The sequence below is a fragment of the Phyllobates terribilis genome, unplaced genomic scaffold, assembly GCF_046119375.1.
Source record: "Phyllobates terribilis strain yellow unplaced genomic scaffold, ASM4611937v1 Scaffold_4__5_contigs__length_816908805, whole genome shotgun sequence".
Lineage (NCBI taxonomy): Eukaryota > Metazoa > Chordata > Amphibia > Anura > Dendrobatidae > Phyllobates > Phyllobates terribilis.
In genome coordinates, this window is record NW_027362764.1 from 564,607,508 (window position 1) to 564,895,865 (window position 288,358).

Genomic DNA, 288,358 nt, shown 5'->3' on the forward strand with positions numbered 1-288,358 from the left:
CATTAAAACCGTCTTGTTAAGCTACTGTGACCTCCACTTCTCTTGCAAGGGGCATTAAAACCGTCTTGTTAAGCTACTGCGACCTCCACCACTCTTCCAAGGAGCTTTAAAAGCGTCTTGTTAAGCTACTGCGAACTCCACCACACTTCCAAGGGGCATGAAAACCGTCTTTTTAAGCTACTGTGACCTCCACCACGCTTCCAAGTGGCATTAAAACTGTCTTGTTAAGCTACTGTGACCTCCACGTCTCTTCCAAGCGGCTTTAAAAGCGTCTTGTCAAGCTACTGCTAACTCCACCACTCTTCCAAGGGGCATTGATATTGTCTTTTTATTCCACTGTGACCTCCACGTCTCTTCCAAGGGGCTTTAAAACTGTCTTGTTAAGCTACTGAGACCTCCACCACTCTTCCAAGCCTCATTAAAACCGTCTTGTTAAGCTACTGTGACCTCCACGTCTCTTCCAAGGGGCTTTAAAAGCGTCTTGATGAGCTACTGCGAACTCCACCACTCTTCCAAGTGGCATTAAAACCGTTTTGTTAAGCTACTGTGACGTCCACGTCTCTTCCAAGGCGCATTAAAACCGTCTTGTTAAGCTACTGCGACCTCCACGTCACTTCCAAGGGGCATTGAAACAGTCTTAAGCTACTGTGACCTCCACGTCTCTTCCAAGGGGCATTAAAACAGTCTTGCTAAGCTACTGCAACCTCCACCACTCTTCCAAGGGACATTGATATTGTCTTTTTATTCCACTGTGACCTCCACGTCTCTTTCAAGGGCCATTAAAACCGTCTTGTTAAGCTACTGCGACCTCTACCACTCTTCCAAGTGGCATTAAAACCGTCTTGTTAAGCTACTGTGACTTCCACCTCTCTTCCAAGGGGCATTAAAACCGTCTTGTTAAGCTACTGCGACCTTCACCACTCTTCCAAGGGGCATTAAAACCGTCTTGTTAAGCTACTGCGACCTCCACCATTCTTCCAAGGGGCATTAAAACCGTCTTGTTAAGCTACTGCGACCTACACCACTCTTCCAAGGGGCATTAAAACCGTCTTGCTAAGCTACTGCTCCACTACTCTTCCATGGGGCTTTAAAAGCATCTTGTTAATCTTCTGTGACCTCCACGTCTCTTCCAAGGGGCTTTAAAAGCATCTTGTTAAGCTACTCCGAACTCCACCACTCTTCCAAGGGGCATTAAAACCGTATTTTTAAGCTACTGTGACCTCCACGTCTCTTCCAAGGGGCATTAAATCCATCTTGTTAAACCACTCTGAACTCCACTGTAGTGCACATGCCCGGACTGACTGGCGTGTGCGTGTTTAGTGGTTCCACTGTGCCATGAACCGGAGAGAGTCTGGAGGGGCTTCACTAAGTATCTGCCCGATCCGACCAAGGTCGCACGACGGCATACGACGCCAGTGCACCAGGGAGGAACCGAGCAGAGGGACCAGGGTCTACTCCAGGTCAGACTCCGGACACGGCTGTTGACCCACACCGGGGAATACAGGAACAAGCAGACTAGAGCGCAGGCTGGGTAGGGTCCAGTACAGACTGGGAGACAAATTCGGAGCCGCAGATGCGGTAAACAAACAGAGTAAAGCGAAAACGCAGGTGCGGTAGTCAAGGCCGAGCAGAACAGAAACGCAGACGCGGTAGACAAGGCCGAGCAGAGCCGAACCGCAGACGCGGTAGACAAGGCTGAGCAGAGCAAAACCGTAGACGCGGTAGACAAGGCCGAGCAGAGCGAAACCGCATACGCGGTGGACAGGGCTGAGCAAAGCGAAACCGCAGACGCGGTGGACAGGGCTGAGCAAAGTGAAACCGCAGACGCGGTGGACAGGGCTGAGCAAAGCGAAACTGCAGACTCGGTGGACAGGGCTGAGCAAAGCGAAACCGCAGACGCGGTGGAGAGGGCTGAGCAAAGCGAAACCGCAGACGCGGTGGACAAGGCTGAGCAAAGAGAAACCGCCGACGCGGTGGACAGGGCTGAGCAAAGCGAAACCGCAGACGCGGTGGGCAGAGCTTCGCAAGCAAGAACCGCCAAAACGGCAAGCAAGGCAGAGCGGAGGGGACAGGGCTCAGTACACATGGAACAGACAGGAAGGGAAAGGCAGAACCAGATACCCTCAGAGTACTTGCAGTGAAGTAGCGAGTGGACCACAAACTCACAAACGGAAGTACAGTGACAACGAGCAGGAGTTAGGTACGAGTTCAGACTCTGCAGAAAAAGGTAAGGTACGGGCATAGAGAAAAACAGGAAAGGGGCTAGGAGAGTATTCAGACAAGAGCAGACACAGCAGCAAGATACAGGAGCGGGTCTAGGTATGCGGCCCCTATAAGGCGGAACGAACAGGCTAGGAGCGTGTTCACACAGGCCTGGAAATACAGCCTCCAGGACAGGCAGAAGACAACAGGCTAGAAGATAATACAGACAGGACACAGTTCAGACACGGGAACTGATACCGAAGGCAGGAAACAAACTGTACCTGGCATATCAGTGACCAGAAGCCAACTGACTGAACACAATGCTCAGGCATGGGTTAATTGGAGCAGCTGGTTTAAATACTAGGTGACAGACAGCAATAGGCTGAGGACACACGAGGGGTGTGCCTGCAGCAGGTACAAAAAGCAGGAAGTGATCGGGCGCCGCCCTTAAGCAGCAGAAACAGAAGCAAACAGACAGCATGGAGGGAAGCCAGAGAGACATTTTGCATTGGAGATCAAGAGCGCGCTCTTGCACAGTGGGAGATGGACCACTATGCAAGGACGCCGCCAGGTATGTTACATCCACGTCTCTTCCAAGGGGCTTTAAAACGGTCTTGTTAAGCTATTGTGACCTCCACCTCTCTTCGAAGGGGCATTAAAACCGTCTTGTTAAGCTCCTGCGACCTCCACCACTCTTCCAAGGGGCATTAAAACAGTCTTGTTAAGCTACTGCGACCTCCACCACTCTTCCAAGGGGCATTGATATTGTCTTTCTATTCTACTGTAACCTCTACGTCTCTTCCAAGGGGCATTAAAACAGTCTTGTTAAACCACTCTGAACTCCACGTCTCTTCCAAGGGGTATTAAAACCGTCTTGTTAAGCTACTGCGACCTCCACCACTCTTCCAAGGGGCATTGATATTGTCTTTTTATTACACTGTGACCTCCATGTCTCTTCCAAGGGGCATTAAAACCATCTTGTTAAGGTACTGTGACCACCACCACTCTTCCAAGGGGCATTAAAACCATCTTGTTAAGCTACTGTGACCTCCACATCTCTTCCAAGGGGCATTAAAACCGTCTTGTTAAACCACTCTAACCTCCTCGTCTCTTCCAAGGGGCATTAAAACCGTCTTGTTAAGCTACTGCGACCTCCACCACTCTTCCAAGGGGCATTAAAACCGTCTTGTTAAACCACTCTGAACTCAACGTCTCTTCCAGGGGGCATTAAAACCGTCTTGTTAAGCTACTGTGACCTCCACGTCTCTTCCAAGAGGCATTAAAACTGTTTTGTTAAGTTACTGCTACCTCCACCTCTCTTCCAAGGAGCATTAAAACCGTCTTGTTAAGCTACTGCGACCTCCACCACTCTTCCCAGAGGCATTAAAACCTTCTGGTTAAGCCGTTGCGACCTCCACCACTCTTCCAAGGGGCATTAAAACCATCTTGTTAAGTTACTGCGACCTCCATCACTCTTCCAAGGGGCATTAAAACCGTCTTGTTAAGCTACTGCGACCTCCACCACTCTTCCAAGGGGCATTGATATTGTCTTTTTATTACACTGTGACCTCCACGTCTCTTCCAAGGGGCATTAAAACCGTCTTGTTAAGCTACTGCTGTTATGTTCTGCTACCAAAGCTAAGGAAAGAGAGGAGATCTGTCCCTACTATAAGACTCAGCTGAATCCCTACGATGTAACAGGGAACCTGATCCTGCGATCAGACCTGCTAAAGTCCTAATCTAGTCTGTACGAAGACCTATAGATGTGGGGAGGGAATCCCTACAAGTACTAAGGACTGGAAGGAATATGGGACACCTCCTAACAGAAATAGTAGCAGACAGACGAACAAACAAAATAGAAAGAACATAGAGGTCCGTAGACCAAGCAAACTAACAGAGTTAGATACAGAGCACAGGCTAGCTAGAAAGTAGATATACAATGAAGTCCAGCAAAGCCAGAAGGGCGGAGCAGGATTAAATAGGCCAACAAAGTCATGTGACCAGCAAAGGAAAAAAAACCTAACAGCAAGGTTCTAACAGTACCCCCCCTTCTAAGAGGATCCTCCGGATCCCCTAGGACCAGGCTTATCAGGAAATCTCCTGTGAAACGCTCTGATAAGTCTGGACGCGGAAACATCATCTGACCTCACCCAAGAGTTATCCTCGGGTCCGAAACCTTTCCAGGCCACAAGATACTGCAAACTACCTCTATACCGTCTAGAGTCAAGGATGCGAGAAATTTCATATTCCCCGTCCTCCACCACCGGAGGAACAGAGGCAGAGGCGTCACCATCCGACACAACAGCTTTTTTTAACAGAGAGACATGAAAGACCGGATTAATTCTCCAGGAGGTAGGAACCTCCAACCTAACAGCAGATTGGTTGACAACCTGAAGCACCTTAAAGGGCCCTACAAACTTGGGACCCAATTTCTTAGAAGGAATCCTCAACCGCAGATTCCTAGAGGACAACCAAACCATGTCACCAACAGCGAACAAAACCTCCTGTCGTTTCCTATCAAAGTAGTCTTTAGATTTTCTGTTGGCCTCCTGAAGATTACCACGCACATCCGTCCAAACTCTTTCCAAATCACCGGAAAAATTCTCCTCCTCAGGCACGGCAGATCCCAACTTGGAGAACGACCCAAACGACGGATGTCTCCCAGAACAACAAAAAAAAGGCGAACAACCAGCAGAAGAAGATGTATGATTGTTCAGAGCAAATTCGGCAAATGGCAGAAACTCAGACCACCCCTCTTGATTGTCTGCCACAAAACAACGCAAGAACTGCTCAACATCCTGTTTTTTCCTTTCTGTCTGGCCATTAGATTCAGGATGATATCCGGACGAAAACGACAAATGAATTCCCAACCTGTCACAAAAGGCACGCCAAAAACGAGCCACGAACTGAGGACCCCTATCAGAAACAATGTCAGTAGGAACGCCATGAAGTCTGACAATTTCCTTGACAAAGGCCTTAGCGAGAGTTTTAGCGCAGGGCAGTTTGACGAAGGGAACCAAGTGACACATCTTGCTAAAACGGTCCACGACCACCCAGATGACAGTAAAACCCTCAGAGGGGGGAAGGTCAGTTATAAAGTCCATAGCCAAATGTGTCCAAGGAGCACTGGGGACCTCCAAAGGACAAAGCAACCCCGCAGCAGGAGTATGTGAGGACTTAGATCTAGCACATATAGTACATTGGCGCACCCACTTAATGACTTCCTTCTGCCATCCAGGCCACCAAAAACTGCGACCCACCAGTCTCTTGGTCTCAGAGATTCCGGGATGACCTGCCAACCGAGATTCGTGACACTCAACAAACAAATCTCTCCTAAAGGTCCCAGGCACAAACAACCTCCCATGAGGAGTGTTAGATGGGGCATTCTCCTGAGCTTTAAGAATCTCATCTTCCAAAACGGAGTCTAAAGCAGCTATCACAACACCTTCTTGTAAAATGTTTTCCTCTTTCTCAGCACCGACTATGGGAGAAAAACTGCGAGATAAGGCATCCGCCTTAACATTCTTAGTACCAGGGATGTAAGTAACGGAGAAATTAAACCGCGAGAAAAACAGTGCCCACCTAGCCTGACGGGCATTCAGGCGCTTGGCAGCATCAAGATATATCAGATTTTTATGATCCGTAAGAACCTGAACGGGAAATTCCGCACCTTCCAAGAAGTGGCGCCAGTGTTCAAATGCGAGTTTAATAGCCAATAATTCCCGATTACCAATATCGTAATTCAGTTCAGTCTCCGAAAATTTTTTTGAAAAAAAGGCACAGGGATGTAATCCATCCCCGTTATCCTGAGACAATACTGCGCCAACCCCCACAGAGGAAGCATCAACCTCAACCAAAAACGGCCTAGTAACATCAGGCTGCATAAGGATGGGAGCAGAGGTGAACCTCTCCTTGAGATACACAAAAGCTTCAATGGCCTCAGAAGACCACTGAACCGCATCAGCACCTTTCCTGGTGAGATCAGTCAGAGGTTTGACAATACTAGAAAAAATTTTTATGAATTTTCTGTAGTAATTGGCGAAACCCAAAAACCTCTGTATCGATTTCAAACCAATAGGCCTAGGCCATTCCTGCACAGCCTGAACCTTAACCGGATCCATCTCAAAACCTTTGCTGGAGATAATGTAGCCCAAAAAACTAATTCTCTGTACAGCGAACTCACATTTCTCCAGCTTAGCAAAAAGCGAATTGTCTATTAATAACTGTAATACCTCACGCACGCTCCGCCAATGAGACTCCAGATCTGGTGAATAAATCAAAATGTCATCCAAATACACAACCACATTTTTACCGATCAAAGGTCTAAGGATGTCATTAATCAGATTCTGAAAAAATGCAGGAGCATTAGTAAGACCAAAAGGCATAACCAGATTCTCAAAATGACCCACAGGAGTGTTAAAAGCAGTCTTCCATTCATCACCCTCCTTCATGCGCAACAGATTGTATGCCCCCTTAAGGTCAATTTTAGAGAACCACTTGGCCCCCAATAACTGGTTAAACAGATCAGGAATCAATGGCAGTGGGTAAGGATTGCGTACCGTAATTTTGTTAATCTCACGAAAATCCAGACAAGGACGTAAACCGCCGTCCTTTTTTTTTACAAAAAAAAATCCAACCGCCACAGGAGACTTAGAGGGCCTAATGTGACCGGCGGCCAAACTTGTCTGTATGTATTCCTCCAAAGCCTTCCTCTCAGGAATAGTAAGGTTAAATAAACGACTTTTAGGAAGAGTCGCTCCAGGGACAAATTCAATAGAACAATCATAGTCTCTATGGGGAGGCAAAACCTGCGATTCCTTCTCAGAAAAAACTCTCCAAAAATCCTGAATAGGAACAGGCAATTCTCCCCTATCCAAAGCTGCAATACGCCCATTACAACACTTGTCATAACATTTATGGCTCCAGGATTTAATTTCACTGGTAGACCAATCCAGTACAGGATTGTGAAATTTTAACCAGGGCAAACCCAATATTACTGGAGAAGGCAAGTTATTCAACACTACCAAATCCAATTTCTCATGGTGAACACCATTAATAGTGAGAGGAAATTCACTGACCTTGAGAGTAATATTCTTCAAAGGTTAGCCATCCACAGAAACCACAGCAATGGGGGATGATAAAGGTTCAGGTTTTAAATTGAGTTTTTCCACGAATCCCCCATCAATTACATTCAGTGTATACCCGCAATCAACAAACACCCGAAATTCCATTAATTTTTTCTGAGCAATCGTGGAAGCAGCTAAAAATATACCCTTGGAATTTAAACAGGCAATACGGGCGTGACTGACCATTTTTTTTTCTTTCTTCATCCGAAGCTCACAGCCTTTAATCAAATGACCAGATTTTCCACAATAGAAGCACAAGCCTTCCGAAAAACGACGGTCTTTTTCTTGAGAGCGAGGTGCCACCGATCCAATCTCCATCGGTTCACCACTGTTAGTACACACATTATCATAACCAGAAACTGACATAGCAGAGGATTTGCTCTCATTAACCCTAGCACGCAGTCTTCTATCCACCCGTATAGCTAATTGCATAGCCTGTTGCAAATCCTCAGGTGTAGGATAAGCAATTAGCAGGTCTTTAACCCTTTCACTGAGCCCAGCAAGAAATAGACTTTTCAGAGCAGAATCGTTCCACCCTGTTTGAGTGGACCAACGACGAAAATGTGTACAATATTTTTCCACATTACACGATCCTTGTTTTAGACGTCTCAACTCAGTCTCAGCTGATGCGACACGGTCAGGATCATCATATAATAGTCCCAAAGCAGAAAAAAAACTATCCACTGATCTGAAGCATGAATCACTAGGTTGCAAAGAAAAGGCCCACTCCTGAGGCTCTTTGCGCAAAAGTGACATTATGAACCCTACGCGCTGGGATTCATCCCCAGAGGACTTAGGTCTCAAATGAAAATACAATAAGCAAGCATTTTTAAATGAAAAAAATTCTCGGTGTTCACCAAAAAATAAATCCGGCAAACATACCTTAGGCTCCAAGAAATGTGCTCCAGGACAGTTACTCACGTGCTGACGGAGTTCGGCCACCTCCAGAGAGAGTCCCTGCAGGCGATGAGCCAAATCCTGAACCGACACCATGATGGAACAGAAAAATCTTTCCTTAGAGAATTTGCAGGCTGGACTTACTGTTATGTTCTGCTACCAAAGCTAAGGAAAGAGAGGAGATCTGTCCCTACTATAAGACTCAGCTGAATCCCTACGATGTAACAGGGAACCTGATCCTGCGATCAGACCTGCTAAAGTCCTAATCTAGTCTGTACGAAGACCTATAGATGTGGGGAGGGAATCCCTACAAGTACTAAGGACTGGAAGGAATATGGGACACCTCCTAACAGAAATAGTAGCAGACAGACGAACAAACAAAATAGAAAGAACATAGAGGTCCGTAGACCAAGCAAACTAACAGAGTTAGATACAGAGCACAGGCTAGCTAGAAAGTAGATATACAATGAAGTCCAGCAAAGCCAGAAGGGCAGAGCAGGATTAAATAGGCCAACAAAGTCATGTGACCAGCAAAGGAAAAAAAACCTAACAGCAAGGTTCTAACAACTGCTACCTCCACCTCTTTTCCAAGGGGCATTGATATTGAATTTTTATTACACTGTGACCTCCACGTCTCTTCCAAGGGGCATTAAAACCGTCTTGTTAAGCTACTGCGACCTCCGCCACTCTTCCAAGAGGCATTAAAACCGTCTTGTTAAGCTGCTGCGACCTCCACCACTCTTCCAAGGGGCATTAAAACCGTCTTGTTAAGCTACTGTGACCTCCACGTCTCTTCCAATGGGCATTAAAACCGTCTTGTTAATCCACTCTGACCTCCACGTCTCTTCCAAAAGACAATAAAACCATCTTGTTAAGCTTGTGTGACCTCCAAGTCTCTTCCAAGGTGCATTAAAACCATCTTGTTAAACCACTCTGACCTCCACGTCTCTTCCAAGGGGCATTAAAACCATCTTGTTAATCTACTGTGACCTCCACTTCTCTTCCAAGGGGCATTAAAACCGTCTTGTTAAGCTACTGCGACCTCCACCACTCTTCTAAGGGGCATTAAAACCGTCTTGTTTACCTTCTGCGACCTCCACCACTCTTCCAAGGGGCATTGATATTGTCTTTCTATTCCACTGTGACCTCCACGTCTCTTGCATTGGGCATTAAAACCGTCTTGTTAAACCACTCTGAACTCCACGTCTCTTCCAAGGGGCATTAAAACCGTCTTTTTAAGCTACTGCAACCTCCACCAATTTTCCAAGGGGCATTGATATTGTCTTTTTATTCCACTGTGACCTCCACGTCTCTTCCAAGGGGCTTTAAAACCGTCTTGTTAAGCTACTGCGACCTCCACCACTCTTCCAAGGGGCATTAAATCCGTCTTGATAAGTTATTGTGACCTCCACGTCTCTTCCAAGGGGCTTTAAAAGCGTCTTGTTAAGCTACTGCGACCTCCACCACTCTTCCAAGGGGCATTAAAACCGTCTTGCTAAGCTACTGCGACCTCGACCACTCTTCCAAGGGGCATTAAAACCATCTTGTTAAGCTACTGCGACCTCCATCACTCTTCCAAGGGGCATTAAAAACGTGTTGTTAAGCTACTGCAACCTCCACCACTCTTCCAAGGGGCATTGATATTGTCTTTTTATTCCAATGTGAACTCCACGTCTCTTCCAAGGGGCCCTATAACCATCTTGTTAAACAACTCTGAACTCCACGTCTCTTCCAAGGGGCATTAAAACCGTCTTGTTAAGCCACTGCGACCTCCACCACTCTTCCAAGGGGCATTAAAGCCAAATTGTTAATCCACTCTGACCTCCACGTCTCTTCCAAGGGGCATTAAAACCGTCTTCTTAAACCACTCTAACCTCCACGTCTCTTACAAGGAGCATTAAAACCATCTTGTTAAGCTACTTCGACCTCCACCACTCTTCAAAGGGGCATTGATATTGTCTTTTTATTACACTGTGACCTCCACGTCTCTTCCAAAGGGCATTAAAACCGTCTTGTTAAACGACTCTGACCTCCACGTCTCTTCCAAGGGGCATTAAAACCGTCTTGTTAAACCACTCTGAACTCCACGTCTCTTCCAAAGGTTATTAAAACCATCTTGTTAAGCTACTGTGACCTCCAAGTCTCATTCAAGGTGCATTAAAACCATCTTGTTAAACCACTCTGACCTCCACTTCTCTTCCAAGGGGCATTAAAACCATCTTGTTAAGCTACTGCAACGTCCACCACTCATCCAAGAGGCATTAAAACCGCCTTGTTAACCTGTTCCGACCTCCCACACTCTTCCAAGGGGCATTAAAACCGTCTTGTTAAGCTACTGCGACCTCCACCACTCTTCCAAGAGGCATTTAAACCATCTTGTTAAGCTACTGCGACCTCCAACACTCTACCAAGGGGCATTTATATTGTCTTTTTATTCCACTGTGACCTCCATGTCTCTTCCAAGGGGCATTAAAACCGTCTTGTTAAGCTACTGCGACCTCCACCACTTTTCCAAGGGGCATTAAAACCATCTTGTTAAGCTACTGCGACCTCCACGTCTCTTCCAAGGGGCTTTAATAGCGTCTTGTTAAGCTACTGCGAACTCCACCACTCTTCCAAGGGGCATTAAAACCATCATGTTAAGCTACTGTGACCTCCACGTCTCTTCCAAGGGGCATTAAATCCATCTTGTTAAACCGCTCTGAACTCCACGTCTCTTTCCAAGGGGCATTAAAACCATCTTGTTAAGCTACTGCGACCTCCACGTCTCTTTCAAGGGGCATTAAAACAGTCTTAAGCTACTGTGACCTCCATGTCTCTTCCAAGGGGCATTAAAACAGTCTTAAGCTACTGTGACCTCCACGTCTCTTCCAAGGGGCATTAAAACCATCTTGTTAAGCTACTGCAACCTCCACCACTCTTCCAAGGGGCATTGATATTGTCTTTCTATTCCACTGTGACCTCCACGTCTCTTCCAAGGGGCATTAAAACCGTCTTGTTAAACCACTCTGAACTGCAGGTCTCTTCCAAGAGGCATTAAAACCGTCTTGTTAAGCTACTGCGACCTCCACCACTTTTCCAAGGGGCATTGTTATTGTATTTTTATTACACTGTTACCTCCACGTCTCTTCCAAGGGACATTAAAACCGTCTTGTTAAGCTACTGCGAACTCCACCACTCTTCCAAGAGGCATTAAAACTGTCTTGTTAAGCTACTGCGACCTCCACCACTCTTCCAAGGGGCATTAAAACTGTCTTGTTAATCTACTGTGACCTCCACGTCTCTTCCAAGGGGCACTAAAACTATCTTGTTAAACAACTCTGAACTCCACGTCTCTTTCAAGGGGCATTAAAACCGCACTGTTAAGCCACTCTGACCTCCACGTCTCTTCCAAGGGGCATTAAAACCGTCTTGTTAAGCTACTGCGACCTCCACCACTCTTCCAAGGGGCATTGATATTGTCTTTTTATTACACAGTGACCTCCATGTCTCTTCCAAGGGGCATTAAAAAAATCTTGTTAAGCTACTGTGACCTCCACCACTTTTCCAAGGGACATTAAAACCATCTTGTTAAGCTACTGCGACCTCCAACACTCTTCCAAGGGGCATTAAAACTGTCTTGTTAATCTACTGTGACCTCCACGTCTCTTCCAAGGGGCACTAAAACTATCTTGTTAAACAACTCTGAACTCCACGTCTCTTTCAAGGGGCATTAAAACCGCACTGTTAAGCCACTCTGACCTCCACGTCTCTTCCAAGGGGCATTAAAACCGTCTTGTTAAGCTACTGCGACCTCCAACACTCTTCCAAGGGGCATTAAAACCATCTTGTTAAGCTACAGTGACCTCCATGTCTCTTCCAAGGGGCATTAAAACCGTCTTGTTAAACCACTCTGACCTCCACGTGTCTTCCAAGGGGCATTAAAACCGTCTTCTTAAATCACACTAACCTCCACCTCTCTTCCAAGGGGCATTAAAACCGTCTTGTGAAACCTCTCTGACCTCCAAGTCTCTTCAAAGTGGCATTAAAACCACCTTGTTAAGCTACTGCGACCTTCACCACTCTTCCAATGGGCATAAATCCGTCTTGTTAAGCTACTGTGACCTCCACGTCTCTTCAAAGGGGCATTAAAACCGTCTTGTTAAACCACTCTGAGCTCCACGTCTCTTCCAAAGGACATTAAAACCATCTTGTTAAGCTACTGGGACCTCCAAGTCTCTTTCAAGGTGCATTAAAACCATCTTGTTAAACCACTCTGACCTCCACTTCTCTTCCAAGGGGCATTAAAACCATCTTGTTAAGCTGCTGCGACCTCCACCACTTTTCCAAGGGGCAATAAAACCGTCTTGTTAAGCTACTGCGAACTCCGCCACTCTTCCAAGAGGCATTTAAACCATCTTGTTAAGCTACTGCGACCTCCAACACTCTACCAAGGGGCATTGATATTGTCTTTCTATTCCACTGTGACCTCCACGTCTCTTCCAAGGGGCATTAAAACCGTCTTGTTAAACCACTCTGAACTGCACGTCTCTTCCAAGGGGCATTAAAACCATCTTGTTAAGCTACTGCGACCTCCACCACTTTTCCAAGGGGCATTGTTATTGTCTTTTTATTACACTGTGACCTCCACGTCTCTTCCAAGGGACATTAAAACCGTCTTGTTATGCTACTGCGACCTCCACCACTCTTCCAAGAGGCATTAAAACCATCTTGTTAAGCTACTGCGACCTTCACCACTCTTCCAATGGCCATAAAACCGTCTTGTTAAGCTACTGTGACCTCCACGTCTCTTCCAATGGGCATTAAAACCGTCCTGTTAAACCACTCTGAACTCCATGTCTCTTCCAAAGGGCATTAAAACCATCTTGCTAAGCTACTGTGACCTCCAAGTTTCTTCCAAGGTGCATTAAAACCATCTTGTTAAACCACTCTGACCTCCACGTTTCTTCCAAGTGGCATTAAAACCATCTTTTTAAGCTGCTGCGACCTCCACCACTTTTCCAAGGGGCATTAAAACCATCTTTTTAAGCTGCTGCGACCTCCACCACTCTTCCAAGGGCCATTGATATTGTCTTTTTATTCCACTGTGACCTCCACGTCTCTTCCAAGGGGCTTTAAAACCGTCTTGTTAAGCTACTGCGACCTCCACCACTCTTCCAAGGGGCATTAAAAATGTCTTGTTAAGCTACTGCAACCCCAACCACTCTTCCAAGGGGCATTGATATTGTCTTTTTATTCCAATGTGACCTCCACTTTTCTTCCAAGGGGCTTTAAAAGCATCTTGTTAAGCTACTGCGACCTCCACCACTCTTCCAAGGGGCATTAAAACCGTCTTGTTGAGCTACTGTGACCTCCACGTCTCTTCCAATGGGCAATAAAACTGTCTTGTTAAACCACTCTGAACTCCACGTCTCTTCCAAGGGGCATTAAAACCATCTTGTTAAGCTACTCTGACCACCACGTCACTACGAAAGGGCATTAAAGCTGTCTTGTTAAGCTACTGCGACCTCCACCGCTCTTCCAAGGGGCATTAAAACAGTCTTCTTAAGCTACTGCAACCTCCACCACTCTTCCAAGGGGCATTGATATTGTATTTTTATTCCACTGTGACCTCCATGTCTCTTCCAAGGGGTATTAAAACCATCTTGTTAAACCATTCTGAACTCCACGTCTCTTCCAAGGGTCATTAAAACCGTCTTGTTAAGCTACTGAGACCTCCACCACTCTTCCAAGAGGCATTAAAACCGTCTTGTTAAGCTGTTGCGACTTCCACCACTCTTCCAAGGGGGATTAAAACCGTCTTCTTATTCTACTGTGACCTCCACGTCTCTTCCAAGGGGCACTGAAGCCATCTTGTTAAACAACTCTGAACTCCACGTCTCTTTCAAGGGGCATTAAAACCGTGCTGATAAACGACTTTGACATCCACGTCTCTTCCAAGGGGCATTAAAACCGTCTTATTAAGCTACTGCGACCTCAAACACTCTTCCAAGGGGCATTGATATTGTCTTTTTATTACACAGTGACCTCCATGTCTCTTCCAAGGGGCATTAAAACCATCTTGTTAAGCTACTGTGACCTCCACCACTCTTCCAAGGGGCATTAAAACCATCTTGTTAAGCTACTGTGACCTCCATGTCTCTTCCAAGGGGCATTAAAACCGTCTTATTAATCCACTCTGACCTCCACGTCTCTTCCAAGGGCATTAAAACCGTCTTCTTAAACCACTCTAACTTCCACGTCTCTTCCAAGGGGCATTAAAACCATCTTGTTAAGCTACTTCGATCTCCACCACTCGTGCAAGGGGCATTGATATTGTCTTTTTATTACACTGTGCCCTCCACGTCTCTTCCAAAGTGCATTAAAACTGTCTTGTTAAACCACTCTGACCTCCACGTGTCTTCCAAGGGGCATTAAAACCGTCTTGTTTAGCTACTGCGACCTTCACCACTCTTCCAATGGCCATAAAACCGTCTTGTTAAGCTACTGTGACCTCCAAATCTCTTCCAAGGTGCATTAAAACCATCCTGTTAAACCACTCTGACCTCCACGTCTCTTCCAAGGGGCATTAAAACCGTCTTGTTAAGCTACTGTGACCTCCACTTCTCTTCCAAGGGGCATTAAAACCGTCTTGTTAAGCTACTGCGACCTCCACCACTCTTCCAAGAGGAATTAAAACCGTCTTGTTTACCTTCTGCGACCTCCACCACTCTTCCAAGGGGCATTGATATTGTCTTTCTATTCCACTGTGACCTCCACGTCTCTTGCATTGGGCATTAAAACCGTCTTGTTAAACCACTCTGAACTCCACGTCTCTTCCAAGGGGCATTAAAACCGTCTTTTTAAGCTACTGCAACCTCCACCACTTTTCCAAGGGGCATTGATATTGTCTTTTTATTCCACTGTGACCTCTACGTCTCTTCCAAGGGGCTTTAAAACCGTCTTGTTAAGCTACTGCGACCTCCACCACTCTTCCAAGGGGCATTAAATCCGTCTTGATAAGTTATTGTGACCTCCACGTCTCTTCCAAGGGGCTTTAAAAGCGTCTTGTTAAGCTACTGCGACCTCCACCACTCTTCCAAGGGGCATTAAAACCGTCTTGCTAAGCTACTGCGACCTCGACCACTCCTCCAAGGGACATTAAAACCATCTTGTTAAGCTACTGCGACCTCCATCACTCTTCCAAGGGGCATTAAAAACGTCTTGTTAAGCTACTGCAACCTCCACCACTCTTCCAAGGGGCATTGATATTGTCTTTTAATTCCAATGTGACCTCCACGTCTCTTCCAAGGGGCCCTATAACCATCTTGTTAAACAACTCTGAACTCCACGTCTCTTCCAAGGGGCATTAAAACTGTCTTGTTAAGCTACTGCGACCTTCACCACTCTTCCAATGGGAATAAAACCGGCTTGTTAAGATATTGTGACCTCCACGTCTCTTCCAAGGGGCATTAAAACCGTCGTGTTAAACCACTCTGAACTCCACGTCTCTTCCAAAGGGCATTAAAACCATCTCGTTAAGCTACTGTGACCTCCAAGTCTCTTCCAAGGTGCATTAAAACCATCTTGTTAAACCACTCTGACCTCCACTTCTCTTCCAAGGGGCATTAAAACCGTCTTGTTAAGCTACTGTGACCTCCACTTCTCTAGCAAGGGCATTAAAACTGTTTTGTTAAGCTACTGCGACCTACACCACTGTTCCAAGGAGCTTTAAAAGCGTCTTGTTAAGCTACTGCGAACTCCACCACACTTCCAAGGGGCATTAAAACCGTCTTTTTAAGCTACTGTGACCTCCACCACGCTTCCAAGTGGCATTAAAACCGTCTTGTTAAGCTACTGTGACCTCCACGTCTCTTCCAAGGGGCTTTAAAACTGTCTTGTCAAGCTACTGCGAACTCCATCACTCTTCCAAGGGGCATTGATATTGTCTTTTTATTCCACTGTGACCTGCACGTCTCTTCCAAGGGGCTTTAAAACTGTCTTGTTAAGCTACTGAGACCTCCACCACTCTTCCAAGCGTCATTAGAACCGTCTTGTTAAGCTACTGTGACCTCCAAGTCTCTTCCAAGGGGCTTTAAAAGCGTCTTGATGAGCTAGTGCGAACTCCACCACTCTTCCAAGGGCCATTAAAACCGTTTTGTTAAGCTACTGTGACGTCCACGTCTCTTCCAAGGGGCATTAAAACCGTCTTGTTAAGCTACTGCGACCTCCACGTCTCTTCCAAGGGGCATTGAAACAGTCTTAAGCTACTGTGACCTCCACGTCTCTTCCAAGGGGCATTAAAACAGTCTTGCTAAGGTACTGTGACCTCCACCACTCTTCCAAGGGACATTGATATTGTCTTTCTATTCCACTGTGACCACCACGTCTCTTCCAAGGGGCTTTAAAACCGTCTTGTTAAACCACTCTGAACTCCACGTCTCTTCCAAGGGGCATTAAAACCGTCTTGTTAAGCTACTGCGACCTCCACCACTTTTCCAAGGGGCATTGATATTGTATGTTTATTACACTGTGACCTCCATGTCTCTTCCAAGGGGCATTAAAACCGTCTTGTTAAGCTACTGCGACCTCCACCACTCTTCCAAGAGACATTAAAATCATCTTGTTAAGCTGCTGCGACCTCCACCACTCTTCCAAAGGGCATTAAAACCGTCTTGTTAAGCCACTGCGACCTCCACCACTCTTCCAAGGGGCATTAAAACCAAATTGTTAATCCACTCTGACCTCCACGTCTCTTCCAAGGGGCATTAAAACCGTCTTCTTAAACCACTCTAATCTCCACGTCTCTTCCAAGGAGCATTAAAACCATCTTGTTAAGCTACTTCGACCTCCACCACTCTTCAAAGGGGCATTGATATTGTCTTTTTATTACACTGTGACCTCCACGTCTCTTCCAAAGGGCATTAAAACCGTCTTGTTAAATGACTCTGACCTCCACGTCTCTTCCAAGGGGCATTAGAACCATCTTGTTAAGCTATTGCGACCTTCACCACTCTTCCAATGGCCATAAAACCGTCTTGTTAAGCTACTGTGACCTCCACGTCTCTTCCAATGGGCATTAAAACCGTCCTGTTAAACCACTCTGAACTCCACGTCTCTTCCAAAGGGCATTAAAACCATCTTGCTAAGCTACTGTGACCTCCAAGTTTCTTCCAAGGTGCATTAAAAACATCTTGTTAAACCACTCTAACCTCCACGTTTCTTCCAAGTGGCATTAAAACCATCTTTTTAAGCTGCTGCGACCTCCACCACTTTTCCAAGGGGCATTAAAACCTTCTTTTTAAGCTGCTGCGACCTCCACCACTCTTCCAAGGGCCATTGATATTGTCTTTTTATTCCACTGTGACCTCCACGTCTCTTCCAAGGGGCTTTAAAACCGTCTTGTTAAGCTACTGCGACCTCCACCACTCTTCCAAGTGGCATTAAAAATGTCTTGTTAAGCTACTGCAACCCCAACCACTCTTCCAAGGGGCATTGATATTGTCTTTTTATTCCAATGTGACCTCCACTTTTCTTCCAAGGGGCTTTAAAAGCATCTTGTTAAGCTACTGCGACCTCCACCACTCTTCCAAGGGGCATTAAACCCGTCTTGTTGAGCTACTGTGACCTCCACGTCTCTTCCAATGGGCATTAAAACTGTCTTGTTAAACCACTCTGAACTCCACGTCTCTTCCAAGGGGCATTAAAACCATCTTGTTAAGCTACTCTGACCACCACGTCACTACGAAAGGGCATTAAAGCTGTCTTGTTAAGCTACTGCGACCTCCACCGCTCTTCCAAGGGGCATTAAAACAGTCTTCTTAAGCTACTGCAACCTCCACCACTCTTCCAAGGGGCATTGATATTGTATTTTTATTCCACTGTGACCTCCATGTCTCTTCCAAGGGGTATTAAAACCGTCTTGTTAAACCATTCTGAACTCCACGTCTCTTCCAAGGGTCATTAAAACCGTCTTGTTAAGCTACTGAGACCTCCACCACTCTTCCAAGAGGCATTAAAACCGTCTTGTTAAGCTGTTGCGACCTCCACCACTCTTCCAAGGGGCATTAAAACCGTCTTCTTATTCTACTGTGACCTCCACGTCTCTTCCAAGGGGCACTAAAGCCATCTTGTTAAACAACTCTGAACTCCACGTCTCTTTCAAGGGGCATTAAAACCGTGCTGATAAACCACTTTGACATCCACATCTCTTCCAAGGGGCATTAAAACCGTCTTATTAAGCTACTGCGACCTCAAACACTCTTCCAAGGGGCATTGATATTGTCTTTTTATTACACAGTGACCTCCATGTCTCTTCCAAGGGGCATTAAAACCATCTTGTTAAGCTACTGTGACCTCCACCACTCTTCCAAGGGGCATTAAAACCATCTTGTTAAGCTACTGTGACCTCCATGTCTCTTCCAAGGGGCATTAAAACAGTCTTGTTAATCCACTCTGACCTCCACGTCTCTTCCAAGGGCATTAAAACCGTCTTCTTAAACCACTCTAACTTCCACATCTCTTCCAAGGGGCATTAAAACCATCTTGTTAAGCTACTTCGCTCTCCACCACTCGTTCAAGGGGCATTGATATTGTCTTTTTATTACACTGTGCCCTCCACGTCTCTTCCAAAGTGCATTAAAACTGTCTTGTTAAACCACTCTGACCTCCACGTGTCTTCCAAGGGGCATTAAAACCGTATTGCTTAGCTACTGCGACCTTCACCACTCTTCCAATGGCCATAAAACCGTCTTGTTAAGCTACTGTGACCTCCAAGTCTCTTCCAAGGTGCATTAAAACCATCCTGTTAAACCACTCTGACCTCCACGTCTCTTCCAAGGGGCATTAAAACCGTCTTGTTAAGCTACTGTGACCTCCACTTCTCTTCCAAGGGGCATTAAAACCGTCTTGTTAAGCTACTGCGACCTCCACCACTCTTCCAAGAGGCATTAAAACCGTCTTGTTAAGCTACTGTGACCTCCACTTCTCTTTCAAGGGGCATTAAAACCGTCTTGTTAAGCTACTGCAACCTCCACCACTTTTCCAAGGGGCATTGATATTGTCTTTTTATTCCACTGTGACCTCCACGTCTCTTCCAAGGGGCTTTAAAACCGTCTTGTTAAGCTACTGCGACCTCCACCACTCTTCCAAGGGGCATTAAATCCGTCTTGATAATTTATTGTGACCTCCACGTCTCTTCCAAGGGGCTTTAAAAGCGTCTTGTTAAGCTACTGCGACCTCCACCACTCTTCCAAGGGGCATTAAAACCGTCTTGCTAAGCTACTGCGACCTCGACCACTCTTCCAAGGGGCATTAAAACCATCTTGTTAAGCTACTGCGACCTCCATCACTCTTCCAAGGGGCATTAAAAATGTCTTGTTAAGCTACTGCAACCTCCACCACTCTTCCAAGGGGCATTGATATTGTCTTTTTATTCCAATGTGACCTCCAAGTCTCTTCCAAGGGGCCCTATAACCATCTTGTTAAACAACTCTGAAATCCACGTCTCTTCCAAGGGGCATTAAAACTGTCTTGTTAAGCTACTGCGACCTTCACCACTCTTCCAATGGGAATAAAACCGGCTTGTTAAGCTACTGTGACCTCCACGTCTCTTCCAAGGGGCATTAAAACCGTCGTGTTAAACCACTCTGAACTCCACGTCTCTTCCAAAGGGCATTAAAACCATCTTGTTAAGCTACTGTGACCTCCAAGTCTCTTCCAAGGTGCATTAAAACCATCTTGTTAAACCACTCTGACCTCCACTTCTCTTCCAAGGGGCATTAAAACCGTCTTGTTAAGCTACTGTGACCTCCACTTCTCTAGCAAGGGCATTAAAACTGTCTTGTTAAGCTACTGCAACCTACACCACTCTTCCAAGGGGCATTAAAACCGTATTGTTAAGCTACTGCGACCTCCACCACTGTTCCAAGGAGCTTTAAAAGCGTCTTGTTAAGCTACTGCGAACTCCACCACACTTCCAAGGGGCATTAAAACCGTCTTTTTAAGCTACTGTGACCTCCACCACGCTTCCAAGTGGCATTAAAACCGTCTTGTTAAGCTACTGTGACCTCCACGTCTCTTCCAAGGGGCTTTAAAAGCGTCTTGTCAAGCTACTGCGAACTCCATCACTCTTCCAAGGGGCATTGATATTGTCTTTTTATTCCACTGTGAACTGCACGTCTCTTGTAAGGGGCTTTAAAACTGTCTTGTTAAGCTACTGAGACATCCACCACTCTTCCAAGCGTCATTAGAACCGTCTTGTTAAGCTACTGTGACCTCCACGTATCTTCCAAGGGGCTTTAAAAGCGTCTTGATGAGCTAGTGCAAACTCCACCACTCTTCCAAGGGGCATTAAAACCGTTTTGTTAAGCTACTGTGACGTCCACGTCTCTTCCAAGGGGCATTAAAACCGTCTTGTTAAACTACTGCGACCTCCACGTCTCTTCCAAGGGGCATTGAAACAGTCTTAAGCTACTGTGACCTCCACGTCTCTTCCAAGGGGCATTAAAACAGTCTTGCTAAGGTACTGCGACCTCCACCACTCTTCCAAGGGACATTGATATTGTCTTTCTATTCCACTGTGACCACCACGTCTCTTCCAAGGGGCTTTAAAACCGTCTTGTTAAACCACTCTGAACTCCACGTCTCTTCCAAGGGGCATTAAAACCGTCTTGTTAAGCTACTGCGACCTCCACCACTTTTCCAAGGGGCATTGATATTGTATGTTTATTAAACTGTGACCTCCATGTCTCTTCCAAGGGGCATTAAAACCGTCTTGTTAAGCTACTGCGACCTCCACCACTCTTCCAAGAGGCATCAAAAAATCATCTTGTTAAGCTGCTGCGACCTCCACCACTCTTCCAAAGGGCATTAAAACCGTCTTGTTAAGCCACTGCGACCTCCACCACTCTTCCAAGGGGCATTAAAACCAAATTGTTAATCCACTCTGACCTCCACGTCTCTTCCAAGGGGCATTAAAACCGTCTTCTTAAACCACTCTAACCTCCACGTCTCTTCCAAGGAGCATTAAAACCATCTTGTTAAGCTACTTCGACCTCCACCACTCTTCAAAGGGGCATTGATATTGTCTTTTTATTACACTGTGACCTCCACGTCTCTTCCAAAGGGCGTTAAAACCGTCTTGTTAAACGACTCTGACCTCCACGTCTCTTCCAAGGGGCATTAGAACCATCTTGTTAAGCTATTGCGACCTTCACCACTCTTCCAATGGGAATAAAACCGGCTTGTTAAGCTACTGTGACCTCCACGTCTCTTCCAAGGGGCATTAAAACCGTCGTGTTAAACCACTCTGAACTCCACGCCTCTTCCAAAGGGCATTAAAACCATCTTGTTAAACTACTGTGACCTCCAAGTCTCTTCCAAGGTGCATTAAAACCATCTTGTTAAACCACTCTGACCTCCACTTCTCTTCCAAGGGGCATTAAAACCGTCATGTTAAGCTACTGTGACCTCCACTTCTCTAGCAAGGGCATTAAAACCGTCTTGTTAAGCTACTGCGACCTACACCACTCTTCCAAGGGGCATTAAAACCGTATTGTTAAGCTACTGCGACCTCCACCACTGTTCCAAGGAGCTTTAAAAGCGTCTTGTTAAGCTACTGCGAACTCCACCACACTTCCAAGGGGCATTAAAACCGTCTTTTTAAGCTACTGTGACCTCCACCACGCTTCCAAGTGGCATTAAAACCGTCTTGTTAAGCTACTGTGACCTCCACGTCTCTTCCAAGGGGCTTTAAAAGCGTCTTGTCAAGCTACTGCGAACTCCATCACTCTTCCAAGGAGCATTGATATTGTCTTTTTATTCCACTGTGACCTGCACGTCTCTTCCAAGGGGCTTTAAAACTGTCTTGTTAAGCTACTGAGACCTCCACCACTCTTCCAAGCGTCATTAGAACCGTCTTGTTAAGCTACTGTGACCTCCACGTCTCTTCCAAGGGGCTTTAAAAGCGTCTTGATGAGCTAGTGCGAACTCCACCACTCTTCCAGGGGGCATTAAAACCGTTTTGTTAAGCTACTGTGACGTCCACGTCTCTTCCAAGGGGCATTAAAACCATCTTGTTAAGCTACTGCGACCTCCACGTCTCTTCCAAGGGGCATTGAAACAGTTTTAAGCTACTGTGACCTCCACGTCTCTTCCAAGGGGCATTAAAACAGTCTTGCTAAGGTACTGCGACCTCCACCACTCTTCCAAGGGACATTGATATTGTCTTTCTATTCCACTGTGACCACCACGTCTCTTCCAAGGGGCTTTAAAACCGTCTTGTTAAACCACTCTGAACTCCACGTCTCTTCCAAGGGGCATTAAAACCGTCTTGTTAAGCTACTGCGACCTCCACCACTTTTCCAAGGGGCATTGATATTGTATGTTTATTACACTGTGACCTCCATGTCTCTTCCAAGGGGCATTAAAACCGTCTTGTTAAACTACTGCGACCTCCACCACTCTTCCAAGAGGCATTAAAATCATCTTGTTAAGCTGCTGCGACCTCCACCACTCTTCCAAAGGGCATTAAAACCGTCTTGTTAAGCCACTGCGACCTCCACCACTCTTCCAAGGGGCATTAAAACCAAATTGTTAATCCACTCTGACCTCCACGTCTCTTCCAAGGGGCATTAAACCGTCTTCTTAAACCACTCTAACCTCCACGTCTCTTCCAAGGAGCATTAAAACCATCTTGTTAAGCTACTTCGACCTCCACCACTCTTCAAAGGGGCATTGATATTGTCTTTTTATTACACTGTGACCTCCACGTCTCTTCCAAAGGGCATTAAAACCGTCTTGTTAAACGACTCTGACCTCCACGTCTCTTCTAAGGGGCATTAGAACCATCTTGTTAAGCTATTGCGACCTTCACCACTCTTCCAATGGCCATAAAACCGTCTTGTTAAGCTACTGTGACCTCCACGTCTCTTCCAATGGGCTTTAAAACCGTCCTGTTAAACCACTCTGAACTCCACGTCTCTTCCAAAGGGCATTAAAACCATCTTGCTAAGCTACTGTGACCTCCAAGTTTCTTCCAAGGTGCATTAAAACCATCTTGTTAAACCACTCTGACCTCCACGTTTCTTCCAAGTGGCATTAAAACCATCTTTTTAAGCTGCTGCGACCTCCACCACTTTTCCAAGGGGCATTAAAACCATCTTTTTAAGCTGCTGCGACCTCCACCACTCTTCCAAGGGCCATTGATATTGTCTTTTTATTCCACTGTGACCTCCACGTCTCTTCCAAGGGGCTTTAAAACCGTCTTGTTAAGCTACTGCGACCTCCACCACTCTTCCAAGGGGCATTAAAAATGTCTTGTTAAGCTACTGCAACCCCAACCACTCTTCCAAGGGGCATTGATATTGTCTTTTTATTCCAATGTGACCTCCACTTTTCTTCCAAGGGGCTTTAAAAGCATCTTGTTAAGCTACTGCGACCTCCACCACTCTTCCAAGGGGCATTAAAACCGTCTTGTTGAGCTACTGTGACCTCCACGTCTCTTCCAATGGGCATTAAAACTGTCTTGTTAAACCACTCTGAACTCCACGTCTCTTCCAAGGGGCATTAAAACCATCTTGTTAAGCTACTCTGACCACCACGTCACTACGAAAGGGCATTAAAGCTGTCTTGTTAAGCTACTGCGACCTCCACTGCTCTTCCAAGGGGCATTAAAACAGTCTTCTTAAGCTACTGCAACCTCCACCACTCTTCCAAGGGGCATTGATATTGTATTTTTATTCCACTGTGACCTCCATGTCTCTTCAAAGGGGTATTAAAACCGTCTTGTTAAACTATTCTGAACTCCACGTATCTTCCAAGGGTCATTAAAACCGTCTTGTTAAGCTACTGAGACCTCCACCACTCTTCCAAGAGGCATTAAAACCGTCTTGTTAAGCTGTTGGGACCTCCACCACTCTTCCAAGGGGCATTAAAACCGTCTTCTTATTCTACTGTGACCTCCACGTCTCTTCCAAGGGGCACTAAAGCCATCTTGTTAAACAACTCTGAACTCCACGTCTCTTTCAAGGGGCATTAAAACCGTGCTGATAAACCACTTTGACATCCACGTCTCTTCCAAGGGGCATTAAAACCGTCTTATTAAGCTACTGCGACCTCAAACACTCTTCCAAGGGGCATTGATATTGTCTTTTTATTACACAGTGACCTCCATGTCTCTTCCAAGGGGCATTAAAACCATCTTGTTAAGCTACTGTGACCTCCACCACTCTTCCAAGGGGCATTAAAACCATCTTGTTAAGCTACTGTGACCTCCATGTCTCTTCCAAGGGGCATTAAAACCGTCTTGTTAATCCACTCTGACCTCCACGTCTCTTCCAAGGGCATTAAAACCGTCTTCTTAAACCACTCTAACTTCCACGTCTCTTCCAAGGGGCATTAAAACAATCTTGTTAAGCTACTTCGATCTCCACCACTCGTTCAAGGGGCATTGATATTGTCTTTTTATTACACTGTGCCCTCCACGTCTCTTCCAAAGTGCATTAAAACTGTCTTGTTAAACCACTCTGACCTCCACGTGTCTTCCAAGGGGCATTAAAACCGTCTTGTTTAGCTACTGCGACCTTCACCACTCTTCCAATGGCCATAAAACCGTCTTGTTAAGCTACTGTGACCTCCAAGTCTCTTCGAAGGTGCATTAAAACCATCCTGTTAAACCACTCTGACCTCCATGTCTCTTCCAAGGGGCATTAAAACCGTCTTGTTAAGCTACTGTGACCTCCACTTCTCTTCCAAGGGGCATTAAAACCGTCTTGTTAAGCTACTGCGACCTCCACCACTCTTCCAAGAGGCATTAAAACCGTCTTGTTTACCTTCTGCGACCTCCACCACTCTTCCAAGGGGCATTGATATTGTCTTTCTATTCCACTGTGACCTCCACGTCTCTTGCATTGGGCATTAAAACCGTCTTGTTAAACCACTCTGAACTCCACGTCTCTTCCAAGGGGCATTAAAACCGTCTTTTTAAGCTATTGCAACCTCCACCACTTTTCCAAGGGGCATTGATATTGTCTTTTTATTAAACTGTGACCTCCACGTCTCTTCCAAGGGGCTTTAAAACCGTCTTGTTAAGCTACTGCGACCTCCACCACTTTTCCAAGGGGCATTAAATCCGTCTTGATAAGTTATTGTGACCTCCACGTCTCTTCCAAGGGGCTTTAAAAGCGTCTTGTTAAGCTACTGCGACCTCCACCACTCTTCCAAGGGGCATTAAAACCGTCTTGCTAAGCTACTGCGACCTCGACCACTCTTCCAAGGGGCATTAAAACAATCTTGTTAAGCTACTGCGACCTCCATCACTCTTCCAAGGGGCATTAAAAACGTCTTGTTAAGCTACTGCAACCTCCACCACTCTTCCAAGGGGCATTGATATTGTCTTTTTATTCCAATGTGACCTCCACGTCTCTTCCAAGGGGCCCTATAACCATCTTGTTAAACAACTCTGAACTCCACGTCTCTTCCAAGGGGCATTAAAACTGTCTTGTTAAGCTACTGCGACCTTCACCACTCTTCCAATGGGAATAAAACCGGCTTGTTAAGCTACTGTGACCTCCACGTCTCTTCCAAGGGGCATTAAAACCGTCGTGTTAAACCACTCTGAACTCCACGTCTCTTCCAAAGGGCATTAAAACTATCTTGTTAAGCTACTGTGACCTCCAAGTCTCTTCCAAGGTGCATTAAAACCATCTTGTTAAACCACTCTGACCTCCACTTCTCTTCCAAGGGGCATTAAAACCGTCATGTTAAGCTACTGTGACCTCCACTTCTCTAGCAAGGGCATTAAAACCGTCTTGTTAAGCTACTGCGACCTACACCACTCTTCCAAGGGGCATTAAAACCGTATTGTTAAGCTACTGCGACCTCCACCACTGTTCCAAGGAGCTTTAAAAGCGTCTTGTTAAGCTACTGCGAACTCCACCACACTTCCAAGGGGCATTAAAACCGTCTTTTTAAGCTACTGTGACCTCCACCACGCTTCCAAGTGGCATTAAAACCGTCTTGTTAAGCTACTGTGACCTCCACGTCTCTTGCAAGGGGCTTTAAAAGCGTCTTGTCAAGCTACTGCGAACTCCATCACTCTTCCAAGGGGCATTGATATTGTCTTTTTATTCCACTGTGACCTGCACGTCTCTTTCAAGGGGCTTTAAAACTGTCTTGTTAAGCTACTGAGACCTCCACCACTCTTCCAAGCGTCATTAGAACCGTCTTGTTAAGCTACTGTGACCTCCACGTCTCTTCCAAGGGGCTTTAAAAGCGTCTTGATGAGCTAGTGCGAACTCCACCACTCTTCCAAGGGGCATTAAAACCGTTTTGTTAAGCTACTGTGACGTCCACGTCTCTTCCAAGGGGCATTAAAACCATCTTGTTAAGCTACTGCGACCTCCACGTCTCTTCCAAGGGGCATTGAAACAGTCTTAAGCTACTGTGACCTCCACGTCTCTTCCAAGGGGCATTAAAACAGTCTTGCTAAGGTACTGCGACCTCCACCACTCTTCCAAGGGACATTGATATTGTCTTTCTATTCCACTGTGACCACCACGTCTCTTCCAAGGGGCTTTAAAACCGTCTTGTTAAACCACTCTGAACTCCACGTCTCTTCCAAGGGGCATTAAAACCGTCTTGTTAAGCTACTGCGACCTCCACCACTTTTCCAAGGGGCATTGATATTGTATGTTTATTACACTGTGACCTCCATGTCTCTTCCAAGGGGCATTAAAACCGTCTTGTTAAGCTACTGCGACCTCCACCACTCTTCCAAGAGGCATTAAAATCATCTTGTTAAGCTGCTGCGACCTCCACCACTCTTCCAAAGGGCATTAAAACCGTCTTGTTAAGCCACTGCGACCTCCACCACTCTTCCAAGGGGCATTAAAACCAAATTGTTAATCCACTCTGACCTCCACGTCTCTTCCAAGGGGCATTAAACCGTCTTCTTAAACCACTCTAACCTCCACGTCTCTTCCAAGGAGCATTAAAACCATCTTGTTAAGCTACTTCGACCTCCACCACTCTTCAAAGGGGCATTGATATTGTCTTTTTATTACACTGTGACCTCCACGTCTCTTCCAAAGGGCATTAAAACCGTCTTGTTAAACGACTCTGACCTCCACGTCTCTTCCAAGGGGCATTAGAACCATCTTGTTAAGCTATTGCGACCTTTACCACTCTTCCAATGGCCATAAAACCGTCTTGTTAAGCTACTGTGACCTCCACGTCTCTTCCAATGCGCTTTAAAACCGTCCTGTTAAACCACTCTGAACTCCACGTCTCTTCCAAAGGGCATTAAAACCATCTTGCTAAGCTACTGTGACCTCCAAGTTTCTTCCAAGGTGCATTAAAACCATCTTGTTAAACCACTCTGACCTCCACGTTTCTTCCAAGTGGCATTAAAACCATCTTTTTAAGCTGCTGCGACCTCCACCACATTTCCAAGGGGCATTAAAACCATCTTTTTAAGCTGCTGCGACCTCCACCACTCTTCCAAGGGCCATTGATATTGTCTTTTTATTCCACTGTGACCTCCACGTCTCTTCCAAGGGGCTTTAAAACCGTCTTGTTAAGCTACTGCGACCTCCACCACTCTTCCAAGGGCATTAAAAATGTCTTGTTAAGCTACTGCAACCCCAACCACTCTTCCAAGGGGCATTGATATTGTCTTTTTATTCCAATGTGACCTCCACTTTTCTTCCAAGGGGCTTTAAAAGCATCTTGTTAAGCTACTGCGACCTCCACCACTCTTCCAAGGGGCATTAAAACCGTCTTGTTGAGCTACTGTGACCTCCACGTCTCTTCCAATGGGCATTAAAACTGTCTTGTTAAACCACTCTGAACTCCACGTCTCTTCCAAGGGGCATTAAAACCATCTTGTTAAGCTTCTCTGACCACCACGTCACTACGAAAGGGCATTAAAGCTGTCTTGGTAAGCTACTGCGACCTCCACCGCTCTTCCAAGGGGCATTAAAACAGTCTTCTTAAGATACTGCAACCTCCACCACTCTTCCAAGGGGCATTGATATTGTATTTTTATTCCACTGTGACCTCCATGTCTCTTCCAAGGGGTATTAAAACCGTCTTGTTAAACCATTCTGAACTCCACGTCTCTTCCAAGGGTCATTAAAACCGTCTTGTTAAGCTACTGAGACCTCCACCACTCTTCCAAGAGGCATTAAAACCGTCTTGTTAAGCTGTTGCGACCTCCACCACTCTTCCAAGGGGCATTAAAACCGTCTTCTTATTCTACTGTGACCTCCACGTCTCTTCCAAGGGGCACTAAAGCCATCTTGTTAAACAACTCTGAACTCCACGTCTCTTTCAAGGGGCATTAAAACCGTGCTGATAAACCACTTTGACATCCACGTCTCTTCCAAGGGGCATTAAAACCGTCTTATTAAGCTACTGCGACCTCAAACAGTCTTCCAAGGGGCATTGATATTGTCTTTTTATTACACAGTGACCTCCATGTCTCTTCCAAGGGGCATTAAAACCATCTTGTTAAGCTACTGTGACCTCCACCACTCTTCCAAGGGGCATTAAAACCATCTTGTTAAGCTACTGTGACCTCCATGTCTCTTCCAAGGGGCATTAAAACCGTCTTGTTAATCCACTCTGACCTCCACGTCTCTTCCAAGGGCATTAAAACCGTCTTCTTAAACCACTCTAACTTCCACGTCTCTTCCAAGGGGCATTAAAACCATCTTGTTAAGCTACTTCGATCTCCACCACTCGTTCAAGGGGCATTGATATTGTCTTTTTATTACACTGTGCCCTCCACGTCTCTTCCAAAGTGCATTAAAACTGTCTTGTTAAACCACTCTGACCTCCACGTGTCTTCCAAGGGGCATTAAAACCGTCTTGTTTAGCTACTGCGACCTTCACCACTCTTGCAATGGCCATAAAACCGTCTTGTTAAGCTACTGTGACCTCCAAGTCTCTTCCAAGGTGCATTAAAACCATCCTGATAAACCACTCTGACCTCCACGTCTCTTCCAAGGGGCATTAAAACCGTCTTGTTAAGCTACTGTGACCTCCACTTCTCTTCCAAGGGGCATTAAAACCGTCTTGTTAAGCTACTGCGACCTCCACCACTCTTCCAAGAGGCATTAAAACCGTCTTGTTAAGCTACTGCGACCTCCACCACTCTTCCAAGGGGCATTAAAACCATCTTGTTAAGCTACTGCGACCTCCACCACTCTTCCAAGGGGCATTAAAACCGTCTTGTTAATGTACTGTGATCTCCACATCTCTTCCAAGGGTCACTAAAACCATCTTGTTAAACAACTCTGAACTCCACGTCTATTTCAAGGAGCATTAAAACCGTCCTGTTAAACCACTCTGACCTCCACGTCTCTTCCAAGGGGCAATAAAACCGTCTTGTTAAGCTACTGCGACCTCAACCACTCTTCCAAGGGGCATTGATATTGTCTTTTTATTACACAGTGACCTGCATGTATCTTCCAAGGGGCATTAAAAGGAACTTGTTAAGCTACTGTGACATCCACCACTCTTGCAAGGGGCATTAAAACCGTCTTGTTAAGCTACTGTCACCTCCATGTCTCTTCCAAGGGGCAATAATACCGTCTTGTTAATCCACTCTGACCTCCACGTCTCTTCCAAGGGGCATTAAAACCGTCTTCTTAAAACACTCTAACCTCCACGTCTCTTCCACGGGGCATTAAAACCATCTTGTTAAGCTACTTCGACCTCCACCACTCTTTCAAGGGGCATTGATATTGTCTTTTTATTACACTGTTACCTCCATGTTTCTTCCAAAGGGCATTAAAACTGTCTTGGTAAACCACTCTGACCTCCACGTCTCTTCCAAGGGGCATTAAAACCGTCTTTTTAAGCTACTGCGAACTTCACCACTCTTCCAATGGGCATAAAACGGACTTTTTAAGCTACTGTGACCTCTACGTCTCTTCCAAGGGGCATTAAAACCGTCTTGTTAAACCACTCTGAACTCCACGTCTCTTCCACAGGGCATTAAAACCTTCTTGTAAAGCTACTGTGGCCTCCAAGTCTCTTCCAAGGTGAATTAAAACCATCTTGTTAAACCAATGTGACCTACACGTCTCTTCCAAGGGGCATTAAAACCGTCTTGTTAAGCTACTGTGACCTCCACTTCTCTTCCAAGGGGCGTTAATACCATCTTATTAAGCTACTGCGACCTCCACCACTCTTCCAAAGGGCATTAAAACCATCTTTTTAAGCTGCTGCGACCTCCACCACTCTTCCAAGGGGCATTAAAACCATCTTGTTAAGCTACTGCGACCTCCACCTCTCTTCCAAGGGACATTGATATTGTCTTTTTATTCCACTGTGACCTCCACGTCTCTTCCAAGGGGCTTTAAAACCGTTTTGTTAAGCTACTGCGACCTCCACCACCCTTCCAAGGGGCATTAAAACCGTCTTGTTAAGCTATTGTGACCTCCACGTCTCTTCCAAGAGGCATTAAAACCGGCTTGTTAAGCTACTGCGGCCTCCACCACTCTTCCAAGGGGCATTAAAACCGTCTTGTTAAGCTACTGCGACCTCCACCACTCTTCCAACGGGCATTAAAAACGTCTTGTTAAGCTACTGCAACCTCCACCACTCTTCAAAGGGGCATTGATATTGTCTTTTTATTCCAATGTGACCTCCACGTCTCTTCCAAGGGCTTTAAAATCAAATTGTTAAGTTACTACGACCTCCACCACTCTTCCAAGGGGCATTAAAACCGTCTTGCTAAGCTACTGTGACCTCCACGTCTCTTCCAATGTGCATTAAAACCGTCTTGTTAATCCACTATGAACTCCACGTCTCTTTCAAAGGGCATTAAAACCATCTTGTTAAGCTACTGTGACCTCCACGTCACTTCCAAAGGGCATTAAAACTGTCTTGTTAAGCTACTGCGACCTCCACCACTCTTCCAAGGGGCATTAAAACAGTCTTCTTATGCTACTGCAACCTCCACCACTCTTCCAAGGGGCATTGATATTGTCTTTTTATTCCACTGTGACCTCCATGTCTCTTCCAAGGGGTATTAAAACCGTCTTGTTAAACCATTCTGAACTCCACGTCTCTTCTAAGGGGCATTAAAACCATCTTGTTTAGCTACTGCGACCTCCACCACTCTTCCAAGGGGCATTAAAACCGTGTTGCTAAGCTACTGCGACCTCCACCTCTCTTCCAAGAGGCATTGATATTGTTTTTTTATTCCACTGTGACTTCCACGTCTCTTCCAAGGGGCTTTAAAACCATCTTGTTAAGCTACTGCGACCTCCAACACTACTCCAAGGGGCATTAAAACCGTCTTGTTAAGCTTCTGTGACCTCCACGTCTCTTCCACGGGACGTTAAAAGCGTCATGTTAAGCTACTGCGACCTCCTCCACTTTTCCAAGGGGCATTAAAAACATCTTGTTAAGCTACTGCGACCTCCACCACTCTTCCAAGGGGCATTAAAACCATCCTGTTAAGCAACTGCGACCTCCATCACTCTTCCAAGGGGCATTAAAAACATCTTGTTAAGCTACTGCGACCTCCACCATCTTTCCAAGGGGCATTGATATTGTCTTTTTATTCCACTGTGACCTCCACGTCTCTTCCAATGGGCTTTAAAAGCATCTTTTTAAGCTACTGCGACCTCCACCACTCTTCCAAGGGGCATTAAAACCGTCTTGTTAAGGTACTGTGACCTCCACTTCTCTTCCAATGGGCATTAAAACCGTCTTGATAAACCACTCTGAACTCAACGTCTCTTCATAGGGGCATTAAAACAGTTTTGTTAAGCTACTGTGACCTCCACGTCTCTTCCAAGGGGCATTAAAACTGTCTTGTTAAGCTACTGCGACCTCCACCACTCTTCCAAGAGGCATTAAAACCGCCTTGTTAACCTGTTGCGACCTCCCACACTCTTCCAAGGGGCATTAAAACCGTCTTGTTAAGCTACTGCGACCTCCACCACTCTTCCAAGAGGCATTTAAACCATCTTGTTAAGCTACTGTGACTTCCAACACTCTACCAAGGGGCATCTATATTGTCTTTTTATTTCACTGTGACCTCCATGTCTCTACCAAGGGGCATTAAAACCGTCTTGTAAAGCTACTGCGACCTCCACCACTCTTCCAAGGGGCATTAAAACCGTCTTGTTAAGCTACTGCGACCTCCACCACTCTTCCAAGGGGCATTTAAAACGTCTGGTTAAGCTACTGCGACCTCCACGTCTCTTCCAAGGGGCTTTAAAATCGTCTTGTTAAGCTACTGCGAACTCCACCACTCTTCCAAGGGGCATTGATATTGTCTTTTTATTCCACTGTGACCTCCACGTCTCTTCGAAGGGGCTTTAAAACTGTCTTGTTAAGCTACTGCGACCTCCCCCTCTCTTCCAAGCGTCATTAAATCCGTCTTGTTAAGCTACTGTGACTTCCACGTCTCTTCCAAGGGGCTTTTAAAGCGTCTTGATAAGCTACTGCGAACTCCACCACTCTTCCAAGGGGCATTAAAACCATCTTGTTAAGCAACTGCGACCTCCATCACTCTTCCAAGGGGCATTAAAAACATCTTGTTAAGCTACTGCGACCTCCACCATCTTTCCAAGGGGCATTGATATTGTCTTTTTATTCCACTGTGACCTCCACGTCTCTTCCAAGGGACTTTAAAAGCATCTTTTTAAGCTACTGCGACCTCCACCACTCTTCCAAGGGGCATTAAAACCGTCTTGTTAAGCTACTGTGACCTCCACTTCTCTTCCAATGGGCATTAAAACCGTCTTGATAAACCACTCTGAACTCAACGTCTCTTCATAGGGGCATTAAAACAGTTTTGTTAAGCTACTGTGACCTCCACGTCTCTTCCAAGGGGCATTAAAACTGTCTTGTTAAGCTTCTGCGACCTCCACCACTCTTCCAAGAGGCATTAAAACCGCCTTGTTAACCTGTTGCGACCTCCCACACTCTTCCAAGGGGCATTAAAACCATCTTGTTAAGCTACTGCGACCTCCACCACTCTTCCAAGAGGCATTTAAACCATCTTGTTAAGCTACTGTGACTTCCAACACTCTACCAAGGGGCATCTATATTGTCTTTTTATTCCACTGTGACCTCCATGTCTCTACCAAGGGGCATTAAAACCGTCTTGTAAAGCTACTGCGACCTCCACCACTCTTCCAAGGGGCATTAAAACCGTCTTGTTAAGCTACTGCGACCTCCACCACTCTTCCAAGGGGCATTTAAAATGTCTGGTTAAGCTACTGCGACCTCCACGTCTCTTCCAAGGGGCTTTAAAATCGTCTTGTTAAGCTACTGCGAACTCCACCACTCTTCCAAGGGGCATTGATATTGTCTTTTTATTCCACTGTGACCTCCACGTCTCTTCGAAGGGGCTTTAAAACTGTCTTGTTAAGCTACTGCGACCTCCCCCTCTCTTCCAAGCGTCATTAAATCCGTCTTGTTAAGCTACTGTGACTTCCACGTCTCTTCCAAGGGGCTTTAAAAGCGTCTTGATAAGCTACTGCGAACTCCACCACTCTTCCAAGGGGCATTAAAACCATCATGTTAAGCTACTGTGACCTCCACGTCTCTTCCAAGGGGCATTAAATCCATCTTGTTAAACCACTCTGAACTCCACGTCTCTTCCAAGGGGCATTAAAACCGTCTTGTTAAGCTACTGCGACCACCACGTCTCTTCCAAGGGGCATTAAAACAGTCTTAAGCTACTGTGACCTCCACGTCTCTTCCAAGGGGCATTAAAACAGTGTTAAGCTACTGTGACCTCCACGTCTCTTCCAAGGGGTATTAAAACCATCTTATTAAGCTACTGCGACCTCCACCACTCTTCCAAGGGGCATTGATATTGTCTTTCTATTCCACTGTGACCTCCACGTCTCTTCCAAGGGGCATTAAAACCGTCTAGTTAAAACACTCTGAACTGCACGTCTCTTCCAAGGGGCATTAAAACCGTCTTGTTAAGCTACTGCGACCTCCACCACTTTTCCAAGGGGCATTGTTATTGTCTTTTTATTACACTGTGACCTCCACGTCTCTTCCAAGGGACATTAAAACCGTCTTGTTAAGCTACTGCAACCTCCACCACTCTTCCAAGAGGCATTAAAACTGTCTTGTTAAGCTGCTGCGACCTCCACCACTCTTCCAAGGGTATTAAAACCGTCTTGTTAAGCTACTGCGACCTCCACCACTCTTCCAAGGGTATTAAAACCGTCTTGTTAAGCTACTGCGACCTCCACCACTCTTCCAAGAGGCCTTAAAACCGTCTTGTTAAGCTACTGCGACCTGCACCACTCTTCCAAGGTGCATTCAAACCATCTTGTTAAGCTACTGCGACCTCCATCACTCTTCCAAGGGGTATTAAAACAGTCTTAAGCTACTGTGACCTCCACGTCTCTTCCAAGGGGCATTAAAACCGTCTTGTTAAGCTACTGCGACCTCCACCACTCTTCCAAGGGGCATTGATATTGTCTTTCTATTCCACTGTGACCTCCAAGTCTCTTCCAAGGGGCATTAAAAGCGTCTTGTTAAACCACTCTGAACTGCACGTCTCTTCCAAGGGGCATTAAAACCGTCTTGTTAAGCAACTGCGACCTCCACCACTTTTCCAAGGGGCATTGTTATTGTCTTTTTATTACACTGTGACTCCCACGTCTCTTCCAAGGGACATTAAAACCGTCTTATTAAGCTACTGCGACCTCCACCACTCTTCCAAGAGGCATTAAAACTGTCTTGTTAAGCTGCTGCGACCTCCACCACTCTTCCAAGGGGCATTAAAACCGTCTTGTTAAGCTACTGCGACCTCCACCACTCTTCCAAGGTGCATTAAAACCAACTTGTTAAGCTACTGCGACCTCCATCACTCTTCCAAGGGGCATTAAAACTGTCTTGTTAATCTACTGTGACCTCCACGTCTCTTCCAAGGGGCACTAAAACCATCTTGTTAAACAACACTGAACTCCACGTCTCTTTCAAGGGGCATTAAAACCGTACTGTTAAGCCACTCTGACCTCCACGTCTCTTCCAAGGGGCATTAAAACCATCTTGTTAAGCTACTGCGACCTTCACCACTCTTCCAATGGGCATAAAACCGTCTTGTTAAGCTACTGTGACCTACACGTCTCTTCCAAGGAGCATTAAAACCGTCTTGTTAAACCACTCTGAACTCCACGTCTCTTCCAAAGGTTATTAAAACCATCTTGTTAAGCTACTGTGACCTCCAAGTCTCTGTCAAGGTGCATTAAAACCATGTTGTTAAACCACTCTGACCTCCACTTCTCTTCCAAGGGGCATTTAAACCATCTTGTTAAGATACTGCGACGTCCACCACTCATCCAAGAGGCATTAAAACTGCCTTGTTAACCTGTTCCGACCTCCCACACTCTTCCAAGGGGCATTAAAACCGTCTTGTTAAGCTACTGCGACCTCCACCACTCTTCCAAGAGGCATTTAAACCATCTTGTTAAGCTACTGCGACCTCCAACACTCTACCAAGGGGCATTTATATTGTCTTTTTATTCCACTGTGACCTCCACGTCTCTTCCAAGGGGCATTAAATCCGTCTTGTTAAGCTACTGCGACCTCCACCACTCTTCCAAGGGGCATTAAAACCATCTTGTTAAGCTACTGTGACCTCCACGTCTCTTCCAAGGGGCATTAAAACCGTCTTGTTAAATCACTCTGAACTCCACGTCTCTTCCAAAGGGCATTAAAACCATCTTGTTAAGCTACTCTTCCAAGGGGCATTGATATTGTCTTTTCATTACACAGTGACCTCCATGTCTCTTCCAAGGGGCATTAAAACCATCTTGTTAAGCTACTGTGACCTCCACCACTCTTCCAAGGGGCATTAAAACCATCTTGGTAAGCTACTGTGACCTCCAAGTCTCTTCCAAGGTGCATTAAAACCATCTTGTTAAACCACTCTGACCTCCAAGTCTCTTCCAAGGGGCATTAAAACCGTCTTGTTAAGCTACTGTGACTTCCACTTCTCTTCCAAGGGGCATTAAAACCGTCTTGTTAAGCTACTGCGACGTCCACCACTATTCCAAGAGGCATTAAAACCGTCTTGTTAAGCTACTGCGACCTCCACCACTCTTCCAATGGGCATTAAAACCATCTTGTTAAGCTACTGCGACCTCCATCACTCTTCCAAGGGGCATTAAAACCGTCTTGTTAATGTACTGTGACCTCCACGTCTCTTCCAAGGGGCACTAAAACCATCTTGTTAAACAACTCTGAACTCCACGTCTATTTCAAGGAGGATTAAAACCGTCCTGTTAAACCACTCTGATCTCCACGTCTCTTCCAAGGGGCAATAAAACCGTCTTGTTAAGCTACTGCGACCTCCACCACTCTTCCAAGGGGCATTGATATTGTCTTTTTATTACACAGTGACCTCCATGTATCTTCCAAGGGGCATTAAAACAAACTTGTTAAGCTACTGTGACATCCACCACTCTTCCAACGGGCATTAAAACCGTATTGTTAAGCGACTGTCACCTCCATGTCTCTTCCAAGGGGCAATAATACCGTCTTGTTAATCCACTCTGACCTCCACGTCTCTTCCAAGGGGCATTAAAACCATCTTGTTAAGCTACTGTGACCTGCACCACTCTTCCAAGGGGCATTAAAACCATCTTGTTAAGCTACTGTGACCTCCATGTCTCTTCCAAGGGGCATTAAAACCGTCTTGTTAATCCACTCTGACCTCCACGTCTCTTCCAAGGGGCATTAAAACCGTCTTCTTAAACCACTCTAACTTCCACGTCTCTTCCAAGGGGCATTAAAACCATCTTGTTAAGCTACTTCGATCTCCACCACTCGTTCAAGGGGCATTGATATTGTCTTCTTATTACACTGTGCCCTCCACGTCTCTTCCAAAGTGCATTAAAACCGTCTTGTTAAACCACTCTGACCTCCACGTGTCTTCCAAGGGGCATTAAAACCATCTTCTTTAGCTACTGCGACCTTCACCACTCTTCCAATGGCCATAAAACCGTCTTGTTAAGCTCCTGTGACCTCCACGTCTCTTCCAAGGGGCATTAAAACCGTCTTGTTAAATCACTCTGAACTCCACGTCTATTCCAAAGGGCATTAAAACCATCTTGTTAAGCTATTCTTCCAAGGGGCATTGATATTGTCTTTTCATTACACAGTGACCTCCATGTCTCTTCCAAGGGGCATTAAAACCATCTTGTTAAGCTACTGTGACCTCCACCACTCTTCCAAGGGGCATTAAAACCATCTTGGTAAGCTACTGTGACCTCCAAGTCTCTTCCAAGGTGCATTAAAACCATCTTGTTAAACCACTCTGACCTCCACTTCTCTTCCAAGGGGCATTAAAACCGTCTTCTTAAACGACACTAACCTCCACGTCTCTTCCAAGGGGCATTAAAACCGTCTTGTTAAACCACTCTGACCTCCAAGTCTCTTTCAAGTGGCATTAAAACCATCTTGTTAAGCTATTGCGACCTTCACCACTCATCCAATGGCCATAAAACCGTCTTGTTAAGCTACTGTGACCTCCACGTCTCTTCCAATGGGCATTAAAACCGTCCTGTTAAACCACTCTGAACTCCACGTCTCTTCCAAAGGGCATTAAAACCATCTTGCTAAGCTACTGTGATCTCCAAGTTTCTTCCAAGGTGCATTAAAACCATCTTGTTAAACCACTCTGACCTCCACGTTTCTTCCAAGTGGCATTAAAACCTTCTTTTTAAGCTGCTGCGACCTCCACCACTTTTCCAAGGGGCATTAAAACCATCTTTTTAATCTGCTGCGACCTCCACCACTCTTCCAAGGGCCATTGATATTGTCTTTTTATTCCACTGTGACCTCCACGTCTCTTCCAAGGGGCTTTAAAACCGTCTTGTTAAGCTACTGTGACCTCCACCATTCTTCCAAGTGGCATTAAAACCATCTTGTTAAGCTACTGTGACCTCCATGTCTCTTCCAAGGGGCACTAAAGCCATCTTGTTAAACAACTCTGAACTCCACGTCTCTTTCAAGGGGCATTAAAACCGTCTTCTTAAACCACTCTAACTTCCACGTCTCTTCCAAGGGGCATTAAAACCATCTTGTTAAGCTACTTCGATCTCCACCACTCGTTCAAGGGGCATTGATATTGTCTTCTTATTACACTGTGCCCTCCACGTCTCTTCCAAAGTGCATTAAAACCGTCTTGTTAAACCACTCTGACCTCCACGTGTCTTCCAAGGGGCATTAAAACCGTCTTGTAAAGCTACTGCGACCTCCACCACTCTTCCAAGGGGCATTAACACCGTCTTGTTAAGCTACTGCGACCTCCACCACTCTTCCAAGGGGCATTTAAAACGTCTGGTTAAGCTACTGCGACCTCCACGTCTCTTCCAAGGGGCTTTAAAATCGTCTTGTTAAGCTACTGTGAACTCCACCACTCTTCCAAGGGGCATTGATATTGTCTTTTTATTCCACTGTGACCTCCACGTCTCTTCGAAGGGGCTTTAAAACTGTCTTGTTAAGCTACTGCGACCTCCCCCTCTCTTCCAAGCGTCATTAAATCCGTCTTGTTAAGCTACTGTGACTTCCACGTCTCTTCCAAGGGGCTTTAAAAGCGTCTTGATAAGCTACTGCGAACTCCACCACTCTTCCAAGGGGCATTAAAACCATCTTGTTAAGCAACTGCGACCTCCATCACTCTTCCAAGGGGCATTAAAAACATCTTGTTAAGCTACTGCGACCTCCACCATCTTTCCAAGGGGCATTGATATTGTCTTTTTATTCCACTGTGACCTCCACGTCTCTTCCAAGGGACTTTAAAAGCATCTTTTTAAGCTACTGCGACCTCCACCACTCTTCCAAGGGGCATTAAAACCGTCTTGTTAAGCTACTGTGACCTCCACTTCTCTTCCAATGGGCATTAAAACCGTCTTGATAAACCACTCTGAACTCAACGTCTCTTCATAGGGGCATTAAAACAGTTTTGTTAAGCTACTGTGACCTCCACGTCTCTTCCAAGGGGCATTAAAACTGTCTTGTTAAGCTTCTGCGACCTCCACCACTCTTCCAAGAGGCATTAAAACCGCCTTGTTAACCTGTTGCGACCTCCCACACTCTTCCAAGGGGCATTAAAACCATCTTGTTAAGCTACTGCGACCTCCACCACTCTTCCAAGAGGCATTTAAACCATCTTGTTAAGCTACTGTTACTTCCAACACTCTACCAAGGGGCATCTATATTGTCTTTTTATTCCACTGTGACCTCCATGTCTCTACCAAGGGGCATTAAAACCATCTTGTAAAGTTACTGCGACCTCCACCACTCTTCCAAGGGGCATTAAAATCGTCTTGTTAAGCTACTGCGACCTCCACCACTCTTCCAAGGGGCATTTAAAACGTCTGGTTAAGCTACTGCGACCTCCACGTCTCTTCCAAGGGGCTTTAAAATCGTCTTGTTAAGCTACTGCGAACTCCACCACTCTTCCAAGGGGCATTGATATTGTCTTTTTATTCCACTGTGACCTCCACGTCTCTTCGAAGGGGCTTTAAAACTGTCTTGTTAAGCTACTGCGACCTCCCCATCTCTTCCAAGCGTCATTAAATCCGTCTTGTTAAGCTACTGTGACTTCCACGTCTCTTCCAAGGGGCTTTAAAAGCGTCTTGATAAGCTACTGCGAACTCCACCACTCTTCCAAGGGGCATTAAAACCATCATGTTAAGCTACTGTGACCTCCACGTCTCTTCCAAGGGGCATTAAATCCATCTTGTTAAACCACTCTGAACTCCACGTCTCTTCCAAGGGGCATTAAAACCGTCTTGTTAAGCTACTGCGACCACCACGTCTCTTCCAAGGGGCATTAAAACAGTCTTGTTAAGCTACTGCGACCTCAACCACTCTTCCAAGGGGCATTGATATTGTCTTTTTATTACACAGTGACCTCCATGTCTCTTCCAAGGGGCATTAAAACCATCTTGTTAAGCTACTGTGACCTCCACCACTCTTCCAAGGGGCATTAAAACCATCTTGTTAAGCTACTGTGACCTCCATGTCTCTTCCAAGGGGCATTAAAACCGTCTTGTTAATCCACTCTGACCTCCACGTCTCTTCCAAGGGGCATTAAAACCGTCTTCTTAAACCACTCTAACTTCCACGTCTCTTCCAAGGGGCATTAAAACCATCTTGTTAAGCTACTTCGATCTCCACCACTCGTTCAAGGGGCATTGATATTGTCTTCTTATTACACTGTGCCCTCCACGTCTCTTCCAAAGTGCATTAAAACCGTCTTGTTAAACCACTCTGACCTCCACGTGTCTTCCAAGGGGCATTAAAACCGTCTTGTTTAGCTACTGCGACCTTCACCACTCTTCCAATGGCCATAAAACCGTCTTGTTAAGCTCCTGTGACCTCCACATCTCTTCCAAGGGGCATTAAAACCGTCTTGTTAAATCACTCTGAACTCCACGTCTCTTCCAAAGGGCATTAAAACCATCTTGTTAACCTACTCTTCCAAGGGGCATTGATATTGTCTTTTCATTACACGGTGACCTCCATGTCTCTTCCAAGGGGCATTAAAACCATCTTGTTAAGCTACTGTGACCTCCACCACTCTTCCAAGGGGCATTAAAACCATCTTGGTAAGCTACCGTGACCTCCAAGTCTCTTCCAAGGTGCATTAAAACCATCTTGTTAAACCACTCTGACCTCCACGTCTCTTCCAAGGGGCATTAAAACCGTCTTGTTAAGCTACTGTGACTTCCACTTCTCTTCCAAGGGGCATTAAAACCGTCTTGTTAAGCTACTGCGACCTCCACCACTATTCCAAGAGGCATTAAAACCGTCTTGTTAAGCTACTGCGACCTCCACCACTCTTCCAAGGGGCATTAAAACCATCTTGTTAAGCTACTGCGACCTCCATCACTCTTCCAAGGGGCATTAAAACCGTCTTGTTAATGTACTGTGAGCTACACGTCTCTTCCAAGGGGCACTAAAACCATCTTGTTAAACAACTCTGAACTCCACGTGTATTTCAAGGAGCATTAAAACCGTCCTGTTAAACCACTCTGACCTACACGTCTCTTCCAAGGGGCAAAAAAAACGTCTTGTTAAGCTACTGCGACCTCCACCACTCTTCCAAGGGGCATTGATATTGTCTTTTTATTACAAAGTGACCTCCATGTATCTTCCAAGGGGCATTAAAACAAACTTGTTAAGCTACTGTGACATCCACCACTCTTCCAAGGGGCATTAAAACCGTATTGTTAAGCTACTGTCACCTCCATGTCTCTTCCAAGGGGCAATAATACCGTCTTGTTAATCCACTCTGACCTCCACGTCTCTTCCGAGGGGCATTAAAACCATCTTGTTAAGCTACTGTGACCTCCACCACTCTTCCAAGGGGCATTAAAGCTGTCTTGTTAAGCTACTGTGACCTCCATGTCTCTTCCAAGGGGCATTAAAACCGTCTTGTTAATCCACTCTGACCTCCACGTCTCTTCCAAGGGGCATTAAAACCGTCTTGTTAAACCACTCTAACTTCCACGTCTCTTCCAAGGGGCATTAAAACCATCTTGTTAAGCTACTTCGATCTACATCACTCGTTCAAGGGGCATTGATATTGTCTTCTTATTACACTGTGCCCTCCACGTCTCTTCCAAAGTGCATTAAAACCGTCTTGTTAAACCACTCTGACCTCCACGTGTCTTCCAAGGGGCATTAAAACCATCTTGTTTAGCTACTGCGACCTTCACCACTCTTCCAATGGCCATAAAACCGTCTTGTTAAGCTCCTGTGACCTCCACGTCTCTTCCAAGGGGCATTAAAACCGTCTTGTTAAATCACTCTGAACTCCACGTCTATTCCAAAGGGCATTAAAACCATCTTGTTAAGCTACTCTTCCAAGGGGCATTGATATTGTCTTTTCATTACACAGTGACCTCCATGTCTCTTCCAAAGGGCATTAAAACCATCTTGTTAAGCTACTGTGACCTCCACCACTCTTCCAAGGGGCATTAAAACCATCTTGGTAAGCTACTGTGACCTCCAAGTCTCTTCCAAGGTGCATTAAAACCATCTTGTTAAACCACTCTGACCTCCACGTCTCTTCCAAGGGGCATTAAAACCGTCTTGTTAAGCTACTGTGACTTCCACTTCTCTTCCAAGGGGCATTAAAACCGTCTTGTTAAGCTACTGCGACCTCCACCACTCTTCCAAGAGGCATTAAAACCGTCTTGTTAAGCTACTGCGACCTCCATCACTCTTACAAGGGGCATTAAATCCATCTTGTTAATGTACTGTGACCTCCACGTCTCTTCCAAGGGGCACTAAAACCATCTTGTTAAACAACTCTAAACTCCACGTCTATTTCAAGGAGCATTAAAACCGTCCTGTTAAACCACTCTGACCTCCACGTCTCTTCCAAGGGGCAATAAAACCGTCTTGTTAAGCTACTGCGACCTCCACCACTCTTCCAAGGGGCATTGATATTGTCTTTTTATTACACAGTGACCTCCATGTATCTTCCAAGGGCCATTAAAACAAACTTGTTAAGCTACTGTGACATCCACCACTCTTCCAGGGGCATTAAAACCGTCTTGTTAAGCTACTGTCACCTCCATGTCTCTTCCAAGGGGCAATAATACCGTCTTTTTAATCCACTCTGACCTCTACGTCTCTTCCAAGGGGCATTAAAACCGTATTCTTAAACCACTCTAACCTCCACGTCTCTTCCACGGGGCATTAAAACCATCTTGTTAAGCTACTTCGACCTCCACCACTCTTTCAAGGGGCATTGATATTGTCTTTTTATTACACTGTGACCTCCATGTCTCTTCCAAAGGGTATTAAAACTGTCTTGGTAAACCACTCTGACCTCCACGTCTCTTCCAAGGGGCATTTAAACCGTCTTGTTAAGCTACTGCGACCTTCACCACTCTTCCAATGGGCATAAAACGGACTTTTTAATCTACTGTGACCTCTACGTCTCTTCCAAGGGGCATTAAAACCGTCTTGTTAAACCACTCTGAATTCCACGTCTCTTCCACAGGGCATTAAAACCATCTTGTTAAGCTACTGTGGCCTCCAAGTCTCTTCCAAGGTGAATTAGAACCATCTTGTTAAACCAATCTGACCTCCACGTCTCTTCCAAGGGGCATTAAAACCGTCTTGTTAAGCTACTGTGACCTCCACTTCTCTTCCAAGGGGCATTAAAACCGTCTTATTAAGCAACTGCGACCTCCACCACTCTTCCAAGGGGCATTAAAACCATCTTTTTAAGCTGCTGCGACCTCCACCACTTTTCCAAGGGGCATTAAAAACGTCTTGTTAAGCTACTGCGACCTCCACCACTCTTCCAAGGGGCATTGATATTGTCTTTTTATTCCACTGTGACCTCCACGTCTCTTCCAAGGGGCTTTAAAACCGTCTTGTTAAGCTACTGTGACCTCCATCACTCTTCCAAGTGGCATTAAAACCGTCTTGTTAAGCTATTGTGACCTCCATGTCTCTTCCAAGGGGCATTAAAACCGTCTTGTTAAGCTACTGCGACCTCCACCACTCTTCCAAGGGGCATTAAAAACGTCTTGTTAAGCTACTGCAACCTCCACCACTCTTCCAAGGGGCATTGATATTGTCTTTTTAATCCAATGTGACCTCCACGTCTCTTCCAAGGGGCTTTAAAAGCAAATTGTTAAGCTACTACGACCTCCACCACTCTTCCAAGGGGCATTAAAACCGTCTTGCTAAGCTACTGTGACCTCCACGTCTCTTCCAATGGGCATTAAAACCGTCTTGTTAATCCACTCTGAACTCCACGTCTCTTTCAAGGGGCATTAAAACCATCTTGTTAAGCTACTGTGACCTCCACGTCACTTCCAAAGGGCATTAAAACTGTCTTGTTAAGCTACTGCGACCTCCACCACTCTTCCAAGGGGCATTAAAACAGTCTTCTTATGCTACTGCAACCTCCACCACTCTTCCAAGGGGCATTGATATTGTCTTTTTATTCCACTGCGACCTCCATGTCTCTTTCAAGGGGTATTAAAACCGTCTTGTTAAACCATTCTGAACTCCACGTCTCTTCCAAGGGGCATTAAAACCATCTTGTTTAGCTACTGCGACCTCCACCACTCTTCCAAGGGGCATTGAAACCGTGTTGCTAAGCTACTGCGACCTCCACCTCTCTTCCAAGGGGCATTGATATTGTTTTTTTATTCCACTGTGACTTCCACGTCTCTTCCAAGGGGCTTTAAAACCATCTTGTTAAGCTACTGCGACCTCCACCACTACTCCAAGGGGCATTAAAACCGTCTTGTTAAGCTTCTGTGACCTCCACGTCTCTTCCACGGGGCGTTAAAAGCGTCATGTTAAGCTACTGCGACCTCCTCCACTTTTCCAAGGGGCATTAAAAACATCTTGTTAAGCTACTGCGACCTCCACCACTCTTCCAAGCGTCATTAAAACCATCTTGTTAAGCAACTGCGACCTCCATCACTCTTCCAAGGGGCATTAAAAACATCTTGTTAAGCTACTGCGACCTCCACCACCTTTCCAAGGGGCATTGATATTGTCTTTTTATTCCACTGTGACCTCCACGTCTCTTCCAAGGGGCTTTAAAAGCGTCTTGTTAAGCTACTGCGACCTCCACCACTCTTCCAAGGGGCATTAAAACCGTCTTGTTAAGCTACTGTGACCTCCACTTCTCTTCCAATGGGCATTAAAACCGTCTTGATAAACCACTCTGAACTCAACGTCTCTTCATACGGGCATTAAAACAGTCTTGTTAAGCTACTGTGACCTCCACGTCTCTTCCAAGGGGCATTAAAACTGTCTTGTTAAGCTACTGCGACCTCCACCACTCTTCCAAGAGGCATTAAAACCGCCTTGTTAACCTGTTGCGACCTCCCACACTCTTCCAGGGGGCATTAAAACCGTCCTGTTAATCTACTGCGACCTCCACCACTCTTCCAAGAGGCATTTAAACCATCTTGTTAAGCTACTGTGACCTCCAACACTCTACCAAGGGGCATCTATATTGTCTTTTTATTCCACTGTGACCTCCATGTCTCTACCAAGGGGCATTAAAACCGTCTTGTAAAGCTACTGCGACCTCCACCACTCTTCCAAGGGGCATTAAAACCGTCTTGTTAAGCTACTGCGACCTCCACCATTCTTCCAAGGGGCATTTAAAACGTCTTGTTAAGCTACTGCGACCTCCACGTCTCTTCCAAGGGGCTTTAAAAGCGTCTTGTTAAGCTACTGCGAACTCCACCACTCTACCAAGGGGCATTGATATTCTCTTTTTATTCCACTGTGACCTCCACGTCTCTTCCAAGGGGCTTTAAAACTGTCTTGTTAAGCTACTGCGACCTCCACCACTCTTCCAAGCGTCATTAAAACCGTCTTGTTAAGCTACTGTGACCTCCACGTCTCTTCCAAGGGGCTTTAAAAGCGTCTTGATAAGCTACTGCGAACTCCACCACTCTTCCAAGGGGCATTAAAACCATCATGCTAAGCTACTGTGACGTCCACGTCTCTTCCAAGGGGCATTAAATCCATCTTGTTAAACCACTCTGAACTCCACGTCTCTTCCAAGGGGCATTAAAACCGTCTTGTTAAGCTACTGCGACCTCCACGTCTCTTCCAAGGGGAATTAAAACATTCTTAAGCTACTGTGACCTCCACGTCTCTTCCAAGGGGCATTAAAACAGTCTTAAGCTACTGTGACCTCCACGTCTCTTCCAAGGGGCATTAAAACCGTCTTATTAAGCTACTGCGACCTCCACCACTCTTCCAAGGGGCATTGATATTGTCTTTCTATTCCACTGTGACCTCCACGTCTCTTCCAAGGGGCATTAAAACCGTCTTGTTAAAACACTCTGAACTGCACGTCTCTTCCAAGGGGCATTAAAACCGTCTTTTTAAGCTACTGCGACCTCCACCAGTTTTCCATGGGGCATTGTTATTTTCTTTTTATTACACTGTGACCTCCACGTCTCTTCCAAGGGACATTAAAACCGTCTTGTTAAGCTACTGCGACCTCCACCACTCTTCCAAGAGGCATTAACCCCTTCCCGACCCGTGTCACACCGTTTGTGACATGGAAAACAGTTTGTTCCCGACCCATGTCACAGCGTGTGTGACATGGAGGGAAAGCGCCCTTGCAGCGCCTGCGAGCGGGGTCGCTCAGGTGTCACAGTTGCTACTGCAACTGGACATCCTGAAGTCGACCCCACGGGGGGTGGATTAACCCCCCCGTGCCTGGGACCCCTCCGATTGGCTGTTTCATTTTCACTGTTAGTGAAACTGCCAATCGGTATGAATTAAATATTTCACCAATGAAAATTGGTGTAATATTTATATCTGGGCATGGCCTGATGCTTACAGCATCAGCCATTGGCTGAGGGGAGTGTCACCTCTGTCCCCCCCCTCCCCCCAGATCTGATTGGGGGCTAGCGTCACATGGATACTAGCCCCAATCAGATATGGAGGGATGGCTGAAACCTCCCAGCTCCTTCCCATCCCTGGATCGTCTGCTCCGGACCCTCTGCTGCGGACCCTCTGCTACGGACCCTCTGCTGTGGACCCTCTGCTGTGGACCCTCTGCTTGGACCCCCTGCTGTGGACCCCATGGATCGCGTCTGCCGCCGCCGCTGATCAGTAGGTAGTATTGCCCCCACTCCCCCCAGACCCCCCCTCCACCCCCCCCCCCGTCACACACCCCCCGTCACACCCCCCCCGTCACACCCCCCCCTCCACTTTCATACCTGCACCCTGACCTCCGCTCCCTCTGCCACGTCTTCATCCATCGGCTGCTGCTCTCCTTCTGACAGCCGGTGGACTGTGATCACAGCAGCAGCAGGCTCAGTGTAAATGCCCTGCTCCTGTGATCAAACCCACCATCCCCCAGTCCCAGTGATATCACCCCCCACCTCCCAATAATCACCCCGTCCCCCAGTGTTCACCCCCCTGTCCCCAGTGTTCACCCCCCCATCCCAGTGATCATCCCCCCCCGCAAACCCAGTAATCACCCTCATGCTCCTGTCGGCTCCTGCTCCCCTTTCTGCCCCAGTAATCACCCCCCCGATGCTGCCGGCCTCCTACCCCCCCTTGCTGCTGCTGCCGGCTCCTGCCCCAGTGATCACCCTCCCTTGCTGCTGCTGCCGGCTCCTGCCCCAGTGATCACCCCCCTTGCTGCTACTGCCGGCTCCTGCCCCAGTGATCACCCCCCTTGCTGCTGCTGCCGGCTCCTGTCCCAGTGATCACCCCCCTTGCTGCTGCTGCCGGCTCCTGCCCCAGTGATCACCCCCCTTGCTGCTGCTGCCGGCTCCTGCCCCAGTGATCACCCCCCTTGCTGCTGCTTCCGGCTCCTGCCCCAGTGATCACCCCCCTTGCTGCTGCTGCTGGCTCCTGCCCCAGTGATCACCCCCCTTGCTGCTGCTGCCGGCTCCTGCCCCAGTGATCACCCCCCTTGCTGCTGCTGCCGGCTCCTGCCCCAGTGATCACCCCCCTTGCTGCTGCTGCCGGCTCCTGCCCCAGTGATCACCCCCCTTGCTGCTGCTGCCGGCTTCTGCCCCAGTGATCACCCCCCTTGCTGCTGCTGCCGGCTTCTGCCCCAGTGATCACCCCCCTTGCTGCTGCTGCCGGCTCCTGCCCCAGTGATCACCCCCCTTGCTGCTGCTGCCGGCTCCTGCCCCAGTGATCACCCCCCTTGCTGCTGCTGCCGGCTCCTCCATCTCCTCAGCCCCCTCCTACGCCTGACCGCCCCCTACGCCTGACCGCCCCCACACGTGACTGCAGAAGGTTACACCAAGCACACACACACGTACACTCACACTATAATAAAGTTTTGATTTTTTTTTTTTTTACACACGCACACAGCACACAAAATGTCCCGCCCGTCCCGTTCATCCCAGTCTAGGGCGTACTCAGCTGAGGAGGCTATGTCAGGTTGGTGTGTGTGTTGTAGTGTATATGAGATTGTGTGTGTGTGTGTGGTGTATGCACTACAATATACCACACCGCACACCAACCTGACATACACTACACAATGGTGTCCGCTAACAAATTGGAACCATGTTGCGTTTGGAGAGTCCCTATGTGCCCAAACATTGGAGCTCCCCAACAAGTGACCCCATTTTGGAAACTAGACCCCCCAAGGCACCTATCTAGATGCATAGTGAGCACTTGGAACCCCCAGGTCCTTCACAAATTAATCCGTAAAAATAAAAAAGTGTTTTTTTTTCCACTTTTTCATTTTTATCAATCAATTTGTGAAGCACCTGGGGGTTCCAAGTGCTCACTATGCATTTAGATAGGTGCCTTGGGGGGTCTAGTTTCCAAAATGGGGTCACTTGTGGGGGAGCTCCAATGTTTGGGCACACAGCGGCTCTCCAAACGCAACATGGTGTCTTCTAACAATTTGAGCCGACAATTTGTTAGCGGACACCATGTTGCGTTTGGAGAGCCGCTGTGTGCCCAAACATTGGAGCTCCCCCACAAGTGACCCAATTTTGGAAACTATACCCCCCAAGGCACCTATCTAGATGCATAGTGAGCACTTGGAACCCCCAGGTCCTTCACAAATTAATCCGTAAAAATAAAAAAGTGTTTTTTTTTTCCACTTTTTCATTTTTATCAATCAATTTGTGAAGCACCTGGGGGTTCCAAGTGCTCACTATGCATCTAGATAGGTGCCTTGGGGGGGTCTAGTTTCCAAAATGGGGTCACTTGTGGGGGAGCTCCAATGTTTGGGCATACAGCGGCTCTCCAAACGCAACATGGTGTCCGTTAACAAATTGAATGGAAAATCGTCTCAAATTGTTAGCGGACACCATGTTGCGTTTGGAGAGCCCCTAATGTGCCTAAACAGTGCAGCTCCCCCACAAGTGACCCCATTTTGGAAACTAGACCCCCAAGGCACCTATCTAGATGCATAGTGAGCACTTGGAACCCCCAGGTGCTTCACAAAATGATCTGTGAAAACAAAAAAGTACTTTTTTTTCACAAAAATTTTTTTTAGCCTACATTTTTTAATTTTCACATGGGTAACAGGATAAAATGCATCCTAAAATGTGTTGGTCAATTTCTCCTGAGTACACTGATACCTCATATGTGGTCATAAACCACTGTTTGGGCGCATGGCAGGGCTCAGAAGTGAAGGAGCGCAATTTGACTTTTGGAGCTAATTTTCCATTCAAAGAGTAAAATGGCGCTCCCTCCCTTCTGAGCCCTGCCGTGTGCCCAAACAGTGGTTTATGACCACATATGAGGTATCAGTGTACTAAGGAGAAATTGACCAACAAATTTTAGGATGCATTTTATCCTGTTACCCATGTGAAAATTAAAAAATTTAGGCTAAAAGAACATTTTTGTTAGAAAAATAAAAATGTTCATTTTTTTCTTCCATGTGGCTTTAGTTCCTGTGATGCACCTGAATGGTTAATAATCTTCTTGCATGTAGTTTTGAGTAGCTTGAGGGGTGCAGTTTTTGGAATGGTGTCACTTTTGGGTGTTTTCTGTCATAAAGACCCCTCAAAGGGACTTCAAATGTGATGTGGTCACTAAAAAAATGGTTTTGTAAATTTTGCTGGAAAAAAGATAAATTGCTGATGAACTTTGAACCCTTCAAACTTCCTACCAAAATTTTTTTTTTCCAAAATTGTGCTGATGTAAAGTAGACATGTGGGAAATGTTATTTGTTAACTATTTTGTGTCACATCACTCTCTGGTTTAATAGAATAAAAATTCAAAATTTGAAAATTGCAAAATTTTCAAATTTTTTCCCATATTTTTGATTTTTTCACAAATAAACGCAAATATTATCGACCTAAATTTAATACTAACATGAAGCCCAATATGTCACGAAAAAAAAATCTCAGAACCGCTAGGATCCGTTGAAGCGTTCCAGAGTTTTTACTTCGTAAAGGGATACTGGTCAGAATTGACAAAAATGCCAAGGTCTTTAGGGTCAAAATAGGCTGGGTCCTGAAGGGGTTAAAACTGTCTTGTTAAGCTGCTGCGACCTCTACCACTCTTCCAAGGGTATTAAAACCGTCTTCTTAAGCTACTGCGACCTCCACCACTCTTCCAAGAGGCATTAAAACCGTCTTGTTAAGCTACTGCGACCTCCACCACTCTTCCAAGGTGCATTAAAACCATCTTGTTAAGCTACTGCGACCTCAATCACTCTTCCAAGGGGCATTAAAACAGTCTTAAGCTACTGTGACCTCCACGTCTCTTCCAAGGGGCATTAAAACAGTCTTAAGCTACTGTGACCTCCACGTCTCTTCCAAGGGGCATTAAAACCGTCTTGTTAAGCTATTGCGACCTCCACCACTCTTCCAAGGGGCATTGATATTGTCTTTCTATTCCACTGTGACCTCCACGTCTCTTCCAAGGGGCATTAAAACCGTCTTGTTAAACCACTCTGAACTGCACGTCTCTTCCAAGGGGCATTAAAACCGTCTTGTTAAGCAACTGCAACCTCCACCACTTTTCCAAGGGGCATTGTTTTTGTCTTTTTATTACACTGTGACTCCCACGTCTCTTCCAAGGGACATTAAAACCGTCTTGTTAAGCTACTGCGACCTCCACCACTCTTCCAAGAGGCATTAAAACTGTCTTGTTAAGCTGCTGCGACCTCTACCACTCTTCCAAGGGGCATTAAAACCGTCTTGTTAAGCTACTGCGACCTCCACCACTCTTCCAAGAGGCATTAAAACCGTCTTGTTAAGCTACTGCGAACTCCACCACTCTTCCAAGGTGCATTAAAACTGTCTTGTTAATCTACTGTGACCTCCACGTCTCTTCCAAGGGGCACTAAAACCATCTTGTTAAACAACTCTGAACTCCACGTCTCTTTCAAGGGGCATTAAAACCGTACTGTTAAGCCACTCTGACCTCCACGTCTCTTCCAAGGGGCATTAAAGCCATCTTGTTAAGCTACTGCGACCTTCACCACTCTTCCAATGGGCATAAAACCGTCTTGTTAAGCTACTGTGACCTTCACGTCTCTTCGAAGGGGCATTAAAACCGTCTTGTTAAACCGCTCTGAAATCCACGTCTCTTCCAAAGGTTATTAAAACCATCTTGTTAAGCTACTGTGACCTCAAAGTCTCTTTCAAGGTGCATTAAAACCATCTTGTTAAACCACTCTGACCTCCACTTCTCTTCCAAGGGGCATTAAAACTATCTTGTTAAGCTACTGCGACGTCCATCACTCATCCAAGAGGCATTAAAACCGCCTTGTTAACCTGTTCCGACCTCCCACACTCTTCCAAGGGGCATTAAAACTGTCTTGTTAAGCTACTGCGACCTCCACCACTCTTCCAAGAGGCATTTAAACCATCTTGTTAAGCTACTGCGACCTCCAACACTCTACCAAGGGGCATTTATATTGTCTTTTTATTCCACTGTGACCTCCACGTCTCTTCCAAGGGGCATTAAAACCGTCTTGTTAAGCTACTGCGACCTCCACCACTCTTCCAAGAGGCATTAAAACCGTCTTGTTAAGCTACTGCGACCTCCACCACTCTTCCAAGGTGCATTAAAACCATCTTGTTAAGCTACTGCGACCTCCATCACTCTTCCAAGGGGCATTAAAACAGTCTTAAGCTACTGTGACCTCCACGTCTCTTCCAAGGGGCATTAAAACAGTCTTAAGCTACTGTGACCTCCACGTCTCTTCCAAGGGGCATTAAAACCGTCTTGTTAAGCTACTGCGACCTCCACCACTCTTCCAAGGGGCATTGATATTGTCTTTCTATTCCACTGTGACCTCCACGTCTCTTCCAAGGGGCATTAAAACCGTCTTGTTAAACCACTCTGAACTGCACGTCTCTTCCAAGGGGCATTAAAACCGTCTTGTTAAGCAACTGCGACCTCCACCACTTTTCCAAGGGGCATTGTTATTGTCCTTTTATTACACTGTGACTCCCACGTCTCTTCCAAGGGACATTAAAACCGTCTTGTTAAGCTACTGCGACCTCCACCACTCTTCCAAGAGGCATTAAAACTGTCTTGTTAAGCTGCTGCGACCTCCACCACTCTTCCAAGGGGCATTAAAACCGTCTTGTTAAGCTACTGCGACCTCCACCACTCTTCCAAGAGGCATTAAAACCGTCTTGTTAAGCTACTGCGACCTCCACCACTCTTCCAAGGTGCATTAAAACCATCTTGTTAAGCTACTGCGACCTCCATCACTCTTCCAAGGGGCATTAAAACTGTCTTGTTAATCTACAGTGACCTCCACGTCTCTTACAAGGGTCACTAAAACCATCTTGTTAAACAACTCTGAACTCCACGTCTCTTTCAAGGGGCATTAAAACCATTTTGTTAAGCTACTGCGACCTTCACCACTCTTCCAATGGGCATAAAACCATCTTGTTAAGCTACTGTGACCTCCACGTCTCTTCCAAAGGTTATTAAAACCATCTTGTTAAGCTACTGTGACCTCCAAGTCTCTTTCAAGGTGCATTAAAACCATCTTGTTAAACCACTCTGACCTCCACGTCTCTTCCAAGGGGCATTAAAACCATCTTGTTAAGCTACTGTGACGTCCACCACTCATCCAAGAGGCATTAAAACCGCCTTGTTAACCTGTTCCGACCTCCCACACTCTTCCAAGGGGCAATAAAACCGTCTTGTTAAGCTACTGCGACCTCCACCACTCTTCCAAGAGGCATTTAAACCATCTTGTTAAGCTACTGCGACCTCCAACACTCTACCAAGGGGCATTTATATTGTCTTTTTATTCCACTGTGACCTCCACGTCTCTTCCAAGGGGCATTAAAACCGTCTTGTTAAGCTACTGCGACCTCCAACACTCTTCCAAGGGGCATTAAAACCATCTTGTTAAGCTACTGCGACCTCCACGTCTCTTCCAAGGGGCTTTAAAAGCGTCTTGTTAAGCTGCTGCGAACTCCACCACTCTTCCAAGGGGCATTGATATTGTCTTTTTATTCCACTGTGACCTCCACGTCTCTTCCAAGGGGCTTTAAAACTGTCTTGTTAAGCTACTGCGACCTCCACCACTCTTCCAAGCATCATTAAAACCGTCTTGTTAAGCTACTGTGACCTCCACGTCTCTTCCAAGGGGCTTTAAAAGCATCTTGATAAGCTACTGCGAACTTCACCACTCTTCCAAGGAGCATTAAAACCATCATGTTAAGCTACTGTGACCTCCACGTCTCTTCCAAGGGGCATTAAATCCATCTTGTTAAACCGCTCTGAACTCCACGTCTCTTTCCAAGGGGCATTAAAACCGTCTTGTTAAGCTACTGCGACCTCCACTTCTCTTTCAAGGGGCATTAAAACAGTATTAAGCTACTGTGACCTCCACGTCTCTTCCAAGGGGCATTAAAACAGTCTTAAGCTACTGTGACCTCCACGTCTCTTCCAAGGGGCATTAAAACCGTCTTGTTAAGCTACTGCGACCTCCACCACTCTTCCAAGGGGCATTGATATTGTCTTTCTATTCCACTGTGACCTCCACGTCTCTTCCAAGGGGCATTAAAACCGTCTTGTTAAACCACTCTGAACTGCACGTCTCTTCCAAGGGGCATTAAAACCGTCTTGTTAAGCTACTGCGACCTCCACCACTTTTCCAAGGGGCATTGTTATTGTATTTTTATTACACTGTTACCTCCACGTCTCTTCCAAGGGACATTAAAACCGTCTTGTTAAGCTACTGCGACCTCCACCACTCTTCCAAGAGGCATTAAAACCGTCTTGTTAAGCTACTGCGACCTCCACCACTCTTCCAAGGGACATTAAAACCATCTTGTTAAGCTCCTGCGACCTCCATCACTCTTCCAAGGGGCATTAAAACTGTCTTGTTAATCTACTGTGACCTCCACGTCTCTTCCAAGGGGCACTAAAACTATCTTGTTAAACAACTCTGAACTCCACGTCTCTTTCAATGGGCATTAAAACCGCACTGTTAAGCCACTCTGACCTCCACGTCTCTTCCAAGGGGCATTAAAACCGTCTTGTTAAGCTACTGCAACCTCCAACACTCTTCCAATGGGCATTAAAACCATCTTGTTAAGCTGCTGTGACCTCCATGTCTCTTCCAAGGGGCATTAAAACCGTCTTGTTAAACCACTCTGACCTCCACGTGTCTTCCAAGGGGCATTAAAACCGTCTTCTTAAATCACACTAACCTCCACGTCTCTTCCAAGGGGCATTAAAACCATCTTGTTAAACCACTCTGACCTCCAAGTCTCTTCCAAGTGGCATTAAAACCATCTTGTTAAGCTACTGCGACCTTCACCACTCTTCCAATGGGCATAAATCCGTCTTGTTAAGCTACTGTGACCTCCACGTCTCTTCCAAGGGGCATTAAAACCGTATTGTTAAACCACTCTGAACTTCACGTCTCTTCCAAAGGACATTAAAACCATCTTGTTAAGCTACTGGGACCTCCAAGTCTCTTTCAAGGTGCATTAAAACCATCTTGTTAAACCACTCTGACCTTCACTTCTCTTCCAAGGGGCATTAAAACCATCTTGTTAAGCTGCTGCAACCTCCACCACTTTTCCAAGGGGCAATAAAACCGTCTTGTTAAGCCACTGCGACCTCCGCCACTCTTCCAAGAGGCATTTAAACCATCTTGTTAAGCTACTGCGACCTCCAACACTCTACCAAGGGGCATTGATATTGTCTTTCTATTCCACTGTGACCTCCACGTCTCTTCCAAGGGGCATTAAAACCGTCTTGTTAAGCTACTGCGACCTCCACCACTTTTCCAAGGGGCATTGTTATTGTCTTTTTATTACACTGTGACCTCCACGTCTCTTCCAAGGGACATTAAAACCGTCTTGTTAAGCTATTGCGACCTCCACCACTCTTCCAAGAGGCATTAAAACCGTCTTGTTAAGCTGCTGCGACCTCCACCACTCTTCCAAGGGGCATTAAAACCGTCTTGTTAAGCTACTGCGACCTTCACCACTCTTCCAAGAGGCATTAAAACCGTCTTTTTAAGCTACTGCGACCTCCACCACTCTTCCAAGGTGCATTAAAACCATCTTGTTAAGCTACTGCGACCTCCATCACTCTTCCAAGGGGCATTAAAACTGTCTTGTTAATCTACTGTGACCTCCACGTCTCTTCTAAAGGGCACTAAAACCATCTTGTTAAACAACTCTGAACTCCACGTCTCTTTCAAGGGGCATTAAATCCGTACTGTTAAGCCACTCTGACCTCCACGTCTCTTCCAAGGGGCATTAAAACAGTCTTGTTAAGCTACTGCGACCTCCACCACTCTTCCAAGGGGCATTGATATTGTCTTTTTATTACACAGTAACCTCCATATCTCTTCCAAGTGGCATTAAAACCATCTTGTTAAGCTACTGTGACCTCCACCACTCTTCCAAGGGGCATTAAAACCATCTTGTTAAGCTACTGTGACCTCCATGTCTATTCCAAGGGGCATTAAAACCGTCTTGTTAAACCACTCTGACCTCCACGTGTCTTCCAAGGGGCATTAAAACCGTCTTCTTAAACCACACTAACCTCCACGTCTCTTCCAAGGGGCATTAAAACTGTCTTGTTAAACCACTCTGACCTCCAAGTCTCTTCCAAGTGGCATTAAAACCATCTTGTTAAGCTCCTTGACCTCCATGTCTCTTCCAAGGGGCATTAAAACCGTCTTGTTAAACCACTCTGAACTCCACGTCTCTTCCAAAGGTTATTAAAACCATCTTGTTAAGCTACTGTGACCTCCAAGTCTCTTTCAAGGTGCATTAAAACCATCTTGTTAAACCACTCTGACCTCCACTTCTCTTCCAAGGGGCATTAAAACCATCTTGTTAAGCTACTGCGACGTCCACCACTCATCCAAGAGGCATTAAAACCGCCTTGTTAACCTGTTCCGACCTCCCACACTCTTCCAAGGGGCATTAAAACCGTCTTGTTAAGCTACTGCGACCTCCACCACTCTTCCAAGATACATTTAAACCATCTTGTTAAGCTACTGCGACCTCCAACACTCTACCAAGGGGCATTTATATTGTCTTTTTATTCCACTCTGACCTCCAAGTCTCTTCCAAGTGGCATTAAAACCATCTTGTTAAGCTACTGCGACCTTCACCACTCTTCCAATGGGCATAAAACCGTCTTGTTAAGCTACTTGTCCTCCACGTCTCTTCCAAGGGGCATTAAAACCGTCTTGTTAAACCACTCTGAACTCCACGTCTCTTCCAAAGGTTATTAAAACCATCTTGTTAAGCTACTGTGACCTCCAAGTCTCTTTCAAGGTGCATTAAAACCATCTTGTTAAACCACTCTGACCTCCACTTCTCTTCCAAGGGGCATTAAAACCATCTTGTTAAGCTACTGCGACGTCCATCACTCATCAAAGAGGCATTAAAACCGCCTTGTTAACCTGTTCCGACCTCCCACACTCTTCCAAGGGGCATTAAAACCGTCTTGTTAAGCTACTGCGACCTCCAACACTCTACCAAGGGGCATTTATATTGTCTTTTTATTCCACTGTGACCTCCACGTCTCTTCCAAGGGGCATTAAAACCGTCTTGTTAAGCTACTGCGACCTCCACCACTCTTCCAAGGGGCATTAAAACCATCTTGTTAAGCTACTGCGACCTCCACGTCTTTTCCAAGGGGCTTTAAAAGCGTCTTGTTAAGCTACTGCGAACTCCACCACTCTTCCAAGGGGCATTGATATTGTCTTTTTATTCCACTGTGACCTCCACGTCTCTTCCAAGGGGCTTTAAAACTGTTTTGTTAAGCTACTGCGATCTCCACCACTCTTCCAAGCATCATTAAAACCGTCTTGTTAAGCTACTGTGACCTCCACGTCTCTTCCAAGGGGCTTTAAAAGCGTCTTGATAAGCTACTGCGAACTCCACCACTCTTCCAAGGGGCATTAAAACCATCATGTTAAGCTACTGTGACCTCCACGTCTCCTCCAAGGGGCATTAAATCCATCTTGTTAACACTAGAACTACTGATGGAGTCATTTTGACTCCTTTCGTTTTTTATTTCTCTTCTGTGACTACATTTTTCAGAATTCCGGCTTGAAACTCGGTGACTTTTCCTCAAATATGATGTGAAAAAAGATTTTCTGAGAATAAATAATTTTGGTGAAAAATTTGCGCGTTTTTTTCAAAATTTACCAAGAACTACTGAAGGGAGTCATTTTGACTCCCTACTATATTTTGAGGTCCTTTTGTCACTAAATGTTGCTATAAAGTTTTGTGCATAATTTTTTCACTCTGTCTTATTTACCCTGATGTTCATATAGATGTAGTTCAATTTACATGTCAACTTTTCACATTTTCCTTGTGTTTTACCTGCTTGTATTACTGTGTAATGCTGAACAAAATAGCTTGTTTACTCTAGACTCTTATCTTATGCTAATGAAGGGTGGTGTTTTTCTAAGGTCCTAGCAGGAGACAGTATTCTGGATAGTAACTTTACTTTCAGTTCAGCTGAAGAGACAAAGAGAACAGACGCAGACATACGAGCTCTGAAGACTCATACAGGTATGAATTGTTATGAAATAGTTTAGCTGTCTGTCAACTGATTCAGCCCACCTACTTTTGAAGGTGGCAGAACAGTTATTATTTCTTTTAGTTTTCATTTCATTTCTATTTTTCAGCAGGGAACTATATAGAATTATGGAATTTGTGAGGAATATGGAGAGAAGACGTTTGATAAAGCCTCAGGATATTCTGGCTACTTTGCAATCCATACCGGAGGATGAATCGGAATCCGAATTGCAGGAACATGTATTTGATTCTGACAGTGATGAAGATTTCATTCCTCAGAACATATCAAGTGAATCTGAAGACTCAGAAGGAACAAATCCAGAAGGTAAGTAGTTATGTGTATTTATTTGTTCTTCCACACACTGAGTTAGGGCCTGTGCACACTAGCAGAATTCTGGCTGAATAGCCATCTGGATATTCTTGCCGCAATACAGGCCGTACCTGCCCGCTCATGCCTGAAGCTCCGCTCCGAACCCCGGGCTGGAGCCGCTGTCAGGGACAGAGCAGCGCTTGCTTACGCGCGAGCACGGCTCCGTCCCAGACAGCGGCTCCAGCCCGGGGTTCGGAGCGGAGCTTCAGGTATGAAACTCCGCTCTGTACCTGAGCGGGCAGGTACGGGCCGGATTGTGGTGAGAATATCCGGTCGGATATTCCGCCGCTAATCCAGCCAGTGTGCACGGACCCTTACAAAGCAAAAATTCTAAATATTCATCAACTTTTTTACAGATATTCCAAGCACATCAACTGGGGATCGGGCTCATGCAGTTATGTTGCCTCGTGACCATCCTCCTGGTCGTGGACAGAAAAAATCAGCAAAACGTCCCAGAAATGAAAGAACAACAGATAACGATGGCGGCGAAGGTAATGCAACAGCAAACACCAGAGAAGGCAAATCTGAAGGAATACTAGTTTCAGCGGATGGTATTCAATGGAAACCTGTTGAAATTGGAGAACACTTGCCTGGTAGGCGTGACAGCCAAAATATTCTTCGAGAAGCACCTGGCCCTACAGGATACGCCAGAAGAAATATCATTATCGATAGTCCTTTGAGCGCATGGCGTTTATTTTTTGATTCATATATATTGACACATATAAAGAACTGTACGCTTGCAGAAGCATGCAGGAACAATAATTTACAGTTTACTCTATCTGATGAGGAGCTAGATGCATTCATTGCGATATTCTATGCTCGTGGAATATCTGGCACGAACCGTCACTCGATTAGCAGTATTTGGTGTAATGACTGGGGAATACCGTTTTGCAAAGCGACAATGTCTAGGGACCGCTTTGTTGAAATTATGAGGTTTCTCAGATTTGATGAGAAATCTACTCGATCGGAGAGACTGCAAACGGACAAGTTTGCTCTATTTTCTACTGTGTGGGACAGGTTTATTGAAAATTGTATTGCGTGTTACAAACCTGGCCCATACATAATGGTGGATGAGCAACTTTTCCCAAGCAAAACTAGGTGTCCATTCACGCAGTACATGCCTTCCAAACCAGATAAATATGGCCACAAATATTGGCTAGCTGTTGATAAGAGGAGCAAATATCTGGCAAATGGCTTCCCTTATCTAGGCAAAGATGACACACGCCGTGCTGAGGACCGTTTAGCTGACCATGCGGTAATGAAGTTATTGGACCCGTTTTTGAAAAAAGGTCGCAATGTTACAACCGATAATTATTTTACTTCAGTAAAATTAGCTAAACAGCTAAAAAGCAAAGGAACAACCATCGTGGGAACACTGAACAAGATAAGGCGAGAAGTGCCTAAATAAATAAAATCCATGAAAGAGGAATTGTACAACACTAAAGTGTTTAGAAATGAAGACAATTTTACACTTACAGTATATCAAGGAAAGCCCAACAAAAATGTTGTCATTTTGAGATCCGTCCATCCAGATGTTGTTGTTGCGTCTGATTCCGCTAAAAAAACTCCAGAAACGGTAAAGTTTTACAATGAAAAAAAATATGGAGTAGATGTAGTGGATCAGATGGCACGAAAATATACCACACGAACATGCACAAGGAGATGGCCTGTTCATGCATTTGAAAATGCCTTAGACTTTGCGGGTATAAATGCATGGATAATATTCAAGGAGATTACCCACCAAAAAATGTCACGCAAGGCATTTTTGCAAACGTTTGTGAGAGAGTTGAGTGGTCCTTATGTCACAGATAGGGAAAAGGGTTCCACGTCCCAAGTTTCTACATGCTCAGAAGTGATGGTTCAAACAAAATTTTGCCAGATCAAAGAAAAGTGCAAGAAAAATAGATCTGTCGGAAATTGTAAGACTTGTGGTAAGTCTTTGTGTGGGCAATGTACTGCCATAAATCAAAGGCAATGCCTAAAATGCGAAACACCAAATGTTTAGAAGGTGAATTCTGCGCCATATTTTCATTTTTATGCTCCTCCACCTACATTTTCTCTGCTTTTTGTTCTTCAGTTGTTGTTTATATGTGTGCACTTGAATAAAAAAAAATGTTTGAAAAACGTCTATTATAATTATTGTTATTTTCTGTAGAAAAATAAGAAAAGCAGAAAAAAACAATCAAAAGCATTACTGTTGGATCTCACAATAATAATACATTACAAAAAAATATAATTATTAATAAATAACCACAAATGAAACTCTAAAAATAAACAAAATCAAGCAAGGAGTCAAAATGACTCCTTTCAGTAGTTCTAGGCGGGGTCACGAGTCCAGTAGTCCTAGTGTTAAACCGCTCTGAACTCCACGTCTCTTTCCAAGGGGCATTAAAACCGTCTTGTTAAGCTACTGCGACCTCCACGTCTCTTTCAAGGGGCATTAAAACAGTCTTAAGCTACTGTGACCTCCATGTTTCTTCCAAGGGGCATTAAAACAGTCTTAAGCTACTGTGACCTCCACGTCTCTTCCAAGGGGCATTAAAACCGTCTTGTTAAGCTACTGCGACCTCCACCACTCTTCCAAGGGGCATTGATATTGTCTTTCTATTCCACTGTGACCTCCACGTCTCTTCCAAGGGGCATTAAAACCGTCTTGTTAAACCACTCTGAACTGCACGTCTCTTCCAAGGGGCATTAAAACCGTCTTGTTAAGCTACTGCGACCTCCACCACTTTTCCAAGGGGCATTGTTATTGTATTTTTATTACACTGTTACCTCCACGTCTCTTCCAAGGGACATTAAAACCATCTTGTTAAGCTACTGCGACCTCCACCACTCTTCCAAGAGGCATTAAAACTGTCTTGTTAAGCTGCTGCGACCTCCACCACTCTTCCAAGGGGCATTAAAACCATCTTGTTAAGCTACTGCGACCTCCATCACTCTTCCAAGGGGCATTAAAACTGTCTTGTTAATCTACTGTGACCTCCACGTCTCTTCCAAGGGGCACTAAAACTATCTTGTTAAACAACTCTGAACTCCACGTCTCTTTCAAGGGGCATTAAAACAGCACTGTTAAGCCACTCTGACCTCCACGTCTCTTCCAAGGGGCATTAAAACCGTCTTGTTAAGCTACTGCGACCTCCACCACTCTTCCAAGGGGCATTGATATTGTCTTTTTATTACACAGTGTCCTCCATGTCTCTTCCAAGGGGCATTAAAAAAATCTTGTTAAGCTACTGTGACCTCCACCACTCTTCCAAGGGACATTAAAACCATCTTGTTAAGCTACTGCGACCTCCATTACTCTTCCAAGGGGCATTAAAACTGTCTTGTTAATCTACTGTGACCTCCACGTCTCTTCCAAGGGGAACTAAAACTATCTTGTTAAACGACTCTGAACTCCACGTCTCTTTCAAGGGGCATTAAAACCGCACTGTTAAGCCACTCTGACCTCCACGTCTCTTCCAAGGGGCATTAAAACCGTCTTGTTAAGCTACTGCGACCTCCACCACTCTTCCAAGGGGCAATAAAACCATCTTGTTAAGCTACTGTGACCTCCACCACTCTTCCAAGGGGCATTAAAACCATCTTGTTAAGCTACTGTGACCTCCATGTCTCTTCCAAGGGGCATTAAAACTGTCTTGTTAAACCACTCTGACCTCCACGTGTCTTCCAAGGGGCATTAAAACCGTCTTCTTAAATCACACTAACCTCCACGTCTCTTCCAAGGGGCATTAAAACCACCTTGTTAAGCTACTGCGACCTTCACCACTCTTCCAATGGGCATAAATCCGTCTTGTTAAGCTACTGTGACCTCCACGTCTCTTCCAAGGGGCATTAAAACCGTCTTGTTAAACCACTCTGAGCTCCACGTCTCTTCCAAAGGACATTAAAACCATCTTGTTAAGCTACTGGGACCTCCAAGTCTCTTTCAAGGTGCATTAAAACCATCTTGTTAAATCACTCTGACCTCCACTTCTCTTCCAAGGGGCATTAAAACCAACTTGCTAAGCTACTGCGACCTCCACCACTTTTCCAAGGGGCAATAAAACCGTCTTCTTAAGCTACTGCGACCTCCGCCACTCTTCCAAGAGGCATTTAAACCATCTTGTTAAGCTACTGCGACCTCCAACACTCTACCAAGGGGCATTGATATTGTCTTTCTATTCCACTGTGACCTCCACGTCTCTTCCAAGGGGCATTAAAACCGTCTTGTTAAACCACTCTGAACTGCAAATCTCTTCCAAGGGGCATTAAAACCGTCTTTTTAAGCTACTGCGACCTCCACCACTTTTCCAAGGGGCATTGTTATTGTCTTTTTATTACACTGTGACCTCCACGTCTCTTCCAAGGGACATTAAAACCGTCTTGTTAAGCTACTGCGACCTCCACCACTCTTCCAAGAGGCATTAAAACTGTCTTGTTAAGCTGCTGCGACCTCCACCACTCTTCCAAGGGGCATTAAAACCGTCTTGTTAAGCTACTGCGACCTCCACCACTTTTCCAAGGGGCATTGTTATTTTATTTTTATTACACTGTTACCTCCACGTCTCTTCCAAGGGACATTAAAACTGTCTTGTTAAGCTACTGCGACCTCCACCACTCTTCCAAGAGGCATTAAAACTGTCTTGTTAAGCTGCTGCGACCTCCACCACTCTTCCAAAGGGCATTAAAACCGTCTTGTTAAACTACTGCGACCTCCACCACTCTTCCAAGAGGCATTAAAACCGTCTTGTTAAGCTACTGCGACCTCCACCACTCTTCCAAGGGACATTAAAACCATCTTGTTAACCTACTGCGACCTCCATCACTCTTCCAAGGGGCATTAAAACTGTCTTGTTAATCTACTGTGACCTCCACGTCTCTTCCAAGGGGCACTAAAACTATCTTGTTAAAAAACTCTGAACTCCACGTCTCTTTCAAGGGGCATTAAAACCGCACTGTTAAGCCACTCTGACCTCCACGTCTCTTCCAAGGGGCATTAAAACCGTCTTGTTAAGCTACTGCGACCTCCACCACTCTTCCAAGGGGCATTAAAACCATCTTGTTAAGCTACTGTGACCTTCATGTCTCTTCCAAGGGGCATTAAAACCGTCTTGTTAAACCACTCTGACCTCCACGTGTCTTCCAAGGGGCATTAAAACCGTCTTCTTAAATCACACGAACCTCCACGTCTCTTCCAAGGGGCATTAAAACCGTCTTGTTAAACCACTCTGACCTCCAAGTCTCTTCCAAGTGGCATTAAAACCATCTTGTTAAGCTACTGCGACCTTCACCACTCTTCCAATGGCCATAAATCCGTCTTGTTAAGCTACTGTGACCTCCACGTCTCTTCCAAGGGGCATTAAAACCGTCTTGTTAAACCACTCTGAACTCCACGTCTCTTCCAAAGGACATTAAAACCATCTTGTTAAGCTACTGGGACCTCCAAGTCTCTTTCAAGGTGCATTAAAACCATCTTGTTAAACCACTCTGACCTCCACTTCTCTTCCAAGGGGCATTAAAACCATCTTGTTAAGCTGCTGCAACCTCCACCACTTTTCCAAGGGGCAATAAAACCGTCTTGTTAAGCTACTGCGACCTCCTCCACTCTTCCAAGAGGCATTTAAACCATCTTGTTAAGCTACTGCGACCTCCAACACTCTACCAAGGGGCATTGATATTGTCTTTCTATTCCACTGTGACCTCCACGTCTCTTCCAAGGGGCATTAAAACCGTCTTGTTAAACCACTCTGAACTGCACGTCTCTTCCAAGGGGCATTAAAACCGTCTTGTTAAGCAACTGCGACCTCCACCACTTTTCCAAGGGTCATTGTTATTGTCTTTTTATTACACTGTGACCTCCACGTCTCTTCCAAGGGACATTAAAACCGTCTTGTTAAGCTACTGCGACCTCCACCACTCTTCCAAGAGGCATTAAAACTGTCTTGTTAAGCTGCTGCGACCTCCACCACTCTTCCAAGGGGCATTAAAACCGTCTTGTTAAGCTACTGCGACCTCCACCACTCTTCCAAGAGGCATTAAAACCGTCTTGTTAAGCTACTGCGACCTCCACCACTCTTCCAAGGTGCATTAAAACCATCTTGTTAAGCTACTGCGACCTCCATCACTCTTCCAAGGGGCATTAAAACCATCTTGTTAAGCTACTGCGACCTCCATGTCTTTTCCAAGGGGCTTTAAAAGCGTCTTGTTAAGCTACTGCGAACTCCACCACTCTTCCAAGGGGCATTGATATTGTCTTTTTATTCCACTGTGACCTCCACGTCTCTTCCAAGGGGCTTTAAAACTGTTTTGTTAAGCTACTGCGATCTCCACCACTCTTCCAAGCATCATTAAAACCGTCTTGTTAAGCTACTGTGACCTCCACGTCTCTTCCAAGGGGCTTTAAAAGCGTCTTGATAAGCTACTGCGAACTCCACCACTCTTCCAAGGGGCATTAAAACCATCATGTTAAGCTACTGTGACCTCCACGTCTCCTCCAAGGGGCATTAAATCCATCTTGTTAACACTAGAACTACTGATGGAGTCATTTTGACTCCTTTCGTTTTTTATTTCTCTTCTGTGACTACATTTTTCAGAATTCCGGCTTGAAACTCGGTGACTTTTCCTCAAATATGATGTGAAAAAAGATTTTCTGAGAATAAATAATTTTGGTGAAAAATTTGCGCGTTTTTTTCAAAATTTACCAAGAACTACTGAAGGGAGTCATTTTGACTCCCTACTATATTTTGAGGTCCTTTTGTCACTAAATGTTGCTATAAAGTTTTGTGCATAATTTTTTCACTCTGTCTTATTTACCCTGATGTTCATATAGATGTAGTTCAATTTACATGTCAACTTTTCACATTTTCCTTGTGTTTTACCTGCTTGTATTACTGTGTAATGCTGAACAAAATAGCTTGTTTACTCTAGACTCTTATCTTATGCTAATGAAGGGTGGTGTTTTTCTAAGGTCCTAGCAGGAGACAGTATTCTGGATAGTAACTTTACTTTCAGTTCAGCTGAAGAGACAAAGAGAACAGACGCAGACATACGAGCTCTGAAGACTCATACAGGTATGAATTGTTATGAAATAGTTTAGCTGTCTGTCAACTGATTCAGCCCACCTACTTTTGAAGGTGGCAGAACAGTTATTATTTCTTTTAGTTTTCATTTCATTTCTATTTTTCAGCAGGGAACTATATAGAATTATGGAATTTGTGAGGAATATGGAGAGAAGACGTTTGATAAAGCCTCAGGATATTCTGGCTACTTTGCAATCCATACCGGAGGATGAATCGGAATCCGAATTGCAGGAACATGTATTTGATTCTGACAGTGATGAAGATTTCATTCCTCAGAACATATCAAGTGAATCTGAAGACTCAGAAGGAACAAATCCAGAAGGTAAGTAGTTATGTGTATTTATTTGTTCTTCCACACACTGAGTTAGGGCCTGTGCACACTAGCAGAATTCTGGCTGAATAGCCATCTGGATATTCTTGCCGCAATACAGGCCGTACCTGCCCGCTCATGCCTGAAGCTCCGCTCCGAACCCCGGGCTGGAGCCGCTGTCAGGGACAGAGCAGCGCTTGCTTACGCGCGAGCACGGCTCCGTCCCAGACAGCGGCTCCAGCCCGGGGTTCGGAGCGGAGCTTCAGGTATGAAACTCCGCTCTGTACCTGAGCGGGCAGGTACGGGCCGGATTGTGGTGAGAATATCCGGTCGGATATTCCGCCGCTAATCCAGCCAGTGTGCACGGACCCTTACAAAGCAAAAATTCTAAATATTCATCAACTTTTTTACAGATATTCCAAGCACATCAACTGGGGATCGGGCTCATGCAGTTATGTTGCCTCGTGACCATCCTCCTGGTCGTGGACAGAAAAAATCAGCAAAACGTCCCAGAAATGAAAGAACAACAGATAACGATGGCGGCGAAGGTAATGCAACAGCAAACACCAGAGAAGGCAAATCTGAAGGAATACTAGTTTCAGCGGATGGTATTCAATGGAAACCTGTTGAAATTGGAGAACACTTGCCTGGTAGGCGTGACAGCCAAAATATTCTTCGAGAAGCACCTGGCCCTACAGGATACGCCAGAAGAAATATCATTATCGATAGTCCTTTGAGCGCATGGCGTTTATTTTTTGATTCATATATATTGACACATATAAAGAACTGTACGCTTGCAGAAGCATGCAGGAACAATAATTTACAGTTTACTCTATCTGATGAGGAGCTAGATGCATTCATTGCGATATTCTATGCTCGTGGAATATCTGGCACGAACCGTCACTCGATTAGCAGTATTTGGTGTAATGACTGGGGAATACCGTTTTGCAAAGCGACAATGTCTAGGGACCGCTTTGTTGAAATTATGAGGTTTCTCAGATTTGATGAGAAATCTACTCGATCGGAGAGACTGCAAACGGACAAGTTTGCTCTATTTTCTACTGTGTGGGACAGGTTTATTGAAAATTGTATTGCGTGTTACAAACCTGGCCCATACATAATGGTGGATGAGCAACTTTTCCCAAGCAAAACTAGGTGTCCATTCACGCAGTACATGCCTTCCAAACCAGATAAATATGGCCACAAATATTGGCTAGCTGTTGATAAGAGGAGCAAATATCTGGCAAATGGCTTCCCTTATCTAGGCAAAGATGACACACGCCGTGCTGAGGACCGTTTAGCTGACCATGCGGTAATGAAGTTATTGGACCCGTTTTTGAAAAAAGGTCGCAATGTTACAACCGATAATTATTTTACTTCAGTAAAATTAGCTAAACAGCTAAAAAGCAAAGGAACAACCATCGTGGGAACACTGAACAAGATAAGGCGAGAAGTGCCTAAATAAATAAAATCCATGAAAGAGGAATTGTACAACACTAAAGTGTTTAGAAATGAAGACAATTTTACACTTACAGTATATCAAGGAAAGCCCAACAAAAATGTTGTCATTTTGAGATCCGTCCATCCAGATGTTGTTGTTGCGTCTGATTCCGCTAAAAAAACTCCAGAAACGGTAAAGTTTTACAATGAAAAAAAATATGGAGTAGATGTAGTGGATCAGATGGCACGAAAATATACCACACGAACATGCACAAGGAGATGGCCTGTTCATGCATTTGAAAATGCCTTAGACTTTGCGGGTATAAATGCATGGATAATATTCAAGGAGATTACCCACCAAAAAATGTCACGCAAGGCATTTTTGCAAACGTTTGTGAGAGAGTTGAGTGGTCCTTATGTCACAGATAGGGAAAAGGGTTCCACGTCCCAAGTTTCTACATGCTCAGAAGTGATGGTTCAAACAAAATTTTGCCAGATCAAAGAAAAGTGCAAGAAAAATAGATCTGTCGGAAATTGTAAGACTTGTGGTAAGTCTTTGTGTGGGCAATGTACTGCCATAAATCAAAGGCAATGCCTAAAATGCGAAACACCAAATGTTTAGAAGGTGAATTCTGCGCCATATTTTCATTTTTATGCTCCTCCACCTACATTTTCTCTGCTTTTTGTTCTTCAGTTGTTGTTTATATGTGTGCACTTGAATAAAAAAAAATGTTTGAAAAACGTCTATTATAATTATTGTTATTTTCTGTAGAAAAATAAGAAAAGCAGAAAAAAACAATCAAAAGCATTACTGTTGGATCTCACAATAATAATACATTACAAAAAAATATAATTATTAATAAATAACCACAAATGAAACTCTAAAAATAAACAAAATCAAGCAAGGAGTCAAAATGACTCCTTTCAGTAGTTCTAGGCGGGGTCACGAGTCCAGTAGTCCTAGTGTTAAACCGCTCTGAACTCCACGTCTCTTTCCAAGGGGCATTAAAACCGTCTTGTTAAGCTACTGCGACCTCCACGTCTCTTTCAAGGGGCATTAAAACAGTCTTAAGCTACTGTGACCTCCATGTTTCTTCCAAGGGGCATTAAAACAGTCTTAAGCTACTGTGACCTCCACGTCTCTTCCAAGGGGCATTAAAACCGTCTTGTTAAGCTACTGCGACCTCCACCACTCTTCCAAGGGGCATTGATATTGTCTTTCTATTCCACTGTGACCTCCACGTCTCTTCCAAGGGGCATTAAAACCGTCTTGTTAAACCACTCTGAACTGCACGTCTCTTCCAAGGGGCATTAAAACCGTCTTGTTAAGCTACTGCGACCTCCACCACTTTTCCAAGGGGCATTGTTATTGTATTTTTATTACACTGTTACCTCCACGTCTCTTCCAAGGGACATTAAAACCATCTTGTTAAGCTACTGCGACCTCCACCACTCTTCCAAGAGGCATTAAAACTGTCTTGTTAAGCTGCTGCGACCTCCACCACTCTTCCAAGGGGCATTAAAACCATCTTGTTAAGCTACTGCGACCTCCATCACTCTTCCAAGGGGCATTAAAACTGTCTTGTTAATCTACTGTGACCTCCACGTCTCTTCCAAGGGGCACTAAAACTATCTTGTTAAACAACTCTGAACTCCACGTCTCTTTCAAGGGGCATTAAAACAGCACTGTTAAGCCACTCTGACCTCCACGTCTCTTCCAAGGGGCATTAAAACCGTCTTGTTAAGCTACTGCGACCTCCACCACTCTTCCAAGGGGCATTGATATTGTCTTTTTATTACACAGTGTCCTCCATGTCTCTTCCAAGGGGCATTAAAAAAATCTTGTTAAGCTACTGTGACCTCCACCACTCTTCCAAGGGACATTAAAACCATCTTGTTAAGCTACTGCGACCTCCATCACTCTTCCAAGGGGCATTAAAACTGTCTTGTTAATCTACTGTGACCTCCACGTCTCTTCCAAGGGGAACTAAAACTATCTTGTTAAACGACTCTGAACTCCACGTCTCTTTCAAGGGGCATTAAAACCGCACTGTTAAGCCACTCTGACCTCCACGTCTCTTCCAAGGGGCATTAAAACCGTCTTGTTAAGCTACTGCGACCTCCACCACTCTTCCAAGGGGCAATAAAACCATCTTGTTAAGCTACTGTGACCTCCACCACTCTTCCAAGGGGCATTAAAACCATCTTGTTAAGCTACTGTGACCTCCATGTCTCTTCCAAGGGGCATTAAAACTGTCTTGTTAAACCACTCTGACCTCCACGTGTCTTCCAAGGGGCATTAAAACCGTCTTCTTAAATCACACTAACCTCCACGTCTCTTCCAAGGGGCATTAAAACCACCTTGTTAAGCTACTGCGACCTTCACCACTCTTCCAATGGGCATAAATCCGTCTTGTTAAGCTACTGTGACCTCCACGTCTCTTCCAAGGGGCATTAAAACCGTCTTGTTAAACCACTCTGAGCTCCACGTCTCTTCCAAAGGACATTAAAACCATCTTGTTAAGCTACTGGGACCTCCAAGTCTCTTTCAAGGTGCATTAAAACCATCTTGTTAAATCACTCTGACCTCCACTTCTCTTCCAAGGGGCATTAAAACCAACTTGCTAAGCTACTGCGACCTCCACCACTTTTCCAAGGGGCAATAAAACCGTCTTCTTAAGCTACTGCGACCTCCGCCACTCTTCCAAGAGGCATTTAAACCATCTTGTTAAGCTACTGCGACCTCCAACACTCTACCAAGGGGCATTGATATTGTCTTTCTATTCCACTGTGACCTCCACGTCTCTTCCAAGGGGCATTAAAACCGTCTTGTTAAACCACTCTGAACTGCAAATCTCTTCCAAGGGGCATTAAAACCGTCTTTTTAAGCTACTGCGACCTCCACCACTTTTCCAAGGGGCATTGTTATTGTCTTTTTATTACACTGTGACCTCCACGTCTCTTCCAAGGGACATTAAAACCGTCTTGTTAAGCTACTGCGACCTCCACCACTCTTCCAAGAGGCATTAAAACTGTCTTGTTAAGCTGCTGCGACCTCCACCACTCTTCCAAGGGGCATTAAAACCGTCTTGTTAAGCTACTGCGACCTCCACCACTTTTCCAAGGGGCATTGTTATTTTATTTTTATTACACTGTTACCTCCACGTCTCTTCCAAGGGACATTAAAACTGTCTTGTTAAGCTACTGCGACCTCCACCACTCTTCCAAGAGGCATTAAAACTGTCTTGTTAAGCTGCTGCGACCTCCACCACTCTTCCAAAGGGCATTAAAACCATCTTGTTAAACTACTGCGACCTCCACCACTCTTCCAAGAGGCATTAAAACCGTCTTGTTAAGCTACTGCGACCTCCACCACTCTTCCAAGGGACATTAAAACCATCTTGTTAACCTACTGCGACCTCCATCACTCTTCCAAGGGGCATTAAAACTGTCTTGTTAATCTACTGTGACCTCCACGTCTCTTCCAAGGGGCACTAAAACTATCTTGTTAAAAAACTCTGAACTCCACGTCTCTTTCAAGGGGCATTAAAACCGCACTGTTAAGCCACTCTGACCTCCACGTCTCTTCCAAGGGGCATTAAAACCGTCTTGTTAAGCTACTGCGACCTCCACCACTCTTCCAAGGGGCATTAAAACCATCTTGTTAAGCTACTGTGACCTTCATGTCTCTTCCAAGGGGCATTAAAACCGTCTTGTTAAACCACTCTGACCTCCACGTGTCTTCCAAGGGGCATTAAAACCGTCTTCTTAAATCACACGAACCTCCACGTCTCTTCCAAGGGGCATTAAAACCGTCTTGTTAAACCACTCTGACCTCCAAGTCTCTTCCAAGTGGCATTAAAACCATCTTGTTAAGCTACTGCGACCTTCACCACTCTTCCAATGGCCATAAATCCGTCTTGTTAAGCTACTGTGACCTCCACGTCTCTTCCAAGGGGCATTAAAACCGTCTTGTTAAACCACTCTGAACTCCACGTCTCTTCCAAAGGACATTAAAACCATCTTGTTAAGCTACTGGGACCTCCAAGTCTCTTTCAAGGTGCATTAAAACCATCTTGTTAAACCACTCTGACCTCCACTTCTCTTCCAAGGGGCATTAAAACCATCTTGTTAAGCTGCTGCAACCTCCACCACTTTTCCAAGGGGCAATAAAACCGTCTTGTTAAGCTACTGCGACCTCCGCCACTCTTCCAAGAGGCATTTAAACCATCTTGTTAAGCTACTGCGACCTCCAACACTCTACCAAGGGGCATTGATATTGTCTTTCTATTCCACTGTGACCTCCACGTCTCTTCCAAGGGGCATTAAAACCGTCTTGTTAAACCACTCTGAACTGCACGTCTCTTCCAAGGGGCATTAAAACCGTCTTGTTAAGCAACTGCGACCTCCACCACTTTTCCAAGGGTCATTGTTATTGTCTTTTTATTACACTGTGACCTCCACGTCTCTTCCAAGGGACATTAAAACCGTCTTGTTAAGCTACTGCGACCTCCACCACTCTTCCAAGAGGCATTAAAACTGTCTTGTTAAGCTGCTGCGACCTCCACCACTCTTCCAAGGGGCATTAAAACCGTCTTGTTAAGCTACTGCGACCTCCACCACTCTTCCAAGAGGCATTAAAACCGTCTTGTTAAGCTACTGCGACCTCCACCACTCTTCCAAGGTGCATTAAAACCATCTTGTTAAGCTACTGCGACCTCCATCACTCTTCCAAGGGGCATTAAAACTGTCTTGTTAATCTACTGTGACCTCCACGTCTCTTCCAAGGGGCACTAAAACCATCTTGTTAAACAACTCTGAACTCCATGTCTCTTTCAAGGGGCATTAAAACCGTACTGTTAAGCCACTCTGACCTCCACGTCTCTTCCAAGGGGCATTAAAACCGTCTTGTTAAACCACTCTGACCTCCACGTGTCTTCCAAGGGGCATTAAAACCGTCTTCTTAAACCACACTAACCTCCACGTCTCTTCCAAGGGGCATTAAAACCGTCTTGTTAAACCACTCTGACCTCCATGTCTCTTCCAAGTGGCATTAAAACCATCTTGTTAAGCTACTGCGACCTTCACCACTCTTCCAATGGGCATAAAACCGTCTTGTTAAGCTACTTGACTTCCACGTCTCTTCCAAGGGGCATTAAAACCGTCTTGTTAAACCACTCTGAACTCCACGTCTCTTCCAAAGGTTATTAAAACCATCTTGTTAAGCTACTGTGACCTCCAAGTCTCTTTCAAGGTGCATTAAAACCATCTTGTTAAACCACACTGACCTCCACTTCTCTTCCAAGGGGCATTAAAACCATATTGTTAAGCTACTGCAACGTCCACCACTCATCCAAGAGGCATTAAAACCGCCTTGTTAACCTGTTCCGACCTCCCACACTCTTCCAAGGGGCATTAAAACCGTCTTGTTAAGCTACTGCGACCTCCACCACTCTTCCAAGAGGCATTTAAACCATCTTGTTAAGCTACTGCGACCTCCAACACTCTACCAAGGGGCATTTATATTGTCTTTTTATTCCACTGTGACCTCCATGTCTCTTCCAAGGGGCATTAAAACCATCTTGTTAAGCTACTGCGACCTCCACCACTCTTCCAAGGGGCATTAAAACCATCTTGTTAAGCTACTGCGACCTCCACGTCTCTTCCAAGGGGCTTTAATAGCGTCTTGTTAAGCTACTGCGAACTCCACCACTCTTCCAAGGGGCATTGATATTGTCTTTTTATTCCACTGTGACCTCCACGTCTCTTCCAAGGGGCTTTAAAACTGTTTTGTTAAGCTACTGCGATCTCCACCACTCTTCCAAGCATCATTAAAACTGTCTTGTTAAGCTACTGTGACCTCCACGTCTCTTCCAAGGGGCTTTAAAAGCGTCTTGATAAGCTACTGCGAACTCCACCACTCTTCCAAGGGGCATTAAAACCATCATGTTAAGCTACTGTGACCTCCACGTCTCTTCCAAGGGGCATTAAATCCATCTTGTTAAACCGCTCTGAACTCCACGTCTCTTTCCAAGGGGCATTAAAACCGTCTTGTTAAGCTACTGCGACCTCCACGTCTCTTTCAAGGGGCATTAAAACAGTCTTAAGCTACTGTGACCTCCATGTCTCTTCCAAGGGGCATTAAAACAGTCTTAAGCTATTGTGACCTCCACGTCTCTTCCAAGGGGCATTAAAACCGTCTTGTTAAGTTACTGCGACCTCCACCACTCTTCCAAGGGGCATTGATATTGTCTTTCTATTCCACTGTGACCTCCACATCTCTTCCAAGGGGCATTAAAACCGTCTTGTTAAACCACTCTGAACTGCATGTCTCTTCCAAGGGGCATTAAAACCGTCTTATTAAGCTACTGCGACCTCCACCACTTTTCCAAGGGGCATTGTTATTGTATTTTTATTACACTGTTACCTCCACGTCTCTTCCAAGGGACAGTAAAACCGTCTTGTTAAGCTACTGCGAACTCCACCACTCTTTCAAGAGGCATTAAAACTGTCTTGTTAAGCTGCTGCGACCTCCACCACTCTTCCAAGGGGCATTAAAACCATCTTGTTAAGCTACTGCGACCTCCATCACTCTTCCAAGGGGCATTAAAACTGTCTTGTTAATCTACTGTGACCTCCACGTCACTTCCAAGGGGCACTAAAACTATCTTGTTAAACAACTCTGAACTCCACGTCTCTTTCAAGGGGCATTAAAACAGCACTGTTAAGCCACTCTGACCTCCACGTCTCTTCCAAGGGGCATTAAAACCGTCTTGTTAAGCTACTGCGACCTCCACCACTCTTCCAAGGGGCATTGATATTGTCTTTTTATTACACAGTGTCCTCCATGTCTCTTCCAAGGGGCATTAAAAAAATCTTGTTAAGCTACTGTGACCTCCACCACTCTTCCAAGGGACATTAAAACCATCTTGTTAAGCTACTGCGACCTCCATCACTCTTCCAAGGGGCATTAAAACTGTCTTGTTAATCTACTGTGACCTCCACGTCTCTTCCAAGGGGAACTAAAACTATCTTGTTAAACGACTCTGAACTCCACGTCTCTTTCAAGGGGCATTAAAACCGCACTGTTAAGCCACTCTGACCTCCACGTCTCTTCCAAGGGGCATTAAAACCGTCTTGTTAAGCTACTGCGACCTCCACCACTCTTCCAAGGGGCAATAAAACCATCTTGTTAAGCTACTGTGACCTCCACCACTCTTCCAAGGGGCATTAAAACCATCTTGTTAAGCTACTGTGACCTCCATGTCTCTTCCAAGGGGCATTAAAACTGTCTTGTTAAACCACTCTGACCTCCACGTGTCTTCCAAGGGGCATTAAAACCGTCTTCTTAAATCACACTAACCTCCACGTCTCTTCCAAGGGGCATTAAAACCACCTTGTTAAGCTACTGCGACCTTCACCACTCTTCCAATGGGCATAAATCCGTCTTGTTAAGCTACTGTGACCTCCACGTCTCTTCCAAGGGGCATTAAAACCGTCTTGTTAAACCACTCTGAGCTCCACGTCTCTTCCAAAGGACATTAAAACCATCTTGTTAAGCTACTGGGACCTCCAAGTCTCTTTCAAGGTGCATTAAAACCATCTTGTTAAATCACTCTGACCTCCACTTCTCTTCCAAGGGGCATTAAAACCAACTTGCTAAGCTACTGCGACCTCCACCACTTTTCCAAGGGGCAATAAAACCGTCTTCTTAAGCTACTGCGACCTCCGCCACTCTTCCAAGAGGCATTTAAACCATCTTGTTAAGCTACTGCGACCTCCAACACTCTACCAAGGGGCATTGATATTGTCTTTCTATTCCACTGTGACCTCCACGTCTCTTCCAAGGGGCATTAAAACCGTCTTGTTAAACCACTCTGAACTGCAAATCTCTTCCAAGGGGCATTAAAACCGTCTTTTTAAGCTACTGCGACCTCCACCACTTTTCCAAGGGGCATTGTTATTGTCTTTTTATTACACTGTGACCTCCACGTCTCTTCCAAGGGACATTAAAACCGTCTTGTTAAGCTACTGCGACCTCCACCACTCTTCCAAGAGGCATTAAAACTGTCTTGTTAAGCTGCTGCGACCTCCACCACTCTTCCAAGGGGCATTAAAACCGTCTTGTTAAGCTACTGCGACCTCCACCACTTTTCCAAGGGGCATTGTTATTTTATTTTTATTACACTGTTACCTCCACGTCTCTTCCAAGGGACATTAAAACTGTCTTGTTAAGCTACTGCGACCTCCACCACTCTTCCAAGAGGCATTAAAACTGTCTTGTTAAGCTGCTGCGACCTCCACCACTCTTCCAAAGGGCATTAAAACCATCTTGTTAAACTACTGCGACCTCCACCACTCTTCCAAGAGGCATTAAAACCGTCTTGTTAAGCTACTGCGACCTCCACCACTCTTCCAAGGGACATTAAAACCATCTTGTTAACCTACTGCGACCTCCATCACTCTTCCAAGGGGCATTAAAACTGTCTTGTTAATCTACTGTGACCTCCACGTCTCTTCCAAGGGGCACTAAAACTATCTTGTTAAAAAACTCTGAACTCCACGTCTCTTTCAAGGGGCATTAAAACCGCACTGTTAAGCCACTCTGACCTCCACGTCTCTTCCAAGGGGCATTAAAACCGTCTTGTTAAGCTACTGCGACCTCCACCACTCTTCCAAGGGGCATTAAAACCATCTTGTTAAGCTACTGTGACCTTCATGTCTCTTCCAAGGGGCATTAAAACCGTCTTGTTAAACCACTCTGACCTCCACGTGTCTTCCAAGGGGCATTAAAACCGTCTTCTTAAATCACACGAACCTCCACGTCTCTTCCAAGGGGCATTAAAACCGTCTTGTTAAACCACTCTGACCTCCAAGTCTCTTCCAAGTGGCATTAAAACCATCTTGTTAAGCTACTGCGACCTTCACCACTCTTCCAATGGCCATAAATCCGTCTTGTTAAGCTACTGTGACCTCCACGTCTCTTCCAAGGGGCATTAAAACCGTCTTGTTAAACCACTCTGAACTCCACGTCTCTTCCAAAGGACATTAAAACCATCTTGTTAAGCTACTGGGACCTCCAAGTCTCTTTCAAGGTGCATTAAAACCATCTTGTTAAACCACTCTGACCTCCACTTCTCTTCCAAGGGGCATTAAAACCATCTTGTTAAGCTGCTGCAACCTCCACCACTTTTCCAAGGGGCAATAAAACCGTCTTGTTAAGCTACTGCGACCTCCGCCACTCTTCCAAGAGGCATTTAAACCATCTTGTTAAGCTACTGCGACCTCCAACACTCTACCAAGGGGCATTGATATTGTCTTTCTATTCCACTGTGACCTCCACGTCTCTTCCAAGGGGCATTAAAACCGTCTTGTTAAACCACTCTGAACTGCACGTCTCTTCCAAGGGGCATTAAAACCGTCTTGTTAAGCAACTGCGACCTCCACCACTTTTCCAAGGGTCATTGTTATTGTCTTTTTATTACACTGTGACCTCCACGTCTCTTCCAAGGGACATTAAAACCGTCTTGTTAAGCTACTGCGACCTCCACCACTCTTCCAAGAGGCATTAAAACTGTCTTGTTAAGCTGCTGCGACCTCCACCACTCTTCCAAGGGGCATTAAAACCGTCTTGTTAAGCTACTGCGACCTCCACCACTCTTCCAAGAGGCATTAAAACCGTCTTGTTAAGCTACTGCGACCTCCACCACTCTTCCAAGGTGCATTAAAACCATCTTGTTAAGCTACTGCGACCTCCATCACTCTTCCAAGGGGCATTAAAACTGTCTTGTTAATCTACTGTGACCTCCACGTCTCTTCCAAGGGGCACTAAAACCATCTTGTTAAACAACTCTGAACTCCATGTCTCTTTCAAGGGGCATTAAAACCGTACTGTTAAGCCACTCTGACCTCCACGTCTCTTCCAAGGGGCATTAAAACCGTCTTGTTAAACCACTCTGACCTCCACGTGTCTTCCAAGGGGCATTAAAACCGTCTTCTTAAACCACACTAACCTCCACGTCTCTTCCAAGGGGCATTAAAACCGTCTTGTTAAACCACTCTGACCTCCATGTCTCTTCCAAGTGGCATTAAAACCATCTTGTTAAGCTACTGCGACCTTCACCACTCTTCCAATGGGCATAAAACCGTCTTGTTAAGCTACTTGACTTCCACGTCTCTTCCAAGGGGCATTAAAACCGTCTTGTTAAACCACTCTGAACTCCACGTCTCTTCCAAAGGTTATTAAAACCATCTTGTTAAGCTACTGTGACCTCCAAGTCTCTTTCAAGGTGCATTAAAACCATCTTGTTAAACCACACTGACCTCCACTTCTCTTCCAAGGGGCATTAAAACCATATTGTTAAGCTACTGCAACGTCCACCACTCATCCAAGAGGCATTAAAACCGCCTTGTTAACCTGTTCCGACCTCCCACACTCTTCCAAGGGGCATTAAAACCGTCTTGTTAAGCTACTGCGACCTCCACCACTCTTCCAAGAGGCATTTAAACCATCTTGTTAAGCTACTGCGACCTCCAACACTCTACCAAGGGGCATTTATATTGTCTTTTTATTCCACTGTGACCTCCATGTCTCTTCCAAGGGGCATTAAAACCATCTTGTTAAGCTACTGCGACCTCCACCACTCTTCCAAGGGGCATTAAAACCATCTTGTTAAGCTACTGCGACCTCCACGTCTCTTCCAAGGGGCTTTAATAGCGTCTTGTTAAGCTACTGCGAACTCCACCACTCTTCCAAGGGGCATTGATATTGTCTTTTTATTCCACTGTGACCTCCACGTCTCTTCCAAGGGGCTTTAAAACTGTTTTGTTAAGCTACTGCGATCTCCACCACTCTTCCAAGCATCATTAAAACTGTCTTGTTAAGCTACTGTGACCTCCACGTCTCTTCCAAGGGGCTTTAAAAGCGTCTTGATAAGCTACTGCGAACTCCACCACTCTTCCAAGGGGCATTAAAACCATCATGTTAAGCTACTGTGACCTCCACGTCTCTTCCAAGGGGCATTAAATCCATCTTGTTAAACCGCTCTGAACTCCACGTCTCTTTCCAAGGGGCATTAAAACCGTCTTGTTAAGCTACTGCGACCTCCACGTCTCTTTCAAGGGGCATTAAAACAGTCTTAAGCTACTGTGACCTCCATGTCTCTTCCAAGGGGCATTAAAACAGTCTTAAGCTATTGTGACCTCCACGTCTCTTCCAAGGGGCATTAAAACCGTCTTGTTAAGTTACTGCGACCTCCACCACTCTTCCAAGGGGCATTGATATTGTCTTTCTATTCCACTGTGACCTCCACATCTCTTCCAAGGGGCATTAAAACCGTCTTGTTAAACCACTCTGAACTGCATGTCTCTTCCAAGGGGCATTAAAACCGTCTTATTAAGCTACTGCGACCTCCACCACTTTTCCAAGGGGCATTGTTATTGTATTTTTATTACACTGTTACCTCCACGTCTCTTCCAAGGGACAGTAAAACCGTCTTGTTAAGCTACTGCGAACTCCACCACTCTTTCAAGAGGCATTAAAACTGTCTTGTTAAGCTGCTGCGACCTCCACCACTCTTCCAAGGGGCATTAAAACCATCTTGTTAAGCTACTGCGACCTCCATCACTCTTCCAAGGGGCATTAAAACTGTCTTGTTAATCTACTGTGACCTCCACGTCACTTCCAAGGGGCACTAAAACTATCTTGTTAAACAACTCTGAACTCCACGTCTCTTTCAAGGGGCATTAAAACCGCACTGTTAAGCCACTCTGACCTCCACGTCTCTTCCAAGGGGCATTAAAACCGTCTTGTTAAGCTACTGCGACCTCCACCACTCTTCCAAGGGGCATTGATATTGTCTTTTTATTACACAGTGACCTCCATGTCTCTTCCAAGGGGCATTAAAAAAATCTTGTTAAGCTACTGTGACCTCCACCACTTTTCCAAGGGACATTAAAACCATCTTGTTAAGCTACTGCGACCTCCATCACTCTTCCAAGGGGCATTAAAACTGTCTTGTTAATCTACTGTGACCTCCACGTCTCTTCCAAGGGGCACTAAAACTGTCTTGTTAAACAACTCTGAACTCCACGTCTCTTTCCAGGGGCATTAAAACCGCACTGTTAAGCCACTCTGACCTCCACGTCTCTTCCAAGGGGCATTAAAACCGTCTTGTTAAGCTACTGCGACCTCCACCACTCTTCCAAGGGGCATTAAAACCATCTTGTTAAGCTACTGTGACCACCATGTCTCTTCCAAGGGGCATTAAAACCGTCTTGTTAAACCACTCTGACCTCCACGTGTCTTCCAAGGGGCATTAAAACCGTCTTCTTAAATCACACTAACCTCCACGTCTCTTCCAAGGGGCATTACAACCGCCTTGTGAAACCTCTCTAACCTCCAAGTCTCTTCCAAGTGGCATTAAAACCACCTTGTTAAGCTACTGCGACCTTCACCACTCTTCCAATGGGCATAAATCCGTCTTGTTAAGCTACTGTGACCTCCACGTCTCTTCCAAGGGGCATTAAAACCGTCTTGTGAAACCACTCTGAGCTCCACGTCTCTTCCAAAGGACATTAAAACCATCTTGTTAAGCTACTGGGACCCCCATGTCTCTTTCAAGGTGCATTAAAACCATCTTTTTAAACCACTCTGACCTCCACTTCTCTTCCAAGGGGCATTAAAACCATCTTGTTAAGCTGCTGCGACCTCCACCACTTTTCCAAGGGGCAATAAAACCGTCTTGTTAAGCTACTGCGAACTCCGCCACTCTTCCATGAGGCATTTAAACCATCTTGTTAAGCTACTGCGACCTCCAACACTCTACCAAGGGGCATTGATATTGTCTTTCTATTCCACTGTGACCACCACGTCTCTTCCAAGGGGCATTAAAACCGTCTTGTTAAACAACTCTGAACTGCACGTCTCTTCCAAGGGGCATTAAAACCGTCTTGTTAAGCTACTGCGACCTCCACCACTTTTCCAAGGGGCATTGTTATTGTCTTTTTATTACACTGTGACCTCCACGTCTCTTCCAAAGGACATTAAAACCGTCTTGTTAAGCTTCTGCGACCTCCACCACTCTTCCAAGAGGCATTAAAACTGTCTTGTTAAGCTGCTGCGACCTCCACCACTCTTCCAAGGGGCATTAAAACCGTCTTGTTAAGCTACTGCGACCTCCACCACTCTTCCAAGGGGCATTAAAACCGTCTTGTTAAGCTACTGCGACCTCCACCACTCTTCCAAGAGGCATTAAAACCGTCTTGTTAAGCTACTGCGACCTCCGTCACTCTTCCAAGGGGCATTAAAACTGTCTTGTTAATCTATTGTGACCTCCACGTCTCTTCCAAGGGGCACTAAAACCATCTTGTTAAACAACTCTGAACTCCACGTCTCTTTCAAGGGGCATTAAAACCGTACTGTTAAGCCACTCTGACCTCCACGTCTCTTCCAAGGGGCATTAAAACAGTCTTGTTAAGCTACTTCGACCTCCACCACTCTTCCAAGGGGCATTGATATTGTCTTTTTATTACACAGTAACCTCCATATCTCTTCCAAGTGGCATTAAAACCATCTTGTTAAACTACTGTGACCTCCACCACTCTTCCAAGGGGCATTAAAACCATCTTGTTAAGCTACTGTGACCTCCATGTCTCTTCCAAGGGGCATTAAAACCATCTTGTTAAACCACTCTGACCTCCACGTGTCTTCCAAGGGGCATTAAAACCGTCTTCTTAAACCACACTAACCTCCACGTCTCTTCCAAGGGGCATTAAAACCGTCTTGTTAAACCACTCTGACCTCCAAGTCTCTTCCAAGTGGCATTAAAACCATCTTGTTAAGCTACTGCGACCTACACCACTCTTCCAATGGGCATAAAACCGTCTTGTTAAGCTACTTGACCTCCACGTCTCTTCCAAGGGGCATTAAAACCATCTTGTTAAACCACTCTGAACTCCACGTCTCTTCCAAAGGTTATTAAAACCATCTTGTTAAGCTACTGTGACCTCCAAGTCTCTTTCAAGGTGCATTAAAACCATCTTGTTAAACCACTCTGACCTCCACTTCTCTTCCAAGGGGCATTAAAACCATCTTGTTAAGCTACTGCAACGTCCACCACTCATCCAAGAGGCATTAAAACCGCCTTGTTAACCTGTTCCGACCTCCCACACTCTTCCAAGGGGCATTAAAACCGTCTTGTTAAGCTACTGCGACCTCCACCACTCTTCCAAGAGGCATTTAAACCATCTTGTTAAGCTACTGCGACCTCCAACACTCTACCAAGGGGCATTTATATTGTCTTTTTATTCCACTGTGACCTTCATGTCTCTTCCAAGGGGCATTAAAACCGTCTTGTTAAGCTACTGCGACCTCCACCACTCTTCCAAGGGGCATTAAAACCATCTTGTTAAGCTACTGCGACCTCCACGTATCTTCCAAGGGGCTTTAATAGCGTCTTGTTAAGCTACTGCGAACTCCACCACTCTTCCAAGGGGCATTGATATTGTCTTTTTATTCCACTGTGACCTCCACGTCTCTTCCAAGGGGCTTTAAAACTGTTTTGTTAAGCTACTGCGATCTCCACCACTCTTCCAAGCATCATTAAAACCGTCTTGTTAAGCTACTGTGACCTCCACGTCTCTTCCAAGGGGCTTTAAAAGCGTCTTGATAAGCTACTGCGAACTCCACCACTCTTCCAAGGGGCATTAAAACCATCATGTTAAGCTACTGTGACCTCCACGTCTCTTCCAAGGGGCATTAAATCCATTTTGTTAAACCGCTCTGAACTCCACGTCTCTTTCCAAGGGGCATTAAAACCGTCTTGTTAAGCTACTGCGACCTCCACGTCTCTTTCAAGGGGCATTAAAACAGACTTAAGCTACTGTGACCTCCATGTCTCTTCCAAGGGGCATTAAAACAGTCTTAAGCTACTGTGACCTCCACGTCTCTTCCAAGGGGCATTAAAACCGTCTTGTTAAGCTACTGCGACCTCCACCACTCTTCCAAGGGGCATTGATATTGTCTTTCTATTCCACTGTGACCTCCACGTCTCTTCCAAGGGGCATTAAAACCGTCTTGTTAAATCACTCTGAGCTGCACGTCTCTTCCAAGGGGCATTAAAACCGTCTTGTTAAGCTACTGCGACCTCCACCACTTTTCCAAGGGGCATTGTTATTGTATTTTTATTACACTGTTACCTCCATGTCTCTTCCAAGGGGCATTAAAAAAATCTTGTTAAGCTTCTGTGACCTCCACCACTTTTCCAAGGTACATTAAAACCATCTTGTTAAGCTACTGCGACCTCCATCACTCTTCCAAGGGACATTAAAACCGTCTTGTTAAGCTACTGCGAACTCCACCACTCTTCCAAGAGGCATTAAAACTGTCTTGTTAAGCTGCTGCGACCTCCACTACTCTTCCAAGGGGCATTAAAACTGTCTTGTTAATCTACTGTGACCTCCACGTCTCTTCCAAGGGGCACTAAAACTATCTTGTTAAACAACTCTGAACTCCACGTCTCTTTCAAGGGGCATTAAAACCGCACTGTTAAGCCACTCTGACCTCCACGTCTCTTCCAAGGGGCTTTAAAACCATCTTGTTAAGCTACTGTGACCTCCACCACTCTTCCAAGGGGCATTAAAACCATCTTGTTAAGCTACTGTGACCTCCATGTCTCTTCCAAGGGGCATTAAAACCGTCTTGTTAAACCACTCTGACCTCCACGTGTCTTCCAAGGGGCATTAAAACCGTCTTCTTAAATCACACTAACCTCCACGTCTCTTCCAAGGGGCATTAAAACCGTCTTGTGAAACCTCTCTGACCTCCAAGTCTCTTCCAAGTGGCATTAAAACCACCTTGTTAAGCTACTGCGACCTTCACCACTCTTCCAATGGGCATAAATCCGTCTTGTTAAGCTACTGTGACCTCCACGTCTCTTCAAAGGGGCATTAAAACCGTCTTGTTAAACCACTCTGAGCTCCACGTCTCTTCCAAAGGACATTAAAACCATCTTGTTAAGCTACTGGGACCTCCAAGTCTCTTTCAAGGTGCATTAAAACCATCTTGTTAAACCACTCTGACCTCCACTTCTCTTCCAAGGGGCATTAAAACCATCTTGTTAAGCTGCTGCGACCTCCACCACTTTTCCAAAGGGCAATAAAACCGTCTTGTTAAGCTACTGCGAACTCCGCCACTCTTCCAAGAGGCATTTAAACCATCTTGTTAAGCTACTGCGACCTCCAACACTCTACCAAGGGGCATTGATATTGTCTTTCTATTCCACTGTGACCTCCACGTCTCTTCCAAGGGGCATTAAAACCGTCTTGTTAAACCACTCTGAACTGCACGTCTCTTCCAAGGGGCATTAAAACCGTCTTGTTAAGCTACTGCGACCTCCACCACTTTTCCAAGGGGCATTGTTATTGTCTTTTTATTACACTGTGACCTCCACGTCTCTTCCAAGGGACATTAAAACCGTCTTGTTAAGCTACTGCGACCTCCACCACTCTTCCAAGAGGCATTAAAACTGTCTTGTTAAGCTGCTGCGACCTCCACCACTCTTCCAAGGGGCATTAAAACCGTCTTGTTAAGCTACTGCGACCTCCACCAGTCTTCCAAGAGGCATTAAAACAGTCTTGTTAAGCTACTGCGACCTCCGCCACTCCTCCAAGGGGCATTAAAACTGTCTTGTTAATCTACTGTGACCTCCACGTCTCTTCCAAGGGACACTAAAACCATCTTGTTAAACAACTCTGAACTCCACGTCTCTTTCAAGGGGCATTAAAACCGTACTGTTAAGCCACTCTGACCTCCACGTCTCTTCCAAGGGGCATTAAAACAGTCTTGTTAAGCTACTTCGACCTCCACCACTCTTCCAAGGGGCATTGATATTGTCTTTTTATTACACAGTAACCTCCATATCTCTTCCAAGTGGCATTAAAACCATCTTGTTAAACTACTGTGACCTCCACCACTCTTCCAAGGGGCATTAAAACCATCTTGTTAAGCTACTGTGACCTCCATGTCTCTTCCAAGGGGCATTAAAACCGTCTTGTTAAACCACTCTGACCTCCACGTGTCTTCCAAGGGGCATTAAAACCGTCTTCTTAAACCACACTAACCTCCACGTCTCTTCCAAGGGGCATTAAAACCGTCTTGTTAAACCACTCTGACCTCCAAGTCTCTTCCAAGTGGCATTAAAACCATCTTGTTAAGCTACTGCGACCTTCACCACTCTTCCAATGGGCATAAAACCGTCTTGTTAAGCTACTTGACCTCCACGTCTCTTTCAAGGTGCATTAAAACCATCTTGTTAAACCACTCTGACCTCCACTTCTCTTCCAAGGGGCATTAAAACCATCTTGTTAAGCTACTGCAACGTCCACCACTCATCCAAGAGGCATTAAAACCGCCTTGTTAACCTGTTCCGACCTCCCACACTCTTCGAAGGGGCATTAAAACCGTCTTGTTAAGCTACTGCGACCTCCACCACTCTTCCAAGAGGCATTTAAACCATCTTGTTAAGCTACTGCGACCTCCAACACTCTACCAAGGGGCATTTATATTGTCTTTTTATTCCACTGTGACCTCCATGTCTCTTCCAAGGGGCATTAAAACCGTCTTGTTAAGCTACTGCGACCTCCACCACTCTTCCAAGGGGCATTAAAACCATTTTGTTAAGCTACTGCGACCTCCACGTCTCTTCCAAGGGGCTTTAATAGCGTCTTGTTAAGCTACTGCGAACTCCACCACTCTTCCAAGGGGCATTAAAACCATCATGTTAAGCTACTGTGACTTCCACGTCTCTTCCAAGGGGCATTAAATCCATCTTGTTAAACCGCTCTGAACTCCACGTCTCTTTCCAAGGGGCATTAAAACCGTCTTGTTAAGCTACTGCGACCTCCACGTCTCTTTCAAGGGGCATTAAAACAGTCTTAAGCTACTGTGACCTCCATGTCTCTTCCAAGGGGCATTAAAACAGTCTTAAGCTACTGTGACCTCCACGTCTCTTCCAAGGGGCTTTAAAACCGTCTTGTTAAGCTACTGCAACCTCCACCACTCTTCCAAGGGGCATTGATGTTGTCTTTCTATTCCACTGTGACCTCCACGTCTCTTCCAAGGGGCATTAAAACCGTCTTGTTAAACCACTCTGAACTGCACGTCTCTTCCAAGAGGCATTAAAACCGTCTTGTTAAGCTACTGCGACCTCCACCACTTTTCCAAGGGGCATTGTTATTGTATTTTTATTACACTGTTACCTCCACGTCTCTTCCAAGGGGCATTAAAACTGTCTTGTTAATCTACTGTGACCTCCACGTCTCTTCCAAGGGGCACTAAAACTATCTTGTTAAACAACTCTGAACTCCACGTCTCTTTCAAGGGGCATTAAAACCGCACTGTTAAGCCACTCTGACCTCCACGTCTCTTCCAAGGGGCATTAAAACCGTCTTGTTAAGCTACTGCGACCTCCACCACTCTTCCAAGGGGCAATGATATTGTCTTTTTATTACACAGTGACCTCCATGTCTCTTCCAAAGGGCATTAAAAAAATCTTGTTAAGCTACTGTGACCTCCACCACTTTTCCAAGGGACATTAAAACCATCTTGTTAAGCTACTGCGACCTCCAACACTCTTCCAAGGGGCATTAAAACTGTCTTGTTAATCTACTGTGACCTCCATGTCTCTTCCAAGGGGCACTAAAACTATCTTGTTAAACAACTCTGAACTCCACGTCTCTTTCAAGGGGCATTAAAACCGCACTGTTAAGCCACTCTGACCTCCACGTCTCTTCCAAGGGGTATTAAAACCGTCTTGTTAAGCTACTGCGACCTCCAACACTCTTCCAAGGGGCATTAAAACCATCTTGTTAAGCTACAGTGACCTCCATGTCTCTTCCAAGGGGCATTAAAACCGTCTTGTTAAACCACTCTGACCTCCACGTGTCTTCCAAGGGGCATTAAAACCGTCTTCTTAAATCACACTAACCTCCACCTCTCTTCCAAGGGGCATTAAAACCGTCTTGTGAAACCTCTCTGACCTCCAAGTCTCTTCAAAGTGGCATTAAAACCACCTTGTTAAGCTACTGCGACCTTCACCACTCTTCCAATGGGCATAAATCCGTCTTGTTAAGCTACTGTGACCTCCACGTCTCTTCAAAGGGGCATTAAAACCGTCTTGTTAAACCACTCTGAGCTCCACGTCTCTTCCAAAGGACATTAAAAGCATGTTGTTAAGCTACTGGGACCTCCAAGTCTCTTTCAAGGTGCATTAAAACCATCTTGTTAAACCACTCTGACCTCCACTTCTCTTCCAAGGGGCATTAAAACCATCTTGTTAAGCTGCTGCGACCTCCACCACTTTTCCAAGGGGCAATAAAACCGTCTTGTTAAGCTACTGCGAACTCCGCCACTCTTCCAAGAGGCATTTAAACCATCTTGTTAAGCTACTGCGACCTCCAACACTCTACCAAGGGGCATTGATATTGTCTTTCTATTCCACTGTGACCTCCACGTCTCTTCCAAGGGGCATTAAAACCGTCTTGTTAAACCACTCTGCACTGCACGTCTCTTCCAAGTGGCATTAAAACCGTCTTGTTAAGCTACTGCGACCTCCACCACTTTTCCAAGGGGCATTGTTATTGTCTTTTTATTACACTGTGACCTCCACGTCTCTTCCAAGGGACATTAAAACCGTCTTGTTATGCTACTGCGACCTCCACCACTCTTCCAAGAGGCATTAAAACTGTCTTGTTAAGCTGCTGCGACCTCCACCACTCTTCCAAGGGGCATTAAAACCGTCTTGTTAAGCTACTGCGACCTCCACCACTCTTCCAAGAGGCATTAAAACCGTCTTGTTAAGCTACTGCGACCTCCGCCACTCTTCCAAGGGGCATTAAAACTGTCTTGTTAATCTACTGTGACCTCCACGTCTCTTCCAAGGGGCACTAAAACCATCTTGTTAAACAACTCTGAACTCCACGTCTCTTTCAAGGGGCATTAAAACCGTACTTTTAAGTCACTCTGACCTCCACGTCTCTTCCAAGGGGCATTAAAACAGTCTTGTTAAGCTACTGCGACCTCCACCACTCTTCCAAGGGGCATTGATATTGTCTTTTTATTACACAGTAACCTCCATATCTCTTCCAAGTGGCATTAAAACCATCTTGTTAAACTACTGTGACCTCCACCACTCTTCCAAGGGGCATTAAAACCATCTTGTTAAGCTACTGTGACCTCCATGTCTCTTCCAAGGGGCATTAAAACCGTCTTGTTAAACCACTCTGACCTCCACGTGTCTTCCAAGGGGCATTAAAACCGTCTTCTTAAACCACACTAACCTCCACGTCTCTTCCAAGGGGCATTAAAACCGTCTTGTTAAACCACTCTGACCTCCAAGTCTCTTCCAAGTGGCATTAATACCATCTTGTTATGGTACTGCGACCTTCACCACTCTTCCAATGGGCATAAAACCGTCTTGTTAAGCTACTTGACCTCCACGTCTCTTCCAAGGGGCATTAAAACCGTCTTGTTAAACCACTTTGAACTCCACGTCTCTTCCAAGGGGCATTAAAACCATCTTGTTAAGCTACTGCAACGTCCACCACTCATCCAAGAGGCATTAAAACCGCCTTGTTAACCTGTTCCGACCTCCCACACTCTTCCAAGGGGCATTAAAACCATCTTGTTAAGCTACTGTGACCTCCAAGTCTCTTTCAAGGTGCATTAAAACCATCTTGTTAAACCACTCTGACCTCCACTTCTCTTCCAAGGGGCATAAAAAACCATTTTGTTAAGCTACTGCGACGTCCACCACTCATCCAAGAGGCATTAAAACCGCCTTGTTAACCTGTTCCGACCTCCCACACTCTTCCAAGGGGCATTAAAACCGTCTTGTTAAGCTACTGCGACCTCCACCACTCTTCCAAGAGGCATTTAACCATCTTGTTAAGCTACTGCGACCTCCAACACTCTACCAAGGGGCATTTATATTGTCTTTTTATTCCATTGTGACCTCCACGTCTCTTCCAAGGGGCATTAAAACCGTCTTGTTAAGCTACTGCGACCTCCACCACTCTTCCAAGGGGCATTAAAACCATCTTGTTAAGTTACTGCGACCTCCACCACTCTACCAAGGGGCATTTATATTGTCTTTTTATTCCACTGTGACCTCCACGTCTCTTCCAAGGGGCATTAAAACCGTCTTGTTAAGCTACTGCGACCTCCACCACTCTTCCAAGGGGCATTGATATTGTCTTTCTATTTCACTGTGACCTCCACGTCTCTTCCAAGGGGCATTAAAACCGTCTTGTTAAACCACTCTGAACTGCACGTCTCTTCCAAGGGGCATTAAAACCGTCTTGTTAAGCTACTGCGACCTCCACCACTTTTCCAAGGGGCATTGTTATTGTATTTTTATTACACTGTTACCTCCACGTCTCTTCCAAGGGACATTAAAACCGTCTTGTTAAGCTGCTGCGACCTCCACCACTCTTCCAAGGTGCATTAAAACCATCTTGTTAAGCTACTGCGACCTCCATCACTCTTCCAAGGGGCATTAAAACTGTCTTGTTAATCTACTGTGACCTCCACGTCTCTTCCAAGGGGCACTAAAACTATCTTGTTAAACAACTCTGAACTCCACGTCTCTTTCAAGGGGCATTAAAACCGCACTGTTAAGCCACTCTGACCTCCACGTCTCTTCCAAGGGGCATTAAAACCGTCTTGTTAAGCTACTGCGACCTCCACCACTCTTCCAAGGGGCATTGATATTGTCTTTTTATTACACAGTGACCTCCATGTCTCTTCCAAGGGGCATTAAAAAAATCTTGTTAAGCTACTGTGACCTCCACCACTCTTCCAAGGGGCATTAAAACCATCTTGTTAAGCTACTGTGACCTCCATGTCTCTTCCAAGGGGCATTAAAACCATCTTGTTAAGCTACTGCGACGTCCACCACTCATCCAAGAGGCATTAAAACCGCCTTGTTAACCTGTTCCGACCTCCCACACTCTTCCAAGGGGCATTAAAACCATCTTGTTAAGCTACTGTGACCTCCAAGTCTCTTTCAAGGTGCATTAAAACCATCTTGTTAAACCACTCTGACCTCCACTTCTCTTCCAAGGGGCATTAAAACCATCTTGTTAAGCTACTGCGACGTCCACCACTCATCCAAGAGGCATTAAAACCGCCTTGTTAACCTGTTCCGACCTCCCACACTCTTCCAAGGGGCATTAAAACCGTCTTGTTAAGCTACTGCGACCTCCACCACTCTTCCAAGAGGCATTTAAACCATCTTGTTAAGCTACTGCGACCTCCAACACTCTACCAAGGGGCATTTATATTGTCTTTTTATTCCACTGTGACCTCCACGTCTCTTCCAAGGGGCATTAAAACCGTCTTGTTAAGCTACTGCGACCTCCACCACTCTTCCAAGGGGCATTAAAACCATCTTGTTAAGCTACTGCGACCTCCACCACTCTACCAAGGGGCATTTATATTGTTTTTTTATTCCACTGTGACCTACACGTCTCTTCCAAGGGGCATTAAAACCGTCTTGTTAAGCTACTGCGACCTCCAACACTCTTCCAAGGGGCATTGATATTGTCTTTCTATTCCACCGTGACCTCCACGTCTCTTCCAAGGGGCATTATAACCGTCTTGTTAAACCACTCTGACCTCCAAGTCTCTTCCAAGTGGCATTAAAACCATCTTGTTAAGCTACTGCGACCTTCACCACTCTTCCAATGGGCATAAAACCGTCTTGTTAAGCTACTTGACTTCCACGTCTCTTCCAAGGGGCATTAAAACCGTCTTGTTAAACCACTCTGAACTCCACGTCTCTTCCAAAGGTTATTAAAACCATCTTGTTAAGCTACTGTGACCTCCAAGTCTCTTTCAAGGTGCATTAAAACCATCTTGTTAAACCACACTGACCTCCACTTCTCTTCCAAGGGGCATTAAAACCATATTGTTAAGCTACTGCAACGTCCACCACTCATCCAAGAGGCATTAAAACCGCCTTGTTAACCTGTTCCGACCTCCCACACTCTTCCAAGGGGCATTAAAACCGTCTTGTTAAGCTACTGCGACCTCCACCACTCTTCCAAGAGGCATTTAAACCATCTTGTTAAGCTACTGCGACCTCCAACACTCTACCAAGGGGCATTTATATTGTCTTTTTATTCCACTGTGACCTCCATGTCTCTTCCAAGGGGCATTAAAACCATCTTGTTAAGCTACTGCGACCTCCACCACTCTTCCAAGGGGCATTAAAACCATCTTGTTAAGCTACTGCGACCTCCACGTCTCTTCCAAGGGGCTTTAATAGCGTCTTGTTAAGCTACTGCGAACTCCACCACTCTTCCAAGGGGCATTGATATTGTCTTTTTATTCCACTGTGACCTCCACGTCTCTTCCAAGGGGCTTTAAAACTGTTTTGTTAAGCTACTGCGATCTCCACCACTCTTCCAAGCATCATTAAAACTGTCTTGTTAAGCTACTGTGACCTCCACGTCTCTTCCAAGGGGCTTTAAAAGCGTCTTGATAAGCTACTGCGAACTCCACCACTCTTCCAAGGGGCATTAAAACCATCATGTTAAGCTACTGTGACCTCCACGTCTCTTCCAAGGGGCATTAAATCCATCTTGTTAAACCGCTCTGAACTCCACGTCTCTTTCCAAGGGGCATTAAAACCGTCTTGTTAAGCTACTGCGACCTCCACGTCTCTTTCAAGGGGCATTAAAACAGTCTTAAGCTACTGTGACCTCCATGTCTCTTCCAAGGGGCATTAAAACAGTCTTAAGCTATTGTGACCTCCACGTCTCTTCCAAGGGGCATTAAAACCGTCTTGTTAAGTTACTGCGACCTCCACCACTCTTCCAAGGGGCATTGATATTGTCTTTCTATTCCACTGTGACCTCCACATCTCTTCCAAGGGGCATTAAAACCGTCTTGTTAAACCACTCTGAACTGCATGTCTCTTCCAAGGGGCATTAAAACCGTCTTATTAAGCTACTGCGACCTCCACCACTTTTCCAAGGGGCATTGTTATTGTATTTTTATTACACTGTTACCTCCACGTCTCTTCCAAGGGACAGTAAAACCGTCTTGTTAAGCTACTGCGAACTCCACCACTCTTCCAAGAGGCATTAAAACTGTCTTGTTAAGCTGCTGCGACCTCCACCACTCTTCCAAGGGGCATTAAAACCATCTTGTTAAGCTACTGCGACCTCCATCACTCTTCCAAGGGGCATTAAAACTGTCTTGTTAATCTACTGTGACCTCCACGTCTCTTCCAAGGGGCACTAAAACTATCTTGTTAAACAACTCTGAACTCCACGTCTCTTTCAAGGGGCATTAAAACCGCACTGTTAAGCCACTCTGACCTCCACGTCTCTTCCAAGGGGCATTAAAACCGTCTTGTTAAGCTACTGCGACCTCCACCACTCTTCCAAGGGGCATTGATATTGTCTTTTTATTACACAGTGACCTCCATGTCTCTTCCAAGGGGCATTAAAAAAATCTTGTTAAGCTACTGTGACCTCCACCACTTTTCCAAGGGACATTAAAACCATCTTGTTAAGCTACTGCGACCTCCATCACTCTTCCAAGGGGCATTAAAACCATCTTGTTAAGCTACTGTGACCACCATGTCTCTTCCAAGGGGCATTAAAACCGTCTTGTTAAACCACTCTGACCTCCACGTGTCTTCCAAGGGGCATTAAAACCGTCTTCTTAAATCACACTAACCTCCACGTCTCTTCCAAGGGGCATTACAACCGCCTTGTGAAACCTCTCTAACCTCCAAGTCTCTTCCAAGTGGCATTAAAACCACCTTGTTAAGCTACTGCGACCTTCACCACTCTTCCAATGGGCATAAATCCGTCTTGTTAAGCTACTGTGACCTCCACGTCTCTTCCAAGGGGCATTAAAACCGTCTTGTGAAACCACTCTGAGCTCCACGTCTCTTCCAAAGGACATTAAAACCATCTTGTTAAGCTACTGGGACCCCCATGTCTCTTTCAAGGTGCATTAAAACCATCTTTTTAAACCACTCTGACCTCCACTTCTCTTCCAAGGGGCATTAAAACCATCTTGTTAAGCTGCTGCGACCTCCACCACTTTTCCAAGGGGCAATAAAACCGTCTTGTTAAGCTACTGCGAACTCCGCCACTCTTCCATGAGGCATTTAAACCATCTTGTTAAGCTACTGCGACCTCCAACACTCTACCAAGGGGCATTGATATTGTCTTTCTATTCCACTGTGACCACCACGTCTCTTCCAAGGGGCATTAAAACCGTCTTGTTAAACAACTCTGAACTGCACGTCTCTTCCAAGGGGCATTAAAACCGTCTTGTTAAGCTACTGCGACCTCCACCACTTTTCCAAGGGGCATTGTTATTGTCTTTTTATTACACTGTGACCTCCACGTCTCTTCCAAAGGACATTAAAACCGTCTTGTTAAGCTTCTGCGACCTCCACCACTCTTCCAAGAGGCATTAAAACTGTCTTGTTAAGCTGCTGCGACCTCCACCACTCTTCCAAGGGGCATTAAAACCGTCTTGTTAAGCTACTGCGACCTCCACCACTCTTCCAAGGGGCATTAAAACCGTCTTGTTAAGCTACTGCGACCTCCACCACTCTTCCAAGAGGCATTAAAACCGTCTTGTTAAGCTACTGCGACCTCCGCCACTCTTCCAAGGGGCATTAAAACTGTCTTGTTAATCTATTGTGACCTCCACGTCTCTTCCAAGGGGCACTAAAACCATCTTGTTAAACAACTCTGAACTCCACGTCTCTTTCAAGGGGCATTAAAACCGTACTGTTAAGCCACTCTGACCTCCACGTCTCTTCCAAGGGGCATTAAAACAGTCTTGTTAAGCTACTTCGACCTCCACCACTCTTCCAAGGGGTATTGATATTGTCTTTTTATTACACAGTAACCTCCATATCTCTTCCAAGTGGCATTAAAACCATCTTGTTAAACTACTGTGACCTCCACCACTCTTCCAAGGGGCATTAAAACCATCTTGTTAAGCTACTGTGACCTCCATGTCTCTTCCAAGGGGCATTAAAACCATCTTGTTAAACCACTCTGACCTCCACGTGTCTTCCAAGGGGCATTAAAACCGTCTTCTTAAACCACACTAACCTCCACGTCTCTTCCAAGGGGCATTAAAACCGTCTTGTTAAACCACTCTGACCTCCAAGTCTCTTCCAAGTGGCATTAAAACCATCTTGTTAAGCTACTGCGACCTACACCACTCTTCCAATGGGCATAAAACCGTCTTGTTAAGCTACTTGACCTCCACGTCTCTTCCAAGGGGCATTAAAACCATCTTGTTAAACCACTCTGAACTCCACGTCTCTTCCAAAGGTTATTAAAACCATCTTGTTAAGCTACTGTGACCTCCAAGTCTCTTTCAAGGTGCATTAAAACCATCTTGTTAAACCACTCTGACCTCCACTTCTCTTCCAAGGGGCATTAAAACCATCTTGTTAAGCTACTGCAACGTCCACCACTCATCCAAGAGGCATTAAAACCGCCTTGTTAACCTGTTCCGACCTCCCACACTCTTCCAAGGGGCATTAAAACCGTCTTGTTAAGCTACTGCGACCTCCACCACTCTTCCAAGAGGCATTTAAACCATCTTGTTAAGCTACTGCGACCTCCAACACTCTACCAAGGGGCATTTATATTGTCTTTTTATTCCACTGTGACCTTCATGTCTCTTCCAAGGGGCATTAAAACCGTCTTGTTAAGCTACTGCGACCTCCACCACTCTTCCAAGGGGCATTAAAACCATCTTGTTAAGCTACTGCGACCTCCACGTATCTTCCAAGGGGCTTTAATAGCGTCTTGTTAAGCTACTGCGAACTCCACCACTCTTCCAAGGGGCATTGATATTGTCTTTTTATTCCACTGTGACCTCCATGTCTCTTCCAAGGGGCATTAAAAAAATCTTGTTAAGCTACTGTGACCTCCACCACTTTTCCAAGGGACATTAAAACCATCTTGTTAAGCTACTGCGACCTCCATCACTCTTCCAAGGGGCATTAAAACCATCTTGTTAAGCTACTGTGACCACCATGTCTCTTCCAAGGGGCATTAAAACCGTCTTGTTAAACCACTCTGACCTCCACGTGTCTTCCAAGGGGCATTAAAACCGTCTTCTTAAATCACACTAACCTCCACGTCTCTTCCAAGGGGCATTACAACCGCCTTGTGAAACCTCTCTAACCTCCAAGTCTCTTCCAAGTGGCATTAAAACCACCTTGTTAAGCTACTGCGACCTTCACCACTCTTCCAATGGGCATAAATCCGTCTTGTTAAGCTACTGTGACCTCCACGTCTCTTCCAAGGGGCATTAAAACCGTCTTGTGAAACCACTCTGAGCTCCACGTCTCTTCCAAAGGACATTAAAACCATCTTGTTAAGCTACTGGGACCCCCATGTCTCTTTCAAGGTGCATTAAAACCATCTTTTTAAACCACTCTGACCTCCACTTCTCTTCCAAGGGGCATTAAAACCATCTTGTTAAGCTGCTGCGACCTCCACCACTTTTCCAAGGGGCAATAAAACCGTCTTGTTAAGCTACTGCGAACTCCGCCACTCTTCCATGAGGCATTTAAACCATCTTGTTAAGCTACTGCGACCTCCAACACTCTACCAAGGGGCATTGATATTGTCTTTCTATTCCACTGTGACCACCACGTCTCTTCCAAGGGGCATTAAAACCGTCTTGTTAAACAACTCTGAACTGCACGTCTCTTCCAAGGGGCATTAAAACCGTCTTGTTAAGCTACTGCGACCTCCACCACTTTTCCAAGGGGCATTGTTATTGTCTTTTTATTACACTGTGACCTCCACGTCTCTTCCAAAGGACATTAAAACCGTCTTGTTAAGCTTCTGCGACCTCCACCACTCTTCCAAGAGGCATTAAAACTGTCTTGTTAAGCTGCTGCGACCTCCACCACTCTTCCAAGGGGCATTAAAACCGTCTTGTTAAGCTACTGCGACCTCCACCACTCTTCCAAGGGGCATTAAAACCGTCTTGTTAAGCTACTGCGACCTCCATCACTCTTCCAAGAGGCATTAAAACCGTCTTGTTAAGCTACTGCGACCTCCGCCACTCTTCCAAGGGGCATTAAAACTGTCTTGTTAATCTATTGTGACCTCCACGTCTCTTCCAAGGGGCACTAAAACCATCTTGTTAAACAACTCTGAACTCCACGTCTCTTTCAAGGGGCATTAAAACCGTACTGTTAAGCCACTCTGACCTCCACGTCTCTTCCAAGGGGCATTAAAACAGTCTTGTTAAGCTACTTCGACCTCCACCACTCTTCCAAGGGGCATTGATATTGTCTTTTTATTACACAGTAACCTCCATATCTCTTCCAAGTGGCATTAAAACCATCTTGTTAAACTACTGTGACCTCCACCACTCTTCCAAGGGGCATTAAAACCATCTTGTTAAGCTACTGTGACCTCCATGTCTCTTCCAAGGGGCATTAAAACCATCTTGTTAAACCACTCTGACCTCCACGTGTCTTCCAAGGGGCATTAAAACCGTCTTCTTAAACCACACTAACCTCCACGTCTCTTCCAAGGGGCATTAAAACCGTCTTGTTAAACCACTCTGACCTCCAAGTCTCTTCCAAGTGGCATTAAAACCATCTTGTTAAGCTACTGCGACCTACACCACTCTTCCAATGGGCATAAAACCGTCTTGTTAAGCTACTTGACCTCCACGTCTCTTCCAAGGGGCATTAAAACCATCTTGTTAAACCACTCTGAACTCCACGTCTCTTCCAAAGGTTATTAAAACCATCTTGTTAAGCTACTGTGACCTCCAAGTCTCTTTCAAGGTGCATTAAAACCATCTTGTTAAACCACTCTGACCTCCACTTCTCTTCCAAGGGGCATTAAAACCATCTTGTTAAGCTACTGCAACGTCCACCACTCATCCAAGAGGCATTAAAACCGCCTTGTTAACCTGTTCCGACCTCCCACACTCTTCCAAGGGGCATTAAAACCGTCTTGTTAAGCTACTGCGACCTCCACCACTCTTCCAAGAGGCATTTAAACCATCTTGTTAAGCTACTGCGACCTCCAACACTCTACCAAGGGGCATTTATATTGTCTTTTTATTCCACTGTGACCTTCATGTCTCTTCCAAGGGGCATTAAAACCGTCTTGTTAAGCTACTGCGACCTCCACCACTCTTCCAAGGGGCATTAAAACCATGTTGTTAAGCTACTGCGACCTCCACGTATCTTCCAAGGGGCTTTAATAGCGTCTTGTTAAGCTACTGCGAACTCCACCACTCTTCCAAGGGGCATTGATATTGTCTTTTTATTCCACTGTGACCTCCACGTCTCTTCCAAGGGGCTTTAAAACTGTTTTGTTAAGCTACTGCGATCTCCACCACTCTTCCAAGCATCATTAAAACCGTCTTGTTAAGCTACTGTGACCTCCACGTCTCTTCCAAGGGGCTTTAAAAGGGTCTTGATAAGCTACTGCGAACTCCACCACTCTTCCAAGGGGCATTAAAACCATCATGTTAAGCTACTGTGACCTCCACGTCTCTTCCAAGGGGCATTAAATCCATTTTGTTAAACCGCTCTGAACTCCACGTCTCTTTCCAAGGGGCATTAAAACCGTCTTGTTAAGCTACTGCGACCTCCACGTCTCTTTCAAGGGGCATTAAAACAGTCTTAAGCTACTGTGACCTCCATGTCTCTTCCAAGGGGCATTAAAACAGTCTTAAGCTACTGTGACCTTCACGTCTCTTCCAAGGGGCATTAAAACCGTCTTGTTAAGCTACTGCGACCTCCACCACTCTTCCAAGGGGCATTGATATTGTCTTTCTATTCCACTGTGACCTCCACGTCTCTTCCAAGGGGCATTAAAACCGTCTTGTTAAATCACTCTGAGCTGCACGTCTCTTCCAAGGGGCATTAAAACCGTCTTGTTAAGCTACTGCGACCTCCACCACTTTTCCAAGGGGCATTGTTATTGTATTTTTATTACACTGTTACCTCCATGTCTCTTCCAAGGGGCATTAAAAAAATCTTGTTAAGCTACTGCGACCTCCACCACTCTTCCAAGGGGCATTAAAACCGTCTTGTTAAGCTACTGCGACCTCCACCACTCTTCCAAGAGGCATTAAAACCGTCTTGTTAAGCTACTGCGACCTCCGCCACTCTTCCAAGGGGCATTAAAACTGTCTTGTTAATCTATTGTGACCTCCACGTCTCTTCCAAGGGGCACTAAAACCATCTTGTTAAACAACTCTGAACTCCACGTCTCTTTCAAGGGGCATTAAAACCGTACTGTTAAGCCACTCTGACCTCCACGTCTCTTCCAAGGGGCATTAAAACAGTCTTGTTAAGCTACTTCGACCTCCACCACTCTTCCAAGGGGCATTGATATTGTCTTTTTATTACACAGTAACCTCCATATCTCTTCCAAGTGGCATTAAAACCATCTTGTTAAACTACTGTGACCTCCACCACTCTTCCAAGGGGCATTAAAACCATCTTGTTAAGCTACTGTGACCTCCATGTCTCTTCCAAGGGGCATTAAAACCATCTTGTTAAACCACTCTGACCTCCACGTGTCTTCCAAGGGGCATTAAAACCGTCTTCTTAAACCACACTAACCTCCACGTCTCTTCCAAGGGGCATTAAAACCGTCTTGTTAAACCACTCTGACCTCCAAGTCTCTTCCAAGTGGCATTAAAACCATCTTGTTAAGCTACTGCGACCTACACCACTCTTCCAATGGGCATAAAACCGTCTTGTTAAGCTACTTGACCTCCACGTCTCTTCCAAGGGGCATTAAAACCATCTTGTTAAACCACTCTGAACTCCACGTCTCTTCCAAAGGTTATTAAAACCATCTTGTTAAGCTACTGTGACCTCCAAGTCTCTTTCAAGGTGCATTAAAACCATCTTGTTAAACCACTCTGACCTCCACTTCTCTTCCAAGGGGCATTAAAACCATCTTGTTAAGCTACTGCAACGTCCACCACTCATCCAAGAGGCATTAAAACCGCCTTGTTAACCTGTTCCGACCTCCCACACTCTTCCAAGGGGCATTAAAACCGTCTTGTTAAGCTACTGCGACCTCCACCACTCTTCCAAGAGGCATTTAAACCATCTTGTTAAGCTACTGCGACCTCCAACACTCTACCAAGGGGCATTTATATTGTCTTTTTATTCCACTGTGACCTTCATGTCTCTTCCAAGGGGCATTAAAACCGTCTTGTTAAGCTACTGCGACCTCCACCACTCTTCCAAGGGGCATTAAAACCATCTTGTTAAGCTACTGCGACCTCCACGTATCTTCCAAGGGGCTTTAATAGCGTCTTGTTAAGCTACTGCGAACTCCACCACTCTTCCAAGGGGCATTGATATTGTCTTTTTATTCCACTGTGACCTCCATGTCTCTTCCAAGGGGCATTAAAAAAATCTTGTTAAGCTACTGTGACCTCCACCACTTTTCCAAGGGACATTAAAACCATCTTGTTAAGCTACTGCGACCTCCATCACTCTTCCAAGGGGCATTAAAACCATCTTGTTAAGCTACTGTGACCACCATGTCTCTTCCAAGGGGCATTAAAACCGTCTTGTTAAACCACTCTGACCTCCACGTGTCTTCCAAGGGGCATTAAAACCGTCTTCTTAAATCACACTAACCTCCACGTCTCTTCCAAGGGGCATTACAACCGCCTTGTGAAACCTCTCTAACCTCCAAGTCTCTTCCAAGTGGCATTAAAACCACCTTGTTAAGCTACTGCGACCTTCACCACTCTTCCAATGGGCATAAATCCGTCTTGTTAAGCTACTGTGACCTCCACGTCTCTTCCAAGGGGCATTAAAACCGTCTTGTGAAACCACTCTGAGCTCCACGTCTCTTCCAAAGGACATTAAAACCATCTTGTTAAGCTACTGGGACCCCCATGTCTCTTTCAAGGTGCATTAAAACCATCTTTTTAAACCACTCTGACCTCCACTTCTCTTCCAAGGGGCATTAAAACCATCTTGTTAAGCTGCTGCGACCTCCACCACTTTTCCAAGGGGCAATAAAACCGTCTTGTTAAGCTACTGCGAACTCCGCCACTCTTCCATGAGGCATTTAAACCATCTTGTTAAGCTACTGCGACCTCCAACACTCTACCAAGGGGCATTGATATTGTCTTTCTATTCCACTGTGACCACCACGTCTCTTCCAAGGGGCATTAAAACCGTCTTGTTAAACAACTCTGAACTGCACGTCTCTTCCAAGGGGCATTAAAACCGTCTTGTTAAGCTACTGCGACCTCCACCACTTTTCCAAGGGGCATTGTTATTGTCTTTTTATTACACTGTGACCTCCACGTCTCTTCCAAAGGACATTAAAACCGTCTTGTTAAGCTTCTGCGACCTCCACCACTCTTCCAAGAGGCATTAAAACTGTCTTGTTAAGCTGCTGCGACCTCCACCACTCTTCCAAGGGGCATTAAAACCGTCTTGTTAAGCTACTGCGACCTCCACCACTCTTCCAAGGGGCATTAAAACCGTCTTGTTAAGCTACTGCGACCTCCATCACTCTTCCAAGAGGCATTAAAACCGTCTTGTTAAGCTACTGCGACCTCCGCCACTCTTCCAAGGGGCATTAAAACTGTCTTGTTAATCTATTGTGACCTCCACGTCTCTTCCAAGGGGCACTAAAACCATCTTGTTAAACAACTCTGAACTCCACGTCTCTTTCAAGGGGCATTAAAACCATACTGTTAAGCCACTCTGACCTCCACGTCTCTTCCAAGGGGCATTAAAACAGTCTTGTTAAGCTACTTCGACCTCCACCACTCTTCCAAGGGGCATTGATATTGTCTTTTTATTACACAGTAACCTCCATATCTCTTCCAAGTGGCATTAAAACCATCTTGTTAAACTACTGTGACCTCCACCACTCTTCCAAGGGGCATTAAAACCATCTTGTTAAGCTACTGTGACCTCCATGTCTCTTCCAAGGTTCATTAAAACCATCTTGTTAAACCACTCTGACCTCCACGTGTCTTCCAAGGGGCATTAAAACCGTCTTCTTAAACCACACTAACCTCCACGTCTCTTCCAAGGGGCATTAAAACCGTCTTGTTAAACCACTCTGACCTCCAAGTCTCTTCCAAGTGGCATTAAAACCATCTTGTTAAGCTACTGCGACCTACACCACTCTTCCAATGGGCATAAAACCGTCTTGTTAAGCTACTTGACCTCCACGTCTCTTCCAAGGGGCATTAAAACCATCTTGTTAAACCACTCTGAACTCCACGTCTCTTCCAAAGGTTATTAAAACCATCTTGTTAAGCTACTGTGACCTCCAAGTCTCTTTCAAGGTGCATTAAAACCATCTTGTTAAACCACTCTGACCTCCACTTCTCTTCCAAGGGGCATTAAAACCATCTTGTTAAGCTACTGCAACGTCCACCACTCATCCAAGAGGCATTAAAACCGCCTTGTTAACCTGTTCCGACCTCCCACACTCTTCCAAGGGGCATTAAAACCGTCTTGTTAAGCTACTGCGACCTCCACCACTCTTCCAAGAGGCATTTAAACCATCTTGTTAAGCTACTGCGACCTCCAACACTCTACCAAGGGGCATTTATATTGTCTTTTTATTCCACTGTGACCTTCATGTCTCTTCCAAGGGGCATTAAAACCGTCTTGTTAAGCTACTGCGACCTCCACCACTCTTCCAAGGGGCATTAAAACCATCTTGTTAAGCTACTGCGACCTCCACGTATCTTCCAAGGGGCTTTAATAGCGTCTTGTTAAGCTACTGCGAACTCCACCACTCTTCCAAGGGGCATTGATATTGTCTTTTTATTCCACTGTGACCTCCACGTCTCTTCCAAGGGGCTTTAAAACTGTTTTGTTAAGCTACTGCGATCTCCACCACTCTTCCAAGCATCATTAAAACCGTCTTGTTAAGCTACTGTGACCTCCACGTCTCTTCCAAGGGGCTTTAAAAGGGTCTTGATAAGCTACTGCGAACTCCACCACTCTTCCAAGGGGCATTAAAACCATCATGTTAAGCTACTGTGACCTCCACGTCTCTTCCAAGGGGCATTAAATCCATTTTGTTAAACCGCTCTGAACTCCACGTCTCTTTCCAAGGGGCATTAAAACCGTCTTGTTAAGCTACTGCGACCTCCACGTCTCTTTCAAGGGGCATTAAAACAGTCTTAAGCTACTGTGACCTCCATGTCTCTTCCAAGGGGCATTAAAACAGTCTTAAGCTACTGTGACCTTCACGTCTCTTCCAAGGGGCATTAAAACCGTCTTGTTAAGCTACTGCGACCTCCACCACTCTTCCAAGGGGCATTGATATTGTCTTTCTATTCCACTGTGACCTCCACGTCTCTTCCAAGGGGCATTAAAACCGTCTTGTTAAATCACTCTGAGCTGCACGTCTCTTCCAAGGGGCATTAAAACCGTCTTGTTAAGCTACTGCGACCTCCACCACTTTTCCAAGGGGCATTGTTATTGTATTTTTATTACACTGTTACCTCCATGTCTCTTCCAAGGGGCATTAAAAAAATCTTGTTAAGCTACTGTGACCTCCACCACTTTTCCAAGGTACATTAAAACCATCTTGTTAAGCTACTGCGACCTCCATCACTCTTCCAAGGGACATTAAAACCGTCTTGTTAAGCTACTGCGAACTCCACCACTCTTCCAAGAGGCATTAAAACTGTCTTGTTAAGCTGCTGCGACCTCCACTACTCTTCCAAGGGGCATTAAAACTGTCTTGTTAATCTACTGTGACCTCCACGTCTCTTCCAAGGGGCACTAAAACTATCTTGTTAAACAACTCTGAACTCCACGTCTCTTTCAAGGGGCATTAAAACCGCACTGTTAAGCCACTCTGACCTCCACGTCTCTTCCAAGGGGCATTAAAACCGTCTTGTTAAGCTACTGCGACCTCCACCACTCTTCCAAGGGGCTTTAAAACCATCTTGTTAAGCTACTGTGACCTCCACCACTCTTCCAAGGGGCATTAAAACCATCTTGTTAAGCTACTGTGACCTCCATGTCTCTTCCAAGGGGCATTAAAACCGTCTTGTTAAACCACTCTGACCTCCACGTGTCTTCCAAGGGGCATTAAAACCGTCTTCTTAAATCACACTAACCTCCACGTCTCTTCCAAGGGGCATTAAAACCGTCTTGTGAAACCTCTCTGACCTCCAAGTCTCTTCCAAGTGGCATTAAAACCACCTTGTTAAGCTACTGCGACCTTCACCACTCTTCCAATGGGCATAAATCCGTCTTGTTAAGCTACTGTGACCTCCACGTCTCTTCAAAGGGGCATTAAAACCGTCTTGTTAAACCACTCTGAGCTCCACGTCTCTTCCAAAGGACATTAAAACCATCTTGTTAAGCTACTGGGACCTCCAAGTCTCTTTCAAGGTGCATTAAAACCATCTTGTTAAACCACTCTGACCTCCACTTCTCTTCCAAGGGGCATTAAAACCATCTTGTTAAGCTGCTGCGACCTCCACCACTTTTCCAAGGGGCAATAAAACCGTCTTGTTAAGCTACTGCGAACTCCGCCACTCTTCCAAGAGGCATTTAAACCATCTTGTTAAGCTACTGCGACCTCCAACACTCTACCAAGGGGCATTGATATTGTCTTTCTATTCCACTGTGACCTCCACGTCTCTTCCAAGGGGCATTAAAACCGTCTTGTTAAACCACTCTGAACTGCACGTCTCTTCCAAGGGGCATTAAAACCGTCTTGTTAAGCTACTGCGACCTCCACCACTTTTCCAAGGGGCATTGTTATTGTCTTTTTATTACACTGTGACCTCCACGTCTCTTCCAAGGGACATTAAAACCGTCTTGTTAAGCTACTGCGACCTCCACCACTCTTCCAAGAGGCATTAAAACTGTCTTGTTAAGCTGCTGCGACCTCCACCACTCTTCCAAGGGGCATTAAAACCGTCTTGTTAAGCTACTGCGACCTCCACCAGTCTTCCAAGAGGCATTAAAACAGTCTTGTTAAGCTACTGCGACCTCCGCCACTCCTCCAAGGGGCATTAAAACTGTCTTGTTAATCTACTGTGACCTCCACGTCTCTTCCAAGGGGCACTAAAACCATCTTGTTAAACAACTCTGAACTCCACGTCTCTTTCAAGGGGCATTAAAACCGTACTGTTAAGCCACTCTGACCTCCACGTCTCTTCCAAGGGGCATTAAAACAGTCTTGTTAAGCTACTTCGACCTCCACCACTCTTCCAAGGGGCATTGATATTGTCTTTTTATTACACAGTAACCTCCATATCTCTTCCAAGTGGCATTAAAACCATCTTGTTAAACTACTGTGACCTCCACCACTCTTCCAAGGGGCATTAAAACCATCTTGTTAAGCTACTGTGACCTCCATGTCTCTTCCAAGGGGCATTAAAACCGTCTTGTTAAACCACTCTGACCTCCACGTGTCTTCCAAGGGGCATTAAAACCGTCTTCTTAAACCACACTAACCTCCACGTCTCTTCCAAGGGGCATTAAAACCGTCTTGTTAAACCACTCTGACCTCCAAGTCTCTTCCAAGTGGCATTAAAACCATCTTGTTAAGCTACTGCGACCTTCACCACTCTTCCAATGGGCATAAAACCGTCTTGTTAAGCTACTTGACCTCCACGTCTCTTTCAAGGTGCATTAAAACCATCTTGTTAAACCACTCTGACCTCCACTTCTCTTCCAAGGGGCATTAAAACCATCTTGTTAAGCTACTGCAACGTCCACCACTCATCCAAGAGGCATTAAAACCGCCTTGTTAACCTGTTCCGACCTCCCACACTCTTCCAAGGGGCATTAAAACCGTCTTGTTAAGCTACTGCGACCTCCACCACTCTTCCAAGAGGCATTTAAACCATCTTGTTAAGCTACTGCGACCTCCAACACTCTACCAAGGGGCATTTATATTGTCTTTTCATTCCACTGTGACCTCCATGTCTCTTCCAAGGGGCATTAAAACCGTCTTGTTAAGCTACTGCGACCTCCACCACTCTTCCAAGGGGCATTAAAACCATTTTGTTAAGCTACTGCGACCTCCACGTCTCTTCCAAGGGGCTTTAATAGCGTCTTGTTAAGCTACTGCGAACTCCACCACTCTTCCAAGGGGCATTAAAACCATCATGTTAAGCTACTGTGACTTCCACGTCTCTTCCAAGGGGCATTAAATCCATCTTGTTAAACCGCTCTGAACTCCACGTCTCTTTCCAAGGGGCATTAAAACCGTCTTGTTAAGCTACTGCGACCTCCACGTCTCTTTCAAGGGGCATTAAAACAGTCTTAAGCTACTGTGACCTCCATGTCTCTTCCAAGGGGCATTAAAACAGTCTTAAGCTACTGTGACCTCCACGTCTCTTCCAAGGGGCTTTAAAACCGTCTTGTTAAGCTACTGCAACCTCCACCACTCTTCCAAGGGGCATTGATATTGTCTTTCTATTCCACTGTGACCTCCACGTCTCTTCCAAGGGGCATTAAAACCGTCTTGTTAAACCACTCTGAACTGCACGTCTCTTCCAAGAGGCATTAAAACCGTCTTGTTAAGCTACTGCGACCTCCACCACTTTTCCAAGGGGCATTGTTATTGTATTTTTATTACACTGTTACCTCCACGTCTCTTCCAAGGGGCATTAAAACTGTCTTGTTAATCTACTGTGACCTCCACGTCTCTTCCAAGGGGCACTAAAACTATCTTGTTAAACAACTCTGAACTCCACGTCTCTTTCAAGGGGCATTAAAACCGCACTGTTAAGCCACTCTGACCTCCACGTCTCTTCCAAGGGGCATTAAAACCGTCTTGTTAAGCTACTGCGACCTCCACCACTCTTCCAAGGGGCATTGATATTGTCTTTTTATTACACAGTGACCTCCATGTCTCTTCCAAAGGGCATTAAAAAAATCTTGTTAAGCTACTGTGACCTCCACCACTTTTCCAAGGGACATTAAAACCATCTTGTTAAGCTACTGCGACCTCCAACACTCTTCCAAGGGGCATTAAAACTGTCTTGTTAATCTACTGTGACCTCCATGTCTCTTCCAAGGGGCACTAAAACTATCTTGTTAAACAACTCTGAACTCCACGTCTCTTTCAAGGGGCATTAAAACCGCACTGTTAAGCCACTCTGACCTCCACGTCTCTTCCAAGGGGTATTAAAACCGTCTTGTTAAGCTACTGCGACCTCCAACACTCTTCCAAGGGGCATTAAAACCATCTTGTTAAGCTACAGTGACCTCCATGTCTCTTCCAAGGGGCATTAAAACCGTCTTGTTAAACCACTCTGACCTCCACGTGTCTTCCAAGGGGCATTAAAACCGTCTTCTTAAATCACACTAACCTCCACCTCTCTTCCAAGGGGCATTAAAACCGTCTTGTGAAACCTCTCTGACCTCCAAGTCTCTTCAAAGTGGCATTAAAACCACCTTGTTAAGCTACTGCGACCTTCACCACTCTTCCAATGGGCATAAATCCGTCTTGTTAAGCTACTGTGACCTCCACGTCTCTTCAAAGGGGCATTAAAACCATCTTGTTAAACCACTCTGAGCTCCACGTCTCTTCCAAAGGACATTAAAAGCATGTTGTTAAGCTACTGGGACCTCCAAGTCTCTTTCAAGGTGCATTAAAACCATCTTGTTAAACCACTCTGACCTCCACTTCTCTTCCAAGGGGCATTAAAACCATCTTTTTAAGCTGCTGCGACCTCCACCACTTTTCCAAGGGGCAATAAAACCGTCTTGTTAAGCTACTGCGAACTCCGCCACTCTTCCAAGAGGCATTTAAACCATCTTGTTAAGCTACTGCGACCTCCAACACTCTACCAAGGGGCATTGATATTGTCTTTCTATTCCACTGTGACCTCCACGTCTCTTCCAAGGGGCATTAAAACCGTCTTGTTAAACCACTCTGCACTGCACGTCTCTTCCAAGTGGCATTAAAACCGTCTTGTTAAGCTACTGCGACCTCCACCACTTTTCCAAGGGGCATTGTTATTGTCTTTTTATTACACTGTGACCTCCACGTCTCTTCCAAGGGACATTAAAACCGTCTTGTTATGCTACTGCGACCTCCACCACTCTTCCAAGAGGCATTAAAACTGTCTTGTTAAGCTGCTGCGACCTCCACCACTCTTCCAAGGGGCATTAAAACCGTCTTGTTAAGCTACTGCGACCTCCACCACTCTTCCAAGAGGCATTAAAACCGTCTTGTTAAGCTACTGCGACCTCCGCCACTCTTCCAAGGGGCATTAAAACTGTCTTGTTAATCTACTGTGACCTCCACGTCTCTTCCAAGGGGCACTAAAACCATCTTGTTAAACAACTCTGAACTCCACGTCTCTTTCAAGGGGCATTAAAACCGTACTTTTAAGCCACTCTGACCTCCACGTCTCTTCCAAGGGGCATTAAAACAGTCTTGTTAAGCTACTGCGACCTCCACCACTCTTCCAAGGGGCATTGATATTGTCTTTTTATTACACAGTAACCTCCATATCTCTTCCAAGTGGCATTAAAACCATCTTGTTAAACTACTGTGACCTCCACCACTCTTCCAAGGGGCATTAAAACCATCTTGTTAAGCTACTGTGACCTCCATGTCTCTTCCAAGGGGCATTAAAACCGTCTTGTTAAACCACTCTGACCTCCACGTGTCTTCCAAGGGGCATTAAAACCGTCTTCTTAAACCACACTAACTTCCACGTCTCTTCCAAGGGGCATTAAAACCGTCTTGTTAAACCACTCTGACCTCCAAGTCTCTTCCAAGTGGCATTAATACCATCTTGTTATGCTACTGCGACCTTCACCACTCTTCCAATGGACATAAAACCGTCTTGTTAAGCTACTTGACCTCCACGTCTCTTCCAAGGGGCATTAAAACCGTCTTGTTAAACCACTTTGAACTCCACGTCTCTTCCAAGGGGCATTAAAACCATCTTGTTAAGCTACTGCGACGTCCACCACTCATCCAAGAGGCATTAAAACCGCCTTGTTAACCTGTTCCGACCTCCCACACTCTTCCAAGGGGCATTAAAACCATCTTGTTAAGCTACTGTGACCTCCAAGTCTCTTTCAAGGTGCATTAAAACCATCTTGTTAAACCACTCTGACCTCCACTTCTCTTCCAAGGGGCATAAAAAACCATTTTGTTAAGCTACTGCGACGTCCACCACTCATCCAAGAGGCATTAAAACCGCCTTGTTAACCTGTTCCGACCTCCCACACTCTTCCAAGGGGCATTAAAACCGTCTTGTTAAGCTACTGCGACCTCCACCACTCTTCCAAGAGGCATTTAACCATCTTGTTAAGCTACTGCGACCTCCAACACTCTACCAAGGGGCATTTATATTGTCTTTTTATTCCACTGTGACCTCCACGTCTCTTCCAAGGGGCATTAAAACCGTCTTGTTAAGCTACTGCGACCTCCACCACTCTTCCAAGGGGCATTAAAACCATCTTGTTAAGTTACTGCGACCTCCACCACTCTACCAAGGGGCATTTATATTGTCTTTTTATTCCACTGTGACCTCCACGTCTCTTCCAAGGGGCATTAAAACCGTCTTGTTAAGCTACTGCGACCTCCACCACTCTTCCAAGGGGCATTGATATTGTCTTTCTATTTCACTGTGACCTCCACGTCTCTTCCAAGGGGCATTAAAACCGTCTTGTTAAACCACTCTGAACTGCACATCTCTTCCAAGGGGCATTAAAACCGTCTTGTTAAGCTACTGCGACCTCCACCACTTTTCCAAGGGGCATTGTTATTGTATTTTTATTACACTGTTACCTCCACGTCTCTTCCAAGGGACATTAAAACCGTCTTGTTAAGCTGCTGCGACCTCCACCACTCTTCCAAGGGGCATTAAAACCATCTTGTTAAGCTACTGCGACCTCCATCACTCTTCCAAGGGGCATTAAAACTGTCTTGTTAATCTACTGTGACCTCCACGTCTCTTCCAAGGGGCACTAAAACTATCTTGTTAAACAACTCTGAACTCCACGTCTCTTTCAAGGGGCATTAAAACCGCACTGTTAAGCCACTCTGACCTCCACGTCTCTTCCAAGGGGCATTAAAACCGTCTTGTTAAGCTACTGCGACCTCCACCACTCTTCCAAGGGGCATTGATATTGTCTTTTAATTACACAGTGACCTCCATGTCTCTTCCAAGGGGCATTAAAAAAATCTTGTTAAGCTACTGTGACCTCCACCACTCTTCCAAGGGGCATTAAAACCATCTTGTTAAGCTACTGTGACCTCCATGTCTCTTCCAAGGGGCATTAAAACCATCTTGTTAAGCTACTGCGACGTCCACCACTCATCCAAGAGGCATTAAAAACGCCTTGTTAACCTGTTCCGACCTCCCACACTCTTCCAAGGGGCATTAAAACCATCTTGTTAAGCTACTGTGACCTCCAAGTCTCTTTCAAGGTGCATTAAAACCATCTTGTTAAACCACTCTGACCTCCACTTCTCTTCCAAGGGGCATTAAAACCATCTTGTTAAGCTACTGCGACGTCCACCACTCATCCAAGAGGCATTAAAACCGCCTTGTTAACCTGTTCCGACCTCCCACACTCTTCCAAGGGGCATTAAAACCGTCTTGTTAAGCTACTGCGACCTCCACCACTCTTCCAAGGGGCATTAAAACCGTCTTGTTAAGCTACTGCGACCTCCACCACTCTTCCAAGGGGCATTTAAACAATCTTTTTAAGCTACTGCGACCTCCACGTCTCTTCCAAGGGGCTTTAAAACCGTCTTGTTAAGCTACTGAGAACTCCACCACTCTTCCAAGGGGCATTGATATTGTCTTTTTATTCCACTGTGAACTCCACGTCTCTTCTAAGGGGCTTTTAAACTGTCTTTTTAAGCTACTGCGACCTCCACCACTCTTCCAAGAGGCATTAAAACCGTCTTGTTAAGCTACTGTGACCTCCACGTTTCTTCCAAGGGGCTTTAAAAGCATCTTGATAAGCTACTGCGAACTCCACCACTCTTCCAAGGGGCATTAGAACCATCATGTTAAGCTACTGTGACTTCCACGTCTCTTCCAAGGGGCATTAAATCCATCTTGTTAAACCACTCTGAACTCCACGTCTCTTCCAAAGGTCAATAAAACCGTCTTGTTAAGCTACTGCTACCTCCACGTCTCTTCCAAGGGGCATTAAAACAGTCTTAAGCTACTGTGACCTCCACCACTCTTCCAAGGGGCATTAAAACCATCTTGTTAAGCTACTGCGACCTCCATCACTCTTCCAAGGGGCATTAAAACTGTCTTGTTAATCTACTGTGACCTCCACGTCTCTTCCAAGGGGCACTAAAACTATCTTGTTAAACAACTCTGAACTCCACGTCTCTTTCAAGGGGCATTAAAACCGCACTGTTAAGCCACTCTGACCTCCACGTCTCTTCCAAGGGGCATTAAAACCGTCTTGTTAAGCTACTGCGACCTCCACCACTCTTCCAAGGGGCATTGATATTGTCTTTTTATTACACAGTGACCTCCATGTCTCTTCCAAGGGGCATTAAAAAAATCTTGTTAAGCTACTGTGACCTCCACCACTCTTCCAAGGGGCATTAAAACCATCTTGTTAAGCTACTGTGACCTCCATGTCTTTTCCAAGGGGCATTAAAACCGTCTTGTTAAACCACTCTGACCTCAACGTGTCTTCCAAGGGGCATTAAAACCGTCTACTTAAATGACACTAACCTCCACGTCTCTTCCAAGGGGCGTTAAATCCGTCTTGTTAAACCGCTCTGACCTCCAAGTCTCTTCCAAGTGGCATTAAAACCATCTTGTTAAGCTACTGCGACCTTCACCACTCTTCCAATGGGCATAAAACCGTCCTGTTAAGCTACTGTGACCTCCACTTCTCTTCCAAGGGGCATTAAAACCGTCTTGTTAAACCACTCTGAACTCCACGTCTCTTCCAAAGGACATTAAAACCATCTTGTTAAGCTTCTGTGACGTCCAAGTCTCTTTCAAGGTGCATTAAAACCATCTTGTTAAACCACTCTGACCTCCACTTATCTTCCAAGGGGCATTAAAACCATCTTTGTTAAGCTACTGCGACCTCCACCACTCTTCCAAGGGTCATTAAAACCGTCTTTTTAAGCTGCTGCGACCTCCACCACTTTTCCAAGGGGCAATAAAACCGTCTTGTTAAGCTACTACGACCTCCACCACTCTTCCAAGAAGCATTTAAACTATCTTGTTAAGCTACTGCGACCTCCAACACTCTACCAAGGGGCATTTATATTGTCTTTTTATTCCACTGTGACCTCCAAGTCTCTTCCAAGGGGCATTAAAACCGTCTTGTTAAGCTACTGCGACCTCCACCACTCTTCCAAGGGGCATTAAAACCGTCTTGTTAAGCTACTGCGACCTCCACCACTCTTCCAAGGGGCATTTAAACAATCTTTTTAAGCTACTGCGACCTCCACGTCTCTTCCAAGGGGCTTTAAAACCGTCTTGTTAAGCTACTGAGAACTCCACCACTCTTCCAAGGGGCATTGATATTGTCTTTTTATTCCACTGTGAACTCCACGTCTCTTCTAAGGGGCTTTTAAACTGTCTTTTTAAGCTACTGCGACCTCCACCACTCTTCCAAGAGGCATTAAAACCGTCTTGTTAAGCTACTGTGACCTCCACGTTTCTTCCAAGGGGCTTTAAAAGCATCTTGATAAGCTACTGCGAACTCCACCACTCTTCCAAGGGGCATTAGAACCATCATGTTAAGCTACTGTGACTTCCACGTCTCTTCCAAGGGGCATTAAATCCATCTTGTTAAACCACTCTGAACTCCACGTCTCTTCCAAAGGTCAATAAAACCGTCTTGTTAAGCTACTGCTACCTCCACGTCTCTTCCAAGGGGCATTAAAACAGTCTTAAGCTACTGTGACCTCCACGTCTCTTTCAAGGGGCATTAAAACAGTCTTAAGCTACTGTGACCTCCACGTCTCTTCCAAGGGGCATTAAAACCGTCTTGTTAAGCTACTGCGACCTCCACCACTCTTCCAAGGGGAATTGATATTGTCTTTCTATTCCACTGTGACCTCCACGTCTCTTCCATGGGGCACTAAAACCGTCTTGTTAAGCTTCTGCGACCTCCACCACTCTTCCAAGAGGCATTAAAACCGTCTTGTTAAGCTACTGCGACCTCCACAACTCTTCCAAGGGGCATTGATATTGTGTTTTTATTACACAGTAACCTCCATATCTATTCCAAGTGGCATTAAAACCATCTTGTTAAGCTACTGTGACCTCCACCACTCTTCCAAGGGGCATTAAAACCATCTTGTTAAGCTACTGTGACCTCCATGTCTCTTCCAAGGGGCATTAAAACCGTCTTGTTAAACCACTCTGACCTCCACGTGTCTTCCAAGGGGCATTAAAACCGTCTTCTTAAACCACACTAACCTCCACGTCTCTTCCAAGGGGCATTAAAACCGTCTTGTTAAACCACTCTGACCTCCAAGTCTCTTCCAAGTGGCATTAAAACCATCTTGTTAAGCTACTGCGACCTTCACCACTCTTCCAATGGTCATAAAACCGTCTTGTTAAGCTACTTGACCTCCACGTCTCTTCCAAGGGGCATTAAAACCGTCTTGTTGAACCACTCTGAACTCCATGTCTCTTCCAAAGGTTATTAAAACCATCTTGTTAAGCTACTGTGACCTTCACCACTCTTCCAATGGGCATAAATCCGTCTTGTTAAGCTACTGTGACCTCCACGTCTCTTCAAAGGGGCATTAAAACCGTCCTATTAAACCACTCTGAGCTCCACGTCTCTTCCAAAGGACATTAAAACCATCTTGTTAAGCTACTGGGACCTCCAAGTCTCTTTCAAGGTGCATTAAAACCATCTTGTTAAACCACTCTGACCTCCACTTCTCTTCCAAGGGGCATTAAAACCATCTTGTTAAGCTGCTGCGACCTCCACCACTTTTCCAAGGGGCAATAAAACCGTCTTGTTAAGCTACTGCAAACTCCGCCACTCTTCCAAGAGGCATTTAAACCATCTTGTTAAGCTACTGCGACCTCCAACACTCTACCAAGGGGCATTGATATTGTCTTTCTATTCCACTGTGACCTCCACGTCTCTTCCAAGGGGCATTAAAACCGTCTTGTTAAACCACTCTGAACTGCACGTCTCTTCCAAGGGGCATTAAAACCGTCTTGTTAAGCTACTGCGACCTCCACCACTTTTCCAAGGGGCATTGTTATTGTCTTTTTATTACACTGTGACCTCCACGTCTCTTCCAAGGGACATTAAAACCGTCTTGTTAAGCTACTGCGACCTCCACCACTCTTCCAAGAGGCATTAAAACTGTCTTGTTAAGCTGCTGCGACCTCCACCACTCTTCCAAGGGGCATTAAAACCGTCTTGTTAAGCTACTGCGACCTCCACCACTCTTCCAAGAGGCATTAAAACAGTCTTGTTAAGCTACTGCGACCTCCGCCACTCCTCCAAGGGGCATTAAAACTGTCTTGTTAATCTACTGTGACCTCCACGTCTCTTCCAAGGGGCACTAAAACCATCTTGTTAAACAACTCTGAACTCCACGTCTCTTTCAAGGGGCATTAAAACCATACTGTTAAGCCACTCTGACCTCCACGTCTCTTCCAAGGGGCATTAAAACAGTCTTGTTAAGCTACTGCGACCTCCACCACTCTTCCAAGGGGCATTGATATTGTCTTTTTATTACACAGTAACCTCCATATCTCTTCCAAGTGGCATTAAAACCATCTTGTTAAACTACTGTGACCTCCACCACTCTTCCAAGGGGCATTAAAACCATCTTGTTAAGCTACTGTGACCTCCATGTCTCTTCCAAGGGGCATTAAAACCGTCTTGTTAAACCACTCTGACCTCCACGTGTCTTCCAAGGGGCATTAAAACCGTCTTCTTAAACCACACTAACCTCCACGTCTCTTCCAAGGGGCATTAAAACCGTCTTGTTAAACCACTCTGACCTCCAAGTCTCTTCCAAGTGGCATTAAAACCATCTTGTTAAGCTACTGCGACCTTCACCACTCTTCCAATGGGCATAAAACCGTCTTGTTAAGCTACTTGACCTCCACGTCTCTTCCAAGGGGCATTAAAACCGTCTTGTTAAACCACTCTGAACTCCACGTCTCTTCCAAAGGTTATTAAAACCATCTTGTTAAGCTACTGTGACCTCCAATTCTCATTCAAGGTGCATTAAAACCATCTTGTTAAACCACTCTGACCTCCACTTCTCTTCCAAGGGGCATTAAAACCATCTTGTTAAGCTACTGCAACGTCCACCACTCATCCAAGAGGCATTAAAACCGCCTTGTTAACCTGTTCCGACCTCCCACACTCTTCCAAGGGGCATTAAAACCGTCTTGTTAAGCTACTGCGACCTCCACCACTCTTCCAAGAGGCATTTAAACCATCTTGTTAAGCTACTGCGACCTCCAACACTCTACCAAGGGGCATTTATATTGTCTTTTTATTCCACTGTGACCTCCATGTCTCTTCCAAGGGGCATTAAAACCGTCTTGTTAAGCTACTGCGACCTCCACCACTCTTCCAAGGGGCATTAAAACCATCTTGTTAAGCTACTGCGACCTCCACGTCTCTTCCAAGGGGCTTTAATAGCGTCTTGTTAAGCTACTGCGAACTCCACCACTCTTCCAAGGGGCATTAAAACCATCATGTTAAGCTACTGTGACCTCCACGTCTCTTCCAAGGGGCATTAAATCCATCTTGTTAAACCGCTCTGAACTCCACATCTCTTTCCAAGGGGCATTAAAACCGTCTTGTTAAGCTACTGCGACCTCCACGTCTCTTTCAAGGGGCATTAAAACAGTCTTAAGCTACTGTGACCTCCATGTCTCTTCCAAGGGGCATTAAAACAGTCTTAAGCTACTGTGACCTCCACGTCTCTTCCAAGGGGCATTAAAACCGTCTTGTTAAGCTACTGCAACCTCCACCACTCTTCCAAGGGGCATTGATATTGTCTTTCTATTCCACTGTGACCTCCACGTCTCTTCCAAGGGGCATTAAAACCGTCTTGTTAAACCACTCTGAACTGCACGTCTCTTCCAAGAGGCATTAAAACCGTCTTGTTAAGCTACTGCGACCTCCACCACTTTTCCAAGGGGCATTGTTATTGTATTTTTATTACACTGTTACCTCCACGTCTCTTCCAAGGGACATTAAAACCGTCTTGTTAAGCTACTGCGAACTCCACCACTCTTCCAAGAGGCATTAAAACTGTCTTGTTAAGCTACTGCGACCTCCACCACTCTTCCAAGGGGCATTAAAACTGTCTTGTTAATCTACTGTGACCTCCACGTCTCTTCCAAGGGGCACTAAAACTATCTTGTTAAACAACTCTGAACTCCACGTCTCTTTCAAGGGGCATTAAAACCGCACTGTTAAGCCACTCTGACCTCCACGTCTCTTCCAAGGGGCATTAAAACCGTCTTGTTAAGCTACTGCGACCTCCACCACTCTTCCAAGGGGCATTGATATTGTCTTTTTATTACACAGTGACCTCCATGTCTCTTCCAAGGGGCATTAAAAAAATCTTGTTAAGCTACTGTGACCTCCACCACTTTTCCAAGGGACATTAAAACCATCTTGTTAAGCTACTGCGACCTCCAACACTCTTCCAAGGAGCATTAAAACTGTCTTGTTAATCTACTGTGACCTCCACGTCTCTTCCAAGGGGCACTAAAACTATCTTGTTAAACAACTCTGAACTCCACGTCTCTTTCAAGGGGCATTAAAACTGCACTGTTAAGCCACTCTGACCTCCACGTCTCTTCCAAGGGGCATTAAAACCGTCTTGTTAAGCTACTGCGACCTCCACCACTCTTCCAAGGGGCATTGATATTGTCTTTTTATTACACAGTGACCTTCATGTCTCTTCCAAGGGGCATTAAAAAAATCTTGTTAAGCTACTGTGACCTCCACCACTTTTCCAAGGGACATTAAAACCATCTTGTTAAGCTACTGCGACCTCCAACACTCTTCCAAGGAGCATTAAAACTGTCTTGTTAATCTACTGTGACCTCCACGTCTCTTCCAAGGGGCACTAAAACTATCTTGTTAAACAACTCTGAACTCCACGTCTCTTTCAAGGGGCATTAAAACCGCACTGTTAAGCCACTCTGACCTCCACGTCTCTTCCAAGGGGCATTAAAACCGTCTTGTTAAGCTACTGCGACCTCCAACATTCTTCCAAGGGGCATTAAAACCATCTTGTTAAGCTACAGTGACCTCCATGTCTCTTCCAAGGGGCATTAAAACCGTCTTGTTAAACCACTCTGACCTCCACGTGTCTTCCAAGGGGCATTAAAACCGTCTTCTTAAATCACACTAACCTCCACCTCTCTTCCAAGGGGCATTAAAACCGTCTTGTGGAACCTCTCTGACCTCCAAGTCTCTTCAAAGTGGCATTAAAACCACCTTGTTAAGCTACTGCGACCTTCACCACTCTTCCAATGGGCATAAATCCGTCTTGTTAAGCTACTGTGACCTCCACGTCTCTTCAAAGGGGCATTAAAACCGTCTTGTTAAACCACTCTGAGCTCCACGTTTCTTCCAAAGGACATTAAAACCATCTTGTTAAGCTACTGGGACCTCCAAGTCTCTTTCAAGGTGCATTAAAACCATCTTGTTAAACCACTCTGACCTCCACTTCTCTTCCAAGGGGCATTAAAACCATCTTGTTAAGCTGCTGCGACCTCCACCACTTTTCCAAGGGGCAATAAAACCGTCTTGTTAAGCTACTGCGAACTCCGCCACTCTTCCAAGAGGCATTTAAACCATCTTGTTAAGCTACTGCGACCTCCAACACTCTACCAAGGGGCATTGATATTGTCTTTCTATTCCACTGTGACCTCCACGTCTCTTCCAAGGGGCATTAAAACCGTCTTGTTAAACCACTCTGAACTGCACGTCTCTTCCAAGGGGCATTAAAACCGTCTTGTTAAGCTACTGCAACCTCCACCACTTTTCCAAGGGGCATTGTTATTGTCTTTTTATTACACTGTGACCTCCACGTCTCTTCCAAGGGACATTAAAACCGTCTTGTTATGCTACTGCGACCTCCACCACTCTTCCAAGAGGCATTAAAACTGTCTTGTTAAGCTGCTGCGACCTCCACCACTCTTCCAAGGGGCATTAAAACCGTCTTGTTAAGCTACTGCGACCTCCACCACTCTTCCAAGAGGCATTAAAACCGTCTTGTTAAGCTACTGCAACCTCCGCCACTCTTCCAAGGGGCATTAAAACTGTCTTGTTAATCTACTGTGACCTCCACGTCTCTTCCAAGGGGCACTAAAACCATCTTGTTAAACAACTCTGAACTCCACGTCTCTTTCAAGGGGCATTAAAACCGTACTTTTAAGCCACTCTGACCTCCACGTCTCTTCCAAGGGGCATTAAAACAGTCTTGTTAAGCTACTGCGACCTTCACCACTCTTCCAAGGGGCATTGATATTGTCTTTTTATTACACAGTAACCTCCATATCTCTTCCAAGTGGCATTAAAACCATCTTGTTAAACTACTGTGACCTCCACCACTCTTCCAAGGGGCATTAAAACCATCTTGTTAAGCTACTGTGACCTCCATGTCTCTTCCAAGGGGCATTAAAACCGTCTTGTTAAACCACTCTGACCTCCACGTGTCTTCCAAGGGGCATTAAAACCGTCTTCTTAAACCACACTAACCTCCACGTCTCTTCCAAGGGGCATTAAAACCGTCTTGTTAAACCACTCTGACCTCCAAGTCTCTTCCAAGTGGCATTAAAACCATCTTGTTATGCTACTGCGACCTTCACCACTCTTCCAATGGGCATAAAACCGTCTTGTTAAGCTACTTGACCTCCACGTCTCTTCCAAGGGGCATTAAAACCGTCTTGTTAAACCACTCTGAACTCCACGTCTCTTCCAAGGGGCATTAAAACCATCTTGTTAAGCTACTGTGACCTTCACCACTCATCCAAGAGGCATTAAAACCGCCTTGTTAAGCTACTGTGACCTCCACGTCTCTTCAAAGGGGCATTAAAACCGTCCTATTAAACCACTCTGAGCTCCACGTCTCTTCCAAAGGACATTAAAACCATCTTGTTAAGCTACTGGGACCTCCAAGTCTCTTTCAAGGTGCATTAAAACCATCTTGTTAAACCACTCTGACCTCCACTTCTCTTCCAAGGGGCATTAAAACCATCTTGTTAAGCTGCTGCGACCTCCACCACTTTTCCAAGGGGCAATAAAACCGTCTTGTTAAGCTACTGCGAACTCCGCCACTCTTCCAAGAGGCATTTAAACCATCTTGTTAAGCTACTGCGACCTCCAACACTCTACCAAGGGGCATTGATATTGTCTTTCTATTCCACTGTGACCTCCACGTCTCTTCCAAGGGGCATTAAAACCGTCTTGTTAAACCACTCTGAACTGCACGTCTCTTCCAAGGGGCATTAAAACCGTCTTGTTAAGCTACTGCGACCTCCACCACTTTTCCAAGGGGCATTGTTATTGTCTTTTTATTACACTGTGACCTCCACGTCTCTTCCAAGGGACATTAAAACCGTATTGTTAAGCTACTGCGACCTCCACCACTCTTCCAAGAGGCATTAAAACTGTCTTGTTAAGCTGCTGCGACCTCCACCACTCTTCCAAGGGGCATTAAAACCGTCTTGTTAAGCTACTGAGACCTCCACCACTCTTCCAAGAGGCATTAAAACAGTCTTGTTAAGCTACTGCGACCTCCGCCACTCCTCCAAGGGGCATTAAAACTGTCTTGTTAATCTACTGTGACCTCCACGTCTCTTCCAAGGGGCACTAAAACCATCTTGTTAAACAACTCTGAACTCCACGTCTCTTTCAAGGGGCATTAAAACCATACTGTTAAGCCACTCTGACCTCCACGTCTCTTCCAAGGGGCATTAAAACAGTCTTGTTAAGCTACTGCGACCTCCACCACTCTTCCAAGGGGCATTGATATTGTCTTTTTATTACACAGTAACCTCCATATCTCTTCCAAGTGGCATTAAAACCAACTTGTTAAACTACTGTGACCTCCACCACTCTTCCAAGGGGCATTAAAACCATCTTGTTAAGCTACTGTGACCTCCATGTCTCTTCCAAGGGGCATTAAAACCGTCTTGTTAAACCACTCTGACCTCCACGTGTCTTCCAAGGGGCATTAAAACCGTCTTCTTAAACCACACTAACCTCCACGTCTCTTCCAAGGGGCATTAAAACCGTCTTGTTAAACCACTCTGACCTCCAAGTCTCTTCCAAGTGGCATTAAAACCATCTTGTTAAGCTACTGCGACCTTCACCACTCTTCCAATGGGCATAAAACCGTCTTGTTAAGCTACTTGACCTCCACGTCTCTTCCAAGGGGCATTAAAACCGTCTTGTTAAACCACTCTGAACTCCACGTCTCTTCCAAAGGTTATTAAAACCATCTTGTTAAGCTACTGTGACCTCCAAGTCTCATTCAAGGTGCATTAAAACCATCTTGTTAAACCACTCTGACCTCCACTTCTCTTCCAAGGGGCATTAAAACCATCTTGTTAAGCTACTGCAACGTCCACCACTCATCCAAGAGGCATTAAAACCGCCTTGTTAACCTGTTCCGACCTCCCACACTCTTCCAAGGGGCATTAAAACCGTCTTGTTAAGCTACTGCGACCTCCACCACTCTTCCAAGAGGCATTTAAACCATCTTGTTAAGCTACTGCGACCTCCAACACTCTACCAAGGGGCATTTATATTGTCTTTTTATTCCACTGTGACCTCCATGTCTCTTCCAAGGGGCATTAAAACCGTCTTGTTAAGCTACTGCGACCTCCACCACTCTTCCAAGGGGCATTAAAACCATCTTGTTAAGCTACTGCGACCTCCACGTCTCTTCCAAGGGGCTTTAATAGCGTCTTGTTAAGCTACTGCGAACTCCACCACTCTTCCAAGGGGCATTAAAACCATCATGTTAAGCTACTGTGACCTCCACGTCTCTTCCAAGGGGCATTAAATCCATCTTGTTAAACCGCTCTGAACTCCACGTCTCTTTCCAAGGGGCATTAAAACCGTCTTGTTAAGCTACTGCGACCTCCACGTCTCTTTCAAGGGGCATTAAAACAGTCTTAAGCTACTGTGACCTCCATGTCTCTTCCAAGGGGCATTAAAACAGTCTTAAGCTACTGTGACCTCCACGTCTCTTCCAAGGGGCATTAAAACCGTCTTGTTAAGCTACTGCAACCTCCACCACTCTTCCAAGGGGCATTGATATTGTCTTTCTATTCCACTGTGACCTCCACGTCTCTTCCAAGGGGCATTAAAACCGTCTTGTTAAACCACTCTGAACTGCACGTCTCTTCCAAGAGGCATTAAAACCGTCTTGTTAAGCTACTGCGACCTCCACCACTTTTCCAAGGGGCATTGTTATTGTATTTTTATTACACTGTTACCTCCACGTCTCTTCCAAGGGACATTAAAACCGTCTTGTTAAGCTACTGCGAACTCCACCACTCTTCCAAGAGGCATTAAAACTGTCTTGTTAAGCTACTGCGACCTCCACCACTCTTCCAAGGGGCATTAAAACTGTCTTGTTAATCTACTGTGACCTCCACGTCTCTTCCAAGGGGCACTAAAACTATCTTGTTAAACAACTCTGAACTCCACGTCTCTTTCAAGGGGCATTAAAACCGCACTGTTAAGCCACTCTGACCTCCACGTCTCTTCCAAGGGGCATTAAAACCGTCTTGTTAAGCTACTGCGACCTCCACCACTCTTCCAAGGGGCATTGATATTGTCTTTTTATTACACAGTGACCTCCATGTCTCTTCCAAGGGGCATTAAAAAAATCTTGTTAAGCTACTGTGACCTCCACCACTTTTCCAAGGGACATTAAAACCATCTTGTTAAGCTACTGCGACCTCCAACACTCTTCCAAGGAGCATTAAAACTGTCTTGTTAATCTACTGTGACCTCCACGTCTCTTCCAAGGGGCACTAAAACTATCTTGTTAAACAACTCTGAACTCCACGTCTCTTTCAAGGGGCATTAAAACTGCACTGTTAAGCCACTCTGACCTCCACGTCTCTTCCAAGGGGCATTAAAACCGTCTTGTTAAGCTACTGCGACCTCCACCACTCTTCCAAGGGGCATTGATATTGTCTTTTTATTACACAGTGACCTTCATGTCTCTTCCAAGGGGCATTAAAAAAATCTTGTTAAGCTACTGTGACCTCCACCACTTTTCCAAGGGACATTAAAACCATCTTGTTAAGCTACTGCGACCTCCAACACTCTTCCAAGGAGCATTAAAACTGTCTTGTTAATCTACTGTGACCTCCACGTCTCTTCCAAGGGGCACTAAAACTATCTTGTTAAACAACTCTGAACTCCACGTCTCTTTCAAGGGGCATTAAAACCGCACTGTTAAGCCACTCTGACCTCCACGTCTCTTCCAAGGGGCATTAAAACCGTCTTGTTAAGCTACTGCGACCTCCAACATTCTTCCAAGGGGCATTAAAACCATCTTGTTAAGCTACAGTGACCTCCATGTCTCTTCCAAGGGGCATTAAAACCGTCTTGTTAAACCACTCTGACCTCCACGTGTCTTCCAAGGGGCATTAAAACCGTCTTCTTAAATCACACTAACCTCCACCTCTCTTCCAAGGGGCATTAAAACCGTCTTGTGGAACCTCTCTGACCTCCAAGTCTCTTCAAAGTGGCATTAAAACCACCTTGTTAAGCTACTGCGACCTTCACCACTCTTCCAATGGGCATAAATCCGTCTTGTTAAGCTACTGTGACCTCCACGTCTCTTCAAAGGGGCATTAAAACCGTCTTGTTAAACCACTCTGAGCTCCACGTTTCTTCCAAAGGACATTAAAACCATCTTGTTAAGCTACTGGGACCTCCAAGTCTCTTTCAAGGTGCATTAAAACCATCTTGTTAAACCACTCTGACCTCCACTTCTCTTCCAAGGGGCATTAAAACCATCTTGTTAAGCTGCTGCGACCTCCACCACTTTTCCAAGGGGCAATAAAACCGTCTTGTTAAGCTACTGCGAACTCCGCCACTCTTCCAAGAGGCATTTAAACCATCTTGTTAAGCTACTGCGACCTCCAACACTCTACCAAGGGGCATTGATATTGTCTTTCTATTCCACTGTGACCTCCACGTCTCTTCCAAGGGGCATTAAAACCGTCTTGTTAAACCACTCTGAACTGCACGTCTCTTCCAAGGGGCATTAAAACCGTCTTGTTAAGCTACTGCAACCTCCACCACTTTTCCAAGGGGCATTGTTATTGTCTTTTTATTACACTGTGACCTCCACGTCTCTTCCAAGGGACATTAAAACCGTCTTGTTATGCTACTGCGACCTCCACCACTCTTCCAAGAGGCATTAAAACTGTCTTGTTAAGCTGCTGCGACCTCCACCACTCTTCCAAGGGGCATTAAAACCGTCTTGTTAAGCTACTGCGACCTCCACCACTCTTCCAAGAGGCATTAAAACCGTCTTGTTAAGCTACTGCAACCTCCGCCACTCTTCCAAGGGGCATTAAAACTGTCTTGTTAATCTACTGTGACCTCCACGTCTCTTCCAAGGGGCACTAAAACCATCTTGTTAAACAACTCTGAACTCCACGTCTCTTTCAAGGGGCATTAAAACCGTACTTTTAAGCCACTCTGACCTCCACGTCTCTTCCAAGGGGCATTAAAACAGTCTTGTTAAGCTACTGCGACCTTCACCACTCTTCCAAGGGGCATTGATATTGTCTTTTTATTACACAGTAACCTCCATATCTCTTCCAAGTGGCATTAAAACCATCTTGTTAAACTACTGTGACCTCCACCACTCTTCCAAGGGGCATTAAAACCATCTTGTTAAGCTACTGTGACCTCCATGTCTCTTCCAAGGGGCATTAAAACCGTCTTGTTAAACCACTCTGACCTCCACGTGTCTTCCAAGGGGCATTAAAACCGTCTTCTTAAACCACACTAACCTCCACGTCTCTTCCAAGGGGCATTAAAACCGTCTTGTTAAACCACTCTGACCTCCAAGTCTCTTCCAAGTGGCATTAAAACCATCTTGTTATGCTACTGCGACCTTCACCACTCTTCCAATGGGCATAAAACCGTCTTGTTAAGCTACTTGACCTCCACGTCTCTTCCAAGGGGCATTAAAACCGTCTTGTTAAACCACTCTGAACTCCACGTCTCTTCCAAGGGGCATTAAAACCATCTTGTTAAGCTACTGTGACCTTCACCACTCATCCAAGAGGCATTAAAACCGCCTTGTTAAGCTACTGTGACCTCCACGTCTCTTCAAAGGGGCATTAAAACCGTCCTATTAAACCACTCTGAGCTCCACGTCTCTTCCAAAGGACATTAAAACCATCTTGTTAAGCTACTGGGACCTCCAAGTCTCTTTCAAGGTGCATTAAAACCATCTTGTTAAACCACTCTGACCTCCACTTCTCTTCCAAGGGGCATTAAAACCATCTTGTTAAGCTGCTGCGACCTCCACCACTTTTCCAAGGGGCAATAAAACCGTCTTGTTAAGCTACTGCGAACTCCGCCACTCTTCCAAGAGGCATTTAAACCATCTTGTTAAGCTACTGCGACCTCCAACACTCTACCAAGGGGCATTGATATTGTCTTTCTATTCCACTGTGACCTCCACGTCTCTTCCAAGGGGCATTAAAACCGTCTTGTTAAACCACTCTGAACTGCACGTCTCTTCCAAGGGGCATTAAAACCGTCTTGTTAAGCTACTGCGACCTCCACCACTTTTCCAAGGGGCATTGTTATTGTCTTTTTATTACACTGTGACCTCCACGTCTCTTCCAAGGGACATTAAAACCGTCTTGTTAAGCTACTGCGACCTCCACCACTCTTCCAAGAGGCATTAAAACTGTCTTGTTAAGCTGCTGCGACCTCCACCACTCTTCCAAGGGGCATTAAAACCGTCTTGTTAAGCTACTGCGACCTCCACCACTCTTCCAAGAGGCATTAAAACAGTCTTGTTAAGCTACTGCGACCTCCGCCACTCCTCCAAGGGGCATTAAAACTGTCTTGTTAATCTACTGTGACCTCCACGTCTCTTCCAAGGGGCACTAAAACCATCTTGTTAAACAACTCTGAACTCCACGTCTCTTTCAAGGGGCATTAAAACCATACTGTTAAGCCACTCTGACCTCCACGTCTCTTCCAAGGGGCATTAAAACAGTCTTGTTAAGCTACTGCGACCTCCACCACTCTTCCAAGGGGCATTGATATTGTCTTTTTATTACACAGTAACCTCCATATCTCTTCCAAGTGGCATTAAAACCATCTTGTTAAACTACTGTGACCTCCACCACTCTTCCAAGGGGCATTAAAACCATCTTGTTAAGCTACTGTGACCTCCATGTCTCTTCCAAGGGGCATTAAAACCGTCTTGTTAAACCACTCTGACCTCCACGTGTCTTCCAAGGGGCATTAAAACCGTCTTCTTAAACCACACTAACCTCCACGTCTCTTCCAAGGGGCATTAAAACCGTCTTGTTAAACCACTCTGACCTCCAAGTCTCTTCCAAGTGGCATTAAAACCATCTTGTTAAGCTACTGCGACCTTCACCACTCTTCCAATGGGCATAAAACCGTCTTGTTAAGCTACTTGACCTCCACGTCTCTTCCAAGGGGCATTAAAACCGTCTTGTTAAACCACTCTGAACTCCACGTCTCTTCCAAAGGTTATTAAAACCATCTTGTTAAGCTACTGTGACCTCCAAGTCTCATTCAAGGTGCATTAAAACCATCTTGTTAAACCACTCTGACCTCCACTTCTCTTCCAAGGGGCATTAAAACCATCTTGTTAAGCTACTGCAACGTCCACCACTCATCCAAGAGGCATTAAAACCGCCTTGTTAACCTGTTCCGACCTCCCACACTCTTCCAAGGGGCATTAAAACCGTCTTGTTAAGCTACTGCGACCTCCACCACTCTTCCAAGAGGCATTTAAACCATCTTGTTAAGCTACTGCGACCTCCAACACTCTACCAAGGGGCATTTATATTGTCTTTTTATTCCACTGTGACCTTCATGTCTCTTCCAAGGGGCATTAAAACCGTCTTGTTAAGCTACTGCGACCTCCACCACTCTTCCAAGGGGCATTAAAACCATCTTGTTAAGCTACTGCGACCTCCACGTCTCTTCCAAGGGGCATTAAATCCATCTTGTTAAACCGCTCTGAACTCCACGTCTCTTTCCAAGGGGCATTAAAACCGTCTTGTTAAGCTACTGCGACCTCCACGTCTCTTTCAAGGGGCATTAAAACAGTCTTAAGCTACTGTGACCTCCATGTCTCTTCCAAGGGGCATTAAAACAGTCTTAAGCTACTGTGACCTCCACGTCTCTTCCAAGGGGCATTAAAACCGTCTTGTTAAGCTACTGCAACCTCCACCACTATTCCAAGGGGCATTGATATTGTCTTTCTATTCCACTGTGACCTCCACGTCTCTTCCAAGGGGCATTAAAACCGTCTTGTTAAACCACTCTGAACTGCACGTCTCTTCCAAGAGGCATTAAAACCGTCTTGTTAAGCTACTGCGACCTCCACCACTTTTCCAAGGGGCATTGTTATTGTATTTTTATTACACTGTTACCTCCACGTCTCTTCCAAGGGACATTAAAACCGTCTTGTTAAGCTACTGCGAACTCCACCACTCTTCCAAGAGGCATTAAAACTGTCTTGTTAAGCTACTGCGACCTCCACCACTCTTCCAAGGGGCATTAAAACTGTCTTGTTAATCTACTGTGACCTCCACGTCTCTTCCAAAGGGCACTAAAACTATCTTGTTAAACAACTCTGAACTCCACGTCTCTTTCAAGGGGCATTAAAACCACACTGTTAAGCCACTCTGACCTCCACGTCTCTTCCAAGGGGCATTAAAACCGTCTTGTTAAGCTACTGCGACCTCCACCACTCTTCCAAGGGGCATTGATATTGTCTTTTTATTACACAGTGACCTCCATGTCTCTTCCAAGGGGCATTAAAAAAATCTTGTTAAGCTACTGTGACCTTCACCACTTTTCCAAGGGACATTAAAACCATCTTGTTAAGCTACTGCGACCTCCAACACTCTTCCAAGGAGCATTAAAACTGTCTTGTTAATCTACTGTGACCTCCACGTCTCTTCCAAGGGGCACTAAAACTATCTTGTTAAACAACTCTGAACTCCACGTCTCTTTCAAGGGGCATTAAAACCGCACTGTTAAGCCACTCTGACCTCCACGTCTCTTCCAAGGGGCATTAAAACCGTCTTGTTAAGCTACTGCGACCTCCAACACTCTTCCAAGGGGCATTAAAACCATCTTGTTAAGCTACAGTGACCTCCATGTCTCTTCCAAGGGGCATTAAAACCGTCTTGTTAAACCACTCTGACCTCCACGTGTCTTCCAAGGGGCATTAAAACCGTCTTCTTAAATCACACTAACCTCCACCTCTCTTCCAAGGGGCATTAAAACCGTCTTGTGAAACCTCTCTGACCTCCAAGTCTCTTCAAAGTGGCATTAAAACCACCTTGTTAAGCTACTGCGACCTTCACCACTCTTCCAATGGGCATAAATACGTCTTGTTAAGCTACTGTGACCTCCACGTCTCTTCAAAGGGGCATTAAAACCGTCTTGTTAAACCACTCTGAGCTCCACGTCTCTTCCAAAGGACATTAAAACCATCTTGTTAAGCTACTGGGACCTCCAAGTCTCTTTCAAGGTGCATTAAAACCATCTTGTTAAACCACTCTGACCTCCACTTCTCTTCCAAGGGGCATTAAAACCATCTTGTTAAGCTGCTGCGACCTCCACCACTTTTCCAAGGGGCAATAAAACCGTCTTGTTAAGCTACTGCGAACTCCGCCACTCTTCCAAGAGGCATTTAAACCATCTTGTTAAGCTACTGCGACCTCCAACTCTCTACCAAGGGGCATTGATATTGTCTTTCTATTCCACTGTGACCTCCACGTCTCTTCCAAGGGGCATTAAAACCGTCTTGTTAAACCACTCTGAACTGCACGTCTCTTCCAAGGGGCATTAAAACCGTCTTGTTAAGCTACTGCGACCTCCACCACTTTTCCAAGGGGCATTGTTATTGTCTTTTTATTACACTGTGACCTCCACGTCTCCTCCAAGGGACATTAAAACCGTCTTGTTAAGCTACTGCGACCTCCACCACTCTTCCAAGAGGCATTAAAACTGTCTTGTTAAGCTGCTGCGACCTCCACCACTCTTCCAAGGGGCATTAAAACTGTCTTGTTAAGCTACTGCAACCTCCACCACTCTTCCAAGAGGCATTAAAACAGTCTTGTTAAGCTACTGCGACCTCCGCCACTCCTCCAAGGGGCATTAAAACTGTCTTGTTAATCTACTGTGACCTCCACGTCTCTTCCAAGGGGCACTAAAACCATCTTGTTAAACAACTCTGAACTCCACGTCTCTTTCAAGGGGCATTAAAACCATACTGTTAAGCCACTCTGACCTCCACGTCTCTTCCAAGGGGCATTAAAACAGTCTTGTTAAGCTACTGCGACCTCCACCACTCTTCCAAGGGGCATTGATATTGTCTTTTTATTACACAGTAACCTCCATATCTCTTCCAAGTGGCATTAAAACCATCTTGTTAAACTACTGTGACCTCCACCACTCTTCCAAGGGGCATTAAAACCATCTTGTTAAGCTACTGTGACCTCCATGTCTCTTCCAAGGGGCATTAAAACCGTCTTGTTAAACCACTCTGACCTCCACGTGTCTTCCAAGGGGCATTAAAACCGTCTTCTTAAACCACACTAACCTCCACGTCTCTTCCAAGGGGCATTAAAACCGTCTTGTTAAACCACTCTGACCTCCAAGTCTCTTCCAAGTGGCATTAAAACCATCTTGTTAAGCTACTGCGACCTTCACCACTCTTCCAATGGGCATAAAACCGTCTTGTTAAGCTACTTGACCTCCACGTCTCTTCCAAGGGGCATTAAAACCGTCTTGTTAAACCACTCTGAACTCCACGTCTCTTCCAAAGGTTATTAAAACCATCTTGTTAAGCTACTGTGACCTCCAAGTCTCATTCAAGGTGCATTAAAACCATCTTGTTAAACCACTCTGACCTCCACTTCTCTTCCAAGGGGCATTAAAACCATCTTGTTAAGCTACTGCAACGTCCACCACTCATCCAAGAGGCATTAAAACCGCCTTGTTAACCTGTTCCGACCTCCCACACTCTTCCAAGGGGAATTAAAACCGTCTTGTTAAGCTACTGCGACCTCCACCACTCTTCCAAGAGGCATTTAAACCATCTTGTTAAGCTACTGCGACCTCCAACACTCTACCAAGGGGCATTTATATTGTCTTTTTATTCCACTGTGACCTCCATGTCTCTTCCAAGTGGCATTAAAACCGTCTTGTTAAGCTACTGCGACCTCCACCACTCTTCCAAGGGGCATTAAAACCATCTTGTTAAGCTACTGCGACCTCCACGTCTCTTCCAAGGGGCTTTAATAGCGTCTTGTTAAGCTACTGCGAACTCCACCACTCTTCCAAGGGGCATTAAAACCATCATGTTAAGCTACTGTGACCTCCACGTCTCTTCCAAGGGGCATTAAATCCATCTTGTTAAACCGCTCTGAACTCCACGTCTCTTTCCAAGGGGCATTAAAACCTTCTTGTTAAGCTACTGCGACCTCCACGTCTCTTTCAAGGGGCATTAAAACAGTCTTAAGCTACTGTGACCTCCATGTCTCTTCCAAGGGGCATTAAAACAGTCTTAAGCTACTGTGACCTCCACGTCTCTTCCAAGGGGCATTAAAACCGTCTTGTTAAGCTACTGCAACCTCCACCACTCTTCCAAGGGGCATTGATATTGTCTTTCTATTCCACTGTGACCTCCACGTCTCTTCCAAGGGGCATTAAAACCGTCTTGTTAAACCACTCTGAACTGCACGTCTCTTCCAAGAGGCATTAAAACCGTCTTGTTAAGCTACTGCGACCTCCACCACTTTTCCAAGGGGCATTGTTATTGTATTTTTATTACACTGTTACCTCCACGTCTCTTCCAAGGGACATTAAAACCGTCTTGTTAAGCTACTGCGAACTCCACCACTCTTCCAAGAGGCATTAAAACTGTCTTGTTAAGCTACTGCGACCTCCACCACTCTTCCAAGGGGCATTAAAACTGTCTTGTTAATCTACTGTGACCTCCACGTCTCTTCCAAGGGGCACTAAAACTATCTTGTTAAACAACTCTGAACTCCACGTCTCTTTCAAGGGGCATTAAAACCGCACTGTTAAGCCACTCTGACCTCCACGTCTCTTCCAAGGGGCATTAAAACCGTCTTGTTAAGCTACTGCGACCTCCACCACTCTTCCAAGGGGCATTGATATTGTCTTTTTATTACACAGTGACCTCCATGTCTCTTCCAAGGGGCATTAAAAAAATCTTGTTAAGCTACTGTGACCTCCACCACTTTTCCAAGGGACATTAAAACCATCTTGTTAAGCTACTGCGACCTCCAACACTCTTCCAAGGAGCATTAAAACTGTCTTGTTAATCTACTGTGACCTCCACGTCTCTTCCAAGGGGCACTAAAACTATCTTGTTAAACAACTCTGAACTCCACGTCTCTTTCAAGGGGCATTAAAACCGCACTGTTAAGCCACTCTGACCTCCACGTCTCTTCCAAGGGGCATTAAAACCGTCTTGTTAAGCTACTGCGACCTCCACCACTCTTCCAAGGGGCATTGATATTGTCTTTTTATTACACAGTGACCTCCATGTCTCTTCCAAGGGGCATTAAAAAAATCTTGTTAAGCTACTGTGACCTCCACCACTTTTCCAAGGGACATTAAAACCATCTTGTTAAGCTACTGCGACCTCCAACACTCTTCCAAGGAGCATTAAAACTGTCTTGTTAATCTACTGTGACCTCCACGTCTCTTCCAAGGGGCACTAAAACTATCTTGTTAAACAACTCTGAACTCCACGTCTCTTTCAAGGGGCATTAAAACCGCACTGTTAAGCCACTCTGACCTCCACGTCTCTTCCAAGGGGCATTAAAACCGTCTTGTTAAGCTACTGCGACCTCCAACACTCTTCCAAGGGGCATTAAAACCATCTTGTTAAGCTACAGTGACCTCCATGTCTCTTCCAAGGGGCATTAAAACCGTCTTGTTAAACCACTCTGACCTCCACGTGTCTTCCAAGGGGCATTAAAACCGTCTTCTTAAATCACACTAACCTCCACCTCTCTTCCAAGGGGCATTAAAACCGTCTTGTGAAACCTCTCTGACCTCCAAGTCTCTTCAAAGTGGCATTAAAACCACCTTGTTAAGCTACTGCGACCTTCACCACTCTTCCAATGGGCATAAATCCGTCTTGTTAAGCTACTGTGACCTCCACGTCTCTTCAAAGGGGCATTAAAACCGTCTTGTTAAACCACTCTGAGCTCCACGTCTCTTCCAAAGGACATTAAAACCATCTTGTTAAGCTACTGGGACCTCCAAGTCTCTTTCAAGGTGCATTAAAACCATCTTGTTAAACCACTCTGACCTCCACTTCTCTTCCAAGGGGCATTAAAACCATCTTGTTAAGCTGCTGCGACCTCCACCACTTTTCCAAGGGGCAATAAAACCGTCTTGTTAAGCTACTGCGAACTCCGCCACTCTTCCAAGAGGCATTTAAACCATCTTGTTAAGCTACTGCGACCTCCAACACTCTACCAAGGGGCATTGATATTGTCTTTCTATTCCACTGTGACCTCCACGTCTCTTCCAAGGGGCATTAAAACCGTCTTGTTAAACCACTCTGAACTGCACGTCTCTTCCAAGGGGCATTAAAACCGTCTTGTTAAGCTACTGCTACCTCCACCACTTTTCCAAGGGGCATTGTTATTGTCTTTTTATTACACTGTGACCTCCACGTCTCTTCCAAGGGACATTAAAACCGTCTTGTTATGCTACTGCGACCTCCACCACTCTTCCAAGAGGCATTAAAACTGTCTTGTTAAGCTGCTGCGACCTCCACCACTCTTCCAAGGGGCATTAAAATCGTCTTGTTAAGCTACTGCGACCTCCACCACTCTTCCAAGAGGCATTAAAACCGTCTTGTTAAGCTACTGCAACCTCCGCCACTCTTCAAAGGGGCATTAAAACTGTCTTGTTAATCTACTGTGACCTCCACGTCTCTTCCAAGGGGCACTAAAACCATCTTGTTAAACAACTCTGAACTCCACGTCTCTTTCAAGGGGCATTAAAACCGTACTTTTAAGCCACTCTGACCTCCACGTCTCTTCCAAGGGGCATTAAAACAGTCTTGTTAAGCTACTGCGACCTCCACCACTCTTCCAAGGGGCATTGATATTGTCTTTTTATTACACAGTAACCTCCATATCTCTTCCAAGTGGCATTAAAACCATCTTGTTAAACTACTGTGACCTCCACCACTCTTCCAAGGGGCATTAAAACCATCTTGTTAAGCTACTGTGACCTCCATGTCTCTTCCAAGGGGCATTAAAACCGTCTTGTTAAACCACTCTGACCTCCACGTGTCTTCCAAGGGGCATTAAAACCGTCTTCTTAAACCACACTAACCTCCACGTCTCTTCCAAGGGGCATTAAAACCGTCTTGTTAAACCACTCTGACCTCCAAGTCTCTTCCAAGTGGCATTAAAACCATCTTGTTATGCTACTGCGACCTTCACCACTCTTCCAATGGGCATAAAACCGTCTTGTTAAGCTACTTGACCTCCACGTCTCTTCCAAGGGGCATTAAAACCGTCTTGTTAAACCACTCTGAACTCCACGTCTCTTCCAAGGGGCATTAAAACCATCTTGTTAAGCTACTGCGACGTCCACCACTCATCCAAGAGGCATTAAAACCGCCTTGTTAACCTGTTCCGACCTCCCACACTCTTCCAAGGGGCATTAAAACCATCTTGTTAAGCTACTGTGACCTCCAAGTCTCTTTCAAGGTGCATTAAAACCATCTTGTTAAACCACTCTGACCTCCACTTCTCTTCCAAGGGGCATTAAAACCATTTTGTTAAGCTACTGCGACGTCCACCACTCATCCAAGAGGCATTAAAACCGCCTTGTTAAGCTGTTCCGACCTCCCACCCTCTTCCAAGGGGCATTAAAACTGTCTTGTTAATCTACTGTGACCTCCACATCTCTTCCAAGGGGCACTATAACTATCTTGTTAAACAACTCTGAACTCCACGTCTCTTTCAAGGGGCATTAAAACCGCACTGTTAAGCCACTCTGACCTCCACGTCTCTTCCAAGGGGCATTAAAACCGTCTTGTTAAGCTACTGCGACCTCCACCACTCTTCCAAGGGGCATTGATATTGTCTTTTTATTACACAGTGACCTCCATGTCTCTTCCAAGGGGCATTAAAAAAATCTTGTTAAGCTACTGTGACCTCCACCACTCTTCCAAGGGGCATTAAAACCATCTTGTTAAGCTACTGTGACCGCCATGTCTCTTCCAAGGGGCATTAAAACCATCTTGTTAAGCTACTGCGACGTCCACCACTCATCCAAGAGGCATTAAAACCGCCTTGTTAACCTGTTCCGACCTCCCACACTCTTCCAAGGGGCATTAAAACCATCTTGTTAAGCTACTGTGACCTCCAAGTCTCTTTCAAGGTGCATTAAAACCATCTTGTTAAACCACTCTGACCTCCACTTCTCTTCCAAGGGGCATTAAAACCATCTTGTTAAGCTACTGCGACGTCCACCACTCATCCAAGAGGCATTAAAACCGCCTTGTTAACCTGTTCCGACCTCCCACACTCTTCCAAGGGGCATTAAAACCGTCTTGTTAAGCTACTGCGACCTCCACCACTCTTCCAAGAGGCATTTAAATCATCTTGTTAAGCTACTGCGACCTCCAACACTCTACCAAGGGGCATTTATATTGTCTTTTTATTCCACTGTGACCTCCACGTCTCTTCCAAGGGGCATTAAAACCATCTTGTTAAGCTACTGCGACCTCCACCACTCTTCCAAGGGGCATTAAAACCATCTTGTTAAGCTACTGCGACCTCCACCACTCTACCAAGGGGCATTTATATTGTCTTTTTATTCCACTGTGACCTACACGTCTCTTCCAAGGGGCATTAAAACCGTCTTGTTAAGCTACTGCGACCTCCACCACTCTTCCAAGGGGCATTGATATTGTCTTTCTATTCCACTGTGACCTCCACGTCTCTTCCAAGGGGCATTATAACCGTCTTGTTAAACCACTCTGAACTGCACGTCTCTTCCAAGGGGCATTAAAACCGTCTTGTTAAGCTACTGCGACCTCCACCACTTTTCCAAGGGGCATTGTTATTGTATTTTTATTACACTGTTACCTCCACGTCTCTTCCAAGGGACATTAAAACCGTCTTGTTAAGCGGCTGCGACCTCCACCACTCTTCCAAGGGGCATTAAAACCATCTTGTTAAGCTACTGCGACCTCCATCACTCTTCCAAGGGGCATTAAAACTGTCTTGTTAATCTACTGTGACCTCCACGTCTCTTCCAAGGGGCACTAAAACTATCTTGTTAAACAACTCTGAACTCCACGTCTCTTTCAAGGGGCATTAAAACCGCACTGTTAAGCCACTCTGACCTCCACGTCTCTTCCAAGGGGCATTAAAACCGTCTTGTTAAGCTACTGCGACCTCCACCACTCTTCCAAGGGGCATTGATATTGTCTTTTTATTACACAGTGACCTCCATGTCTCTTCCAAGGGGCATTAAAAAAATCTTGTTAAGCTACTGTGACCTCCACCACTCTTCCAAGGGGCATTAAAACCATCTTGTTAAGCTACTGTGACCTCCATGTCTCTTCCAAGGGGCATTAAAACCGTCTTGTTAAACCACTCTGACCTCCACGTGTCTTCCAAGGGGCATTAAAACCGTCTACTTAAATGACACTAACCTCCACGTCTCTTCCAAGGGGCATTAAAACCGTCTTGTTAAACCACTCTGACCTCCAAGTCTCTTCCAAGTGGCATTAAAACCATCTTGTTAAGCTACTGCGACCTTCACCACTCTTCCAATGGGCATAAAACCGTCTTGTTAAGCTACTGTGACCTCCACTTCTCTTCCAAGGGGCATTAAAACCGTCTTGTTAAACCACTCTGAACTCCACGTCTCTTCCAAAGGACATTAAAACCATCTTGTTAAGCTACTGTGACGTCCAAGTCTCTTTCAAGGTGCATTAAAACCATGTTGTTAAACCACTCTGACCTCCACTTATCTTCCAAGGGGCAGTAAAACCATCTTGTTAAGCTACTGCGACCTCCACCACTCTTCCAAGGGTCATTAAAACCGTCTTTTTAAGCTGCTGCGACCTCCACCACTTTTCCAAGGGGCAATAAAACCGTCTTCTTAAGCTACTACGACCTCCACCACTCTTCCAAGAAGCATTTAAACTATCTTGTTAAGCTACTGCGACCTCCAACACTCTACCAAGGGGCATTTATATTGTCTTTTTATTCCACTGTGACCTCCAAGTCTCTTCCAAGAGGCATTAAAACCGTCTTGTTAAGCTACTGCGACCTCCACCACTCTTCCAAGGGGCATTAAAACCGTCTTGTTAAGCTACTGCGACCTCCACCACTCTTCCAAGGGTCATTTAAACAATATTTTTAAGCTACTGCGACCTCCACGTCTCTTCCAAGGGGCTTTAAAACCGTCTTGTTAAGCTACTGAGAACTCCACCACTCTTCCAAGGGGCATTGATATTGTCTTTTTATTCCACTGTGAACTCCACGTCTCTTCTAAGGGGCTTTTAAACTGTCTTTTTAAGCTACTGCGACCTCCACCACTCTTCCAAGAGGCATTAAAACCGTCTTGTTAAGCTACTGTGACCTCCACGTTTCTTCCAAGGGGCTTTAAAAGCATCTTGATAAGCTACTGCGAACTCCACCACTCTTCCAAGGGGCATTAGAACCATCATGTTAAGCTACTGTGACTTCCACGTCTCTTCCAAGGGGCATTAAATCCATCTTGTTAAACCACTCTGAACTCCACGTCTCTTCCAAAGGGCAATAAAACCGTCTTGTTAAGCTACTGCTACCTCCACGTCTCTTCCAAGGGGCATTAAAACAGTCTTAAGCTACTGTGACCTTCACGTCTCTTTCAAGGGGCATTAAAACAGTCTTAAGCTACTGTGACCTCCACGTCTCTTCCAAGGGGCATTAAAACCGTCTTGTTAAGCTACTGCGACCTCCACCACTCTTCCAAGGGGAATTGATATTGTCTTTCTATTCCACTGTGACCTCCACGTCTCTTCCATGGGGCACTAAACCGTCTTGTTAAGCTACTGCGACCTCCACCACTCTTCCAAGGGGCATTGATATTGTCTTTTTATTACACAGTAACCTCCATATCTATTCCAAGTGGCATTAAAACCATCTTGTTAAGCTACTGTGACGTCCACCACTCTTCCAAGGGGCATTAAAACCATCTTGTTAAGCTACTGTGACCTCCATGTCTCTTCCAAGGGGCATTAAAACCGTCTTGTTAAACCACTCTGACCTCCACGTGTCTTCCAAGGGGCATTAAAACCGTCTTCTTAAACCACACTAACCTCCACGTCTCTTCCAAGGGGCATTAAAACCGTCTTGTTAAACCACTCTGACCTCCAAGTCTCTTCCAAGTGGCATTAAAACCATCTTGTTAAGCTACTGCGACCTTCACCACTCTTCCAATGGTCATAAAACCGTCTTGTTAAGCTACTTGACCTCCACGTCTCTTCCAAGGGGCATTAAAACCGTCTAGTTGAACCACTCTGAACTCCATGTCTCTTCCAAAGGTTATTAAAACCATCTTGTTAAGCTACTGTGACCTTCACCACTCTTCCAATGGGCATAAATCCGTCTTGTTAAGCTACTGTGACCTCCACGTCTCTTCAAAGGGGCATTAAAACCGTCCTATTAAACCACTCTGAGCTCCACGTCTCTTCCAAAGGACATTAAAACCATCTTGTTAAGGTACTGGGACCTCCAAGTCTCTTTCAAGGTGCATTAAAACCATCTTGTTAAACCACTCTGACCTCCACTTCTCTTCCAAGGGGCATTGAAACCATCTTGTTAAGCTGCTGCGACCTCCACCACTTTTCCAAGGGGCAATAAAACCGTCTTGTTAAGCTACTGCGAACTCCGCCACTCTTCCAAGAGGCATTTAAACCATCTTGTTAAGCTACTGCGACCTCCAACACTCTACCAAGGGGCATTGATATTGTCTTTCTATTCCACTGTGACCTCCACGTCTCTTCCAAGGGGCATTAAAACCGTCTTGTTAAACCACTCTGAACTGCACGTCTCTTCCAAGGGGCATTAAAAACGTCTTGTTAAGCTACTGCGACCTCCACCACTTTTCCAAGGGGCATTGTTATTGTCTTTTTATTACACTGTGACCTCCACGTCTCTTCCAAGGGACATTAAAACCGTCTTGTTAAGCTACTGCGACCTCCACCACTCTTCCAAGAGGCATTAAAACTGTCTTGTTAAGCTGTTGCGACCTCCACCACTCTTCCAAGGGGCATTAAAACCGTCTTGTTAAGCTACTGCGACCTCCACCACTCTTTCAAGAGGCATTAAAACAGTCTTATTAAGCTACTGCGACCTCCGCCACTCCTCCAAGGGGCATTAAAACTGTCTTGTTAATCTACTGTGACCTCCACGTCTCTTCCAAGGGGCACTAAAACCATCTTGTTAAACAACTCTGAACTCCACGTCTCTTTCAAGGGGCATTAAAACCATACTGTTAAGCCACTCTGACCTCCACGTCTCTTCCAAGGGGCATTAAAACAGTCTTGTTAAGCTACTGCGACCTCCACCACTCTTCCAAGGGGCATTGATATTGTCTTTTTATTACACAGTAACCTCCATATCTCTTCCAAGTGGCATTAAAACCATCTTGTTAAACTACTGTGACCTCCACCACTCTTCCAAGGGGCATTAAAACCATCTTGTTAAGCTACTGTGACCTCCATGTCTCTTCCAAGGGGCATTAAAACCGTCTTGTTAAACCACTCTGACCTCCACGTGTCTTCCAAGGGGCATTAAAACCGTCTTCTTAAACCACACTAACCTCCACGTCTCTTCCAAGGGGCATTAAAACCGTCTTGTTAAACCACTCTGACCTCCAAGTCTCTTCCAAGTGGCATTAAAACCATCTTGTTAAGCTACTGCGACCTTCACCACTCTTCCAATGGGCATAAAACCGTCTTGTTAAGCTACTTGACCTCCACGTCTCTTCCAAGGGGCATTAAAACCGTCTTGTTAAACCACTCTGAACTCCACGTCTCTTCCAAAGGTTATTAAAACCATCTTGTTAAGCTACTGTGACCTCCAAGTCTCATTCAAGGTGCATTAAAACCATCTTGTTAAACCACTCTGACCTCCACTTCTCTTCCAAGGGGCATTAAAACCATCTTGTTAAGCTACTGCAACGTCCACCACTCATCCAAGAGGCATTAAAACCGCCTTGTTAACCTGTTCCGACCTCCCACACTCTTCCAAGGGGCATTAAAACCGTCTTGTTAAGCTACTGCGACCTCCACCACTCTTCCAAGAGGCATTTAAACCATCTTGTTAAGCTACTGCGACCTCCAACACTCTACCAAGGGGCATTTATATTGTCTTTTTATTCCACTGTGACCTCCATGTCTCTTCCAAGGGGCATTAAAACCGTCTTGTTAAGCTACTGCGACCTCCACCACTTTTCCAAGGGGCATTAAAACCATCTTGTTAAGCTACTGCGACCTCCACGTCTCTTCCAAGGGGCTTTAATAGCGTCTTGTTAAGCTACTGCGAACTCCACCACTCTTCCAAGGGGCATTAAAACCATCATGTTAAGCTACTGTGACCTCCACGTCTCTTCCAAGGGGCATTAAATCCATCTTGTTAAACCGCTCTGAACTCCACGTCTCTTTCCAAGGGGCATTAAAACCGTCTTGTTAAGCTACTGCGACCTCCACGTCTCTTTCAAGGGGCATTAAAACAGTCTTAAGCTACTGTGACCTCCATGTCTCTTCCAAGGGGCATTAAAACAGTCTTAAGCTACTGTGACCTCCACGTCTCTTCCAAGGGGCATTAAAACCATCTTGTTAAGCTACTGCAACCTCCACCACTCTTCCAAGGGGCATTGATATTGTCTTTCTATTCCACTGTGACCTCCACGTCTCTTCCAAGGGGCATTAAAACCGTCTTGTTAAACCACTCTGAACTGCACGTCTCTTCCAAGAGGCATTAAAACCGTCTTGTTAAGCTACTGCGACCTCCACCACTTTTCCAAGGGGCATTGTTATTGTATTTTTATTACACTGTTACCTCCACGTCTCTTCCAAGGGACATTAAAACCGTCTTGTTAAGCTACTGCGAACTCCACCACTCTTCCAAGAGGCATTAAAACTGTCTTGTTAAGCTACTGCGACCTCCACCACTCTTAAAAGGGGCATTAAAACTGTCTTGTTAATCTACTGTGACCTCCACGTCTCTTCCAAGGGGCACTAAAACTATCTTGTTAAACAACTCTGAACTCCACGTCTCTTTCAAGGGGCATTAAAACCGCACTGTTAAGCCACTCTGACCTCCACGTCTCTTCCAAGGGGCATTAAAACCGTCTTGTTAAGCTACTGCGACCTCCACCACTCTTCCAAGGGGCATTGATATTGTCTTTTTATTACACAGTGACCTCCATGTCTCTTCCAAGGGGCATTAAAAAAATCTTGTTAAGCTACTGTGACCTCCACCACTTTTCCAAGGGACATTAAAACCATCTTGTTAAGCTACTGCGACCTCCAACACTCTTCCAAGGGGCATTAAAACTGTCTTGTTAATCTACTGTGACCTCCACGTCTCTTCCAAGGGGCACTAAAACTATCTTGTTAAACAACTCTGAACTCCACGTCTCTTTCAAGGGGCATTAAAACCGCACTGTTAAGCCACTCTGACCTCCACGTCTCTTCCAAGGGGCATTAAAACCGTCTTGTTAAGCTACTGCGACCTCCAACACTCTTCCAAGGGGCATTAAAACCATCTTGTTAAGCTACAGTGACCTCCATGTCTCTTCCAAGGGGCATTAAAACCGTCTTGTTAAACCACTCTGACCTCCACGTGTCTTCCAAGGGGCATTAAAACCGTCTTCTTAAATCACACTAACCTCCACCTCTCTTCCAAGGGGCATTAAAACCGTCTTGTGAAACCTCTCTGACCTCCAAGTCTCTTCAAAGTGGCATTAAAACCACCTTGTTAAGCTACTGCGACCTTCACCACTCTTCCAATGGGCATAAATCCGTCTTGTTAAGCTACTGTGACCTCCACGTCTCTTCAAAGGGGCATTAAAACCGTCTTGTTAAACCACTCTGAGCTCCACGTCTCTTCCAAAGGACATTAAAACCATCTTGTTAAGCTACTGGGACCTCCAAGTCTCTTTCAAGGTGCATTAAAACCATCTTGTTAAACCACTCTGACCTCCACTTCTCTTCCAAGGGGCATTAAAACCATCTTGTTAAGCTGCTGCGACCTCCACCACTTTTCCAAGGGGCAATAAAACCGTCTTGTTAAGCTACTGCGAACTCCGCCACTCTTCCAAGAGGCATTTAAACCATCTTGTTAAGCTACTGCGACCTCCAACACTCTACCAAGGGGCATTGATATTGTCTTTCTATTCCACTGTGACCTCCACGTCTCTTCCAAGGGGCATTAAAACCGTCTTGTTAAACCACTCTGAACTGCACGTCTCTTCCAAGGGGCATTAAAACCGTCTTGTTAAGCTACTGCGACCTCCACCACTTTTCCAAGGGGCATTGTTATTGTCTTTTTATTACACTGTGACCTCCACGTCTCTTCCAAGGGACATTAAAACCGTCTTGTTATGCTACTGCGACCTCCACCACTCTTCCAAGAGGCATTAAAACTGTCTTGTTAAGCTGCTGCGACCTCCACCACTCTTCCAAGGGGCATTAAAACCGTCTTGTTAAGCTACTGCGACCTCCACCACTCTTCCAAGAGGCATTAAAACCGTCTTGTTAAGCTACTGCAACCTCCGCCACTCTTCAAAGGGGCATTAAAACTGTCTTGTTAATCTACTGTGACCTCCACGTCTCTTCCAAGGGGCACTAAAACCATCTTGTTAAACAACTCTGAACTCCACGTCTCTTTCAAGGGGCATTAAAACCGTACTTTTAAGCCACTCTGACCTCCACGTCTCTTCCAAGGGGCATTAAAACAGTCTTGTTAAGCTACTGCGACCTCCACCACTCTTCCAAGGGGCATTGATATTGTCTTTTTATTACACAGTAACCTCCATATCTCTTCCAAGTGGCATTAAAACCATCTTGTTAAACTACTGTGACCTCCACCACTCTTCCAAGGGGCATTAAAACCATCTTGTTAAGCTACTGTGACCTCCATGTCTCTTCCAAGGGGCATTAAAACCGTCTTGTTAAACCACTCTGACCTCCACGTGTCTTCCAAGGGGCATTAAAACCGTCTTCTTAAACCACACTAACCTCCACGTCTCTTCCAAGGGGCATTAAAACCGTCTTGTTAAACCACTCTGACCTCCAAGTCTCTTCCAAGTGGCATTAAAACCATCTTGTTATGCTACTGCGACCTTCACCACTCTTCCAATGGGCATAAAACCGTCTTGTTAAGCTACTTGACCTCCACGTCTCTTCCAAGGGGCATTAAAACCGTCTTGTTAAACCACTCTGAACTCCACGTCTCTTCCAAGGGGCATTAAAACCATCTTGTTAAGCTACTGCGACGTCCACCACTCATCCAAGAGGCATTAAAACCGCCTTGTTAACCTGTTCCGACCTCCCACACTCTTCCAAGGGGCATTAAAACCATCTTGTTAAGCTACTGTGACCTCCAAGTCTCTTTCAAGGTGCATTAAAACCATCTTGTTAAACCACTCTGACCTCCACTTCTCTTCCAAGGGGCATTAAAACCATTTTGTTAAGCTACTGCGACGTCCACCACTCATCCAAGAGGCATTAAAACCGCCTTGTTAAGCTGTTCCGACCTCCCACACTCTTCCAAGGGGCATTAAAACTGTCTTGTTAATCTACTGTGACCTCCACGTCTCTTCCAAGGGGCACTATAACTATCTTGTTAAACAACTCTGAACTCCACGTCTCTTTCAAGGGGCATTAAAACCGCACTGTTAAGCCACTCTGACCTCCACGTCTCTTCCAAGGGGCATTAAAACCGTCTTGTTAAGCTACTGCGACCTCCACCACTCTTCCAAGGGGCATTGATATTGTCTTTTTATTACACAGTGACCTCCATTTCTCTTCCAAGGGGCATTAAAAAAATCTTGTTAAGCTACTGTGACCTCCACCACTCTTCCAAGGGGCATTAAAACCATCTTGTTAAGCTACTGTGACCGCCATGTCTCTTCCAAGGGGCATTAAAACCATCTTGTTAAGCTACTGCGACGTCCACCACTCATCCAAGAGGCATTAAAACCGCCTTGTTAACCTGTTCCGACCTCCCACACTCTTCCAAGGGGCATTAAAACCATCTTGTTAAGCTACTGTGACCTCCAAGTCTCTTTCAAGGTGCATTAAAACCATCTTGTTAAACCACTCTGACCTCCACTTCTCTTCCAAGGGGCATTAAAACCATCTTGTTAAGCTACTGCGACGTCCACCACTCATCCAAGAGGCATTAAAACCGCCTTGTTAACCTGTTCCGACCTCCCACACTCTTCCAAGGGGCATTAAAACCGTCTTGTTAAGCTACTGCGACCTCCACCACTCTTCCAAGAGGCATTTAAATCATCTTGTTAAGCTACTGCGACCTCCAACACTCTACCAAGGGGCATTTATATTGTCTTTTTATTCCACTGTGACCTCCACGTCTCTTCCAAGGGGCATTAAAACCATCTTGTTAAGCTACTGCGACCTCCACCACTCTTCCAAGGGGCATTAAAACCATCTTGTTAAGCTACTGCGACCTCCACCACTCTACCAAGGGGCATTTATATTGTCTTTTTATTCCACTGTGACCTACACGTCTCTTCCAAGGGGCATTAAAACCGTCTTGTTAAGCTACTGCGACCTCCACCACTCTTCCAAGGGGCATTGATATTGTCTTTCTATTCCACTGTGACCTCCACGTCTCTTCCAAGGGGCATTATAACCGTCTTGTTAAACCACTCTGAACTGCACGTCTCTTCCAAGGGGCATTAAAACCGTCTTGTTAAGCTACTGCGACCTCCACCACTTTTCCAAGGGGCATTGTTATTGTATTTTTATTACACTGTTACCTCCACGTCTCTTCCAAGGGACATTAAAACCGTCTTGTTAAGCGGCTGCGACCTCCACCACTCTTCCAAGGGGCATTAAAACCATCTTGTTAAGCTACTGCGACCTCCATCACTCTTCCAAGGGGCATTAAAACTGTCTTGTTAATCTACTGTGACCTCCACGTCTCTTCCAAGGGGCACTAAAACTATCTTGTTAAACAACTCTGAACTCCACGTCTCTTTCAAGGGGCATTAAAACCGCACTGTTAAGCCACTCTGACCTCCACGTCTCTTCCAAGGGGCATTAAAACCGTCTTGTTAAGCTACTGCGACCTCCACCACTCTTCCAAGGGGCATTGATATTGTCTTTTTATTACACAGTGACCTCCATGTCTCTTCCAAGGGGCATTAAAAAAATCTTGTTAAGCTACTGTGACCTCCACCACTCTTCCAAGGGGCATTAAAACCATCTTGTTAAGCTACTGTGACCTCCATGTCTCTTCCAAGCGGCATTAAAACCGTCTTGTTAAACCACTCTGACCTCCACGTGTCTTCCAAGGGGCATTAAAACCGTCTACTTAAATGACACTAACCTCCACGTCTCTTCCAAGGGGCATTAAAACCGTCTTGTTAAACCACTCTGACCTCCAAGTCTCTTCCAAGTGGCATTAAAACCATCTTGTTAAGCTGCTGCGACCTTCACCACTCTTCCAATGGGCATAAAACCGTCTTGTTAAGCTACTGTGACCTCCACTTCTCTTCCAAGGGGCATTAAAACCGTCTTGTTAAACCACTCTGAACTCCACGTCTCTTCCAAAGGACATTAAAACCATCTTGTTAAGCTACTGTGACGTCCAAGTCTCTTTCAAGGTGCATTAAAACCATGTTGTTAAACCACTCTGACCTCCACTTATCTTCCAAGGGGCAGTAAAACCATCTTGTTAAGCTACTGCGACCTCCACCACTCTTCCAAGGGTCATTAAAACCGTCTTTTTAAGCTGCTGCGACCTCCACCACTTTTCCAAGGGGCAATAAAACCGTCTTCTTAAGCTACTACGACCTCCACCACTCTTCCAAGAAGCATTTAAACTATCTTGTTAAGCTACTGCGACCTCCAACACTCTACCAAGGGGCATTTATATTGTCTTTTTATTCCACTGTGACCTCCAAGTCTCTTCCAAGGGGCATTAAAACCGTCTTGTTAAGCTACTGCGACCTCCACCACTCTTCCAAGGGGCATTAAAACCGTCTTGTTAAGCTACTGCGACCTCCACCACTCTTCCAAGGGTCATTTAAACAATATTTTTAAGCTACTGCGACCTCCACGTCTCTTCCATGGGGCTTTAAAACCGTCTTGTTAAGCTACTGAGAACTCCACCACTCTTCCAAGGGGCATTGATATTGTCTTTTTATTCCACTGTGAACTCCACGTCTCTTCTAAGGGGCTTTTAAACTGTCTTTTTAAGCTACTGCGACCTCCACCACTCTTCCAAGAGGCATTAAAACCGTCTTGTTAAGCTACTGTGACCTCCACGTTTCTTCCAAGGGGCTTTAAAAGCATCTTGATAAGCTACTGCGAACTCCACCACTCTTCCAAGGGGCATTAGAACCATCATGTTAAGCTACTGTGACTTCCACGTCTCTTCCAAGGGGCATTAAATCCATCTTGTTAAACCACTCTGAACTCCACGTCTCTTCCAAAGGGCAATAAAACCGTCTTGTTAAGCTACTGCTACCTCCACGTCTCTTCCAAGGGGCATTAAAACAGTCTTAAGCTACTGTGACCTCCACGTCTCTTTCAAGGGGCATTAAAACAGTCTTAAGCTACTGTGACCTCCACGTCTCTTCCAAGGGGCATTAAAACCGTCTTGTTAAGCTACTGCGACCTCCACCACTCTTCCAAGGGGAATTGATATTGTCTTTCTATTCCACTGTGACCTCCACGTCTCTTCCATGGGGCACTAAACCGTCTTGTTAAGCTACTGCGACCTCCACCACTCTTCCAAGAGGCATTAAAACCGTCTTGTTAAGCTACTGCGACCTCCACCACTCTTCCAAGGGGCATTGATATTGTCTTTTTATTACACAGTAACCTCCATATCTATTCCAAGTGGCATTAAAACCATCTTGTTAAGCTACTGTGACCTCCACCACTCTTCCAAGGGGCATTAAAACCATCTTGTTAAGCTACTGTGACCTCCATGTCTCTTCCAAGGGGCATTAAAACCGTCTTGTTAAACCACTCTGACCTCCACGTGTCTTCCAAGGGGCATTAAAACCGTCTTCTTAAACCACACTAACCTCCACGTCTCTTCCAAGGGGCATTAAAACCGTCTTGTTAAACCACTCTGACCTCCAAGTCTCTTCCAAGTGGCATTAAAACCATCTTGTTAAGCTACTGCGACCTTCACCACTCTTCCAATGGTCATAAAACCGTCTTGTTAAGCTACTTGACCTCCACGTCTCTTCCAAGGGGCATTAAAACCGTCTAGTTGAACCACTCTGAACTCCATGTCTCTTCCAAAGGTTATTAAAACCATCTTGTTAAGCTACTGTGACCTTCACCACTCTTCCAATGGGCATAAATCCGTCTTGTTAAGCTACTGTGACCTCCACGTCTCTTCAAAGGGGCATTAAAACCGTCCTATTAAACCACTCTGAGCTCCACGTCTCTTCCAAAGGACATTAAAACCATCTTGTTAAGGTACTGGGACCTCCAAGTCTCTTTCAAGGTGCATTAAAACCATCTTGTTAAACCACTCTGACCTCCACTTCTCTTCCAAGGGGCATTAAAACCATCTTGTTAAGCTGCTGCGACCTCCACCACTTTTCCAAGGGGCAATAAAACCGTCTTGTTAAGCTACTGCGAACTCCGCCACTCTTCCAAGAGGCATTTAAACCATCTTGTTAAGCTACTGCGACCTCCAACACTCTACCAAGGGGCATTGATATTGTCTTTCTATTCCACTGTGACCTCCACGTCTCTTCCAAGGGGCATTAAAACCGTCTTGTTAAACCACTCTGAACTGCACGTCTCTTCCAAGGGGCATTAAAAACGTCTTGTTAAGCTACTGCGACCTCCACCACTTTTCCAAGGGGCATTGTTATTGTCTTTTTATTACACTGTGACCTCCACGTCTCTTCCAAGGGACATTAAAACCGTCTTGTTAAGCTACTGCGACCTCCACCACTCTTCCAAGAGGCATTAAAACTGTCTTGTTAAGCTGCTGCGACCTCCACCACTCTTCCAAGGGGCATTAAAACCGTCTTGTTAAGCTACTGCGACCTCCACCACTCTTTCAAGAGGCATTAAAACAGTCTTATTAAGCTACTGCGACCTCCGCCACTCCTCCAAGGGGCATTAAAACTGTCTTGTTAATCTACTGTGACCTCCACGTCTCTTCCAAGGGGCACTAAAACCATCTTGTTAAACAACTCTGAACTCCACGTCTCTTTCAAGGGGCATTAAAACCATACTGTTAAGCCACTCTGACCTCCACGTCTCTTCCAAGGGGCATTAAAACAGTCTTGTTAAGCTACTGCGACCTCCACCACTCTTCCAAGGGGCATTGATATTGTCTTTTTATTACACAGTAACCTCCATATCTCTTCCAAGTGGCATTAAAACCATCTTGTTAAACTACTGTGACCTCCACCACTCTTCCAAGGGGCATTAAAACCATCTTGTTAAGCTACTGTGACCTCCATGTCTCTTCCAAGGGGCATTAAAACCGTCTTGTTAAACCACTCTGACCTCCACGTGTCTTCCAAGGGGCATTAAAACCGTCTTCTTAAACCACACTAACCTCCACGTCTCTTCCAAGGGGCATTAAAACCGTCTTGTTAAACCACTCTGACCTCCAAGTCTCTTCCAAGTGGCATTAAAACCATCTTGTTAAGCTACTGCGACCTTCACCACTCTTCCAATGGGCATAAAACCGTCTTGTTAAGCTACTTGACCTCCACGTCTCTTCCAAGGGGCATTAAAACCGTCTTGTTAAACCACTCTGAACTCCACGTCTCTTCCAAAGGTTATTAAAACCATCTTGTTAAGCTACTGTGACCTCCAAGTCTCATTCAAGGTGCATTAAAACCATCTTGTTAAACCACTCTGACCTCCACTTCTCTTCCAAGGGGCATTAAAACCATCTTGTTAAGCTACTGCAACGTCCACCACTCATCCAAGAGGCATTAAAACCGCCTTGTTAACCTGTTCCGACCTCCCACACTCTTCCAAGGGGCATTAAAACCGTCTTGTTAAGCTACTGCGACCTCCACCACTCTTCCAAGAGGCATTTAAACCATCTTGTTAAGCTACTGCGACCTCCAACACTCTACCAAGGGGCATTTATATTGTCTTTTTATTCCACTGTGACCTCCATGTCTCTTCCAAGGGGCATTAAAACCGTCTTGTTAAGCTACTGCGACCTCCACCACTTTTCCAAGGGGCATTAAAACCATCTTGTTAAGCTACTGCGACCTCCACGTCTCTTCCAAGGGGCTTTAATAGCGTCTTGTTAAGCTACTGCGAACTCCACCACTCTTCCAAGGGGCATTAAAACCATCATGTTAAGCTACTGTGACCTCCACGTCTCTTCCAAGGGGCATTAAATCCATCTTGTTAAACCGCTCTGAACTCCACGTCTCTTTCCAAGGGGCATTAAAACCGTCTTGTTAAGCTACTGCGACCTCCACGTCTCTTTCAAGGGGCATTAAAACAGTCTTAAGCTACTGTGACCTCCATGTCTCTTCCAAGGGGCATTAAAACAGTCTTAAGCTACTGTGACCTCCACGTCTCTTCCAAGGGGCATTAAAACCATCTTGTTAAGCTACTGCAACCTCCACCACTCTTCCAAGGGGCATTGATATTGTCTTTCTATTCCACTGTGACCTCCACGTCTCTTCCAAGGGGCATTAAAACCGTCTTGTTAAACCACTCTGAACTGCACGTCTCTTCCAAGAGGCATTAAAACCGTCTTGTTAAGCTACTGCGACCTCCACCACTTTTCCAAGGGGCATTGTTATTGTATTTTTATTACACTGTTACCTCCACGTCTCTTCCAAGGGACATTAAAACCGTCTTGTTAAGCTACTGCGAACTCCACCACTCTTCCAAGAGGCATTAAAACTGTCTTGTTAAGCTACTGCGACCTCCACCACTCTTCCAAGGGGCATTAAAACTGTCTTGTTAATCTACTGTGACCTCCACGTCTCTTCCAAGGGGCACTAAAACTATCTTGTTAAACAACTCTGAACTCCACGTCTCTTTCAAGGGGCATTAAAACCGCACTGTTAAGCCACTCTGACCTCCACGTCTCTTCCAAGGGGCATTAAAACCGTCTTGTTAAGCTACTGCGACCTCCACCACTCTTCCAAGGGGCATTGATATTGTCTTTTTATTACACAGTGACCTCCATGTCTCTTCCAAGGGGCATTAAAAAAATCTTGTTAAGCTACTGTGACCTCCACCACTTTTCCAAGGGACATTAAAACCATCTTGTTAAGCTACTGCGACCTCCAACACTCTTCCAAGGGGCATTAAAACTGTCTTGTTAATCTACTGTGACCTCCACGTCTCTTCCAAGGGGCACTAAAACTATCTTGTTAAACAACTCTGAACTCCACGTCTCTTTCAAGGGGCATTAAAACCGCACTGTTAAGCCACTCTGACCTCCACGTCTCTTCCAAGGGGCATTAAAACCGTCTTGTTAAGCTACTGCGACCTCCAACACTCTTCCAAGGGGCATTAAAACCATCTTGTTAAGCTACAGTGACCTCCATGTCTCTTCCAAGGGGCATTAAAACCGTCTTGTTAAACCACTCTGACCTCCACGTGTCTTCCAAGGGGCATTAAAACCGTCTTCTTAAATCACACTAACCTCCACCTCTCTTCCAAGGGGCATTAAAACCGTCTTGTGAAACCTCTCTGACCTCCAAGTCTCTTCAAAGTGGCATTAAAACCACCTTGTTAAGCTACTGCGACCTTCACCACTCTTCCAATGGGCATAAATCCGTCTTGTTAAGCTACTGTGACCTCCACGTCTCTTCAAAGGGGCATTAAAACCGTCTTGTTAAACCACTCTGAGCTCCACGTCTCTTCCAAAGGACATTAAAACCATCTTGTTAAGCTACTGGGACCTCCAAGTCTCTTTCAAGGTGCATTAAAACCATCTTGTTAAACCACTCTGACCTCCACTTCTCTTCCAAGGGGCATTAAAACCATCTTGTTAAGCTGCTGCGACCTCCACCACTTTTCCAAGGGGCAATAAAACCGTCTTGTTAAGCTACTGCGAACTCCGCCACTCTTCCAAGAGGCATTTAAACCATCTTGTTAAGCTACTGCGACCTCCAACACTCTACCAAGGGGCATTGATATTGTCTTTCTATTCCACTGTGACCTCCACGTCTCTTCCAAGGGGCATTAAAACCGTCTTGTTAAACCACTCTGAACTGCACGTCTCTTCCAAGGGGCATTAAAACCGTCTTGTTAAGCTACTGCGACCTCCACCACTTTTCCAAGGGGCATTGTTATTGTCTTTTTATTACACTGTGACCTCCACGTCTCTTCCAAGGGACATTAAAACCGTCTTGTTATGCTACTGCGACCTCCACCACTCTTCCAAGAGGCATTAAAACTGTCTTGTTAAGCTGCTGCGACCTCCACCACTCTTCCAAGGGGCATTAAAACCGTCTTGTTAAGCTACTGCGACCTCCACCACTCTTCCAAGAGGCATTAAAACCGTCTTGTTAAGCTACTGCAACCTCCGCCACTCTTCCAAGGGGCATTAAAACTGTCTTGTTAATCTACTGTGACCTCCACGTCTCTTCCAAGGGGCACTAAAACCATCTTGTTAAACAACTCTGAACTCCACGTCTCTTTCAAGGGGCATTAAAACCGTACTTTTAAGCCACTCTGACCTCCACGTCTCTTCCAAGGGGCATTAAAACAGTCTTGTTAAGCTACTGCGACCTCCACCACTCTTCCAAGGGGCATTGATATTGTCTTTTTATTACACAGTAACCTCCATATCTCTTCCAAGTGGCATTAAAACCATCTTGTTAAACTACTGTGACCTCCACCACTCTTCCAAGGGGCATTAAAACCATCTTGTTAAGCTACTGTGACCTCCATGTCTCTTCCAAGGGGCATTAAAACCGTCTTGTTAAACCACTCTGACCTCCACGTGTCTTCCAAGGCGCATTAAAACCGTCTTCTTAAACCACACTAACCTCCACGTCTCTTCCAAGGGGCATTAAAACCGTCTTGTTAAACCACTCTGACCTCCAAGTCTCTTCCAAGTGGCATTAAAACCATCTTGTTATGCTACTGCGACCTTCACCACTCTTCCAATGGGCATAAAACCGTCTTGTTAAGCTACTTGACCTCCACGTCTCTTCCAAGGGGCATTAAAACCGTCTTGTTAAACCACTCTGAACTCCACGTCTCTTCCAAGGGGCATTAAAACCATCTTATTAAGCTACTGCGACGTCCACCACTCATCCAAGAGGCATTAAAACCGCCTTGTTAACCTGTTCCGACCTCCCACACTCTTCCAAGGGGCATTAAAACCATCTTGTTAAGCTACTGTGACCTCCAAGTCTCTTTCAAGGTGCATTAAAACCATCTTGTTAAACCACTCTGACCTCCACTTCTCTTCCAAGGGGCATTAAAACCATTTTGTTAAGCTACTGCGACGTCCACCACTCATCCAAGAGGCATTAAAACCGCCTTGTTAACCTGTTCCGACCTCCCACACTCTTCCAAGGGGCATTAAAACTGTCTTGTTAATCTACTGTGACCTCCACGTCTCTTCCAAGGGGCACTAAAACTATCTTGTTAAACAACTCTGAACTCCACGTCTCTTTCAAGGGGCATTAAAACCGCACTGTTAAGCCACTCTGACCTCCACGTCTCTTCCAAGGGGCATTAAAACCGTCTTGTTAAGCGACTGCGACCTCCACCACTCTTCCAAGGGGCATTGATATTGTCTTTTTATTACACAGTGACCTCCATGTCTCTTCCAAGGGGCATTAAAAAAATCTTGTTAAGCTACTGTGACCTCCACCACTCTTCCAAGGGGCATTAAAACCATCTTGTTAAGCTACTGTGACCTCCATGTCTCTTCCAAGGGGCATTAAAACCATCTTGTTAAGCTACTGCGACGTCCACCACTCATCCAAGAGGCATTAAAACCGCCTTGTTAACCTGTTCCGACCTCCCACACTCTTCCAAGGGGCATTAAAACCATCTTGTTAAGCTACTGTGACCTCCAAGTCTCTTTCAAGGTGCATTAAAACCATCTTGTTAAACCACTCTGACCTCCACTTCTCTTCCAAGGGGCATTAAAACCATCTTGTTAAGCTACTGCGACGTCCACCACTCATCCAAGAGGCATTAAAACCGCCTTGTTAACCTGTTCCGACCTCCCACACTCTTCCAAGGGGCATTAAAACCGTCTTGTTAAGCTACTGCGACCTCCACCACTCTTCCAAGAGGCATTTAAATCATCTTGTTAAGCTACTGCGACCTCCAACACTCTACCAAGGGGCATTTATATTGTCTTTTTATTCCACTGTGACCTCCACGTCTCTTCCAAGGGGCGTTAAAACCATCTTGTTAAGCTACTGCGACCTCCACCACTCTTCCAAGGGGCATTAAAACCATCTTGTTAAGCTACTGCGACCTCCACCACTCTACCAAGGGGCATTTATATTGTCTTTTTATTCCACTGTGACCTACACGTCTTTTCCAAGGGGCATTAAAACCGTCTTGTTAAGCTACTGCGACCTCCACCACTCTTCCAAGGGGCATTGATATTGTCTTTCTATTCCACCGTGACCTCCACGTCTCTTCCAAGGGGCATTATAACCGTCTTGTTAAACCACTCTGAACTGCACGTCTCTTCCAAGGGGCATTAATACCGTCTTGTTAAGCTACTGCGACCTCCACCACTTTTCCAAGGGGCATTGTTATTGTATTTTTATTACACTTTTACCTCCACGTCTCTTCCAAGGGACATTAAAACCGTCTTGTTAAGCGGCTGCGACCTCCACCACTCTTCCAAGGGGCATTAAAACCATCTTGTTAAGCTACTGCGACCTCCATCACTCTTCCAAGGGGCATTAAAACTGTCTTGTTAATCTACTGTGACCTCCACGTCTCTTCCAAGGGGCACTAAAACTATCTTGTTAAACAACTCTGAACTCCACGACTCTTTCAAGGGGCATTAAAACCGCACTGTTAAGCCACTCTGACCTCCACGTCTCTTCCAAGGGGCATTAAAACCGTCTTGTTAAGCTACTGCGACCTCCACCACTCTTCCAAGGGGCATTGATATTGTCTTTTTATTACACAGTGACCTCCATGTCTCTTCCAAGGGGCATTAAAAAAATCTTGTTAAACTACTGTGACCTCCACCACTCTTCCAAGGGGCATTAAAACCATCTTGTTAAGCTACTGTGACCTCCATGTCTCTTCCAAGGGGCATTAAAACCATCTTGTTAAACCACTCTGACCTCCACGTGTCTTCCAAGGGGCATTAAAACCGTCTACTTAAATGACACTAACCTCCACGTCTCTTCCAAGGGGCATTAAAACCGTCTTGTTAAACCACTCTGACCTCCAAGTCTCTTCCAAGTGGCATTAAAACCATCTTGTTAAGCTACTGCGACCTTCACCACTCTTCCAATGGGCATAAAACCGTCTTGTTAAGCTACTGTGACCTCCACTTCTCTTCCAAGGGGCATTAAAACCGTCTTGTTAAACCACTCTGAACTCCACGTCTCTTCCAAAGGACATTAAAACCATCTTGTTAAGCTACTGTGACGTCCAAGTCTCTTTCAAGGTGCATTAAAACCATCTTGTTAAACCACTCTGACCTCCACTTATCTTCCAAGGGGCATTAAAACCATCTTGTTAAGCTACTGCGACCTCCACCACTCTTCCAAGGGTCATTAAAACCGTCTTTTTAAGCTGCTGCGACCTCCACCACTTTTCCAAGGGGCAATAAAACCATCTTGTTAAGCTACTACGACCTCCACCACTCTTCCAAGAGGCATTTAAACTATCTTGTTAAGCTACTGCGACCTCCAACACTCTACCAAGGGGCATTTATATTGTCTTTTTATTCCACTGTGACCTCCAAGTCTCTTCCAAGGGGCATTAAAACCGTCTTGTTAAGCTACTGCGACCTCCACCACTCTTCCAAGGGGCATTAAAACCGTCTTGTTAAGCTACTGCGACCTCCACCACTCTTCCAAGGGGCATTTAAACCATCTTTTTAAGCTACTGCGACCTCCACGTCTCTTCCAAGGGGCTTTAAAACCGTCTTGTTAAGCTACTGAGAACTCCACCACTCTTCCAAGGGGCATTGATATTGTCTTTTTATTCCACTGTGAACTCCACGTCTCTTCTAAGGGGCTTTTAAACTGTCTTTTTAAGCTACTGCGACCTCCACCACTCTTCCAAGAGGCATTAAAACCGTCTTGTTAAGCTACTGTGACCTCCACGTTTCTTCCAAGGGGCTTTAAAAGCATCTTGATAAGCTACTGCGAACTCCACCACTCTTCCAAGGGGCATTAGAACCATCATGTTAAGCTACTGTGACTTCCATGTCTCTTCCAAGGGGCATTAAATCCATCTTGTTAAACCACTCTGAACTCCACGTCTCTTCCAAAGGGCATTAAAACCGTCTTGTTAAGCTACTGCTACCTCCACGTCTCTTCCAAGGGGCATTAAAACAGTCTTAAGCTACTGTGACCTCCACGTCTCTTTCAAGGGGCATTAAAACAGTCTTAAGCTACTGTGACCTCCACGTCTCTTCCAAGGGGCATTAAAACCGTCTTGTTAAGATACTGCGACCTCCACCACTCTTCCAAGGGGAATTGATATTGTCTTTCTATTCCACTGTGACCTCCACGTCTCTTCCATGGGGCACTAAAACCGTCTTGTTAAGCTACTGCGACCTCCACCACTCTTCCAAGAGGCATTAAAACCGTCTTGTTAAGCTACTGCGACCTCCACCACTCTTCCAAGGGGCATTGATATTGTCTTTTTATTACACAGTAACCTCCATATCTCTTCCAAGTGGCATTAAAACCATCTTGTTAAGCTACTGTGACCTCCACCACTCTTCCAAGGGGCATTAAAACCATCTTGTTAAGCTACTGTGACCTCCATGTCTCTTCCAAGGGGCATTAAAACCGTCTTGTTAAACCACTCTGATCTCCACGTGTCTTCCAAGGGGCATTAAAACCGTCTTCTTAAACCACACTAACCTCCACGTCTCTTCCAATGGGCATTAAAACCGTCTTGTTAAACCACTCTGACCTCCACGTCTCTTCCAAGTGGCATTAAAACCATCTTGTTAAGCTACTGCGACCTTCACCACTCTTCCAATGGTCATAAAACCGTCTTGTTAAGCTACTTGACCTCCACGTCTCTTCCAAGGGGCATTAAAACCGTCTTGTTGAACCACTCTGAACTCCATGTCTCTTCCAAAGGTTATTAAAACCATCTTGTTAAGCTACTGTGACCTCCAAGTCTCTTTCAAGGTGCATTAAAACCATCTTGTTAAACCACTCTGACCTCCACTTCTCTTCCAAGGGGCATTAAAACCATCTTGTTAAGCTACTGCGACGTCCACCACTCATCCAAGAGGCATTAAAACCGCCTTGTTAACCTGTTCCGACCTCCCACACTCTTCCAAGGGGCATTAAAACCGTCTTATTAAGCTACTGCGACCTCCACCACTCTTCCAAGAGGCATATAAACCATCTTGTTAAGCTACTGCGACCTCCAACACTCTACCAAGGGGCATTTATATTGTCTTTCTATTCCACTGTGACCTCCACGTCTCTTCCAAGGGGCATTAAAACCGTCTTGTTAAGCTACTGCGACCTCCACCACTCTTCCAAGGGGCATTAAAACCATCTTGTTAAGTTAATGCGACCTCCATGTCTCCTCCAAGGGGCTTTAAAAGTGTCTTGTTAAGCTACTGCGAACTCCACCACTCTTCCAAGGGGCATTGATATTGTCTTTTTATTCCGCTGTGACCTCCACGTCTCTTCCAAGGGGCTTTAAAACTGTTTTGTTAAGCTACTGCGATCTCCACCACTCTTCCAAGCATCATTAAAACCGTCTTGTTAAGCTACTGTGACCTCCACTTCTCTTCCAAGGGGCTTTAAAAGCGTCTTGATAAGCTACTGCGAACTCCACCACTCTTCCAAGGGGCATTAAAACCATCATGTTAAGCTACTGTGACCTCCACGTCTCTTCCAAGGGGCATTAAATCCATCTTGTTAAACCGCTCTGAACTCCACGTCTCTTTCCAAGGGGCATTAAAACCGTGTTGTTAAGCTACTGCGACCTCCACGTCTCTTTCAAGGGGCATTAAAACAGTCTTAAGCTACTGTGACCACCACGTCTCTTCCAAGGGGCATTAAAACAGTCTTAAGCTACTGTGACCTCCACGTCTCTTCCAAGGGGCATTAAAACTGTCTTATTAAGCTACTGCGACCTCCACCACTCTTCCAAGGGGCATTGATATTGTCTTTCTATTCCACTGTGACCTCCACATCTTTTCCAAGGGGCATTAAAACTGTCTTGTTAAACCACTCTGAACTGCACGTCTCTTAAAAGGGGCATTAAAACCGTCTTGTTAAGCTACTGCGACCTCCACCACTTTTCCAAGGGGCATTGTTATTGTATTTTTATTACACTGTTACCTCCACGTCTCTTCCAAGGGACATTAAAACCGTCTTGTTAAGCTACTGTGACCTCCACCACTCTTCCAAGAGGCATTAAAACTGTCTTGTTAAGCTGCTGCAACCTCCACCACTCTTCCAAGGGGCATTAAAACCATCTTGTTAAGCTACTGCGACCTCCATCACTCTTCCAAGGGGCATTAAAACTGTCTTGTTAATCTACTGTGACCTCCACGTCTCTTCCAAGGGGCACTAAAACTATCTTGTTAAACAACTCTGAACTCCACGTCTCTTTCAAGGGGCATTAAAACCGCACTGTTAAGCCACTCTGACCTCCACGTCTCTTCCAAGGGGCATTAAAACCGTCTTGTTAAGCTACTGCGACCTCCACCACTCTTCCAAGGGGCATTGATATTGTCTTTTTATTACACAGTGACCTCCATGTCTCTTCCAAGGGGCATTAAAAAAATCTTGTTAAGCTACTGTGACCTCCACCACTCTTCCAAGGGGCATTAAAACCATCTTGTTAAGCTACAGTGACCTCCATGTCTCTTCCAAGGGGCATTAAAACCGTCTTGTTAAACCACTCTGACCTCCACGTGTCTTCCAAGGGGCATTAAAACCGTCTACTTAAATGACACTAACCTCCACGTCTCTTCCAAGGGGCATTAAAACCGTCTTGTTAAACCACTCTGACCTCCAAATCTCTTCCAAGTGGCATTAAAACCATCTTGTTAAGCTACTGCGACCTTCACCACTCTTCCAATGGGCATAAAACCATCTTGTTAAGCTACTGTGACCTCCACTTCTCTTCCAAGGGGCATTAAAACCATCTTGTTAAACCACTCTGAACTCCACGTCTCTTCCAAAGGACATTAAAACCATCTTGTTAAGCTACTGTGACCTCCAAGTCTCTTTCAAGGTGCATTAAAACCATCTTGTTAAACCACTTTGACCTCCACTTATCTTCCAAGGGGCATTAAAACCATCTTGTTAAGCTACTGCGACCTCCACCACTCTTCCAAGGGTCATTAAAACCGTCTTTTTAAGCTGCTGCGACCTCCACCACTTTTCCAAGGGGTAATAAAACCGTCTTGTTAAGCTACTGCGACCTCCACCACTCTTCCAAGAGGCATTTAAACCATCTTGTTAAGCTACTGCGACCTCCAATACTCTACCAAGGGGCATTTATATTGTCTTTTTATTCCACTGTGACCTCCAAGTCTCTTCCAAGGGGCATTAAAACCGTCTTGTTAAGCTACTGCGACCTCCACCACTCTTCCAAGGGGCATTAAAACCGTCTTGTTAAGCTACTGCGACCTCCACCACTCTTCCAAGGGGCATTTAAACCATCTTGTTAAGCTACTGCGACCTCCACGTCTCTTCCAAGGTGCTTTAAAAGCGTCTTGTTAAGCTACTGAGAACTCCACCACTCTTCCAAGGGGCATTGATATTGTCTTTTTATTCCACTGTGACCTCCACGTCTCTTCTAAGGGGCTTTAAAACTGTCTTGTTAAGCTACTGCGACCTCCACCACTCTTCCAAGAGGCATTAAAACCGTCTTGTTAAGATACTGTGACCTCCACTTTTCTTCCAAGGGGCAATAAAACCGTCTTGTTAAGCTACTGCGACCTCCACCACTCTTCCAAGGGGCTTTGATATTGTCTTTTTATTCCACTGTGACCGCCATGTCTCTTCCAAGGGGGTTTAAAACTGTCTTGTTAAGCTACTGCGACCTCCACCACTCTTGCAAGGGGCATTAAAACCGTCTTGTTAAGCTATTGTGTCCTCCACGTCTCTTCCAATGGCCATTAAAACCGTCTTGTGAAGCTACTGCGACCTCCACCAATTTTCCAAGGGGCATTAAAACTGTCTTGTTAAGCTACTGCGACCTACACCACTCTTCCAAGGGGCATTAAAAACGTCTTGTTAAGCTACTGCAACCTTCAGCACTCTTCCAAGGGGCATTGATATTGTCTTTTTATTCCATTGTGACCTCCACGTCTCTTCCAAGGGGCATTAAAACCATCTTGTTAAGCTACTGCGACCTCCACCACTCTTCCACGTGGCATTTATATTGTCTTTTTATTCCACTGTGTCCTCCACGTCTCTTCCAAGGGGCTTTAAATCCGTCTTGTTAAACCACTCTGGACTCCACGTCTCTTCCAAAGTGCATTAAAACCGTCTTGTTAAGCTAATGCTACCTCCACCACTCTTCCAAGAGGCATTATAACCATCTTGTTAAGCTGCTGCGACCTCCACCACTCTTCCAAGTGGCATTAAAACCGACTTGTTAAGCTTCTGCGACCTCCATCACTCTTCCAAAGGGCATTAAAACCGTCTTGTTAAGCTACTGCGACCTCCACCACTTTTCCATGGGGCATTGATATTGTGTTTTTATTACACTGTGACCTCCACGTCTCTTCCAAGGGACATTAAAACCGTCTTGTTAAGCTACTGCGACCTCCACCACTCTTCCAAGAGGCATTAAAACTGTCTTGTTAAGCTGCTGAGACCTCCAGCACTCTTCCAAGGGGCATTAAAACCATGTTGTTAAGCTACTGCGACCTCCTCCACTCTTCCAAGAGGCATTAAAACCGTCTTGTTAAGCTACTGCGACCTCCACCTCTCTTCCAAGGGGCATTAAAACCATCTTGTTAAGCTACTGCAACCTCCACCACTCTTCTAAGGGGCATTGAAACCGTCTTGTTAAGCTACTGTGACCGCCACCACTCTTCCAAGGGGCATTGTTATTGTCTTTTTATTACACTGTGACCTCCACGTCTCTTCCAAGGGGCATTAAAACTGTCTTGTTAAGCTGTGACCTCCACCACTCTTCCAAGGGGCATTAAAACCATCTTGTTAAGCTACTGTGACCTCCACATCTCTTCCAAGGGGCATTAAAACCGTCTTGTTAAACCACTCTGACCTCCACGTCTCATCCAAGGTGCATTAAAACCGTCTTGTTAAGCTACTGTGATCTCCACGTCTCTTCCAAGGGGCATTAAAACCATCTTGTTAAGCTGCTGCAACCTCCACCACTCTTCCAAGGGTCATTAAAACCGTCTTGTTAAGCTACTGAGACCTCCACGTCTTTTCCAAGGGGCATTAAAACCATCTTGTTAAACCACTCTGAACTCCACGTCTCTACCAATGGGCATTAAAATAGTCTTGTTAGGCTACTGTGACCTCCACGTCTCTTCCCAGGGGCATTTAAACCGTCTTGTTAAGCTACTGTGACCTCCACCACTTTTCCAAGGGGAATTAAAACCGTCTTGTTAAACCACTCTGAACTCCACAGCTCTTCCAAGGGGCATTAAAACCGTCTTGTTAAGCTACTGTGACCTCCACCACTCTCCTAAGGGGCATTAATACCGTCTTGTTAAACTACTGTGACCTCCACCACTCTTCCAAGGGGCATTAAAAGGGTCTTGTTAAACCACTCTGAACTCCACAGCTCTTCCAATGGGCATTGAAATGTTGTATCTAATTAACCCTAACCTCCACGACTCTTCCAGCGGGCATTGCATTTCCTCCTAATTTTAGTCAGCTTTTGCTTTTCAATGCATAGGCGAACACTAAAGGAGACCCACTCGCCAATAATGGGTAGAAGGTTTTTAGTACGCTGTAATCCACGTCTGTTTCAAGGGACATTGCAGTTCCTCATAATTTTTGGAAAGCCTTCCATTCACTGCTTAGGCCAACAGTGTACAGGAGACCAAGTTGCTATAAATGGAAAAAACTGTTTAGTTAAGGCCCTCTGACCTCCATGTCACTTCCAAGGGGCATGGGAGTGCCTCGAAATTTTTGGTAGGCATTGCACTCACTTTATGCCATATAACTGTGTAGCCGAACCGCTCCTTTTGGTACAGAAACATATCCTACAAGACATGTGTGGTTGACTGGCCTGATATTGATGTGAATGGTCCCTATTCCTCCTGCTCTTTCTCCTTTGCCACCACCTCATCCATCATTCATCACCTGAAGCTTTGTTTTAACGGGAGTCATAGAACTGGGATAATAGCAGAAAAACATCCAGCAATCCTCGGAGGAGGTAGGATATGCGCCAAAACGCTGACCACCTCAGGCCTGGCCGCTACTACTTACATGCGCTTGCATTCCAAGGAACAGAAAGCTAAGGAGATGTATGGCCTCATGATCATGAGTAATTTACTCGTTGTGTAGGAGGCCGACCACTGCTGCTGTCTACCTTCTCAACTTTGTGTTGAAGCCTGATTGACCCAGGATCCGCAATCCTCTATGTCTGCAGGACGTGTTGCATCCCAGTGTCCAACTGTGTCACGGCTTCCACAATATTAACCCAGTGTGACTGCATTAGTCAGATGGACCTTCCCTGGCCACATACACTTGTCCACATGTTTGTGGTTAGGCTGTCCTTCAAATAGGTGCAGCTGGGGACCGTTTATTGACACCCGGCCGCCCAAGGCGGCTGGGGACCGTGTGTGGGCACCCGGCCACGGGGCGGCTGGGGACTGAGTATGGACACCCGGCCGCCCCGTGGTGGCTGGGGACCAAGCGTGGACACCCGGCCGCTGGGCAGCTGGGGACTGAGTATGGATACTAGGCCGCCGACGCAGCCATGACGTGGTGGCCAGATTCTGCCTCCACACGCCTAAAAGGCCCAGTTTCAAGTGCAAGCAAGCAAACAGTATGGTATTGCAGCCTGGGGGTGGGTGGGTGGCAGGCTGCAAACTTGCGCTTGCATTGCAAGGAATAGGGGAGGTACAATTGAACACTGCCCTGGGACAAGGACTTGCACGGTGATAGTTGCAAGTCTGCATCTTCTGATGCAGCAAGGATCACTTCTGATGGGCACACTTTTAGGCGGTGACCTGGGTGTCAGAGTTGCTTCCAGGGGTCTTCCCCATGCTGTTCCCATGTCTTTTCAGCACTGTATGCATGTGTCACACAGCAAATGGCCAGATAAGGTTGTAAAATGTTAAAATGACATTTCCAGGTGAATGCATTTGTCACGGTTGAAAGCAATACAAAAGTGCAAAAACGCATAAAAAATGCTACTTGTGAACATAGCCCAAGGTGTGGAGGAGTATTTTTGTTTTTGGTTACTTATTTTACCTTATACAGAAGTCTTTACCATGGAAAGGATGTTCCTTAACATATTTCAAAGGAAAGCAGTTTCAGTTTCGTTTTTGAACGTTTTATTGTGAGCCCGTAAAAGTGGCTTAATACCTCTGACCACGTTGTTGACAGCAGTGACCTGGGGGTCAGAAATGCTTCCTGGGGCGATCCCCATGCTGTCGCTCTGTCATTTGAGCACTGTCACTATCGTTTTGGGCACTTTTTAGGCTTTCTACAGACTGCCGGAGGAGACACCGCAAAAATGCTCGGGTGTCCCATAGACTAAGATTGGGCTCGTTGCTCAGGTCGAGCACCCGAGTATCACGGTGAGCTCGGCCCGAGCTTCGTGCACCGGAGCATTTTAGTGCTCGCTCAACACTAATCAAATGTAATCCGAAGGGAACACGAAAAATCGGAAAATAGTCGTGAATAATAACCATCTTCTTTCATCATCAGATGTAATCCAAAGGGAAAACAAAAAAGTGGAAAATGCTCGTCGATTAAAAACCATCTTTTTTCTTCATCAGATGTAATCCAAAGGGAACACGAAAAAGCTGAAAATACTCATCGATAAAAACCATCTTCTTTCTTCTTCAGATGTAATCCAAAGGGAAAACGAAAAAGCTGAAAATAGTCGTCGATAAAAACCATCTTCTTTTTTCATCAGATGTAATCCAAAGGGAACATGAAAAAGCGATAAATACTCGTTGATAAAAGTCATCTTCTTTCTTCATCAGAAGTAATCAAAAGGGAACATGAAATAGCAGAAAATACTCGTCGATAAAAATCATCTTCTTTCTTCATCAGATGTAATCCAAAGGGAACACGAAAAAGAGGAAAATACTCGTCGATAAAAAACATTTTTTTTCCTCATCAGATGTAATCCAAAGGGAAAGCAAAAAAGCGGAAAATACTCATCGATAAAACCCATCTTCTTTCTTCATCAGATGAAATCCAAAGGGAACACGAAAAAGCTGAAAATACTCATCGATAAAAACATCTTCTTTCTTCATCAGATGTAATCCAAAGGGAAAACGAAAAAGCGGAAAATACTCGTCGATAAAAACCATCTTCTTTCTTCATCAGATGCAATCCAAAGGGAAAACAAAAAAGCGGAAAATACTCATCGATTAAAAAACATCTTCTTTCTTCATCAGTTGTAATCCAAAGGGTACATGAAAAAGTGATGAATATCCATCGATACAACACATCTTCTTTTTCATCAGATGTAATCCAAATGGAACACGAAAAAGCTGAAAATACTCATCGATAAAAACCATCTTCTGTCTTTATCAGATGTAATCCAAAGGGAAAACGAAAAAGCGGAAAATACTCATCGATACAAACCATTTTCTTTCTTCATCAAATTTAATCCAAAGGGAAAACGAAAAAGCGGAAAATAATCATTGATAAAAACCATCTTCTTTCTTCATCAGATGTAATCCAAAGGGAACACGAAAAAGCGGAAAGTACTCGTCGATAAAAACCATCTTCTTTCATCATCAGATGTAATCCAAAGGGAAAGCAAAAAGGCGGAAAATACTCATCGGATAAAAACCACCTTCTTTCTTCATCACATGTAATCCAAAGGGAACATGAAAAAGTGATAATATCCATCGATAAAACCCATCTTCTTTCTTCATCAGATGTAATCCAAAGGAACACGAAAAAGCTGAAAATACTCATCGATAAAAAACATCTTTCTTCATCAGATGTAATCCAAAGGGAAAACGAAAAAGTGGAAAATACTCGTCGATAAAAACCATATTCTTTCTTCATCAGATGTAATGCAAAGGGAAAACGAAAAAGTGGAAAATACTCGTCGCTAAAAACCATCTTCTTTCTTCATCAGATGTAATCCAAAGGGAACACAAAAAAGCGGAAAATATTCGTCGATAAACAAAATCTTCTTTCTTCATCACATGTAATCCAAAGGGAACAGGAAAAAGCTGAAAATACTCATCGATAAAAACCGTCTTCTTTCTTCAACAGATGTGATCCAAAGGGAAAACGAAAAAGCGGAAAACAGTCGTCGATAAAAACCATCTTCTTTCTTCGTCAGATGTAATCCAAAGGAAAACGAAAAAGCGAAAAATAGTTGTCGATGAAAAACCATCTTCTTTATTCATCAGATGTAATCCAAAGGATACATGAAAAAGCGATAAATACTCGTTGATAAAAGCCATCTTCTTTCTTCATCAGATGTAATCCAAAGGGAACATGAAAAGCGGAAAATACTCGTCGATAAAAATCATCTTCTTTCTTCATCAAATGTTATCCAAAGGGAACACGAAAAAGCTGAAAATACTCGTCGATAAAAACCTTCTACTTTCATCATCAGATGTAATCCAAAGGGAAAACAAAAAGTGGAAAATGCTCATTCATTAAAAACCATGTTCTTTCTTCATCAGTTGTAATCCAAAGGGTACATGAAAAAGTATTGAATATCTATCAATAAAACCCATCTTTTTTCTTCATCAGATGTAATCCAAAGGGAACATGAAAAAGCTGAAAATACTCATCGATAAAAACCATCTTCTTTCTTCATGAGATGCAATCCAAAGGGAAAACGAAAAAGCGAAAAATACTCATCGATAAAAACCATCTTCTTTCTTCATCAGATGTAATCCAAAGGGAAAACGAAAAAGCGGAAAATACTCGTCGATAAAAACCATCTTCTTTCTTCATCAGATGTAATCCAAAGGGAAAACAAGAAAGCGGAAAATGCTCATCGTTTAAAAACCATCTTCTTTCTTCATCAGTTGTAATCCAAAGGGAACATGAAAAAGTGATGAATATCCAAAGATAAAACCCATCTTCTTTCTTCATCAGATGTATTCCAAAGGGAACACGAATAAGCAGAAAATACTCGTTGATTAAAACCATATTCTTTCTTCATCAGATGTAATCCAAAGGGAAAACAAAAAAACGGAAAATACTCGAAGAAAAAACCATCTTCTTTCTTCATCACATGTAATCCAAAGGGAACACGAAAAAGCAGAAAATACTCGTCGAAGAAAACCATCTTCTTTCTTCATCACATGTAATCCAAAGGGAACATAAAAAAGCGGAAAATACTGGTCAATAAAAACCATCTTCTTTCTTCATCAGTTGTAATCCAAAGGGAACATGAAAAAGTGATGAATATCCATCGATAAAACCCATCTTCTTTCTTCATCAGATGTAATCCAATGGGAACCGGAAAAAGCTGAAAATACTCATCAATAAAAACCATCTTCTTTCTTCTTCAGATGTAATCCAAAGGGAAAACAAAAAAGCTGAAAATAGTCGTCGATAAAAACCATCTTCTTTCTTCATCAGATGTAATCCAAAGGGAACATGAAAAAGTGATAAATACTCGTTGATAAAAGCCATCTTCTTTCTTCATCAGAAGTAATCAAAAGGGAACATGAAATAGCGGAAAATACTCGTCGATAAAAATCATCTTCTTTCTTCATCAGATGTAATCCAAAGGGAACACGAAAAAGAGGAAAATACTCGTCAATAAAAAACATTTTTTTTCATCATCAGATGTAATCCAAAGGGAAAGCAAAAAAGCGGAAAATACTCATCGATAAAACCCATCTTCTTTCTTCATCAGATGAAATCCAAAGGGAACACGAAAAAGCTGAAAATACTCATCGATAAAAACATCTTCTTTCTTCATCAGATGTAATCCAAAGGGAAAACGAAAAAGCGGAAAATACTCGTCGATAAAAACCACATTCTTGCTTTATCAGATGTAATCAAAGGGAAAACGAAAAAGTGGAAAATACTCGTCGATAAAAACCATCTTCTTTCTTCATCAGATGTAATCCAAAGGGAAAACAAAAAAGCGGAAAAAACTCATCGATTAAAAACCATCTTTTTTCTTCATCAGTTGTAATCCAAAGGGAACATGAAAAAGTGATGAATATCCATCGATACAACCCATCTACTTTCTTCATCAGATGTAATCCAAATGGAACACGAAAAAGTTGAAAATACTCATCGATAAAAACCATCTTCTGTCTTTATCAGATGTAAACCAAAGGGAAAACGAAAAAGCGGAAAATACTCGTCGATGCAAACCATTTTCTTTCTTCATCAGATGTAATCCAAAGGGAAAACGAAAAAGCAGAAAATACTCCTCGATAAAAACCATCTGATTTCTTCATCAGATGTAATCCAAAGGGAAAACGAAAAAGCAGAAAATACTCCTCGATAAAAACCATCTTATTTCTTCATCAGATGTAATCCAAAGGGAAAACGAAAAAGCGGAAAATACTCGTCGATAAAAACCACATTCTTTCTTCATCAGATATAATCAAAGGGAAAACGAAAAAGTGGAAAATACTCGTCGATAAAAACCATCTTCTTTCTTCATCAGATGTAATCCAAAGGGAAAACAAAAAAGCGGAAAAAACTCATCGATTAAAACCCATCTTTTTTCTTCATCAGTTGTAATCCAAAGGGAACATGAAAAAGTGATGAATATCCATCGATACAACCCATCTACTTTCTTCATCAGATGTAATCCAAATGGAACACGAAAAAAGCTGAAAATACTCATCGATAAAAACCATCTTCTGTCTTTATCAGATGTAATCCAAAGGGAAAACGAAAAAGCTGAAAATACTCGTCGATGCAAACCATTTTCTTTCTTCATCAGCTGTAATCCAAAGGGAAAACGAAAAAGCAGAAAATACTCCTCGATAAAAACCATCTTATTTCTTCATCAGATGTAATCCAAAGGGAAAACGAAAAAGCAGAAAATACTCCTCGATAAAAACCATCTTATTTCTTCATCAGATGTAATCCAAAGGGAAAATGAAAAAGCGGAAAATACTCGTCGATAAAAACCATATTCTTTCTTCATCAGATGTAATCCAAAGGGAACACGAAAAAACTGAAAATACTCATCGATAAAAACCATCTTCTGTCTTTATCAGATGTAATCCAAAGGGAAAACGAAAAAGCGGAAAATAATCGTTGATGAAAACCATCTTCTTTCTTCATCAGATGTAATCCAAAGGGAACAAGAAAAAGCAGAAAATACTCGTCGATGCAAACCATTTTCTTTCTTCATCAGATGTAATCCAAAGGGAAAACGAAAAAGCAGAAAATACTCCTCGATAAAAACCATCTTATTTCTTCATCAGGTGTAATCCAAAGGGAAAACGAAAAAGCAGAAAATACTACTCAATAAAAACCATCTTATTTCTTCATCAGATGTAATCCAAAGGGAAAACGAAAAAGGGAAAAATACTCGTCGATAAAAACCATATTCTTTCTTCATCAGATGTAATCCAAAGGGAACACGAAAAAACTGAAAATACTCATCGATAAAAACCATCTTCTGTCTTTATCAGATGTAATCCAAAGGGAAAACGAAAAAGCGGAAAATAATCGTTGATGAAAACCATCTTCTTTCTTCATCAGATGTAATCCAAAGGGAACACGAAAAAGCAGAAAATACTCCTCGATAAAAACCATCGTCTTTCTTCATCAGATGTAATCCAAAGGGAACACAAAAAATCAGTAAATACTCGTCGATAAAAACCATATTCTTTCTTCATCAGATGTAATCCAAAGGGAAAATGAAAAAGCGGAAAATACTCGTCGATGAAAACCATCTTCTTTCTTCATCAGATGTAATCCAAAGTGAAAACGAAAAAGCGGAAAATGCTTGTCGATAAAAACCATCTTCTTTCTTCATCAGATGCAATCCAAAGGGAAAACAAAAAAGCGGAAAATAGTCGTCGATAAAAACCATCTTCTTTCTTCATCTGATGTCATATAAAGGGAACACGAAAAAGCAGAAAATACTCGTCGATAAAAACCATATTCTTTCTTCATCAGATGTAATCCAAAGGGAAAACGAAATGGTGGAAAATACTCGTCGATAAAAACCATCATCTTTCTTCATCAGATGTATTCCAAAGGGAAAACAAAAAAGCGGAAAATACTCATCGATTAAAAAACATCTTCTTTCTTCATCAGTTGTAATCCAAAGGGTACATGAAAAAGTGATGAATATCCATCGATACAACCCATCTTCTTTTTTCATCAGATGTAATCCAAATGGAACACGAAAAAGCTGAAAATACTCATCGATAAAAAACATCTTCTGTCTTTATCAGATGTAATCCAAAGGGAAAACGAAAAAGCGGAAAATACTCATCGATACAAACCATTTTCTTTCTTCATCAAATGTAATCCAAAGGGAAAACGAAAAAGCGGAAAATAATCATTGATAAACACCATCTTCTTTCTTCATCAGATGTAATCCAAAGGGAACACGAAAAAGCAGAAAATACTCGTCGATAAAAACCATCCTATTTCTTCATCAGATGTAATCCAAAGGGAAAACGAAAAAGCGGAAAGTACTCGTCGATAAAAACCATCTTCTTTCATCATCAGATGTAATCCAAAGGGAAAGCAAAAAGGCGGAAAATACTCATCGGATAAAAACCACCTTCTTTCTTCATCAGTTGTAATCCAAAGGGAACATGAAAATGTGATGAATATCCATCGATACAACCCATCTACTTTCTTCCTCAGATGTAATCCAAATGGAACACGAAAAAAGCTGAAAATACTCATAGATAAAAACCATCTTCTGTCTTTATCAGATGTAATCCAAAGGGAAAACGAAAAAGCGGAAAATACTCGTCGATGCAAACCATTTTCTTTCTTCATCAGATGTAATCCAAAGGGAAAACGAAAAAGCAGAAAATACTCCTAGATAAAAACCATCTTATTTCTTCATCAGATGTAATCCAAAGGGAAAACGAAAAAGCAGAATATACTCCTCAATAAAAACCATCTTATTTCTTCATCAGATGTAATCCAAAGGGAAAATGAAAAAGCGGAAAATACTCGTCGATAAAAACCATATTCTTTCTTCATCAGATGTAATCCAAAGGGAACACGAAAAAACTGAAAATACTCATCGATAAAAACCATCTTCTGTCTTTATCAGATGTAATCCAAAGGGAAAACGAAAAAGCGGAAAATAATCGTTGATGAAAACCATCTTCTTTCTTCATCAGATGTAATCCAAAGGGAACACGAAAAAGCAGAAAATACTCCTCGATAAAAACCATCTTCTTTCTTCATCAGATGTAATCCAAAGGGAACACAAAAAATCAGTAAATACTCATTGATAAAAACCATATTCTTTCTTCATCAGATGTAATCCAAAGGGAAAATGAAAAAGCGGAAAATACTCGTCGATGAAAACCATCTTCTTTCTTCATCAGATGTAATCCAAAGTGAAAACGAAAAAGCGGAAAATACTTGTCGATAAAAACCATCTTCTTTCTTCATCAGATGCAATCCAAAGGGAAAACAAAAAAGCGGAAAATACTCGTCGATAAAAACCATCTTCTTTCTTCATCTGATGTCATCCAAAGGGAACACGAAAAAGCAGAAAATACTCGTCAATAAAAACCATATTCTTTCTTCAACAGATGTAATCCAAAGGGAAAACGAAATGGTGGAAAATACTCGTCGATAAAAACCATCATCTTTCTTCATCAGATGTAATCGAAAGGGAAAACAAAAAAGCGGAAAATACTCATCGATTAAAAAACATCTTCTTTCTTCATCAGTTGTAATCCAAAGGGTACATGAAAAAGTGATGAATATCCATCGATACAACCCATCTTCTTTTTTCATCAGATGTAATCCAAATGGAACACGAAAAAGCTGAAAATACTCATTGATAAAAACCATCTTCTGTCTTTATCAGATGTAATCCAAAGGGAAAAAGAAAAAGCGGAAAATACTCATCGATACAAACCATTTTCTTTCTTCATCAAATGTAATCCAAGGGGAAAACGAAAAAGCGGAAAATACTCATCGTTTAAAAACCATCTTCTTTCTTCATCAGTTGTAATCCAAAGGGAACATGAAAAAGTGATGAATATCCAAAGATAAAACCCATCTTCTTTCTTCATCAGATGTATTCCAAAGGGAACACGAATAAGCGGAAAATACTCGTTGATTAAAACCATATTCTTTCTTCATCAGATGTAATCCAAAGGGAAAATAAAAAAACGGAAAATACTCGAAGATAAAAACCATCTTCTTTCTTCATCACATGTAATCCAAAGCGAACACGAAAAAGCAGAAAATACTCGTCGAAGAAAACCATCTTCTTTCTTCATCACATGTAATCCAAAGGGAACATAAAAAAGCGGAAAATACTGGTCGATAAAAACCATCTTCTTTCTTCATCAGTTGTAATCCAAAGGGAACATGAAAAAGTGATGAATATCCATCGATAAAACCCATCTTCTTTCTTCATCAGATGTAATCCAATGGGAACCGGAAAAAGCTGAAAATACTCATCGATAAAAACCATCTTCTTTCTTCATCAGATGTAATCCAAAGGGAAAACAAAAAGTGGAAAATACTCATTCATTAAAAACCATCTTCTTTCTTCATCAGTTGTAATCCAAAGGGAACATGAAAAAGTGTTGAATATCTATCGATAAAACCCATCTTTTTTCTTCATCAGATGTAATCCAAAGGGAACATGAAAAAGCTGAAAATACTCATCGATAAAAACCATCTTCTTTCTTCATGAGATGTAATCCAAATGGAAAACGAAAAAGCGGAAAATGCTCGTCGATCAAAACCATCTTCTTTCTTCATCAGATGTAATCCAAAGGGAAAACGAAAAAGCGGAAAATACTCGTCGATAAAAACGATCTTCTTTCTTCATCAGATGTAATCCAAAGGGAACATGAAAAAGCGATAAATACTCATTGATAAAAGGCATCTTCTTTCTTCATCAGATGTAATCCAAAGGGAACATGAAAAAGCGGAAAATACTCGTTGATAAAAATCATCTTCTTTCTTCATCAGATGTTATCCAAAGGGAGCACGAAAAAGCAAAAAATACTTGTCGATAAAAACCATCTTTTTTCTTCATCACATGTAATCCAAAGGGAACACAAAAAAGCAGAAAATACTCGTCTATAAAAACTATCTTCTTTCTTCATCAGATGTAATCCAAAGGGAACACGAAAAAGCAGAAAATACTGGTCGATAAACACCATCTTCTTTCTTCATTAGATGTAATCCAAAGGGAACCTGAAAAAGCGATAAATACTCATTGATAAAAGGCATCTTCTGTCATATAAAGGGAACACGAAAAAGCAGAAAATACTCATCGATAAAAACCATATTCTTTCTTCATCAAATGTAATCCAAAGGGAAAACGAAATGGTGGAAAATACTCGTCGATAAAAACCATAATCTTTCTTCATCAGTTGTAATCCAAAGGGTACATGAAAAAGTCATGAATATCCATCGATACAACCCATCTTCTTTCTTCATCAGATGTAATCCAAATGGAACACGAAAAAGCTGAAAATACTCATCGATAAAAACCATCTTCTGTCTTTATCACATGTAATCCAAAGGGAAAACGAAAAAGCGGAAAGTACTCGTCGATAAAAACCATCTTCTTTCATCATCAGATGTAATCCAAAGGGAAAGCAAAAAGGCGGAAAATACTCATCGGATAAAAACCACCTTCTTTCTTCATCAGTTGTAATCCAAAGGGAACATGAAAATGTGATGAATATCCATCGATACAACCCATCTACTTTCTTCATCAGATGTAATCCAAATGGAACACGAAAAAAGCTGAAAATACTCATCGATAAAAACCATCTTCTGTCTTTATCAGATGTAATCCAAAGGGAAAACGAAAAAGCGGAAAATATTCTTCGATGCAAACCATTTTCTTTCTTCATCAGATGTAATCCAAAGGGAAAACGAAAAAGCAGAAAATACTCCTCGATAAAAACCATCTTATTTCTTCATCAGATGTAATCCAAAGGGAAAACGAAAAAGCGGAAAATACTCGTCGATAAAAACCATATTCTTTCTTCATCAGATGTAATCCAAAGGGAACACGAAAAAACTGAAAATACTCATCGATAAAAACCATCTTCTGTCTTTATCAGATGTAATCCAAAGGGAAAACGAAAAAGCGGAAAATAATCGTTGATGAAAACCATCGTCTTTCTTCATCAGATGTAATCCAAAGGGAACACGAAAAAGCAGAAAATACTCCTCGATTAAAACCATCTTCTTTCTTCATCAGATGTAATCCAAAGAGAACACAAAAAATCAGTAAATACTCGTCGATAAAAACCATATTCTTTCTTCATCAGATGTAATCCAAAGGGAAAATGAAAAAGCGGAAAATACTCGTCGATGAAAACCATCTTCTTTCTTCATCAGATGTAATCCAAAGTGAAAACGAAAAAGCGGAAAATGCTTGTCGATAAAAACCATCTTCTTTCTTCATCAGATGCAATCCAAAGGGAAAACAAAAAAGCGGAAAATACTCGTCGATAAAAACCATCTTCTTTCTTCATCTGATGTCATCCAAAGGGAACACGAAAAAGCAGAAAATACTCGTCAATAAAAACCATATTCTTTCTTCATCAGATGTAATCCAAAGGGAAAACGAAATGGTGGAAAATACTCGTCGATAAAAACCATCATCTTTCTTCATCAGATGTAATCCAAAGGGAAAACAAAAAAGCGGAACATACTCATTGATTAAAAAACATCTTTCTTCATCAGTTGTAATCCAAAGGGTACATGAAAAAGTGATGAATATCCATTGATACAACTCATCATCTTTTTTCATCAGATGTAATCCAAATGGAATATGAAAAAGCTGAAAATACTCATTGATAAAAACCATCTTCTGTCTTTATCAGATGTAATCCAAAGGGAAAACGAAAAAGCGGAAAATACTCATCGATACAAACCATTTTCTTTCTTCATCAAATGTAATCCAAAGGGAAAACGAAAAAGCGGAAAATAATCATTGATAAAAACCATCTTCTTTCTTCATCAGATGTAATCCAAAGGGAACACGAAAAGGAGAAATTACTCGTCGATAAAAACCATCCTATTTCTTCATCAGATGTAATCCAAAGGGAAAACGAAAAAGCGGAAAGTACTGGTCGATAAAAACCATCTTCTTTCATCATCAGATGTATTCCAAAGGGAAAGCAAAAGGGCGGAAAATACTCATCGGATAAAAACCACCTTCTTTCTTCATCAGTTGTAATCCAAAGGGAACATGAAAAAGTGATGAATATCCATCAATAAAACCCATCTTCTTTCTTCATCAGATGTAATCCAAAGGAACACGAAAAAGCTGAAAATACTCATCGATAAAAAACATCTTCTTTCTTCATCAGATGTAATCCAAAGGGAAAACGAAAAAGCGGAAAATACTCGTCGATAAAAACCATATTCTTTCTTCATCAGATGTAATCCAAAGGGAAAACGAAAAAATGGAAAATACTCGTCGCTAAAAACCATCTTCTTTCTTCATCAGATGTAATCCAAAGGGAAAACAAAAAAGCGGATAATACTCGTCGATAAACACCATCTTCTTTCTTCATCACATGTAATCCAAAGGGAACAGGAAAAAACTGAAAATACTCATCGATAAAAACCGTCTTCTTTCTTTATCAGATGTAATCCAAAGGGAAAATGAAAAAGCGGAAAACAGTCGTCGATAAAAACCATCTTCTTTCTTCGTCAAATGTAATCCAAAGGGAAAACGAAAAAGCGGAAAATAGTTGTTGATGAAAAACCATCTTCTTTCTTCATCAGATGTAATCCAAAGGATACATGAAAAAGCCATAAATACTCGTTGATAAAAGCCATCTTCTTTCTTCATCAGATGTAATCCAAAGGGAACATGAAAAGCGGAAAATACTCGTCGATAAAAATCATCTTCTTTCTTCATCAAATGTTATCCAAAGGGAACACGAAAAAGCTGAAAATACTCGTCGATAAAAACCATCCTATTTCTTCATCAGATGTAATCCAAAGGGAAAACGAAAAAGCGGAAAGTACTCGTCGATAAAAACCATCTTCTTTCATCATCAGATGTAATCCAAAGGGAAAGCAAAAAGGCGGAAAATACTCATCGGATAAAAACCACCTTCTTTCTTCATCACATGTAATCCAAAGGGAACATGAAAAAGTGATAATATCCATCGATAAAACCCATCTTCTTTCTTCATCAGATGTAATCCAAAGGAACACGAAAAAGCTGAAAATACTCATCGATAAAAAACATCTTCTTTCTTCATCAGATGTAATCCAAAGGGAAAACGAAAAAGCAGAAAATACTCGTCAATAAAAACCATATTCTTTCTTCATCAGATGTAATCCAAAGGGAAAACGAAAAAGTGGAAAATACTCGTCGCTAAAAACCATCTTCTTTCTTCATCAGATGTAATCCAAAGGGAAAACAAAAAAGCGGAAAATATTTGTCGATAAACACCATCTTCTTTCTTCATCACATGTAATCCAAAGGGAACAGGAAAAAGCTGAAAATACTCATCGATAAAAACCGTCTTCTTTCTTCAACAGATGTGATCCAAAGGGAAAAGGAAAAAGCGGAAAACAGTCGTCGATAAAAACCATCTTCTTTCTTCGTCAGATGTAATCCAAAGGAAAACGAAAAAGCGAAAAATAGTTGTCGATGAAAAACCATCTTCTTTATTCATCAGATGTAATCCAACGGATACATGAAAAAGCGATAAATACTCGTTGATAAAAGCCATCTTCTTTCTTCATCAGATGTAATCCAAAGGGAACATGAAAAGCGGAAAATACTCGTCGATAAAAATCATCTTCTTTCTTCATCAAATGTTATCCAAAGGAAACACGAAAAAGCGGAAAATACTCGTCGATAAAAACCTTCTACTTTCATCATCAGATGTAATCCAAAGGGAAAACAAAAAGTAGAAAATGCTCATTCATTAAAAACCATGTTCTTTCTTCATCAGTTGTAATCCAAAGGGTACATGAAAAAGTATTGAATATCTATCAATAAAACCCATCTTTTTTCTTCATCAGATGTAATCCAAAGGGAACATGAAAAAGCTGAAAATACTCATCGATAAAAACCATCTTCTTTCTTCATGAGATGCAATCCAAAGGGAAAACGAAAAAGCGAAAAATACTCATCGATAAAAACCATCTTCTTTCTTCATCAGATGTAATCCAAAGGGAAAACGAAAAAGCGGAAAATACTCGTCGATAAAAACCATCTTCTTTCTTCATCAGATGTAATCCAAAGGGAAAACAAAAAAGCGGAAAATGCTCATCGTTTAAAAACCATCTTCTTTCTTCATCAGTTGTAATCCAAAGGGAACATGAAAAAGTGATGACTATCCAAAGATAAAACCCATCTTCTTTCTTAATCAGATGTATTCCAAAGGGAACACGAATAAGCAGAAAATACTCGTTGATTAAAACCATATTCTTTCTTCATCAGATGTAATCCAAAGGGAAAACAAAAAAACGGAAAATACTCGAAGATAAAAACCATCTTCTTTCTTCATCACATGTAATCCAAAGGGAACATAAAAAAGCGGAAAATACTGGTCAATAAAAACCATCTTCTTTCTTCATCAGTTGTAATCCAAAGGGAACATGAAAAAGTGATGAATATCCATCGATAAAACCCATCTTCTTTCTTCATCAGATGTAATCCAATGGGAACCGGAAAAAGCTGAAAATACTCATCAATAAAAACCATCTTCTTTCTTCTTCAGATGTAATCCAAAGGGAAAACGAAAAAGCTGAAAATAGTCGTTGATAAAAACCATCTTCTTTCTTCATCAGATGTAATCCAAAGGGAACATGAAAAAGTGATAAATACTCGTTGATAAAAGCCATCTTCTTTCTTCATCAGAAGTAATCAAAAGGGAACATGAAATAGCGGAAAATACTCGTCGATAAAAATCATCTTCTTTCTTCATCAGATGTAATCCAAAGGGAACACGAAAAAGAGGAAAATACTCGTCAATAAAAAACATTTTTTTTCATCATCAGATGTAATCCAAAGGGAAAGCAAAAAAGCGGAAAATACTCATCGATAAAACCCATCTTCTTTCTTCATCAGATGAAATCCAAAGGGAACACGAAAAAGCTGAAAATACTCATCGATAAAAAACATCTTCTTTCTTCATCAGATGTAATCCAAAGGGAAAACGAAAAAGCAGAAAATACTCGTCGATAAAAACCATATTCTTTCTTCATCAGATGTAATCCAAAGGGAAAACGAAAAAGTGGAAAATACTCGTCAATAAAAACATTTTTTTTCATCATCAGATGTAATCCAAAGGGAAAGCAAAAAAGCGGAAAATACTCATCGATAAAACCCATCTTCTTTCTTCATCAGATGAAATCCAAAGGGAACACGAAAAAGCTGAAAATACTCATCGATAAAAAACATCTTCTTTCTTCATCAGATGTAATCCAAAGGGAAAACAAAAAAGCAGAAAATACTCGTCGATAAAAACCATATTCTTTCTTCATCAGATGTAATCCAAAGGGAAAACGAAAAAGTGGAAAATACTCGTCGCTAAAAACCATCTTCTTTCTTCATCAGATGTAATCCAAAGGGAAAACAAAAAAGCGGAAAATACTCGTCGATAAACACCATCTTCTTTCTCCATCACATATAATCCAAAGGGAACAGGAAAAAACTGAAAATACTCATCGATAAAAACTGTCTTCTTTCTTCATCAGATGTAATCCAAAGGGAAAACGAAAAAGCGGAAAATAGTTGTCGATGAAAACCATCTTCTTTCTTCATCAGATGTAATCCAAAGGAAACATGAAAAAGCGATAAATACTCGTTGATAAAATCCATCTTCTTTCTTCATCCGATGTAATCCAAAGGGAACATGAAAAGCGTAAAATACTCGTCAATAAAAATCATCTTCTTTCTTCATCAGATGTTATCCAAAGGGAACACGAAAAAGCGGAAAATACTCGTCGATAAAAACCTTCTACTTTCATCATCAGACGTAATCCAAAGGGAAAACGAAAAAGCGGAAAATACTCGTCGATAAAAACCATCTTCTTTCTTCATCAGATGTAATCCAAAGGGAAAACAAAAAAGCGGAAAATACTCATCGTTTAAAAACCATCTTCTTTCTTCATCAGTTGTAATCCAAAGGGAACATGAAAAAGTGATGAATATCCAAAGATAAAACCCATCTTCTTTCTTCATCAGATGTATTCCAAAGGGAACACGAATAAGCGGAAAATACTCGTTGATTAAAACCATATTCTTTCTTCATCAGATGTAATCCAAAGGGAAAATAAAAAAACGGAAAATACTCGAAGATAAAAACCATCTTCTTTCTTCATCACATGTAATCCAAAGCGAACACGAAAAAGGAGAAAATACTCGTCGAAGAAAACCATCTTCTTTCTTCATCACATGTAATCCAAAGGGAACATAAAAAAGCGGAAAATACTGGTCGATAAAAACCATCTTCTTTCTTCATCAGTTGTAATCCAAAGGGAACATGAAAAAGTGATGAATATCCATCGATAAAACCCATCTTCTTTCTTCATCAGATGTAATCCAATGGGAACCGGAAAAAGCTGAAAATACTCATCGATAAAAACCATCTTCTTTCTTCATCAGATGTAATCCAAAGGGAAAACAAAAAGTGGAAAATACTCATTCATTAAAAACCATCTTCTTTCTTCATCAGTTGTAATCCAAAGGGAACATGAAAAAGTGTTGAATATCTATCGATAAAACCCATCCTTTTTCTTCATCAGATGTAATCCAAAGGGAACATGAAAAAGCTGAAAATACTCATCGATAAAAACCATCTTCTTTCTTCATGAGATGTAATCCAAATGGAAAACGAAAAAGCGGAAAATGCTCGTCGATAAAAACCATCTTCTTTCTTCATCAGATGTAATCCAAAGGGAAAACGAAAAAGCGGAAAATACTCGTCGATAAAAACGATCTTCTTTCTTCATCAGATGTAATCCAAAGGGAACATGAAAAAGCGATAAATACTCATTGATAAAAGGCATCTTCTTTCTTCATCAGATGTAATCCAAAGGGAACATGAAAAAGCGGAAAATTCTCGTTGATAAAAATCATCTTCTTTCTTCATCAGATGTTATCCAAAGGGAGCACGAAAAAGCAAAAAATACTTGTCGATAAAAACCATCTTTTTTCTTCATCACATGTAATCCAAAGGGAACACAAAAAAGCAGAAAATACTCGTCTATAAAAACTATCTTCTTTCTTCATCAGATGTAATCCAAAGGGAACACGAAAAAGCAGAAAATACTGGTCGATAAACACCATCTTCTTTCTTCATTAGATGTAATCCAAAGGGAACCTGAAAAAGCGATAAATACTCATTGATAAAAGGCATCTTCTGTCATATAAAGGGAACACGAAAAAGCAGAAAATACTCATCGATAAAAACCATATTCTTTCTTCATCAAATGTAATCCAAAGGGAAAACGAAATGGTGGAAAATACTCGTCGATAAAAACCATAATCTTTCTTCATCAGTTGTAATCCAAAGGGTACATGAAAAAGTCATGAATATCCATCGATACAACCCATCTTCTTTCTTCATCAGATGTAATCCAAATGGAACACGAAAAAGCTGAAAATACTCATCGATAAAAACCATCTTCTGTCTTTATCACATGTAATCCAAAGGGAAAACGAAAAAGCGGAAAGTACTCGTCGATAAAAACCATCTTCTTTCATCATCAGATGTAATCCAAAGGGAAAGCAAAAAGGCGGAAAATACTCATCGGATAAAAACCACCTTCTTTCTTCATCAGTTGTAATCCAAAGGGAACATGAAAATGTGATGAATATCCATCGATACAACCCATCTACTTTCTTCATCAGATGTAATCCAAATGGAACACGAAAAAAGCTGAAAATACTCATCGATAAAAACCATCTTCTGTCTTTATCAGATGTAATCCAAAGGGAAAACGAAAAAGCGGAAAATATTCTTCGATGCAAACCATTTTCTTTCTTCATCAGATGTAATCCAAAGGGAAAACGAAAAAGCAGAAAATACTCCTCGATAAAAACCATCTTATTTCTTCATCAGATGTAATCCAAAGGGAAAACGAAAAAGCAGAAAATACTCCTCGATAAAAACCATCTTATTTCTTCATCAGATGTAATCCAAAGGGAAAACGAAAAAGCGGAAAATACTCGTCGATAAAAACCATATTCTTTCTTCATCAGATGTAATCCAAAGGGAACACGAAAAAACTGAAAATACTCATCGATAAAAACCATCTTCTGTCTTTATCAGATGTAATCCAAAGGGAAAACGAAAAAGCGGAAAATAATCGTTGATGAAAACCATCGTCTTTCTTCATCAGATGTAATCCAAAGGGAACACGAAAAAGCAGAAAATACTCCTCGATAAAAACCATCTTCTTTCTTCATCAGATGTAATCCAAAGGGAACACAAAAAATCAGTAAATACTCGTCGATAAAAACCATATTCTTTCTTCATCAGATGTAATCCAAAGGGAAAATGAAAAAGCGGAAAATACTCGTCGATGAAAACCATCTTCTTTCTTCATCAGATGTAATCCAAAGTGAAAACGAAAAAGCGGAAAATGCTTGTCGATAAAAACCATCTTCTTTCTTCATCAGATGCAATCCAAAGGGAAAACAAAAAAGCGGAAAATACTCGTCGATAAAAACCATCTTCTTTCTTCATCTGATGTCATCCAAAGGGAACACGAAAAAGCAGAAAATACTCGTCAATAAAAACCATATTCTTTCTTCATCAGATGTAATCCAAAGGGAAAACGAAATGGTGGAAAATACTCGTCGATAAAAACCATCATCTTTCTTCATCAGATGTAATCCAAAGGGAAAACAAAAAAGCGGAACATACTCATTGATTAAAAAACATCTTTCTTCATCAGTTGTAATCCAAAGGGTACATGAAAAAGTGATGAATATCCATTGATACAACTCATCATCTTTTTTCATCAGATGTAATCCAAATGGAATACGAAAAAGCTGAAAATACTCATTGATAAAAACCATCTTCTGTCTTTATCAGATGTAATCCAAAGGGAAAACGAAAAAGCGGAAAATACTCATCGATACAAACCATTTTCTTTCTTCATCAAATGTAATCCAAAGGGAAAACGAAAAAGCGGAAAATAATCATTGATAAAAACCATCTTCTTTCTTCATCAGATGTAATCCAAAGGGAACACGAAAAGGAGAAATTACTCGTCGATAAAAACCATCCTATTTCTTCATCAGATGTAATCCAAAGGGAAAACGAAAAAGCGGAAAGTACTGGTCGATAAAAACCATCTTCTTTCATCATCAGATGTATTCCAAAGGGAAAGCAAAAGGGCGGAAAATACTCATCGGATAAAAACCACCTTCTTTCTTCATCAGTTGTAATCCAAAGGGAACATGAAAAAGTGATGAATATCCATCAATAAAACCCATCTTCTTTCTTCATCAGATGTAATCCAAAGGAACACGAAAAAGCTGAAAATACTCATCGATAAAAAACATCTTCTTTCTTCATCAGATGTAATCCAAAGGGAAAACGAAAAAGCGGAAAATACTCGTCGATAAAAACCATATTCTTTCTTCATCAGATGTAATCCAAAGGGAAAACGAAAAAGTGGAAAATACTCGTCGCTAAAAACCATCTTCTTTCTTCATCAGATGTAATCCAAAGGGAAAACAAAAAAGCGGATAATACTCGTCGATAAACACCATCTTCTTTCTTCATCACATGTAATTCAAAGGGAACAGGAAAAAACTGAAAATACTCATCGATAAAAACCGTCTTCTTTCTTTATCAGATGTAATCCAAAGGGAAAATGAAAAAGCGGAAAACAGTCGTCGATAAAAACCATCTTCTTTCTTCGTCAAATGTAATCCAAAGGGAAAACGAAAAAGCGGAAAATAGTTGTCGATGAAAAACCATCTTCTTTCTTCATCAGATGTAATCCAAAGGAAACATGAAAAAGCGATAAATACTCGTTGATAAAAGCCATCTTCTTTCTTCATCAGATGTAATCCAAAGGGAACATGAAAAGCGGAAAATACTCGTCGATAAAAATCATCTTCTTTCTTCATCAGATGTTATCCAAAGGGAACACGAAAAAGCGGAAAATACTCGTCGATAAAAACCTTCTACTTTCATCATCAGATGTAATCCAAAGGGAAAACGAAAAGTGGAAAATACTCATTCATTAAAAACCATCTTCTTTCTTCATCAGTTGTAATCCAAAGGGTACATGAAAAAGTGTTGAATATCGATAAAACCCATCTTTTTTCTTCATCAGATGTAATCTAAAGGGAACATGAAAAAGCTGAAAATACTCATCGATAAAAACCATCTTCTTTCTTCATGAGATGCAATCCAAAGGGAAAACGAAAAAGCGGAAAATACTCATCGATAAAAAACATCTTCTTTCTTCATCAGATGTAATCCAAAGGGAAAACGAAAAAGCGGAAAATACTCGTCGATAAAAAACATCTTCTTTCTTCATCAGATGTAATCCAAAGGGAAAACAAAAAAGCGGAAAATACTCATCGTTTAAAAACCATCTTCTTTCTTCATCAGTTGTAATCCAAAGGGAACATGAAAAAGTGATGAATATCCAAAGATAAAACCCATTTTCTTTCTTCATCAGATGTATTCCAAAGGAAACACGAATAAGCGGAATATACTCGTTGATTAAAACCATATTCTTTCTTCATCAGATGTAATCCAAAGGGAAAACAAAAAAACGGAAAATACTCGAAGATAAAAACCATCTTCTTTCTTCATCACATGTAATCCAAAGGGAACACGAAAAAACAGAAAATACTCGTCGAAGAAAACCATCTTCTTTCTTCATCACATGTAATCCAAAGGGAACATAAAAAAGCGGAAAATACTGGTCGATAAAAACCATCTTCTTTCTTCATCAGTTGTAATCCAAAGGGAACATGAAAAAGTGATGAATATCCATCGATAAAACCCATCTTCTTTCTTCATCAGATGTAATCCAATAGGAACCGGAAAAAGCTGAAAATACTCATCGATAAAAACCATATTCTTTCTTCATCAGATGGAATCCAAAGGGAACAGGAAAAAGCTGAAAATACTCATGGATAAAAACCATCTTCTTTCTTCATCAGATGTAATCCAAAGGGAACACGAAAAAGCGAAAAATAGTTGTCGATGAAAAACCATCTTCTTTATTCATCAGATGTAATCCAAAGGATACATGAAAAAGCGATAAATACTCGTTGATAAAAGCCATCTTCTTTCTTCATCAGATGTAATCCAAAGGGAACATGAAAAGCGGAAAATACTCGTCGATAAAAATCATCTTCTTTCTTCATCAAATGTTATCCAAAGGGAACACGAAAAAGCGGAAAATACTCGTCGATAAAAACCTTCTACTTTCATCATCAGATGTAATCCAAAGGGAAAACAAAAAGTGGAAAATGCTCATTCATTAAAAACCATGTTCTTTCTTCATCAGTTGTAATCCAAAGGGTACATGAAAAAGTATTGAATATCTATCAATAAAACCCATCTTTTTTCTTCATCAGATGTAATCCAAAGGGAACATGAAAAAGCTGAAAATACTCATCGATAAAAACCATCTTCTTTCTTCATGAGATGCAATCCAAAGGGAAAACGAAAAGGCGAAAAATACTCATCGATAAAAACCATCTTCTTTCTTCATCAGATGTAATCCAAAGGGAAAACGAAAAAGCGGAAAATACTCGTCGATAAAAACCATCTTCTTTCTTCATCAGATGTAATCCAAAGGGAAAACAAAAAAGCGGAAAATGCTCATCGTTTAAAAACCATCTTCTTTCTTCATCAGTTGTAATCCAAAGGGAACATGAAAAAGTGATGAATATCCAAAGATAAAACCCATCTTCTTTCTTAATCAGATGTATTCCAAAGGGAACACGAATAAGCAGAAAATACTCGTTGATTAAAACCATATTCTTTCTTCATCAGATGTAATCCAAAGGGAAAACAAAAAAACGGAAAATACTCGAAGATAAAAACCATCTTCTTTCTTCATCACATGTAATCCAAAGGGAACACGAAAAAGCAGAAAATACTCGTCGAAGAAAACCATCTTCTTTCTTCATCACATGTAATCCAAAGGGAACATAAAAAAGCGGAAAATACTGGTCAATAAAAACCATCTTCTTTCTTCATCAGTTGTAATCCAAAGGGAACATGAAAAAGTGATGAATATCCATCGATAAAACCCATCTTCTTTCTTCATCAGATGTAATCCAATGGGAACCGGAAAAAGCTGAAAATACTCATCAATAAAAACCATCTTCTTTCTTCTTCAGATGTAATCCAAAGGGAAAACGAAAAAGCTGAAAATAGTCGTTGATAAAAACCATCTTCTTTCTTCATCAGATGTAATCCAAAGGGAACATGAAAAAGTGATAAATACTCGTTGATAAAAGCCATCTTCTTTCTTCATCAGAAGTAATCAAAAGGGAACATGAAATAGCGGAAAATACTCGTCGATAAAAATCATCTTCTTTCTTCATCAGATGTAATCCAAAGGGAACACGAAAAAGAGGAAAATACTCGTCAATAAAAAACATTTTTTTTCATCATCAGATGTAATCCAAAGGGAAAGCAAAAAAGCGGAAAATACTCATCGATAAAACCCATCTTCTTTCTTCATCAGATGAAATCCAAAGGGAACACGAAAAAGCTGAAAATACTCATCGATAAAAAACATCTTCTTTCTTCATCAGATGTAATCCAAAGGGAAAACGAAAAAGCAGAAAATACTCGTCGATAAAAACCATATTCTTTCTTCATCAGATGTAATCCAAAGGGAAAACGAAAAAGTGGAAAATACTCGTCAATAAAAAACATTTTTTTTCATCATCAGATGTAATCCAAAGGGAAAGCAAAAAAGCGGAAAATACTCATCGATAAAACACATCTTCTTTCTTCATCAGATGAAATCCAAAGGGAACACGAAAAAGCTGAAAATACTCATCGATAAAAAACATCTTCTTTCTTCATCAGATGTAATCCAAAGGGAAAACAAAAAAGCAGAAAATACTCGTCGACAAAAACCATATTCTTTCTTCATCAGATGTAATCCAAAGGGAAAACGAAAAAGTGGAAAATACTCGTCGCTAAAAACCATCTTCTTTCTTCATCAGATGTAATCCAAAGGGAAAACAAAAAAGCGGAAAATACTCGTCGATAAACACCATCTTCTTTCTCCATCACATATAATCCAAAGGGAACAGGAAAAAAATGAAAATACTCATCGATAAAAACTGTCTTCTTTCTTCATCAGATGTAATCCAAAGGGAAAACGAAAAAGCGGAAAATAGTTGTCGATGAAAACCATCTTCTTTCTTCATCAGATGTAATCCAAAGGAAACATGAAAAAGCGATAAATACTCGTTGATAAAATCCATCTTCTTTCTTCATCCGATGTAATCCAAAGGGAACATGAAAAGCGTAAAATACTCGTCAATAAAAATCATCTTCTTTCTTCATCAGATGTTATCCAAAGGGAACACGAAAAAGCGGAAAATACTCGTCGATAAAAACCTTCTACTTTCATCATCAGACGTAATCCAAAGGGAAAACGAAAAAGCGGAAAATACTCGTCGATAAAAACCATCTTCTTTCTTCATCAGATGTAATCCAAAGGGAAAACAAAAAAGCGGAAAATACTCATCGTTTAAAAACCATCTTCTTTCTTCATCAGTTGTAATCCAAAGGGAACATGAAAAAGTGATGAATATCCAAAGATAAAACCCATCTTCTTTCTTCATCAGATGTATTCCAAAGGGAACACGAATAAGCGGAAAATACTCGTTGATTAAAACCATATTCTTTCTTCATCAGATGTAATCCAAAGGGAAAATAAAAAAACGGAAAATACTCGAAGATAAAAACCATCTTCTTTCTTCATCACATGTAATCCAAAGCGAACACGAAAAAGCAGAAAATACTCGTCGAAGAAAACCATCTTCTTTCTTCATCACATGTAATCCAAAGGGAACATAAAAAAGCGGAAAATACTGGTCGATAAAAACCATCTTCTTTCTTCATCAGTTGTAATCCAAAGGGAACATGAAAAAGTGATGAATATCCATCGATAAAACCCATCTTCTTTCTTCATCAGATGTAATCCAATGGGAACCGGAAAAAGCTGAAAATACTCATCGATAAAAACCATCTTCTTTCTTCATCAGATGTAATCCAAAGGGAAAACAAAAAGTGGAAAATACTCATTCATTAAAAACCATCTTCTTTCTTCATCAGTTGTAATCCAAAGGGAACATGAAAACGTGTTGAATATCTATCGATAAAACCCATCTTTTTTCTTCATCAGATGTAATCCAAAGGGAACATGAAAAAGCTGAAAATACTCATCGATAAAAACCATCTTCTTTCTTCATGAGATGTAATCCAAATGGAAAACGAAAAAGCGGAAAATGTTCGTCGATAAAAACCATCTTCTTTCTTCATCAGATGTAATCCAAAGGGAAAACGAAAAAGCAGAAAATACTCGTCGATAAAAACGATCTTCTTTCTTCATCAGATGTAATCCAAAGGGAACATGAAAAAGCGATAAATACTCATTGATAAAAGGCATCTTCTTTCTTCATCAGATGTAATCCAAAGGGAACATGAAAAAGCGGAAAATACTCGTTGATAAAAATCATCTTCTTTCTTCATCAGATGTTATCCAAAGGGAGCACGAAAAAGCAAAAAATACTTGTCGATAAAAACCATCTTTTTTCTTCATCACATGTAATCCAAAGGGAACACAAAAAAGCAGAAAATACTCGTCTATAAAAACTATCTTCTTTCTTCATCAGATGTAATCCAAAGGGAACACGAAAAAGCAGAAAATACTGGTCGATAAACACCATCTTCTTTCTTCATTAGATGTAATCCAAAGGGAACCTGAAAAAGCGATAAATACTCATTGATAAAAGGCATCTTCTGTCATATAAAGGGAACACGAAAAAGCAGAAAATACTCATCGATAAAAACCATATTCTTTCTTCATCAAATGTAATCCAAAGGGAAAACGAAATGGTGGAAAATACTCGTCGATAAAAACCATAATCTTTCTTCATCAGTTGTAATCCAAAGGGTACATGAAAAAGTCATGAATATCCATCGATACAACCCATCTTCTTTCTTCATCAGATGTAATCCAAATGGAACACGAAAAAGCTGAAAATACTCATCGATAAAAACCATCTTCTGTCTTTATCACATGTAATCCAAAGGGAAAACGAAAAAGCGGAAAGTACTCGTCGATAAAAACCATCTTCTTTCATCATCAGATGTAATCCAAAGGGAAAGCAAAAAGGCGGAAAATACTCATCGGATAAAAACCACCTTCTTTCTTCATCAGTTGTAATCCAAAGGGAACATGAAAATGTGATGAATATCCATCGATACAACCCATCTACTTTCTTCATCAGATGTAATCCAAATGGAACACGAAAAAAGCTGAAAATACTCATCGATAAAAACCCTCTTCTGTCTTTATCAGATGTAATCCAAAGGGAAAACGAAAAAGCGGAAAATATTCTTCGATGCAAACCATTTTCTTTCTTCATCAGATGTAATCCAAAGGGAAAACGAAAAAGCAGAAAATACTCCTCGATAAAAACCATCTTATTTCTTCATCAGATGTAATCCAAAGGGAAAACGAAAAAGCAGAAAATACTCCTCGATAAAAACCATCTTATTTCTTCATCAGATGTAATCCAAAGGGAAAACGAAAAAGCGGAAAATACTCGTCGATAAAAACCATATTCTTTCTTCATCAGATGTAATCCAAAGGGAACACGAAAAAACTGAAAATACTCATCGATAAAAACCATCTTCTGTCTTTATCAGATGTAATCCAAAGGGAAAACGAAAAAGCGGAAAATAATCGTTGATGAAAACCATCGTCTTTCTTCATCAGATGTAATCCAAAGGGAACACGAAAAAGCAGAAAATACTCCTCGATAAAAACCATCTTCTTTCTTCATCAGATGTAATCCAAAGGGAACACAAAAAATCAGTAAATACTCGTCGATAAAAACCATATTCTTTCTTCATCAGATGTAATCCAAAGGGAAAATGAAAAAGCGGAAAATACTCGTCGATGAAAACCATCTTCTTTCTTCATCAGATGTAATCCAAAGTGAAAACGAAAAAGCGGAAAATGCTTGTCGATAAAAACCATCTTCTTTCTTCATCAGATGCAATCCAAAGGGAAAACAAAAAAGCGGAAAATACTCGTCGATAAAAACCATCTTCTTTCTTCATCTGATGTCATCCAAAGGGAACACGAAAAAGCAGAAAATACTCGTCAATAAAAACCATATTCTTTCTTCATCAGATGTAATCCAAAGGGAAAACGAAATGGTGGAAAATACTCGTCGATAAAAACCATCATCTTTCTTCATCAGATGTAATCCAAAGGGAATACAAAAAAGCGGAACATACTCATTGATTAAAAAACATCTTTCTTCATCAGTTGTAATCCAAAGGGTACATGAAAAAGTGATGAATATCCATTGATACAACTCATCATCTTTTTTCATCAGATGTAATCCAAATGGAATACGAAAAAGCTGAAAATACTCATTGATAAAAACCATCTTCTGTCTTTATCAGATGTAATCCAAAGGGAAAACGAAAAAGCGGAAAATACTCATCGATACAAACCATTTTCTTTCTTCATCAAATGTAATCCAAAGGGAAAACGAAAAAGCGGAAAATAATCATTGATAAAAACCATCTTCTTTCTTCATCAGATGTAATCCAAAGGGAACACGAAAAGGAGAAATTACTCGTCGATAAAAACCATCCTATTTCTTCATCAGATGTAATCCAAAGGGAAAACGAAAAAGCGGAAAGTACTGGTCGATAAAAACCATCTTCTTTCATCATCAGATGTATTCCAAAGGGAAAGCAAAAGGGCGGAAAATACTCATCGGATAAAAACCACCTTCTTTCTTCATCAGTTGTAATCCAAAGGGAACATGAAAAAGTGATGAATATCCATCAATAAAACCCATCTTCTTTCTTCATCAGATGTAATCCAAAGGAACACGAAAAAGCTGAAAATACTCATCGATAAAAAACATCTTCTTTCTTCATCAGATGTAATCCAAAGGGAAAACGAAAAAGCGGAAAATACTCGTCGATAAAAACCATATTCTTTCTTCATCAGATGTAATCCAAAGGGAAAACGAAAAAGTGGAAAATACTCGTCGCTAAAAACCATCTTCTTTCTTCATCAGATGTAATCCAAAGGGAAAACAAAAAAGCGGATAATACTCGTCGATAAACACCATCTTCTTTCTTCATCACATGTAATCCAAAGGGAACAGGAAAAAACTGAAAATACTCATCGATAAAAACCGTCTTCTTTCTTTATCAGATGTAATCCAAAGGGAAAATGAAAAAGCGGAAAACAGTCGTCGATAAAAACCATCTTCTTTCTTCGTCAAATGTAATCCAAAGGGAAAACGAAAAAGCGGAAAATAGTTGTCGATGAAAAACCATCTTCTTTCTTCATCAGATGTAATCCAAAGGAAACATGAAAAAGCGATAAATACTCGTTGATAAAAGCCATCTTCTTTCTTCATCAGATGTAATCCAAAGGGAACATGAAAAGCGGAAAATACTCGTCGATAAAAATCATCTTCTTTCTTCATCAGATGTTATCCAAAGGGAACACGAAAAAGCGGAAAATACTCGTCGATAAAAACCTTCTACTTTCATCATCAGATGTAATCCAAAGGGAAAACGAAAAGTGGAAAATACTCATTCATTAAAAACCATCTTCTTTCTTCATCAGTTGTAATCCAAAGGGTACATGAAAAAGTGTTGAATATCGATAAAACCCATCTTTTTTCTTCATCAGATGTAATCTAAAGGGAACATGAAAAAGCTGAAAATACTCATCGATAAAAACCATCTTCTTTCTTCATGAGATGCAATCCAAAGGGAAAACGAAAAAGCGGAAAATACTCATCGATAAAAAACATCTTCTTTCTTCATCAGATGTAATCCAAAGGGAAAACGAAAAAGCGGAAAATACTCGTCGATAAAAAACATCTTCTTTCTTCATCAGATGTAATCCAAAGGGAAAACAAAAAAGCGGAAAATACTCATCGTTTAAAAACCATCTTCTTTCTTCATCAGTTGTAATCCAAAGGGAACATGAAAAAGTGATGAATATCCAAAGATAAAACCCATTTTCTTTCTTCATCAGATGTATTCCAAAGGAAACACGAATAAGCGGAATATACTCGTTGATTAAAACCATATTCTTTCTTCATCAGATGTAATCCAAAGGGAAAACAAAAAAACGGAAAATACTCGAAGATAAAAACCATCTTCTTTCTTCATCACATGTAATCCAAAGGGAACACGAAAAAGCAGAAAATACTCGTCGAAGAAAACCATCTTCTTTCTTCATCACATGTAATCCAAAGGGAACATAAAAAAGCGGAAAATACTGGTCGATAAAAACCATCTTCTTTCTTCATCAGTTGTAATCCAAAGGGAACATGAAAAAGTGATGAATATCCATCGATAAAACCCATCTTCTTTCTTCATCAGATGTAATCCAATAGGAACCGGAAAAAGCTGAAAATACTCATCGATAAAAACCATATTCTTTCTTCATCAGATGTAATCCAAAGGGAACAGGAAAAAGCTGAAAATACTCATGGATAAAAACCATCTTCTTTCTTCATCAGATGTAATCCAAAGGGAACACGAAAAAGCGGAAAATACTCGTTGATAAAAACCTTCTACTTTCATCATCAGATGTAATCCAAAGGGAAAACAAAAAGTGGAAAATACTCATTCATTAAAAACCATCTTCTTTCTTCATCAGTTGTAATCCAAAGGGAAAATGAAAAAGTGTTGAATATCTATCGATAAAACTCATCTTTTTTCTTCATCAGATGTAATCCAAAGGGAAAACGAAAAAGCGGAAAATACTCGTCGATAAAAACGATCTTCTTTCTTCATCAGATGTAATCCAAAGGGAACATGAAAAAGCGATAAATACTCATTGATAAAAGGCATCTTCTTTCTTCATCAGATGTAATCCAAAGGGAACATGAAAAAGCGGAAAATACTCGTCGATAAAAATCATCTTCTTTCTTCATCAGATGTTATCCAAAGGGAACACGAAAAAGCAAAAAATACTTGTCGATAAAAACCATCTTCTTTCTTCATCACATGTAATCCAAAGGGAACACGAAAAAGCAGAAAATACTCGTCTATAAAAACTATCTTCTTTCTTCATCAGATGTAATCCAAAGGGAACACGAAAAAGCAGAAAATACTGGTCGATAAACACCATCTTCTTTCTTCATCAGTTGTAATCCAAAGGGAACATGAAAAAGTGATGAATATCCATCGATAAAACCCATCTTCTTTCTTCATCAGATGTTATCCAAAGGGAACATAAAAAAGTGGAAAATACGGAAAATACTGGTCGATAAAAACCATCTTCTTTCTTCATCAGTTGTAATCCAAAGGGAACATGAAAAAGTGATGAATATCCATCGATAAGACCCATCTTCTTTGTTCATCAGATGTAATCCAAAGGGAACAGGAAAAAGCTGAAAATACTCATCGATAAAAAGCATCTTCTTTCTTCATCAGATGTAATCCAAAGGGAACACGGAAAAACTGAAAATACTCATCGATAAAAACCATCTTCTTTCTTCATCAGATGTAATCCAAAGGGAAAACGAAAAAGCGGAAAATACTCATCGATAAAAACCATCTTCTTTCTTCATCAAATGTAATCCAAAAGGAAAACAAAAAAGCGGAAAAAACTCATCGATTGAAAAACATCTTCCTTCTTCATCAGTTGTAATCCAAAGGGAACATGAAAAAGTGATAAATATCCATTGATACAACCCATCTTCTTTCTTCATCAGATGTAATCCAAAGGGAACATGAAAAAGCGGAAAATACTCGTTGATTAAAACCATATTCTTTCTTCACCAGATGTAATCCAAAGGGAAAACGAAAAAGCGGAAAATACTCGTCGATAAAAACCATATTCTTTCTTCATCACATGTAATCCAAAGGGAACACGAAAAAGCAGAAAATACTCGTCTATAAAAACTATCTTCTTTCTTCATCAGATGTAATCCAAAGGGAACACGAAAAAGCAGAAAATACTGGTCGATAAACACCATCTTCTTTCTTCATCAGTTGTAATCCAAAGGGAACATGAAAAAGTGATGAATATCCATCGATAAATCCCATCTTCTTTCTTCATCAGATGTTATCCGAAGGGAACATAAAAAAGCGGAAAATACTGGTCGATAAAAACCATCTTCTTTCTTCATCAGTTGTAATCCAAAGGGAACATGAAAAAGTGATGAATATCCATCGATAAGACCCATCTTCTTTGTTCATCAGATGTAATCCAAAGGGAACAGGAAAAAGCTGAAAATACTCATCGATAAAAAGCATATTCTTTCTTCATCAGATGTAATCCAAAGGGAACACGAAAAAACTGAAAATACTCATCGATAAAAACCATCTTCTTTCTTCATCAGATGTAATCCAAAGGGAAAACGAAAAAGCGGAAAATACTCGTCGATAAAAATCATCTTCTTTCTTCATCAAATGTAATCCAAAAGGAAAACAAAAAAGAGGAAAAAACTCATCGATTAAAAAACATCTTCTTTCTTCATCAGTTGTAATCTAAAGGGAACATGAAAAAGTGATGAATATCCATTGATACAACCCATCTTCTTTCTTCATCAGATGTAATCCCAATGGAACACGAAAAATCTGAAAATACTCATCGATAAAAACCATCTTCTTTCTTCATCAGATGTAATCCAAAGGGAAAAGGAAAAAGCGGAAAATACTCAAGAATAAAAACCATCTTCTTTCTTCATCAGATGTAATCCAAAGGGAAAACGAAAAAGCAGAAAATAATTGTTGATAAAAACCATCTTCTTTCTTCATCAGATGTAATCCAAAGGGAACACGAAAAAGCAGAAAATACCCATCTATAAAAACCATATTATTTCTTCATCAGATGTAATCCAAAGGGAAAACGAAAAAGCGGAAAATGCTTGTCGATAAAAACCATCTTCTTTCTTCATCAGATGTAATCTAAAGGGAAAACAAAAAAGCAGAAAACACTCGTCGATAAAAACCATCTTTCTTCATCAGATGTAATCCAAAGGGAACACGAAAAAACAGAAAATACTCATAGATAAAAGCCATCTTTTTTCTTCATCAGATGTAATCCAAAGAGAACATGAAAAAGCGGAAAATACTGGTCGATAAAGACCATCTTCTTTCTTCATCAGTTGTAATACAAAGGGAACATGGAAAAGTGATGAATATCCATCGATAAAACCCATCTACTTTCTTCATCAGATGTAATCCAAAGGGAACAGGAAAAAGATGAAAATACTCATGGATAAAAACCATCTTCTTTCTTCATCATATGTAATCCAAAGGGAAAACGAAAAAGCGGAAAATACTCGTCGATAAAAACCATCTTCTTTCTTCATCACATGTAATCCAAAGGGAACATGAAAAAGCGATAAATACTCGTTGATAAAAGCCATCTTCTTTCTTCATCAGTTGTAATCCAAAGGGAACATGAAAAAGTGTTGAATATCCATCAATAAAGCCCATCTTTTTTCTTCATCAGATGTAATCCAAAGGGAACACGAAAAAGTTGAAAATACTCATCGATAAAAACCATCTTCTTTCTTCATCAGATGTCATCCAAAGGGAAAACGAAAAAGCGGAAAATACTCATCGATAAAAACCATCTTCTTTCTTCATCAGATGTAAACCAAAGGGAAAACGAAAAAGCGGAAAATACTCGTCGATAAAAACCATCTTCTTTCTTCATCAGATGTAATCCAAAGGGAAAACAAAAAAGCGGAAAATACTCGTCCAAAAAAAACATCTTCTTTCTTCATCAGTTGTAATCCAAAGGGAACATGAAAAAGTGGATAATACTCGTCGATAAAAATCATCTTCTTTCTTCATCAGATATAATCCAAAGGGAACAGGAAAAAACGGAAAATAATCGACGATAAAAACCATCTTCTTTCTTCATCTGATGTAATCCAAAGGGAAAACGAAAAAGCGGGAAATACTCGTCGATAAAAACCATCTTCTTTGTTCATCAGATGTAATCCAAAGGGAAAACGAAAAAGCGGAAAATACTCGTCGATAAAAAACATCTTCTTCCTTCATCAGATGTAATCCAAAGAGAACATGAAAAAGTGGAAAATACGCATCGATAAAAACGATCTTCTTTCTTCATCAGATGTAATCCAAGGGGAATACAAAAAAACGGAAAAAAATCATCGATATACAATATGTGATGGTTTAATATCTTATGTTATTTACTTATAGTATAATATTGGCTGTCTATTGTCATAATATATCATATACTAGTCATATATTATTCTGTACACTGGAGGTAGTATATTATGTGCACAGATATGTGATATATACAGGATAATATGCAGCTGCTATAATATCTGATGTCTGTAGTCAAAGTATAATATATACCATGACATATTTCCTGTATATGACATTTCATGTCTGTAGTCACTGTATATCATATATTAATCCATATACTATATGTGATATACCGTACACACAGACATCAGACATCATATACAGGATAATATGTGACATTATATATTATACTATGACTATAGATATCAGATTTTATACCAGTCATATATTATCTTGTATATAACATCAGATATCTGTGTATATATTATAATATATACAGTATACAGGATAACATTTGACTGGTATATGATAAAACGTGACTGCAGACACTTGATATTATATAGAGGATAATATATGAAGGTATAATAAATGATGCAGTATAGTATAAATAATATACCTGTATATGACATCTGATGGCTGTGCACAATATACCACATCCAGTACACAGGATAATATATGACTGGTGTATGATATACTGTGGCTACAGACATCAGATGACATACATCGGTCATATATTATCCTGTATACTGAATGTGATGTAATGTGTGTACAGACATCAGATGTTACATAGATGAAAATATCTGACTGGTGTGATATCTGCTGTGTCTGTACTCATAGTATAATATATACCAGACACATATTCTTCTGTATATAACACATCTGATGTCTGTAGTTACAGAATATCATATACAAATCTGTACACTGGATATAGCATACTACAGTTATATGAAAAAGTTTGGGCACCCCTATTAATCTTAAGCTTAATGTTTTCTTAAAATTGGTGTTTTTGCAACAGCTATTTCAGTTTGATATATGTAATAACTGTTGGACACAGTAATGTTTCTGCCTTGAAATGAGGTTTATTGTACTAACAGAAAATGTGCAATCTGCATTCAAACAAAATTTGACAGGTGCATAAGTATGGGCACCCTTATCATTTTCTTGTTTTAAATACTCCTACCTACTTTTTACTGACTTACTAAAGCACTTTTTTTGGTTTTGTAACCTCATTGAGCTTTGAACTTCATAGCCAGGTGTATGCAATCGTGAGAAAAGCTACTTAAAGTGGCCACTTGCAAGTTGTTCTCCTGTTTGAATCTCCTCTGAAGAGTGGCATCATGGACTCCTCACAACAACTGTCAAATGATCTGAAAACAAAGATTATTCAACATAGTTGTTCAGGGGAAGGATACAAAAAGCTGTCTCAGAGATTTAACCTGTCAGTTTCTACTGTGAGGAACATAGTAAGGAAATGGAAGAACACAGGGACAGTTCTTGTTAAGGCCAGAAGTGGCAGGCCAAGAAAAACATCAGAAAGGCAGAGAAGAAGAATGGTGAGATCAGTCAAGGACAATCCTCAGACCACCTCCAGAGAGCTGCAGCATCAACTTGCTGCAGATGGTGTCACTGTGCATCGGTCAACTATACAACGCACTTTGCACAAGGAGAAGCTGTATGGGAGAGTGATGCGAAAGAAGCCGTTTCTGCAAGCACGCCACAAACAGAGTCGGCTGAGGTATGCAAAAACACATTTGGAGAAGCCAATTTCTTTTTGGAAGAAGGTCCTTTGGACTGATGAAACCAAGATTGAGTTGTTTGGTCATACAAAAAGGCGTTATGCATGGCATCAAAAAAACACAGCATTCCAAGAAAAACACTTGCTACCCACAATAAAATTTGGTGGAGGTTCCATCATGCTTTGGGGCTGTGTGGCCAATGCCGGTACCGGGAATCTTGTTAAAGTTGAGGGACGCATGGATTCCACTCAGTATCAGCAGATTCTTGACGACAATGTTCAGGAATCAGTGATAAAGTTGAAGTTAAGCAGGGAATGGATCTTTCAGCAAGACAATGATCCAAAACACCGCTCCAAATCTACTCAGGCATTCATGCAGAGGAACAATTACAATATTCTGGAATGGCCATCCCAGTCCCCAGACCTGAATATCATTGAACATCTGTGGGATCATTTGAAGAGGGCTGTCCATGCTCGGCGACCATCAAACTTAACGGAACTGTAATTGTTTTGTAAAGAGGAATGGTCAAAAATACCTTCATCCAGGATCCAGGAACTCATTAAAAGCTACAGGAAGCGACTAGAGGCTGTTATTTTTGCAAAAGGAGGATCTACTAAATATTAATGTCACTTTTCTGGTGAGGTGCCCATACTTATGCACCTGTCAAATTTTGTTTGAATGCAGATTGCACATTTTCTGTTAGTACAATAAACCTCATTTCAAGGCAGAAACATTACTGTGTCCAACAGTTATTACATATATCAAACTGAAATAGCTGTTGCAAAAACACCAATTTTAAGAAAACATTAAGCTTAAGATTAATAGGGGTGCCCAAACTTTTTCATATAACTGTATGTACATAGACATCCAATGTTACATACAGGATAATATGCAGCTGATACTATCAGTACAGACATAAGATATTGTATAATACATACCATCACATATTATCTGACTATGACATCTGATGTCTGTATCACAGTATATGACATATAGTCACATATTCTCCTGTATACTTGATGTAATATACTGTACTATGTTGTGCACAGACATCCACTGTTATATACAGGATAATACGCGACTGGTATAATATCTGATGTCTGTAGTCACAGTGTATCATATACCAGACACATGTTCTCCTGTATAGTTGTAATGTGGGGCAGGGAGATAGCCATGGGCAAGCTACTTGTGTTTCACACCCCGGCAAGCTACATGAAAATGGAGGTTCTGGCTGGGTGTGTGGACTTTACCTACGGGGTCGCTTCATCTTTGCAGGCAGCATGGTGCCGGGGACTTAGGCTGGCCACGACTGGATGTTTTAGACTTCAATGAGGGAGACCACCACCTCAAAATAAACTGTGTTTTACTGAACCATAACGTGAGGTGGAGTATGTACAGTGGATAGCGGGTGCAAATCTTCAAGGACGTTTCTGTTCACATAAGGAACATCTTTATACACATTCTCTCTTTACTTCCTAAACTCACACGGTTCTGCCTCAGTTAGTTCCTCTGCCTTCACTGCAACTCAGAACAGTGTTTTGGGAGCTTCCCTTGTCCCCAATAATGGCACTACAGTTCAGTAAGCAAGAGTCTGCATCCTTTTCCCTTTAGAGGAGCTACTTCTGCCACTATGGCCTTTATTTAGCTTCTCTGCTTGCCGATGCCTTGGAACTACCACTCGGGGCATTCTCTTCATCTCGCATTCCCTGCTCTGATTCGTCCCATTTCCTCTTTGGCTTAAGAAATAGGAACAGTCCCGCTAGGCTTCCTGCCCCAGATCCCATCTTCGGAGAATCACTCACTCCTTCTATCTCTTTTCCTTGTCTCTACCCTGGATCACGATTCATTGCCTCGGTCTTCACTCACTTCAGGGACACCCACTTCATGTGGTTCTGCTCGCTAGTCAAACAATACGTCTGTTTCTACTGCATTCTGGGTTCTGTCTGACTACCTAACAGGAAACCCACTCTGTCCCTTCACTTTTATCCCCTCACACTCTGGGCTAGTCCCGACTATTAACCCTGACTTCCCCTGTTAATGCCCTGCTTCTGGGCAGAACACAATCAATCACTAATAACGTAGATTACTAAACACATTACGCATCAAAATACACTGCAATAATACACATCTTCAAGGGGAAACTTCCATACTGTATGTGCTATAATATGTGCACAGACTTTTGATGGTATATGTGATACAGCATAATACAATAATAATAATCTCTATTTTTATATAGCGCCAACATATTCCGCAGCGCTTTGCATACATAATATGTCACTGATATATAATTTACCAGTCACATATTCTCCTGTATTCATATTCCTAAATATAACCAGGTCCACTACAAAAAAAGGATATAACTGTATGTCACTGATATTTTGCTTTAAAAAAGCACTTTAATCAACCTTTTTCCCCTAACACCTAATCCTGTGTAACTGTTAGCGTAGTGTTAGTGTGTTAATATACTCACTGATCACCGTATTCTCCAGTATCCAGCACCGTTCTTCTCTTCTGAGTGACGTCACCGCTCTGCAGACTAGGGTCACACTGCTCTGTATGTGACCTGGAAGTCTATATTACAATGTAAGCCTATGGAGCCTCGCTCTGAGCCTCGTTCTGATGCTCCATAGACTTACATTGTAAGCCCACGGCCCCAATATCAGTATTTGGCCAGTATTTTTTCTCAGTAGTGGGAGCCAAAACCAGGAGTGGGTGATAAATGCAGAATTGGTGACTTGTTTCTATTATACCTTTTCTCTGATTGTTCCTCACCTGGTTTTGGCTCCCACTTCTGAGAAAAAATACTAACCGAATACTGACCAAATACTTATAGTGGGGCTATGGCCATAAAGTCACTTCTGGATCACACAGAGCACAGTGTGACCCAGATAGTCTGAATAGCCATCAGGTGCCTCGGAAGAGGAGCACATCGGCACTGGATGCCTGAGAAGACGGCGATCGGTGAGTATATTAACACACTGACACTACAGTACACTAGTATTTACACAGGTTTGGAGAAAAACGTTAATGGCAGCACTTCTTTAGGAGGACTGTTTTGTCTATTTTACAAATAGAGGCGAGTATATATGAATCAATTCTATGAGGACAACATGCAATTTCCAAGCCACACACTTTTATTTGCAACACTGAGTTCTAGACAAATTTCTTTAGTCACTCTTTGTGATTGCAGACAGCTGAATCATGACAGAGTGCTAAGCACACATGGTCACAATGACCAAAAGAAAAAATACTGGCACTATCACCACACCCAGTTACAAGGAAAAATAGGATTAACCAAAATAGGAGGAGCAGCACTCACCACTGGCAATTTCAGTAAAATGCACTTTATTTCAGTCACAGGGTTAGCTGTTTGGCATGAGTACACGCTTCTTCCCTTCTCACACCTGTGACAGTTCCAAGACTCAGATGGCTACAATCATAATGTGATGGAATATCATTGCAATATGCTTTCACTTAATAAAGTGGGAATTATCCTTTAATGCCATAAAATATATCTATAGGTGTTCAGAGAGAAATCATAGTGCCCCATAGCAAACTTTAGTATGGATCCATAAGGTGGCATAATATGGGCTGCCAGTGTCTGGAAAAGTATTTTGAGCACCCTCACCCGTGGACTATTAGCATTCCTTAAGTCCTTTCCACCAGTCCATTATTGAACCACTTATCCCCAAAGCACATGTATTGTATTTAAAAAAAATAATGTTATTATAGTCTGCCTAATGGCCCTCTATTTTTTTCTGCTTTGTGATGAAATTTGACATAAAATAAAAAGTTATACATATTATTTTTTTTTACTTTTTATTACATTTTTGGTGTTTTTATGTGTATATATTATTTACTTAATTCTAACCCTAACTTTAATTAGGGATAGAAAAAGCAGGCACCTTTAGCACAAGCTGCTCTAGTGGTCTCTGTTAGGACAAAGTATTCTTCAGTGTGCGCTAAGATTGGCTGCAGATATCAGGTGATAGGAACAGTAAATCATACCTTCCTGTCCCGCCAGAGACCACTATAGCACCTTGCACTGAAGCCATGGGTGTTGGAGATGGTAAGTATACAATCTTTTATTTTGTTTTTATCCCTTCCTTTTGTATATTTTTCATAAGGTCAAGAAAACCTTGAAGGGTATGTGCACACAGCGTTTTTAGACACTGGTGTACCCGCATCATTTTTGAAGCAGGAGATTCTTCAGGAAAAAAAGAGCCTTATTTTTTCTGTGTATTTATATATTTTGTCAATATGCCTGTTACATGCTAATGTGTTAAATGCAAGATGTCTGTGAGTTATGTGTACATATGTATACTGTGTGTATATATAATAAATGTCTGGATGTACATATATATATATATATATATATATATATACAGTGCCTACAAGTAGTATTCAACCCCCTGCAGATTTAGCTGGTTTGATAAGATGCAAATAAGTTAGAGCCTTCAAACTGCAAACGAGAGTAGGTTTTATGAACAGAAGCATAAATCTTACAAACCAAAAAGTTATGTTGCTCAGTTGAATTTTATTAAATTTTAAACATAAAAGTGTGGGTCAATTATTATACAACCCCTATGTTTAATATTTTGTGGAATAACCCTTGTTTGCAATTACAGCTAATAATCGTCTTTTATAAGACCTGATCAGGCCGGCACAGGTCTGTGGAGTTATCTTGGCCCACTCCTCCATGCAGATCTTCTCCAAGTTATCTAGGTTCTTTGGGTGTCTCATGTGGACTTTATTCTTGAGCTCCTTCCACAAGTTTTCAATTGGGTTAAGGTCAGGAGACTGACTAGGCCACTCCAACACCTTGACTTTTTCCCTCTTGAACCAGGCCTTGGTTTTCTTGGCTGTGTGCTTTGGGTCGTTGTCTTGTTGGAAGATGAAATTACGACCCATCTTAAGATCCTTGATGGAGGAGCGGAGGTTCTTGGCCAAAATCTCCAGGTAGGCCGTGCTATCCATCTTCCCATGGATGCGGACCAGATGGCCAGGCCCCTTGGCTGAGAAACAGCCCCACAGCATGATGCTGCCACCACCATGCTTGACTGTAGGGATGGTATTCTTGGGGTCGTATGCAGTGCCATCCAGTCTCCAAGCGTCACGTGTGTGGTTGGCACCAAAGATCTCGATCTTGGTCTCATCAGACCATAGAACCTTGAACCAGTCTGTCTCAGAGTCCTCCAAGTGATCATGAGCAAACTGTAGACGAGCCTTGACATGACGCTTTGAAAGTAAAGGTACCTTACGGGCTCGTCTGGAACGGAGACCATTGCGGTGGAGTACGTTACTTATGGTATTGACTGAAACCAATGTCCCCACTGCCATGAGATCTTCCCGGAGCTCCTTCCTTGTTGTCCTTGGGTTAGCCTTGACTCTTCGGACAAGTCTGGCCTCGGCACGGGAGGACACTTTCAAAGGCTGTCCAGGCCGTGGAAGGCTAACAGTAGTTCCATAAGCCTTCCACTTACGGATGATGCTCCCAACAGTGGAGACAGGTAGGCCCAACTCCTTGGAACGTGTTTTGTACCCCTTGCCAGCCATGTGACCCTCCACGATCTTGTCTCTGATGGCCTTAGAATGCTCCTTTGTCTTTCCCATGTTGACCATGTCTGAGTGCTGTTCACAAGTTTGGGGAGGGTCTTAAATAGTAAGAAAAGGCTGGCAAAAGAGATCTTTAATCCACACATGTGAAGCTCATTATTCTTGGTGCCTGAACTACTTCTTAATACTTTAGGGGGACCAAACAGAATTCTTGTGGTTTGAGGGGTTGAATAATAAATGACACTCTGAATTAACTTTTAACGTTTTAAAAAAAAAAAAAAATTTGCTGCAGTGCATTTCCCACTTCCAGGCTGATCTACAGTACAAATGTCACAATGCCAAGTTAATTCCGCATGTGGCAACCAGCTAAATCTGCAGGGGGTTGAATACTACTTGTAGGCACTGTATATATATATATATATATATATATATACAGTATATATGGTTATAGTGCGGGTGGTAGGCCATTCACCATATCTCCACTCCAGCGTGAGGTCTGGGCTGTAAATAGACAGCCTTGTGACTCATGTGTGCTTCAGTATCTGGAGAGGCTTGCTCCAGAGAGGAGCTTGCATGTGTTGTGCTAAAACTAAACTGTGTGTGGTTAACCCTGAGTGGCCGGACAACGGCCGATATACGGACTGTGCTGTATCTTTTATTTTGCTTTGCCGTTATGCCGAATGGGCTGTGTTTACTTTATGAACTCTAGGTTGGTTTATGATTGTTTTAATAAACCAACCCGAAACTTAAAGAGACAGTGTTCTGTGTCTACCTCTGTGTACAGCAGAGCAAGCCGCTTTACCACAGTAGGTATATACAGTAATATATGTAAAAATTTTGGGTGTTAGTATATTGGAGTCTTAAAGGGTTATATGAAATCAGGCACAGTTAAATGGTGCTGTACATCATCCATCAGGTATTGTATAAATGACTTATTATATTAGGATACACGACGATACCTGCTTTACCTTGCATCAGGCAGTCGCCTCTGCCAATATCCAAGCCCATGTGCAGCAATATTTCTCTGTGCTTGTTGTCATATTGTGTGAATGAGAGAGGTGCTAATTAAACCATCTTAAGGCCTATTTACAGCCTTTTATGCCTACCAATACTGTGCATATATCCTTCAATTTTTATATATGGACTTTGCTTGTTAATTTTGTCACTTCAGGTTCAGTGTATAGATTTTCTATTGTACACGGGGGATCACATTACTTATATATTTATTACCCTATCCATGTTTTTTTTATACCTTCTATAGCTTTTGGATGCATATATCATTATTGTATTGGCCACAGTAGTTTCCCTGTAGGACATTCTGCTTTTTATTATTGTTGTTTTTACAGTGTCTCAGTAAAAATGTATTTTTAACCTATGGATCTCTTCAGTACTCTGGCTTTAGCACTTTAAGTCTGAGTTGATGTTTTGAATTCTATTATTAGGAAGTGCCATATATGTATCCACGTGGATATTTGTGAAAAATTTTCCCTCATATTTGTAACAATTTTAACAACCATCAGTGGTTTTGCGAACTCGCAATACTAGCACCTAAAAATGATAGCGTCAGCTCCATAAATCTACAAATACAGGGGAGAGTGCCGGGTCCAGCAACCACTTACATGTCCATTGATTCAGTCATGGATAGTGAACAAGCCGTAATGTACCCATTGGAGTTCCTGAATTCTTTGGAGCCTCCTGAAATGCCACTGCATAGGCTCACTTTAAAAATACAAGCTCCGATAATGTTGCTCAGGAACTTTGACCCACCAAAATTGTGTAACGGCACAAGGATGTGAGTTAAGAGTCTCATGCCCAATGTTATTGAAGCCACTATTCTTATGGAAAACCTTAAGGGAGAAAATGTTTACATTCCGCGTATCTCCTTTCTAGCAAGCGACATACCTTTCCATTTTAAGCATGTGCAGTTCCCAATCCAATGTGCATTTGCTATGATTATAAACAAAGCACAAGGTCAATCACTTAAAGTAGTCAGCATTCATTTGGAGAGCCCTTGTTTTTCACATGGTCAACTCTACATTGCTTGCTCTAGGGTGGGTAACCCCAAAAATCTTTTCATATATGCACCTGAAGGTAAAATGACAAATGTTGTTTGCCAAAAAGCACTACAATAGAGAGCTATGTATCTGTAAATCAATCTTACTCCTTTGTCCGTTAACCATTGATAGGTTAACGGACAAAGAGAGGGGTGAAGGGTTGCACTATGCTGTCCCCCTCTTATGGATGGCATGTGGCACTAACTGCATGCCCTTCCCCCCTTTTGGGATGCTTTATGATTTCTCCCTCCCCACCCCTCTATTATCTGGATGAGTGGTATGTTCCCTCTAATGTGGACAATGAGAACAGGAATGGCTAGTAAACCCCCTTCCTCTAACTTAAATGTTCCCTCAGAGCCAGGCTCCTCCTCTTCTCAGTTTGGAACCCGGAGTTGCTCGTTCTGTAGTGCTGTCTGGCAAGAGAGATATCTCACCCCCTCATCCAAGCAGTATGTGCCCGGACAGCACAGTAAGGTGAGCACTGGCTACAAGCCCTTATTTCTGGGCTCAACAGTCTTCTCCCTGCTCTTGCTGCAGCACTGTCCGGAGGCCAGTGGTCCACAAGGTGTTCCTGCCCTCCCGCATGGCTAAGCCCCAGCTCTCCTGCTCCAGTAACGGCCTGCTGCTTAGACGCATGCTGGGCAGACAGTTTAGCCCCACCCATTCTTTCCCCACATCCTTCTCATAGCGTGGCACCATTAGCTAACCGCCATTGTTACCACCCTGCCTCTCAACTGTTGCCTTTTCAATTCCTCCATCAGTCTCTGCACCAATCGCCCACACACATCCATACAGCCACCTTGCACCAGCCTGTGTCTCTGTACCTGACAAATTCTCCCAGGGGTGCCAGAAGTAGTAGTTCTGCATCTGCAGAAGAAACTCCCCCCCAATGAAATTAACCCCCAGCAGCCCATCAGCATATTGGTTACTCCAACGGCTGCTGAGCACAGCTTTGTGAGGTGAACAGAGATTCTTTAACCCCTGTACTTCCATGCACTGGTGCCCACTGGTTAACGCTCTAGTGGCAGTTTCCCTATGGCCCCTTCCCACAGAGTCAGACGTGGCAGGTGTAAACGCTATGGGTCCAGCTCCTCATCTTCTGGTTCATCATATCACCACCATGGGCACCATTATTCAGGTCAGTGCACCAAGCGCTTCACGCATTTGCGTCCGAGGTGCAAATCCTACAGGAGGTGTATGTAACTTATTGAGAAAGGGGCAAAGTGATTATTTCAGTTCTTCATCTGCCCTGAAGGCTTTGTGGGAACAGTTTTCTCAGCCGACTAGTACTGTAATCCCTGAAGGTAAAGTTGTATGTCCCTTAGCTAGCGTAAAGATTCCTTTTCTGTGGGATTAGTCCCCTAGGGTCTCATCTAGATGACAAGATTAGGAAACAAAATTGGAAAAATAGCTATAGTGACATCTGCTCATTAGTATTGGTGGATCAACACACAGTTAATAAGGATAGGAGACCAGTTGATAGACCTTTTGATAGAAGCAAGTAAAAGTCTTCAAAAGTCATGATTAATTGGTTACATGCTTTCACTGTTTTATGTGCGTTATAGGACAGAAGCACTTGGAATGAAGTTCTGAGTTATTTATATATCAAGATATGATATATAATTCTTATAAAGCACATGGCAGTACCGCTTGGTGGCACTATGATGATGAGTTCCGGATGTGGCAGGCCTTGCAACCTAAAATAGGTTGGGGGGGGGTCAAAGCAACTGATGTTTGGCTCAGGTTCATGTTTTCTTAAAAAAAGCCCTCCTTTTCAGCAGCGGCCACTGGTCATTTCTCAGGAGCAGGACCCTGCGCAGTGGTTGTCTATAGACCTGGAGCATTCTGGTTATTTAATGAGGGACACAGACATTTTTCGAGCTATGTAAATAAAAACTTGAGTAGTTCTGTTCCTACAGGGGAGCTCATTCAGCACCGCATTGTGCCCGTCCGTCAAGTAAATTACCAGCTAAATCCTCACTCGGTGACCACTAGGAACAAATCAGCGATGGGCCCTTGGTTAGACCAATATACTAACAAAGATCCTGTGTAAATTTAGTAGAACCCCATATTTCACTCGTAATTTAAAATCAACCAGAGAACACCCCTAGATATCAGCCCGAAAACAAAACGAGATCCTCCTTAATAAAATCAATAAAGAGGTTGCATTAGGAAGGATTGTTGGACCTCTAAAAGAGAGTTTAGAGTTTCGTCATTGGGAATAGTTAAAAAAAGAATGGGCACATTCCGAATTATACACCATCAGTGATTCTGTTGATGATGGGGTCTTGTTGGAAGATGCGTTGGGCTCCTTTGTCTACTTGGCTGGAGCCTGGGCTCTTTTAGCAAAATCCAATATCAAATTTGTCCCAATGGGTTGTTCCATTTCATGTCATTATTTTGAACTTTTTAGTTGCTTCCTGGATTGGGTTGTTGGATTTCAGGCTGATAACAGGTCTGCTACCCATTATTTGGATAATTTCTAATCATGGGTTCAAAAGATTCAAAATCATGTCAACGGTTATTAGAGCATTTTAAAATTATCACTCATTGTTTCAGTGTCCCTTAATCAGCAAGAAAAAATACACTCCAACAAATGCAATCATTAGTGAGACTGCTGATCTTAGGGTTTTGGTACAATCTTTGGTGTTCAGTGGAGTGCAGATGTGTGGCACAATTCACGGATGGACCAAGGATTTTCAAAAACCTTACTTTGCTTGAACTTTTTCCTATTGTTGTAGCGGTTGAAATATGGGGTGACCATTTGGCCAATAAAAAGTTTGTTTTTGCAGTGACAACCTTAGTGTGGTTCATTGCATAAATTGTTCATCTACATCCTCTCTCCTGGTACTTAGCTTTCTTCACCACCAAAATATCTAGTTTAAGGCCCTCCAAATCCCAGGAATCGCTAATAGTATTGCTGATGCATTATCGCGTTTTAATTGAAAGGCTGTCAGAGAGTGGCAAACAGCTGATGCCTTTAGTTTGATCTCCCATTACACCTACAACATGGCAATCTTATGGTAAGGCTTGGGAAGGGTGGTGCCTCTTGATTAAGGGAAGACCATTGCTGCCAGTCCTTGCTGAAGTAAAAATCGAGTTTAATTTGCAGCTTCATAAGACAGGGGATTTTGGGTTGGTTTGGATTTTTATTTTCAATTAACAGGATGGCATTACTAAGGCCTTTTTTTGTTAGACAGGTTGTTTAAGGGTGGAAGAGGTCTCAACCCAGTACAGAATGTACACGCCCGATTTCTCCCTCTTGCTGGGTCATGTGATTTCTCTTACGCCTTGGGTTTGTTGTTGTTTCCACATTGAGTCATCTCTTTTTTGTCAGCTGCATTTGCGATTCCAATTTTGGCGCCTTGCGCATTAGTGACTTGATTCTACCTTCAAAAACAGATCCGTGGGTGTCATACTATTTGACACCGTTGCTGTTGGGGATAATACCCAGTAGTAGGGGCATTTGAGTTCCCTTACACTCGGTTTTGGGTTCGGTTTGCCCAGTTAAATTAGTTTACAATTATTTAGGTTGTAGGGGGTAAATTTTACTTGTGATATACGGATGGATCTCCCTAAACAAATTTCAAATGCAGGCAATTTTTGTAGGTGTTTAGAGGCTGCGGGAGTTCAGCCAGGGGATTACGGGACACATTCTTGTCAAATTGGGGTTGCTACTGAGGCCGCCAGTGTGGATTTATCCGAAGCAGAGGTTCAAATGATTTGGAGGTGGCGTTCGGCTTGTTTGGTATATATATCAGACTTGATTGATCAATTAAATTTTTCTTCATTTTGGATTTTTAGGTTCTGTCAGGCCATTTGTGTGGTTGTTAGGTTATCATTGCATATTCTGGGCAGCACAGTGGGGTGAAAGGCATTGAAGTAAAATAGTGAATCATGAGAGGTTTGGAATGATCTTAAGTCTAGCCTGAAGTCGTCGATATTGGGAGAGATGTTACTGGTCCAGTGATATTGATTTTACATGTGGGTGGTAACGACCTTTGTTCCAACAAAGTGACCGAATTGATAACGATGATGAGATCGGACCAGGATCTTTTCCTCAGTTTCTTCTCTGAACTTCTTCTGGTTTGGTCGGAGATAGTTCTCTGAGCTGTATGGCAGGAGGCTCAGGATTGTATGGCGGTGGAGTGAATCCAGTGTACTATATATGCTCATATGTCCAAGTTGGTTTGTGATAAATTTGGTGTCGTAGTAAGACATCTGCAGCTTGAAAGAGACAATTCATCCCTCCTAAGGTCAGACGGCTTGCATCTTAAAGACATTGACCTTGATATTTTCTTATCTGGCATTCAAGACGGTGTTGGGAAAGCATTGTTTCTGATGGGGGAGGGTCGGAGTCCTGTTTAGGATTACACAGGATCCTCCTTGGCTGTTTAATTAAAGAAAGGAAGCACCTGAATGTTTTGATTATGCAGGCTGACTTGCCTGTTAAAGTGATGCAGGGCATTTGGCTACTAGTCCAGTTCTTCAAAAGTTTTAAGTGTCTTCCTTGTTATTATTATACCATAAAAAAAATGTATTAATAAGTATAGCTGTGACCGACCTTCACCACCAATTTATCTGAGGGCCTTTATTTGTTCCACAGGGTATTGGTGGGGAGGGAAGTACCTGGTGTTTTGCTTTGGGGTCTCTGCAGTCATTTTTTACGTGTTTGTGAAAGGAGAGTAGATTTTAATATTTAATAAAAATTTGTTCAAAAAGTAGCTGCTGTTCGCTTCAGTGTTACAACAAATTTGTAAAAATAAATGACTGTTAATACCAAACTAACAAAAAAAGAGTTAAAAAAAACAAATTTTAAACTATGAACATGTCAAATTCAGGGTGAAAGTGAAAATGTAACCTTAGCAAGCGTAACAACAATTTAACATATCAATTTCTGTGAGCAAAGCCGCGGGTATTTTGTTAGTCATAAATACAAAGAATATATTATTCTTGGCTCTGAAGGCATCCGATTGGCACAGAAGGGAGAGGGGCAAAAACACTTTCTGCACATCAGAGGCACTCCTTGCCCCCTACTCCTACCAGTTAACAAAAATAGCTTCTTGCCATCAGAGTGAGAATTATGTGGGGCAGCTGGGATGGAAGAGTTCTGCCACTATTTCTGACTACTGAAGGGGTGGAGTAGGTTTGAGTTGATTGATCTGACTGGTGGGGATGCAGGGGAGAGTGCGATGAGAAAAACTTTTATTACTGGTGGGGCACGCGGGTAATTGCAGTCAAAATATAAATGTATGCAGTGCTCTGTCCTTAGGGGAGCAGTAAAATGAACCCCCATTAAGAATAATCAGAAAATATTGCCCCCACAGAGTGTAATCATAAATTAGCGTCCCTTGGCTTATAATTATAAAATAACGCCCCCCCCCCCCAGTAATGCTCCCGTGGAGTATAATCATAAAATAATGCTCCCATAAAGTATAATCATAAAATAATGCTCCCATAAAGTATAATCATAACATCCTGTAACGGCTCCATGCGTGCTTCTGTCTGGAGCCAGACTGTGCAGGCGTGTCGCGCTTGCGCAGTATATAAAGGCTTCAGACAGAGACACGCATCCCCGGTTATATTATAGATTATGTTTCTACTCGAGTGGGAAATCATCACTTAACTGCAAGGGGTCAGCATAAAAGTGCACCTGCGTGTGTTAATGTATGTGTGTGTCATTATGTATCCTTGTTTCGCTGCGTGTGTTAAGTAAAAGGGTACGTGTTTATATGTGTTTTAATACATAAAACAGTATCCTCTTCCCTCTGTACCAGTCTATCATTGTTTATTTGTTACTGTAAGTGATATCTGTATTTTGTATGTAACCTCTTCACATGTAATCAATGGTGCTATATAAATAAATAATAATAAATAATAATAATACATATTCAGATATTTAGGACATATTTTATAAATCTGTAAGGCTCTGTTCATACTGCATTTCTGCAGTGTCCATCTGTTGAGACAGAAACAGAGGCTTTGCAGACCACATTTCTATGCCCATGTGAACAAACGGACACATTCAGGAAAAAAAAACACATTGCCACAAATGTCACACAGTGTGGACACAGGTGCAGCAGTTCTGCTCTCCAGGTAGCCGGAGATTTCATCCTCCTCATAGAATCACTACAGCTCTCATTGTCCATGGACCTGCTCAGGCGCCTGATAAATGGTCGGCTGATGCAGAGGGGTGTTCACAGATCACGTGCTCTGTAACGTCCAGTGACGGGCAGGATGGGGGGCGCAGTCACTCTCTGGGGACGGAGCTTCGCTCTTCTGGTGAACATGTTACCGGCTGCTCCATTCCTGGCGCTGAGGAAGATGACGGGCAGGCGAGCGAAATATGCAAATTCATAACATGTCCGCACCAACTTGGAGAAGTGACATTGAAGACCCCCTACTGACTAATGACCCGCACTACAACCTCCATCATGCTGTATTACTAAAACTGCTACTATGACATAGTAATGGGGCAGATGATGTCACAATGTTGACTCGGTGCCGCTTATTTCCAGTGTCCTCCTGCAGCCAGGAAGAAATGATGTGTAGCCGGTGCTACAAAGAACAAGTGTATCTGTTATTTATGGTGGCCCGGTGGCTGCACCATTATATTGGCCTTGCACATGGGATCTGTGCTAGCCCAGGTATTGTGGCCTTGTGGTTGGCCATGTTCTGGGGGCTCTGTGACTGGCACTGAAGGCCCACAAGTTCATATTATGGTAACACTGTACCAGGCACTATTGTGGGGATGCTGCAACTGGAGCATTTAATCAGTTCCCAAAAAAGTATTAATTGTAATGTGGCGGTTTGCAGTCTGTTGCCATGGAGACAGTGAGAAGCCACTGACCACACTGCCACATACGTCAGACAGACTGTACACAGGAGCAGCACTTCTGCTTTCCAGGTAGCCGGAGATTATATCCTGTATAATATAACCCAGGGTGTATCATACATGTCAGCCACACCACGAGGAACACCAGGCACTGCTGCTTATCATGCTGTGGCTTCTCCCCCATGACAGGTTACAGTATGGCCACATATTACTATTATTATAACTACTACCACTATCATTACTATATACTATTACTATCAGTAGTACCTCACATCTGTATGCACTGTACACACCGGCGGCTCCTCCTCACAGAATCACGACAGCTCTCCTCGTCCATGGAACCTCTTAGGTGCCCGATAAATGGTCAGGTGGAGCAGAGGGCATATCTTACAGATCACGAGCGCTGTAATGTCCAGAGATGAGCAGGATAGAGATCTTCAAATCCATGACAAGTCAGCACCGACCTGGAGAAGTGACATCGATGACCTCCTACTGACTAATCACCCACACTACAACCTCCATCATGCTATATTAAAACAACTGCTACTGTGACATAGGTGATGGAGCAGATGATGTCACAATGATGACACAGTTCCGCTAATCTCCGGTGTCCTCCTGCAGCCAGGAAGAAAGGACATGTAGCCAGTACTACAGACACTATGTCCATGTGTTAGTTTGATCTCCACTCTCAGATTGCATTTTTCAGCAGAACATTGGTAAAAAATAAGTTTATACAGTGTATAATCTGACTTTCAAGACCAAAACTATATTCTTTGGATTGCACTACAAATAAAGAGTTATATTGGTGGGTTATGTTATATCATCGGAGTGTGGATTCTTTTTCAATTCCTTGGATTTAAGGAGTGGTATCCTATCCGGAAACCCAAAGACAAGGAGTGACTTATGTCTTGTTCCCACACCCTATAAGTAGTGGCAATTATATTCCCAAAATTTTGAACTAAGACCATTATATCCACATCCACGTGGCAGAGGTGCACATAGAAATCATGGGGCCCCATAGCAGAAGTTTAAAAAAAAGCCCTTCATGCAGTATAATGGACCTACATACAGTATAATGGCCCCACACCTCTCCACACTGTATAATTGCCCGTATTAGCCCTCCAAACAGTATAATGGCCCCATCACAGCCCTTAACACAGTATGATGGACCCCACACAAACCTTCACACTTTATAATTGCTGACATACAGTATAATGGCTCTCACATAGCCCTTCAAATATTATAATGGCCCCATATTGCCTTCCATATAGTATAATGGGCCCCATATAGTCCTCCATATAGTATAATGCGCCCCTCATAATCCTCCATATAGGATAATGCACTTCCATGGTCCTCCACAGAATATAATGCACCCCCATGTTCCTTGACACAATATAATGCACCCCCATGGTCCTCCACACAATATAATGCACCCCCATGGTCCTCCACACAATATAATGCACCCCCATGGTCCTCCACACAATATAATGCACCCCCCATGGTCCTCCATACAATATAATGATTTACATTTTTATTACATTTTTTATGGATTTAATAGAGAAAAAATATCAATCACATCAATATTTACGCCATTTACGGATTCCCGTAAAAAATCTGATCATTGTGCTATGCGGATCATTATGATTACAGAGACACCAAATATGTCCATGTTATTTGCTGATTTGTGATGTTTATTATTTTTTTAAAAAGGGCAGTAAAATTTACATTTATGTAATTGTGTTTCATTATTTTTTAGTAGTTTTATAGGAAGAAAAAAATCTTTTTATTCTCCCTCTTGATTACAGAGACATAAAAATACACTGCTATATATACAGTGGGTACGGAAAGTATTCAGACCCCTATCAATTTTTCACCCTTTGTTTCATTGCAGCCATTTGGTAAATTCTAAAAAGTTTTTTTTTTCTCATTAAAGTACACTCTGCACCCCATCTTGACTGAAAAAAAATAGAAATGTAGAAATTTTTGCAAATTTATTAAAAAACAAAAACTGAATTATTATTATTATTATTATTTTATATAGCGCCATTGATTCCATGGCGCTGTACATAAGGGGTTACATACCAAATACAGATATCACTTGCAGTAAACAAACTAACAATGATAGAACGTTATAGAGTGAAGAGGGCCCTGCCTTTGTGGGCTTACATTCTACAGGAATGGGGGAGGAGACAGTAGGTTGAGGGGTTGCAGTAGCTCCGGTGCTGGGGGTGGCAGAAAGCAAGGTCATGGCAGGCTGTAAGCTTGTTTGAAGAGATGGGTTTTCAGGTTCCGTCTGAAGGATCCAGGTGTGGTGGATAATCGGACGTGTTGAGGCACAGAATTCCATAAGACGGGGGATATTCGGGAGAAATCTTGGAGGCGATTGCATGAGGAACAATAAGTGTGGAGGAGAGAAGGAGGTCTTGGGAGGACCGGAGGTTACGTGAGGGAATATATATCGGGAGATTAGTTCAGAAATGTACGGAGGAGATAGGTTATGGATGGCTTTGTAGGTCCGTGTTAGTAGTTTGAACTGGATACGCTGGGGAAATGGAAGCCAGTGAAGGGATTTGCGAAGGGGGGTAGCAGAGGAGTAGCGAGGCGAGAGATGAACAAGTCGTGCAGCAGAGCTGAGGATGGACTGGAGGGGTGCGAGAGTGTTAGCAGGTAGGCCACAGAGGAGGATGTTGCAGTAGTCGAGGCGGGAGATGATGAGGGCATGCACAAGCAGTTTAGTAGATTGAGGGTTGAGGAAAGGACGGATTCTGGAAATATTTTTGAGCTGGAGGCGACAAGAGGTGGCGAGAGCTTGGATGTGGGGTGTGAAGGACAGGGCAGAGTCAAGGGTTACTCCGAGGCAGCGGATTGTCAGTACAGTGGAAAGAGTGATGTCATTTATTGTGATAGAAAGATCAGGTGGGAAAGATATGCAAGATGGGGGAAAGATAATGAGTTCAGTTTTGTCCACATTGAGCTTCAGGTAGCGGGAGGAGAAGAAAGTGGATATGGCTGCTAGACATGCTGGGATTCTGGACAGCAGAGAGGTGACATCTGGGCCAGAGAGGTAGATCTGGGTGTCATCAGCGTACAGATGGTACTGGAAGCCATGGGATTTTATGAGGTGTCCCACACCAAGGTATAGATTGAGAAGAGTAGGGGTCCTAGGACAGAGCCTTGAGGGACTCCAACAGAGAGGGGGCGGGGTGAGGAGGTAGTGTGGGAGTGGGAGACGCTAAATGTGCGGTTAGAAAGGTATGAGGAGATCCAAGATAGGGCAAGGTCTTTGACGCCAAAGGAAGAGAGGATCTGTAGTAGGAGGCAGTGGTCAACTGTATCGAAAGCAGAGGACAGGTCAAGAAGAAGGAGTACAGAGAATTGTCAGTTAGCTTTGGCTGTAAGTAAGTCATTGGTGATTATGGTAAGGGCAATTTCGGTGGAATGGTGGGGGCGGAAGCCGGATTGTCGGTTGTCGAAGAGAGAGTGGGAGGAAAGTTCAGCGTGAACGTGTTGCTCAAGAAGTTTGGAGGCAAATGGGAGCAGCGATATGTGGCGATAGCTGGTCAAGGCGGTTGAGTCGAGGGATGGCTTTTTGAGGATGGGCATGATTGTGGCATGTTTGAAGGCAGCGGGGAAAGTACCAGAAGATAGTGATAGGTTGAAGAGATGGGTTAGGGATGGGATGAGTGTGGGGGTGAGGTTGTGGAGGAGGATGGTGTCGAGTGCACATGTGGTGAGGTGTGATTTGGAGAGGAGACGAGTAAGGTCTCTTTCCGTGATGTTGGGAAGAGAGGTTATGGGGGTAGGGAAATGGTGTGGAAAACAAAGGGGTTGTAGTGGTCAGACAGTAAAGACTTGCCGTATTTGGTCAATCTTGTTTTTGAAGTGTGTGGCAAACTCCTCAGCAGAGATGACGGAGGTCGGAGGGGGCAGTGGAGGGCGGAGGAGAGAGTTAAAAGTGTTGAATAGCTGTTTGGGGTTGTAGGATAGGGAGGATATGCGGGTTGTGAAGTAGGCCTGTTTAGCAGAGGAGAGTGCTGATTTGAATGTGAGTGTTGCTTGTTTGAATGCAGTGAAGTCATCTTGAGTATGTGTTTTATTCCAACGCCTCTCCGCAACCCTGGATGCTTGTCGAAGCTGTTTAGTGAGGTTGTTGTGCCCGGGTTGCCTGTTGACTTGTCGCGCTCTGCCATGCACAAGAGGGCCGACCGAGTCAATGGCTGATGCGAGAGTGGCCTTGTAGAAAGCGGTGGCGCTGTCTGTGTCATGGAGTGAGGATATGGATGTCAGTGGTAGAACAGAGTCAGAGAGTGTGTGAGTGTCTAGATGTGCAAGGTTTCTGCGGGGGTGTGCTAGTTGCTGGACATGGGTGACAGATGAGGAGGACAGGGATGAGAATGTGAGTAGATGGTGGCCAGATAGGGGTAGGAGGGAGGTTGTGAGGTTAAATAGGGAGCAGAGTCGGGTGAAGATAAGGTCTAGTATGTGTCCGTCTGTGTGGGTGGCTGAGGAGGACCACTGAGTAAGTCCAAAGGATGAAGTAAGCGACAAGAGTTTGGATGCTGCTGACTGGCGAGTGTCAGTGGGGATGTTGAAATCGCCCATGATGATTGTGGGAATGTCAGCAGAGAGAAAGTAAAGAAGCCAGGAGGATAATTGGTCAATAAAGGCAGTGATCGGGCCCAGAGGTCAGTATATGATAGCCATTTGGAGGTTGGAGGGAGAGTAAATGCGGACAGAGTGGACTTCAAAAGAAGGGAGAATAAGGGAGGGAAGAGGAGGAGTAGGGCAGTTGTTAGCGAGGAGAAGACCCACTCCTCCACCATGTCTGTTACCAGGGCGAGGAGTGTGGGTGAAGTGGAGGCCGCCGTAACACAGCGCAGCAGGGGAGGCAGTGTCAGAGGGTGTCAGCCATGTCTCCGTGATGCCCAGGAAGGAGAGATGACGAGAGGTAAAGAGGTTGTGGACAAAATGGAGCTTGTTGCAGACAGCGTGCATTCCAGAGTGCTCCAGAGAGAGGGAGCAGCGGGGTGGGTATCAGGTTTTGCGTAAGAGAGGTTACTGTAGTTTGCAGTTGCTTTGATGGAATAGGTGGGGGAATTGGTGGAAAGTGCAAGCTGTGGGGGTCCAGGATTGGGAGATATGTCGTCAGCAGTGAAGAGAAGCAGAGAGAGGGAGAGCAGGTGGAAGAAGGAGAGTGTCCGGCTTGTTTTATGTTTTGGTATGATCGATCTGAGGTTGAGGAGCAGGTCTGTAGATGAGGTTAGGTGGGGAGGTAGGAGGGAAGGAGAGATGATGATTTGTTTAGAGGGTGCTGGGGTTTGGGGATAGCGAAGGAGAGTTAGGATTAGTGGGGCAAAGACAATAAGGGCATATGTAAGCATAGTGAATGCTAGGTGTGAATCAGAAAGAGAATCTAATTAATAATGGTAGATAGTTATTAGTGAAGATCGAGCACTAAAATGCTCGGGTATTCGTTGCTCGGGTCGAGAAAATTGGAATACTCGGGTGCTCAACCCGAGCAACGAGCCCCATGTAAGTCTATGGGAAACTCGAGCATTTTTCAAGCGGCTCCCCCGGCGGTCTGCAGAGGGCCTAAAAATTGCCCAAATCGTTGGGAACAGTGCTCAAATGACATGGGAACAGCATGGAGAAGACTCCTGGAAGCATTTCTGACTCCCAGGTCACTGCTGTCAACAACGTTGTCAGAATATTACGCCACTTTTACGGACTCACAATAAAACATACAAAAACAAAACCGAAATGGATTTTCCTGGGAAATATATTAAGGAACATCCTTTCCAGGGAAATGACTTGTATATAAGGCAAAATAAATAACCAAAACCAAAAATACTCCTCCACACCTTGGGCTATGTTCACGCGTAGCGTTTTTATTGCGCTTTTTGCACTTTTGCATTGCTTTCAACAAAGACAAATGCATTCACTATGAAATGTCATTTTAACATTTTATAACCTTATCTGGCCATGTGGTGTGTGACACATCATCAGACACATGCAAACAGTGCTGAAAAGACATGGGAACAGAATGGGGAAGACCTCTGGAAGCATTTCTGACTCCCAGGTCACTGCCTAAAAGTGTGCCCATCATAAGTGATCCTTGGCGCATGGGAAGATGCCTCCCACCATGTACCTGTCATTGCAGACTTACAACAATCACCGTCCACGTCCTTGTCCCAGTGCAGCGTTCAGTTATCCCTACCCCATTCGTTGGAATACAAGCGCAAGTATGCAGCCACCCACCCACCCACAGGCTGCAATACTATACTGCCAAATATTTGACAGCTGCTTGCACTTGAAATGTGGCCTTTTAGGCTCATGGAGGCGTAAGCTTTTCATAACCTCATGCCAGCGGGGGCCGGGTGTCCATACTCGGTCCCCAGCCACCACTGTTTCTCCCGGTGTCGTCTCCGCCTTCCACAAGCACGGGTCCCACAACATTACCAGTGCCCTCCCCAGTGCACTTACCGTGAAGGACCGCCTAACCACAAACACGTGGACAGGTGAATGTGGCCAGGGACGGTACGGAGCCAGTCCACAACTTTTTTTGCTGAGAGTTGTATTTAGCTCGGTGAAAGGACTGGCATAGAGGGAAACTGTATCTACTCCGGCTGTCATTTCTCCGTCACCAGGTTCCGCCCATTGTCACACATGACCATGCCTGACAGTATGTTCAGCGGTGAGAGCCACAGATCAGGCTGCTGTATTACAGCTTTTAACATCTCTGCAGCGCTGGGCGGTCTGTCAATTAAGCATTAAGCATGTTATCTTCAGCACAGCCTGTTGCCGCTTGGCCAGATAGTGCTGTCAGCTTGTGACTGATGTGGTCATTTCGGAGATGGAGGAGGAGGTGCAGGAGCTGAACAATGTGATTACATTGAGGTTAAATTGGTGACACTGTTTTTTATACTAAAGAAAGATCCTATTGTTTTGTTTTTTTTTACGTTATTTTTTAAGACAAATGCATTCACCGGGAAATGTCATTTTACCATTTTGCAACCTTATCTGGCAATGTGTGTTGCACATCATCAGACACATCCTTTTTTATTTATGATGGAGGAACTCTGAAAGTCATAAAGCCTATTTTTATAGGGACATCAGACAGCCCTTACTATTCTTAAAAGGCCAGCAGTCGGCCCTCGCTATTGTTAGAGAGCCATCAGCCGGCTATGCTTTGCTGTTCCCATTATTAACAAGTGGGTCTCCTATACTGTTATTGCATATCCAGTGACTGCAAGGGCCGCCAAAAATTTGGACGCAACCCAATACTCCTTTGAAGAGACATAGAGGAGGGTCTCAGTAATAAAAATATTCCCATTATAAAGGAGCGGGTCTCCTGTAGTAATAATACCCATGCTGTGACTGCAAGGGATGACAAAATTTGGGAAAAACCCCACTAAGAATTTAAAGACACATAGAGCAGGGCCACAGAAACAAGGTACGACATGTTCCCATTAGAAAGGAGAGGGTCTGCTATACAGTTATAGGGTATCCAGTGAATCCAACGGCTGACCAATTTTAGGAAAAACCCCACTAAGAATTTAAAGACGCACAGAGCAAGGCCACAGTAAGAAGTACGACATGTTCCCATTAGAAAGGAGAGGGTTTGCTATACAGTTATAGGGTATGCAGTGAGTCCAACGGCTGACCAATTTTAGGAAAAACCCCACTAAGAATTTAAAGACACATAGAGCAGGGCCACAGTAACAAAGTACGACATGTTCCCCTTAGAAAGGAGAGGGTATGCTATACAGTTATAGGGTATGCAGTGAGTCCAACGGCTGACCAATTTTAGGAAAAACCCCACTAAGAATTTAAAGACACATAGAGCAGGGCCACAGTAGCAAGGTGCGACATGTTCCCATTAGAAAGGAGAGGGTCTGCTATACAGTTATAGGGTATGCAGTGAGTCCAACGGCTGAACAATTTTAGTAAAAACCCCACTAAGAATTTAAAGACACATAGAGCAGGGCCACAGTAACAAGTACGACATGTTCCCATTAGAAAGGAGAGAGTCTGCTATACAGTTATAGGGTATGCAGTGAGCCCAACGGCTGACCAATTTTAGGAAAAACCCCACTAAGAATTTAAAGACACATAGCGCAGGGCCACAGTAACAAGGTGCGACATGTTCCCATTAGAAAGGAAAGGGTCTGCTATACAGTTATAGGGTATGCAGTGAGTCCAACGGCTGACCAATTTTAGGAAAAACCCCACTAAGAATTTAAAGACACATAGAGCAGGGCCACAGTAACAAGGTAGGACATGTTCCCATTAGAAAGGAAAGGGTCTGCTATACAGTTATAGGGTATGTGAGGCGCCCTCCCTGAGCGATGGGGGTTACTCGGAGCTGGGTCAGTTGTAGGGGGGATGCGGGGGATGCAGTCGTGGCCTAGACCCGTTCCGTGCCCTGGGCTGTCTCATGAAAATAATGGGCTTGTTGGATGAGTGGTTGTTCGACTACGCCACCTGTGGTTTCTGGTGATCGCCACCAGCGCTGCAACAGTCCTCTGAGGCTGATGTTCTGGCAGCTTTGGTTGGTACTACTCCCCACAGGCGGAGCAAGCCTCAGGGCAGCTTGGAGGATTTCGGGAGTAGTGATGGGTGCAGTGCCGCGCAGAAATGAGCAAATGGAGGCAGTCTGTGAACTCATCCAAGATTTACTCACTTTGGTGAAAAAGCAGCTGCAAAGCTCCTCTCTGCTTCTCGCGGCGCGCTGCGGCCACCAGGAAGGGGGTCCAGCACTTTCCAGGTAATTCAGGAGCACCTGTCAAGACCCCGCCGGGGTGTTCGTATATTCTCCCACTGAGTCCTTTCCTATCTGTATGTGGTATAAGGCTGGGTCTCCCACTGGATATACCCAGACTTGAGAAATACAGGTGGCAACTCCGCTCCGTCCGTATCCCCCTGGGATCCACTGAGCCTCCGGGCTTTTCTAACAGTGACGTGAAGTACACTGTCAGATATCGGGGGCCGGTCCCCTCTTGCGGCAGGAGTCCCTCTGACTTGGCCTGAGTGAAGAATACAGGTGGCGACTCCGCTCCGTCCGTATTCCCTGGGATCCTTTCGCCTGTGGAGCCTATCTTCTCGGCTCCCCTCCTGGGCCTTCTTGGCTAGACTCTGACCAGGGACAGAGCTGGCTATAACTCAACTCTGCCCCAATCCCCGACTCGAGGCCTGAGACCGGGAACCGTGACCCCTGAGCAGGCCGCAGCCTTGCGCTGTCAGACCTTCCCAAGGAACCACGACTAAAGACCAGGTTATAAAGATGGCCACTGTATATATATGCCTAGATTAAGTGTAAAAGTATTGATTCACACTGATTAGGTAATCTATTAAAAGAAACTAATAGATTTTCTATAATATATATATTTTTACCTTGACACCGGTCAGTGTGATACTTTGTTAGCTTCCCTGAGCTGTGCTAGTTGTTCCACTGAGTCGCTGTGAGCCCAACACACTACCAAGTCAGTTGCGAAATTGTTAGAAAACCAGGATGTGCAGGTGGAAAGTGTGACCTCCCTGCTCCCCTAGTGAACTCCATGGAAATTGGAAGTTTCCCTGCATTCTTGTTGGTGGCAAAGCAGATGGATAATACAGCCTCCCTGATCCTCAGAGAACGAGGCCTACAGAATAGAGTGTGATTACAGATGGACGACTGTATAAATAAAATTATATTTGGACGTCTTGACTGGGCAGATCTTATCTGGCATACGCTTGAAGCTGTTCATGTGAATAAGAGTTTGGATGTCTGAGTATCATAACAAAGTTTAAGGGGGAAGTTACCACTCAGGGGCGGATTAAGAGTAGCAAGGGCCCCGGGCATGATACACACACACACCTGATGTATCATGTGACATGTCACATGATCCCCTGTGATAGATCATATGATAGTTCACGTGAAATTAATTTGGCACAATATTAATTATAATAATTTTTTTTAGGCTGTGTGCCCACTATGCGTTTTTTAAGCGTTTCCGCAGCGGCAATTCCGCTGCAGAAACGCTTAAAAAACGCTTGGTAGAAGGTCTGCCATGTTCCCCAATGATAATCCGCATGTGCTGTGCACATGCTGCGGAAATTTCCGCTGCGGATTATCATTGCGGAAAAATCCGCAGCACTAACAATTATTTTGCGGAAGCGCTGCGCTTTCGCCGCCATTGACTTGCATTGGAACGCATGTAATCCGCATCACTGCATCTGTACATGCAGAATCCATGCGTTTCAATGTGCGGATGGTACCCGGGTTTGGAGAAGAGGAGACTCTCTTCCAGACCCGGGTACCATAGAACCTGTAAAAAAAAGAATAAAATAAAAAATAAATATTATACTTACCTTCTGATGGCCCCCGGTGTCTTTATCTGATGCGTCCTGGCTTGCCGGCAGCTCGTGATGGTCTGAAAAGAACCTGCTGTGACGTCATTTAGTCATGTGACGGGTCACGCGACCGCTGACGTCGGCAGGCCATCAGAAGGTAAGTATATATTTATTTTTTACCATTCTTTTACGGTCACACTATATAAATCCATGCCGGTTGCATGGATTTCTATAGTGTGACCAAGTTGTCAAGCACTTTCCAAGTGATGCTAAAATCACTTGGAAAGCGCTTGACAACCCGCATGCGGAAATGCATGTGAAGAACGCTTCACATCCGCATGTCCCTGGCAGGAAAAACGCATGTACAATCCGCATGTACAATCCGCATGCGTTTTTTCTGCCAGGGAGATGCAGAAACGCTCAAAAAAAATCCGGAGCATTTCTGCATCGTGGGCACATAGCCTTACATTAATTGTATGACTCAATATTGAGCACACATAGCCATCTTTACACAGCAGGAGGCCGCACGTAGCCATCTATACACGGCAGGAGGCCGCACGTAGCCACCTATACACGGCAGGAGGCCGCACGTAGCCATCTATACATGGCAGGAGGCCGCACGTAGCCATCTATACACGGCAGGAGGCCGCACGGAGCCATCTATACATGGCAGGAGGCCGCACGGAGCCATCTATACAAAGCGGGAGGCCACACGGAGCCATCTATACACAGCGGGAGGCCGCATGTAGCCATCTATACACAGCAGGGAGCCGCACGTAGCCATCTATACACAGCGGGAGGCCGCACGTAGCCATCTATACACAGCGGGAGGCCGCACGTAGCCATTTATACACGGCAGGAGGCCGCACGTAGCCATCTATACACGGCAGGAGGCCGCACGGAGCCATCTATACACGGCAGGAGGCCGCACGGAGCCATCTATACACGGCAGGAGGCCGCACGGAGCCATCTATACACGGCAGGAGGCCGCACGGAGCCATCTATACACGGCAGGAGGCCGCACGGAGCCATCTATACACAGTGGGAGGCCGCACGGAACCATCTATACACAGCGGGAGGCCGCACGTAGCCATCTGTACACAGCAGGGAGCCGCACGTAGCCATCTATACACAGCGGGAGGCCGCACGGTGCCATCTATACACAGCGGGAGGCCACACGGAGCCATCTATACACAGCGGGAGGCCGCACGGAGCCATCTATACACAGCGGGAGGCCGCACGGAGCCATCTATACACAGCGGGAGGCCGCACGGAGCCATCTAGACACAGCAGGGAGCCGCACGGTGCCATCTATACACAGCGGGAGGCCGCACGGCCCCCCCTCCAGAGACAGCAGGAGGCCGCACGGCGCCATCTACACACAGCGGGAGGCCGCACGGAGCCATCTAGACACAGCGAGAGGCTGCACTGTGCCATCTATACACAGCAGGGAGCCGCGCGGTGCCATCTATACACAGCGGGAGGCCGCACGGCCCCCCCTCCAGAGACAGCAGGAGGCCGCACGGCGCCATCTATACTCAGCAGGAGGCCGCACGCAGTCACGCACACAAACATATACAGACATATAAATACACGCATAAACACATTTGAAACACATCGAAGTCGATCGCAGCATTGCGGTGGCAAGGGGAGGTGATCAAGATAATCACCTCCTCTCCCGGCCTCCAGCGTTGTCTGCCGTGGCTTCCCGGATGCTGCCATGACGACCTGATGTCGTCATGACAACATCCGGGTCACCAGACAGCAAGAAGATATTTTGGTCATGTGCAGTGCATGACCAAAGTATCTTCTGCATCTGCAGCACTGACAGCCTGTATAGCACAGGGATGGTGCTCCACCCCTGTGCTATACAGGCGATCAGAATAAAAAAAGTGAAAGTCCCATAGTGGGACAAGGTGTAAAAGAAGAAAAAAGTGTCAGAAAGTGAAAAAAAGATTTTTAAAAATTTGTAAAAATATTAAAATAAATAAATAAATAATCCACCAAAAATGAAAATATAATGTACCCATCAATAAATATTATTATGAAAAAAACCAAAAACAATAAAAGTACACATATTTGGTATCACCGCGTCTGGAACGACCTGACCTATAAAACTGTCCCACTAGTTAGCCCCTTCAGTAAACACAGTAAAAAAAAAAAAAACGAAGCAAAAAACAATGCTTTATCATCATACTGCCAAACAAAAAATGGAATAACACGCGATCAAAAAGACAAAGATAAATAAAAATGGTACCGCTGAAAACGTCATCTTGTCCCGCAAAAAAACAAGCTACCATACAGCTCCATCATCCGAAAAATAAAAAAGTTATAGGTCTCAGAATAAAGCGATGCAAAAAAATGTTTTTTTCTATAAAATAGCTTTTATTGTGTAAAAGCGCCAAAATATAGAAAAACTATATAAATGTAATACCGCTGTAAACGTACTGACCCGAAGAATAAAGCTGCCTTATCAATTTTACAACACGCGAAATGGCATGAAAAATTTTAAAAAAAACAATTCTTGAATTGTTGTTTTTTGTTTATTCTGCCTCCCAAAAATCGGAATAGAAAGCAATCAAAAAATGTTACGTGCCTTAAAATGGCACCAATAAAAACGTCAACTGATCCCGCAAAAAACAAGCCATCACATGACTCTGTCGGCCAAAATATGGAAAAATTATAGTTCTCAAAATATGGCGATGCAAAAACTAGATTTTACAAAAAAATGAGTCTTTTAGTGTGTGACTGCTGTCAATCATAAAAACCTGATATGATTCTGGTATCACTGTAATCGCACCATCCCGAAGAATAAAGTCGTCTAATCACTTATACCGCATGAGGAATGGCGCAAAAATTAAACTCTCGGGTTAGGGTTGTGCTAGGGTCAGGGTTGGGGTTATGGTTGGGCTAGGGTTGGGCTAGGGTTGTGCTAGGGTTAGGGTTGGGGTTAGGGTTGGGCTAGGGTTAGGGTTGCGCTATGGTTGGGCTAGGGTTAGGGTTGGGGTTGGGTTAGGGTTGGGATTTTTTTCAAAAGTAAAAAAAAAAAAGATGACGATATGGCGACTAGTTTTGAGCGCAAGTGCTTGCTACGTGAGTTTGTATCGGGTGCTCGGGTATGCACTGAGTATCGCTGGTGTTCGAGTGACATGCTCGAGTCTCCGCCCCATATGCTTCACGGCCAAAAAAAACTCGCAGGGATGGCCTGCCATGCACAAGCGATCCCCGCATGGTTTTTTTGGGGTGTCTAATAACCGTGAAACATGCGGGACTCGAGCATGTCACTCGAACACCCATGATACATGGTGCATACCTGAGTACCCGATGCAAGCTCAAGTAGCGAGCACTTGCGCTCAAGACTAATGACAACTTATTCAATATGATGACCTAATGTTATCAAATTCTGTGTCGTACCTCTGGGTTCAAAATGTTCACTATACCACTTGATAAAATCCTTGAGGGGTGTCATTTCCAAAATGGGGTCACTTGTGGGGGGGGGTTTCCACTATTTAGGCACATCAGGGGCTCTCCAAACGCGACATGGCATCCGCTCTCGATTCCAGCCAATTTTGCGTTCAAAAAGTCACACAGTGCTCCTTCCCTTCTGAACTCTGCCGTGCGCCCAAACACTGTATTTTCCCCACATATGGGGTATTGGCGTACTCAGGAGAAATTGCAAAAAAGTTTTTGGGGTCCATTTTCTCCTCTTACCCTTGTGAAAATAAAAAAATTGGGGCTAAAACATAATTTTTGTGGAAAAAGTTAGATTTTTTTATTTTCACGGCTCCATGTTATAAACTTCTGTAAAGCACTTGGGGGTTCAGGGTGCTCACCACACATCTAGATAAGTTCCCTGAGGGGTCTAGTTTCCAAAATGGTGTCACTTGTCGGGGGTTTCCACTATTTAGGCACATCAGGGGCACATCCGCTAATTATTCAATCAAATTTTGCATTCAAAATGTCAAATGGTGCTCCTTCCCTTCCCTGCCGTATGCCCAATCAGTGGTTTCCCCCCACATATGGGGTATCTGCTTACTCAGGAGAAATTGCACAACAAACTGCATGGGGCAATTTCTTCTGTTACCCTTATGAAAATGCAAAATTGGGGGCTGAAATACATTTTTGTTGGAAAGATGTGAAAATTTTATTTTTACGGCTCAATGTTATAAACTTCTGTGAAGCACCTGGGGGTTCAAGGTGCTCACCACACATCTAGATAAGTTCCCTGAGAGGTCTAATTTCCAAGATGGTGTCACTTGTGGGCGGTTTCCACTGTTTAGGCACATCAGGGGCTCCCCAAACGCAACATGGTGTCCGCTAATTATTCAAGTAAATTTTACAATCAAAAAGTCAAATGGCGCTCCTTCCCTTCCGAACCCTGCCTTGCGCCCAAACAGTGTTTTTTCCCCACATATGGGGTATCTGCATGCTCAGGGGAAATTGCACAACAAATTTTGGGGTCTATTTTTTCCTGTTACCCCTGCGAAAATAAAAAAAATAGGTCTAAAGTAACATTTTTGAGAAAAAAGTTAAATGTTAATTTTTTTCTTCCACATTCCAAAAATTCCTGTGAAGTACCTGAAGGGTTACTAAAGTTCTTGAATGTGGTTTTGATCACCTTGAGGGGTGCAGTTTTTAGAATGGTGTCACTTTTGGGAATTTTCTGTCATAAAGACCCCTCAAAGTGACTTCAAATGTGATGTGGTCCCTAAAAAAATGGTTTTGTAAATTTTGTTGGAAAAATGAGAAATCGCTGGTCAACTTTTAACCTTTATAGCTCCCTAATAAAAAAAAAAATTTGATTCCAAAATTGTGCTGATGTAAAGTAGACATGTGGGAAATGTTATTTATTAACTATTTTGTGTGACATCTCTCTGATTTAAGGGCATAAAAATTCAAATTTTGAAAATTGCACAATTTTCAAAATTTTCACCAAATCTCAGAATCAGGGGGATCCATTGAAGAGTTCCAGAGTAATTACCTCATAAAGTGACAGTGGTCAGAATTGGAAAAATTGGCCTGGTCATTAACGTGCAAACCACCTTGGGTTGTAAAGGGATTAAAGAGAACCTGTCAGCATGATTTTGTAATGTAAAGCAAAGATATGACTGTAAAGACGCTGTAATACTGATGACATTGATGCCATTGGAGAAGAAATCCGCTTTGTGGTTCTTCTGTAATCAGCGTTTGGAGTTTTCTGTTAATTCGATTTCGGTGCACAGGGGTTGGACTGTACTCTGGGGCTTCTCCTCCCTGTCTGTGATTCCCCGGCCCCTCCACCTGTCTCTGGTCTGTGAATCACATGTTACTGCTGAGATTTCAAACAGACGAGGCTGATCATTCACAGACCGGTGGAAGGTGGAGAGGCTGGGGAATCACAGACTGGGAGGAGAAGACATTGTTTCCTCTTACACAGGTAAAATGCCAGTTATCTCCTCAGCAATTACAGGTGACACTAAATTATCTCTTGTACATTGTGCATAGTAACTGGTTTATGTATGAACTAATAGTGATTTTCATTATTATCACCTTAATCTACCAGATAATTACCATCATCCTCTGATGTACAATCTTAACAGTTTATACGTAACCACTTACCAGATGTACAATAGTAATTGCATTTTTCTTATCTTCTTTGGTATGTCTTTAGATGTAATCATCCAACTTTTGTAGTGTCCTCGTCTCTGCCCTCTGCCTCCCTCCCCCGGCAGAGACACCGACTCACTCACTGCCACAGCCCCCGTCCTGTATGTTCTACTCCTCCTTCCTCTTCCTGCTCTGCCGTTGCCCGGGGTACGCGCATGGCACGCAGATCCCTGGTCACTGTGCACACGCGCGTGGTTCCGTCCTCTTAAATGGACAGCAGGCACCGTCCTAAAGTGTCCATAGGCAATGGCTGGGAGACACTTATTATTTAAGGCACCTCCACCTGATGGGAGGTGCCTGTGCAATGTTGTTTGTCTGTTTCCCTAACACACTTGCTAGTTCTCAGGTCCCAGTGCTTGTATTCAGTATACCTGCCTGTTTATCAGCCATGCCAGCCAGCCTATCTGTCAACCGTGCCAGCCTGCCTATCAGCCGTGCCAGCCAGCCTATCAGCCATGAAAGCCAGCCTGTCTATCATCCCTATCAGCCAGCCTGTTTATCAGCCGTGCCAGCCTGCCTATCAGCCATACCAGCTAGTTTGTCCATCAGCTGTGTCAGCCAGCCTGTCTATCAGCCATGCCTGCCTGCCAGTATACCACACGTGCCAGCCTGCCTGTCTATCTGCCGTGCCCAACTACCTGTCTGTATACCAGCCTGCCTGTCTATCAGCCGTGCCCGCCTGCATACCAGCCTGCCAGTCTATCAGACATACCCGCCAGCATCAGCCTGCCTGTATACCAGCTATGTCCGCCAGCACCAGCCTGCCTGTGTCGTGCCTGTCTGCCATTCCTGTCCCTTGGGGGTCAGCTGCCATCTACCTGAGGTCAGTCCCGGAGTAGCACCTGGTCCAGCCTCCCTCATCTCTCCTTGCATTGTGGTATTGTCCGCCGCCATGCATCCGAGGTCGGACTTGGAGAGGCTCCTAGTCACTCCCCTCTGGGCTCTCCTCGGATCATGGCACAGTGGTTCTACCACCCAGCCCGTTACACGTTTTACATATATAGAATAATTTTTTTTAGCCATGTTGTGATTAAAGGGGTTGTCCACTACTAGGACAACCCCTTCTCATTCCCAATTTTTGGCCCCAATAAAATAAAATCACTCATACTCACCTCTTTTGCTGCCACCATTCCAGCAGTGTTGGCACTCAAGTTCCTGGGGCTCACGTGTGGATGCTATGACACGTGAGCCCTGCGCCCAATCACTGCTGGTGTCATGGTCTCCTCCTTCGGAGGTATAAGTAATCAGGACACAGTGAGCGCTGCGGCTGGTCGCTCACTTCCTATTGATTACGCATACACCTGAAGGCAGAGACAGTGATGCCAGCGCAGATTTGGCGCCAGGGCTCACGTGTCACAACAACCGCAAGTGAGCCCCAGGAATGTAAGTGACGACACCGCTGGAACGACGCCAGCATGGGAGGCGAGTATATGTGTTTTTATTTTATTGGGGCAAAACATGAGGAATGAGAAGGGGTTGTCCAAGTGGTGGATAACCCCTTTAATAAAGGTTTTTGATACTTTTCAAATTGTACACAGTAATTTTGTAAGTTTTGTAAGCTTTTCTCATCTTTTATCCATATTTGGTGACTCTTATCTTGCTAATTTCCATTAGTGGTGCGGTTCAGAAGCCGAATGTGCACCACTTGCAAACTATACATGCTCAATATCCTCTCCCCTCCTTTGTCTCACCCTATAGTGTAGCTCTGCCTGCCCTGTGCATTCATCACGGACATGGTGGCCAGATGCAACACAGGAATAATTAAGGGATTGTGTTTGAATGCAATGAAGTCATATCCCTTTCATCATCTCTGACTTCTTGACACAGATGCAAGTGGAAGCAGTTTGCGACATGCAGGGTGCCTGCAACAACACATCAGTGGAAATGATAAAGCACTCAACAAAGTGGAAAGGCACGGTGCTAGTGAAGGGAGCCAGTGGTTCCGTCAGTAATAAACCATAGAAATCACTGCACACGTAGAGAGGTATGGTATGCTTTGGTTGAAACTTTATTTAAAGGGTGATGCTTGAGGCGACTAGTGGACGTTTCGGCCAACACTGTGGCCTTGATCACAATGTCGCTGTAAGAAAATATGTACAAAAATATACAATAAGTACAACAAATAGAAAACATATATACATATGTACAAAACAATGAATGAAAGCATGTCCGTGTTATAATGCTGTTCACAGGGTACAGACAAAGTTCAACCATAATAAATCGCTTGTGGTGGAAAAAAAATGGTATATCAACATAAATGCTGCATTTTGAGAGCAGGTCATAATAACCACATGACAATGATCAGGGTCAAGAGTAAGAATTTTTTTGGAAGAAAAAGTGCGACTTACCAAGTGGATAGACGCATCCGGGAAAAAATGGAGAAGAATTACCAGTCAAGAAGAAGTGAGGGGCAATTCTTAGATAAGGAAACCTATAAAATATGAATGAGTTATCATTGACATGTTGAAGGTGGATGGCAAAACAAGGCAGTTTCCCATGATCTAACAGATGTTACCATCTATGTTCAGTTCTTCTGATTAGCGGCGTCCACCTATTACTATTTCACACTTTATGGTTCCCTTTGTATTCTTAAAGCGTTTTATCCACCGACCTATGCTATTTATCAGATGTGGGTGATCAGCAATAGCAATGTTATGCTTCTGTATCTAACAGATGTTATCACCTATGATCCTTTATACCTAGGTCTCATGTTTCTTCCTCCCTCTTTTTCTTTTACTTACATCCCAGGGGACTACGAAGGCAGTGACACTCCTGCAGCATGATTTCGACTTACAGAGTTACACCAGTCCCGCCCCTTGCTGCCATGGTTACCATACACTCAGTCTCCTTACTTGGCTGCCAGCCCCCACCCCTGGTTCCCATAGTGACTGCTAAACACAGTGCTAACATGCACTGTGTTTCCCATAGCACCTTTTACTTCCTGTGATGTCAGCATTAGTCACATGACCGGCCAGCACACTATATAGCAGGGCTGACTCACTGCCTGCACATACTTGTGCCCTGACAGGCTTGCCTACAGCATCCTCCACTGGAACCACCAATGACAGTGAGTAACCCTTCACCCAGACCAGTACCTTGTTCCATGCCACTCCTTACTTTTTGTTGATCCTCTTCCCTTATAGGGTTCAAAACATTTAAGGGATCACGTTTAAATCCACACGGATCCCTGTACAGGCTTCTCTGGAGCACCGCACCTGCCGAGTCCTTAATCTATGGGGGTAATGTTGACTTATTTATTAATCCTGTTGACACTACTTTTTATAACCTTTACCTCCTTACACCTTCTAGCTGGCCATTATCGCCTCCTACACTATCTCGCAAAATATATCCCATACACGTGGCACACAGGACCGAGCCAACTGCAGCACGGCACCAGACCATATTTTTCTGTCCGCCACTTATAATTACCCAGCAGACGTGGTCCTTGTCTCCAGGACACCCTGAACCCAGCACTTTTCTAACTGACTGGCATACTCCATCCGTGTCTATACCCAGACACCTCCTACCGGATTGGTAATCCCCCCCCCCCTCTTGTTTTGCCATCCACCTTATCTAAGAATTGCCCCTCACTTCTTCTTGACTGGTAATTCTTCTCCTTTTTTTCCCTGATGCGTCTATCCACTTGGTAAGTCGCACTTTTTCTTCCAAAAAAAATCTTACTCTTGACCCTGATCATTGTCATGTGGTTATTATGACCTGCTCTCAAAATGCAGCATTTATGTTGATATACCATTTTTTTTTCCACCACAAGTGATTTATTATGGTTGAACTTTGTCTGTACCCTGTGAACAGCATTATAACATGGACATGCTTTCATTCATTGTTTTTTACATATGTATATATGTTTTCTATTTGTTGTACTTATTGTATATTTTTGTACATATTTTCTTACAGCGACATTGTGATCAAGGCCACAGTTTTGGCCGAAATGTCCACTAGTCGCCTCAAGCATCACCCTTTAAGTAAAGTTTCACCTAAAGCATACCATACCTCTCTACGTGTGCAGTGATTTCTATGCAACAACACATCATCAGTAAAACTACAGAGGCTCTAGTCCAGGCGTCTCAAACTCGGCTAGGTATATGGGCTGCACATAGAAAAAAATTTGAATTTGGGTGGCCGCATTCTTTGCAGGACAAAGTGACATTTTTAGTGATACCATTTTCTTATACACCTTTTCAACATTTTTGCAGTGTTAATTTTATTTTTTTATAGTTTGGGTCATTATGGATGTGGCGATAACAAACGTGCACTTATTTTGTTTACTTAAGTTTATATATAAAACAGCATTTTTAGTGGCAAAATATTTTTTCATGCTTTATTTTTAATTTTTTTTTTTTAATTTTTACAATTGTGTTTCCCCCAACTGGCCACATACAGTAATATTGTCTTAAAATTAGCACCATATAGTAATTCTGGTAAACACCTTGTAGTAATGTGCTGCATCCTGGTCCCCATCTTGTAGTAATGTGCCCCATCCTGGTCCCTATCATGTAGTAATGTCCCCCATCCTGGTCATCATCTTGTATAAATGCCTCATCTTGGTCCCCATCTTGTAGTAATGCCCCATCCTGGTCCACATCTTCTAGTAATGCCCCATCCTGGACTTCTTCTTGTAGTAATAGCCCCCATCCTGGTCCTCTTTTTGTAGTAATGTCCCCCATCCTGGTCCTTATCTTGTAGTAATGCCCCACCCATCCTGGTCCTTATCTTGTAGTAATGTGCCCCATTCTGGTCCTTATCATGTAGTAATGTCCCCCATCCTGGTCATCTTGTATTAATGCCTCATCTTGGTCCCCATCTTGTAGTACTGCCCCATCCTGGTCCTCATCTTGGAATAATGTCCCCATCCTGGTCCTCATCTTGAAGTAATGTCCCCATCTTGTAGTAATGTCCCCCATCCTGGTCCCCATATTGTAGCTATGTCCCCGTCCTGGTCTCCATATTGTAGTTATGTCTCCATCCAGGTCCCCCTATTGTAGTTATGTTCCCATTCTGGTCCCCATATTGTAGTTATGTCCCCATCTTGGTCCTCACCTTGTAGTAATGTCCCATCTCGGTCCCCATATTATAGTCTTGTCCCCCATCCTGGTCTTCATCTTGAATACAAACACATGGACCATGCACACGGTGAACAAGTCTGTAGCACAGTGTTCACGCCACCAAAAGACTGAAAAACACAAGGACACAGTAAAACAAACGTATAAAAATACTCTGTTGTAAAAAAGTAACAGTAAACAGCAAGTGCTAGTAAAAAGGTGATAAAAAACAGGGTATTTGGTTGACACGTTTTTTGCAAAAAATGTATACTAAGCCGCTCTACCAACGTCAAGGTAACCACATCAGAGCAGTCCCTAACTGATGTATTTAAAAACTGATCATGTGTATAGTACCTATATGAGCAGATCAAACAGGTAATATCCACGTGGACACGCTGCAGAGAACGGCATTTATGTGCATAGCCCACAAGGGAGGGGTGGAGACCTCCCTAATCTTGCAAAAGCAAGAAACAAATTAAATACAAACACATGGGCCATGCACATGGTGAACAAGTCTGTAGGACAATGTTCACACCACCAAAAAACTGAAAAACACAAGAACACAGTAAAACAAGCGTATAGAAATACTCTGTTGTAAAAAAGTAACAGTAAACAGCAAGTGCTAGTAAAAAGGTGATAAAAACAGGGTATTTTTTGACACGTTTTTTGCAAAAAATGTATAATAAGCCGCTCTACAAACGTCAAGGTAACCCACATCAAAGCAGTCCCTAACTGATGTATTTAAAAACTGATATTTACTGTTACTTTTTTACAACAGAGTATTTTTAGACATTTGTTTTACTGTGTTCTTGTGTTTTTCTGGTCCTCATCTTGTAGTAATTCACCCATCCTGGTCTCTTCTTGTAGTAATGCCCCCCATCCTGGTCCCCTTCTTGTAGCAATGCCCCCCATCCTGATCCTCATCTTGGAGTAATGCCCCATCCTGGTCCTCATATTGGAGTAATGTCCCCTATCCTGGTCCCCAGCTTGTAGTAATGTCCGCCATCCTGGTCCCCATATTGTAGATATGTCCACATCCAGGTCCCCATATTGTAGATATGTCCCCATATTCTAGTTATGTCCCCATCTAGGTCCCCATAGTGTAGTTATGTCCCCATATTGTAGATATGTCCCTATCCAGGTTCCCATATTGTAGATATGTCCCCATCAGACCGGCTCTCTGAACAGCAATACCAATGCCAGCCATCGGCCAATCAGAGGCCAGCAGTTGACATCTACTCATGGCAGTGACATCATATGCCGCTGCGCTGGGACGCCGATGTCAGCTGCTGGCCTCTGATTGGCTGGCAGCTGGCATTGGTATTGCGGTGCAGAGAGCTGGTCATTGCACGGCAATACATTTCAATTGAAAATAAAGCGCTGCTGTCGGGGTATCCTGGACCGGGCAGGGATCGTCAAGGGGTCTATGGTGCCTGCGGGCCACATAAAGCAGCCTCAGGGGCCGCATGTTTCCCCCGTGCCGCGTGTTTGAGGCCCCTGCTATAGTCAGTCATCACTGGAGCCAGATTGCAGAGTAAACAGTAGAATTTTCTAACACATGCAATTTAACAAATTCTATACTTTCTGATCAACAATCAATACAAGTTAATCCTCTTTACCAGCAATGAGAAAACACTCTACAGTAATTGGGTCAGCAGTAACTAAAGGCACTTTTAGCAAACATTTTCCTTAGCATTTTTAAAAGGCTTATAAATAAAAAATGCCATGTGTTGCAAGCATTATTTATGGTGTTTTTTTAGTTTTTAACATATTGTATGTTTAAATGTTTTGTTATAAAATTTAAAGTAACATTTAAGCTTAAAAAGCCACTGAAAATGCTGAGATACGCTAACTTAAAGGGACTGTACCATAAAAAAAATGTTTCAACAATTGAAAAAATGTAAAGTATTAATATTTTATTTAAAAAATATATTATTTTTTGTAATGGTATGGAATTTAAAAATGTAAAAAGTTTTTATATTCTACTTTTTAAAACTAGGGGGGCGGCTGCTGACATTTGTCATGGAATGCTAGTGTACTGCTAGTTCGCATTATGACTGCAATAAATGTGGGCAGGATCTGTTCCACGTGTCTGACTTCACTCCTCGCCTCCCCTTCTGAGTGTTTGCAAAAGGAAAAGGGAGGATGAAATTTAGGATCACTATGCAGAGACGTTTTGTTGGTGATTGCAATATGATACTGTGATTAATAAATACTGTACTTGAATTCCTCTATTGCTATATAAGAAAAAAAAACGTAAATTACTCATTTAACAATTTTTGATCAAAAAGCGTTTAAGCTATCCAACCACAACAAGATGATCTCATTTTGGATGGTCACTATTGCTAATGTCCTTTCTTTCTATGTGCCAAGCGTCATCTAAGCTAGGGAAGAGATGGGATCCAGGTGTAGTTCATAATTAAAACCTTGTTTAGGAAAGATGAGTGGATAAGGATGCTGAGACCTGGAGGGGGCACACTCCCGAATACATAGTACAAAAAAAGCAAAAATAGGGTGCACACACCTTTGGTATGAGATTAATATACAGGTGCATAAGGTTTTTCATTACGAGCTATGCCTAGTTTCTAGAGGCGTAACTGGCCCATGCTGGAAGGGAGCTCACCAACGCAGGTGTCTATTTCACCTGATTGTGCGTCCTTGGATGCTCATTCAGCTGAAATGTATTGCGGCGCAGAGACCTGCCAATTCCCTGCACCGCAATACATGCCACTGACCAATCAGAGGCCAGCAGCTGACGTCTGCTTGCATGTCATGGGCGGTGTATGGTATTGTCGCATGCACTGCCTTTGTCAGGAGGCCGAAGTCAGCTGCTAGCTTCTGCACCAGATATAGAAGAGGACGCCGTGCGTCGTGGGAGCGGGGAAGGTAATAAGAATCATTGGTTTATTTTTAAAATGTGCTGGAGAAGAACAAGGGATATTATTTATGGAAGAGGGCCAGGATGGTGGACATTATACTAGGAAGAGGCTTAGGATGGGGGGCATTATTATAGGATGGGGCCCAGGATGGAGGGGGCATTATTACCAGAAGGGTCCAGGAGATGGACGTTATTACAGTAATGGGCCCGGGATGGGGGACATTAAAACCGGAAGGGGCACAGGATGGAGGAAATTATAACAGGAAGGAGTCCAGGATGGGATCATTAATTCAGGAAGGGTCAGGAAAGGGAAATTATTACTGATAAGAAAAAGGAAGCAGGTTTATGTAGGTTCTAGAACGCTATAAGGGCCCAGTAATCTGACCAACATGCTAGGTAGGCGCCAAAGTCCACATTTTGCCCTTGGGCCTATCATACTCTAGTTACACCACTGCTGTTTTGCTTTTGGTTCCCTGGTTTAGATGAGGCCTAGCTTGGCAAATGGAGAGGTGAGACATTAGTGATAGGGACCATGCAAAATGAGATCACCTTGTCGAGATTGGCTGGTTTTACGCTTTTTGATAAAAAAATGTTAACTAAGTGCTTGTTTTTTATGTGTCTAGCAATATTGGAGTTAATTTATTTATTAATAGCAGTATGCTGATGCATAGTGTATGTATATGTTTGTACACTAATGCACTGTAATGTATTTGTGCATTAGTGTTTGGGCAGCATAGTGGCTCAGTGATGCAGTAATTGATGGAAAAGGAGCCCCGACCAAATATTGAGTGCATTTACTGAACATACATTTCAGTAGGCCAACATTTCGGATTTTAAAAACATTTTTCAAGCTGTTGTTATAAAGTATTCTAATTTACTGAGATAATGACTTTTGTGTTTTCATTGGCTGTAAGCCATAATCATCAACATTAACAGAAATAAACACTTGAAATAGATCACTCTGTGTAATGACTCTATATAATATAATATATGAGTTTCACCTTTTATATTGAAGAACTGAAATTAACTTTTTGATGATATTCTAATTTAGTGAGATGCACCTGTATCTATTTGGCAATTACGATATGGGGCTTGTTAATTGGGGTATTTATTGGTGGTTTATGGGGATAGCTCCTTTTTAACCCCTTCGCAACCTTGGGTTTTGTCGTTTTTGCTTTTTTGTTTTTTGCTCCCCTTGTTCCCAGAGCCATAGCGTCTTTATTTTTTGGACAATATGGCCATGTGAGGGCTTATTTTTTGCGGGACAAGTTGTACTTTTCATCGCCATTACTAGTTTTACCATATCGTGTACGGGAAAACGGGAAAAAAATTCCAAGTGCGGTAAAATTGCAAAAAAAGTGCAATACCACAGTTGTTTTTTATTTTTATTTTTTACCACGTTCACTGAATGCTAAAACTGACTTGCCATTCTTATTCTCCAGGTCATTACGAGTTCGTAGACACCAAACATGTATAGGTTATTTTATATTTAAGTGGTGAAAAAAAATTCCAAAATTTGGTAAAAAATTTCGGGATCTGGGGCTGGGTGAGGGCTTATTTTTTGCGCGCCGGGCTGACGTTTTTATTGATAACATTTTAGGGTAGATCCGATGTTTTGATCGCCCGTTATTGCATTTAATTGCAATTTTGCAGCGACCAAAAAACGTAATTCTGGCATTTAGAATTTTTTTCTCGTTACACCGTTTACTGATCGGATTAATTCTTTTTTTATATTGATAGATGGGGCGATTCTGAACGCGGCGATACCAAATATGTGTATGTGGGTTTTTTTTTTATATTTTATTTTGAATGGGGCGAAAGGGGGGTGATTTAAACTTTTTATATTTTTTTTATATTTTTAAAAACATTTTTTGTTCACTTACTGCATGCTTCAATAGTCTCCATAGGAGACTAGAAGCAGCAGTTGTCTGATCGTCTCTGCTACATACAGGGGACGAGCAGATCCCCTGCATATAGCAGAAATGGTCCTGTGCTATGAGCGCTGACCACTAGGTGGCGCTCATAGCGACGAGATCATGACAACCACAGGCGTCTGCTGCAGACCCTGGGTTGTCATGCACGCCCACCGGTGACCCGCGATCACGTGACGGGGTCGCCGGTGGGCGGGGCTTATGACGCGCAACCCGGAAGCGTGCGTTAAATGTCGGAGATTGACAGCGGCATTTAACATGTTAACAGCCGCGGGTGGATCGCGATTCCACCCGCGGCTGTTGCGGGCACATGTCAGCTGTAAGAATCAGCTGACATGTGCTCGGTTCAGTGAGGGCTCAGCGCAGCAGCCCTCTCTGAACGGGGGGTACGCAAATGTGCGTACTAATACGGCATGGGCTCTAAAGGGGTTAACAGGGCCGTTATTTTTATCTTTGTCCTATTTTTTCATGTAGATATTTCTTTGCATTATGTCCTACTCTTTTTTGCTAAACTGAAAAATCTTTTTTTTTTTTTTTTTTTTTTTTTTTAAACAATATCTTTTTATTTGGTTTTAAGAAAATAACAATAAACAGCATATTAAATACTTTAGACTGACAAACATTGAAGTCTACATAGGAATTAAACCTACAGAAAACAAACTACAACATAATATACAGGGCTGGTTTCAACAGATTTTGAGAATTACATTCATTAATGACTTCTATTGAATTAGAACAATATTTTCTGGATGATTCAACCAAACCTTCCAATTAACATTGAAAACTTGTAACTTATTATTTTGATATCATTTTTTCAAAAGCATAAATTTATTTATCAATTGTATTATCTCTTCATTGGCAGGAATACCTGGGGATTTCCAATATCTTGTAATCGCTATTTTTTGTGGCTAGAAGAATATGTGAGGCAATTACTCTGCCATTGGAGGGAATAGAATGTATATCTAACAGAAGTAATGCTAAAGAAAAAGATGGTTTTATTTTTTGGTGGAGTAGAGAAGAGATCAGGTGAAAAGTAAATGACCAAGTGGAAGTGATTACTGGACAGCTCCATAATATGTGGATTAAAGAATCTTTTTGGCCACAATTGCGCCAACAGACTTGAGTAGAGGAGGGGAATAGAGAGTGAAGCCTCATTGGGGTGTAATACCATCTTAAAACTGTTTTCATATGAGTCAAGAAAAGAGGCAAATTTGAAGGTGTGAGCTGCAAAAACTAGAACTTGTCTATTCATTACTCGTGAATGTCTTATTCAATTCTTTTTCCCACAATAAAAAGGGAGTCGACTTTATAAAAACATTTTTCACATCTATTAAATTATATATAGATTTTAGGCCCCCTTTATTGGATGAAACATTTGAAAGAGTCAATATTAATCCTGAGTTAACCATTTCCACTGAGATCGGAAAATGTTATAGTGCGTGCCGAATTTGGAAATATTTGTAGAACTCTTTATTGAGAATGTAAAGAAGCAAAAGAGAGGAGGTTAGGACCTTCATACAAATCTTTCACTAGTACAATGTCTCGTTGTATCCAGTCTTTAATATTAAGATCTGATATTAAGAGTTCTAAGGTTTCCAATGGAGTTATGGACATAACAGGGGCTGAGGCGTTAGAACCTTTTCTATGGAATGCTTTCCAGCTGGAGATGGATGAAACCGTCAGAGTCAGAGCATCTATCTTATTAGTTGGAGTAATCAAAGACGCACTAAATAGAGCTTTTAGATTTTTAGAGGCCACACATTGTGATTAAATTTTAACCCAATTACAAGTTTTATTCCTATTCCACCACTCTCTATCTTGATCTAGTTGGGTAGCTAGATAGTAATCTTGGATATTAGGGAGGTTGAGCCCCCCAAATTTCTTAGGTCTTTTCATGAGGTGATTAGATAAGCGAGGTCTTTTGTTCCTCCACACAAAAGTGTTTAAGATTCTGTGCACCTGTTGGAAAAAAGTTTTTGGGAGTTAAATTGGAACAGTGCAAAAAATGTATAATAATTTGGGTAGTGAGAACATCTGAAAGTCCACAACACGTCCCACCCATGAAACCTCGTATTGGCCTATTTTATTTAGGTCAGATTCTAGAGTCTGTAATAAAGAAAGATAATTTGATTTATATAAGGTTGATGTAGATATAGTTATTGTCGTTCCTAAATATGTAATTTGGTCCTGACGCCAATCAAGAGGAACATTCCTTTGTAGATGTAATAGAACCTCAACTTGGGTGTTTAAAGGCAGAATCTGGGATTTGTTTTCATTTACTTCATATACTGTCATGTTCCGTTTGTTATTAAAAATTCTTTCAATAACGTGCCATTAACGTAAACTCTTGCTGAGGGTGTGGAATAAAGAGCTTTAATGGCATTTAGTATTGAGCCCCCGAAACTCATTCGACCCAACACCGAGAAGGCGAACGACCAGTTAACCCGGTCAAACGCCTTCTCAGCATCCAAAGCCACCAGGATAGCCGGAGCCCTCCTATTGTTTATGACATCAATCAAGTCTATAACCCTCCTTGTGTTATGCTCTGCTTGTTTCCCTTTTATAAAGTCAGTTTGACCTAATGATGGAAGAATAGGGGCTAGCATAGATCTTAAGGTTGGTATTTAATAAGGATATGGGTCTAAAATTTTGTGGGATGTCCTGCTGCTTACCCGGTTTTGGTAATGTTATTATTGTGGCTGATAACATCTCTTTGGGAAATGAACCCTGAGATACTGCGTCCTGAAGAGTTTCTGTCAGATATGGGGTTAACTGATTTATAAAGACTTTATAATACATATTTGAAAAACTGTCAGGGCCCAGCGCCTTATGTGATGGTAGAGATAAGATGGTTTTCTTTATTTCTGCATTAGTAAGAGGGGCACTCAACTGCTCCAATTGATCCTTAGACAGAGAAGGAAGACTGAGATTAGATAGGAAGGATTCAATGTCCAATAAACTGGGAGGAGTATGGTAAGGGGCAGAATATTATAAAGTGAGGAAGAATATTACTTAAATTTGTTTGCAATATCTTTAGGGATGTATAATTTCTGTTGTTGAAGGCCATTTTTGCTTTAATTTCTCTGGATTTTAGTCTATTCGCTAATAATTTCCTTGCTTTGTTGTCTTGAGAATAATAATGTGCTTTTATTTTTTTGAAGATTTTTCTCATATTTATACAATAAACAGTCTCTCAATTGATTTCGAAGATTACATAGTTTACCAGCTCATTCTCTATTGAAAGAATGCTTGTTTAAGGCTTCTAGATTCTGGATTTCAGAGAGTATTTCATTCAATTTTTTTTATCCCTTTCTTGTTTAATTTTATGGCCTAGTTTAATAAAAATCCCTTGCATGTATGCCTTGTGTGAGTTCCATAGGGGGAAAGGGCCATCCACTGATTTGGCGTTTATTTGAAAAAATTCTTGTAAATTATTTTGAAAGTACTCTACATTTTGTGGAGAAGATAAATATACAAATTAGCTTTCCAAAGATAAGTGGGAGGGGACGAGTGTCTCTCCTCCACATGTAACATTAACGGGGCATGATCCCACCATGTAACGAGGCCCATGGACGAGAGTACAATGTCATCTAGAAGTGATCTGCTCACAAAAAATAAATCTATGTGTGAGTATGTATTATGGACAGACGAGAAGAAGGAATAATCTCTTTCAATCATATGATGGATTCTCCAAATATCATATAGATCTTCTTTGTTAATTAAAGATGCTAAATTGGGGCGTATCTTTTAGATAATGATGAAGAGTCCAATTCACAATCATGTGTTAAATTGAAATCTCCGCAGTAGATGACATGGCCTTGTTTTACTTTGTTTACTTTTTTCATTAACTTATGCAGAAAGTTTAGCTGATAAATATTAGGTGCATAAACTACTACAATGGTATATATTACATTATTAATGGAACATACTTTAATTATATATCTCCCCTGTGAATCAGAAACCAAGCATATTGGAGAGAAAGCCACAGAGTTGCTGATAGCCAGCACTACACCTCTCTGTTTCTTCCTATAATTGGCCTGTAACACATGCGGAAAAAGGGGGTGTCAGTCTCCCAGCATCTTTAAGGATAATATGAGTTTCCTGAGCACAAAAGATGTCCCATTTAGAGGAAACCGCCTCCTTCCACATAAAAGATATTTTCTGTGGACTGTTAAGACCATTAACATTCATCAAACATATCCTTATCACCATTTTTATAATTAGGAAAATGCTGAAGCCAGATAAAATCTGTGACCAACCATATACAAATGTGCAACATCAACTCCATCTTTCCCAAAATCCACCACAATTTCAGAATTAGCCTGTATGTAAAAGAGAACATAAAAATACAAAACATTAACTTGACCAATACTAACAAGTAGCAGATCAACTAAAATGATCTAATTATTCTGTGCGACTGACTAGTTAGTAACCCAGAAGGGGGGAAAAGTTCCGCCAGATTGGCCGAAAAAGGTACACAATTCTCTCTCTACCCAGACGAAGAAGATTCTATCATTCAGCGCTTAGACTTGTTTTTAGTTTAAGAAAGTTGCCAGCTATGAATTGTGGGTGGGGTCTTTTAGGACGAGTGGGTTCTATTAGTGTAAAGTTCCAGTTACGCATGAGGTTTTCTCCCTCTTCAAAGGAGCTAACCGTGTGCCAATCTCCTCTGTAATTTATGAGAAGCTTCAGCTGGAAACCCCATCTATATGCCACTTACCTTTCTCTCAGAGTCAAAGTGATGGGAGTCAATAATCTGTGGAAACGGAGAGTCGCAGTCGAAACATCTGCGAAGATTTTAATTTGTTGATAAGGGTGTGGGAGTTCTCCCTTTTTTCTAGAAAAGAGTAGTAGCTCTTTTATGTGAAGGAAATGGATGCGGGCCAAGACATCTCTGGCCATTGATTCAGGTAGATGCTTTGGGCGCTGTCCCCTGTGAATTCTGTCAATGATAGTGTCTATTGGGGAGCAGTTAGGGATAGCTGCTTTAATCAGACCTTGAAGGAATTCCCTCAGTTCTTGAGGAGGCACATCTTCTGGTATCCCTCGCAATTTTACATTGTTTCGCCGAGAGCGATCCTCTAAATTCACTAGTTTAATTTGCATGGCTTCCAATTGGTCTGAGTTCATCATGTGGCAAAGTCTCCCATTTTATTTTCCATGCGAGATACTCTCTTAATGGCTCTCACTGGGTGTAAAATTCCTTTGTTTGTCGGATGTAACCTCGCCCACCCAAACCAAACTGCACCCACTCTCCAATTTAATTGGCTAATTTTGAGTGGGCGGAGTTTTGGCTGTGGGTGGGCGGCATTTCGGAGGCATCATCGTAATCTTAAATATTTAATAGGGATCCATTCAGGATCCAAAAGAGCTGGCTCTTTTTGGTGAGTGGAGCCAGAAGAGCCAGATCACCAAAAAGAGCCGGACTGCCCATCACTATCCTCCTGCCCCTGTCTGTGTGAAGCTGGTTTAACTGTGGGAGAGGAAATATCCCTCCTCTTCTTCTTTTCTTTGGAGTTTTGAAAAACAAACTGGACAATTCACTCATGAATGTACTTTTTTATGAATAATCTTTGATCAGATCTTTTAGAAGGCCCCTCTGATTTTCAGTTTCATTGCATTCTTTGTATACTTTTTTTTTTATATAAGAACCCACCTCCCTTCCTAACCTCTTCCCAATTAAGGTCGACTATTTACTAACAGTATTTCACTACCTGTCTATGACACACTATTATAGCGTTGCAATTGTAAACTTAGCGTAAGTACAGTGGTAAAACACATCAGGGTGGTAGGAGCTGTGCATGCGCGATGACCATAGTTTCTTTACCATTAAAAACTACTTTATTATGTAAAACCAAACTGTTATTTATCCATACACTTGTATTGAGCAAGACCGCACCCTTCAGTCGAACATGCCCACTGGCAGTCTGCGTCCCTAGACTGGGCGGGGGTATGTATAGCTCATACATACCCTCCATTCCCGGCTCAGAAATCGGCGAATCCCCACAGCGCACAGTGTGCATGCACTGGGGGGATTCATAAGTCTGCAGTCTTATCAGTTTTGACCGGACAACCCCTTTAAGACTGTATAAAAAAAAACACAAAAATATCATATCAGTGAAATGTTACATGTATTTCTAAATTGTGGCAATAAAAACTTCATGACTCATCCTGCAAAAACAAATCCTCACAGAGTCAAGAGACTCACAAAATGTACGGCTCTTATAATACTGCAACATAGAAATAAATTATTTTTTTAAGTGATTTAGTTCTACAAAAGTAGTAAGTCATAAGAAACCTATATAAATTTGATTCACTGTAATCATATTTACCAGCAGAATAAAGTTAATGTGTCATATCTGTAGCATCGCATGGTGACAGCAGGAGAGACACAACCAAAAAAAATTGCAGAAAATAATCCAACTTTTTTTTTAATAAATAATAATTAAACCCAAAATGCTGCCATTACAAAATACAACTTATCACACAAAGAACAAGCTCTTATACTGCTCTGTTTATGGACAAAAATAAAAAATGTATCTCTTGGGACACAGGAATGAAAAAAAAAACAGAAAAAATTCCAAAATAGCTACAGTTGAAACCAGAAGTTAACATACACTATATAAAAAGACACATATTCATGTTTTTCTCAATATCTGACATGAAATCAGAATAAACCTTTCCCGTTTTAGGTCAGTTATGATTACCACAATTTTTAATATTTGCAAATGCCAAAATAATGAGAGAGAGAGAGAGAGAATGTTTTAAGGCATTTTTATTACTTACTGCAAAGTCAAAAGTTTACATACATTTCATTAGTATTTCGTGCCATTGCCCTTAAACTAAATTACTTGGGTCAAACATTTGGGATATCCTTCCACAAGCTTCTCACAATAGTTGGTCGGAATTTGAGCCCATTCCTCCTGACAAAACTGGTAACCGATCCAGGTTTGTAGGTCGCCTTGCTCGCACCTGCCTTTTCTGCTTTCCCCATAAATTTACAATAAGATTGAGATCAGGGCTTTGTAATGGCCACTCCAAAATATTGACTTTGTTATCCTTAAGCCACTTTGTTACCATTTTGGCAGTATGCTTTGGGTCATTGTCCATTTGGAAGACCTATTTCTGCCCAAGCTTTAACTTCCTGGCTGATGTCTTGAGATGTTGCTTCAGTATTGCCACATAATCTTCTTTTCTCATGATGCCATCTATTTTGTGAAATGCACCAGTCCCTTCTGCAGCAAAACAACCCCAAAACATGATGCTGTCACCCTCGTGTTTCACAGTTGGGATGGTGTTTTTAGGCTTCCAAGCTCCTCCCTTTTTCCCCCAAATGTAACGATGGTCATTATGCCCAAAAAGTACAATTTTAGTTTCATCAGACCACAGGACATGTCTCAAAAATTAAGTTCTTTGTTCCTGTGTGCATTTGCAAACATTAATCTGGCTTTTTTATGTTTCTTTTGGAGTAATGGCGTCTTCCTGGCAGAGTGGCCTCTCAGTCCATGTTGAAACAGTACTCGTTTCAATGTGGATATTGACACAATCTTATCAGCTTCTGCCATCATCTTCACAAGGTCTTTTGCTTTTGTCCTTGGGTTGATATATACATATCGGACCAAAGCATGTTCAGCTCTGGGACACATAACTCATCTACTTCCTGTGTGGTATGATGGCTGGACATTCCCATCTTGTTTGTACTTGCATATAATTGTTTGTACAGATGAACAAGGCACACCCAGGTATCTTGAAATTGTAACCAAGGATGAGTCAGACTTGTGCAAGTCAACAATTCTCTTGCTGATATCGTGGCTGATTTCTTTAGATTTTCCCATGATGACAAAGAAGCAGTGTGTTTCAGATGTGCATTAAAAATCATCCACAGGTGTGTCTCTAATTAACGCAGATGTTGCCAAAAAAACTATCAGAAGGTTCCAAACACATGACATCATCATATGGGCAGTCCAGAATTGTTTAAAGGCATAGTAATCTTAGTGTATGTAAACTTTTGACTTTGCAGTAAGTAATAAAAATGCCTTAAAACATTCTCTCTCTCTCATTCTTCTGGCATTTGGCAAATATTAAAAATTATGGTAATCCTAATTGACCTAAAACGGGAAAGGTTTATTCTGATTTCAAGACAGATATTGAGAAAAACATGCATATGTGTCTTTTTATATAGTGTATGTAAACTTCTGGTTTCAACTGTACATTTTAAAGAAATTGATGTAATGCTTCATTTTGATATTTTACATCATTTTTCTTTCATGCGGTCATACAGTACAGACCAAAAGTTTGGACACACCTCATTTAAAGATTTTTCTGTATTTTCATGACTATAAAAATTGTACATTCACACTGAAGGCATCAAAACTATGAATTAACACATGTGGAATTATATATTTAACCAAAAAGTGGGAAACAACTGAAAATATGTCTTATATTCTAGGTTTTTCAAAGTAGCCACCTTTTGCTTTGATGACTGCTTTGCACACTCTTGGCATTCTCTTGATGAGCTTCAAGTGGTAGTCACCAAAAATGGTTTTCACTTCACAGGTGTGCCCTGTCAGGTTAAATAAGTGGGATTTCTTGCCTTATAAATGGGGTTGGGACCATCAGTTGTGTTGTGCAGAAGTCTGGTGGATACACAGCTGATAGTCCTACTGAATAGACTGTTAGCTGCTTTTTTTCTTGCCATAATACAAAATTCTAAGAAGAAAAACAAGTGGCCATCATTGCTTTAAGAAATGAAGGTCAGTCAGTCCGAAAAATTGGGAAAACTTTGAATGTGTCCCCAAGTGCAGTTGCAAAAACCATCAAGTGCTACAAAGGAACTGGCTCACATGAGGACCGCCCCAGGAAAGGAAGACCAAGAGTCACCTCTGCTTCTGAGGATAAGTTTATCCGAGTCACCAGCCTCAGAAATCGCAGGTTAAGAGCAGCTCAGATTAGAGACCAGGTCAAATCAACACAGAGTTCTAGCAGCAGACACATCTCTTCAACAACTGTTAAGAGGAGACTTTGTGCAGCAGGCCTTCATGGTAAAATACCTGCTAGGAAACCACTGCTAAGGACAGGAAACAAGAAGAAGAGACTTGTTTGGGCTAAAGAACACAAGGAATGGACATTAGACCAGTGGAAATCTGTGCTTTGTTCTAATGAATCCAAATTTGAGATCTTTGGTTCCAACCACCGTGTCTTTGTGCGACGCAGAAAAGGTGAATTGGATGGACTCTACATGCCTGGTTCCCACCGTGAAGCATGGAGGAGGAGGTGTGATGGTGTGGGGGTGCTTTGCTGGTGACACTGTTGGGGATTTATTCAAAATTGAAGGCATACTGAACCAGCATGGCTACCACAGCATCTTGCAGCGGCATGCTATTCCATCCGGTTTGCGTTTAGTTGCACCATCATTTATTTTTCAACAGGACAGTGCCCCCAAACACACCTCCAAGCTGTGTAAGGGCTATTTAACCAAGGAGGAGAGTGATGGGGTGCTACGCCAGATGACCTGGCTTCCACAGTCACCAGACCTGAACCCAATCGAGCTGGTTTGGGGTGAGCTGGATGGCAGAGTGAAGGCAAAAGGGCCAACAAGTGCTAAGCATCTCTGGGAACTCCTTCAAGATTGTTGGAAGACCATTTCCGGTGACTGCCTCTTGAAGCTCATCAAGAGAATGCCAAGAGTGTGCAAAGCAGTCATCAAAGCAAAAGGTGGCTACTTTGAAGAACCTAGAATATAGGACATATTTTCAGTTGTTTCACACTTTTTTGTTAAGTATATAATTCCACATGTGTTAATTCATAGTTTTGATGCCTTCAGTGTGAATGTACAATTTTCATAGTCATGAAAATACAGAAAAATCTTTAAATGAGAATGTGTGTCCAAACTTTTGGTCTGTACTGTACGTCTGGACTACTAGGTATGTGATTGATGTATTCTGTATTCTTCAAGATAACCATACCTCTCAATTTTTCATCACAAGGAGATTTCAAGTTACAGTATATATATTGTGTATTAATGATGTCCAGTGGTTATTTTACATATTTATATTGCATAGTCCTTCATCCTCTCTGATTGCTTTCATTACACTTTGATATCAACCTTCACATGAATATATTTAAATATTCTTGAAATAGAGGCCACAATACAGAACGCATTGCAGATAGATACACTAATATCTATATTTTGCCAATGTTTTTTTTTCAATATTTTCTTGTATAATGCAAATGCTAATATAGGTTAAAAGGGATGTCCAGGCTTGGGACAAAATGCTGCAGTCAATCTATGTGTCTATGAGTTATTTCTGGTGGCAGCAAGTGGTTCCATGAGCACATGCATGCGATTTGCATATCTATAGTCACATGCCAACTAGACTCATTCAGCTTCTCTCAATAAAGTGAATTGACAGAAGCCACATGAGTCTAGTTGACATGTGACCACAAGTATGCAATCACATGCATGTGCTCAAGTGTCCGCGCACTCGCATCGAGAATACCTCAAATTTGTGTCAGCATGAACACCGCACAATGCCACAATTCAGCAGTCCCATAGACTTTTTTTTCCCAAGCCCAGATAACTCCTTTAAAGATGGATGTAGTGAAGATACAAATGTTAATTAGGATAAAATATGAGGCTGCGCATTTTATCATCTATGGGTGGTCTGGTTACAGATAGCAGTGGAACATTCTGCAGAGCAGAAATACAGAATTTTGAGGATCACTGAAAACACTCAAAATAAAGATTTAAAGTAACAGAAACCAAACCAATACAATTAACCAATACATATACAAATGTGTAGAAGCAAACATAAATAAGTATAAACACTGATTTTTTTTTTTTTTTTTTTTTTTTTTTTTTTTTTCCATGGGGTATTGCTTTAGTTACATTTTCTATTTGTATGCTTATTTAAATTTGTTTCTACAAATTTGCATATGTATTGATTCATTATATTGGTTTGGCTTCAGTCATTTTAAAAATCATTTTGGGTGGAGCATGGTGGGTATTTTAACCATCAGGTTGAGCAACACAATAAGCCATGAGTAAGAGCAGAGTGTTTGAAATGCGTTGGGGGTCCTGTATGATCCCCGTCATTCTTGCTTGTAGGACTTTTATCTTGGAAAAAGAAGTTTGATTTTCAACATGAGGAGTGCTGGAATGCATATTCCCGCCTACTACATGCTTGCTGTTACTTACCTGACTGACAGGATTCTTTTCCCCCACTCCAAGGTGGTGAAAAGGCTGTTTTGAACATTTGGTCCCAGATTGTAAGTGGTGAGGTTTATTGCTTTCTATTGAAATACTGAAGATATACTTTGTACTTCAGAGTTCCATTTATTATTCATCTGTTTTTAACTTTTTCACTGTTGTCAAAGGTAACAGCCGGGGGGGAGGGTGTCAAGCAGATCCCACCACTGTTACCACTTTGTCACAGATAACAGCTGGAGAGGTCACGCAGAGCCCACTGCAGCTACCAGTTTGTCAGGGATGACACCGGGGAGATCACACAGATCCACCTGCTGCCACCAGTTTGTCAAAGGAATGCAACTCCACTGACTCCAATCGTCAGGACAATTACACAATTGACTGAAGAGGGATGGATGTGGATGCGGTTGCTGACGCTACTAGGCCAGTTATTGGGGAACTCCCAGTGAGCATATGGTATATACACCTCCGATTCAAACTCATGGAACATGTATGTATACCCCAGTGTGATCTCTGCCAACTCCAACAGGGGTGCGGTTTACAAAGCAATAGGAACAGAGCTATTACATTTTATATATGTATGATGATACAAAATAGGAACAAAACAAGATGGTATATGCAATTACATATAATAAAAAGGAATAAAAGGTACAAAACCTGATGTTGCAGGAATGGCTCTTATCTTTATGGAGGGAAGCACTCCGATTAGGAAAATGGAACACTCTCACAGCGAACTATGTCTTCCCAAAAAAAACAAGATGGACACCCAATTTCTGCTTTTTATTAGATCAAGGTTACGCCCTCATAAATCTCATTGGTGAACCTATATGGGGGCTGGTTGTGAGATGTGCTAGGTCTGTTATGATTTTATGAGATCCCTAACTTTTGGGATATCTTCACCCCAGGAGGTCCCAGGTGGTAGAAATTGCTTTCATGATTCTTATCGAAATTTTATCTGTCTATAGAGATGAAATATGGCATGGATAGCACCATCAATTGGACCAATGTTAAGTTAGAGGAGTTCTGCTGCCCTTACGGTGATGTGAGTGAATGCTTTATGTATGTCACTTCTCTACGACGCCAAAAATATTTCTCCCATAACTATCGGATCGATGCAGACCCCAATATTCCTCAGTGGCCACTGGCTCCAAAAGATCTCAGAAAGATTCTTAGATCAGAGGAAGCTCCTTTGTTTGGAAGTGTATTTCCCTGCCTCTGCGTAAAAGAATCTCAGACTTGGTGTTTCTTTCCCCGCAAATTGCATTGCTGTAATTACATCATCACTGCAGGAGGCCTCTACTTCAATGGGGGTGGACATAACAGCTCTCTCTTCCACTTCCCTTGTTTTAATTAGATTCTCTCTTCTCTAGTTAGAATTAGTTCCACTATGTGAAATGTGTGGGTGATATGGCCCATCTCTGGAGATGTCTTATGGATTTGTAATTTTTCTCTATGACAATTGTTAAGACTTAATGTGTAAAAAAAAAAAAAAAAAAAAAAGTTAACCTCTGTTAATTTTTAAAAATAAAAAAACAACGGATGCAATACAGATGTAAATTGAAGGCGAAACAGATGACACATGAGAAAAAAACTGTTTTTCATGGATGTCCGAATCAGGGGTGGATTAAGAGTAGCAAGGGCCCCGGGCAGTTTAGAAGGCGCGGGCCTCCCCCACACACACACCTGATTTATCACGTGACATGTCACATGATCCCCTGTGATAGATCATGTGATAGTTCACGTGAAATTAATTTGGCACAATATTAATTATAATATTTTTTTTTAGGCTGTGTGCCCACTATGCGTTTTTTAAGCGTTTCCGCAGCGGTAATTCCGCTGCAGAAACACTTAAAAAACGCTTGGTAGAAGGTCTGCCATGTTCCCCATTGATAATCCGCATGTGCTGTGTACATGCTGCGGAAATTTCCGCTGCGGATTATCATTGCGGAAAAATCCGCAGCATTACCAATTATTTTGCGGAAGCGCAGCGTTTTCGCCGCCATTGACTTGCATTAGAACGCATGGAATCTGCATCCCTGCATCTGTAGATGCGGAATCCATGCGTTTCAATGTTCGGATGGTACCCGGGTGTGGAGGACAGGAGACTCTCCTCCAGACCCGGGTACCATAGAACCTGTAAAAAAAGAATAAAATAAAAAATAAATATTATACTTACCTTCTGATGGCCCCCGGTGTCTTTATCCGATGCGTCCTGGCTTGCCGGCAGCTCGGGATGGTCTGAAAAGGACCTGCCGTGACGTAATTTAGTCATGTGACGGGTCACGCGACCGCTGATGTCGGCACGCCATCAGAAGGTAAGTATATATATTTTTTTTTACCATTCTTTTACGGTCACACTATATAAATCCATGCTGGTTGCATGGATTTATATAGTGTAACCAAGTTGTCAAGCACTTTCCAAGTGATGCTAAAATCGCTTGGAAAGCGCATGTCAACCCGCATGCGAAAATGCAAGTGAAGAACGCTTCATATCCGTATGTCCCTGGCAGGAAAATGCATGTACAATCCACATGTACAATCCGCATGCGTTTTTTCTGCCAGGGAGATGCAGAAACGCTCAAAAAAAATCCGGAACATTTCTGTATCGTGTATCGCACAGCGCCTTCTATACACAGCAGGAGGCCGCACGGCACCATCTATACACAGCAGGAGGCCGCACGGCGCCATCTATACACAGCAGGGGGCCGCATGGCGCCATCTATGCACAGCAGGGGGCAGCACGGCACCAACTATACACAGCAGGGGGCAGCACGGCGCCAACTATACACAGCAGGGGGCCGCACGGCGCCATCTATACACAGCAGGGGGCCGCACGGCGCCATCTATACACAGCAGGGGGCCGCACGGCGCCATCTATACACAGCAGGGGGCCGCACGGCGCCATCTATACACAGCAGGGGGCCGCACGGCGCCATCTATACACAGCAGGGGGCCGCACGGCGCCATCTATACACAGCAGGGGGCCGCACGGCGCCATCTATACACAGCAGGGGGCCGCACGGCGCCATCTATACACAGCAGGGGGCCGCACGGCGCCATCTATACACAGCAGGGGGCCGCACGGCGCCATCTATACACAGCAGGGGGCCGCACGGCGCCATCTATACACAGCAGGGGGCCGCACGGCGCCATCTATACACAGCAGGGGGCCGCACGGCGCCATCTATACACAGCAGGGGGCCGCACGGCGCCATCTATACTCAGCAGGAGGCCGCACTCAGTCACACATGCAGTCACGCACACACACAAACATATACAGACATATACAGTACAGACCAAAAGTTTGGACACACCTTCTCATTTAAAGATTTTTCTGTATTTTCAGACTATGAATATTGTACATTCACACTGAAGGCATCAAAGCTATGAATTAACACATGTGGAATTATATACTTAACAAAAAGTGTGAAACAACTGAAAATATGTCTTATATTCTAGGTTCTTCAAAGTAGCCACCTTTTGCTTTGATGACTGCTTTGCACACTCTTGGCATTCTCTTGATGAGCTTCAAGAGGTAGTCACCGGAAATGGTCTTCCAACAATCTTGAAGGAGTTCCCAGAGATGCTTAACACTTGATGGCCCTTTTGCCTTCACTCTGCGGTCCAGCTCACCCCAAACTATCTCGATTGGGTTCAGGTCTGGTAACTGTGGAGGCCAAGTCATCTGGCATAGCACCCCATCACTCTCCCTCTTGGTCAAATAGCCCTTACACAGCCTGGAGGTGTGTTTGGGGTCATTGTCCTGATGAAAAATAAATGATGGTCCAACTAAACGCAAACCGGATGGAATAGCATGCCGCTGCAAGATACTGTGGTAGCCATGCTGGTTCAGTATGCCTTCAATTTTGAATAAATCCCCAAAAGTGTCACCAGCAAAGCACCCCTACACCATCACACCTCCTCCTCCATGCTTCACGGTGGGAACCAGGCATGTAGAGTCCATCCGTTCACCTTTTCTGCGTCACACACAGACACGGTGGTTGGAACCAAAGATCTCGAATTTGGACTCATCAGAACAAAGCTCAGATTTCCACTGGTCTAATGTCCATTCCTTGTGTTCTTTAGCCCAAACAAGTCTCTTCTGCTTGTTGCCTGTCCTTAGCAGTGGTTTCCTAGCAGCTATTTTACCATGAAGGCCTGCTGCACAAAGTCTCCTCTTAACAGTTGTTGAAGAGATGTGTTTGCTGCTAGAATTCTGTGTGGCATTGACCTGGTCTCTAATCTGAGCTGCTGTTAACCTGCGATTTCTGAGGCTGGTGACTTGGATAAACTTATCCTCAGAAGTAGAGGTGACTCTTGGTCTTCCTTTCCTGGGGCGGTCCTCATGTGAGCCAGTTTCTTTGTAGCGCTTGATGGTTTTTGCAACTGCACTTGGGGACACTTTCAAAGTTTTCCCAATTTTTCGGACGGACTGACCTTTATTTCTTAAAGTAATGATAGCCACTTGTTTTTCTTTACTTGGCTGCTTTTTTCTTGCCATAATACAAATTCTAACAGTCTATTCAGTTGGACTATCAGCTGTGTATCCACCAGACTTCTGCACAACACAACTGATGGTCCCAACCACATTTATAAGGCAAGAAATCCCACTTATTAAACCTGACAGGGCACACTTGTGAAGTGAAAGCCATTTCCAGTGACTACCTCTTGAAGCTCATCAAGAGAATGCCAAGAGTGTGCAAAGCAGTCATCAAAGCAAAAGGTGGCTACTTTGAAGAACCTAGAATATAAGACATATTTTCAGTTGTTTCACACTTTTTGGTAAGTATGTAATTCCACATGTGTTAATTCATAGTTATGATGCCTTCAGTGTGAATGTACAATTTTCAAAGTCATGAAAATACAGAAAAATCTTTAAATGAGAAGGTGTGTCCAAACTTTTGGTCTGTACTGTACATACACGCATAAACACATTTGAAACACAAAAATACATATAAACAGACATCACACAATGATATCTGCCTGCACACACACACACACACACACACACACACACACACACACACACACACACACATACACATACACATACACATACCATCTCCCGGCTCCATTCCTCCTGCCTGCTCTGACTTCTCCGTTGCAGCAGTGCAGGCCGGGCGCGCACTGCGTGACGTCACAGCTAGGAGACATGGCCGCGCACAAGGCCGTGTCTCCTAGCAGTGACGTGGCCGGGCCAGCACAGGGAAGTTAACTGCTGCAGTGCTGGCCCGGCCGATGAAGTAGCGGCCGTGCGCTGCTGCTGGGGGAGCGGTCCGGGGCCCCCCCTCCCGCCACTGCTACTGGTATGTGCCGCGGCGGCCCGCACATATAATGAGGGCAATCCGGCATTAGACACCCTGCCCGGAGCCGCGGGCCCCCCTGCAGGCTCGGGGCCCCGGGCGGTAGCCCGGATTGCCCTCATTATAATCCGCCTATGGTCAGAATCCAACCGGGTATGTGAATTCTAACTTTACACTAATGGCACTTTCCTGATCTTTTTTGCCCTCACCAACATCTGTCTGTAGAGGATTAGGAGTCCCCCATATATATTGGATGGCTGGTAGTGTTGAGCCACCCCCGTAGTGTTCGGGTTCGGTTCGGTTCGTCGAACACCGGGATGTTCGAGGAACTGTTCGTCGAACTGTTCGTCGAACACCTTAGAACACCGTCGAACACCGTTAAAACCAATGGCAGGCAAACAAAAACACATAGAAACACATAGAAAACACCTGCAAAGGTGTCCAAAAGCTGACAAACTGCTCAGAAGACACTCTCTTTAAAAAAGCCGGCCGGCAAATTCAGCAGCGGCATACACCGGTACCCGACAATTTAGACAAGAAGGAATAGAGCATCACACATAGATTAGATAGATAGAAACATGTCAGTCACACATATAAGAAGCACAGTGACAGTGTTGGTTACTGCACTTGTCATTTAGTGTAAAGGATTTATTAAAAAAAATATTAGTGTTTTCATGCACCGTCTCTTTAAAAAAGCCGGCCGGCAATTCAGCAGCGGTACCCGACAATTTATAACAGACAGAATAGAGCTTCACACATAGATTAGATAGATAGAAACATGTCAGTCACATATATATGAAGTACAGTGATAGTGTTGGTTACTGTACTTGTCATTTAGTATTAAAATAAAGGATTTATTATTAAAAAAATTGGCGTGGGGTTCCCCTTAATTTTAGGCTCTAGCGGAGGTTAAGCAGACGGCTGGGGCAGATGTTTGAAGCCTGGGAAGGGGGTAATACCCACGGAGCTTCCCAGGCTACTAATATCAGCCCCCAGCTGAATACATAGCCTTTACTAGCTATTAAAATGGGGGACCCCCCAAAAAAAATGACGTGGGGTCCCCCCTAATTTAATAGCTAGCAAAGGCTAGGCAGACAGCTGGGGGCTGATATTAATAGCCCAGGAAGGGAGCCATGAATATTGGCCCCCTCCCAGGCTAGAAACACCAGCCGTCAGCCGCCCCAGAAATGGCGCATTCATAGGATGCGCCAATTCTGGCACTTAGCCTCGCTCTTCCACGCTGCCCTGGTGCGGTGGCAGGGGGTAATAGGGTTGGGGTTGATGTCAGCTTATAATGCCAGCTGACATCAAGCCCAGGTTAGTAATGGAGAGGCGTCTATAAGACACCCCCCCCATTACTAACCCCATAGTCAAAGTTAAAAAAAACACAAACACCCAGAATAAAGTCCTTTAATTGAAATAAAGACACAATCCTTTATTGTTCTAAATTAAACCATACTTACCATCACGCCCATTCCAGCTGAAGCCAACGATCTCCTGCAATAAAAGAAAAATAATAAAGCAACCTCATCCTTACCTTTCCATGGTTCCCACGACAGCTTCAGCTCTGCTACATCGAGATGACAGGCTGGACCGCAGCAGAACGCTCATGTCCAATGAACTCAGCTCACCTCCTGCACGTCACTGACAGCGTGGGAGAATTCTCCTGCACTCAGCGCTTCAGCATGAGAATTCTCCCACGCTGAAGCAAGCATGCCTGCGCTTCTCAGTGTCTGCGGGATGACAGGCTGGATGGCAGCGTTCTGCTGCGGTCCAGCCTGTCATCTCGATGTAGCAGAGCTGAAGCTGTCGTGGGAACCATGGAAAGGTAAGGATGAGGTTGCTTTATTATTTTTCTTTTATTGCAGGAGATCGTTGGCTTCAGCTGGAATGGGCGTGACGGTAAGTATGGTTTAATTTAGAACAATAAAGGATTGTGTCTTTATTTCAATTAAAGGACTTTATTCTGGGTGTTTGTGTTTTTTTTAACTTTGACTATGGGGTTAGTAATGGGGGTGTCTTATAGACGCCTCTCCATTACTAACCTGGGCTTGATGTCAGCTGGCATTATAAGCTGACATCAACCCCAACCCTATTACCCCCTGCCACCGCACCAGGGCAGCGTGGAAGAGCGAGGCTAAGTGCCAGAATTGGCGCATCCTATGAATGCGCCATTTCTGGGGCGGCTGACGGCTGGTGTTTCTAGCCTGGGAGGGGGCCAATATTCATGGCTCCCTTCCTGGGCTATTAATATCAGCCCCCAGCTGTTTGCCTAGCCTTTGCTAGCTATTAAATTAGGGGGGACCCCACGTCATTTTTTTTGGGGGGTCCCCATTTTAATAGCTAGTAAAGGCTATGTATTCAGCTGGGGGCTGATATTAGTAGCCTGGGAAGCTCCGTGGGTATTACCCCCTTCCCAGGCTTCAAACATCTGCCCCAGCCGTCTGCTTAACCTCCGCTAGAGACTAAAATTAAGGGGAACCCCACGCCAATTTTTTTAATAATAAATCCTTTATTTTAATACTAAATGACAAGTACAGTAACCAACACTATCACTGTACTTCATATATATGTGACTGACATGTTTCTATCTATCTAATCTATGTGTGAAGCTCTATTCTGTCTGTTATAAATTGTCGGGTACAGATGCTGAATTGCCGGCCGGCTTTTTTAAAGAGACGGTGCATGAAAACACTATTATTTTTTTTGATAAATCCTTTACGCTAAATGACAAGTACAGTAAGCAGCACTTTCACTGTACTTATTATATATGTGACTGACATGTTTATATCTATCTAATCTATGTGTGAAGCTCTATTCTTTCGGTTCTAAATTGTCGGGTACAGGTGTATGCCGCTGCTGAATAGCCGGCTTTCCATGTTTCACTGTTGGCACTGTTCCCATCGATTTGGGCAATCACTGTAATGCCACAACCACCATGGCTGTGGCATTACAGTGAGTGGCAGACAATCCCTGCATGATTGGTGCTCTAAATAGCGCCAGACATGCAGGACACGCTTTTGGTGCACGAACAGTTATCGAACATAACCTCGAACAGCCGAATTTTTTGCAAATCGTTCGGGTTCGTCGAACACCGCCCAAAACAGCTCGAATTTGAGATTGGCGAACAGTTCTAGTCGAACACCGCTCATCTCTAATGGCTGGTCGGTCCTGCCAAAATCGGCAATGTTTGGTCAACTTTAGTCTAAATGTATGGAGGCCTCAAAAACGAGTCAAAACAAATCTCCACTTAGCTAAACCTTTGTAGAGAACTAAAGTAAACTTCAACTCAAATGTATCATTAGAGTGTCCTTCAGAGACATTAAAAGGGGTTGTCCACTACTGGACAAAACTTTATTTCCTTCAGAGACATTAAAAGGGATCATCTACTGCTGGACAAACCCTTAGCCCCAGGATGCTACAGAAATAAAAAAAATATCTATACTTACTTCCCGGACTGGTGTTGTTCCTCCTCTCTGCCCTGTGCGCCCTGCTGGTCTCCCAACATAACCAATGTTATGTGACCACATACGCAGGTTTTTTTTGAATGTGTGGATTATTTTCTGATTCTCATGCATAGCAAACATTCCTTCACATTACATATATGAAATATTGGTAATCCTGACAGTTATTCATCACATTTTCCCATTACAAATTAATAATTCTATGTGGCCATATGTCACCTGTTTACTCACGTCGTACTAAGCTCGGTACAATTTTACTTTTGCCTGCCAATCTTATAATTGCATTTACAATTACATTTCATTTCAATTATAGGTTTTCAGAAAGTGTTAGCTGTAACCTTCCTTAGAGATTTTTTATTAGCTTATATTGTTCCATATCACAGCATCTACAGCTCCCATGGAACGTCTACCTCGGTGACGAAATAAAAATCTACTTTACCTGTTATTTGCTATAAAAATGTATGCGAGGATTTTTTAGTTTTAGCTGCATTAGACAATTCTGAACCTAAAAGATTATATATACTAATGATTATACTAATTCACAGAGCATGTGAAATTTCCGATTTTGTAGCATTTTCCTCAAAAACAAAGAATTAAAAATATAGAAAAGAAAAATAGTGGAAACTAAATATTGCAAATCCAAGATTCTAAATGCAGCACATGCAACGCTACAGTGAAGGAAACAATTATTTGATCCCTTGCTGTTTCTGTAAGTTTGCCCACTGACAAAGACATGAACAGTAGAGATGAGCGTTGTTCGACTCGAACTGTTCACCAATCTCAAATTCGAGCTGTTTTGGGCGGTGTTCGAGCCGTTCGGCGAACATGAACGATTTGAGAAAAAATCGGCTGTTCGAGGTTAAGTTCGATAACTGTTCGTGCACCAAAATCATAACTGGATTTTTTTCTCAGTAATGATGAAAATTAATGTTAATACGCAGTTTGAGTGTACAGCGGGGTGGGGGGAGGGGCAGGGGATGGATCTCTGCAGGAATAATGATCTCCATTTTTTTTTTCTCTTTCCCGCATTTACAGTGGGGAGGTGCAATCTGTCAGCCTATCAGCAGCGCACACACGGAGCGAAGTGCTTTTTTTACACAAGCAAGGGCATGTCATTGGCAGTGTATGTCACATGTCCTTGCCCTATAAGACCAAGCCATTTTCCCCGTCGCCACCATTTTCTCACTGCTGCACCTGCGTGTTAGACGGCACCACTGTTGCTGTGTGCGCTATACCTTGTTAATTTCAAGCCAATTTTCGCACAAATCTACAGATAACTTGGGAGTAGGGAATAGTTGTGATTGCAGTCCTTTTAAGGACTAGGTTACAGCATTTCCTATGACTTTTATCAGGCAGGTCTGTGCTCTTAAATAGATAGATTGTGGGAGTAAAGACTAATTGTAATTGCAGTCCTTTTCAGGACTAGGTTACATCAGTTCCTATCAGTTTTTGCCAGGCAGGTCTGTGCCAGTGCTGTGCAAGTTTTTTTCACAGCATTTGGCTGAATTTAGCAAAGCTAATCCTTTTTGGCCTATTGCAGAGTGTGTTAGTCAGTGGAGTAGCCTATCTGTGTTGCAAGAAATACCACCTGTGTATAGAATACCAATTTTTTTACTGCACCTAGTGAAGTAAAATCTTTTGGGCATAGCATCATTCTATTAGTCCATCTATACTGACCTCCATCAGGTTGCAAATTAAAAATAATTTATATCTGCATCTAGCTCTGAAAAAATATTTGGCCTTCTAGCAGTGTGTGGGACTTTCTCTATTAGTCCATCTATACTGACCTCCATCAGGTTGCAAATTAAAAATAATTTTTTGTCTGCATCTAGCTCTGAAAAAATATTTGGCCTTCTAGCAGTGTGTGGGACTTTCTCTATTAGTCCATCTATACTGACCTCCATCAGGTTGCAAACTGAATATATTTTTTTTCTGCATCTACCTCTGAAAAAATATTTGGGCTTCTAGCTGTGTGTGGGACTTGTTCTATTAGTCCATCTATATTGACCTCCATCAGGTTGCAAATTGAATATAATTTTTTTCTGCATCTAACCCAGCCAATAGTTTTGGCCTAATACCACAGTTTGGCCACTCAGCTCTGCTCGGTTCCCATCCATTGTTTTTTTTGTGCAAACAACTCCAGAGTTGTGAATTAGTTAACCACCAAAATGAGTGGAAAAAGGCCTGCTGCTGGTGGAAAGGGGAATATGCGTGTTGGGAAGGGGAAAAAAGGTTGTGTCCGTGGGGTAGGTGTTAAAGCAACAGTAACATCTGCAGAAGAAAGACCATCTTCCAGCCAAACTAAAATGTCTACTTCTTTTAGCGGACAATGTGATAAGATCCCTTTCTTACGGCCACGCCAATCGCTACAAATTCCAGATGAGGCACAAAAACAGCAGGTGCTTCAATGGATATCAAGTGCTCCTTTAAGTGGGCTCTCCTCCACATCAACTTCAACATCACAAATACTCCAGTCCTCAAAGGTGTCACCCCAATCGCACTTGCTTCCTCACAGCTCCCAAATCTCCAGCTGCCCGTCTGAGTATGAGGTAGAACAGATGGTTGAGTCTGCAGAGCTGTTTACTCATACTATAGCCTGGGAATCAGAGGTTGACTCCAGCGCTTCTGTGAATCCAGACGAGGAAATGATCTGCACTGATGCCCAGAATCTTTGAGTCGGATCCAGGACCAGACGCAGAAGGTTCTGACCATAATGTAGACTCTCATTCCCAAACTGTAACTCCTGTTGGTGGAGACAATGAGGAAGACGATGATGAGACTCAAATACCTGATTGGAGCGACAACTTTAGTTTTTTGTCAGGGCAGGAACAGGTTGGCTCTGAGGACGACGGGTGTGATAACGCACAGGGTGATGATGATGAGGTTGGAGATCCCACTTACTGTCAACCCACAGTCAGCCAAGAGATGAGGTCAGCAGAGGAGGTGGAGGAAGATGCTAGTGACGACGAGGTCAGGTTGCGCCTTCCTGGACAGAGACGTAGTACTGGAAGCACGTCAACAACTGCATCCTCAAACACAACTCTGCCTCTCACCACAAGTCGTGGTGGCTCTTCAGGTTGCATGGGTGCTAAACCTTGCATAGCCTGGGCATTTTTTCAGATCGATAAAGATGACCCAACTCGTGTTATCTGTAACATTTGTCAGCAAAAGCTAAGTAGAGGCCAAAAAATACATAGTTTGAGTACTTCATGCATGAACCGGCACATGGACATGAAGCATAAGTTGCAGTGGGAAGCTCGGTGTGCTACAATGCGGCCTAGCCGGCCGGGCCAACCACCGTCTGCCATATCTTGTGCATCCGCGGCCTCTTCATCCTCTGTGACTGGGGGGACAGCAGTCACACCTGTTTTGGGGCGCAGACCTGCCACCTCTTTACCCGCAACAGCCAGCGTGATTGGCAGGTCATCATTTTCTTTGGAGGTGGTAACACCAGCTGGTGTTGAGCGCTGTTCGACATCGATAGCACCAACTTTGGATCAAGGCAACCTAACATGTCCGCCTGCATCTTCCTCACAGACCGGCAGTTTGCCGGGGACACCCTTATCAACCCCGTCTAAGCACAATAGCCAGCCCTCGGTCCCTCAGATGTGGACAAGTAAAAGACCATTTCCTCCTAGCCATGAGAAAGCTAAGAGGTTGAATTTCACCATCTGCAAGCTCTTGGCTACAGAAATGCTGCCTTTCTGCCTGGTGGACACAGAGGATTTTCGAGACCTTATGTCCGTCGCAGTGCCCCAGTACCAGATGCCCAGTCGGCACTACTTCTCAAAGAAAGGTGTGCCTGTGCACCACCAGCATGTCGCACACAACATCACCGCTTCTTTGAGAAACTCTGTGTGTGACAGGGTGCATTAAACCACAGACACTTGGACGAGTAGGCATGGACAGGGGCGTTACATGTCGCTGACTGGGCACTGGGTAACTATGGTGACAGCAGGACAAGGGGCTGCTGTCCAAGTCTTGCCGTCCCCATGAGTTGTGCGTCAATCCTCTTTATCTCAAAGTTCCTCCACTGCTTCTGCCTCCTCAACCTCCTCTCGGTCTTCCACCTGCACCCAAAGCCTGTCTGGTCATGCCACAAGCTTTCTAACTGCGCAGAAGGGATCCTGCACACCTCCTTACTATGCTGGCAGTAGGGCTCAACGTCATCCGGCGGTTTTTACTTTGAAATGTCTGGGAAATGTGAGTCACACAGCTGAGGAGTTGTGGTCAGCTCTGGAGAACCAATTTCATGAATGGTTGTCTCCACTGGACCTGAAACCAGGGAAGGCCGTGTGCGACAATGCTGCAAACCTGGGTGCGGCCCTTCGCCGGGGCAATGTCACACACGTGCCTTGTATGGCTCACGTGTTGAACCTGGTTGTCCAGCAATTTTTAGCCCACTATCCCAGACTAGATGGCCTTCTGCAGAGGGCACGGTCGCTGTGTGCTCACTTCCGCCGTTCGCATCCCGCAGCTCAGCGACTTACATCTCTACAGAAGTCGTTGGGCCTGCCACTTCACCGGCTAAAATGCGATGTGCCTACCCGGTGGAATTCAACTCTGCACATGTTGCAGCGACTGTGGCAGCACCGACAAGCCCTGGTGCAATACGTTCTGACGTATAGCCTGGGCCAACGAGATCCAGAGGTGGGGCAAATCGCGCTGGAGGAGTGGTCTCAGATCGGGGACCTATGCACCCTTCTGCACAGTTTTGAAATGGCGACGAAGATGTTTAGTGCTGACGATGCCATTATCAGCATGACTATTCCGGTGATTTACATGCTGGAGCACATGTTAAACAGAATTCGGAGTCAGGTGGTGGCACAAGAGGAGGTGGAGGAAGTAGAGGAGGAGGAGTTGTATGCGGGAGGGCTAACATCTGCAAGGTCCAGACGGTTGGCAGCACCAAGGCGGCAGGCATGTGAGGGTGGGGGAGATGGTTTTACCAGGGCGCATGGTAGCAGCCAAACTAGTGAGGAAGGTGCAGGAGCCCAGGAAGAAGTGGAGGACGAACTGATGGAAGACTCATCAGATGAGGGAGACCTTGATCACATTTCTGTTGTGCGAGGTTGGGGGGAGAGGACAGAGGAAGGAAGCATGATTGTTACCTCGCCACCAACACAACAGGGACTTGGTGCTCCTGGATGCGCAACACACATGAGTGCCTTCTTGCTGCACTACCTGCAACATGACCCTCGAATTGTGAGAATTAGAAATAATCCTGACTACTGGGTTGCCACACTGTTAGATCCCCGGTACAAAAGTAAATTTGCAGAAATTATTCCTGCCATAGAAAGGGATGCACGCATGCAGGAGTATCAGCAGAGAATGTTGCAGAATCTTACATGTGCTTTTCCACAAAACACCAGTGGTGCACGTAGTGAATCTCACAGTTCCAACTTGCCAACCGTGGGACCGTCAAGTTTTCAGCACTCAAACCGTAACAGAACCACAGTATCTGCTAGTAACATCAATTTTGCGGAATCATTTCACCACTTTTTTAGCCCATCCTTTGCAAGGCCACAGGAGACAAGAAGTCTGACACATAGTCAACGCCTAGAGACGATGGTACAGGAGTATCTCCAAGTAAACATTGAAGCCATGACTGTGTCACTGGACCCTTGCTCTTTTTGGGCTTCCAATCTGGATAAATGGCCGGAGCTAGCCACTTACGCCTTGGAGATCTTGTCATGCCCCGCAGCCAGCGTTCTGTCTGAACGTGTGTTCAGCGCTGCTGGTGGTGTGCTGACAGATAAGCGCACGCGGCTCTCCACTGATAATGTAGACAGACTCACGTTCATAAAGATGAACAAATCATGGATCTGAAACGACTTTTCTACCACTGTGTCACCCTGGGGAGAGTAAAAGCTTGATGATTGGTTAAAATCACCCTACCAACCGTTTTAAGCTTTCAAATTACTAATCATGTTTATCTGTATCTTGGCTGGAAAATAATTTGGGCTTTGTAGCAGTGTGCAGCACTGATCCTATTAGGCCATCTATACTAAGCTCCACCAGATTTAAAATTAATAATAATTTTTAGCTGCATCTAGCCCGGAAAATAATTTTGGGGCTCCGAGATGCGCAAGACACATAAGTGCCTTCTTGCTGCACTACCTGCAACATGACCCTCATATTGTCAGAATTCGAAGTAATCATGACTACTGGGTTGCCACACTCTTAGATCCCCCAAACTTTTCGATCAACCTTTTCATTTTAATAAAGACCAAAAAAATGGTCATTTTTGAAATTATAAGCATTAGCAGGTTATTAGAAACTGAAATCAAACAGTTTTCAACTCAAAACTTTATTCTAGGTGATGTTACATTTTCACATAGGACCCCTTGTTCGAAAGGAGCTTCTGAACTCTCTCGTCCATTGAATTTGTCAGGTTTTGGATGGTTTCTGCTTCAATTGTTTTGCATGAGGACAGAATACCCTCCCAGAGCTGTTGCTTAGATGTGAACTGCCTCCCGCCATCATAGACACTCCTTTTGATGATGCTCCAGAGGTTCTGAATGGGGTAGAGGTCAGGGGAGCATGGGGGTCACACCATAAGTTTGTCCCCTTTTATGCCCATATCAGCCAGAGATGCAGATGTTTTATGTGCAGCATGAGATGGTGCATTATCATGCAAAAAAATGATCTTGCTGTGAAATACACGGTTCTTCTTCTTCTTGAACCATGGCAGGAAGTGCTGTTTGAGAAAATCCACATACATTATGGAGTTCATCTTTAGAGCCTTCAGGGATCCTAAAGGGGCCGACAATCTCTCTCCCCATGATTCCAGCCCAAAACATTACTCCACCTCCTCCTTGTTGGCGCTGTAGCCGTGTTTGCGTGGGGTGTCCATCAACCGGCCATCCTCCACTCCATCCATCTGGACCATCGAGCGCTGCATGGCACTCATCCGTGAACAAAACAGTTTTGAAATCAGTCTTCATGTAATGTTTGGCCCACTGGAGCCGTTTCTGCTTGTGTGAAGTGGATAGAGGAGGTCGACAGGATGGCGTATGCACAGCTGCAAACCTCTGAAGGACCCTGCATCTTGTTGTTCGGGGGACGTTGGAGGCACCAGCAGCTTCAAAAACTTGTCTGCTGCTATGACAAGGCTTTTTTGCCGCTGCTCTTTTAACCTGACGTAATTGCCTGTAGGAAAGAGTCCTCAATTTGCCCTTATCAGCACGCACACGTGTGTACTGTGAATCAGCTACATACTTCTTGATTGCCAAGACACTTCATCCTGATCATCGCACAATGTTGATTGTAGTCATGCCTTGACCTAAACACTCCACAATTTGTTGCTTCTCAGCAGCCGACACATCCTTTTTCTTTCCCATTTTGGCAGAAAATGTAGGCTGCTTAATAATGTGAGACAGCCTTCTTAAGTAGTCTTGCCTTTCATTGGACACACCTGCCAAACTAATTAGCACAGGTGTCTGCAATTGCTTACAGTGATATAAAGAGCCCTGACACACATCACCATCAATGAGTTTAACTGACAAACAAACAAATTCTTCCCTTATCACTCCTAAACCCCTTTTTGCATAATAATTTGGAACACAGTGTACATGTGCTTTTCCACAAAACACCAGTGGTTCACGTAGTGAATCTTACAGTTCTAACTTGCCAACCGTGGTCTGTATGGAGTTGTTCAATAAAGGGCCCAAAATTAAGATAACATAGATGGGAGAGGTCTCTATGAATAGGAATTCCTAAGTATTTGATACCCTGTGAGGGCCAGGCAAAGGGAAAGTTGGACTGGATGGAATCCTATATGGATTTGGGGAGGGAGACATCGAGGGCCTCAGACTAAGCTGCATTGATTTTAAAATTTGACCATGTAACAAAGTGATCTATTTCAGCCATAACAGCATGGATGGATATATGTGCTTGAGTGATATATACTAGGACATCATCAGCAAATAGAGAGCACTTGTACTCGGTGCCTCCCACCTCAATCCACCTAATATTGGGGTTATGGCGAATTGATGAGAGCAGGTGCTCCGTCACTAGGATGTATAAGAGAGGGGACAGAGGACATCCCTGCCTTGTCCCATTGGTGACTGTGAAAGGTGATGAAAATGTTCTGATGCACCCCCTGGGCCTTTGGACACCCGGAGCCGGACCCTTTTTGGTGGATGCTGGTGGTTGTAGTCTTCGTGGCGGCGACCCGGTTCCGTGGCTCAGGGTGGTCAAACCAGTGGCGGAACTATTTATGTGGTTTTGATGTTTAAATGTCCGACTACGCCACCCGTGGATTGCTGTCAGAGTGAACCGCCGCTGCAGGGCAGACCGCTGAGGCTGGTGTTGTGGGTGCAGCAGAGCGTAGCATAACTCCCCACGGGAGGAGTATAGCCTCAGGGCAGTGTATGCGGAGGATGGGGGTGATGGTGCAGGGCAGCAGCAGTAACGACACGGAGTCAGTGATGCAGTCCAGGGCCTTTACTCACAGTTCTTATTATCCAGACCACGTCTGCAGGTAACGGCTGCCCACGTCGTACTGTGCTCACCAGGTGAGGGGCTCAGACAACTCCCAGATAACTTTGGAGCGCTTCACAGGACCCCCTTTGTGTGTCCTTTGTCTGGCCTTTCTTACCAACCCTTCTGTCCGGCTGCCTCGGGCCTCCTCTTGGTAAACTTGGCGCCAGTTTCCCTGACCCTATGTGGTGCCTTCCTAGCGGGTGTAGCGAGGGGCTGCGCCGCATAAAATGTCACAGCCTCCGGTTTCTAGCTGAGGGTCATTTCCTGCCTCCACTAGTTTCGGGGACCGGTCTCCCCCTTTGGCCTGACCCCTCCACGCAGGTGGATTCGGGCGTGCGGTGGCGACTCGCCCGTCCGCACCCCTGGGATCCCTTCATTCCTCGTTCCTGGAGCCTTCTCCGCTCCTCTTCCTTCCTTCTCCCTCTTCCAGGCCTGGGCCTCTGTTACTAGGCCCGCCTCCGGAGAAGAGCTCATGCAGAGCCCCTGCTCCCTGCCACTTCTGCTCAGACTTCTCTACACTGAACTAAGATGGTGCCCACCTTTTATACTCCCTTCTCAATGCACCCAGGAACTGCTTCCTCCCTGCTCCTGCACTACAGGGTTCCCCTTCCTCAGTGTTCCCTCCCCCCACTCCAGCCAGGGACAGGGACTGTCGTGCCCATCTCAGAGGCATATTGGTCGCCCTGCCCCACGGCAATGTGGTGTAATGCATGCAGGTGTCGGGTCCTGATCCACACTCCATCCTTACCTGAGAGTGAGATATCACACCTCTGGGTGAGGTGCAATACCTCTGTAGCAACCGAGCCCTCAGGGTGCTACAGTTCCATTTATCTTCAGCCTAGGTGACGTATTGTGATACAGGGCCGTGATTTTGGCTATAAAAGGGTCCCCTAGACCCCTACCCCAAGCTTTTTAAGAGAATCATATATGGCGTGCCAGGAGACTCTATGGAATGCTTTCTCAGCATCCAACGAGAGTATCTAATTACAAATTTTTAACTGCATCTAGCCCAGGAAATACTTTGTGCCTAGTAGCAGTGTCTGCTAGTCAGCGGATTATCCCGGCTGTTAAGCAAGCTACACCACCTGTAGTTTGGACACTTAATTTTTTCAAAGGAAATGCTTCGGGACCACGGGATACTCAGTGAAGAGCATCAGGAGGCACCCCAAGGCATAGGGGCTGGGACTGGCAGTAGGATGTCTTGCGGTGGACAGCCGAGCTCGATCCTTATAAAAGCTTTTTAACTGCAGCAGCTTTAGTGGACGCTACTGGAGCTGGAATTATGCGGCTGCTGGCATGAGACTTGCCCTCCAATAGATCCTTGTAAATGGATTTAAAGTGTATTCATTCAAATTAGAGAGACAATTTAAATGAAAAAGCTTAGAGCTGCCTCCACCACAGGGGGGGCTCGCTCGACCCACCAGCGGACAGGCACCAGTATTGGGAGAGGGGGGCTGGCCGTCAGGGTTCACCGCGGCTCTGGCACAAACCCGGCGACACGGAGGTGGCACGGGCAGGAGCGGACTGAACTTGTCGGCTTCTCACTTTTGGGGTTTTAGAAGGGCATGACATGCCTATATCTGTGTCTCCCCCTCCTTTTACTCCACCTCTTTTCTTTTCGCATGACTATATGTACTTGTCACTTTTCCATGTGTTAGTTGTGTCTTCTGAGCAGTTTGTCAGCTTTTGGACACCTTTTGAAGGTGTATTCTATGAGTTTCTATGTGTTTTTGTTTGCCTGCCATTGGTTTTAACGGTGTTCGAAGGTGTTCGACGAACAGTTCGGCGAACACACGGGTGTTCGACGAACCGAACTTGAACACTACGGGGGTGGCTCAACAATAATGAACAGTCTATAATTTTAAGGGTAGGTTAATTTTGACAGATAGAATATCCAAAAGAAATCAAGAAAATCACATTGTATAAATTAGATAAATTTATTTGCATTTTGCAGAACAATAAATAAGTATTTGACCATGTGATATTCCAGTTTTTCTTTTTTAATAAATTTGCAAAAATGTCTACATTTTTGTTTTTTTTCAGTCAAGATGGGGTGCAGAGTGTACTTTAATGAGAAAAAAAATGAACTTTTAAGAATTTACCAAATGGCTGCAATGAAACAAAGAGTGAAAAATTGAAAGGGGTCTGAATACTTTCCATACCCACTGTAGGTATTCCACAACATATATATATTTACATCCATCTGAACTAACAGTACTTCTGAGGACTAATCCAGCTGCATATAATCAGTGTTACTCAGGCAGTGTATGTAGCAGACTGCAGTGCACATAGCGCAAGAGGGTCCATTGAAAGTCCTGTCTGCTGCTGCTGTAATAATTACAGATATTTGTAGACATAGCCCCAGATATCAGGGGCCAGGGCAATTTTTTTTTATCTTAATCCTGGTTATTTACTTAAAAAGCAATCCAGAGTACACTATTTTTCTGCTCCATTTGCTTGTTAGCACTGCAGAATACAGCCAGATCTGTTCCATATGTTAGCGATAAAAACCCAGAAATTTGAACTGAACATGGAAAAGATTGGCCTCCTTTTCTATTGTGTTGCAGTGTGTCGGTCAAGCTATTCACACTAGGTCTCTGTGAAGAATAGTATTAGTAAATTACAGGCCCGCTATTTCATAGAATCATAGAATCATAGAATGGTAGAGTTGGAAGGGACCTCCTGGGTCATCTGGTCCAACCCCCTGCTCAAAGCAGGATTCACTAGATCATCTCAGACAGATGTCTGTCCAGCCTCTGTTTGAAGACGTCCATTGAAGGGGAACTCACCACCTCTCGTGGCAGCCTGTTCCACTCATTAATCACCCTAACTGTCAAAAAGTTTTTTCTAATATCTAATCTGTGTCTCCTCCCATTTAGTTTCATCCCATTGCTTCTAGTCTTTCCTTGTGCAAATGAGAATAAAGATGATCCTTCTACAATGTGACAGCCCTTGACATATTTGTAGACAGCTATTAAGTCTCCTCTCAGTCTTCTTTTTTGCAAGCTAAACATTCCCAAATCCTGCAACCGTTCCTCATAGGACATGGTTTGCAGACCAGTCACCATTCTGGTCGCTCTTCTCTGAACTTGCTCCAGTTTGTCTATGTCTTTTTTAAAATGTGGTGCCCAAAACTGTACACAGTATTCCAGATGAGGTCTGACCAAAGAGGAGTAAAGACCGATAATGACTTCACGTGATCTAGACTGTATGCTTCTGTTAATACATCCCAGAATTGTATTTGCCTTTTTTGCTGCTGCATCACACTGTTGACTCATGTTCAGTCTATGATCTATTAGTATACCTAAGTCTTTTTCACATGTACTGTTGCTTAGCTCTATTCCTCCCATTCTGTATATGCTTTTTTCATTTTTATTGCCCAGATGTAGTACTTTGCATTTTTCCCTGTTAAAAACCATTCTGTTGGTTGCTGCCCACTGCTCCAGTTTATTTAGGTCTTTTTGAATCCTCTCTCTCTCTTCTCTAGTATTAGCTATCCCTCCTAGCTTTGTGTCATCAGCAAATTTAATCAGTTTACCCTCAATTCCTTCATCTAAATCATTGATAAAGATGTTGAACAATACAGGTCCCAGGACGGAGCCCTGTGGTACCCCACTTGAGACATTCATCCAGCTGGATGTGAAGCCATTTACAACCACCCTTTGAGTCCGATCACTAAGCCAGTTATGAATCCACCTAACAGTTGCCTGGTCCATTGCATACTTGGTCATTTTTTCAATAAGGATGGTGTGAGATACTTTGTCAAATGCTTTGCTGAAGTCAAGATATACTATATCTACAGCATTTCCCTGATCCACCCAGTCAGTGATTCTGTCATAGAAGGAAATTAAGTTAGTCTGACATGACTTGTTAGTTACAAACCCATGCTGACTCTGGTTAATCACTTCATTCTTATCCATGTACTTACATACATGTTGTTTAATAATTTGTTCAAAGATCTTTCCTGGTATAGAAGTCAGACTCACCGGCCTATAGTTCCCTGGGTCCACCTTCTTCCCCTTTTTGAAGATAGGAACAACATTTGCTCTTCTCCAGTCTTCTGGGACTTCTCCTGTTCTCCAAGAATTTTCAAAGATTATGGAGAGTGGTTCTAAAATTTCTTCTACGATCTCCTTCAGTACTCTGGGGTGTAATTCATCTGGACCTGGAGACTTGAACTCATTTATGTTAGCTAAATATTCCCTCACAATCTTTCTGTTTACAGATAACGTGGATTCCTCTATTCCTTTAAAAGGACAGTGAAGATCAGTTGATGTTACATTTTCTTTCTGAGAGAAAACAGATGCAAAATAGGAATTAAAAAGTTCGGCCTTCTCAACATCCTCTCTTACCATTTCTCCATTTTCATCCTGTAAAAATCCTATAGCATCTTTGACTTTTCTTTTACTTTTGACATACCCCCAAAATCCTTTTCTATTGCTTTTGACATCTCTTGCAAGCCTTAATTCATTGTCAGCTTTAGCTAACCTGATACGTGCCCTGCAGGATCTGCAGACTGCATTATAATCTTCTTTAGATATGCCTCCCTCTTTCCATTTAATAAACATTTCTTTCTTTCTTTTTAGCATGTGTTTAAGTTCTGTGTTCATCCATCCTGGTTTCCTTAAATGCTTCCCATTCTTTCTACTTTTCGGGATTGTTAACGATTGTGCTTTGAGAATCTCATTTTTAAAAATTTCCCATCCTTCCTGGACATTTTTGTCCTTAAGGACATCCAGCCATTGGATCCCTCCTATTCTCTTTCTGAGTCTCTTAAAATCTGCCTTTCTAAAATCTAACCTTGAAGTTTGAGTCTTCACATGTCTTCCTCCTCTAGTTATCCAAAATTCTATAATAGCATGGTCGCTGCCTCCTAGGGTCCCAGCCACTTTTACCTCCTCAACCATTTCCTCCCTGTTTATAAGGATTAGATCCAAAGTAGCAGATCCCCTTGTTTTCTCCCCTACCTTTTGGAAGATAAAGTTGTCAGCAAGAGAGGATAAGAATTTGCTTGACCTGTTAGTTTTACTTGAGAGAGATTCCCAACAAATGTCTGGATAGTTGAAATCTCCCATGACCACTACGTCATATTTTTTGGAGAACTTGGTCATTTGATACATAAAGAGTTCATCCATATCTTCAGCTTGCCCAGGTGGCCTGTAGTAAATGCCTACAATGGTGTCCTTTCCGTTGTTCTCTCCTTGTATTCTTACCCAAACAGTTTCCACAGAACTCCCAGTCTCTGAAGCTTCAATCTCTGTGCAGATATACGCTTTTCTAACATACAATGCAACACCTCCTCCTCGTTTATCAAGTCTGTTTCTTGCAAATAAGTTGTATCCTTTTAGCCTTTTATTCCAATCATGTGTATCGTCCCACCAAGTTTCAGTGATTCCAATGACATCATATTCCTTTTCCTGCATTAGTAGTTCCAATTCTCCTTGTTTGTTGCCCATGCTTTGTGCATTTGTATAAAAACATTTTAGTTTGTGATTGGTTTCTCTTCCTCCCATATTTTTATTATTTAAATTGTTTTGTCTTTGTTCTTCCTTTCCACTTCCAGTAGCAGATATCTCAATAGTATTTGTCAGCTGTATGGCTTTTTCTGGCCTTTTGTTTCCCTTCCCACATTGTTCTAGTTTAAAGCTCTCCTGATGAGTGTAGCAAGGCGACTTCCAAATACATGTTTTCCAGTCTTCGTAAGGTGCACCCCATCTCTAGCAAGTAGTCCATCGTATAGGTAATTCATTCCGTGATCCAGAAATCCAAATCCTTGTTGATGGCACCATCGACGTAGCCAGTTGTTCACCTGTAGAATCTTATTCCACCTCATTGTTCCATGGCCATCCACTGGGAGGATGGATGAGAAGACCACCTGCGCTCCCAATTCTTTCACTTTCTTGCCTAAGTCTTCAAAGTCACTGCAGATGGTTTCCAGGTCCTTTCTTGCGGTGTCATTTGTCCCCACATGTATTAGCAGGAATGGGTAGTGATCTGTAGGTCTGAAGAGTCTTGATATCCTGTCAGACACATCTTTAATTTTTGCTCCTGGAAAACAGCACATTTCTCTTGAGGTTATGTCTGGTCTGCAGATAGCGGCCTCTGTTCCTCTTAACAGGGAATCCCCCATGACCACCACTCTCCGTTTTTTCTTCACAACATTCTTCTTTCTCCATCCAGGAGGATTCTGAGGGCTTACAAGGTTATTCATTGCTGGCAAAGTCTTATTTTGCTGTATTTCTTCCTGGTTCTCCTGTGTGAGAGCCTGGTACTGGTTCCTGAGCAGTATGGGTGCTGACTGCCTCTCGATCCTCCTGCTTCTGTGGGTCACATGCTTCCATTCCTCTGTTTCGTCAGGTGCAGTTCGAATTTCTTCTCTTTCTGAATCATGAAGAGATAATTCTGCTCTGTCTAAGAACTCTTCACCTTCCTTAATGATTTTCAAGGTAGTTAACCTCTCTTCTAGATTTCGCAACTTTTCCTCCAACAGGGACACAAGCTTGCATTTCTGGCATGTGAAGTTTGGCTTTTCCACTGGCAAGTCTGTGAACATGTAGCAGGATATGCAGCTCACCAAATGGCTCCTGGACTCTTCCATGTTCTTATTGTTAATGTTCTGAAAACAGTGAAAAAAGCTTAAAAAAAAAAGCTTCAAAATACTCCTCCCCTGGTTTACCGATGTCCTCTTTTCAGCTCCAACAGCCAAAATCCAGTGTTCTTTGAGCTCGCGGAGACTCTTCACTTACCCCAAAATGCAGTGGGAATATGCAAATTATCTCCTCAGGACTCCTCCCCTGGTTTACCGATGTCCTCTTTTCAGCTCCAACAGCCAAAATCCAGTGTTCTTTGAGCTCGCGGAGACTCTTCACTTACCCCAAAATGCAGTGGGAATATGCAAATTATCTCCTCAGGACTCCTCCCCTGGTTTAAAACCGTGGTTCTCTGTCAGACATAACACATATAACAGCGTTCCAAAATCAGCCATTTCTGCCTTCCATTTCATTGCAGTGTGTCGGTCAAACTATTCACACTAGGTCTCTGTGTAGAATGATTTTAGTAAATTACAGGCCTGCTATTTAAAACCATGGTTCTCTGTCAGACGTATCACATATAACTGCGCTCCAAAATCAGCCATTTCTCGTGAATGTGGAAAATATTGTCCCCCATTTAAAATGGGCAAGGTGCGTGCAGAGGCCGAGGACGTGGCCGTAGGCAAGCTGAAATTGTTCCACAACAAACACCCACATCTTGTTGCTCGACCTTCCTGTCCCAATTACTAGGGGACCGCAGTACATCATTATTGAACCCAGAGCAGTGTCAAAAGGTTGTTGGTTGGATAGCAGATAATGCTACTAGTCACTTTGCCACCACCACCCTGACTTCCAGACGGTCAAGCCTCAGTAGTCATGAGTCTGGACCGCATATTCCACACCCTGATCCTCTTTCCTCCCACCATGCCGAGTGCCCAGAGACAACTGATCCCACACTTGGACACTCAGAAGAGCTGTTCACTTTTCCATTTGTAGATTCGGGCTTCTCGCCTGGCCAGCTTCAAGTGAGTCAAGAGGTAAACGCGTGTAGCAATGCCCAAATATTGGAGCAGCCATGGTCACACGAAGGCGACGGTGGAAAAGTGCAATTACTGTTGCAAGAGGTGGATGATGATGATGACACACAATTGCCAGAAAGTCAGGAGGAGGACCAGGGTGCGGAAGTGGAAGACTAGGTGGTGGATGAAATAGTAACTGACCCAACCTGGCAGGGGGACACACAGAGCGAGGACAGCAGCACACAGGGGGAGGGAGGCGCAGCACCACAACAGGCAGGAAGAAGCAGTGTGGTGGCCGCAGACACAAGGCGGGAAAGCGTTCCTCGTAACGCCAACACGACAGAAGTTGCCACTGCTTCTTCCGCTGTTGTTCGTGCACGCCAATCCCCTGTCCATGGCACATGCCAAGATGCTTCCCGCCCTTCACGTGTCGTTGCACACTCTCAACTAGCACCATCAGCAAAATCGTCCACATCCTTGTCCCAGTGCGGTGTTCAGTTGTCCCTACCCCAGTCCTTGGAATGCAAGCGCAAATACGCAGCCAATGCCCCACAGGCCACACTACTAAATTCACACATTTCGCGAGTGCTTGCGCTCGAAATGTTGCTTTTTAGGCTCGTGGAGATGGAAGCTTACCGCAACCTGATGGCAACGGCTGTCCCTCGATACTCAATCCCCAGCCGCCACTATTTCTCCCGGTGTGCCGTCCCCGCAATACAAGAGCATGTGTCCCACAACATTAGCCGTGCCCTCAAAATCGCAGTTACTGGGAAAGTCCACCTTACCACAGACACGTGGACTAGTGCTTGTGGGCAGGGATGGTACATCTCACTGACGGCACATTGGGTTAATATAGTGGAAGCCAGGACTCAGTCGGACCTTGGGACGGAACATGTCCTCCCGACGCCGAGGAATGCGGGCCCTGGGTGAATCAGGGTTGACCCACATTCTACAGCTCCTGCACCTCCTTCTCCTCCTCCTCTTCAGCCTCCATCTCCAAAATTTCCACATCAGTCACAAGCTGGAAGCACTGCAGCACTGCCTCGGCCAAGCGGCAACAGGCTGTGCTGAAGCTAATATGCTTAGGTGACAAACCGCACAACGCTGAAGAGTTGTGGGCAGCTCTGAAAGAGCAGGCAGATCTGTGGCTGACACCGCTGAACCTACAGCCAGGCATGGTCATGTGTGACAATGGCCGGAACCTGGTGGCGGCTCTGAGGCGAGGCAAGCTCACACACGTACCATGCCTGGCCCATGTGCTTCACCTCGTGGTTCAGTGGTTTCTCAAAACCTACCCAGATCTTCCGGATCTACTTCTCAAAGTACGCTGCATGTGTGCCCATTTTAGAAAGTCAGCTACAGCTTCCGCCGACCTTGTCTTTGTGAGCAGAAGAGGGCAGTTGTTGACTAACAGCATCAACAAGGCCATCGGTATTCAGGTCACACTCCACACATAAAACCTCAGGAGTGGACATGTATGTCAGACATCTGTACCATCCTCCAGAACTTTGAGAACGCCACCAAGATGGTGAGCGGCAATGACGCCATAATTAACATCACCATTCCGCTTCTCTGTCTTCTGAAATGCTCTCTGCTCACAATTAAAGAGGATGCATTGCAGGCAGAGCACGATGAGATGAAGCAAGGAACCATAAAGAGTGATTCCACACAGCCCAGCCTTATCTCATCCCAACGTGGATTGGGTGACATTGAGGAGGAGGAGTAGGAGGAGGAGGAAGAACAGGAGTTAGTTTCCTGCGCTCCTGACAGTACTACCTGCACAACTGTCATGCTGTCTGTTCAGCATGGATAGCCTGAGGACAGGGAGGAGGAGGAGAGCATGGTCAGTCGTCCTCTTGGTGAGGACTTGGAAGTCTTGCCTGTTAGCAGCCTGGCACACATGGCTGAGTTTGTTACGCTGCCTTTCCCGTGACCCTCGTATTGTCCAAATTTTGGGTGATAGTCATTACTGATTGGTGTCACTTCTAGACCCACGCTACTAGAACTTTCTGTCTCTTATTCCCTTGCAGGACAGGCCTAATAAAATGGTGCAGTACGAGAAGGCCCTTGTTGCGGAATTATTTAAAAAAATCCCATCTGAAAATGCTGGCGGCAGAGGTCACAGTTCGTTGGACAACGAAGGAGTGCTCTCCCAAGAAAAGGTTGAAAGATGGTGAGGGAGTACCTTGCCGACTGTACCAACGCCCTCCATGATTCCTCTGTGCCTTATAATCATTGGGTATCCAAGCTGGACCTGTGGCATGAACTGCCTCTCTACGCCTTGGAGGTTCTGGCCTGCCCTGCCGCTAGCAGTTTGTCAGAGCAGGTTTTCAGTGCCGCCGGTGGAATTATAACCGATAGGCACAACTGAAAATGCTGACAGGCTGACTTTTATAAAAATGAACAAGGGCTGGATTGGACCAGACTTCTCAACACCACCGAATGATAGCAGCGTTACATAAACTCAAATACAGTGTCTTTTTTTTGGGAGGTCTAACTCTATTCCCATGCACCTCTGTCTTCACACCCAGACAAGGGTATACGTTTCCTGATTTTGTCTATTTGCTCTTGTCTTCCTCCTCATCCTCATCCTCCACATCCTTCTCCATATCAACACCATATCTACCATATCACCATATCTACGTCTCTTGCAAGGGGCATTGGAGTTCCTCCAAATTTTTGGCAGCCGTTGCTTCACTGCATAGGCAAACAGTATGGGAGACTCACTTCCTAATAATGGGAACATTGTTTTCAGGATGCCCTCCGACCTCTACATCTCTTGCAAGGGACATTGGATTTCCTCCAAATTTTTGGCAGCAGTTGCATTCACTCCATAGGCAAACAGTATGGGAGACCCACTCCTTTTAAATGGGAACATGTCGTACTCATTACTGTAGCCCAGCTCTATGTGTCTTTAAATTGTTAGTAGGGTTTTTCCCAAATTTTGGCAGCCATTGGACTCACTGCATACCCTATAACTGTATAGCAGACCCTCTCCTTTGTAATGGGAACATGTCATTACTGTGGCCCAGCTCTATGTGTGTTTAAATTATTAGTGGGGTTTTTCCTAAATTTGGCAGCCGTTGGACTCGCTGCATACCATATACTGTAACTGTATAGCAGACCCTCTCCTTTCTAATGGGAACATGTCGTACTTGTTACTGTGGCCCAGCTGTATATGTCTTTAAATTGTTAGTGGGGTTTTTACCAAATTTTGGCAGCCCTTGCAGTCACAGCATGGGCATTACCACTATAGGAGACCCAATCCTTTATAATGGGAACATTTTTTTTACTGAGACCCTCCTCTATGTCACTTCAAATGGGTAATGGGGTGCGTCCATATCTTTGGCAGCCCTTGCAGCCACTGCATACGCAATAACTGTATAGGAGACCCACTCTTTAATAATGGGAACAACAAAGCATAGCCGACTTCTGGCCCTTTAAGAATATTAAGGCTGTAAAAATAGTGTTTGTGACTTTCACAATCTCTCCTTCATAAATGAAACAGGATGTGTCTGATGATGTTTATGTTATTAAATTAACCATGGGCAGATAAGTTTGTAAAATGTTAAAATGACATTTCCTGGTGAATGCATTTGTCACGGCTGAAAGCAATGCAAAAGTGCAAAAACTCATCAAAAATGCTACGTGTGAACATAGCCCAAGGTTTATGTTATTATATTATGTTACAAAGCAAGGTTTCAAGACTACTTAGGTCTCTTCATCAGGCATGGTACCATGCCTGATGAAGAGACTTAAGTCTCGAATCCTTACTTTGTAACATACCTTTTAATGGCTAACAAAAAAATTATCATAACCACAAAACTATTGTTTTTTTTCCCACTAATTGCAACTAAAGAGCACATATGTAGTGCATACAGCTATTAGCCACAAGTTCCTTGATATATAGACATAATCAGATTCCCTTTATATATACGAATCTTCCGAGAATAAGGAATCGATTGAAGCAGTCATCGGCCACTAGCCAAACTACATGCACAATGAATGTCATCTGCCAGCCTTAATATGGCCGACCCTGTATTGCCGATTGTCCTACAAGCCCCAATACTGTCTGACAGCTGAGGTCCCCTGAGACTTCTACAGGAAGGATCTGGTGCCGGTGGCCCATAGATACCTGGGAATAGGGGCTGCCAATCTGTAGTTGGCCGCTGACATCCCTGAAGGCCTCATATTTCTTTTTGCCAGAGCCAAACGCACACATTTTATTTAGCGCATAGATTGTTGCTGGGGAGTAATTTTTTTTCAGTTTTTAGATAAAATCCACTTAACTGCAGTTTGCAGAAAGGGCAACGCAGATTACGGCTTTGAGTTAAGCACCAGTCTTACACAATTAGGGACAGAAAGCTTTTTATGCCTTCTGTGTAGTTGTTGAGCAGCTTTGAAAGTGTCCTATACTGAGCACAGTCTCCGTCCGTGTAAAATTTTTGCTGTCTTAGTCACCCTCTAGTTGAAGTTTGACTACTCATTGGACTTGTGTAGCAAACATACTTGGTGTCATCTGGGGGAACATATATATATTAAATATAATTTTTTTAAGTTAAAAACAAGTAATATGCATGTTGAATCAATATCAAGACTCCAGATACATTCATGTACCCATTCGAGGCTTTCATCTAGATCCCCAAAAAATGGGATTCAGATGTGCACTTGATGTAGCCATTGAATTGAACAAAGGCAAACAGAGCTCTAATTACGAGATTCAGTTGGAAGCCTTGCGTAAAGACATGAATGCACCACTGAATGTAGTGTGAATGGGACCTTGCATCCTACATCACCTCCGGGGACTGTTATTATGGAGTATTACCCCTGGGCTGCTACAGTTATGACCACAACAGAGCCCCTCGGTCATCCACCCTAACTTTGGTATTCTGGGCTGCTGGTGTAATGAATATCTGAGAACAGCCCTAGAAAAGCAAGGACATTGGACAACAAAGAGGTGGGGGCCTCAAGTCAAGTGTAGTGTTCAACAGGGCAAGGCTTTCCAACGTTTATCTATTGTGTATTGGTATTGTGGTTGTAGGGCACTTCATATGTCCCGTATCCATTGTGGATGCACATTTATAAACTAGTCAGGGCTTCCTTTGGCCCTATTGTGTCTAAGAGACACTAGAACTGGCAGTCCCATTCATGTCCCAAATTATCCCTACAAATTAATAACTAATGGGGATGTAGGCAATGCACAAGGACCACGATGATTCATACTTGTCTTTAGTGTGCTGCTGATTGCAGGAGGTTTATGGACTAGTTGATGTGTGGGCCCACAACATGCAGGTCTATAGTAGATACCAGCCCCTTCAGCTTTTTGCAACCTTTGTATATGAGGACCCTGCACACAACTGGTCTCACCTCCATACTTCTCCCAATAATGGTCAGTCATAATAGAAGAAACCAGAAATGTAGGTCATCCATTTCAGGTGTTGGAGGTGTTCTCAGTAGTGATGAGCGAACGTGCGCGCCACTGCTCGGCGCTCGGCGAGTATTTCCGGGTTGCTCAGGTGGAAACTTGGGTCCCCTCCCTGCATGTTTGGCGCTCTTTAGAGAGCCAATGAACATGCAGGGATTGCCTGCCATGCACTGTAATGCTGTAGCCATGTTGGTTGTGGGCATTACAGTGATTGGCTGGCCACACAGCATCATCAGGTGTATATAAGACCGGGCGCCACCATGCTCGTCACAGTCTACTCCGGAACCAGGCAGAGTAGGGAGAGCTACTGCTGCGTCAGGGAGAGATTTGCTTCTTCATAGTTAGTATAGGTATTCCACAACATATATATACACTGAAAGGGAACACATAAACAACAGAATATTACTCCAAGTAAATCAAACTTCTGTGAAATCAAACTGTCCACTTAGGAAGCAGCACTGATTGACAATCAATTTCACATGCTGTTGTGCAAATGGAATAGACAATAGATGGAATTTATTGGCAATTATCAAGACACCCTCAATAAAGGAGTGGTTCTGCTGGTGGGGACCACAGAACACATCTCAGTACCAATGCTTTCTGGCTGATGTTTTGGTCTATTTTGAATGTTGGTTGTGCTTTCACACTCGTGGTAGCATGAGACGGACTCTACAACCCACAGAAGTTGCTCAGGTAGTGCAGCTCATCCAGGATGGCACATCAATGCGAGCTGTGGCAAGAAGATTTGATGTGTCTGTCAGCGTAGTGTCCAGAGGCTGAAGGCGCTGCCAGGAGACAGGCCAGTACACCAGAAGACGTGGAGTGGGCTGTAGGAGGGCAACAACACAGCAGCAGGACCACTACCTCCGCCTTTGTGCAAGGAGGTACAGGAGGAGCACTGCCAGAGCCCTGCAAAATGACCTCCAGCAGGCCACAAATGTGCATGTGTCTGCACAAATGGTTAGAAACCGACTCCATGAGGGTGATATGAGGGCCCGACATCCACAGATGGGGGTTGTGTTCACAGCCCAACATCGTGCAGGACGCTTGGCATTTGCCACAGAACACCAAGATTGGCAAAGTCGCCACTGGCGCCCTGTGCTCTTCACAGATGAAAGCAGGTTCACACTGAGCACATGTGATAGATGTGACAGAGTCTGGAGACACTGTGGAGAGCGATCTTCTGCCTGCAACATCCTTCAGCATGACCGGTTGGCAGTGGGTCAGTAATGGTGTGGGGTGGCATTTCTTTGGAGGGCCGCACAGCCCTCCATGTGCTCACCAGAGGTAGCCTGACTGCCATTAGGTACCGATATGAGATTCTCAGACCCCTTGTGAGACCATATGCTGGTGTGGTTGGCCCTGGGTTCCTCTTAATGCAGGACAATGCCAGACCTCATGTGGCTGGAGTGTGTCAGCAGTTTCTGCAAGACGAAGGCATTGAAGCTATGGACTGGCCCGCCCGTTCCCCAGACATGAATCCGATTGAGCACTTCTGGGACATCATGTCTCACTCCATCCACCAAAGTCACGTTGCACCACAGACTGTCCAGGAGTTGGCGGATGCTTTAGTCCAGGTCTGGGAGGAGATCCCACAGGAGACCATCCGCAACCTCATCAGGAGCATGCCCAGGCATTGTAGGGAGGTCATACAGGCACGGAGAGGCCACACACAATACTGAGCCTCATTTTGACTTGTTTTAAGGACATTGCATCAACGTTGGATAAGCCTGTTGTAGCATCGGCATCTCTGCCTCCTGCCGGGCAGAGACACCGTTCTCCTCACCGCCACGGCCCTGGTCTGGCGTCTTCTGGCTCTCGTCCTGCAGCTACTGTGGTGCGCACTGCACGCAGCTTCCCAGGCTCTGTGCTTAGGGCGCCCGCACTCCCTCCCTCTTAAAGGGTCGGTGTGCGCCGCCCTAAAAAGTCCCCGGCCTATGGCGGGAGGACTTCCCCTATTTAAAGCACCTCCTCCAATATGGAGGTGCCTGTGCAAGGTTGTTGTTCCGTGTGCTAACAATTGCTTCAGCCCTCAGGTCCTGCTGCCTGTCAGTGCTGCCCGCCAGTCTGCCTGTTAATCCCGCTCGCCAGTCGGCCTGCCAGTTACCTGCCGTGCTCACCAGCCTGCTTACCTGGAAGCACCTGCCTGTTACCAGTTGTGCCCTCCAGCCTGCTTACCTGTAAGTGACGCGTCCCCTGGGCCGTGGGGTACCCGGAGCCGGGCCTTGTGGATGCTGGGGGTTGTAGTCACCGTGGCGGTGACCCGGTCTGTGACTCAGGGCGGTCAAACCAGGGTAGTCTATGTGTCTCTGTTATATATAGTCCGACTACGCCACCTGTGGAATGCGGTTATTGGGAACCACCGCTGTGGAGCAGTCCACTGAAGCTGATGGTATGTGCAGCAAGGTGATGTCACTCCCCACAGGAAGAGCGGAACTTCAGGGCAGCATGTATGGATGATGGTGGTGATAGTGCCTGGATCAGTAATAATAACACGGAGTCTTTGCAGTGCAGTCCCAGGGTCTTTACTGGTGGTAATTATATAGGCCCCAACGGGAGTACTTGCTAGGGATGAGGGCCTGGTCAGTCTGGGAGCAATCCAAGAATTCCCCTGGCCAGGTGGAGTTGTAGGCCTGCCGTTCTGACTCTTTTGGCTATCCCGCTTATAGTCGTGTTGTAGTCCACGTCCCTGAGTGTAACGTGCTGTGCTCACCCGTATGGCTGGCAACTCGGATCCCGTGTATTCCTTGCTCCTCTGTGGCGGCACTGATCCTCTCATGTGGCTGAGCCTCCGGGCTTCTGATGGGCCAGGAGACCTACAATCTCCTGCCGTGCGGTTTCGGCTGCTGGATATACAATCCCCACAGCCTCTAACTCCGGTGTCCGGTTCTCTGTATGTACTCCGGCTAGGATGAGCTCTGCCAGCTCCAGTCCTCAGCTACTTGCTCCTTCGTGTCCTATCTGACTCCTGACACTGACTAGACTGAACTTAGACTTAGACTGACTAACCCCGCCTCCAGACCCAGTTATAAAGGGCAGGATCCTCCCCTCTCTGGTCTGGAGCAGGAGGTGTTGCAAGTAATGTGTTCCCTGACCAGGAAACTCCTGCTTTGCTCCCAGACATTGTATTACTACCACTGTGGCAACCAGACCCTCTGGGGTGCCACATAAGCACCTGCCTGTTACCTGTTGTGCCCGCCAGCCTGCTTACCTGGAAGCACCTGCCAGTTACCTGCCGTGCCCACCAGCCTGCTTACCTGAAAGCACCTGCCAGTTACCTGCTGTGCCTACCAGCCTGCTTACCTGGAAGCACCTGTCTGTTACCTGTTGTGCCCGCCTGCCTGCCTACCTGGATCCCCTGCTTGTTACCTGTCGTGCCCTTCGGTATCTGTAATGCCCCAGCCGTCTTCCAGGAGCAGGTTAACGACATCTTCCGTGGTCTCCTGTATTCTTGCGTGTTGGTGTACCTGGACGATATCTTGGTCTTCTCTCCGGACCTGCCCACACACCGGAGGGATGTTCGTCAGGTTCTGCTAAGGCTCCGGCAGAATCGCCTATACGCAAAATTTGAGAAATGCCTCTTCGAGCAGACCTCCCTCCCGTTCCTGGGCTATATTGTCTCCAAGACTGGTCTGCGGATGGATCCCGAGAAGGTTTCTGCTGTCTTAAAGTGGCCCCGACCGGAGGGGTTGAAGGCGATTCAGAGATTCCTCGGCTTCGCAAATTATTACCGCCTCTTCATCCCTCATTTCTCCTCCCGGACCGCTGCTATCTCCACGCTCACCCGTAAGGGAGCAAATCCTAGGGAATGGACTTCCGAAGCGGAGGAGGCCTTCGTCTCTCTAAAACAAGCTTTCTCCTCCGCCCCAGAGCTGCACCGCCCGGATAGCAACAAGCAATTCTTCCTGGAGGTTGATGCATCCTCCTCCGGAGCCGGAGCGGTGCTCACCCAGAAATCCCCGTCCGGGAGAATGGTAACCTGCGGCTTCTTCTCCAAGCTCTTCTCCTCGTCCAAGCGCAACTACTCCATAGGAGATTGTGAGCTGCTAGCCATCAAATTGGCGCTGGAGGGGGCTCTGCACCCGGTGGTCATCTACACTGACCACAAAAACCTGGCCGAATTACAAAACGCCCAAAGACTTAATCTGCGTCAGGCCAGGTGGTCTCTATTCTTTGCCCGATTCTGCTTCACTCTGCATTACCGCCTGGCGGGCAAGAACATTAAGGCTGATGCTTTATCCCGCTCGTTCCTGTCCACTGACCAAGAGGAGGAGCCTCTACATATCATCGACCCCTCCAAAGTAAGGACTGTGGCTCCGTTTGACCTGTCTCTTCTTCCACCCAGTAAGACCTTCGTGGCTGTTCCAGATCGTAAGAAGGTTCTACTCTGGGGCCATTCATCCAAACTAGCTGGTCATATTGGTCAGAGGAAGACCTTTCTGCTCATCGCCCGACATTATTGGTGGCCTTCTCTGCGCAAGGATGTTGTGGACTTTATCGCGGCTTGTTCCTCCTGTGCCAGTGACAAGGTTCCCCGGCACCTTCCATCTAGCTGTCTCCTTCCTCTTCCCGTGCCTTCCGAGCCTTGGCAACACATAGCTATGGGCTTCATTACGGATCTCCCTGTCTCTGTCGGTTGTACAGTCATTTGGGTGGTCGTTGACCGCTTCTCTAAAATGGCCCACTTCATCCCTCTGCCTGGTCTTCTGTCTGCATCTGTGCTGGCTAAGGACTTCATCCATCACATCTTCCGTCTCCACGGCCTACCCCTCTACATTGTGTCTGTTCGCGGGGTTCAGTTCACTTTGCGCTTCTGGAGAGCTACGTGCAAGCTGCTGGATGTCTCCTTGGATTTTTCCTCTGCTTGGAATTCAATGGTCAAGTGGAACTATCAACCAGGTCCTTACCAGCTTTCTCCGACACTTCGTCAATGCTCACCATAACGATTGGGTTGAGCTCCTAGCCTGGGCCGAGTTCTCCTATAACAACCATGAGAGCGAGTCTTCTACTAAATCCCCTTTCTTTGTGGTCTACAGTCAACACCCCCGGATTCCATTTCCCATCTCCTCTTCAGTGGACAACCCTGCCGTGGAGTCTCTTGTCAGCGAATTTTCGGCTATTTGGGAAGACACTAGGTCTGCTCTTCTTCAGTCCTCCGAGCGGATGAAGAGACATGCTGATAAGAGAAGTCTGGATCTGCCTCAATTCTGTCCGGGAGACAAGGTCTAGCTTTCCTCCAAATATGTCCATCTCAAGATACCTTCCTATAAGTTGGGTCTGCGGTTCATCGGTCCATTCGAGGTTCTGAACCAAATCAATTCCGTGGCCTACAAGCTGAAACTCCCGGTCACCTTACGGATTCCCAACTCCTTTCATGTATCCCTCCTCAAACCTGTTGTCCTTAATTCCTTCTCTGACGATCTAGGTACCTCTCCAGCTCCAGTCTCCGCTGAGGACGTCTTTGAGGTAGAAAACATTTTGGCCACCAAGAGGGTAAGAGGAAAGACTCTTTCTTGTGGATTGGAAGGGGTTTGGTCCAGAGGAGAGGTCTTGGGAACCCAGTGAGAACATTCTTGCCCCTCATCTTCTTAAAAAATTTCTCTCGGGCTTAAAGAAGGGGGGGCGTAAAGGGGGGGGTACTGTAGCATCGGCGTCTCTGCCTCCTGCAGGGCATAGACGCCGTTCCCCTCACCGCCACGGCCCTGGTCCGGCATCTTCCGGCTCCTGTCCTGCAGCTACTGTTGCGCACACTGCACGCTGCTTCCCGGTCTCTGTGCTTAGGGCGTGCGCACGCTCCCTCCCTCTTAAAGCGCCGTCCTAAAAAGTCCCCGGCCAATGGCCGGAGGACTTCACCTATTTAAAGCACCTCCTTCAATATGGAGGTGCCTGTGCGAGGTTGTTGTTCCGTGTGCTAACACTTGCTTCAGCCCTCAGGTCCCGCTGCCTGTCAGTCCTGCCCACCAGTTTGCCTGTCAGTCCAGCCAACCAGTCTGCCTGTCAGTCCTGCTCACCAGTCTGCCTGCCAGTTACTTGCCGTGCTCACCACCCTGCTTACCTGGAAGCACCTGCCTGTTACCAGTTGTGCCCGCCAGCCTGCTTACCTGTAAGCACCTGCCAGTTACCTGCCGTGCCCACCAGCCTGCTTACCTGGAAGCACCTGCCAGTTACCTGCCGTGCCCACCAGCCTGCTTACCTGGAAGCACCTGCCAGTTACCTGCCGTGCCCACCAGCCTGCTTACCTGGAAGCACCTGTCTGTTACCTGTTGTGCCCGCCTGCCTGCCTACCTGGAGCCCCTGCCTGTTACCTGTCGTGCCTGCTAGGTTGTCTACCCGGATCACCCGTCAGCCTTTCAGCCGTGCTCATACGCTGTGCTGGTCAGTTCCTGCCATCTGACCCGTGGGAATCACCTGCTCTCATACAAGGTCGGTCCCAGGGTGGCACCTGGTCCCCCTGCTCAGTCCCTCCCTGGTTCACGGAGTCGATTGAGCCGCCATGCGACCTTGGTCAGGCCGAGTAGGTACTTAGTCACGCCCCTCTGGTCCCTCCTTGCACCGAAGCACAGAGGTTCCACCACCTGGACCCGTAACACCTGTAGTGTGTTTTTCCACTTTAATTTTGGGGGTGACTCCAAATCCAGGCTTCCATTGGTTAATAAATTTGATTTCCATTGATGATTTTTGTGTTATTTTGTTGTCAGCACATTCAACTTTGTACAGAACAAAGTATTCAATCAGAATATTTCATACATTCAGATCTAGGATGTGTTATTTGAGTGTTCTCTTTATTTTTTTGAGCAGTGTATATACATATATGTATGTATGTGTATGTATGTATGTTTATGTATGTGTATGTATGTGTATGTATGTATGTATATGTGTGTGTGTATATGTATATGTGTATATATATATATATATATATATATATATATATATATATATATATATGTATATGTGTATATATATGTATATGTGTATATATATATATATGTATATGTGTGTATATATATATATATATATATGTATATGTGTATATATATATGTGTATATATGTATATGTGTATATATATATATATATATATATATATATATATATATAATGTCATATGAAAAAGTTTGGGCACCCCTATTAATCTTAAGCTTAATGTTTTATAAAAATTGGTGTTTTTGCAACAGCTATTTCAGTTTGATATATGTAATAACTGTTGGACACAGTAATGTTTCTGCCTTGAAATGAGGTTTATTGTGCTAACAGAAAATGTGCAATCTGCATTCAAACAAAATTTGACCGGTGCATAAGTATGGGCACCCTTATCATTTTCTTGTTTTAAATACTCCTGCCTACTTTTTACTGACTTACTAAAGCACTTTTTTTGGTTTTGTAACCTCATTGAGCTTTGAACTTTATAGCCAGGTGTATGCAATCATGAGAAAAGCTACTTAAAGTGGCCACTTGCAAGTTGTTCTCCTGTTTGAATCTCCTCTGGAGAGTGGCATCATGGGCTCCTCAAAACAACTGTCAAATGATCTGAAAACAAAGATTATTCAACATAGTTGTTCAGGGGAAGGATACAAAAAGCTGTCTCAGAGATTTAACCTGTCAGTTTCCACTGTGAGGAACATAGTAAGGAAATGGAAGAACATAGGGACAGTTCTTGTTAAGGCCAGAAGTGTCAGGACAAGAAAAACATCAGAAAGGCAGAGAAGAAGAATGGTGAGATCAGTCAAGGACAATCCTCAGACCACCTCCAGAGAGCTGCAGCATCAACTTGCTGCAGATGGTGTCACTGTGCATCGGTCAACTATACAACGCACTTTGCACAAGGAGAAGCTGTATGGGAGAGTGATGCGAAAGAAGCCGTTTCTGCAAGTACGCACAAACAGAGTCGGCTGAGGTATGCAAAAGCACATTGGAAGAAGCCTATTTCTTTTTGGAAGAAGGTCCTGTGGACTGATGAAACCAAGACTGAGTTGTTTGGTCATACAAAAAGGCGTTATGCATGGTGGCAAAAAAACACAGCATTCCAAGAAAAACACTTGCTACCCACAGTAAAATTTGGTGGAGGTTCCATCATGCTTTGGGGCTGTGTGGTCAATGCCGGCACTGGGAATCTTGTTAAAGTTGAGGGACGCATGGATTCCACTCAGTATCAGCAGATTCTTGGCAATAGTGTTCAAGAATCAGTGATAAAGTTGAAGTTACGCAGTGGATGGATCTTTCAGCAAGACAATGATCCAAAACACCGCTCCAAATCTACTCAGGCATTCATGCAGAGGAACAATTACAATGTTCTGGAATGGCCATCCCAGTCCCCAGACCTGAATATCATTGAACATCTGTGGGATCATTTGAAGAGGCTGTCCATGCTCGGCGACCATCAAACTTAACTGAACTGGAATTGTTTTGTAAAGAGGAATGGTCAAAAATACCTTCATCCAGGATCCAGTAACTCATTAAAAGCTACAGGAAGCGACTAGAGGCTGTTATTTTTGCAAAAGGAGGATCTACTAAATATTAATGTCACTTTTCTGGTGAGGTGCCCATACTTATGCACCTGTCAAATTTTGTTTGAATGCAGATTGCACATTTTCTGTTAGTACAATAAACCTCATTTCAAGGCAGAAACATTACTGTATCCAACAGTTATTACATATATCAAACTGAAATAGCTGTTGCAAAAACACCAATTTTTATAAAACATTAAGCTTAAGATTAATAGGGGTGCCCAAACTTTTTCATATGGCTGTATATATATATATATTTTTATGTATGTATATGTGTATGTGTATGTATATGTGTATGTATATGTGTATGTATATGTGTATGTATATGTGTATGTGTATGTGTATGTGTATGTGTATGTGTATGTGTATGTGTATGTGTATGTGTATGTGTATGTGTATGTGTATGTGTATGTGTATGTGAAAATATATATTCAACTGAAATAACAGTCCTTCTGAGGACTAATCCAGCTGCATATATTCAGTGGTGATAGCAGGAGTTAGGCAGGCAGTGTATGTGGCAGACTGCAATGCATGATACAGAACAAGAGGGTCCATTGAACGTCCTGTTAGTATATGTATTCAAAAACATGTATATATACAGGTACCATCCTCCAAAACTTTGAGGACTCCACCAAGATGGTGAGCGGCGATGATGCCATAATTAGCGTCACCATCCCGCTTCTCTGTCTTCTGAAACGTTCTTTGCTCACAATTAAAGAGGATGAATTGCAGGCAGAGCACGAGATGGAGCAAGGAACCATACACGGTGATTCCACACAGCCCAGTCTCATCTCATCCCAACGTGGGTTGGGTGACAATGAGGAAGAGGAGGAGGAGGAAGAACAGGAGCTAGTTTCCTGCGCTATAGACGGTACTACCTGCACAGCTCCCATACCGTATGTTCAGCGTGGATGGCCTGAGGACAGGGAGGAAGAGGAGGAGGATGAGGAGGAGAGCATGGTAAGTCTTGCCTCTTTGCAGTCTGGCACACATGGCTGAGTTTATGTTATGCTGCCTTTCCCGTGACCCACGCATTGTCCAAATTTTGGGTGACAGTCATTATTAGTTGGTGACACTTCTAGAGGAAGCTACAAGGAGAACTTTCTGTCTCTTATTCCCTTTCAGGACAGGCCTAATAAAATGGTGCAGTACAAGAAGGCCCTTGTTGTGGAATTATTAAAGAAATTCCCATCTGAAAACGCTGGTGGCAGAGGTCACAGTTCGTTGAACAACCAAGGAGTACAGGCGAGAGAGACACAAATGCAATCCAGCAGAGGCAGAGGAACACTGTCAAAGTTCTGGGACAGTTTTCTCAGACCCTCCCATTGCACAAGCCCTGATGCGCGGGGTACTCTCTCAAGGAGGGAAAAGTTGTGGAAGATCCTGAGGGAGTACCTTGTCCTCCGTGATTCCTCTGTGCCTTATAATTATTGGGTATCCAAGCTGGACACGTGGCATGAACTGGCTCTCTACGACTTGGATGTCGTGGCCTGCCCTCCTGCTAGCGTTTTGTCAGAGCGGGTTTTTAGTGCCACCGGTGGAATTATAACCGATAGGCGCATCCGCCTGTCAACTGAATATGCTGAAAGGCTGACTCTTATAAGAATGAACAAGGGCTGGATTGGACCAGACTTCTCAACACCACCGAATGATAGCAGCGTAACATATACTCAAATACAGTGTCTTTTTTTGGGAGATCTAACTCTACTCCCATGCACCTCTGTCTTCACACCCAGACATGGGCATACGCTTCCTGATTTTGTCTATTTGCTCTTGTCCTCCTCCTTCTCCGCATCCTCATCCTCCACCACCATATCACCATCATATGTACCATATCAACATATCTACGTCTCTTGCAATGGACATTGGAGTTCCTCCAAATTTTTGGCAGCCATTGCTTCACTGCATAGGCAAACAGTAGGGAGACCCACTGCCTAATAATGGGAATATTGTTTTCAGTAGGCCCTCCGACCTCTACGTCTCTTGCAAGGGGCATTGGAATTCCTCCCAATTTTTGGCAGCCGTTGCTTCACTGCATAGGCAAACAGTATGGGAGACACACTTCCTAATAATGGGAACATTTTTTTTCAGGAGGCCCTCCGACCTCTACGTCTCTTGCAAGGGGCATTGGAGTTTCTCTAATTTTTTATCAGCAGTGGTTTCACTGCATAGGCAAACAGTATGGGAGACACACTTCCTAAAAACGGGAACATTGTTTTCGGGAGGCCCTCTGACCTCTACGTCTCTTACAAAAGGCATTGGAGTTCCTCCAAATTTATGGCAGCCCTTGCAGTCACTGCATACGCAATAACAGTATAGGAGACCCACTTGTTAATAATGGGAACAACAAAGTATAGCCGACTGCTGGCCCTTTAAGAATAGTAAGGACCACCTGATGGCTCTATAAAAATAGTCTTTGTGGATTTCATAGTCCCTCCATCATAAATGAAACAGGATGTGTCTGATGATGTGTCACACGCCACATGGCCAGATAAGGTAGTAAAATGTTAAAATTACATTTACTGGTAAATGTTTTTTTACCGTTGAAAGCAATGCAAAAGTGCAAAAACGTAACAAACGCTACGTGTGAACATAGCCCAAGGTGTAGAGGCGCATTTTTGTTTTTGGTTATTTATTTTGCCTTATATACAAGTCATTACCCTGGAAAGGATGTTCCTTAACATATTTCCCAGGAAAATCCATTTTGGTTTCGTTTTTGTATGTTTTATTGTGAGTCCGTAAAAGTGGCGTAATACCTCTGACAACGTTGTTGACAGCAGTGACCTGGGAGTCAGAAATACTTCCAGGAGTCTTCCCATGCTGTTCCCATGTCATTTGAGCACTGTTCCCATGGATCTGGCCAATTTTTAGTCTTTCTGCAGACCGCTGGGGGGAGCCGGCGGAAAAATGCTTGAGTTTCCCATATACTTACATTGGGCTCGTTACTCGGTCCGAGCACTCGAGCATCCCAATTTGCTCAACTCTAACAACGAGTACCTGAGCATTTTAGTGCTCGCTCATCACTAGCTCTCAATTTTCCAAAATCCCTTTAAAAAGAACCTGCCACTTTCCATAAATATGTAATTTTTGACCTGGTGTAAATGCCGCTGTTCTAAATCCGGCATTGCTTTTTTTGTGTTCCTGCCCCTCTGTCCCTCTCCTTTTTAGCCAAGTGGGTTAAGAATAGCAACTAGAGGGGTTAACAGTCACTTGAGACAGGAAGTGTTTAGCAGAGCCCCAGGGGGATTGTGGGGAAGTTGTTTATTGTCTGGCTGGAGCCGAAGAGAAAGGTGGTGTGTGATCTGTAAGGGAAGGGCAAGGGAACAGAATTCAGGTGAGGAGGGAAGCTAAACACAGGTCAGATAGACTCCCTGAGCTAACAGTGTTGAGTATTATCGGGCAGAAAGATAAGGACTGGAAAGAATCGTGTTATAGGGATCTTTTCCCTCATCAAACCCTCCCCCCTCCATCTCCATGCAGGATAAAGAATGCTGTGTACTATTGTGTCCTTGTGAAGGAAAAACCTGTGGTTGTGTATGCATAGAAGTGTGCTGCTAAGAGTTCTAATCTATGCTAAATTATGCTACTGAAGAGACTGTAATACTGTGCCTTATGAAGAAACTACTGTATTGTTACTGGAGCCGGTTGCTCAAGAAACTCAGACTGTACTGTAATGAAGATTGTTGCTGTAATATCCCTGAATTGCTCTCGCCGTACTTCAGATTAAATTCCACTGTTAAACTGTCGAAAAAGACTCTTGTCAGATGTGTCTGGTCAGCAATTGAATCTATCGTGTGCCTGAGAGAAGCAGCAGCCTATGGTCGCCCTGAGTAATGGTTTCCTGAGGATTCCAAAGAATTCATGAAACCCGTCTAGCCCTATCTGAACCTAGCGGCATGCGTGTAACATTGGTGGCCCGTACAGGGAATCCTGAGCGGGAATTAGCGTGTAGAGGGAGAAGAGGAAAAGTGTCTGGAAAAACACAGCAGCATAGCACCTCAATTTAACTCTCCTACACCAGTTAAAGGGGCCAGCCCCAAAGAAAAGTCACTAGCAGCAATGGATGTGGAAATACAAATGGACAGAATTAGTGAGCTGCTTCTTCAGTTAACCTGTGAAGAATTGAGAACAGTAGCAGACCACATAAAGATGTCAGAAGAACAGATTTCTAAAGCACACAATCACAGGCAACTGTTAGCTGCCATTAATGCAAAAATGGATGAGCTGGGGGAGAAAGTAGCTGAAGACGTCATGGGGACGTTCCTTCAGGAGCTAACACAGTTTTTAGCCAGGTTGAAGTTGGAGGATGGAGGGGCGGCACCAATTACCAAAAGCGGGAATCTTCGTACGCAGACAGAACTACAGGAATTGAAAGAACAATTCAAAGCCCTAAAAACAGCCCTGCAGGAATCGACCAAAACCTATGAACGGGTGACAGACTCAGACAGAACCTTTTAACCTGCTCGGGTTAGATAAATCAGGAAGACAGTCCTCTCTAACACCACAAATCACCATAAGGAGAGAATTCAAGATCCGGGACAGACTGGAGAGTGTGAACAGAAAGAGAAACCGTCTTATATGAACTTGTTGCACCAGATCGATGCAGGCTTACAGAAAGGCTACCAGCCAGATGAGATCATTGAGGGGGTGGTGAAAGCAATCAGCCCAGGACTGATCCTCCATAATATGCTAGAAATGAAGAGTCAATTGACCTTGCAACAGCTGAAGATGATTTTTAAAGGGCACTATAAAGAAGAGAGTACTTCAGAATTGTTCCACCGACTCATTAACCTCTCACAGAAAAATAATGAATCACCCCAAAGTTTCTTGTTCAGAGCAATTGAACTGAAGTATAGACTGTTGTTTGCATCCAGAGATGTAGATGCAGAGGAGATTTTGATGCTGGACTAGTCCAGAAGAAGTTCTTGAGATCATTGGGAACAGGGTTAATCAGCAAATACATCAAGTTGCAGCTGAAACAGTACCTAGAAGATCCTGGCATTCTGGACGAAGTCCTAATTGAAAAAATGAATGAAGCAGCTAATTTGGAGTCAGAGAGCGAACAAAAGTTAAAGAAAGGCTCTGCTCCTAAAATCAGCAAAATGAATCAGCTGAAGTTGGAGTTGCCACATCGCTTGCCATACCCAACACCGTGGCGGAAAATGTGATTCATAGAGTATAGAAAGCACAGAATACAATAGACCTAAAAGAAGTCAAGGTAGGCTGGTGCCCAACCATCATCCCTGCAAACCAAATGGTGTGGGAGAGGTGTTGAGTCCGGGTAGAACCGGGAATAAAAGTCCAGAAAAGACTGTTCATGCCAAAGGACTCCTCAGAACTTCTGGAAGGCCTATTTCAAGGTGAGACTGTGCTTGCGATTCCTACTGGTGGGTTTGCTCGAGTGAAAGTACCGGTGATGAATACTACGAAACATGAAATTAGACTGGATCCAAAGACTGTGTTAGGTCACATCGAAACTGATAAAACGGTATATCCATCCAGTGTGAGACCCGCATAGGGGTCTACCGTGAATTCAGTCTCCCCATCAAGGAACAGGAGTTGCACAGGGGAGGAAATTGCACGACCCTCCTCGGGGTCCTGGGATCCCCCAGCACCCCTGGAACACTTGTGTGCTGAAGATCAAGCGGTAGCAAAACAGATGTTGAGAGAAGAGTGTCGCGCATTCTCCAAAGATAACTCTGATATAGGTTGTATCCCGTCGTTGCAGTTGAAAATCAATTTGAAAGACACGACCCCAGTAACCAGAAGTTTTTACAGGTAGGAACATCCCGGAGCAGACTACTACTACCCTCATCACTGCACCTGCTGGTGCTGATCGCAGCACCGGCAGAGAACCATGATGAGGCAGCGTTCAGCACCGGTGCTTGAGAACAGCGCTAACTGTACCGCTGATTCCCAGGAGCTGGTACGTGTCACACAGATGACACACGGATGTCATCCATGTGGTACGTTTTGCGGACCATGTATCCACAAAAAAAATGGACTTGTCTCCGTGTGGAGCATACAGACACATGGTCCATGAAAACACTGAGATGTGCACAGACCCATTCACTTGAATGGGTCTGCGTGTGTCAGTGTCTCCAGTATGTGTTGAAACTGTCACCACTCGTACCGGAGATACTGAAGTGTGAAAGAGTCCTTATAATGTGAAATCTAAGAGTGCT